Here is a 288,358-nt window from a genome sequence, read left to right as displayed (position 1 = left end):
GGCACAATTAAATGGAGTGAAGCTGCATGTGCCAACAGCTGTCTGAGGCCATGTAACGGGGGCAGGGGGGGGGAGAGGCAGGGGTGCATCAAAATATATAGGTGCATAATTTCTACTGAAATCTTGAAGTATTTATTGTTTCTTTAAATGAATAAACTTCTCAAATGTGTCCTTTTTATTTGGCATTCCAGTTTACAGAATAGCACAGATGCATTTCTAATGTTTTAGTACACCAGTTTTATGGCATTCACTTTTGAAGATATTCCCCCACTTCCCCCCACCTTAACCTATTCCCTTACCCCTACCCCATATAAATATATTTAATCAAATTTGACCAAGATTCCCTCCAAAAACGATAAAAAACGTCGGTCAAATTTAAAAGGTCAATTTGTTTTCTATCAAGTAGGCTAATACGATGATCTCTGGCTGATTTATAATGAAAGTATGTTTACCATGGATGCACTGACTGTATTATTACAAACCATTTCATGTATATGTACGATTCTAAGTGATATATTATTTTTATAATTATGTGTAAGGTTTGCTTTCAAATCAATTCACTAATAACAAAACAAACAAAAACAAAAAAGTGAAACCGACTTGTTTGGCCTAACATGTTTCTATAACCTGACTGGCCTCCCAGTCCGGTATTGAATGTCAGGCCTCCAGCCCTGCAGCACCCTCGTTGAGCGCACTTTACATCTGTGACTCAAATGTGAATCTAGTGCTTAAGCAGGCCTCTAGTTGCTCTAAAAATATATATTGCCATTTTTAGAATTCCTGTGCTCTCCTCCGCCTTGTTTTCAGAGTTTTAAACTCTGTTTTATGGCTTGGTACCTGTTTCCTGGCTACCTCGCCTGACCAAGCATACCACCCTGCTCCCCACCCCCGATTGGCTCCCAGTCTAGTATTAAATGGAGGACTCCAGTCATGAAGCACCCTCGTCGAGTGCACTTTACATCTGTGCCTCGAAGTTGAGTCTAGTACTTTATCAGGTCTCCAGATGCTTTAAAAATGTAATTTGCCATTTTAAGAATCCCTGCTCTCTCTCTCATGCCTTTGTTTCAGAGTTTTAAACTCCCCCTCCCACCTCGCTCATCCTCCCCCACCTCCGATTGGCCTACGTATTCTCTTAGGACCATTTGTACAGGTCAGCCCCTGCCCAGGCAGCCCTCGGCTAAAGGCCCCAAGTCAAGGGGACGCTCCCGAAGAAGCAGCTCCAGTCCGTGTTTGCCTGTGTTCGCCTGTGAAGCCTGCAGCCATCAACCAGCAGCGACAGACAAGGTAAAACTAGTGTAGGCAGGGGTTGCAGGCATTACTGTATTGCATTAACTACCCCACCTCTCTCATTGCCTCATTACCTAGTATCCTATCTCCCCGGCATTCAGCAGTTTTATGTTTGTCAGCCATAGTCAGCATTTAACCTACTTGCATATGGCAGTCCTTTGAATCTAGCCTCGTAACATAGCTTACAGTGCCTATTGAAATGTTACTTGCATGAGCTACTCGCAGCTGACGTGGAACCACTTGCGATATGTCACCGCTGCTGTGAACCGCTTCTGCTGTCTCTGGTGTTCTACTTGAAGGAAGAGTGTCCTGTTGGAAAGTTCACGTTCCTCTTTACAAATAGTTTCTACTAGATGCAGTTGCTGACATAAGGGATTTTGTGCATCTCCTGGAAGGCTTCAGAGAAAGTGTCAGTGATGATTTTCTTTGACCATTTTTGTGCACTGCACCCTCCCTTCCCTTTATCTACCCGGCCATGCATCTGCAAAGCCCTACTCTTTCCCTCTGTAATCACTACCACTCTTTCCCTCACTACTCCTTATCCTTCTTGCCCTCCACTCCCTTTCAGTAGCCCTCCTCTTTGCCGCACTCCTTACTGCTCTCATTGCCTTGCTCCTCATAGACTCACCTGCGATTCCGACACCAAAACCAAAGCTTGTGGCTTCAGTGCTTTGGTGAAATTGTTTCTACTGTATCCAGTTGAAGGAAATGGGTTTTATTAATAGAATTCACCTAATAAAATGAAATCATCCCTGGATCATGTAAATACCTCCATCTGTGAACTGTGCCCAAGTAGAAACCATTTTGAAATAGTTAGCTGGACTTACAACTAGCACAGCGTGCTCCCGGGTGTAAAGCATGACAGAGCAGAGTGTATGTCCAGCAATGGTCGTATATGTCAGTTGGCTTTTACAGGATGCAGTTGCTACCGTATACTACATACGAGAATCAGGTATCCTCTACATATAGAAGAAACAATACAGGCACTCTTTTTATGCATCATCACAACATAGTTATTTTGCAATATGTAACAGTTACACTCTGTTAATTAAACACGTAGAACATGTTCATAATCTTAAATGCACTTCCAAAATAAAATGCATTTCATGAAAAGCCGTACATATTTTACTTATGTGCACTTTTTGGACATCTTTGCAGTTGTGTTCCTGTTTTTATAAATGTGTCTTTCTTGCTGTTGTTAAATCAGGTTGAGTCTTGCAGCTATGTTCGTATAAAATGGAGCATCTTAAAGAACGGACAAGCAACCCATTGTTCGCCATGTTGCTATAATGTCTTAAAAGTGTGCATGTGCTTCAGTTTGTATTATTTCATAAGTAGACTAACCCCTAAGTTTTTTGGCGTGTGCCAATGTCAAAACCTAATGTGTTGCATCCGACCAACTGAAATGTCAACCAATGTTGTATCGCCGTCAGGGGAGTATCTTTCTGGAACACTTTCAGAGTGACTGAGGACAATTGACTGCATCATACCGGTCAACTCACCCGCTTTTCATAAGTGACACCCACCATAGAGTCAGTCCCCACACCCGCCAATCACCTGGCCCGTCCATAAGTAGTGTCAATAGAGACTTCACCCATAAAATCACAATCCTCCGTTTCCACCCACCTTTTCATTTGCGTAGGGTGACAGGTATGCTGCATTTCCGGCAATCTTGGCTATAACACGAGGATCAGAGAAGATCAGAAAAGTGGTCGGGCAATCACAGAAGCTCCCTTAAATAGTGGAGGAGTTAAGCAAACTGTACATAGCAAGTTTTGTTACATGTTATGCATTCTCTGCGACCATGTGCACTCGTCCTTGCACTATCCGTCTCATGTCATTTCTCAGGCTCCAGCTATAAACCACTGATTGGTGGGACACGCAGAGCAGGTTTAGTTGCACTGACTTTGAAACAAGACACTTCACTCTATAGCCAAGGATTCCAGCTATGTCAGCGAGCTGCTCCAGCAGGAATAAGTACTTGCCTGGTAAGAATCCGTCCATAACATTGGGAGAACCATCCTCACCTATGCTGGAGACGCATACTGTCTCTGGTCAGTATTGTGCAATTGTATTAAATTGAAGTTTTAATATCGCCCAAACCATTGGCCTTAAAACCACAGCTTCTGTCTACTTTAGAGTCTAAAGTGGAAATTGAATGGGTTAGCATTAGGGATACTTGGGCCCAAATGAGATATATGCCTCCTCTAGGTCAAGCATTAGGGTTGAGGAGTATAATGAGGATGAACAAAGGGAAGCCTCGGTAATGGACAGTTATGTGTCAATGGAGGCACTGTGCTCTAAAGAAGGGTGGTTGGTAGGCTTGTCAAGACTGCGTGGCACTCCTTATAGACACTGAGGGCTTCAGTGACAGGCTTGACACCTGATAGTCACATACAGATGGATCTCAGTGACCCTCTCTTGAAGAAATTGGCACTAAATGTACCTTAGTAGAATTTCCAGCCAGTCAGTTTCAAATGCTTTTTTCTGAATCCATGTGGGGGCATGTGGTCTTTTGGCCCTACAATTGAGAGCCAAAGAGTTAATTCCAAATCCACCTAGGAACTGGTTATCAGTGTTTTATAATGTTTGATGGTGTAAATGACTGACATTTCTTTGCTACTAGCAGTCTGACGCTTGACTAATGGCTTGAACGTGGCTTTGTTGTCTTTCATTTACAGACAATGTTCCTGATGCATTGAAATTATCTGCGCGGAAAAACAGGACTTTGCGTGACAAACTGCGTCCCGTGTGTCAATTCATGGAATCGACTGTGTGGCACTTTTTTGTACGTTGCAAGGACTTTGCGCAGGCTCAGCATGTCTCGGTGAGTGGCTGAGTGCCATGCGTGAGACACCATGCAGTGCGTGAGCGTGGCTTGCGCAGAGGCCAGAGAAGGGGGCGGAACTCAGAAAATGACAAAGAACAAGGGCACATTTGGCATGTGGGCATTACGAGGGACGGCCTGCAGGCAGTCCATCGCACACCCACTATTGCACAGAGCGAGACATATTTATGGATCTGACCGCGCAACCTCTCGGCGGGGAAATGGCCACGCGAAGCCCTCATACTATCCGGCACCCAAAGGCAGCCGTACAGGTACTTGCGCATAGGATTCACACAACGGAGGTAAGATCGGGCATTGGATTTAGGGGTGCGTGTACACAGCCGGGGTTCCCATCTAACTTATGGGTATGCGTACCCAGTATAGTGGGATGCAGGAATGGTTTATGGGGTTCCGCACGCAGATTTTCTGAGGTTTACCAGAGCTGCAATAAATCGTACGCATGTTGTCGGGGTGCCAGTAATAGTTACAGGGGACACTGCGCAGGGTCCCTGAGATGTAGGTTTGCTTTGGGGGATCCCACGCACTGTTTTGTGGGTGCATGAATTTGCGCCCATGGAGGATGCGAAGGTAGCTGTTTCTGGATGTTTTTGCTTTGCGTGGGGGCGTGTCAAGGGCGTTCCGGTCACGCCTTGCATATGCGGTTACTTTGTGCAAACAATTCTATAAATATGTGGAGTGTGCAGAAAAACTTCTACGCACAGGAGCATTCTCTGCGTGCAAGCTTCACATGATTTCTGTGCACAATTCCATGAATCAGGCCCATTATATCAAACCAAACTCTGGTTCCTCATCCATAAACTCAACTGAGAGTTCTTACGCCTCTTGCTGGTGGTGCGCTCAATCGGCCTGTGCAAAGAATAGTACAGGGCCTTGCAGACTGTTATGCCCCAGGCCTCACCAAAGCATTTGTCAGTCCTGATTGTAAAGACCGGTGGGGGGTGTCTGTACTTCCGCTCTCTATATGGTAGGGGAGAGGCACAGCAGACCACAGCCAAGATTCTCTCTTACGGTAGCAATGGACGAGCAATCAAGGTCTAGCTTCTCAGGAGGTGATGCGGGCTGGTTCTTAAGTACAGTGTAGTCCCCGAACCCCCCACAAAGGAATGTCCACACACTGTATTACTGAAAACACAGTCTTTATATAATTAATATTCAAAGGTATGTACACAATCATAATAACGCACTTTGTACTTGGAAGTCAATAATGATAAATATATACACGTCTAGAGTGGTACCACTAATGTTATCAAATCTCATTAAAGTGCATCAACTGTACGGTTAAAATGTCACACAGATCAATAACGAGTAAACCAGCAATAGAGATAGGCAGGAAGGTAAAATGGTGGAAAAAATAGGCAGAATGCTGACCCCTACCACTAGGCACAGTTGTGTGTGGAGATCCCCCCACCTGGGCAACCTGTAAATAAAGATATATAGCACAATCCTAGTCCATATATTGTCCGATAGTCTTACTTCTTCCTATTAAGGTTTTTCCCCCCAATGTACCTGGTGGAGGAGAGTTCTCTGACGATGCACCCACCGATCCTTCTTGAGTGCCTCCCTTTCAGGCGGGAGGCACGGATCATCGAGAGGTGTCGGGGAACTTGGCGTTCGGTGTTGGGGAATCGACGGCCCTTCTTGAGTGCCCTCCCTTTAAGGCAGGAGTCACGGGTCATCGAACGTCCGACGGTGAACAGGGTGAACTATGGCAGGGAAGTGGCAGATTCGTTCCTAGCGGTGCTCGTCGACGACGGAGCGTTGGCGTCCTGCAAGGAAGAGGCGTGCGGGGCACCTCGGTGACAATAGTTCTGGACCGCAAAGAGATGATGAAGAACTGGGGCCCAGCAAGGGCGTCGAGTCGTCGGCATCTCTGCGGTCTGTAGGTGGTGGGAAACCCACTGATGGATGCTCCTCGGCACGTCGACGGTCGGGCCTTCTCCAGCGGGAGACAAGCGGGTGACGAAGCAGACGAGAGCCTCCGATGATAAATGGAAGTTCTTAGGCAAACAGGAGCACGGCGGCTCCGGTCGGCGACGGCGGTCGTCGACAGTTACGGACAACAGTCCGAGTGCTTCTCCTTGGAGTTCCGCAGCAGTCCCCGTATCGGGTCGGCAGCCTTTCGTAGGTCTGTCTACCAGGGAGCGTTGGCAAAGATCAGCTGTGCACGATGGTCCCTCATAGCTCGGGAAGAGGGTGCCTTATCAGGTCCTCTCTGGGTCAGTCCTTGGAGGCACAACAGCTTTCAGATTGTGAAGGAGAGCAACAGCAATTCTTCTCGTCCAGGAGGGCTTCAAGGTCAAGCGTCAGTTAATCCAGTTACTCGTCGTAGTGGACTTCAGCATCTGAACATGATTCCTAGCATTGAGAGGTCCCCAGATATACTGTTGATCTCCCATTCATTCCGCTGGGTCACACTCAAGCATCCAATCACGACTACGGGCATTCATGCAGGCAGGCAGCCAATCAGGCACACAAGGTATTCAGGCCATTCACTTCTCTCCAGACACTCACAACAAGTTATGTGTATTTGGACAAGTACCGAGCCATTCAACACTCCAAGCTGCATTCATACCTGTTTCGGGCAGGGTTGTCTCGGTCATTGTGTCAACCGCCAGATACTAGACACCCACAACACAGAATGCATATTCGTCACACACTCTATTCACCCAGGTCCCACCCACAGGAGGTACCCACAACATACATCACCGGGAAGGCTCCAGCTAGTCTGACTGGGCCTTCACAACAACACCATATATGGCACTTCCATCCAACAGCCAGTCAGGGGGAAGGGACAGAGTCAGGGCTTCCCAGGACTTTGGGAAAACAAGGTAATGGGTAATAGAAAGCAAGAGGCCACCGGGGCCATCTTGTTTTCCATCAGGGATCAACGGATCCCAATGGCAGGGCCGGGGTATCCCAAAATGGAGGATACTCTGCGCACCTGTCAAATTCATCATGGAGCTGCCACCAGCCCATACCCTGCTCTGTGGGCCACCCACAGGTGCCCAAAAACATACACTAGGGGCACAGGGTTATACCCCCACCCATGGGTGCCATAAGGGTATCCCACGGGTCCATTCACCAAACCAAAAGAAAGAGAGCTGCACCGCCAGGAGTCCTACATGAACTCCTGCGCAAAAAACACGACAGAACATATGATAAAAAGCAGTAAAGGACAAGGATACGGATGCCCTGTCCCTCTGATGCATTTCCAGCATCACAGTCGCCCCCCCAGACTGAGGTGGAGGGTGCCTAATCTCCCACGGGATAGACACCCTCATCCAGACGGTCAACATACCTTCTGGAAAGGCCATCTGCATTATCGTGACTCTTCCCTGGTCTGTGCTCTATGGTGAAGTCTAGCCCTTGCAGGCTAATGTCATCACCTGAGCAGTTTCAGGTTTTCACCCTTCATCTGCATAAGCCACTTTAGGGGCTTATGATCTGTTTGGACCTTGAAGGTAGACCCTGTAAGGTAGGGCCTAAAAAGCCTAAGGCTCCAAACTATACTAAAACATTCCTTTTCAACAGTAGCCCACCTAAGTCCTCTACCCTTGAGTTGTCGACTGATGAATATGATAGGATGTTCCCTCCCTTTGTCACCTAACTGGGACAAGACAGCTCCAATTCCAGTGTCGCAGGCATCCGTCTGGACGATAAAGGGTCGGCTGTAGTCAGGTGCACACAACACGGGTGCCCGACACAGACTTTCTTTCAAGCCTTTAAAGGCCCTCTGACAGTCTTCAGTCCAATTGACCTTCCTAGGCTGCTTGGGTGAAGTCAGAGCTGTCAGTGGTGCAGCTATGGTTCCATAGTCCGCCATGAAATTGCGATAGTACCCAGTGAGACCCAAAAAGGCTCTCACCTGGGTTTGAGTAGTGGGAGTCTCCCAGTCCTGTACATCCTGTACCTTACTGGGGAGAGGTTGGATTTGACCCCCTCCTACCTCATGACCAAGATACGTGACTTTCCCCTAAGCTATCTAGCACGTGGTGGCCTTGATAGTGAGGTTAGCCCTCTTTAAGGCCTGCAACACTCTACCCAGATGTGTCAAGTGCTCTTCCCAAGTGGAACTGTAGATGGCAATGTCGTCTAAATAAGACACACAAAAGGCTTCCAGCCCACTGAGAGCATGATTGACCAATCTCTGGAAGGTGACAGGGGCATTCTTTAACCCAAAAGGCATGACCCTAAACTGGTAGAGTCCCTCTGGGGTGGAGAACACCGTCTTTTCCTTGGCATGGTCCGTCAGAGCTATTTGCCAATAGCCTGAGGTGAGGTCAAAGGTGCTCACAAATTTGGCAGCACCTATGGTGTCCACGAGCTCATCAGCCCTGGGCAATGGGTGCGCGTCAGTTTTGGTGACGGCATTGACTCCTCGGTAGTCCACACAGAACCTCCAATCCTTGGTACCAGCCTGGGAACTTGCCTTGGGGACAAGGACCACTGGGCTGGACCAGGGACTGGTTGAGGGTTCAATAACACCCAGATCCAACATCTTGGCGACCTCAGCCTGGATGTGGTTCTTAACCGTATCTGACATTCGGTAGCTCCTGCTCTTGACAGGCACGCTGTCACCAGTGTCAATCTCGTGCTTACACCACGGCGTAAGGCCTGGCGTCAGCGAAAACAGAGAGGCATACTGCTGGAGCAAAGTCCTGCAGGCCCTCTGCTGCTCGGTTGTCAAATCTGGAGAGAGCTGCACTCCCTCCACGGAGCCATCCTGAGGGTTGCTATGTGGCAAATCAGGAAGGGGCTCACTCTCATCCTCTTCTTGCTCTGAAGCCAGCAAGAGACATGAGACTTCTGCTCGCCTGTGGAACGGCTTGAGCCTATTAACATGGAATACCTGAGGGGCTACCCCTGGGATTCCCATGTCAACCAGATAATTGACCTCGCCCATCTTGGAGACTATCCAGAAGGGTCCAGTCCATTTATCTGCCAATGCCCGAGGCTTGGTAGGCTCCATCACAAGGACCTCCTGTCCCGGAGTCCAATCCACTTGCGATGATTTAAGGTCATGCCAGTATTTGTTCAATTCCTGGCTGGCCTTGAGATTCGCCGTTGCTTGTCCCATCATCTGTGTCATCCTCCGTCTGAGGCCTAACACATAGTCCCCCACTTGCTTGGCGGGACCGCGAGGGGTGGCTTCCAAACCTTCTCTGATCAAGGCGAGGGGCCCCCTCACGGGATGTCCAAAGAGCAACTCAAAGGGGCTGAAACCAACACCCTCTTGAGGTACCTCTCGGTAAGCAAACAGCAGGCATGTCAGGAGGAGATCCCATTTCCTCCTTAGGGGCTCTTCCAAAGCACCTAGCATGCCCTTGAGAGTTTTATTAAATCTCTCAACCAGACCATTGGTCTGGGGGTGGTAAGAAGTGGAGAACTTGTAGGTTACCCCGCATTCTTTCCACATGGTTTTCATGTAACTAGACATGAACTTGGATCCTCGGTCAGAGACAACCTCTTTGGGGAATCCAACGCGGGTGAAAATGCCCAGGAGGGCCCGGGCAACCACCTTGGCAGTAACAGTCCAAAGGGGTATAGCCTCAGGGTACCTGGTGGCATGATCTACCAAAACCAGGATGAACCGAAGTCCACCTGACGTGGGAGGGTCAAGGGGATCGACAATGTCGATGCCCACCCTCTCAAACGGTGTGCCAACCACTGGCAATGGTTGCAGTGGGGCAATGACACTGCCTCCAGTCTTGCCAGACAACTGACAAATGGGGCAGGTCCTGAAGTGGGACACCACTTCTACTCCCATCCGCGGCCAGTAGAAATGGGCAGAGAGCCTCTGCTTAGACTTCTTGGTACCAAGATGACCAGCCAAGGGCAACTCATGCGCCAACTGCAGTAGGAAGGGCCTGCAAAGCTGGGGTACCACCAACCTCTTGAGGGCACCAGGATCAGGCTTAGTGGGCTCTCTAACAAGGAGCCCACCCACCCAATAAATCCGGAACGTCCTAGGTACTTCTCCGTGTGCCTGGGACAGGGCCTGTTTCCTCAGACCCTCGAGAGAGGGACACCCTCTCTGTCCTTTGCAGAAGTCTGCCCGGGAGGGTCTCCCTTCAGCCAACAAGCATTGAAGATCGGGATGATCCTCCGGGTTGAGAACCTCCCCCACAGGAGAGTCTTCTGGCTCTTCTCCCACAGGAGTTGAGACAGGGTTTACCACTGGACCCAGCCCGTCCGGAGCATGGATCCCAATGGGTGCTGTAGGAACAGCAGGAAGAGAAGGGGCTCCCTCCACAGAGGTGGCCTTCTTGCTCTTCCTTCGTCGTGCCTTAGGCCGTGCCTTCGGCTCGGGTACCTGACTCACAGCCAGACCCGGTGTCACCTGCGACCTAGTGACCGCAGCAGCAGTCATGGGAAGACCATCCGCGATCAATCCCAACTCGAGTAGATCGTTACCTAACAGAATGTTAGCAGGGACGTTGTCCTGAACCAGGACAGGAAGCTTTGCTGTCTTGTCTACAATTACGAGTGTGACTCGGGCTACAGGCGATAATTTGGGAGGTCCACCAGCTAACCTGGTGGTTCTCAGAGGAGCATCTACTTAGTCCTCTGGCTTGAGCAGGGTCCTGTCCACCACTGTCATGCTTGCCCCAGTGTCTCTCAAACCAGTAGAAGGCTGGCCATTCAGGAGGACACTTCTCAAAAATCTACGGGTGTTCTGTGGGATAGTCGCCAGTACTTCCGCGTACTGGTCCCAGGCCCCAAGGGACACTAAGGAAATCTCTACGGGAGCACCAAAAGTGATCCCGGTAGAGGAGGGGAGGACGGTGGCCTCCACCTCAGACATGGGTTAAGGGTAGGTCAGGCTGACAGCCTGTACTCCGAATGCCTTACCTTTACACTTGGAGTCACCCCTTTTGTGATCCAGAGCCCCACAGTCCCAACAAGTGCCAGGAGTGCGGGTACGGTACTGGAACCACCGGGAGCCTGCTTTGCAGCAGGTGGACCACTACTCTTATTCCCACTCACAGATGACTTATCCCCACTAGATTTTTGGGTCTTAGGAGAGGAGGGTTTAGGTTTATTCGACTGTGACTGCTTTTGGGACTCCTCAGATTTCTGAGAGGCCCCCTTTTCTTTGTCCTTGTCCTTCCCACTGGAGTACTTAGGGGACACCCGGTGGGAGACCCACTTGTCAGCCAACCTAGCCAGCATAAAGGGATCCAAAATGTTCTGGTCAGCAACATACTGACGCAGCTCCGGTGAACAGGCTTCGGAAAAATGCTCAAAAAACAACAGGTGGGACAATTCAACAAAGTTTTCACCTTGTAACCATCAATCCACACCATCATATTCATGTGCGCAGCACTCACCCAGTCAACCCAAGACACATTCTCTCTTTTCTTAAAATCCCTGAACCTTTAAGGTATTGGGTAGGTGTCTTGCCAAACTTGGCAATCAAAGCAGATTTCATACACTCATACCGACCCCGTTCTTCCACACTCAGCTTCAGAATACAGTCATATCCAGTTTGAGGCACTCTGCTTAGCAAACACTTAGCCCAATCTCTTTTGTCAACATCATGAATTGCACACGCCATTTCAAACGCTTCAATCCATTGGAGGATATCAGAACCCTCCGAAAACACACCAACCAAATCCTTCATAAATTTAGTGGCTGGGGACCTGACACTCTCACTGGGTTTCGCTGAAGTCTCCACTCGAGCTTTCTCTAGCTGGATTCTCTGACATTCAGTGTCCTTGTCTTTGAGTTCAAGATCCCTATTCTTGAGTTCCACTTGTTGAGCCAACTCCTCCTTCTTAAGCTCAGCATCTATCTCCAACTTGCGATATTCAAAGGCCATCCTTAATAACTCAAGCTCCAAGGTATTGCTGGGGTTCGGAACAGAGGCAGCAGGAATGGCGGCATTCCCAGAAACAGAATCAGTAGAAACCCCAGGGGCAGAGTCCTCATTGGTTGCATTCCCCCCCTCATCAAGAGTTTCACCATCGGTCTGGTAGTCCACCAGGGCAGCTATCAGCTCAGCCCTAGACTTATCCACAAAGTCTAACTCCCTGGCTTCACAAGCACTCTGGAGAGCCTCTAAGCTCATCCGAGTCAATTTACCATTCGCAATAGACTCCATTGCTTGTAATGCAGTTATTTTGTACACACCCAAACCTTAATCAAATAAAGTGCAGATATTTTGTAAGTGGCACAGTTATACACTGATTCTTAAAACCATAAGCATCCCACCGCTGCCACCAGTGTAAAGACCGGTGTGGGGTGTCTGTACTTCCGCTCTCTATATGGTAGAGGAGAGGCACAGCAGACCACAGCCAAGATTCTCTATTACGGTAGCAATGGACGAGCAATCAAGGCCTAGCTTCTCAGGAGGTGATGCAGGCTGGTTCTTAAGTACAGTGTAGTCCCCGAACCCCCCACAAAGGAATGTCCACACACTGTATTACTGAAAACACAGTCTTTATATAATTAATATTTAAAGGTATGTACACGATCACAATAACGCACTTTGTACTTGGAAGTCAATAATGATAAATATATACACGTCTAGAGTGGTACCACTAATGTTATGAAATCTCATTAAAGTGCATCAACTGTACGGTTAAAATGTCACACAGATCAATAACGAGTAAACCAGCAATAGAGATAGGCAGGAAGGTAAGATGGTGGAAACAATAGGCAGAATGCTGACCCCTACCACTAGGCACAGTTGTGTGTGGAGATCCCCCCTCCTGGGCAACCTGTAAATAAAGATATATAGCACAAGCCCAGTCCATATATTGTCCGATAGTCTTACTTTTTCCTATTAAGGTTTTTCCCCCCCAATGTACCTGGTGAAGTAGAGTTCTCCGACGATGCACCGACCGTTCCTTCTTGAGTGCCTCCCTTTCAGGCGGGAGCCACGGATCGTCGAGAGGTGTCGGGGAACTTGGCGTTCGGTGTCGGGGAATCGACGGCCCTTCTTGAGTGCCCTCCCTTTAAGGCAGGAGTCACGGGTCGTCAAACGTCTGACGGTGAACAGGGTTAACTATGGCAGGGAAGTGGCAGCTTCGTTCCTAGCGGTGCTCGTCGATGACAGAGCGTTGGCGTCCTGCAAGGAAGAGGTGTGCGGGAGAACCTCGGTGACAATAGTTCTGGACCGCAAAGAGATGATGAAGAACTGGGGCCCAGCAAGGGCGTCGAGTCATCGGCGTCTCTGTGGTCTGTAGGTGGTGGGAAACCCATCAGTGGATGCTCCTCGGCGCGTCGACGGTCTGGCCTTCTCCAGCGGGAGACAAGCGGGTGACGATGCAGACAAGAGCGTCTGATGATCAATGGAAGTTCTTAGGCAAACGGGAGCACAGCGGCTCCGGTCGGCGACGGCGGTCGTCGACAGTGGCGGACAACAGTCCAAGTGCTTCTCCTTGGAGTTCCGCAGCAGTCCCTGTATCGGGTCGGCAGCCTGTCATAGGTCTGTCTACCAGGGAGCTTTGGCAAAGATCAGCTGTGCATGATGGTCCCTCGTAGCTCGGGAAGAGGGCACCTTACCAGGTCCTCTCTGGCTCAGTCCTTGGAGGCACAACAGCTTTCAGATTGTGAAGGAGAGCAACAGCAATTCTTCTCGTCCAGCAGGGCTTCAAGGTCAAGCGTCAGTTAATCCAGTTACTCGTCGTAGTGGACTTCAGCTTCTGAACACGATTCCTAGCAGTGAGAGGTCCCCAGATATACTGTTGATCTCCCATTCATTCCGCTGGGTCACACTCAAGCATCCAATCACGACTACGGGCATTCATGCAGGCAGGCAGCCAATCAGGCACACGAGGTATTCAGGCCATTCACTTCTCTCCAGACACTCACAACAAGTTTTGTGTATTGGGACAAGTACCGAGCCATTCAACACTCCAAGCTGCATTCATACCGGTTTCGGGCAGTGTTGTCTCGTTCATTGTGTCAACCACCAGATACTAGACACCCACAACACAGAATGCATATTAGTCACACACACTATTCACCCAGGTCCCACCCACAGGAGGTACCCACAACATACATCACCGGGAAGACTCCAGCTAGTCTGACTGGGGCTTCACAACAACACCATATATGGCACTTCCATCCAACAGCCAGTCAGGGGGAAGGGACAGAGTCAGGGCTTCCCAGGACTTTGGGAAAACAAGGTAATGGGTAATAGAAAGCAAGAGGCCACCGGGGCCATCTTGTTTTCCATCAGGGATCAACGGATCCCAATGGCAGGGCCGGGGTATCCCAAAATGGAGGATACTCCGCGCACCGGTCAAATTCAGCAAGGAGCTGCCACCAGCCCATACCCTGCTCTGTAGTCCACCCACAGGTGCCCAAAAACATACACTAGAGGCACAGGGTTGTACCCCCACCCATGGGTGCCATAAGGGTATCCCACGGGTCCGTTCACCAAACCAAAAGAAAGAGAGCCGCACCGCCAGGAGTCCCAAATGAACTCCTGCATGGAAAACACGACAGAACATACGATAAAAAGCAGTAAAGGACAAGGATACGGAGGCCCTGTCCCTCCGATGCATTTCCAGCATCACACTGATGAGTAAACTCCATTCTCAATGCAGCCTTCACATAGGAGCAAAGGTGAAGAGTGGAGAGGAATAACTTCCTGGCTGCCTCCGTGGCATTGATGGCCAGGGTCTGAGGGTAGGCTCGCGATGCAGACGAGAGGTGCGCAAAGCCCCTCATATAGCTTGGCACTGGAAAGCAATGCCAGTGGATGTTGCCCACGTTCTGAGCAACCTAATTGGCTGAACGCAGACTCACACACACTTTTATTTGCACGGGGATACAAATTACAAGCATGCAGAATCACGTGACTAACAATATGCATTGGGGTACTATTACACACACACCCCACTGGTGAACACACATGGTTAAATGCAATTTTCAGTTTGAACTCTGTCTCCAATAAAAGCGACTCAATCTCACCCCTTTGTAGCAATATCACAGAGGAACAGATGGGAAACCAGAACACATTTATTGGCTTCTGGCTGCGAGCTTGTTTTACTGAAATATCGTCCAAGTCTGAGTCGATGTTGAAATAATCAGAGAAAGAGATTGAGATGAAATGCGTTTTGTGTGTGCGCGACAAAGAGAGTGTGTGAAAGCGAGAAAGAGGGAGCGGAACACAGAAATGGGGGAGGAGGACTGAGAGCGCGCGTGTCTTTGTGTTTTAGAGATAAAAACACGGAGACAGAGAGATAATGGGGAATGAGAGAAAGATAGTGTGTGATAGAGAAATAAGGAAACAGAGTCTCAATGCGGACAAAGGGGAAATCGCAGGAAATGGAGAGGCAGTTCAGCAGCCATAGAGAGAGAAACGAGCGTGATAGAGCGACAGGAAGTTGTTGGAGAAATGAGTGTGTGTGAGAGACAAGAGAGAGAGAATTTGGAGAAAGAGTGAAAAGGGGTGTACGAAAAAGAGACTAAGGCGCGAAATAGACTGGCGAGGGAAGGGAAGGAGGAGAGCAACTGCCAATGGAGAGAAATTACGAGATGGACAACATGGTGGAGACAGAGATTGCAAACTGGGGATGAGTTTGCAATCTCTCCCCATATGGGCCCTGTTATCTAGGGGGTTATACATATATGCAAGTAGAAATAATTACAGGACACAGGAGCTTTATTAAATGTGTATGCTTACGTGTTTTAACTGGGACTTACCTGACTGTACCACGTTCCCCACCATGGAGGACACATGGAACACTGAACTGCAAAACAATGAACAGGTCTCCCGTGCCAAACAACAGAAATGTGGGCAGAACTGAAAAAGATAGAAAGATATACTCGGAGGAAAAGGAGAACCTTTTCCTAGAGTTAGAGTTTTTCAGTGCTCTAGCTCCATCTCTGCAGGTCAGACATTTTTTCAAGCAGAGAGTTGGATGTAAATCCCTTTCCTCTGTTCGAGCCTCCCTCTGGAATGGCCTCCCTGCCCACTCAGACTTGAGCTGGATCTTTCTGGACATTTCTCAAGACTTTCCTCTTCTCCTCCTCCTTCCCTCTCCCACTCCTGTGCTAATCTCCCTCTGCAGCTGAGACTGGTGCCTGGTCCCCTATGAGCTCCCACGTGGGCCCGGCCCTCCTTGACCAGTCTCCACAGCATCTCTAGCAGCACTTGCCTCTAGGCACCCTTCCCGGTCTAGCATGGGTCTGGTCCACCATGACCACCCAGTCCACCACACATTAAGCACTTCAAGCACTCCACCTGTGTATAAGCCCTGTATAAATAAATAATTACAATTACAATTACTTGCCCACCCCTGACCACTTTCCCCTGGCACTTGCCCTGTTGCTCGCTTGAACTTGCTAATCCCCCCTGGGCTCCCACTCCTGCACTTTGTCCCCACTTCTTAGTCCTTCCCCCCATTTCCAGCCTCCCCTGCACTTTTTTGTTCTTTGCACTTGCACAGTAAGAATGTCACAAGGACTAGTATGACCATTACTGCTGTTTTTTTACCTTGTCCCCCGCCCCCTATTTTGTCTTGTGGCACCTGGAAACACTTGTGTATAAATTCCATACAAATGTCCAATAAATACATAAAATAAATACAGTCTCACAACAGCATGCATTAAGATCACCGGCCACTAGGATAATAACCTCTCCCACTTCCTGGGTATGATTCTCAATGACTTCCTCATGTATGTCCAGTATACTAATAGTGCCCCTGCTACTTGGGGGGGTTCATAGATGTCAATTAAGACCATGGGGTAGGGGAGGAAAAATTGCTTAGGGACTGCGCGTTTGTCTTGGGAGCAAGACAACACAGCGCAAAACAGGTTTCCATCCTGATCCCACGCTTAGAAACTGCTCGCTGGTTTTAAGCACGTTATAAAAGAACAATTAGAATTATAATGGTGATGTCACCATTAATCCTTAACTCAACTGGTAGGAGAGGGAGGGATCTCCAAAAAGCTAAACATGTTCAGAATATCCATAAGCAGGCCACCAATGGGCCTCCATTTGGACCCCATGACCACTGCGCGACAACAAACCTTATAACCATCCAATAAAACCTTGTTCTTGAGTCAACTTTCATGTATAATAGATATATTGTGACACTTAAGGAGCTTGCCCGCCTGCCCATCATTGATCAACTTTTTGTAACCTCATGTGTTCCAAGTACAGATGGAAGACTGTTTTAAAATAGTTCTAGGGCCGCTGGACTAAGGCAGATTGCAATGCCCCTGGCAGCCACTCCCAATGCATGGCCGACGTGCACATGCTACCACAGCTGGGCAGGTGTAGATTACGGTATAGCCGTCATCCTGACTGATCCCAAGCGACCTTTAGCTGTTCAGTGCCTTTGTGTATATTAGGAGTTTCTTTATTTCAAGTCATAGCCCATTTTCAGAAATACCTTTCCAAATGCATTTATAAAATGTGCGATATGTATAGATCAACAATGTAGAACAGAACTTTTTAGAAGGTAAATATCAAATTGTTCCACCCAAACAATACCCCCCACCATGTGATCACACTTAAAAAAAGAATCATGAGCAATAATGAAAGAGTGTAAGCTCTGCTCAAGGGGTCACCATGTTTAGCAACCAACAGTTCCTGAATTGAAATACTGGGGGTCATTACGAGTATGGCGGAAGGGGCTTAACGGCACCGTTAAGGATGGCGGTGCCGTTAAGCCCCTACCGCCATATTCCGACGTCCCTTAGCCGGTCCCAGCAGGAACGGCCAGTCTGACCAGCTGTTCTTTGCGGGACCCGTTAAGGGACTTTGGAGCTAATAACGGGGCCGCAATTTGCGGGCCCGTTATTAGCGCCTTCCCCATTCCCATTGAACCCTATGGGGGCTCAAATGGGAATGGGGAATAGTTTACTGAATGGGGACTTACAGGGTCCGCAAAGGTTGGCATGTCCCGGTAAGTCCCCATTCAGTGACACCAGACCCGGACCCGGACCCGGACCCGGGTTTGAAGGCAGCCATGGCGCTAACAGCGCCATGGCTACCTCCAAAATCGTAATGACCCCCACTGTCAGAGGAAAGCTGTGGGTTATCGGAAATTACCGTTTGTAACAACAGGGGATTCATCCACGTGACTCGCTGCCAATATGGTGTCTACCTGTAACTTCGTGGATCGCTAGTTTGGTCGGGCCGTCCACAATGGCTGACAGGAGAATGTTGTCTGTCCATTCCTCATCAACCACCCAAACAAAACAGATCCCTCACCTAACTAAAAGTGAGCCCTCGTCAATGCTACCATCTATAATATATAAAAACTTCATCACTAAAGATCATCACTAATAAGGACAGTATTTTTGATGACGGGTATTTTTATAATTGAAGACGCTCCTCTAAAACAAAAAATAAATTGACAGGAAAAAATCAGAGCCTGACTGACAAGCATAACAACACGCAAGGCACACATGACATTGAGACGGCTGGTGGAAAGAAAAAGACTATTTAATATTCAAGCTAATGTAGACATTCGCCAATAGTTACCAGTACAACCTCTGGATGATAATAACATTGAACCGACCATAAAAACCGAAGAACAGAGAGACAATGTTGAAGGAAGAGAGGGCGCGAAGAAGGCCTCCAAAACACGGGCAGCCAATCAAAATATTATCTCCCTCTACTGGTCAATGGCTGCGCCAGTAATGGAGAAAATGACACTGACCAAATGTAAACCTCAAAACAAGTCTATCAAGTCGAATGGAGGGTACTTTAAGAGTTACACTGACAATTCCAAGTCTCTTGTGTACTCAGTTCAACTGTGTCTTAAATCGATCTGTGTTTCTTGAATTATGTTTCCAAATGTATCCTTTACATTCCTTTAGAACATCAGATATTGATTGTGTGGAAATCCTGGAAAATACCTCTCATGCTACTATTATTGTGCACGTCTATTCCGATTCAATCATTGGTATTGATAGCATTGTGACACGTGAAACTGGGTTTCACAGACTGGGGTACGATTGCACACTTGAGCTTATTACACAAACACAAGGGGATCAAGAGATTGAGGATCACAGTGAGCAGCCTCGTCCCACTCCGAACCAAGTAAATATAGCCAAAGGTAAAGTTACTTTTCCTAGAGGGGACTTAGTGACCAAACATAGTAATATCCTGAATATCTAAAACCCACGAGTCGGGTTACAAGATAATTACTGCCTGGCTCAACGCCAGGATAAGAATAAGATCATAGCTAATAAAAAAAGGTCTTGGAAGAGTACGTTTTGTGGATGCAGAACACGACCCTAATGAGCATGAGGAAAGCAATTGGCAGTGGCTTTTTTACCTAGCAACCACATGAACCAATCCTGACCAGAGTGTAAGCATCATATCATGGAATGCGTAGGGTTTCACCCATTTGTTTGAAAAGAATGGCCTTATGAACAATTTAAATAGAGTGGTGAGCTGTCCTCACTGTTTTCCTCTGTGCTTACACCTTTTCACGCAGCGACTTATATCTGTCTAACTAGTTTAGAAAATGGTACTGGGCCGTGATTATGGAGCCAAACTGCAGACATCTAAACACCCCTCCTCCTCCTCACCTACCCCTTTTAAAGGATCTTGTTTGACGATTAATATTCAATTATTTTAGTTTTGCTTTGCAATTGAGCTGCTTCACTTGTTGTAGCTGACAACTGCAATGACTAAAATCCTCATCTCGAGATGGGCATCAAGCATTGCATTGCCAAATTCCAGCAATTTCTTATCAATCTCGGGATTTACCTCATAGGGTCTTCCATCTATTATAGCACTACATCAGTGGGGAACAGCACCCTTTGAAGCAGATAATTAAGCATCAGTGTGATAGAACTTTGTATTTTTAACTGCATACTGTAGGAGGTGATGTGCCCATAAATGCCAACCATGCCCACTTTATTGACAGCAGGATGGTATACTCCCAGTTTCAAACACGTTTTCTCCCTCCAAAATATCACTCACCCATTTGCTAGTCAATAGCAAAATTTGGTTCTCACAGTTACCCTCTCAAAACTTCATAACAACATTTGGGAGCTTCGGAAAAACAACATACATTACTTGGTTGCTGTACTTGTAGGTGGCTGTATTACATCATCGGTGCAGATGTCCATGCAGATGTCCAGCATACCGACAACCATCGAACATGTCAGCTGTCCTTGTGTAACACGATCGTATTTGCAGCCATAGGGCCTCATCACGACTTGGGCGGTATTACCGCCGGCGGTATTAGCCCTACCACTGAACTCCCCGACGCTAATAGCGCCGGATCACGAGTTTGGCGGTAATGTTAATCCCCATTCCCCATTAAGCCCATTCGGGAATGCCCCATTCCCCATTGGGTTCAATGGGGAAATTTTGCGCTAATACCGCCGGCGGATTTCCCGCCGGCGGTATCAGCGCAAATTTTCGGCAGATTTCCCCCCAGCTAAGAGCTGGGGCGAAATCCGCCAAAGTCCTGATTTGGCGGACCCTTAAATCTGGCGGTAATAGCGCTACCGCCGGATTTAAGGGTTACCGCCAAAGTCGTGATGAGGCCCATAGTCATCTACCATGCTTAGCGAGCTCTCTGTTGGAAATTGCGGATAGTGATGTAGTTATCCTTTTGTGCTGTGTTTTTGTGACGTCTTTCTACAGTACATAGTGTGTCCTGTACATGCCAATATGATTCATCTATTTAAATCTGTTGGCGCGTATACATTGCAGGTATTTACTTTAAATGCTGGTGTTTTTACTCATTATTTTATAATGGAAAATATTGTTTTTGTGTGGACAGTCTAAGAAAGAGGTCTCCCTTAGAGGTTTGAGGCTGTTGAACCCACGGGGGGCCCTTTAAATCAGTAACACTTCATACAAGGATGGGGATGCAGAATAACTCTTCCTCCAAATAATAAGACCAACTCAGGAAGTTTGACTGTTTTATTTTCAATTGTCTAAAACAGGGAGGTACAACGGACATCAACAGACGTTTGCTCGAGCTCTCAATCATTTTGCATAAAAACACATTTATATAGCAAAAATTCATCATACATGACATCATATTATGTGGCAAACTAAGAAAACCAATGGTGGTTGTGATTATCTTAAGGGGAACATTGAAGTATACTTTCTTTAAGGGATTGGGTTCTGATTGGGTCTCTACAGTCAGGTGGAAAACGTATGTCCCCTCCTAGTGCAAGTCATCTTCATCAGTTACCAGCTACATGATGCACCATTGGCTATCAAACAATAAGGCCCTTTGTTATATGGCCCTCTACAATTGTTTGGCATGCGTGTACCCTTCTGGAGCATTCAGCTCACTGGCAGCACATAAGCTGGTACCCAGATCCCACTGGGTGGACTTGACTGTGTCTCGCCACCCAATTAGCCCAACATTTCTCATCGCTCATGCCGTCTGCCATTCAGATTATCTTTGAACTTGTCCGTGTAAAGTATCACTGCTCCTGAGAGAAAAAGGGAGTAAAGGCACACTCTTATCGCAGTCCAGGTCTGTAGGCCCAACTTCTATTTCCAGCCTTGACTCACGTGACAGGAGACCATCTTTCAGCTTTTTAGCAGCATTTAATTGTTTTGAAGTAATAAACTTGGCACTCATGGTGTTCTTTCTTGCACCTTAGCAAGGGCGGATTCAGCTTCTCACGTTCACTGTTCTTCAAGGATAGATAACTGGTTCTTGGCTGCTCCATCCTTTGACACCAGCCCAGAGAGCTATTACAGGCCTTTCCTTGATCTTCAGCTGTTTTCTTGCTGCAACACAGCCCTCTGATCCTTTTTTCTTCACAGGTCTGAGCTTAGTAAATGTGTGACACCGATGTCCAGATTCTATATAATGGCGGCACCGCCTGCAGTCTATTTGCTACGTATAGCTAGACTTTATGATCACTTAGTCTACTTGCATTGCTGTATTTGTACACTTATAAAATGGCTTGCATTTTCTGCAGTGTTCTTCACAGGTGCAATCTTCATTCCGCATATGAAAGTTTACTCGATTCTTTACTTTGTCATCAGATTCTATAAGGTCTATGCATCTTCTTCTTTGACCACTTTTCTCAGTGTGTCATGCTTATTTCTTGTGACATCACCAGCCTCTTTTTGTCTTATCTTCATATTCCTTCGGGGATCTCCTCCAAGAGATTGTCATCTCTACAGGGGTACATCACATAGGGTTTTCCCAATGGATACCTTTTCTCAAAGTCTCTCAGTGGAATTGGCACCATCACTGGTGTTGTGCATGTCACAACTTCTGGCTTCCAACATATAGGCAAAATGGGGGCGGTACTTCCTGCAGAGGCATTCAGATGCTCCTCTAGACTCCCCCTTTGGTTGTTTCATCAACCACTCCTTCATCAGTCTTCACATCTTGGTCTCCTCTCTTCAAAAAGTGCTTCTTCGGAGTTCAGATTTTTACTACTCCCTTCAGGGATACTGCTGATTTCACATGTCCATCAACACTCCAGGTCATATAGCTGCACTGTCCATTCTGATTACAGTAGAACCATCTTCCCACATACGTCCTGTGGTTTCTTGCATGCGGAAACTTCATTCTCTCAAGTGCTACAATGCTGACCTCTACATATTTTCTGATCTCTTCATCTATCAATTCATTGGGTCCAAACCCTGACTCGACATCAATCATGATCTTCATTCCTACTGCTTTCTGTGCTGTCTTCTTGCACTGTGTAATTATGATCCTAATCACACAGAATCCAAAGATTATCATCACCAATACTGCTCCCAGGAACTTGAAGATATTCGCCATCCATTGTGGAACCCATGAGACAATAGACGCGAACCATCTGTCACCTGCACTATCTTCTGTCTCATCTTCCATTTTGTTGTGTAAATTCATCAGCAACGTTATGGCCTCTATCAAGGTCCCATTCTTGTCATCATGAGAAGGTATGAACATGCAACATGATGGCCCGGTTTTGGCGCAAACTCCTCCTTCCATTGCTGTGATCATGTCAAGGACATATCTGTTCTGTAGCGTCATCAATCTTATGGCCCTCAGGTCTTCCCTGATAGCATTGAATCCCTTTATGGTGGTTTTCATTGTCTGCAGGAGCTCTCAGCGAGTGATTTGCAACCACTTTACATTGGCCTTTGTCTGGACCCCTGGCCTAAATATAGTTGTGAAGATTGAAGCAAATTTACTGAATAATCTATGCTCATATGGAATAGCATCAAGGCTTCTATTGATTTTGCTGAAAAATAATTCTCTCTCTTTGTTCGATGGAGGAATTCGAGGGATATTCTCAAATGGGCATCCATCTTTGAAAACTCTCCAATGTTCAGGTCACTTTGAGGAATCACTAATGCTGGAACATGAATGAGTACTAAGGAACACATTCCTCCCCAATCTTTGGGAAGCTTCAGATAGGCTCTGGACCCACAAGCCCAATATCGATCCATCAGTATGGCTGTTCCTGCTCCCATTTTGGAGACATCAACTGTAGTTTTACAACCTACATTAATTCCCAGTTGCTTCTTTCCCTCTCTTCGAAAACACAGTGCTACATTGGTCAGAGGAATAACAATCATTGGGCCTCATTCTTCTTCTACCCATGTCAGCCGTTTGGCATGTTCAGCCCATGACTTCAACCACTCGTCATTCACCTTTTGTACTTATCACACGTATTCTGACTTCAATAGATGAGCTGCACAGGACATCAATCCTTCTTCCCATGCCTTTTTTGTCTTTACTCGACCATAGACTAGCATCTGAGTTATTTCCAAGCATTCAGGCGCCAACGCTGTTTCTACTATATCAGGACACTCCATTCTCTTCATTTCTTTTATGACCACTTCATCATGCCCTGCCCTAGGGTATGTGAGCATCCTGCTCTTCCATGCAGGCTCATTTTCTATCTGTGTAGTCTTGATATAATCATCCTGGAATGGGAACACCAATTTGACCTCCATTGCAGAGTGGCCCAAGTTCCTTGGAATTGTCCTCGAGTCATAGATGCAGCAAGATGAACAAGACATCTAGCATCGTATTCTGGAATTTCTCTAGAGATTAATGTTCGGCAGTGTTCATGGCATATGGTATGAGAGCAAAGATGTAGAAACTCTCTTTAGATGTTCTCTCTCCACCTTTTTCATGTGCCGCTACCACATCCTGTGACACAATTATGCTGCACTATCTAGATAACTGTCTACCCCATTATTGTCTTCCTCTGCACTTCTCCTGTGTCTCTTTAGTAAAATATTTGCAGCCCATGGAAGCAACTCTAAAGGAGCTCTATCCTGCAGAGACAACACAAGAGTTCCTGGAGTGGGGCGAATCAAAAGAACTTTTGCCTTTTTTGGATCAAACATATAAAAAAGGTGAATCATGAGAAAAAAAAGACACAAAGCATAATTGAGCATATGTATATCACCAACCAACATAATAATCCCACCACTTATGCCACTATGGAACTTCTTGAGCTTGCTCATTCTCTCTGAAATTGTGTTAACTTCAACATTTCTCATCTTTATTGCAATTTAAGGAAGGAAAAACACTTTACTCAGGTAACTGTAATAGATTAGGTGTTGGCAGTAGTTCCTCTACTATTGCTAGAAGCAGCCTTCTCTTACAGGACCATTCTTAGGATACTGTAAAAAAGTGTGGATGTCCACATCCCTTCTAACAAGGGCCCGATAAACTAAAAGAATAAACACAAAAATAGTAAGCACAAGGCTATGCATATCACTTTCCGGGAAGACCATAAAGTCAGCCAAACAAATAGTCAGTAAGAAATGAATCGGGATACTGTTCATGTTTCCAATTCTTAACCAAGTGTTGTCGTTTAGGCATAATCGGGATATATCAACATTTCTCTCAAGTTCATTTTCAAGATTCCTGTGGCTCAAGCAAAAGAGTTGCACGTCTGTTATAATATCTATTAGGAGTGTCCAAGGGAAGCCAAAGTCCAAATGCAAATCTGAAATTATTAGTCAGTTTGTAGCCTTATAGTCTTTCTCCTTTGTCATCGATTGAGTCTGCACATGCTGAAATTCTTCTTCTTGTCTTGCTTCTGGATCAATGGCTGGGGTGCTGTGGCCTCGCCAGTATAGAGCTTGACCTAGTTCAGGGGGATACTCGCGTGTCTGCCTTGAACTTTCACTGCTGAGGGAGTAATATTTTCTATAACATATGGGCCATCAAACCTTGGCTTGTGCCACTTCCTAGTAAAGTTTTTAATCAACACGGTGTCACCAGCAAAGAGTCTTGTTACTGATAAAAGTTCAGAACATCTGGTTGCTGGATGGTTTTCATCTGTGTTCTGAGACCGACCCTCCTGCTGCTTGAGTTGATCTGAAATGAGAGAGATACTAGTGGTCATACATGTCAAATAATCATGTAATTAATTTCCTAACATGTTTGCTGTACTCTGGGCATCACTTCTACTCCTCGATGGAGGAGTCAAAGGCATTCTCATTTGCCTTCCTGTCACTAGTTCGTGGGGTGTGAGGTGATGGTCTGAACCAGTCTGATTCCTTAGGGCATATAAAGCTAAGGACAGGCAATATGGCCATCACTTTTTCAGTGTCAGCTTGAGCATGGCAATCCTTTCTTTAAGGAGGCTGTTGAGTCTCTCACATAACCCGTTCGCTTGTGGGTGATAAGCAGAAGTAAATGTGTGCTTCATACTCAACAATAGTTCTATCTGTTCAAAAACTTAATTGACAAATTGTTGCCCATTATCGGATCTCAGCACTTCACACACTCCCTATCCTCGAAAGACTTAATGTACTAAAAACCTCAATGTGCAGTTGGAATCATGGTGTGCACATGGACCTGCCTCGCCCCACCTATAGAAGGGACACACCACCAATATCAGATACCTGTATCCACTACACACTTGCAGCATATCAACATAGTCAATATGTAAATGCTGAAAAGGACCATTCGGTCGAGGAATTACTCCTCTAATCATTCGCACTGTATGCCCAGCGGTAAACTTGTGACATACGATGCAGTTTACAACATAAAAGGCAACATGTTCTAACAAGTTTGGAACAAACCATGCTTCCACAATTGTTGCAGCAAGATGTTCCCTAGTTATATGTGCAGGGTAGTGCAGCTGTTCAAGTACTACCCTTAATAATCTACTGGTATCACCGGCTTTCCAGTGCTGTCCTGTCACCATAATGCCTCAGTGGGGGATAAAGAACACCCCCTTTGCTTCCATAAATCCTGCTCTTCATGTGGTGCACTGCCTTAAATCTCCATTAAATACCTTCTCAGTAAATGATTAAATCCTTCTTTCACTAACATAATTGTGAATACTTTCTCCTTAACATCTGGAGCATCAAAACTTGAAATATCTGGTGAATATGCAACCCTTTTGGCTTTTGCGTCTGCGGCTTAATTCCCACAAGAAGCAAAAGTCAGTTTGCTTAGTATGTGCTGCGCATTTAACTATTGCTGTGGCTACTGGGTGTTGTAGTGCCTTAACAAGCCTGTCCAATAAAGATGCGTGCTGTACTGGAGTGCTGTCCACTCGGAGGTAGCCAATCATTTTCCAACATGCTAGTCCTGCATGTACAGTTGACATCACATAGTCGGAGTCACTGTACACCGTCACTTCCTGCACTCAATGATTTTCGAGCGCGGCAATGAGCGCTACCAATTCTGCCACTTGCGCTGAAAAGTGTGACAGTAGTCTTGCACTTGCTACAACTTCAAACTCGCCATTTGCACTCTGCCTCACTACAGTTGTGCCAGAATGCCTTTGTCCACTTGTTTGATCAAATTTCAAAGAACCATCAATTAAGAGAATTTCCCCTCCTGATAATGCATTTTCCTTTATGTGTGGTATATCATCCTAAACTCTGCATAATACACGCCGTCATGCACATGTTCGCCCTCTGCCACTGGCTCAGCTACAAATGTGGCAGGTTCACTATTTTACATCTGACAATTTTAATTGCTGTGTTTGAGATTATCACTTTGTAGGCAGAAGCCCTCCAGGGATGTCAATGTACCTTTGGGTTTCTCTAATATAGCAAACAAAGCATGTTCCACAAAAAGCGTCAAAGAGCAGCCCATTAAAATTCTTGTAGACTTCTCACTTGCGAATTTGGCGGCTGCCAATGACTGTTCGCAAGGAAAGTGTCCATTCATAACTGGGTCTAGAATCCCACTGTAACACACTAGAGGCTTATACCCACTGTGGTCCTCTGTGTAAGCACTGCAGTCATGACTGTCCCATTTGTGTGCGAAAATAAGAAAAACTCCTTGACATAATTGGGAATTCCTTAAACAGGAGCTGTACAAATTAATTTCTAAAACTCTTCAAAACCTCCCCCCATTTCCTCAGTCCACTCTATTTTCTCCTTGTTTGCCTGTGCTGGCTTTAAAGCCTGCAAAAGGGGTCTTGTGTACGAACTATAGTCAAACACCCAGGCTCTTACATAATTACATAGCCCCAATAACTGCTGCATCTGCATAAAAATGTCATAAACATACTGTATCACAGAACTTTTCAAATCAATATTGCCTAGGTCCATCTGTAGGACTCTGTTAAAGATCGATGGGGACTCAAAATACCCTTGGGGCATCCTAGTATGTTTCAGGCAAATTTGTTGAAACGTAAATTAAGTCAAGTCTTGTGAGTCTTTGTGCAACAGGATTGAGAAAAACGCATTTTTCAAATTGATCAGCGAAAAATATCGCGCTTCTACTGGGATACTGCATAGTATCGTTGCTGGGTTAGGAACTAAAGGAAACTTTGCATCTACAATCTGGTTAATCAGTCTCATTTCTTGTAAAAATCTCCACAGCCCTCCCCCTGATTTCTTCTCAGGCTAGACTGCGATGTTGCACAATGTTTCTGACGGCACCAGGATTCCTTGTTCCATCAGGCCTGAGATAGTCTTAAAAATACTCTCACCCGCCCCTTGAGACATTGGGCCTCATTCCGAGTACGGCGCTAACCAATGGCGCTATTAACGCCTTGGTTGACGCCGTACCCGGACCGGCAGCGCCTTGGTGGATGGCGGAATTACCGCCCCATTCAAAGGTTGGCGGGGCGGTAATTCCCCAATCCCCATTTACCCTTCCCCATTCCCATTCTTGCCCCATAGGGCATAATGGGAGTGGGGAAGGCGTTAATTACGCCACCGTAAATTACGGTGGCGTAATTAACATCAAGGTCCCTTAGCGCCATGGTTTTTAACACCTGCTAAAAGCAGGTGTTAAAACCTCCATGGCGCAAAGGGAACTCGGAGTATGGCGGTAAGGGATTACCGCCACCGCTCTCGTTAGCGGTGGCCGCTATCCCTTACCGCCATACTCGGAATGAGGCCCATTGGGTACTGTCTTGCTCAAAGTAAAATTGCTCCTGGTTTCAGCTTTATTTTAACTTCCTCTGCCCCCTTCAATAGGCCTATGTCATAAGGGCCTGTAGTCCATAAGGTGCTTGGCACCTTCTCCAAGTCTTTGTCAAAAAATGCTTGGCGCTGCCGCACTGTCACCATTCACTGTGGGATCTCCCTTTTTTATATTCTAATCCAATATGTGATGGTCATAAAAAACACTACTTCAACACCTGCTGGGTCATCTCTAAACATGTCATCGTCAGTGACGTCAGTCAACCTATTCCCTTCTTCAATAGCCATCACTTTTCTCCATGGTCTGCCCTCGTCATCCGTTCCTTTGAGAATCACCATTACCCCTTGTACTATGGCTGCATTTAATTCTATTGGGATGGTCTGTCCCGCCTCTTCCTCCATGGGTATCTGTATTTAAACAAAAATTCATCAGGTATTTGCATATTCCTTCTCACTAAGTCAGGTAGCCATGTCAACAGAATTCTCACCCCATAAAGAAAAACCTCTGGCTCTATTGGAAAGCCTTGCAGTATCATTTGCGCTGTGAATGCCAATATGAAGGGCCTTATAGTTTGATAGCTAGTGGTGCATCGTGTATATAGTAACTGATGAAGATGACTTACACTAGGGGTGGGCATAAATTGTCCACCTGACTGTAGAGACCCAATCACAACCCGATCCCTTAAAGAAAGTATACTTAGATGTTCCCCTTACGCCAATCACAACCCCCTATAGGTTTTCTTAGTTTGCCACGTAGTATGATGTCATGTATGATGATTTTTTATCTATATAAATCTGTTTTTTATGCAAAGTTATTTTGAGCTCGAGCAAACGGCTGTTGATGTCCATTGTAACTCCCTGTTTTACATAATTGAAAAGAGGAGGAGACATTTTGCCAACTTTCTGAGTCAGTCTTATTATTTGGTGTAAGAGTTATTCTGCATCCCCCTCCTTGTATGATGTTTTACTGATTTAAAGGGCCCCCTATGGGTTCAGGTGGTAGCAGAGGTGGTTCAGACCCTTCGACCTGTTGACACCAGAGACTCCAGAGTTTCGGACGATCAGACATACACTGCCATCTAGCCGGAAGATTGTGGGTTTTCCTGTGGAGAGCAGCGGAATAGAAAGCTTACAAGTAGAATCAAGACGGTGTCCCTCTTTGACGAAATCCTTACCTGTTTTGCACAGGCGCTTTGAGGACAGAAGGCAAAAGTGGTCAATTGGAGGAGGAAGTCGATACCAAAGGCTTCAAGCCGATTGAGCGAATGGTGAGTAGACTCAGGGGAATAGCAAACTAAGGGCGTGGGGTTGTTGTAATCTAAAAAGTAACAAAAGTAACAAAAGTAACAAGAGTAACAGGAGATTTTATTTGTGCAAAGATAGAGATAGAAGGCCAGAGAGTCCTAAACCAAGGGGTTTTAGAAGCGATTGTCTCACACTCTAATCAGAGTAATCTAGGCTGTGTGCAGGACAGGTCTGTATAAAATGACAATCTATACTCTGTAAATCAGGGTATTAATTAGGGGCAGAGAAGAGTGGTGATCAATGTTTTTATGTAAAGAGTGGACTTGTCTGTCCGTTTATGTATTTTTGTTTAATTAAGGTGTCGAGGAGCGACACTAACTGTTGTGTGAGAATAGAAACAAAGTTAAGAAGTTATACTATCTATCTAGGGAAGTGGTTGGTACCAATCCAGAGATAGGCATTGATTATTGGAGAAATAAAGGTTTTTAGCAGCGATTGTTGAAGCGTGCTCATATTTGTTGTTTTTATAAAGGTATTTTGTAAACACTGGTAAGTATTGACAGTCAAATGAGACTTGTCACAATGGGAGACATAACTCCTCTGAGGCATTTATGTAAAACACAGAAATAGAATGAAAGATTAAGAGATGGAAAGTAGAGAAGTATAGAGCTGGCGAGGTAACGCTCGTACAGAATGAATGGATGGGAGGACAGATATTGCTCAAGCTAGATGGAAAAACATTGACAAAGACAAAGGGCCTCATTACAACCCTGGCGTTAAGGGGTTAACGGCGCCGTAAAAGGCTGCGGCGCCATTAAACCCTTAACACCAGATTTACACTTTAACGCCTGCTTTTTGCAGGCGTTAAAGTCCAACCCGCTGAGGGACCTTGGTGCTAATTAGCGCCTTCCCCATTCCCATTGAGCCCTATGGGCCAAAAATGGGAATGGGGAAGGGGCCATGATGAATGGGGATTTACCGCCCGCCAAACTTGGAATGGGGCGGTAAATCCACCATCCACCATGGCGGAATCCGGCATGGACCATGGTGCTAATAGCACCATGGTCCAACGCCAGGGTTGTAAAGAGGCCCAAAGAGAAGATCAGGAAGAACAGGATAGAAAAGACATATAACAAGAAAGGAGATTAAAGGAAGATGAGCAGACAACAGCGAGAACCTATGCATCAGGAGGAGCAACAAAAGAAGGAAGAAAGGGCAGAAGAGCAAAGCAAGCATGGCAACAGGCAGAGAGCAATAGACAAACGGGATAGGCAAGAAAGGAAAAGAGAAGAGCAGGAAGCACAGAAATTAAAGGACAAAAGGATACAGAGATGAAAAGAAGAGGAATAAAGGAGAGCAGGGGCAAGGAGAGAGGAGATAAAACAAGAAGAGGAGAGAATTAGATGGAAGTGAGAAAGCGAAGAGTACTAGATGAAGAACTAGAACTTAAGAGAAGACGGTGGGAGCTCAATATTAACCTCATTCAAAAGGAACTAATCGAGCGAAGTCCAGCAATACAGTGGGGTAGTATAGAGGAGTTCCTCCCATTACAGGGAGCAATGTTAGGGTTATCTAGAGTAGCCTTAGAAGAGAACTTCGATATAGGAAACATCGGAGAAAGGATTGATAAAGCCAATCAAGAATTAAAAGAAGGTAGCAAATCAGGAAGCCGAGGGAAGAGAGATCACATGCTGGTCTTCTAATCATAAAGCGAAGAGGAAAATCCATTCAGTCTCTAGCATAGAGCCTTATCCTTAAGCAGACTAACCTTAGATAAGGGTGAAGGGGATGAGAGTCACAATAGTTGGGGACTAGATATGTCAGACGAAGAAAGGGAATCCTTCTATGCGGAGGAGGGAGGAGGTGCATTTGCCCCTGAGGGAAGCCTGCAGATGGACTAGGAAGCAAGATGGTTTGATCTAGATAAACCAAAGGATAGAATGCCAGATCCCATAGCATATCCAGAGCGTCCCAAAGGATGATTGTATAGTGAGAAGGGAGAATCACCACCATATGTGAGTAGGTTAAGATCGTTGCCAGGGAGGAGGAGGTCAGGAACCATTGTCCCTACTATGAATAGGCAGCCATTGGAAGCCGATTGCAGGTTAGAGTTTACGCAGTTTGCCTTATTGGAAAAAAGGGGGAGCAAGACCACAGTTTGTTCCATGGCCGCAGATGGATAAGGACAATTTAAGATGCAAGCTCCCGAGCTTGACATCAGGTGCAGGGAAATGGATTTATGAATTGAAAAAAATGATAATAGGAAACACGCTACCTATAGGGGACATTAAGAGTCTCTTATAGACATTCTTGGGGAAAGAACTGATGCCCTATGGAAGAGAGCAGGCTATTCGAGTGTGACAGTACAGTACACAGCACACATTGCAGTATCCTGACACGTAAGACATGGGTGCAATCATGACATGTAAAAAGAACAAATATGAAGATCCTCTTGCTTACATTCAGGACATTCAAGAGCTCTGGATTCTTGAAACGCGGGAGCTGTGGGAAAAAATGGTGGCATTATTTTACCATATTCTCTGTCAAGGGTTGCCCAAGCAAGTGCAGAGGTAAATGAAAAAGCAAGTGGGAATGAAGCAAAGCCATGGGCAGGAATACAGTTGACAATAGTGCATCACTGTCGGCTCTTGCAGGAGAAAAAACAAGAAGAGAGACGAGGCTAGAAAACTTGAGGAAGCTAAGTTAGTTCAGAAGACATTTTCAAAGTATGCTATAGAAGGGGCAGTATTGACAAGCCGAGAAGGACTAGGAGTACATCAAGCAGCGGGTACATTGCTGGCGAATAATCAGTGCTCGGTGGACCAAGGAGGGAATGGGTTTGTACCACGAGGTAGAGGCATGGGATACAGAGGAAGGGGTGGATTCCAAAACAATCAAGGCGGATTGTAGAACACACAGAATGAGAATCAGAATGTACAATGAGGGTTCAGCCAAGGGGGAAAAGTTAGAAGGGCTATTCCTGTCTGTTGGACTTGTGGGATGACAGGGCGCATTATGTATGCATGCAGGAGTCAAGGGTAGGTACAGAATGGTCAATTCTCAAGCGGGGACAGCTTAACCTCCATCATATAGCTCACAAGCAAGGAAATGGTTCACCCAATATCAGACAGTGTCACACACAGACAATGCAAATGCAACAGGCGCAGCAGCCACAGAATTTAGAGCAAGCACAAATTAATCCACCGCAAGGGCAGTCACAGCACACTCCTATGCAGATACACCAGAATGCAAACACAGGACAGTTATTGACACCTAGAATAGGTGGTGTCACTGTGAAGGGTGGAAATCCGTTCATGGGTACAGGGGTGTGCATGTATCCACAATAGGACAGCTCAGAGGGCGACTTGCATTCAGTACTATCAGTGACACCAGACCCCAAAGAGGAACCAAGGGTCGATGTGACTATAGGAGGCAAATCTTTTTCATTTTTAGTAGACACTGGGGCTACTCGTTCTTGTATACGAGAGAGAAAATATCCACTGTCGGGAATTGGCATGAATGCTCAGGGATTCTCTGGAGCTACAAGTCGAGTTCCTTTTACTGACGAGTTACCAGTCTCTATAGGTGACTGTGACATATCTGTTCCATTGTTGTATTCACAGCAGGCACCAGTTACAAATTTGGGGAGAGATTTGCTGACAAAACTTAACATGACGATTTCTTTTACTGAGGAAGGGATGGTGTGTTCCACTCCTGGAATACATTACATGAATGTGGGTAAACAGGGAGTTACAATGGACATCAACAGCCGTTTGCTCGAGCTCAAAATAACTTTGCATAAAAAACAGATTTATATAGATAAAAAATCATCATACATGACATCATACTACGTGGCAAACTAAGAAAACCTATAGGGGGTTGTGATTGGCGTAAGGGGAACATCTAAGTATACTTTCTTTAAGGGATCGGGTTGTGATTGGGTCTCTACAGTCAGGTGGACAATTTATGCCCACCCCTAGTGTAAGTCATCTTCATCAGTTACTATATACACGATGCACCACTAGCTATCAAACTATAAGGCCCTTCGTTATACGGCCCTCTACAATTGGTCGGCATGCTTGTACCCTTTTGGAACATTCGGCTCACTAGCAGCATGTAATCTGGTGCCCCAGGTGCCAGTGTGTGTACTTGAGTGTGTCTCCCCAACCAAATTATCCCAACATCTCTCATCGCTTATGCCATCTGCCATTCAGATTGTCTTTGAACTTGTCCTTGTAAAGTATCACTGCTCCTGAGAATAAAATGGAGTATAGGCACACTCTTATCTCAGTTCACGTCTGTACGTCCAACTCCTATTTCCATCCTTGACTCACTTGACAGGAGACACTTTTCCGGCATGTTTTGCAGAATTTAATTGTCTTGAATTAATAAACTTGGCACTCATGGTGTTCTTTCTTGCACCTTAAAAAGGGCTGATTCAGCTTGTCACGTACACTGTTCTTCAAGGATAAATAACCAGTTCTTGGCCGCTCAATCCTTTGCCACCAGGCCAGACAGCTATTCCAGGCCTTTCTTCGATCTTCAGCTTTTTTCTTGCTTTGACACAGCCCTACAATCCTTCTTTCTGCATTGATCTGAGCTTACTAAATGTCTATTCACTATGTATAGCTAGCCTTTATGATCACTTGGGCCTCATTACACTGTATGTGGTAACCATGGCGCTATTAGCGCCATGGTTGCCGCCGGTATTTTACTGTGTCCGCCTTGGTGGATGGTGGAATGACCGCCCTACTCCAAGGTGAGTGGGGGGGGTGATTCCCCATTCACCAAGGCACTTCCCCATTCCCATTTTTGCCCCCATAGGGCTTAATGGGAATGGGGAAGGAGCTAATTACGGTACCACAAATTGCAGTACCGTAATTAGCACCAAGGTCCCTTTGCGGGTCCGTTCTTTATCGGCTGGTAAAACCAGCCGTTGAGGTCTGGTCCCGCAAAGGGACCTTGTAGTAAGGCGGTAAGTGTTTACTGGTACCAGTGCCCTTACCGGTACCGGTAAACCCTTACCGCATTCCGTGTAATGAAGCCCTTAGTCTACGTGCGTTGCTGCATCTGTATAGTTATAAAATGGCTTGCATTTTCTGCTGTGCTCTTCACACATGCAATCTTTATTCCGCATATGAACGTTTACTCGATTCTTTGCTTCGTCATCACATTCTTTAAGGTCGATGCATCTTCTTCTTTGACCACTCTTCTCAGTGTGTCATGCTTATTTCTTGTGACATCACCAGCCACTTTTTCTCTTATCTTCATATTCCTTGGGGATCTCCTCCAAGACACTGTCATCTCTACGGGGGTATATCACATAGGGTCTTCTCAATGGATACCTTTTCTCAAAGTCTCTCCGTGGAATTGGCACCATCACTGGTGTTGTCCATGTCGCAACTTCCGGCTTCCAACAAATTGGCCAATGGGGGCGGGACTTCCTGCAGAGGCATTCAGCTGCTCCTCTACACTGTCACCTCTGATCTGTGATGCTAATAAGGAGAAGCAAGAGCTGCATGCAAAGTACCAGATTGAAACAGATCAGGGCCTCAGTGACATGTGGAGCAGAGACAAGATGTCCACCTTGTTTGAAAGGATAGATCCAATATCATTTAAAAAGAGACGGTTTCTGTCGAGTAAACCATAGTGGACGCACTGGGTGAAAGTCTACAACTGGGTCAGCATTTCTTTGAATGGGCCAGGCTCCATCATCTTCATTTAGGGCATAAAGGACATGCCATTTTTCAGGGTGCACATTGCGTCTGGGGGCACAGGTGCCACATGTGATTAACTATTATGCCCAGGAAACCTGAAAATAAAGAACAATCTAGGACAACGCTGCCAACAAATTCTCTGCTGCAGGATTTAAAGAGAGCCAGAATATTTTTTAGGTTCGGACTTCTCCTGTATCTCCAGACTTAAATCTGATGTACATGGTGTGAGCACACTTTAAGGGTTCATTTAAAGTGGGATTATAACGTTTTGGCATAAAGTACTTACAAGATACTTGCTGCCATGCAATTTCATAAAAAGTTGCTAGTAGTGATAGTCGAAAGGAATGTGACAGTGTCAAATAGGTAATTTTAATGTATTTTGTTTATATATATATATATATATATTTTTTTTTTTAAACTTTTTATTGGTTTTTATTTACAACACTTCAACAACAAACAACAAACAAATATGCATACAATGCAACACTCAGTGGCGGGAGCATGATACTGTTTGTAGGCTTTGGCACTAGACCAGTCGCACTGCATTGCGTTTCTCAATGTCTCTTGTGGGTGTTCAGGCATGTTTTCCTACAGGGGGTAGGGGGGCGGGCTCTGGTCTGCCCACTTCGAACTGTCTACAAGTCGCCGCTAGTACATCGTCCCTGCCTTCATTCAAGCCCTAGGGCCTCATTACAACCCAGGTGGTAAGTTCCCTACTTTACCACCATGGTGTAAACTCTGTTTACACCATGGTGGATGGTGGATTTACCACCCCATTCCAAGGTGAGTGGGGCGGTAAATCCCCATTCCCCATTTACCCTTCCCCATTCCCATTTTTGCCCCATAGGGCATAATGGGAGTGGGGAAGGCGCTAATTACGGCACCGTAAATTACGGTGCCGTAATTAGCACCAAGGAGGGTTAGCGCCTTGCATTTTAACGCCTGCTAAAAGCAGGCGTTAAACCCTTAACGCCTGGGTTGTAATGAGGCCACTAGTTTGCGTTACTCATCTTCTTTGGGGCTCTCCACGATGTTACTCGAATTGGGTGCAAACTGCTGCTGCGCAATTGTGTTGCATTCCATTATCTTTTCGCTAGTATTTTGTGTATATTTGTATACATGATGTATGTTTTTTAATTACCAGCAACCATTATCACTTCAGACATTCCGCCTCATTACGACCCAGGCGGTAAGGGTTTTACGGCGGCGTTAACAGCGCCGACCCTTACCGCCTGAGTACGAGGTCCCTTAGCGCCATGGCGGACTTAACACCTGCTTTTAGCAGGTGTTAAAATCCATGGCGCTAAGGGACCATGGAGTTAATTACACCACCGTAATTTACGGTGGCGTAATTAACGCCTTCCCCACTCCCATTATGCCCTATGGGGCAAAAATGGGAATGGGGAAGGGTAAATGGGGATTGGGGACTTACCGCCCCGCCAAGGTCGGAATGGGGCGGTAAGTCCGCCAACCACCATGGCGTAAACATAGTTTACGCCATGGTGGTAAAGTCACGGCCCAGGCGGTAACTTACCGCCTGGGTCGTAATGAGGCCATAGTTTCTTGATTTTGTCTTCGAGATCGGCGCTTTGCACTTGGTTTGGTTATAAAATGTGTGGGCAAAGGGGCAGCAAGGGGAAGCAAGGGTAGTTAACAAAGCGATTTTCAATTAGGTTGCGGGAAGCGATACAAATCAATGGGCCTCATTCCGAGTACGGCGCTAACCAATGGCGCTATTAACGCCTTGGTTGACGCCGTACCCGGACCGGCAGCGCCTTGGTGGATGGCGGAATTACCGCCCCATTCCAAGGTTGGCGGGGCGGTAATTCCCCATTCACCAAGGCTCTTCCCCATTCCCAAATGAGCCCCCATAGGGCTCAATGGGAATGGGGAAGATGCAAATAACGGTGACCGTTCATTACGGTCACAGTTATTGGCTTGGAGGCCCCTTTGCGCCCTCGACTTTAACACCTGCTCAAAGCAGGCATTGAGGGCGAGAGCGCAAAGGGAACTCGGAGTATGGCGGTAAGGGATCACCGCCACCGGTCTCGTTACCGGTGGCCGCTATCCCTTAACGCCATACTCGGAATGAAGCCCAATGTTAGTCTTATAGAAATTCAATATTTAAAATTAGACATGCAATTTGAGCCGTTCATTGCCCCCCCACGCTCCCAAGACACAGAGATATAAACAAAAATAATACTGAACATTCTTCCCACAACTTAAGAGCACACAGAACTCAAGACCTTCCTCGTCTAGTAACACTTCAGTCCACACACCCTGCATTCCCCCCCCCCCACCTAAGGCTTGGTGATCTGCTCCCCTCTCTTCCCTCCCCTGGTCGCTTGCAGATCCCTTGCTGCCAAATGTCATAGAAAGGGCTAACGAAATTACATTTTCGGTAATTACACCCTATTGTTATGGTGGCGCAATGTTCCGAAATCGGAATCATTGTGCCACTTTAGGAATATGGGTGCCGGTTGCTAGGAAGGGCTGGAAACCGACCTAGCAACCAGCACTCTCGTTAATCATGCCTTTGCATGGTTATTCTTGTGGCACTCCTCCAATAATGCAAGCGCTCGAAATTGGCACTGAATTACGCACACAATTGGTGCCGTACGGAGGAGTGCCACAAGAAGCAGTTCTATTTGTGTGTGAGGTGGGTGAGAAATTCATACTTCCTAACATTATATGTGACCAAAAAGATGTAGGATTTTACAAGTTTCAAAATTAATGATGACGTTACTGGAAAATATAAAACATACATTGTTAGCATCACTGGAGGAATGTTTAAAATGTACACTTCGATTTAACATCAACGTTTGTCACTGCTATGTGGCAGCAGTCTGGAGTACATACTTATTCCTGCAGTGCAAGTTGAATAGGATACCCTCCTCGACACTGCTGTATGGTCCAATGAAGGAGAACAATTCTTTAAAAGCCAATAAAACTGGCAGGCTGCCACAGCCGTCACTCCTCTGGCAGTGCTCCAGCCAGCACGTGCTTTTGTTTTGATTCTCGGCAGCAGTTTCGTTAAACAACGATTTCCTTGTTATTTAGCGAAACTGCTGACGATATCTTCATCTGCCTGTTTCCAAAGGCGGATATTAACGAAAGCACTGATGATGCCCAGGCCCACTTCAAAATAGCAGTGGTGCCTGGGCGTCACGTAATGGTGCAGTGAGTCATGTTATTTAGCACGTTCACTGCGCCATGTTGAGAATTGGGCCCTGTGTCGGGTGTGAACAGGGATGGAAGGTAGGTGGGGAGTGGAGGGCAGCATCTGCTGAGCAGCCCTTCCACACTAGGACCCGATTCTCACCAAGGTGTTAAGCACAGAAAAGGATGCTAAAAGGGTTAACAACCTTTTAGCTACTTAAGACCTATTCTGAAGGTGGCGCATTCTTCCAAAGTCGGAAGGAATGCGCCACTTTCAGAGTACATGTGGCGGTTGCTAGGATGGGTTGGAAACCAACCTATTAACCGCCACATTTGTAAACTGGCTTTTTGGAAGCCTATTCTTGTGGCACTCCTCCAGTTTAATATGTGCGCTAAACTAGTGCACATATACGGTACCCTTTTGGTGCCGTTAAACTGGAGGAGTGCCACAAGAAGCCTTGTTTGGTGTAAATGGAAGTGTACATATACACCCGTGTTGTATATGGACACTTTGATGTACACCAAAGCAAGTAGCTTCAACGTTGCTGCAACGTTGAAGCTACTTGCTTTGGTGTACATGAAAGTGTTCATATACAATACACAGGTGTATATGAACACTTTCATTTACACCAAAGCCAGCAGCTTCAACGTTGCAAGATGCAACGTTGAAGCTTCTCGTTTTAAATGAAAGCGTTCATATACACTGCACGGGTGTATAGGAGCACTTTTATTTAAACCAATGCGAGCAGCTTCAACGTCACATTCTGCAACATTGAAGCTGCTGGCTTTGGTGTAAATGAAAGTGTTCATGTACACGGCATGGGTGTATATGAACACTTTCCTACACACCAAAGTAAGCAGCTTCAACATCCTGCAATGTTGAAGCTGCTCACTTTGGTGTATCGCCAGCATTTTCGTTAAATAACGATTCCCTCGTTATTTAACGAAAATGCTGCCGAGATTCTGCAATCCGCCTGTTTCTGTTAGAAACAGGCGGATTACAGCGAAAGCACTGTCGTGCTTTGCGAAGACGCCCAGGCCCACATGAGAATAGCAGTGGTGCCTGGGCGTCAAGAAATGGCACAGTGAGTTGTGCTATTTAGCTCACTCATTGAATCTAGAAGTGCAGCAAGCAAGCTCAGGATGTGTGTGTTGTGTGCAGTATATACCAGTATGGTCCATGCACTCTCTGACATGTAGCCTCCTAATGGTACAAACAGAAATTAAGTTTTGAAAGTAGTAATAATAATAATTACTGTAAAAACAAGAAGGAATACATAATAATACATTCACTGCTGCTTATTTCCCTCCCCATTAATTGTAGAGTATTAAAAAACACCTGCAAAAAACAGGGGATAAGGAAAAACAATAAATATTAATGAAATAATAACTCAATAAAACAGATGGTTCAGACCCTGGTCCCAATCTGTTATGAGTGCACCATGTAGGCAAACGACCCCTCTCCCGCCGCTGTTACATAGACACTGGAAAAGAGAACACTGAAAGGTGACCTTGGCAGACTCTCCTCCTTTCAGTGCATATCTGCCCAGAACATTAAGGCGTAGCTGCTTTGACCCCCATTGAACGACATACTGCCACCTATTGGTGAAATGATAAATAGCATCAGGGAAGTCTGGGTGCAGCCTGTATCAGAGATAAATTGGGCCCAAAATACTGGCAAGCTCTGCTAGTGTGGTGACCAATTCAGCCCATAAAAAAATGTGATATGTAAAATCATTGCTCTGAAGAACGGTAATCTGGCATGTTCAAATAATCGAAAGTGTGTTTGCATGTTACTTTCTGGCAATTCTGAGGTGTATTTTAATAAATAGAACAGGCATTGGTGTGCATTATATCGTCTGGCGTAATATTTCAGTAGGGTGTTATTTCTACTGACACATTATTAATGATGTGATATTTTGCCACTGCAATACTTGCACACTGTATCTGGCACTGCTTCTGTGATGTGGCACACATATGTATTTAGAGTGCCTTTTTATTTATTTTATTTTATTGATTGGTTATCAATAATGTGCCTATACAGCAAATGGTGTCTCATGGTGCCACATGACCAAAATGTGTGTGTGGGGGGGTGAGGGGCCACGGATGAAGAATAACAAAAAACGTCCTATTAGGCCTTATGTCATTCGTATCATGCAAGTGCAGTAACAAGAAGTGCAGGGGATTGGTGTGGGAGGGGGGAGTGCCGGTTAGAGCCGAATGCGATAATGCTAAATTGGGAAGGGAAGTGCAGGTAGGAGTAGAGAGTGTGCAAGTGCAGGGGTGGTGTAGTGGGGGTCCTGGGCTAGGTGGGTGCTAAGGGGAGGCCAGGTGAAAAAGTGCCAGGGGAATGCAGGGAGTGCAGGAAATGAAGGTCCACATGCTAGGTGCAAGGGCAGGGCTCAACCTGGCTCAGCAGGGGTGCTCCCCACCCCAGGCTAGTACAGGGTGAGGTATCCCGGTGGCGCAAGTGCAGGAAAGGTGGAGGGAGGTCAGTGGAGACCGAGTTGATGGGGTAGACTGGGTGAGGAGGGCCCTGTGCCCTGTATGACTCAGAAGGAACCAGGCAGCCAGTCACAATACAGCAGAGGGGCAAATTAGCAGTGGAGATGGAAGGAAGAAGAGAAAGGGAGGGTCTTGAGAAGTTTCTGGAACTTAAGGCGATCCGGCTGAAGCCTGAGAGAGTCAGCAGACCATGCCAGAGGGATGCTCCTGCAGAAGAGATCGATCTAGCCCCCACTCTCTGCAGAGAGTTGGAGCTAGAAGGCTGAAGGGCTCTAGCAGAGAGGTATCTAGGGAGAGAGATTTGGATGTAGGCCCCAGAAAGCCTTGTGGATAATGCAGAGGGTCTTGAACTTGATCCTCACAACAACCGAGAGCCAGTGGAGAGATTTTAGGGCTGGAGAGATGGGGTCCCTGGCTTGAGGCCAAGGATAAGTCTTGTAGTCCTATCCTGGATTAGTTGAAAGAGGGTGAATGGAGGATTTAGGCAAATTGAGGAAGAGGGTCTTGCAGTAGTCCAGCCTAGAGAGGTCCAGAGCTCTGCAGACATTGAGCTTCTGGGCGAAGGTGAGGAAAGGGAGAATGCCTCTGAGGAGGTGCAGCTGAAAGTGGGCCTTCTTGGCAAGGTCAGCGATGTGAGCAGAGAAGGAGAGAAAGGTGTCGAAAATGACACCAAGGATTTTTGCCTCTCAAGAAGGTGAGGGGAGGGGACCCATGAAGGGCGACAAGAGAGTAGGAGGGAAGGAGAAAGCTTGGGTCCCAAAGAAAAGGATCTCAGTTTTACTGGCATTAAGGCAGAGATCGTTAGCAGCTCATCATGCCTGAATAGCAGTCATACAGTCGGGAATGAGAGAGGAAGAAGAGGAGGCAGTGGAGGGAAGCTTGAAGGAGAGCTGTGCGTTGTCCGCATAACACTGGAAGTGATAAAAGAAGGTGGTGATCAAATGGGCCGGAGGGGCAAGGTAGATGTTCAAGAGCCACAGCGAGATGATAGAGCCCTGAAGGATGCTGGATGTGGAAAGTATGATGGAGGAGAAAAAAGGGTCCAGATGAACCTGGGATGTTCGGTCAGAGAGGAAGGAGGTCAACCAGTCCAGTGCCAGGTCTGTGAAGTCAAGGGTATCACAGAGACCATATATAAGGGTAGCATGATTGGCTGTGTCAAAGGCAGAGGAAAGATCAAGAAGGATGAGAAGGTGTCATGGCCACTTGCCTAGGATCATAGGAGCTGCATCATCAGGTGGAGGGAGCAAGGGGTACCATGGTTCACGCATGTTCCTTTGGGACGTTTATACACTGGGGGCCCGGTTGGACTCAGTCCTGGCAGCTTTGGTGCCAGGCTCATTGAGAAACATAAGCAAGACACTTTATTATGAGCAGGAGTGCTTGGAATCTAAGCAAGACTCTTTTATTATGGGCAGGAGTGCTTTCAAGAACTTTCCACTTGTGTGCAATCAGCCCGGGTGTGGCTTTCCATCTTCAGCTGCAAGTGCAACTTCGAGGAGTGGCAGGGTGTGGCAAGCAGAACTGAGCTAGTGAGCATGGCCTTAAGAGCTCAGCTATAAAAGCCAGCCCAACCTCAAGGCGCACGCTTTGCGTTAATCTGCATTCACATGCAGTGTAACGCTCACCGCTGCCTGGGTTAAGTAGCACTTACCTTGGGAATCCTGTCTCCTGCCCATACGCTTACCTCCTGGAGTCAGCTTACATCCGTATTCTTCACCGCTGAGCCTGGCATCCATTCTTTATCTTCCGGATCGCAGGTCTTCAGCTCTGGGCACGACATCTGCTTCATCTCCGGCACGCAGAACTCCAGCTCCCGGCACCGCAGCACAACATCTTCTTCATCTCTGAGTCCCGGAACTTCGGCTCTGGACTCTGCAGCACGACATCTTCTTCTCCCACGAAGGCAGACCCTGTAAAAGGACAAAAGACAAGGTTAGACATACGAACCTGCAGTTTAAGGTCGCGCTTGCAAAATTCTTCGCGCTTGTCCTTAAAAGCTCACTTACCCGCTGCCGGACCACCGCGGGATCTTGCGCTCCTCATCTGGAGCCACCTTAGGCTCTGTTGCTCTGCTGGACCGCAATCACACCTATTTGGGGAAAAAGATAGACATTGTTACAGAGCTGACAACAGGCTGTGAAAAAGACAATACCAATACTTCAAGACAAACAGTAAACAGAAAGACACTTACCAGAAAGGCGTGGAATTGTCGCAGCTGGACTGGACACCACGTATAAAGGACCAGTGAAGGAACTAGGTCCTCATTCTACATGCACCCTTGCAATAAGTAGCAGGACGGAGAGTTCACCCTTAATAATCAACAGGTGAGCCTTAATGGGACGATGCATGCTCACCACGCTATGGGAGGAAGGGTTTGAGAGGGAATTCCCTCGCAGGCCAGTAAACTTAAGTCCTCTCATATCTACGCAGAAGCAGGGATCCAATTCATCACAGCAGCTCACAGCCTATTTGCAGCGGGAGACAGCATATCGGGGGCCTGTTTCCTGGGAGGGCTGCAACCGTTGCCCAACATCCCTGCAGAGACCAGGTGAGCCTAACAGAAGGAGAGTTGGAATTGGGTTTAAGAGCATGCCTTCATAGGTGTTCAGAAGTGAAGTTTCCATGCCTCTGGCTGCTCTAAAGCCTGACTGGTGGTCATGGAGACCTGTCTGACATTCTGTCAGGGCATGAGCAAGGCAGATTTGTCAGAGAAGCATGCTAAAAGGAACGTCCTTTCCCACCAGTGGCATGGCTGCAGTAATGTATCAAAATGGCGGAAGGGATATGCATAGAGATTGGAGAGTGGGTCTCAGGAAAGTATTGTGGCACACTGGCTCAGTGAACGTTCAAGCCATGTTCTAGTTAGGCAATGTTTCACAAGGGATATGGGGAGAATAGCAACCATATCCCCAGAGATGATCAATCTCTGAGGGACCCAAAGCGGCTTCCTGCTCAGTAATTCCAGAACCCTGAGAGAAGTCGTTGCTAGAGTGGGGAAAGTGCCCGGGTTTACCAGTCTTGTGAATCACTGGCAGGTGGTGCATTGTCGTGAAGGGATTGGTTAATAAATAATAATATTGCTTAGGCATTGCTCAAGGTCATTATGATAATGTGCATAAGGCCTGAGATAGCTTACGTGAGCCCAGGTTTTTCAGTTCACTGTCCTGCTGTGTAACCCTAATTTCTGGGCTGGCAGCTCACTCCTTCTTGGTCCAAGCTGGCTAGATGTAGCAGTACCTCGGCTTAACTTAGACTGGCAGCATGCATCTTAGTCTGGTAGTCTCCAGCTCGGCTAGAGACTAAAGTCGTATCATTGCCCAAAGAGTTAAATAGTTGTACTCACCATGCCATATGGAGATATCTCTCGTTTTCTTTCTCTTGGTTCCATGTGTTAAAATCGCGGCAAAGATGGCCGTGGACACAAAATGTCACGGCAAAAAGGCTGTTGTTTTGCCACCACAATCCATGTTAAGGATGCGGGGGACACCCCCGCAACCCCGAGGACCCTTATACCATTTAAGGGGAAAAGGGGAACAACCCTGCAACCCCGGCTCCCTTTCAATGGTGTAATGGGGTACACCTTTAACGGATCAAACCACAGAATTTCTTATGATCAATTCCAATTAGGGGTGCACCAAATAGCATGTTTAATATTCAGCCGACTGAATACCAAAGCCGACTAGCAGGTTGAATAAATGTATTTAATAAATAATGTGCCAAACTTACATTTATCACATTTCATGTTAATCAACATACCATCTTTAGTTAAAGCATACAAGCCACAAAAGAACAAATTAAATAATGAGCAGGGACCAAATGTATAGAAGGATGCAAATATCAAAAACATTGATACTCTAAGTGGCAAACATTACGAATCCAAAGTGCTAGGATGCACTGAAATAATTGTTATTGCAAATCTAGCACATTTCAATCTCTTGGAATTTGCAAAAGTAGTTCAGGTAAAAAGTGAGTATCAAAGCTTTCTCGTAGCTAAAATTGAAATGCATAAATGCTTCCAGTTTATTCACACAGGACACAGATTGAAGGTACATGGTAGTTGAGTACACTTCATCTTCTGGCTGAAGTGCCCCTCTCATTGGCTAAAGGAGGCAGAGGACTCGTCCAGAGAGGCGGACAGGGTTGGAGCAAGGGACATGCAGAAAAGGATGACATGCGACTGAATCTGGCCAAAAACTAAAAGCTCAAAGAAGGTGCTTGCTGATTGGGCAGTCAATCGATTCCACCAAATCGCAATCCAGGTCCATTTACTGCACTTCCTTCCAAACACACTGCAGGAAGCAAGACTCGGTACCATTGTCTATGTATGTCTCTCTTCAGCTCTCCACCCCACCTCACCAGCTGTTACACTGATCTCAATTTCTCTCTATCCACACTGAAAAGTGGTCAGTTCTCACACATTTCCTGTTGGGGCAGAAAGACGTAATTTTATCAGAGAGAGTGCCTAATAAGCCAGCTCTCCCAAGAGGCCAATGCGGATTGGTAAATGTTGGCTACATCTTGCACTGCCTGACATGTAACTGACTCGTCTTCTGCCCTATTAACCTTGAAGAGGCTGCCACCTGATGGGACGTCTTCCAATTTCCAAACATTACTACCCCATACCCATTTCACTAAAAGAGCATGGTTCTCTGACTATGTCCCATACAGGCAGGGCCATCACACCAATCACTCAATAGTCCTTTTGACACACATGTCCACAAGGGAACAGGAGAAATGTGCTTCACATAACGTTTGTCTGAGATGTTTCTTAGACAGTAGCATGTTCCTCTGCCTGACGTCTAAATGACCACCTCTGCACTACTGATATCCACTATCTGCAGTGAATTATTCAAGTTTCTCCACAGGCATTTCCCATGCTCACCTCTCACTAATTGTTGCCACTTCTTCACTTCAAAACACCAAACACCTTAGTCTGATATTTCATCAAGAATGCTATCAATGTTTAATTCATTTCCCCTTTGCAGTTTGTACTTCATATTTGTCTCTCTGGCTTTTTACAGTGTATTCAAAGGAGAACACAAAGTATTCGACAAAAGCCAAAAAGCAAGGACCTATTCGGCCGAAGCTGAATAACTATTTGTTAGGCAGAATTTGGCAATTTGGCTGCATACTTACTTGTAAATGAAGTTCGGTACACCTCTACTTCCAATATATATCACAGTCATAATCAGAACATTACGTTTGTATTACTGAGCAAAGCATATAATCAAACCCTTGCATAATCCCAAGAATATTTTCAGGTAAAATTTTTGCATGCCAAGATAGTCTAGTACACTCCTCAGATCACCATTTTTAATTTTTTATTAAATGAATTTAGTTTGTTGCACACTTTTTTCATTGGTAAGAAAGACTAGAGTCAATGAAGAACAAGAAAAAGAAAAAAGAAAAAAGGAAAGGCAAAGAGAAAAAAGAAAGAAGAAAAAATTAAAATAAATTAAGATCAAATGTCAGAAAATATTTATCCACAAAATAAAGAATTGAACTGTCGTATCTCAATAAGCACTAATGAGTCTTGAAGTTCACAAGTTGAAGCCAGAACTCAAGAATAACAAAAATCACTGTCTTTTCTTCACCTAACAATGTGGAGTTCCAGCGTTCTTATGGGGTAAGCAAAGTAGTGGCTGGAGAAAGACAGGCAGTGTATTTATGTCTTACTACAGCTAAGGCTTCGCATTTCATCACTATTCAGCATAGTGTTTCTACCTGTTGACTATCATTGCAGAGACGACAGGTGTTTGGTAGCTCTCCCAATTGGTTTCTATGGCCTAGGAGTTTGTGTGTGGGAAGTAAGTTCAGCCTAAATTGTAAGAAGAGATCAAAAAACTTTGGAGAAGGAAAAAACTGAAGATGAGCCGGTAATTGATTCAGTTTTATGGCTTCATGTGAGCAGTTGATAGACAACTTATATGAGGCTTTCAAATTCTGAGTCTGTATCCAATCTTCATTTTGAATTTTCCTTTTTATTGCCAAAGGGTTTTGTTTTAGTGTATCTATTGATGTGTCCAATGCATTAATCCATTCTATGCATCTGGTCTTCCATTTCTTTAACATATAATTGTTTGAGATGGAAGGATTTGATCTCAATATTTTGATGGCAGGGATATCTTCATCAACTATGGTTTTTCGAAAGAGATCTAAGGATTTCCATAGCATTAAAGACTGGATTGATTGTAATCTAATTTCAAAACGTAACTGATTGGGTTGTTACATAGACTTGTGCCCATGCGCCCACATATTACCGAAAAGGATGACAAGTGACTCCCTTTTCAGTGTTAAAAAAAACTCCACTTGTTGTGGTTTATTTCAAGATTTTCTTGTTCCCTATGTGATTACATGTGTTTCGATGACTTGCTCATCTTTTTCAAATCAGGGCTAATTGTACTGTTTCCTACTAGTATTCTTTTTGTCTTTCGAATAATTTCATGGGTTAAATCCCAGATCCATCTTAACACCATTCGTACCGTGCTAAACCGTCCTCGTCAAGTCTATGTAACAACCCAATTAGTTTCATTTTTCATAAACGGAGTTGAGGAACCAAGTACTCCGTTGTTACTTTCCCATGCGACCCTGAAAAATCAAATCAGAAATACAGCTAAGGGCGCTGAGGTCCAACATAGGATAACTCCACCACAATCAGTTCCTCTAAAGACATACTAATTTCAAAAAGTATTCTGTGTATTGGAAATTACTTGGGTAAAGCGAGCATTTTTCACCAATGGATAACCTCTAATTTATCCCAGATGTAATATCGTAAATTTGGAATGGACTCTGCTCCGTAGCTGAGGATAGGAATCCCTTTCTGCTGATAAAAAGATTGTAGCCGAAGCATGGAAAATTTGCCAGACTTTTTATGCAGTATCATTCCCTGTCAGGCTAGCACTAGTGTTTTTGCTCTCAAGATGTCTTGCCAGTCTTGCTCTCATATACTGGAATTCAGACGTATTCCCAAATATTTGTAGGATTTGACCTGCGTGAGTAGGGTCGCATGCAGAAACACTACAAGTGGTTTCCGTTTGATTCCTTGGATCGCTGAAAACATCATGACCTGCAATTTTTTGATGTTAATCTATAAGTTGTTCATTTCGACCTATGCAGAAAATCTATCTAGCCGTCTTTGCAGCCCCATCTGGGTTTTGTCCAATGGAACAAGGTTTTCTGCATGGATCAACCATGGGATGGGGGTACCATAGAACATTGGCAGAAAGGCATACACTTCTTTTTGTGAAGCTTCAATATCCGAGATGTATAAAGTAAATAATGTTGCAGTGAGTGGGCATCCTTGTTTCAGTCATCTCGCTGTTTCGATCCTTCTTGTGACCGTTCCCTCTGCCGATAGACAGACTTTCACTGACGTATTCGAATAGAGAGCTCTTATCGCTGCCAGTGTATCTACATGACAATCCCAATGCTTTAATTTCATCCATAGAATGTCTCGGTCTACCAATTCAAACACCTGTTTTGAGTCTATAAAGATCACATGGAGGTTGGTCTTCATATTAATGGCCTCCAGTTTAAGGAGATTGTGGATCAGTAAGTTGACATTCGTGCCCACCCCTTTAACAAAACCTGTTTGTTGAGGGTCCCTACTCTGTGACGATTGCATCCAGATGGTTAGGTTCTTAAGTAACATTGCAAAGAGCTTCCCTAGTGGATTTAATAGGGCAATGGGTCTGTAATTGGATGGTAATGCTCTCTCGCCTTGTTTGTATAAGGGGATTAATGTCGCTGTTTTCCATGTGTCAGGTACTTGTTTCTTATATTTTTTTAAAAATGTTATATAACATTTTATTGGTTTTTACAAATGCATGAAACATACAGATAAAAGATGAACAGAAGGCAGTTAAATTGGTGATGCTTGCAATTATGCTGTAGGATATACTACATTATATATGGGCAGAGGACTGCCGTGGGGATGCGGGGGGGGAAGGAGGCAGCAGAGAGGGGGATGGAGGAGGGAGAGGGAGGGAAGAAGAGGTAGGGGGCTTCACTGATCGCCCATCCATCTTCCCCACACCTTCTGAAACTTGCGAGGGCAGCCTCTTGCTGTATAAATTTGTCGCTACAAGGAAGCGAACCTGGTAACTTCAGTTGACCATCGGTTTAGGCTCAGTGCTGCAGCAGATCCCCAGTTTGCAGCGATCAGTCTCTTGCTCGTCCGCAGTGCCACGGCCGTGAACAGTTTTTCGTGCTTAGTGAGGACCAGTTCTCCCCATATCCTGAGCAGTATCAAATTTGGATTTAGTGGTATTTGGGAACCCACCATCGCAGAGACTGTGCCTGTGCAGCCCGCCCAAAAGGCCTGTACCACAGTGCAATCCCAGATTGTGTGGAAGAAGGTGCCACTTTCGCGCTTGCATTGAAGGCAGACCTCCACGCCCATCCCACTCCATCTAGCCAGCATTGTGTGGGAATAATAGGATCGGTGCAGTATCCTGAGCTGGATCAGATGTAGTTTTGCATCTATGCCTATCTCGCGAGGGAACATCAGAGTTTCCACCCATTCTTCTGGTTCCAGCCTGTCTATGTCCCTTTCCAATTTCCATTTCAGTGTGGTGAGTTCTTTGGTGCCAAAGGAGTTGAGGGCCTATTATAGCATGGAGGTGACCCTGCAGGGGTTTCGCTCCATGACGACGTTGGTTTCTAGAGGGGAGAAAGCTGGTATATCCTCCAGGTCAGGGAATTGTGCATTCATGGCATGAGCGAGTTGTGCATATATCTAAAGCGGTCACCAGCTCACAAGTCAAAATGCTCCCTCAGGGTGTCAAACTCCACCATACGCCCCCCTTGGATCACTTGCTCCAGTGTAAGTATCCCAAGCCTTTCCCAGTTTCGCAAGCACCCCATTTCTGGGATTTTGGGGAGGTATACATTATGCCATATAGGTTGGGCCAGTGTAGGCCTGGAGCCCCAGCCGATGTGTTCATGTGCTTCTTCCCAGGTACGACACATGTGAAGTGACATGCATGAAATTTTGGCCATTCTGTCCCGGGGGCATACAGGACCTGGAAGGGGGAAAAAGGGTTCATGGCGGACAGTTCCATACTGATGTGGGGAAGTGTGCTATCGCCATATAGCCAGTCGTTTACCACCCCAGTCTGCGCTGCTAGGTAATATGTGCGGATGCATGGTAATCCTATCCCTCCCTCCCAAATTGAACTTTGCAATGTGGTAAGAGCAATTCTAGGTTGTTCCCCCTCTGCCCCCCATAGGAGAGTCTGTATGTGTTTGTCTATTGATGCAAAGATTCCAGGGGGGATGGGCAGTGGGGCATTCTGAGGAACATATAATAGTCTTGGAAGTGACATCATCTTAAATAATGCGGCCCTGCCCATTAAGGACAGTGGCAAGGACTACCAATGGGAAATGTCTGTGGCAAGCCTGTCGAGGAACGGTTGCATGTTCAGTTGAAGGAACTCCTCTAGCAAGGTGCCAATTCGTATGCCTAAGTAAGTGGAAGCACAGACAGAAACCGGGTATGGACAAGGGTCAGGGATCGCATTTGCTCCCTCTTTGATTGGGAAGTACACCTTTTCTGGGTATTCACTCTAAGGCCTGAAAACCATTGGTAGTCCGTGAGGATTTGAGACATGACAGGGCATGATGCCACAGGCCTACTGAGATAAATAAGGAGGTCATCGGCATATAACGAAACCTGGTCTTCCCCTCCCCCTGGCCAAACGAACCCCGACCAGTCACGGTCCGCACAGAGCTTAATCGCAAGTGGTTCTATTGCGAGGAGGAACAACAGGGGAGAGAAGGGGCAGCCCTGTCTGGTCCCGCTCCTCAGCGGGAATAACACTGACTGCCTGCCATTCACCCTCACTTTTGCAACGGGGGATTCATGTAAGAGCTTTGTACGGGAGATGAATCCATGCCCAAAGTTCATTCATTCCAAGATGTCCCACAGAGCTTCTCACCCCACGGAATTGAATGCTTTCTCAAAATCGACCGCTAGCAGGGCTAGCGGGTCAGGTATCTCTGGGGCACAGACCAAGGTGAATTGAAGTCTTCGTAGATTTATACGAGTGGACTTATTAGGCATGAATCTGCACTGGTCAGGATGGACCAGAGACTCGATCGCTCCTAGTAGCCTGTTGGCCAGGGCTCGGGCGAGGATTTTGGACTCCCCGTTTATCAATGAAATGGGCCTATATGAGGCACACTGATCTGGGGGCCTTACCGGCTTAGGCAACACCACAATACAGGTTTCCCTAAGGTCTGGGGGGAGAGTGCCAAATCTTTGCTCTGGAGGAACATGCGCTGCATATGTGTAATTAATGAGCCACCAAGGCGTTTCCAAGTTTTCAGTGGGAAACCATTAGGTCCTGGGGTTTTCCCAGTTTGGAGCTGTGTGAGCGCGGATTGTAATTCGTCTTCCGTCAACTCAAGGTCAGGCGTTTCCCTCTGTTTCGTGGTGCGGCGCGGGAGGTCAATCGTATCGAGGAAATTCGAGTGGTCAGTCCCGGGGCTCCCAACGGGGGGGAGAGGGGGGAATATAGGTGCTTGTAATAGTTAGCAAAGGCTTCCGCTATATCGGAATCTTCCATCAGCAGGTCCCCGTTGGGTGTTTGAATTGCTTGGACATACCCCTTACGTTGTTCCTGTCACCAGTAGGGGAGAATGGTCTGAGATCCCTCTGGCCAGAAGAGCCGCGGACATGAGTTTGTGGGACGTGTTCCGGGGGATGAGGATGTAGTCGATTCTAGACATTGTTTTATGTGCATGGAAATAGAACAAGAACCCAGAGTCATTCGTGTGCAGAGCCCTCCATGTGTCCAATAGCCCTGTTGATTCAGCGAGTTGTGGCACCCTTGTGCGATCTATCGCTGGTGACTTCCATTAGATTGTTAAAATCCCCTCCCAGGGCCCCCAACTCTGCACTCTCCTCCTGTAATATCAATTGTAGGTTGTGAAAAAGGTCCTTTGTAAGTGCAGGGGCACATTTGCTGCACTGAGGCCCCAGCGTTCTCCCCATAGGTCACCTATCACGGCAACTCACCTTTTTGACCTGAAAGGGGTTACGTTTATGGAAGAGTATCATAGTACCCCTGGCACCCTTTGAGAATCCTGCCCTGTATGATTGCGGGTAATTGGATCTCCTAAAAAACCTGCATTCTCTTCCAGCCCGGTGCGTCTCCGTGAGAAAGGCCACATCCGGGGAGTGCCTGCTAAAATACTGCAATACTAACTTCCGTTTGATGCTAGAGCCTAGGCCGTTCACATTCCAGGCCAGCAGAGACAACTGACCAGTTTGTGACCCATTAATGTGTTGAGTTCGGTTGACACTCAAGGAGGATCATGTGATCAATGGGTAACCCCCACTCCACCCCCCGAAGCCATGCCAATCAACTCAGTCACCACCAAAGGACTGCACTTCATAAACTAAAACATTTTCTGGTATCCAAAACGCTGATCCCTCGACCCAGCGCAACCAGCGCCCGCATCAACCAATATCTTGGCATCTGGTCTGCGATTCTTGTTAACCAACACCCGTGAACTCCACCCACCCTGTACTCCCCCCCCCCAACCGGAAGCACCTGTCTCCCTAACCTACAACCATAAATAGTGAAAACTTATTCGGGAAGCTCCCGAGGGGTTAGGTCGCTGTTCTGCCTCCCCATTCTGGGCTGCCCAGTTAGATACACATGTCCCACAAGTTAAGCATATCCTGCTTAGGCAGGAAGGGAGAGCAGAGGGACAATGTGGGCTCTTTCCCAGAGCGACTCGGTCCGTTGAGGGTCATCCTGTGTCTCTTTAGTCCTCAGGTCTTTCCATTTCCACCAGGCAAGTTATCTTCTGTGCTGTCCATGCTTGGGATGGGTGTTTGTCCCCGAGTCATGGTGATGTGGCCATTCTCCTTCCTCAGTGAGTGGTCTCTGGATCCTGGAGAGGATAGAACCTGAGTTTCAAGCCAGTCCCATGCTTCTTTCAGGTTCTGAAACACGTGGACAGTGTTGTTGTGGTACAGCTTAAGAGTGGCCGGGAAGAAAAGTGCATATTTAATGTTCAGTGATACCAGCTTCCGCTTAATGGAGTCGTAGGACTGACGGGTCTTTGGGACCTCGCGTGTATAGTCGGGAAAGAACCCTATCCGGCTCCCGTTGTAGGTGATTGGGCCTTTTGAGCGCACCATGTGCAGAATTGTGTCCCGGTAATTCATGAGCTTGGAAATGACCATGCATGGGGGTGCTACGGGCACCGGTCTTCCAGTCAGGACTCTATGCGCCCTTTCGATAGAGAAACATTTGGAATTTTCAAATGACCGTTGATTAAATTAATAGTGCGCGCATTTAGCTCTTTTAACCATACGGTCGCCTTCAGGTTTAGATCTCTTTTAGCCTCTAAAACTCCTGGCAGTTGGAGCAAGTGAAGATTCAAGTCTCCACATAAAATTATGTTGAGTGGGCCATAATGTATCACCAGGTCGTCAATCACTTGCATTATTCTATCAATAAAGAAATTGTCATTCACCACTGCTGATTCCAGTGTATGTTGCCAATTGCGATGTATTCCGCTAATCTGTCTTGTGTCCGCTGTGTTTTGATAATGGTGATCTGAATAAATGGGTTAAGTATGATGTTTTCTTCAATTTCAAAGTTCCTTCCAATTTTGGTTGAAGTCAAGAGTCCCGCCGAAGGTCGCCCAACTGCACAAACTATTGCAGGATTTAGGTCAGCTATGTATCCTTCGCAGAGAGGAGGATGACTCAACCATGTCTCCTGGAGACAAATTATATCATGTACAACCAAAGCAGAGGAATTTTCATCAAAAAGGTGGACAAATCCTCTCGTGGAACACGAGCGAAATTTCCATGACTTGGACTTAGATGTTGGTTATTGCTAATCATGTAGCTGATCGTCAGAATGATGATGGTTTGTTCATTTGTTTGCTCCGTGCTATGCTACGTAATTCTATTACACACTACCTTTCTAGTCAATATCGCTATGAGAAAGGACAAAGGGGCCATCTACCAATGAGGGTTCTTGGATGCTTTACATAAAACCAAAGAGCATTTTCGGAATGTAAGAATGATCACAGATTATCGTATTTGAAAAAAATATGTTTGTGATGAATGGATTGTATGCTTGAATCTCCAAGTACATAATGCACACAAAGCCTGGGGCTCATTTCATTTTTTGCAACACTCATTCCACAATTGAAGTGTTTGTAACTATAAACCATATAGACAGCTTCAGCATTTAGATGTGAGTATAAAATGGCTTTGATATCTGCCACTCCATTCGAGATGAGTGCTGTCCTTCTAGATTCTACCGTACATGGGTTTAGGAGCCTTCGAAAATTTAAGAAGTGAAGGGACAAGATATCAGAGTTATCAGATATAATGCCTGCTTGCCCAGTCCTCAATGCACAGACGTTCTTAGAGCAATACATATGTCGGAATTTGCATTTGTTTTATTAGCAGTTGCATTGTTTCTATTTTGATGATGTTGTATTATCCTTAGTTGTTGGGAAGGATGTTGGTCTCATTTTTTGTGACTAAAATGTAATATTTTTACACTAACCCTCAAAACCTATATTTATTTATGGATTTTGCATTGAAATGTTGTTATATATTTTGAGCCTGCACATCTACTATTTACACAGTATAGCTGGAGCCTCACTATCAAAAGTTGAACCAAGTGTTCATGTAAACACCTTGGTGAAATGAAATGATAAATGAAATGATATTTTATTTATATCGCGCTCGTACACAAGTGTTTCAGAGCGTGACCAGGCAGAATGGGAGGGGAACAAGGTAGAGAAAAAACAGAAAAAACAGCGATCTTACTAGGCCCATTGACATTTAAGAAAGCGCAAGTGCATGGGAAAGGAAAATGGGGGAAAAGTGCAAGGGGGGGAGAGTGGAAAATGCAAAGCAGAGGAGAGCAAACATAAATAAATATTAAATAGAATAAATAATAAATAAGGGCTTTAAACCATGGTAGTGCAGCCAGCAAGTGGCAGGTGAAAGTTAGTCAGAAAGGTATATCTGATAAGTGCAGAAGAAATGTGGGAGGAGGACTATATGGGTACAGATACAGAACCCTAGTGCAGATGGTGGTCTGGAGGCAGTGCAGGAGGGTGGCAGGGTGAGCAGATACCTGGGCCCGAAAGAACAGAGGGTGGCCAGGTGCACAATGCCATGAGAAGAAACAGATCAACAGGGGAAAAGGGGGGCGGCAAAGGCAGAGGCAAAGAGGAAGGTCTTGAGAAGTTTCCGGAACCGAAGATGTTTTTCCTCAAGTTTCAAGGTGGCCGGGAGGCTGTTCCAAAGGGAGGCACCAGCTGAAGACAGGGATCTACCCCCAGCTCGTTTTTTTGCAAAACGACTAACCCTGAGGGAGTTAGAAGTAGAGGAGCAAAGTGCTCGAGAGGGGAGGTATTTACAGAGGGATAGTTGAAGGTATTTTGGACACAGGCCTCGTAAAGCCTTGTGGACAATGCAGAGGGCTTTAAATGTAATCCGTGCATCCACTGGGAGCCAATGAAGGGATTTCAAGGCTGGAGAGATACGATCCCAGGGCTTGAGGCCAAGGACAAGTCTTGCAGTCCTGTTCTGGGTTAGTTATAGAGGGTGGAGAGTGGAGGCAGGTAGATTTAGGAAGAGGCTGTTACAGTAATCCAGTATGGAAAGAACCAGAGCTTGGGAGACAGTGAGCTTTTGAGGGAAGGAGAGGAAAGGTAGATTACCTCTAAGGAGGTGAAGTAAAAAGTTCGATTTTTTGGAGACATCAGAGATGTGTGCGGAGAAGGAAAGTGTAGAGTCAAAGATAACCCCAAGTTTCTTAGCCGCGCAAGTGGGGGTGGGAGGAGGGCCAAGGGAGGCGGCCAGAGAGTGAGAGGAAAGGATAGAGATGGTGTACCAATAAGGAGGATCTCAGTCTTGTTGGCATTTAGACATAGATCATTGGCGGCACACCAATTTTGAATGGCGATTAGACAATCAGAGATGAGGGAAGGAGAGGAGGAGGCTGAAGGAAGCCTGAAAATGAGTTGGGTGTTGTCAGCATAGCACTGGAAAGTTGAGCAGAACATTGAGATGCAGTAAGCGAGAGTTGCCAGGTATTGGTTGAAAAGCCAGGGCGAGAGGATAGACCCCTGGGGAACACCACATGTGGAGAGGGAGATAGAAGATAGGAAGGACCCAAGTTGTACGTGAGAGGGTCGATCAGAGAGAAAAGAGGCCAGCCAGGCCAGAGCCTGATCAGTGATACCGAGGTTGTCACGAAGACGATTGAACAGGGTGGTATGTTTGACTGTGTCAAACGCAGAGAAGAGGTCAAGTAGGATGAGGACAGAGGGAATGTTAGAATCGAGGTAGGAGAGCAGGTTTTCACGGATGTTCAGGAGAGCAGTTTCCGTACTTCTGGCAGCTCTGAAGCCAGATTGGTGGTCATGGAGGGACCCAACAGAGTCAGAATGGAGATTAAGCTGAGAGATGGCCAACTTTTCCAGGAGCTTGCCTAAAAAGGGAGTAATGGAAATTGGGCGGTAGTTTGCCGGACATGACGGATCAGCAGTGGATTTCTTGAGGAGAGGATGCACAAGGGAGTGTTTAAGAGGGGTGGGGAAAGAGCCAGAGGCAAAGGAGAAGTTCTAGAAATCAGTAAGGGCTGGTGCAAGGGTGTCAATGTGGTCCTTAATGGTTTTAGAGGAACAGGGATGGACCTGTTTTGATGAGGTTTTCATAGATCGGACTTGTCTAGATATCTCATCAGGGGAGAAAAGAGCAAAGGAGGAGAAAGGGGGATGAGGGGTAGCTGAGGGAGGGTCAGCCGGCTGAGAAGGAGAGGGAGGAGGAGGAGAAGCAGAGGAGAGGGTGGAGAGGATGTCCTGGGTTTTAGAGATAAAGTGTGAGGCAAGGGCATTGCAAAGATCCTGGGAGGCGAGAGGAGGGGTGGAGACTGCAGCAGGGTTGGCCAGCTACTTGCAGATTTTGAAAAGTTCGGCCGAGTTGTTAGATGCCGCAGAGACGCAGGCTTGTATGTGGACTCTCTTCTTAGCGTGGACAGCAAGTCGGTATTGCCTTTGGAGCAGGCTGCAGGCCAGTTGAAGAAGGACCTCCTTTATGCCACCCCAAATCTAACCCTAACCTAACCCAGAAGTTGGGTTAGGGCATAAAGTATGTTGGGTGGTGAGGAAGAGCAAAATTAAAATCGATGAAATCGAATTTGGCAAAATAGATTTGATGTGATCAGGTAGATCTCCTAACATGTAGCTCCAACTTAACGTCATTTGGGCTACAGAGTGAGACACAGCCAGCGTGAAAGTGTTACATGATGAGACATTTATAGCCTCTAGCCTCATGTCTCAGAAATAACATGGTGATGGCCAGATAGTGTTGAAACCCACCTCTCGCAGATGAGACACAGGGATTCTCCAATCCGGATCTACATGATTACATCAAATCTATTTTGCTGAATTCAATTTAATTGATTATTTTTGCATTTTTCACTGCAAATTAAGGCGGGGGAGCCCCCTCACAGCTCCTCATCACATCCCCCCACATTAATTCCTACCCTAACCCAACCACTGTGTCTCAGTTAAATATCCAAATTGTAATTGTTATTGTAATTGTTTATTTGTAGAGCGCTGATACACAAGAGAAGTGCTTCATAGAGCTTCAAGGTGGGAAGGGAACAAGGGAAAAACAGTAGTCATTCTTAGGCTTTGACGTTCCTGAATGATCTAACAAAAAATAAACGAGTATACTAGGCATTTCTACTAGTGCAAGTGCATGACAGGAGGGAAGGAGAGAGGGAGGAGGAGATTGAGAAAGAGACTGTTACAGTAGTCCAGTCTAGAGAGAACCAGGGCTTTGGAGACAGTGAGCCTCTGGGTGGAGGTAAGAAATTGTAGAATACCTCTGAGGAGGTGACGCTGGTAGTGAGATTTTTTTAGAGATGTCCAAGATGTGACAAGGCAGAGGATAGCCTGAAAGAGAGCTGTGTGTCATCTGCATAACACTGAAAGTTGGAGGTGAAAGAAGAGATCATGTGGGCCAAAGGGGCCTTGTAGACATTGAAGAACCAGGGGGATAGATTAGATCCCTGGGCAACAACAAAAGTAGAGAGAGAGAGTGATAGCAGAGAGAAAGGACCCAAGTTCAACCTGGGAAGGATGATCTGAGAGGAAGGACGCAAGCCACGCCCGGGCCTGCTCTGTGATGCCCAGGATATCATGAAGCCAGGAGATCAGTATATTGTGGTTTACAGTATCAAAAGCAGAAGAGAGGTCAAGAAGGATGAGGACAGAAGGAGATTTGAGAGCAGGTATTCACAGGTGTTCAGAAGAGCAGTGTCTGTGCCTCAGGATGCTCTAAAGCCAGACTGATGGTTATGGAGACAGACAACAGATTCAGTGTGGAGGGTAAGCTGAGGGATAGCCAGCTTCTCCAAGAGTTTGCCCAGGAAAGGGGTGATAGAGATCGGGCGATAGTTTGCCAGAATGGAAGGGTTGGCAGAGGGTGTTTTGAGCAGAGCGTGCCCAAGAGAGTGCTTGAGAGAAGTGGGGAAAAGTCCAATGATGAAGGAGATGTTGCAGAGATCTGCTAAGGCCGGAGCGAGAGAGTCTAAATCTTCGACAATCTCTAAATATTTAGATATTTAACCTTTAACTAAGATGAGGCGCATACATATTTATCAGGTGCATCTTCTGTTCCAAAGGCAACATACATTTTTGGACTTCCAAACTACTGACGTTTGTAAATCTGCAATGTTGAGACAGGAGGAAAAGTGAAAGCCTAAATATATCAGATTGGTAACGGTTTCCAGTTCCTTTGAACATAACCACCATTTACCAGAGGGATGTTTGAGGTCCCTAGAGAGGACCATCATTTTAGTATTTTCTGGATTTGTTCCCAATGCATTGTCTTTTGCATAGTTAGAAAATGCTGTCAGCAATCGTTGTATCTCAATCTTTGCACGGTCAAATAGCACAAAGTCATTCTTCATAGGAAATCCTCCATGATGTTTTTATTGAGGCAAACTTTGGTGGAATTAACACAGCCATGTCTAACATCTCACTAATGTCTGAGACACATAGGTTAAACAGACAGGCCACTAGTACCCATCCCTGTCTAAGGCCTTGCTCTCTTGCTCACTCCGCGTGACAGAGCTACAGCTTGGTTTATGCGAATGCAGATTTCTGTGTTGGAACATAAACAAATAAGCAGACGTAAGAGTCCTTCCAGGGCCCCCCATATAGATAGTTTAAACCACAGTCTTCTGCGGTCCACCTTGTCGAAGGCCGCAGATAGATCTATTGATGTAACATATGTTCTTGTTTTTGGGCTACACCATGCCGATTCCTGTAATTCATATACGACCACTCAACTTGTATTAGTGGAATGGCCTTGTCAAAAACCAGTTTGGACACCTGTGAAAATCTTTCTTTCGATGTCTAAGAGGCCGATTGGTCTGCAATTGTCTTACATCTCACCCCTTTTTATAAATAGGCACCACATGAGACAGATACCATGACCTAGGAATCACTTCCATTTCTATGATACTGCCAAATAGAATGGACAAGATGGTTCACCAAAACATTTATATCATTCTTCAAAAGATTTACTGAGAGGCTGTTTGGGCCCGGGGCACCTGATGGTTTGGCCTTCTTAATTAAAAGAAGGATATCTTCCACAATTGGTTTTATGATGGACAAGCAAGCCATCTGGCCACTGTCCCAGACATACTTGTCTATCGTCATTGGATTATTATTGATGTACAGGTTTTTGAAGTGAGATACCTAGGATGATTCAGATACAGCATTTGTCTGGGAGCAGGTTTATGACATTGAGCCTCATTACACGGTATGCGGTAAGGGTTTACCGGTACCGGTAAGGGCACTGGTACCGGTAAACCCTTACCGCCTTGCTACGAGGTCCCTTTGCCGGACCCGACCTCAACGGCTGGTTTTACCAGCCGTTAAGGAACGGGCCCGCAAAGGGACCTTGGTGCTAATTACGGTACTGCAATTTGCGGTACCATAATTACCTCCTTCCCCATTCCCATTGAGCCCTACGGGGGCAAAAATGGGAATGGGGAAGTGCCTTGTGAATGGGGAATTACCGGCCCCGCTCACCTTGGAGTAGGCCGGTAATTCCACCATCCACCAAGGCGGACACGGTAAAATACCGGCGGCAACCATGGCGCTAATAGCGCCATGGTTACCGCATACCGTGTAATGAGGCCCATTGTCTCTGCATTTACTGTTTCCCAAAAAAGGCGAGCATCTTTCGTAGCTAGAATTCCCAACATGATTTCGGCATCTCGCTGTAATAGCAATGCCTTGTTTGTTTTACAAAAATGTCTATACTGTTGTTTTAGAGATTTTAAGTTTGGTAAATGTATGCCCTTTTCACATGGAGAATTCTTTACCAGCCTGGACGCTTGTCTAAATGCCCATTTCTTTAAGACTAGAACATCATTGTAAGAGAGTGAGGGTGCGCTCCCTGTGTATCGGAGTGCTTTTAATGGCCAATTTTTGAAATCCTAGAAACACATGAATATAGGGTCTCAGCATAATTGTCCACCCGAAAGTAAGCCAGTTTTATTTTGCATGTGGATTTTTGCAAGAGCTCCAATAGATATTAATTTGATTGAATGGAAGCCTTGTTGTTCCATCTCACTCTATTTCCTCTAGTATTTAATGTCAGGTTACATGGACCATTTACAGCAACCTTGTTGCCTATGTCGCTTCAAATGTTGTCATTACCATATTATGGTTGCTACAGATGTTTTCCAAAACAATACAATCTGAACAAGCGTCAATTAACAGACGGTCAACAAATATATCATCCAAAATTGAGTGGCTTAGCCCTCTATGCCATGTGGGTAACCTTTCGCCTGTCACCTAACTGGGTCTATTCCCCATATGGAGGTCTAACCCTCTCATAGTAATTACCCAGTTTAACCGTCCAGCTACTTTAGCACTCTTTGGACAATCGTTGTGTTCAGGAGGAGAGGAATTCACTGACGGGCCATAGGTCACCGCTTACCCTCCAGAACTTGTAAGACAAGATAGCTGCACCATGTGAGGACAGGGGGTGCAGTATTCACTTACTCCAACACGACTCAATAATGAGGACTCAGTAAGTTGGCAAAGGGAAGTCCGTTTAATGACAATTACAACAAACAGAGAAAAAAATGGAAATCAGCAGCATTGCGATCACCTGTCTCGTTCTGACTTCCTTAAACTTTAGTCGGACAGCACTTATTATAGACAAAAATCGTCATCACTGACGTCTAATTTCTATAAAAATCATTATGCAATATAATTGGTTAGGAAAGGTAACTTAAGTATAGGTGTTTTTTCTGTATATGATAATAGGGCATGCGGATTGGATAACTCTTACCGGGTGGGCGTCTACACCCATCCCTCTACATCACGGGTGATAGACGTCACTACAACTACGACATCATATTGGTTACAATATCTATAGGACTCCAGATAACTTTGTCCATTGTGATTGGGCAGGTTACACCCCTAGACATAAATTTCCACTTTTAATTAGCAGCATGCAGAATGGACACTCCTGTGCCTGGTGTCCCAAGTTTCACCCTGCCTCCCTTCCATCAATCAGGGTTTTAGGGCGACGTGTCAAATAGTTGGCTAAGGATGGCCTCGAAACTGTAGACTCTTATCGGGAAAAGTTATGGCATCCTCGGGTCCTGGATGACATCAGGCGATGGTACTTCTTCGCGCCTGGCTGGTCACGTGTTAGTTCACCATGAATCTGCTTCAGTTTCCAGCTTTTAGTGCATTTAATTCTGTGTCAGCCTAGCCACCTGCATGGACCCCTCTTATCTTGACCTTCATGAGGCAGGCTGGTATGCTCTGAAGTTGGAGTCTTGTGAGCTGACGCTCTCCTCCCCTTCTCTGGCTGACCTCGATTTCCTAGGCATGATCCGATCTTTGTTGAGTTTCGATTCCGCTCCTTCTCCCAGCCTTTGGCTGGGTTTCGAAACTTGGCCTGTCAGGCCTCTGGCCGCCTGGGTACCTTTCTCCTTTTAGAAAATGGAGTTGCACTTGTATAATGTGCCTTATTGAGGTAGATATACGGTTGGCGCTTGCCGCTCTATCTTCTACTAAGCATTGCAAGCAATATCGATTTCTTAGCATCTTGCGTTTCAAGCCTATTTACACACGTTTAACAGGACGTTTGCTTCCATCTTGTCTCGCAGCACTGTTTCCTCACGTTGTAACATTGTCTCCTCTGTCTATTCCATTCATTTTCGTAGTTACTCGCACTGGCGTGCTATCTTTGACAGCTGCTTTTGTTCATTCACGGGTCTGTTCAGGCCCTTGTGTCATTTCCACTGGCCTTCCATTAAGGCTTTTGGGGTCTCTTCGTGGACTGTGTATAGGTACTCCTCATTTCGTATAGCGGCTGGAATGGCTGTCTGATAGGGTACCATGTTGCCCAGGGTTGTCTGGTTATGGGTGCTTCAACAGGCACAGATCTTCTAGTGTACACTGGGCAGAGTCCCAGAGCGGCTCTCTGCTGGTTCATTTGCTCTTCATACGTCACGCACCTTGGCGAGTACCCTCCTGGTAGCTCGAAATGAGGGGCAGGGGTGCAAGTCATGTCTGGGATCTCCTTTACACTCCCCCCTCTGGTCGGTTCAACGACCATTTCTGCTTCAATTTTTTCCTCCATTTCTTTTGATACTTCAGTGTTTTGTTCATCGTCTTCAGGGTTGGTACATGATGGCGTGAACATGTGTGTCTTTGGAGTCCATATCTTTATCACGCCTTTGAAACTTCCTGCTGTTTTGACATGTTCATCGTTGTTCCAGGTCCTCAGCTGGCATTGTCCATTTGGACTGCAGTAAATCCATTTTCCTTCATACTTTCTTTGTTTCGTAGGATATGTGAACTGTGTTCCCTCTGGCGGAAATTTGCTGGCTTTCACTAAGTTTCTTATTTCTTCATCAGTCAGGTCTCTGGGCTTCCATCCTGGTTCGACATCAATCATTATTTTCATCCCTATGGCTTTCTTCGCAGTTTTCTGGCACTGTGTGATGATTATTTTGATAACACAGAATCCTAGCAGCACCATTGCTAGCAAGGCTCCCAGGAACTTGAATATATCAGCCATCCATTGTGGGACCCATGACCAGCTGTCATTGTCTACTTCATCACTTTCATCGATCATCTGGTTTTTCAGGCTTGTCAGCATGCTTATGGCCTCTGCTAGGGTTCCATTTTCTTCATCATTTGATGGTACAAATGTGCAACATGATTCTCCGATTTTTGCACAAACACCTCCATCCGTTGCAGTGATCATGTCAAGCACATATCTGTTTTGGAGGGTCATGAGTCTGATTGTTCTCAGCTCTTCTTTGATCGCGTTGAATCCTTTTATAGTGGTATTGATGGTCTGCAATAACTCCCATCTGGTTATCTGCAACCATTTAGTATTCAGTCCAACTTGGATGTGGGGCAGGAGTAGTGTGGTGAATACTGTTGAGGTGAGGCTGAACAGCCTGTGTTCGTACGGGATTGCATGGAAAGCCTCTTCTGATTTGGGAGAAAAGTAATTTTCCCTCTTCATCTGGAATACCAGTTCCACAGATCTCCTTCTTCTTAGATGAGCATCTGCTTTCGGGAAACTGTCCAACTTCAGGTCATTCTTAGGGATCACTAGCGCAGGAATATGGACATTCACTAGTGTGCATATGCCTCCCCAGTTCTTCAGCAACCTTATGTACGCCTTGGATCCACACGCTCAGTTATGGTCCATAATAACTGCGGTTCCTTGTGTCATTCCTGGAGCTTCAAATATTCGTCCGCAGTTTTGATTCTCTCCCATCTTCCTTGTGCCATTGTTTCTGAAACATAGTTTCAGGCTCTCCAGTGGTACTATTTGCAGGGGTCCCCCTGTATCGTCGACCCATGTTAGTAACTTTACTAGCTGTGGCCACAGAGGTTTGCATAGCCTCTGAGAATTCTCTATTGCTTCCTTGCAGGCTCCAAGGACCATCCATGCTCGGCAGATTACTACTCCGTCCTCCCATCTATCTGGGGAGACCACTGATGACCCAGATCTGCATTTGGCCTGTTTTTCCAGATTTGAGCCTCTTCTGCAGTCTTTCCTTGAACGTTCAGTCTCGGGTTAACTTCTTATCTTATCCCTGATCCTTTGATGCCAGGGTTCTCGTACCTGATCACATGATTCCTTGTATGCACTCGGTTTCTTGTTTTAATGTTCTGGACGTAGCCATCTTCATCTGGGTAATCCTTTTCATTGGCCCATATCAACGAGGCGTCTCTTCCCATAAATTGTCCTCTGGTGTTGCACATTGCTACATGTGACATACAGTGTGCTGTAGGCACATCAATTTCTACAGCCACGAAGATCTTGGATTTTCCCATGCTGTATGGCAGGAGTGCACAGACGAAGCATTCTCCTTCTGACTGCCTTTGTCCTACTTCCTCCATGTGCTGGTACCATATGTTGTTTCCGAGATGGGCTGTGCTGTCCAGGTAATCATTAAATTAATTGTTATCTTCGTGTGGGCTTCTCTTGATTCTCAGTGTTCTTCTGTAGTTTGCTATGACTATGGGCCTCATTACACGGACGGCGGTAAGGGTTAACGGTCACCGTTAATGGCAACGGTGACCGTTAACCCTTACCGCCGTACTACGAGGTCCCTTAGCGGGTTGGAGTTTTAACGCCTGCTTTTTGCAGGCGTTAAATACCAACCCGCTAAGGGACCTCGGAGCTAATTACGGCACCGCAAAATTGCGGTGCCGTAATTAGCGCCTTCCCCAGTCCCATAGAGCCCTATGGGGCAGAAATGGGAATGGGGAAGGGCAATGGCGCAAAGGGGATTTACCGCCCCTCCAACCTTGGAATGGGGCGGTAAATCCCCTTTCCGCCAAGGCGGTGCCGGTATTTTACCGGCATGGTCCAGGGTGCTAATAGCACCCTGGACCACCGCCTTCCGTGTAATGAGGCCCTATGTCTCTAAATGCGTCTGTGCTGCTTTTCCTGTCTGGGTGTCTCGGTGGAGCAGGCTGCCTCGCTATGGTAGGAGAAAGTTTTGTGTTTCTCTTCCTCTCCTCTTGTTGGTTTTTATCGTGGTTCTCTGGCCGTCATTGGCTCACCATCTCCTCAGCGTGAGGCTGAGTTATAGATCCAGTGCTTGTTCGCAGTGCTCGAGCTGGCGTGTTTGTCGTTATAGTCTCTGCAGTTCTATGTTCCAGCTACTCATGCAGTTTCTTTGCTTTTACTGTGAATGGGAACAAATAGTCTATCAGCATTTGTGTTTTGTCTGTGAATTCCTTTGTGGCTACTTCGGTTCTTTTGAGGGATTTTGCTATGCCCTCTCTCTCTCTGGTTGTTCACTTGGCTCCTCTTGAGTACTTCCACTGTTTTCTGGAATAGATTGTTCGGCATGCAGTCTCCTCTTCTCTGCTGCTTTCGTTGGAGGCCCTGTAGCCATTGACACTTGCCCTTGTCTGTGTGCATCCTGTGTGTGGGTGCGTGCAGTGTTCAGTGCAGCATTTTCATTCATTCCGTGCTGACCCTGTCTCCAGCTTTTCTCTTCATTTGTTACCTCAAATGTGTCTAAATCATTGCTTATTATATTTAAATTTAGTTCACTACTTTTATCATCAGGTTTTCTTGGAACTGGAATGACTATATTGGGTCTGGGTACTTTCGTAGGCCCCAGATGTTCATTATCTGGTGGGTGCACTGAGATTGGGGCACTTCGCGAACCAATAAAGAAAGCAGTTCTGATTGTTAATGACAGAAAAACAATATAAATAACTATACATGGGGCGTGGCTAGGCGGCCATGCGTTAGGACGTGTTCTCAGAGAGTTTCTACTTGATCCTACATACGATCCTCAAAATCTGACCTAATTTGCCAGAATTGTTACATGAAGGCATCGGAACATCCACGGACCACTCGACCCGATTCTGGAGAGAAATCGGACCGTGGATCCTAGAATTCGCCGAGTGAGAAATCCAAGATGGCGGCCCGCTGATACGACCCTGCGATGCGGTGGCTGAAACGAGAAGGGAAGAGGGATGCCGCCGGATTGTGCTCAGAACCTAGCACAGAGAGAACAGCAGAGGACACCTGCCGTGTGTGAGCGATCACAGAGGAAGGAGCGTGACGGCAAGGCTAGACCTGGACGATCGCCGTGGGATCCGCGGCGCAGGCGGAACCCAGAAAGCCCCGCCCGGAGTCCACACGCACAAAGGCAAGACATCCCGGACCAGCACTGGAGGCCGGGGACCGCCGAAGAGGACCCAGACACCCCTCCGTGTCAAGACAGGAGCCGGCGGGAAGGGGCTGGAGTCCCTGGCGCTCTTTCGCTGCCCTCGGGGAGCGGTTGCCCAGCAGATGGAGGGGCCCCACAGAAGCGGAGAGGATGAGATGAGGAGGGAGGCGCCTGAGGCATCGCTGCCGGCGGCACAGGAGGTGAGGAGACTGCTGGGGACGCTGGGGGAAGACCGCCCTACCCTGAGGAAGACCCATCCGGGGACAGAAGGAATCCCGGGGGAACTCTGTGACCGGGAAGTGCTAAATGAACAGAAAAAGAGAAGCACCACAACACAGGCTGGGACCCTCTACACATGTGGCACTGGGGAGGAGTGGATTGGAGGTGAAAAGCACACTGGAAGCAGACACCATCAATACGCGGCAAGTTAGGCCGGGGTCCCTCACACCAGAACAATTATAACGCAACAATATAGAAAGTGGGGAGATCGCTGCGAGGGACCCTTCTTCACCTCAGAGCACACAAAGACCAGATCCAGCAACAAGAGAAGCCCCCAGGGGTACACCGGTCATCGGCGGATTGAGTTGAGTGGAGAGTCCCACCACAGGAAGGGAAAATAAAGAAAGGAAAAGCAGCAGGGAGGAGTTCCGGAAGGTGAGGAGGGAAATGATCCCACAGAATACGTTGAAAATATGCTTCTTCAAGAAATCGGAGCAGGGACATTATCCCAGGGCTTTGTGGTGGAACGGGCACGCAGAGCACTAACTAGAAGACCTCGGCCGGGGGCTCCGCCAAGGGCAATGATCGCCAAGATAATGAACTTTAAAGATAGAGAGAGGATACTGGAATTTTCAAGTGGAGGGAGAGAGATCACTAGGAACTCCTCCAGGATCACCATATATCCGGACTATACAGCCACAGTCCAGAAACAAAGAGCACAGTTCGGCCCCACAAAAGAACGTCTCAGAAGAGCGGAGATACGATACATGCTCCTCTTTCCGGCCAAGCTAAAGGTAATACACAAATGGACATCATGCTTTTTTTAATCTACGGAGGAGGCCCAAACATGGATGGATGCACATGGGGTCCCCCAGCTGGGGCAGAGGAATGCCAACAACGGAAGGGACCAGCCCCGGTGAAAAGATCCGTAGCTAGCTAGGAACAATGACGCCAAGCATTTAATTCACAAATGAAGTCAGGAGAATAATGACAATAGAAAGGAGCGATCAGCTCTACTCAGACGCTCCGGCCGGCCGGGAAAATCCATTCCCCCAAAAAAGAGCGCGATGCGAGTTCGGATGCAAGTTCTAAGGCATCACGCTGCAGCGAGTGTGCTTCGTCCAGAGGAGCATGACAAGAGAAGCGGCGAAACCCGAGCAGGGGGAGGGTGGCTGGGCGTTAGTTAAATCATTGAAGTTTGGGTTAATGAAGTTATGGTTTATGTGTTGGTTAGCAATAGGTACGGCCGACTGGCACACGGCATCATCGACGGAAAGGACAACTCATGCGACCACAGAATGGTCCGAGTGGGCAGAGATCAGGAAGATACACAGCAGCAAATCAAGGGAACTCACCCCAGACACAAAGGCGGAGAAAACCTGGGAAAAAGAGGAAGGCCCCAAGAGCTGGAAGAAAGGAGAAAAAGCAGGGCGATAAACAAAAGGAAGGCTAAGGGACATCAGAGCCGAAGTAAACCACACATACATGAACCCTGATGAAATAACAATAGCAACCTGGAATGTGCAGGGACTCAACGCCTACGTCAAAAGACTCAGAGTGTACGCCTGGCTAAACAGAATGAAAGTTAAAATAGCAATGCTCCAAGAGACTCACCTGACATCCGAAAAACAGGCCGAGGTAAGCAGGAAATGGGGAGGACAAGTATACAGCGCTACATACTCGAACTATGCAAGGGGAGCGCTAATATGGATTGTACCGGGAGTACCGTTCCAGCTAATAAAGCAAGATAACGACCCACAGGGGAGGCTAGTGTTAGTGCATGGAATGCTAGAAAACAAGGAAATATGCCTGATCAACACCTACGCTCCAAACCACGACGCAACTGAATTCTTCAGGAATATAGCGCCTAAAGTGGCCCAATACAGGGAAGCTACACTCATCTGGGCAGGAGATTTCAATTGCACCTTAGACCCACTCCTCGACAGGTCGGACGACAAGCACAGGAGACCAGCACCCCCGGCCAAGGAGCTTCAAAGGAGTCTCGCACGACTGCAGCTGGTGGACGTCTGAGGCAGGTACACGGAGGCGGGAGAGGGTACACACACTATAGCGCACCCCACGGAATATTCATACAAATAGATTACCTATTTACGGGTGCTGAATCTCTAATAGAATTAATGGGAATCGACATTAAAGCACGCACATTATCAGACCATGCCCAGATAATAGCAACATGGGCACACACCCATAGGAAAACCCCAATACCAACATGGCGCCTCCGAGCGGAAGCGCTGGGGGAGAGCGAATTGGAAGAACATTTGCAAGAGGTGATGGAAGATTACTTCAAACACAACGAGGGAAGCGTAGGAAGCAACGCCACGCTGTGGGACACATTCAAGGTAGTAATAAGGGGGGGGGCAATTGGGAAAACAGGAGGGCTAAAGGGAGCAATCATGGAGGAACTGGACAAACTAGAAAAAGAAATAATAAAGGAGCAAAGAAGGGCAGAAAAGGCAGGCGAGGAAACCAGGGAACTATTAATGCTAAGAACAAGATGTATGGAACTCTGGGAGAAATTGGGGAAGCTAAATTATGGGAAATACCTACAGAGACTACACGCAGAAGGGGATAAACCCAGCAGACTCCTACCATGGCTCACTAAACAAGAAAACAAGAGGGACCCCATAGTAGTACTGAAAGATGAAACAGGGACAGAGGTCAGGAACCAAGAAAATATAAACAACTTATTTGCCGGCTTTTACGAGAGGCTTTATGCCCCTAATCCGGAGGTGGAACTGGAAGATATTCCAGACACCCTGGCTGAGATAAGGTTAACGAAACTAACAGCGGAACAGGCCCAACTATTAGACGCTCCCATTACAGTAGATGAAATCGAGACAGTGATCTCTGAACTCCCCTTGGGTAAAGCCCCGAGTCCTGACGGACTCCCGGGAGAGTTTTATAAGACATATAAGAGCACCATTGCCCAGAAATTGCTAGGAACATTCCAGGAGACATATGAGAACACACAATTACCAAATAGCATGTTGGAAACGACAATTGTACCGATCCTTAAACCCGGTAAATCCCCAATGGAATGCGCCTCATATAGACCGATCTCCCTTATCAATAAAGACACTAAAATACTCACAGTGGTTTTGGCGAACCACCTGAAATTAGTGATACCCATACTGATCCACTCAGACCAAACGGGTTATGTCCCAGGGTGCAACACGTCATGGAATCTCCGTAGATTACATCACGTTATAGAGCAGACGAATCAGAGACAGGGCGAATGCGCACTGGTGTCATTAGACGCCGTCAAAGCATTTGATTCGGTTAGCTGGAAGTGGCTGCTGAGTGTCCTGGCCCACTTTGGCATAGGGGAAGGGTTCCTTAGATGGATCAGGCTACTATACAAAGACTCCAGAGCAAGAGTGAAAACAGGAAGACATATTTCAAAAGCCTGGAGAATATACAGGGGTACCAAACAGGGCTGCCCACTTTCACCAATGTTATATATATTGGCTTTGGAGCTGTGGGCGGTCTTTCTCAGGGCAGAATATGGGGACACAGGAATAGACATAGATGGAGTAGTACACCAGATCTCGTACGCAGACGATGTCCTCCTCTTTGTAGAAAACACACGCGCTAACCTACCCTGTCTCCTAGAAGCGGCGAATGCATACACTAGACTCTCAGGGATAGCCATCAATAAAGAGAAGTCTGTCCTCTTCCCCCTGGCCGACCTAAAACGAGTCCCCCGAGACAAACTCCCAGACATGGGCCTAACATGGGCACCAAGCTCCTTCAGATATTTTGGAATACAGATACACCACAACACTGCAGAATCACACGAATGCAATACACAACCGGCACTAGACAAAATACAAAAAGCCATGAGTTTCTGGGAGACACTCCCACTGGGGATGATGGGAAGAGCAGCCATCTTGAAGATGGTGGTACTCCCAAGGCTCTTATATTATTTCACAAACATCCCGCATGCCATACCGAGTCTTCTTCGAAAAGTTGAACACGATGACGCGGAAGTTCCTGTGGTGGGGGGGTGCAAGATCACCATGACAACCCTACAAAGAGAGTATGAGGAGGGGGGCATCAGGCTGCCAGATTTCAAAAAATACTACCTGGCAGGGCAACTGCAATTTGTGGTTAAATGGCTAGGGAAGGATGAATCAATAGATAAAACACTCTTCCAACCAGCACTGAAATCATACTATCTACAAGAAATCCCATGGCTTGACAAATCCCTACTCAAGACCCTACCAAACATAGTCAAGCTTGCAACAAAACTGTGGGCGAGGGTGTGGAGACTCCAGAAGGCTGAAGACCCTTGTTCGCCACAGATCCCATTAGCAGGGTTATTAGGCATAGATTCAAACACACTCGCAATATACAGATCCCAACGGGAAGCCAAAGGAGTAGTACAAATAGGAGATTTGAGGATAGACGAACAATGGGCAGAGTTCCAAGACATGGGGGAAGGATTTGACATACACGAAGGCCAATTCATCCTATATAACAGGATGATACTGACAATTAAGAAGAGGTGGCCAGAGTGGCCAGAACAAGAGGACACAGAAGGAGAACTGGATGCATGGTACGATATAGCAGAAGGGGGACACACAACCTCGAGGCTATTTGAGCAATTGTTAAGATCTAATAATTCACAAGCATTACACACAAGAGGAAGCTGGGAAGAAGAATTCAGAAGACCCCTCAGCGATCAGGAATGAGCCAGGGCATTGAGATACCCCAAACAAGTATCAAGGAATGCAAGGTTCAGGCAAGCACAATTATATGTCACGCACAGGGCGTACATCACGCGCAAAAGGATGAATACAATGAGACCGGGAAACCCCTGCACATGCCCCCGTTGCCCCGATAAGCAAGCAGACATGATACACATGTTTTGGACCTGCCCAGTGGTACAGGTCTTCTGGGACGAAATCAGATGCAGGGTGGCCGGAAGTGGACTCCAAATACAAGAAGAGAATCCTGAGCTGTACCTACTGGGCTTCTTCCCGAGAGGAGGTAGACATAGGTCGCACCTTGCAAAAATGAAAGACCTAATGTGCATACTAGCCAAACGGCGGATAGCAATGGCGTGGAACTCGAAAGAGGGCCCGAGAATAGACTCATGGTGGGCGGATTTCAAGAAATGGGCAATGACAGAAACGGCGGTGTGGATAAGGGCGGTACAGAAAGGAGTAGGGGAAACAGGACAAAAAATGACGGCATGGAACTCCCTGATGCAGGACTTATTCGAATGAAGAGAGGAAAGTGAAGAGGAAGACCCGAGAGGGCAGGAAGAACAGTAGAGGAAGACACTCAAGGCACCCCCCAGAACAAGAAGGCGAAAACGGAAAACTCTGAAACTGCTAGAAGGACAGGGGTAGCTCAAACAACAAGATCGCCTGCCCACTCTGAGGTGCAGATGAAGAAGGATACTTACGCATGGTGCCAAGTAGCCAGTCATGTTATGTGTTATATGTTATGTTTGTTTGTTTTTGTAATATTATCACAAAAACCAATAAAGTGTTTAAAAAAAGAAATAAATAATAACTATACATATACACACAATCGTTCGGAATGACAATTTGCAGCATTTTCTTCCAGGGAAGTGGGGGCACCCTTCTGTTGGGGAAAGAACCAAGTTACTGTTCTGGGCCCCCATTTCAAATGAGTTCATAGTCAATTATTTATTCCTTCTTTTGTTCTGGTCTTGTGTATCTCGAGTTTGTTACTATTAGAGGTATGAGTGCTTCTCCAAATGTCCCCCCTCACGTGAGTGATGACGGTAATCTCTGGGTAGTTAGTACCGTTCCTGTGCTAGACTATGGACAAGGGTTAGGCTAACACCTTTAGCACATCACATTCATTGTACATATCGATAATAGGTGAGGTCCCAATGCACACCTCGAATTTGCCTTGGTCCTGAGGACCTGCTGGAATTTGCTCAATGCGAAGGAAGAAGATGGAACTTCTAAAAATCACACAAAAATACAATGTTGTAAAAATAAAAACAAAAATAAAAATAAAAGTGAACATATGAAAAAATAAGAAAAAATTAGAAAAATGCAGGAAAATGAAAATAAGATGGTGAGGTTCTTGTGTCCGCTCCTTTCCCTCGGGCTCTCAGTGACAAGTTGAAGAACAGCGTCTCTCTCCTCGATCTGCTCCACGGCGGAAGTATGACAAAATGTTTTATTGTGGATCTCCACCTTCTAAGGCTCTCCTTATCAGTGGATGTCCGTAATTGCTTCCCAGTTGCGTTATGATAGCTCTCAGGAGCCTGTTTAATTGTGCATTCTTTACTGGGTCTCTGAGGAATGTGGGTACGTCAACATTGTTGGGTCTACCCACTAGTTCTGGAAAGTTCTTAATGAGGTGGAAGAAGACTTGGTATGCGTATCTGCTGTCTTCTGGTGCCAATTACATTCGCTCTGACTTTCTGGTCTCTAGATCACAGGCCTTTCTTGTGACGTGAACAGTTTTTACACTTTCCTGATGCTTGGATTGCGACCACGTAATTCAGTTTGTACCACACTTGGTTTAGGAATTCATTGCTTCTTGGATCTCTGATAAAGGTTAGGGTATCTGTGGTTCTCCCGAAAAGTCCTGGCCATTCCTCTATGATGCGGAAGAAGAGTGTGCATGTTAGTTCATCAATGATCACTTGTGGTGGAAGCATATGTACCCTTATCACTGTACTCGGGCAGTGCGATGAAAGCTGCGATGAAAGCTTCTGTGATGACAGTCAGTAATTGCTAGATTATTTTCTTGTTGGCCGGATCTTGAATAAAGTCTGTGATACTGGTGACTCTCCCTACAAGTGATGGATATGTCTCTAATACTAGCCGGAAACAGGAAAGCACATCCTCTGTGATGTTTCTACTGGGGGATACCAACATTTCTGTGAACAAAGTGTCAATATTGATTGCTTCAAGATACTGGGCCTCATCACGACCCAGGCGGTAAGTTACCGCCTGGGCCGTGACTTTACCACCATGGCGTAAACTACGTTTACGCCATGGTGGTTGGTGGACTTACCGCCCCATTCGGACCTTGGCGGGGCGGTAAGTCCCCAATCCCCATTTACCCTTCCCCATTCCCATTTTTGCCCCATAGGGCATAATGGGAGTGGGGAAGGTGTTAATTACGCCACCGTAAATTACGGTGGCGTAATTAACTCCATGGTCCCTTAGCGCCATGGATTTTAACACCTGCTAAAAGCAGGTGTTAAATTCGCCATGGCGCTAAGGGACCTCGTACTCAGGCGGTAAGGGTCGGCGCTGTTTACGGCGCCGTAAACCCCTTACCGCCTGGGTCGTAATGAGGCCCACTGTGTTACACTCTCAGGCAATGTCTTATTTGCAGTCTATCAGAGTCTTATAGTCTTGATTCTTTGTACTAACCTGTAACTGGGATGTACAGAGTGTTTGTTCTGTCCTTATTTCCCCCTTGCTTGGTGAACCTGTCCAGTTCTATGCCACACTTTGCATCCGGGTTCTTTGTCTTGGTTTTCTGCTCATGCGTCCTTCTTCCTCGCCATGGATCTTATCTGCACATGCTGAGGTACTTCCCCATTGTCTGTAGATTTTCGCAGTTAGATGTAGCTGGAGGGCTCTCTCCGCATAGGTTTAATGTCATTTAGAAAGATCCATGCTCTTCTGCCCTGGAGCTTGACGGAGGACGGGGTGCAGTCCTCTACGATAAAGGGGTCATTAAATCTTGGCTTGTCCCACCTGTTTCTTGCGTGGTTTCTCACCAATACTGCATCACCAGGGAAGACGAGGGGCGCACAAAGGATTTGAGCTGCGCCTGCTTCAGCACTTCCTGTTGTGTTTCGTGCTGTGCTGTCCCCATTTTGCCGTTGCTGCAGCTGGCCTGTAATGACAGAGGTGCTGGATGTCATACAGTCTAGGTACTTTTGCATCTCTGTTCCCAGGACCTCTCTAGTCGGCTGGGCATCGCATCTAGCTCTATCTCAGGGAGTAAGAGGGGTCCTCATCCTTCTGCCAGTGACTAATACGTGCGGCGTGAGATGATGGTCGGATCCAGGTTGGTTCCGAAGTGCATACAATGCCAATGGTAGACAGTGCAGCCATCGCTTTTTTATTGTGAGCTTCAACTTGGCTATCCTCTCCTTAAGCAAGCCGTTGACCCTTTCACATATCCCGTTCTCCTCAGGATGATACGTTGATGAGAACTTGTGCTTTATACCAAGCATCAAGCTAATCTGTTCGAAAACTGAATTTACAAAGTGAGCCCCGTTATCTGATCTCATTGCATCGCACACCCCCCATCTAGGGAACACTTCCCTCACTAGGAACTTGGCAGCACAGGTAGCGTCGGGGTGTGTACAGGGACCTTCTTCTATCCATCTAGAGAATGGACACACCACCACAATTAAATACCTGTACCTGTTGCACACTTGAATCATGTCAACGTAGTCGATATTCAAGTGCTGGAATGGTCCATTTGGTCTGGGAATGATTCCTCTCACTACTTTTAATGTGTGCCCAGCGGTGAACTGCTGGCAGATAATGCAGTTCACCATGAAATATGCAACATGCTCTGCTAAATTCGGTGTGAACCAGTCTTCTGTGAGCGTTGCAGCAAGATTTTCTTTTGTCCTGTGGATGGGGTAGGTGTAGTTGTTCTAATGCTACTTTTAGAAGGGCCACAGGCATTACTGGTTTCCTAGTGCTGTCTTGCCTCCACAACCCGTCAGAGGGGTATAAAGAACACCCTCGATGCTTCCACAGATTTTTCTCTCCTGAGGTGCCTCCCTCTGGAGCTCCATCAGCTGAGTCTGCCCCATATTGCTATAGGCTTCTGGTGTGGCTTGTGCTACCATCATCCGCTCATGGGTACGTGCCACCTCCACGTCAATGATTGTTTCACTCTTGGATGCCATACGCTTGGCTTCCGTGCCCGCTTCATGGTTTCCACGTGACACGAAATCTGTCCCCTTGATATGAGTGGCACATTTCATGACCGCTATGCCCACTGGGAGCTGTTGTGCTTTTATCAGCCTTTCCAATAAGGCTGCATGTTGCACTGGCGTGCCGTCTGCTCGGAGGTAGCCCCTCCTTTTCCAGCGCGCTAGACCTGCATGTACTGTGGACGTCACATAGCCTGAGTCACTGTACACAGTTACTTCCTGGTCTGCATGATTCTCAAGGGCGAGTATCAGTGCCAGCAGTTCTGCAGCTTGCGGCGAATAATGGGATGGTATCCGTGCACTAACAAGTACTCGAAACTCCCCATTCGTTAGGTGTTTTACCACGGCCACTCCTGTATACCTTTGTCCGTTTTCTTGGTTGATTCTTGAAGAACCGTCAATAAAGACAATGGCCCTCATTACGACCCTGGCGGAAATCGAAAAACGATGGCGGAAATGCAATACCGCCATCGAATAGCGCTCGGTGCGACTATGACCCGTCACCGCAAAGTACGAAGCCATTAGCGACACCGTAGTGAACGCCAACGCTAACTGCACCAAGCACGCGCGCGCGCGCCATGCCAAACCGCAAACACCACCATGGTGCAACGGTACGCCAATTCCGACCCTAGCGGACATGTACCTAACGCCATCAGGCATGGCGTAATGTACCATTCCGCCATGGCGAGAAGTACGGCATCGCGAATCAACCGTAAACGGCCCCACTGAGTGCCTGTACACCGCTCCCTGCCCACAAAGTACAACCCCCCGTAGGTGCAATGAAGTCACAATGCAACCATTGAAATGTACAAGTCACCCATGCATGCCAACGAACAAAAGAAACACAAGAGGGGCCAATGGGAGCTGCAGGGCACAGATGGCACGAATACAGAAGCAATCCCAATGGACATGACCACAGTCCCCCACCAAGAAACGCACGCAAACACAGGCACCTGTGACCAGCAATATTCCGATAATCACATCATTCCACCAGTCCACCTGGCTGACCGGCATCTGTTACACAAAACCCAATCCCCCGCCCCTGAGCATGACAACATTCAAACTGTCATATAGGCAGCCCCCATCCCTGACCTCACGGGCTTAGTAGGCAAACGCGCCCAGTACAGTACCACGCAACTAAACCCCGAAGCTGGAACCCAATGCAGATCTCCTCACAATACATCGCCCCCCAAATAGGCATATGCCACATCACTTGCAAAGAAAAACGCTACACGGGCCAAATCAGAATAGAAATTTATGCACATCAAAGTCACCAAGCCCATACAGCCATCAGGCCATGAACTCCAAAACACTAATCACCATTGTGGGCTGCATCCGCAAGAAATGACCAGCCACTACTTGTGTGTCGCCCTGTTCCCCCATGGTACACAGAGCCACATTCACGTACGAAAAGGCAACATGGAAGCGCACAGAACCGCAGGGCCGTCCCAATGGGGAGGCACTAGTCCAGCTGAAAGGCCGAAATGTTGCTCCGAGCCACCAGTACTGCGTAAGGGCATGTGGGCCATTGGCGATCGTCCCATAAGATCGTAATGCTGCTCCACTGATTAACACGAAGCAGCAGGTGTCGGGAGTAAAATCCATCTGCAGGAGTGGCATACAGATGGCAGTGGCAAAAGGGGAGGAGATACCTGTCAACCAAAAGAAAAGAAAAAGAACAGAATGGCCATCAGAACCACATTCGAAAAACTCACTTCAATGATCACACGAAATCCACAGCCATATGCATGCTAGCCAACTCAAAAGGATCATCACCACCCCAAAACCACTTGCGACTCATAAACATCTATATCGAGGTGCAAACACCATCACAAACGAGTGTACCTGTGCATGCGTCTGTCAAAACAGAATCCATCAGATGGGAATGTTAACGTGCATGGACACAAGTGTCTGAGTGCGCCTCGAGACAGGGAGGGCTCAACAAGGCCAGATAGACGATGGTCCCACTATGGCAGCCCTGCATCACATAGCGTAGGGGAGGCGGATAGATCCCAAGAAGCCCTGTACATGGCAAACTCTGTATCAAATCACCTGCCCATGCATCCATTCATCATTCCCTCATCCCGGGATCAAAACGCCTGAATAATTACTCACATAACATTAGAAACATCCATTGAGTCTGTGCGTTATGCAGCCTGCAAAATCCACAGTGCCCCAGCCCGTAATTCCAGTGTTGTGAAGTAACATGTATTTGGGAACGGCCGGCCTCATCGCCCACGTAGCTATTGCGCATCCCAAACTATTCATATCAATCATTGCTCCCTCGCCATGGGCCCTGTCTCAAGGACATTGAACAATAGAACGTTATATTTGCAGTCAGACCTGTGGGCATCTCCTCGCCGCTAGCTGGAAACCGAAAGCGCCGCCCTTCGAATTCCTCATTTGCAACACCACGTCGGAAAGGCATCTGTGGCCGTTTGAAATCACTAATTATTCCATCGAGTGCGGCTGTGTGTGAAAATGGCAACTGCCTTCACCCACGAATGGGACGCCCCGCCCGTCGTTGCAACTCGGTACAGTGATGCATGAGGGCCCACCGTTACTCGAGTACTACGTTCCACTGACCCTTCACAAGTCTGTTCGCGACTGCACAGATAGTATGGGAAACAATGGGACCACAGCAGAATGAACATATCAATCCAATCTTACACGGCCATCGGGTACAAATACATGATAGCAATAGCAAGATACCATTCCCCGAATTGCAGCGTTGTGCGCGTGACGTGCTCGGCCAAAGGGGAGAGCAGTTTGCACAGGTGGAATGAATCACCACAGGTGGAGGCCATACAGCCTGAAAACACATAAATTGCACAGCCAGTCTCCTCCCACAACCACACCGAAATGCTACCGGCAGGACTCGCGATGTTGGCCCTGGGGGACCTGATAGCACTGCAAGTGCTCCAACTCCAAGAAGAAGACGAACACCAACTACAACCAGCCGCACGGAGGAGACGCAGGAGGAGGAGGAGGCCAAGGCAGGGCCAGCAAGGCCCACCAGCACAGCCACTACCACCACGCAGGCAGCCCGCAATACCACGCCTCCGAGCCCATCCGTTCAACCTCACTGATGAGCAGATCCACACCCTCTACCGTCTGGACCGGGACACCATAGCCGCCATTGTGGACATGACACAGGCTGACCTTGTCAGCATGATAGATAGCCCAACCGCCATCCCACCCCTACTGAAGGTGGTGTCTGTACTCCACTTCCTGGCCACAGGCACCTACCAGCACACAGTCGGACAGTTGCATGGCATTTCTCAGCCACTGTTCTCACGGACACTATTGCAAGTGCTCGATGCCCTCCTGCAGCACGCAGACGACTACATCTCCCTACCACGCTCGGAGCAGGAAATTACAAACACGAAAGTGGGATTCCATGCACTTGCCGGCATACCGGGTTGCATTGGTGCCATCGACTGCACCCATGTTGAATTGGTCGTCCCACATGCCATGGAGGCCCAGTACCGCAACCGAAAACAATTTCATTCCCTGAATGTACAAATGGTGTGTGACTCCAACAGGATCATTACACATTGTTGTGCCCGATTCCCTGGATCAACCCATGATTCTATGGTCTTGAGGAACTCTACAATACCACGCTACATGGAGCGACACGCAGGTACAGATCCTGGCTACTCGGTGAGTCTCATTACATGCATGATGATGTGGGGTATGTGAATTGGCAATGACCTGGCAGGAAGGGGGGGGGGGTGTGCGTACGTATCAATGGCATTCCACATCATACGTTTCTCGTCCACATACAGGTGATGCTGGATATCCACTGAAGAGATGGCTCCTCACACCAGTCCGGAACCCACGGGACCAGCATGAGGAGGACTACAACCATGCCCACTCACTTACCCGTGTAGTCATAGAACAGGCATTCGGCCTACTGAAGGGCCGTTTCCGCTGCCTCAGCAGGTCTGGCGGGGCACTCCTGTACCGCCATGAGAAGGTTGCAAAGATGGTGATGGCATGTGTCATGCTCCACAACATGTGCGTACGTAGAAATGTGCCCATGCCCCCTGACGCAGAACTGCAAGCACCTGAAGATGGTCATGATGAGGGTGGGGATGTGGCAGCACCTCATGGAGTCTGCGAGGCACCGGAGGCCCGTGACATTCGTCAGCATCTCATTGATGTATGCTTCTAGCACTCACGCCTGGTGGCTGATACATGGACACGGGACTCGTGGCACTGCGTGTGTCTGGGACATGCACAACATGGACTGTACGCCTATGATGGCCTAGTACACAAAGATCAATGTCCACACATCTCATTGGTTGATCGTGCACTTTTAATGGCATATGTGATGTCATGTTGAACACCCTATCGACCCGCCACCCAAGTGAGCCCAACACACCCCCTCCACCCTCCTACCTACCCCCCGAACACCAGTGTCCAAAGATGCTCATTGTCAGTGGGCTGTCGCTATTGCATGCCCCCTCTGCGGGTATCAGGGGCACCCCTGCCTGTGGAGCGCAGGTTCCTTCCAGATCTACGTTGGGGGCTGCCCTGGACGGAACTTGCAACGGATGATGTGTCTGCCTGCTCACGTCCATGCATGTCCCTAAGGGTTTGCGAGAGCTCAGTGAGCACACTGCGCACTGCGGCAAGTTCGGCACATACGTCCTTGGCCGTCGCATGCAGTTCCCCCCTGAGGCTCTCGGTGCTACTCTCCATTTGGACTCTCAGGCTCTCGGTGCTACTCTCCATTTGGACTCTCAGGCTCTCGGTGCTACTCTCGATTTGTGCCCTAAGTGTCTCAGTTGATGTTTCTATGTCTGCCTTAGTGCCCCCACATTCATCAGCATGGTCCTTGAGGAGCGTGGCCAGTTGCTGCTGTTGTTCGATCAACTGGTCGAGGGACTGTTGCCTCTGCTGGGCCATGGCCATTTGCGGGGGTGTCACAGAGGGGCTGTTGTCCTCATGTTGCCTTGCCACAGGGCTTGTGGGGGATGGCCAGTCGTCGTCTTGTGGGTGCCCCTGCGTGGTATCCTCATGTTGTACGGGATGGGACAGACAGGGGGATTGGGACAGGTCATGGATGGATCTGACTTCGGCATCCCCGTCTTCTGTGTCCGAGCATGCTGCCATCAATGGGGTGTCACCTATGGTGCTGCTGCCACCAGAGGCAGTGCCTTCTGTGGCATCCATTGGGGGGACCTGTGGTGGTGGTGTTGTGGGCATGCTGGCTGCTGGGGTGCCTGTTGATGTTCCCTCCTCTGTGCTGCCACCTGATTTGTGCTGCTGCCGTGTCTTGATGCGTGCAGCTGAGGTGGAGGGTCTCTGGCCGTTGGTCTTGGCCCTCTTTGCAGGTGTGCTGGTAGGGGTGTCCTGTAGCTCGTCGTTTGGATCGGACCCTGTGGTGGAGTAAAGGAGGGCGAGGGTTATTGATGGGTCTGTGGGAATTGGAATGGCATTGTATCACATGCATTGGGGTGGTACCTGAGGGTGATTTGGGTCGGGGCCTTGGAGGTGCTTTGATTTGTGTGTGGAGTGAGGGTGCAGTTGTTTGGCAGCCTGCAGTTAGGGTGTGCCTGCTGCACGTGTAGTGCGTGTATTTGGGGTTTTTAATTATTTATGTATTTATTGTGGGTTTTAACGTGCGCTATCAGGCCGATGTGTGTGGGCGTTCTCCTGGACATGTGTTTCTGTTGCACTATGTGGACGCATGGTACTTCACATGGATGGACTGTGTGGATTTGGCATTGTTTTATCTGGCCCACCTACCTGAATCTTCGGATGTCTGCACTCCTTTCTCCATCCCTCCGACTCCCTCTATGCTCTCCATTCCGATGGTGGAGGCACAGATTTCTTCCCAGGGGGTCAACTTGATGGGTGATTCAGGACCTCCCCCGGTGGCTGTGGCAATGTTGCGGTTGGCAGAGAGTATGCTGCGGACGCGTATCCGCAGGTCGTCCCATCGCTTGCGGCATTGCTGTGGGGTGCGGGGTGCGGTCCCCACCGCACTTACCCGCTGTGCCACCAGAGCCCATATGGCCTTCTTGTTTGCAAGTGCCGTCCTGGTCATTTGCGTGCAGAAGACGACGGCAGCATTCTCCTGGAGGGTCTCTGTTAGCACGGTGAGTTCCTCACGGGAGAAGTGGACCTGCCGCTTGCGGTTGCACGCTTTCTTCGCTACTTTTCCCATTTTTCTTGGTTTCGCTAGGGTGGTTGACGGGTTGGGGTGTGTTTCAGGGTAGTGATTTTAGTGGTTGTGTGGTTTTAGTGTATTTATAGGTGTACGCCGGGATGTTTCCCGTTCCGGCCCCATGTTTTAACTTCCGTTTCCGTATATTTCCGGGCACCGTACTTTCCGGTAGGCGCACACTGCGGTGACCGCTAAGTGGGGTGGCGGTATTGCACCTAGGGCGCCGTACGGCGGCGGTGTGGGCCGTTTTGGGGTCATTTCCGCCATCGCGGCCTTTGCACTTCCGCCATGCCGTGGTGCTCGTGCCCGATGGGTCGGAATGGGCCGCACTTTGCTCCTTCGTGCAATGGCGGAAACGCTATTTACGCTGTGGCGCTCCGGTCAGTCGCTTTCCGCCAGGGTCGTAATGAGGGCCAATCTCTCCACTTGCCAGGGCGTTTTCCTTTACCCTGGGGATCTCATCATAGAATTCCTCATAGTTCGCACAGTCGTGTATAGGTTCTCCCTCTGTGACTGGCTCAGCTATGAATGTATCAGGATTCACAGTTTTACATCGAACTAATTTGATCGATGGGTTAGAGCTAACCACCTCATAGGTGGATGCTCTTTGAGATGTCAGTATGCCCTTTGGCTTCTCTAGTATGGCGAACAGCGAATGTTCAACATATAATGTCATGGAGAACCCCATCACAATGGATGACCCTTTTTCGATAGTGAATGCGGCAGCAGCTAGATTTTGTTTGCACGGAAGTGGCCCTTCATAACCGGGTCAAAACTCCCGCTGTAATATGCTAGGGGCTTGTACCCCAGCGAGGTTCGCTGCACGATCACTGCCGTCATAAAATTACCATCAGAGTGTGAGAACAGGTAGAATTCCTCTGCATAATTAGGAATCCCGAGAACTGGGGCCTTACAAATTGCCCCCTTGAGTTCTGCAAACCCTTTCTTCATTCCCTCCGTCCATTCAATTTCTCCTTTTGTTGCCTGGGCTTTCTTTAAAGCCTGAAGCAAGGGCTTGGAATATGAGCTGTAGTCAAAGACCCATGCTCTGACATAATTGCACAGGCCTAAGAAGCTCTGCATTTGCTTTAACGTGCACGGCTTGGCCGTGTTCATGATGGCTTCAGCCCTTTCTGGGGTTACTTTCTCCCCTCATGAGAGATCAGTTGCCCTATGTACAACACCTCCTGTTGGCAGTACTGCAACTTTTCCTTATCAACTTTGTATTCCTTTTCCACCAATATAGTCAATAGCTAGACAGAGTCGTGCCTGCATTGCTCTTCAGTGGTGATGCAGATCAAAATGTCATCTACATACTGCAAAACAACACTGTCCACCGCAATATTGCCTAGGTCCATTTGCAGGATTCTGTTGAAAATAGACGGGGACTCGCAATACCCCTGTGGCAACCTCGTACTTTTCAGGTGCATTTGTCTGAAAGTAAATGACATCAGGTCCTGAGAGTCACGGTGCAGTGGAATTGAGAAAAATGCGTTTTTCAAATCGATCACCGTGAAATATTTTGTCTCAGCGGGTATATTACACAGTATTGTGGATGGATTAGGGACTAGAGGGAACTCGGCTTCAACTATATTGTTTAATGCTTGTAAATCTTGGATTAAACGCCAAGACCCTCCCTTTGATTTTTTGACAGGGTAAATCACTGTGTTGCAAGGTGATTCTGACGTCACTACGATGCCCTGCTCTATCATGGCAGATATTGTCTTTGCGATCCCTTCATCTGCCTCTCTGGACATGGGATATTGTCACGCTCATGGTAAAATTGCTCCTGGTTTCAGTTTAATGTTCACTTCACCTGCCCCTTTCAGGAGACCTACGTCATAGGGCCCTGTAGTCCATATTGTGGCAGGCACTTGGGCCATGTCGTCATCAAAGTATTCTGGAAGTACCAGTGCCAACATCATTCTCCGTGGCACCTCCCGTCTGATCATTTTGACCCAAAATGTGAGACTTACTTCCACTATCGTCTCCTCTAGGTCAGGGTGTTCTTCGAACAGATCGTCATCGGTGACGTCAGTCACTCGAAACCCTTCTTTGATGGTGATAATCGCACACCATTGTCTGCCTTCGTCATCATATCCTTTGACCAATACCACTTTCCCTTGCACTGCAGCAGATTGTATTATTAAGGGAAATACTTGCCCCTCCTCTTCGTGCATGGGTATTCTTGGCCTGAACAGAAACTCATCAGGGGTTCTCATAGTTTGGTCTGCGAGGCCTGGCAGTCCCGCCATAAGCACCCGTACGCCATATGCAAAGACTTCTGGCTCTAACTGTGAAAACAGAAAAAGAATATCGAGGCTGAATACCCCAAAAGGAAATACACCAAACACGGGTTACAAAGGAACATACAAAGTAATTTATTTTATACTGAACCCAGTTACAAAAACAGAGTAAAATAAGATAGCTATCGGCCCTCAGTACAACACAACAAACTCCAGCGTTGTTCAGTGTTTTCAGTGAGAGACGCTGTACATTAGAATGCATTCGCTTTTATACATTTTAGTGGGTGCATTGTCCAGCCCCACTTTGGGTTAATATTCCTTTTAATACATCACCGATCTAGGGTTCGTGCCAAGTCTCAAATAATCGCATATAACTGGTTTGCCTTTAATACATGTATCAACAAGCATATGCAATAACTGTATATTCTAAAGTTTTCCATGCAGGCATTCTTAAACATTATTAAATGTAGTTAAACAGATGCTCTTCGTTCAGTATTTGAATACATTGTCTCAACATATGCTCGTGGATTAGTTTCATTGCACGAGTAATCCTTCTACACATAGGTCAATGAAGGACAAGGTCTCAGTTCACGACCTCAACAAGTGGCCTGCAGGCAAGTTACACATTAGCTAGGTACAGAGGTCAAGACGGCCATGTTGTATTCTGGAATGACATTGTCCACCATTTTAGCTCACAGGGTGACTTTTACACAACAAATCCTAAAATGGCGGTTTGACCTAAAATGGCGGCTTACATGGATTTGAGGCCAGGACCTTGCAACACAGATTTCTTTCGCAAGCGACTTTCGAGCAGCTTGGCATAGGCGAATATTAATATATTTATTACAATAGGAGGCACGATATACTTTCTATTTTCAACATAACGGTACAGCTCTCATGGCTATCCGTCCTGAGTATGCTCTGATCATTTCGCACACGTTTGAATAATGCATTCCTGGAGTGGAGCACACTATACCATTCTCGGTAAACGAGATGGTCATGTTTAATTTAGTCATCAGGTCTCGGCCCAGAATATTTACTGGGGTCTGACGTGAATACAATAGGGGTACATTCATTTTGCGATCTCCCACTGAGACTGGGAGTGCGTCGGTATAGGGAACTCTACTATGAGCTCCAGTGAAACTCTGAGCATCTATAGCCTTGCTGGACAAGGAAAATTTGCCCTCTCGTATGCACGAGCGCATTGCACCCGTGTAAACTAAGAAGGAATATTCTTTCCCCCCTATGGTGACATTCACCCTTGGTTCCCTGTTAGGGTCTGATGTCACTGATAGGATAGAGCACATCAGAGTCCCCCGTGAGCTGTCCTATTTCATATATAAATTCGGCCCACTGTATACTTGTTGATTTCCCCCAGCCCCAGGGTTAACTCCTCCCCCTCCGGAGCTAGTGCCCTGTGACATTTGCGGTGGTGCCTGCTGGGATTGTCCCGGCGGCAAGTCCCCATGTTCGGTGGTTGAACCGCTTGCTGTGCACCTGGCTGCGTGCCTGACGCCTGCGGCTGCACTGTGTAATTTTGTGCACCGCCCTGTTGCGGGACGGCAGGCTGATTCACCATGTCTGCCCCCATCCGTTGGCTGTTTTGCCACACACCTTGGCTTTTGCATATACGCTCCACATGTCCTGACATTCCACACAGCCAATACATTGGCGGTGGTCGGGCCATCTGTCCACCTGGCATAGCTGGACAGCCAATCTGCACGTTCTGAAAGCCGTTTTGATTATTCGGAAAGCCTCCCTGGTTACCTCAAAACCCTCCTTGATTACTCTGCCATCCTCTTCCTCCAAAACCCCTTCCTCTTGGGTAAAATCCTGTGTTACCCTGATTATTCTGCGATGGGTTGGTCGCTTATTGTGCGCTTGGTTCGGCTGGGCTGGTGAGCATGGCTCCCTCAAGAGCATACTTCGAGAGCTTCTTTTGCACCAGCTTCGCCTCCTCACCCCTACGAGTTGCCTCCTTTTCCCGATTCTTTTCTTGCAACAATCTACAGTAGTGTGCAATTGTCAACTGTATTTCAGCCCACGGTTTTGCTTCTACTCCTACCATTTTTTTAAGCTGCTTCTGCACCGGTTCAGGCAACAATTGGCATAATATGTGGTAGAATACAGGGATAGATTTTGTCCAAGCCTGATGGTTTTCAAGCACCCACGCGTCCTGAAAATTCTGGATATAAATCAACAGGTCACCTGCTCTTTCACCAAGTATGGCAATTAGGCGGCCCTTAATGTCCCCTATAGCTAAGGTGACACCCCCCCCTGTCATTTTCTCTAACTCGTGTATCCACTTTCCGGCTCCCGATGTCAGCATTGGAAGCTTATTTTTAAGGTTCTCTCGGTCCATATGTGGCCATGGAATATACTGTGGTCTGGCTCCCCCCTTTTCTAGCAACGGGAATTGGAATGCACAGTCCTCCTTCTCTTTCCCCATAGTTCTCTGGTCTGGTGCCGGGGTGGCATTCCCGCCTTGCCGTCTACCTGGCAATGCCCTTAATCTGTCTGCATAGGCAGGTGCTAACACCCCCCTCTGACCGTGGGTGTTCCTTCATGGCAGCTGGACTGCGCGGCAGACTTCGGTGCCCTACTTGTGGACCCACTAGCGTCTGACCATCGTACCCCTCGGTCCCCTGGAAGCCGTTTTTCATGCCGACTCCCTTCTTCATGTGCCACATCCTCCGTTTCCCCACCACAGTCAGATTCTGAGTACTCCCAATTTACACAACTACTAGCATCTTCTTCGTTTTGCCCAATCTTCAGCCTGTCTAGGGACAGTCCCCTGCTCCCACTACTTCGGGTGACATCCTCAGTGTCATATAGCTGAGTGCTCTCTAAGCGCTCATCTTCCCTTCCCCCATCGGATATCTGCTCTAGCCCCATCTCGTCATATATTTTATCGATCGTTTCCCCGATGCTTCTGGTGTCGAAGTCATCTTCAATATTTGTCCCGCTTGTACCTGGTACCGCGTCGCTTGCAGGAAAGAATTCTTCTATGTCTTCCCATTCTACTGTAGAATTGGGTTTACTCACTTCTCGCTCCAAATATTCAAGATCCTGTGTCCTCTGTCTGTGCTTATGTTCTATTTCCTCGTCTAGTTCCTTCTGCTTCTTTGCTTCTTCCCTAGCCTTATCTACTTCCCTCATCCAGGCATTTCTACGATCTTTTGCCCTTCTACTTTCCTCATCTTCCCGCTTTTTTACTTTCCTTTCGTGCACTCTCCTTTCTTCCTCCAACCTTAACATGTTCTGCCTGTACTTTTTATAGGCTGTGTACTGTGTGCGACTGAGCGGTATTCCGTGCTCTTCGCAATATAGTTGTTCTCGCCTTAGCCTATCTTTCTTTCTAGTCATTTCATCTCTTTCTTCCATCCATTTCTCTTTCTCTCTCCTTTGCGTCTCACCAGACTTCTCCCTTAGCCTCAAATCATCACTTCCTTTTCCATCTAACAGTAATATTTGACCTCCCATCCATTCGCCTTTCGCGATTGTTATCTCATCATCTCTACCTTAATTTCCTTTATGTTTATTTCCCTCTTTCTCCTTATCTGGAGGTGCACAACTCCGTGCCCAATCTTTTTCTTTATCTTTGCATCTCTCTTTGTCCCTTATAACTGCAGAGGTGATATTGTTTTCCTGTTCTTTTCCCTTATTATCGTCAATACTGTACGTAGGCGACTCATATGCGGGGTTGCTATACCATGTGGCTGCTTAAAGTTCTCTTAGTGGGTAAAGACCCTCTGACTTGCTTCCTTCAATGACTGGCTCAGGCAGGGCAGGTGGCGCGGTAGGTATCTCACCCCCCTCTGTAGATACATTTAGTATCCAGTCTGTGGGTGGTTCTTCCACCTTCGTTTCTTCAAACATTTTCCACAACTCTAGAACAGCAAGACGTTTCTCTAACTTCTTGCCCGAATATGTGTTGTGTAGGAAGGTAGTCATGTGTTGTAAAACAGCCTTAGAGAGTGACCCGTTCTGGGGCCACGGCATAAACATCTTTTTGCCGGTACCCTTAACTCACTCCTGGCTGTATTTCTTTAGTTTGGGTGCATGCTTAGGCAGTTGCATGCACAAATGCGCAAGAGGGGTAACTTCCTCCATTTTTAATTTCGTCACTAACAGTATTTACACAGTTCTTTAACCCTCCAATGGTATGAGCGAGCACCACATACGCATGCTCCAATCCAATCTTTTCCTGCCAGAATGTATACCAACAATTTTCTCAAAACCCAGCAATTCAAAGGCGATTCCCCCTTAGTTACAGAATCGCGTAAAGCCAAAATGCATTTCAACTAATCATTAATACAATTATTTTACATTTGACATACAAAAAGACACATATGACAGACACTCGACAGACTAGACAGACACCAGCTGGTCAGACATATACCTGCCTTCTAATCAATACCCCATCATGGGATGTGAATGAACCCCTTTGATGCTGTCTTTAATCGTCACTGTAGCCTAAATTGTCCCCCCACTGTGGGCTCTGGGTTCACGTTCCTTCTGACCACTCTTTAAAGTGCAGGAACAAGGCGAATCCTTACGTTTTTTCCTCAGGTGCCCCCCTGGTGAGCCTTACATTTTGTCTCAGGTGCCCCCCTGGTAATCCTTACATTTTGTCTCAGGTGCCCCTGGTAATCCTTATGTTTTGTCTCAGGTGCCCCCCTGGTATCCACTCTTCATTTCTTATGCTCGAGTCATTAGCCCCTATATATATATATAAGTATATATATATATATATATATATATATATATATATATACAGTCTCCTCTACTTCTAACTACTTTATTTTTTCTCTGCCACCCTCCGTTACCTTTCCCTTACTCACTCTAATGCCTACAAGACATTTGGCAAAGTAACGAGTTTGTTGTTTCACTCACCGATCGCATCTTTTCCTCTCTGGAACTTCAGGATCACCGCCCCTTCCTCTTCCTGCTTTTAAGGTTTTCGTCGGATCCGCTGCCCGTGGGAATGAGAAGCGTTATGCTTGGAAAGGCGGGTTCCTTCAGACCCACTGCAGATTTTTGAAGTTTTACTCTGTCATTGTCCACGGGGAGCTTCTCAGTCTACTCAGCCGGAATGGTGAAAGGACTTGTGATCTTACCGAAGGCCTAGAGTTACTTCGTGCCATCAGTCTAAAGGTGTCTTATAACTATGTCAATCGATAATCAATAATCGATGGCCGAAACCATCCTCACGCTACCAAGTGTTCAGGAGGAGAGGAATTCACTGATGGGCCCATAGGTCAGCGCTCACTCTCCAGAACTTGTAAAACAAGATAGCTGCACCATGTGAGGACAGAGGGTGCAGGATTCACTTACTCCAACACGACTCAATAATGAGGACTCAGTAAGTTGGCAAAGGGAAGTCTGTTTAATGACAATTAGATCAAACAGAGAAACAAATGGAAATCAGCAGCATTTCGATCACCTGTCTCGTTCCGACTTCCTCGAACTTCAGTCAGACAGCACTTATTATAGGCAAAATTCGTCATCACTGACGTCTAATTTCTATAAAAATCATCATGCAATATAATTGGTTAGGAAAGGTAACTTAAATATAGGTGTTATATCTGTATATGATAATAGGGCATGCGGATTGGATAACTCTTATCAGGTGGGTGTCTATGCCCATCCCTCTACGTCACTACAACTACAACGTCCTAATGGTTACAATATCTATAGGACTCCAGATAACTTGGTCCATTGTGATTGGCCATGTTACACCCCTAGACATAAATTTCCACTTTCAATTAGCAGCATGCAGAATGGACACTCCATCAATCAGTGTTTTAGGGTGACGTGTCAATTAGTTGGCAAAGGATGGCCTCGAAACTGTAGTCTCTTATCGGGAAAAGTTATGGCATCCTCGGGTCCTGGATGACATCAGGTGATGGTACTTCTTCGCGCCTGGCTGGTCACATGTTAGTTCACCATGAATGTGCTTCAGTTTCCAGCTTTTAGTCCATTTAATTCTATGTCAGCCCAGCCACCTGCATGGGCCCCCCTTATCTTGACCTTCATGAGGCAGGCTGGTTTGCTCTGAAGTTGGAGTCTTGTGAGCTGACGCTCTCCTCCCCTTCTCTGGTTGACCTCGATTTCCTAGGCATGAGCCGCTCTTTGTTGAGTTTTGATTCCGCTCCTTCTCTTGCCTTTGGCTGGGTTTCAAAACTTGGCCTGACAGGCCTCTGGCCGCCTAGGTACCTTTCTGCTTTTACAAAATGGAGTCGCACTTGTATAATGTGCCTTATTGAGGTAGATATACGGTTGGCGCTTGCCGCTCTATCTTCTACTAAGCATTGCAAGCAATATCGATTTCTTAGCATCTTGCGTTTCAAGCCTATTTACACACGTTTAACAGGACGGTTGCTTCCATCTTGTCTCGTAGCACTGTTTCCTCACGTTGTAACATTGTCTCCTCTCTGTGTCTATTGCATTCATTTTCGTAGTTACTCGCACTGGCGTGTTATCTTCGACAGCTGCTTTTGTTCATTCACAGGTCTGTTCAGGCCCTTGTGTCATTTCCACTGGCCTTCCATTAAGGCTTTTGCGGTCTCTTCGTGGACCATGTATAGGTGCTCCTCATCTCGTATCAGTGGCTGGTATGGCTGTCTGATAGGGTACTCTGCTGCCCAGGGTTGTCTGGTTATGGGTGCTTCAACAGGAACGGATCTTCTAATGTACACTGGGCGGAGTCCCAGAGCGGCTCTCTGCTGGTTCATTTGCTCTTCATACGTCAAGCACCTTGGCGAGTACCCTCCTGGTAGCTCGAAATGAGGGGCAGGGGTGCAGGTCATGTCTGGGATCTCCTTTACAGTTGGCAGTCACTCTTCGGTTATCATCGTCGAAAAGTATGCCAGGACAGTAGGCATTCAGGTTGCCTGCCACTAGCATCAAAACCACCCTTATTCGACATTTTCCATCTGAAAATAACATTTTGTAGGGTGGTTAAGAAGTCATCTAAGACAGTAGCCCTTTTATGCCAGTAATTATTAACAAGAGGTATAGGTGCAGATAAATCTACAGAATGTACCTCTGCAGCAAGAATACCGAACCTTAAGTCTGTAATCTTCTTGACTGTCAGACCATGTCCAGTGTGAATGGCTATCAGTAGCCCACCTGATGGTCTACCCAGCTCAACTGACGTGGCAGATTGAAAGATGAGTTTTCAACCATCCAATTAGGGACAGGTTGTTAGCCATGTCTCTTAAAAGAACATTATTGTGTTAGTTTTCAAGTGGGATCAAGCTTCAGTATTCTCGTTCAGGTGTGCAAACCACAGGAATTCCAGGTGACAAATTTAAGATTTAAAAATGTATTTGGCTCTGTCTTGATCGATGCATCATCTGCAGTTTGTGGCCCAGATGGCAGAGATTAGGTTGGAATGGTTTCATTCACTATGACCGCTATGATCGCTTCTTTCTTCCCCGTCTTCATTAAGTGGTGCTCTATCATTAGAAGGTTTGATTTGGGAAACTAAGTGGACGGTGTCATGGTTGACCTGTTTTTGGTCATAGATTCTTTCAGTGTTAAAGCCCAAATGTTTAAGTATGGCACTTTCGGACAGGATCAAGTCCATTACCAACGTGGAAAATAAGTAAATGACACATTTATTTATTTGTGGTAGATTTGGAAAGTGAATTTGTTGGATGTTCAGAAAAGAAATAGAGTGCAAGGCTGGAATTTCTCCAAAGATTATTAGTACGTTGTATCTTTTCAGACAGTTATCAACTTCTCCAAAGGACGAGCTGGTCGTATATAGCTTCTTAGTATCTGTTTTCTCATGTCATGATATAGCTTGAGCAGGGAGAAGTAAGGAAGATATTTTGGGCAACAATAACTTCAGTTCTTCACGGTGATAAACAGGTTTATCACGACAGGAGTGGAGAAGATTCACAAGGACAAGGTCATTCATGTGATCGTTCTCAGTGCGGTCACAGCCTCATGAACCATGTAGGATGCTGTTGGTCAAAAGTATGCGACTTCTAGGCTCACTTGATAGAGAATTTGGATCACATTGAAAGTTCACCACCTGAATCTTTAGGTCCCGCAAGTTACTGGATTCAACATTGCCTACAGAGATTGGGACATCCAAAGCAGTTGATAGATGCTTGCTCGCCAAATAAGGGCAAGGCCAGTATAGTTTTCCAAGAAGAGATTGCATGTCGACTTTAGTCTTGAAAGACAAGGGAGAGGTGCAAGTCCCCACGGTTTGAGATAGTCTGGAGTCCTTCATTTTGCATTTTCTCTTCTTTGGCAGAAATGATGAGGAGACTTTATTGAAAGACGTCGCTAGCGTAGTATTCGTCGAAATAATTCCTTCGGCTTCTTTTACTGAAAGGGCTTGGTTGGGTTTCTCTGGAATTTGTGTCAAGGTCACTTGTCGTGTCTCAATGAAGGGGAAATTGACAGTGAGACATGAGTTGATTTACCCAAGGTTTTCTTTCTTAGTACGTTTTTTTGAATCATTTGCGATTTTATCATGATTCGTGCTCAGCGCTTTTTATGCAGTCTACTGCGTTTCTTATCTACGTTGCAAGTTTCTGGAGTGATTTTTCTTGTGTGAACTTTTGGCAACGTGACTGGCGAAGTTGAGGATAAAGTAGACGGTTTCTGGCCTTTTGATTTGACTAAAACGACTAAGTCATCAATGTTTATAAGGTCGGCCCATCCTCCAGCTTTTCTGCAAACTGGACCGGCAACAATAGCGGTAAAGGGCACAGCATCTCACCCATTAAGTTGAACTTCTGTGCAATTGTGTAGCGATAGTTCACATGGTCCCTCACCACTTCATGGATATTGTCGTAAAGCACGACAAAAGAGCTGAGTACCATATTTAGTGCTGAGGACGTGGGTGAAGTCAGGCAAATTCTGTCATCCAGCTCTAGTAAAGTATGATGAAGGCCGGATCTTTCCAAAGGGGGGCTGAGATTAGCACCCTCAGGTGCAGATTGTTTACCACTTTTTCCCTCTAATAGATTTGCCAGAGGAGTTGGGGAGTCAGGGGCCAAACTTTCACTAGAATGTTGTATGGATAGGCTTGACATGGCAGGAAAGGGAGCAGCGGCCAGAGGAACAACATATGTGTTGAAAACCATTGATTCAGCCAGTTTCATCATGCTGAGGTCATTGACATGTGTATGATCTAGCTCTTCCAAGTTGTTCAACCGATCAAGAGATATACAGGGTAATTCATAGAATTTCACAGAAAAGTGTCGCAAGCGGCTGGCGCAGAGTGTCCGCGTGCGATTGTCTGCGCCAGGCGCGTGCGCCAAAACCGATTTCCACGCACAGCGTATTCATGGATTTTAGGCTCCCAAACCAGCCGTGGCGCAGAGTATCGCAGCGACCCTGCAGCAGCGCCAGTAACGCCCCCAAGAACGCCCTCGCGCAAGGAAAAGCCATCAAAATCGCTAAATCATCGCAAAGGGCTGTGCTAACCCTGGACCAGTTTACAGGGCTGCCAAACAAGGAACGCAAAGCGGGTAACGTTTATATCAGGGGTACGCGGGAGGTTTTACATGCGATTAGCCAGGGTAAGTGTATTACAGGGGTACGCGGGAAGTTTTACACGCGATTAGCCAGGGTACGTGTATTACAGGGGTACGCGTGAAGTTTTACACGCGATTAGCCAGGGTATGTGTATTACAGGGGTACGCGGGAATTATCACACGCGATTTGGCTGGGTACGTGTATTACAGGGGTACGCGTGAAGTTTTACACGCGATTAGCCAGGGTACGTGTATTACAGGGGTACGCAGGAATTATGACACGCGATTTGGCTGGGTACGTGTATTACATGGGTGCGCGGGAATTATCACACGCGATTTGGCTGGGTACGTGTATTACAGGGGTGCGCGGGAATTATCACACGCGATTTGGCTGGGTACGTGTATTACAGGGGTGCGCAGGAAGTTACACACGCGATTAGGCTGGGTGGGTCCTCACAGGTGTTCCCTGTACACCCTCCACGGCCCCTGCAGGCAGCCCACAAAACAGGGGTCTACCCTGCACACCTGCTCATGTCTCCCACCCCCCACCCCACCCCCAGCAGTGTGGGGCACCCTCCACCAGGCCCCCATTCATGTCCCCTATCACCCCCACTCCCAGCAGTGCAGGGGCAGCCTCCACCAGGCCCCCACTCATGTATCCCACCCACCCCACCCCCCAGCACTGTGGGGCACCCTCCACCAGGCTCCCGCCCATGTCTACCACCACCCCCACCCCCCAGCAGTGCAGGGGCAGCCTCCACCAGGCTCCCACCCATGTCTACCACCATCCCCACCCCCCAGCACTGTAGGGCAGCCCCCACCAGGCCCCCACCCATGTCTACCACCACCCCCACCCCCCAGCAGTGCAGGGGCACCCTCCACCAGGCCCCCACTCATGTCCCCTATCACCCCCACCCCCAGCAGTGCAGGGGCAGCCTCCACCAGGCCCCCACTCATGTCTCCCACCATCCCCACCCCCCAACCACCATGGGCAGCCCCCACCAGGCTCCCACCCATGTCTACCACCACCCCCACCCCCCAGCAGTGCAGGGGCAGCCTCCACCAGGCCCCCACTCATGTCTCGCACCCCCCACCCACCCCCAGCAGTGTGGGGCACCCTCCACCAGGCCCCCACTCATGTCCCCTATCACCCCCACCCCCAGCAGTGCAGGGGCAGCCTCCACCAGGCCCCCACTCATGTCCGCCACCCACCCCACCCCCCAGCACTGTGGGGCAGCCTCCACCAGGCCCCCACTCATGTCCCCTATCACCCCCACCCCCAGCAGTGCAGGGGCAGCCTCCACCAGGCCCCCACTCATGTCTCCCACCCACCCCACCCCCCAGCACTGTGGGGCAACCTCCACCAGGCTCCCACCCATGTCTACCACCACCCCCCCAGCAGTGTGGGGCTCCCTCCACCAGGCCCCCACCCATGTCTACCACCACCCCCACCCCCCAGCAGTGCAGGGGCAGCCTCCACCAGGCCCCCACTCATGTCTATGACCCACCCCACCCCCCAGCCACCATGGGCAGCCCCCACCAGGCTCCCACCCATGTCTACCACCACCCCCACCCCCCAGCACTGTGGGGCAGCCTCCACCAGGCCCCCACTCATGTCTCCCACCACCCCCACACCCCAGCCACCATGGGCAGCCCCCACCAGGCTCCCACCCATGTCTACCACCACCCCACCCCCCAGCAGTGCAGGGGCAGCCTCCACCAGGCCCCCACTCAGGTCTTCCACCCCCCAGCAGTGTGCGGCACCCTCCACCAGGCCCCCACTCATGTCCCCTATCACCCCCACCCCCAGCAGTGCAGGGGCAGCCTCCACCAGGCCCCCACTCATGTCTCCCACCACCCCCACCCCCCAGCCACCATGGGCAGCCCCACCAGGCTCCCACCCATGTCTACCACCACCCCCACCCCCCAGCACTGTGGGGCAGCCTCCACCAGGCCCCCACTCATGTCTCCCACCACCCCCACCCCCCAGCCACCATGGGCAGCCCAAACCAGGCTCCCACCCATGTCTACCACCACCCCCACCCCCTAGCAGTGCAGGAGCAGCCTCCACCAGGCCCCCACTCATGTCCCCCTGCCCACAGGCCCTGACAATTCTCAAGCATGGACCTCATGGCCAGCCACCACAGCCCAAAGACACAACCAAGTATTACATGCGCCCATGATACTACTCCAATGGAAACAATGTAAATGAACACATGTGTCTCACACACACACAATGGTTGCAAGTGAACCTGAAAACCCATATCATGACATGCATGAAAACAATGAGATGAAACCACACATTGAAGAATGAAAAAATCAAAATAATTTATTAAAAACCACAGTAATGGCAATCAAAATTAAACAAAATACACAAGTAAAAAAAACAAAATTAAGCTGGCTGTCCCTTTTCAAATTAAAATCAATAAATGATAATCCAAAAAAGTTTCTTCCAAAGTTCAAGTCCATAAAAAGGAAATGAAGGGAAAAAAGAAATAGAAAACCATTGCTCCATGGAAAAAAATATTCATAGTAAAAAAAATATCCAAATGCAAAGTCCAACTATGTACAAAGTATTCAGGGTCCATCATCCCAACAGAAGAAATGAAACCTACCAAAAAACCTATCTAAAATGGAACTATATACAAAAGGTGGAGCAGTGTCTGTCGACTCCAAATAAAAATAAACTATAAAGGAAACCTTTCACTAAATAACTATATACAATGGCGGCGGGCGAGTCCAGCGGCTCACTCAGTGGTGTTCCGGGCCAGGGCATCATCGAACTCCTCGTCTATGTCCCGGAGGCGGTCCTGTTCCATGGCCCCGAGGGTCCGCAGGGACGCCGACATGTTCACCTCCAACTCCCTGCGGATTGCCTCGAGGCACTCGGCCCGCCTCAGGGCCCTCCGCATGGAGTTCTCCGCCCTGACCATCGTGAGCCGCGCCTCTTCCGTCCGCCGCCGCTCCGCATCTATGGCGTGGCCCAACCGCTGCCACACGGAAGACACTTCCCGTCCAGGGTCCTCCTGCCCTCCGGCCGATGCCTGCCCCTGCGATGTTGAAGGCCCCGAGCTATCGTGGCTCCCACCTACAGCCTCCTGCTGCTGCAGCTGCTGCTGTCCATGTGCCCTGTCCGATGGTGCCTGCACATCCTCCTCCAGCTGGGGTGCAGTCGTTGATGTGGCCACCCCTGCTGGACGTCCGACTCCCGACTGTGGCAGGGATCTGTTGTCCACCAGCCTGGCCTCACGGTCGGAGGCAGCTCCACAGGGCACCAGGTGACACATGGGTGGGAAGATGGCATGGAGGACGACTGGGGCATAGGGGGTTCTGTGGAGGAGGGGGTCGGAACAAGGTCCAGGAAACGGAGGAATCCAGCCCTGGTGAGCTGTCCCAGTGGGTCAACGCGGTCAACGAGCCATGCGAGAAGACGTGCAGACTCATCATGAAAAGAGCAGGTCAGCTCGCATGGCCCGTTGACGCAACGCCACCCCACCCTGGACAGGCTCAACCTGGTGCAGGATAGCCACATCCGCAGGGAGAGGAAGGCCAGGTGTTGTAAGCCAATCCCCTCCCTGAGAACGGGTCTGGAGGTAGGCATCCCCGCTGGTGCAAGATGATGCAGTGACAGGAGCAGGGACAGGATTGCACACAGGCACCTCCGCGGCGGCCTGTGCTGCCTCCTGTCCCTGATCCTGCACTGCACCACTAGCACCAGTGGAATCCCCACCTCCAGACCCCCTCTCTGTTGCTTGCACGGCCTCCTCCTCCACCAAACCCCCCACCAACCTGGATGACTCCATGCCATCTTCCCCCGTTGGGCCCTGTGGGGTCCCAGCTGCCCCTTCTGCTGCCGAGGAGTCCAACTCCAACCTCCGCCTCTTGGACCTCCCCTCGGCAGCTGCGGCCTGGGACACGGCACCGGACTCCTCACTCCCCGACGAGATCAGAACCTGGGAGGGGATCCGGGCCTTGCGACTCCGGCTGGTGGTGCGACCCCTGCCGCTGTGCTCCACAGCACCTTCTCCACCCTCTTCATCAGTTGACGCTGCAGACAGGGAGAAAGAAAACACAGGCATCAGGGCACTGTACAATGGACTCATACACACATGACAGTTATACATGAGTGGCATTGGTAAACCTCAGACATGGCATCACAATCCCCAACACACATGTCATTTCAACTTGCACACATGAGCCATACCACAGCCATATTGCAACAGCCAGCACCATTCATTCACATACAACAGCATGAGCAGCCAAAGGTCATCCACACATCACATGCAACATAGGGAGTACACTACACATGCACACACACCACCAAACTTGCATGCATGTGTACACCTCCGCCAACTGTCGCAGTGTTCCGATCGACATCCATGTCACACCTGACAATCATTCCTCCACATCCTGTGCCATGCAAGCCCACACACACAAGCACCATCCATGTGTCACACATGAGACCCCTCGCATGTGTCACCCTCACGGCCCTGTACACCCCCCCCCTACTTGCCCACATAAAAATACATGTTCAACCTGCACACTCCTGGCACACCACACGCATAGCTTACAATCAGTATGCATGTACACTTACCGCTCGACTCCAGACGGGTCTGCCTCTCACGGACCTGGACGTGGAGCGCTGGGGATATGCGTTCCAGGACCCTCATCTGATCTTCCGACAAGTGGCCCCGGCGCCCCTTAGCATCCGCTGCCTTCAGGAGGCGCCGTGCCTTGTTGAGGGTCCTGGACCTGAAGTCCTCCCAGCGCTTCCTGACACGTTCGTAGTCGCGGACTGCCACCTCCTCCGTGTTGATGGCAGTCACAATGTCCATCCAGATCCGAGTCCGTCCTTCCTTGTCGGCGCGCAACCTTCCGAAGAGTGCATCATACTGCCCCAGGACATGCTCCACCAGGACACCAACTTCGGTGGCAGTGAAGCTGGTGCCCCTCTGCCTCCTTGGCCGGGGGTTGCCACTGGTGCCAGATGTTGCAGTGCCCGACATGGCAACACCAGAGGCAGGAGTGGATGGGCAACTGGGTCCTGGGGCTGGGCTGTGGGGCGATGGAAAAGCAGTCGGGAGTCTTCGGTTCCAGCAGGGGTGGTCACAGCAACAGCACCCCTGGCTGATGTGCAGGCAGCAAATGTCAGGGCACGTGGGCAGCAGGCAGTCAGGCAGCAGCAGATGGCAGGTGGGAGCGTGCTCAGGGCTCTGGGGGGCAGTAATTCGGCCTTCTGGGCAGGAGCGTGGTCTTACGTGTGTGAACGCGTGGCCAGCTTGATACGGAGTGATTTTGCACGTGAAAATCCAGCACGTCTGCGTGTAATTCGAGGAAAGGCCCTTAGCGCGTAAGTGCGTCAGCACACGCCTGTACATTAATTGGCCCAAAGGCCACCAGCGTATGCGCGTCTAGGAAGTCACGTGCACGTTGAATATGGCACACGTTTGAAATGTTGCGTGTTAAAAAAATGAAAGACACGACCGAGTGTCAAAGCATGTAATTGGTGGAAATGGCCTTAGCGCGTACACGCGGAGGTGACAAAGCGTGTAATTGGTGGAAATGGCCCTAGCGCGTACACGCGGAAGTGACAAAGCGTGTAATTGGTGGAAATGGCCCTAGCGCGTACACGCGGAAGTGACGCTGGACGTGTGGGCCTGCATAAAAGGTACGTGTAGAACACCATTTCCTTGTATGTGCTTTTCGTGGAGAGCGAGTGGGTGAAATCTGTACTTCTTGTCGTTTCACACGCGATTTACTTCACAGCGTTTCAAGTTCGTACTCCCTGTTACCTCTGACAGCTTTTTCTCTTTTTTCTCTTTTTCTGGTTTTCCTGGGCCTGTTCCCTCAAACAGCGTTCCCTTCTACTGTTGTCCTGTCTCCTCAGACAGCGTACAATTCTTCTTTTGGCAGGGGTGTTGCCAACGCGCACACGCGCTTCTTTTTCACGCTCTTTTTCCTGGCAGACGGTGAGTCACGCACGTATCTAACATCTGTGCTTGCCCCGTGTGTAGCCCACCCCTTCAGAGGTTATTCTAGGCTGCGTGTGACACGCATACGTTCAGTCTTGTGTTACTGGGTGCCACAGCGTAGTGCAGGTTTATTTTTCCGCACACGTGGTCTAGGAGGGGTTGCGTGCACGTTATCTCCCTTTTTTGGGCTTCCTGTGCATTGCGTGACCCGTCATCTTTCCCCAGGGGTCACATTCAGCCTTGCTAGAGCACTAGGGTGCGATTACCATCTGGTACCCAACCCCTTTCACCCCCAATTGCCCAGGACAATAGTTTACAGCCACTCCCATACGCACATTAACATCAGTGCCATGGTTGGGAGGTGAGGAATCCGTAAGGGTGGCAAAGGTGGACGAGCCACAAGTGGTGGCCGTGGTGGATCTGGTAGGGGACGTGGTCGTTACTTGCAGGTTGACCCTGTCCCCCCATGTGTGGAGGACCAGTCAAGGGCACCCATAATCCCCCCCATGCCCCTCCTTGTTGAGGGTGATGTGGCTGACACCATCCATGCTCAGCCCTTGTTGGACCAGCCCATTGTGGCACCAGACCTGGCTGACTCCATGGCTGACTTCCAGGTCAACAGGCCTATGACACGTGCGCTGGTGCACGTTTATTTCATCAGGCCACGTGGATCAGGGGCTGCAAGGTCATCTGCTGCCCCAAGTAGGCAGGGTGGAGAGGCTGCAGGGGCAGCTGCGGCTCCATCCACCCCAGCTCTCACACACCCAGCCAGGACAGTGTCGGTCCTAGTCCATCCTGCTGACATTCCCCCTGACACCATTACACTTGAGCCAATGTCTGCACCAACTCCCATGCTGAGTGTGCAATCCCACACTCCTGATACAGAGTCCACCAGGGCTCCTGCCCCTAGTGTCCAGAGCGGCGTAGGAAACTCAGGATCACCACCACCTTCCAAGAGGAAGAGTGCTCGTCCGGCACAGGCTGATGCCCCAGACACGGCTACACAGTCCGGCCCGTCGAGGAAGCCCAGCTTCACGGATGCCGAACTGAATGCACTTGTCGAGTATGTGTCCGCACATGATAACGAAATGGTCATTGTTGCAGGATCCAAGACCACACCTGCACAACACCAGGCACACTGGCAGACCGTTGCGGACATCGTAAGTGCCCTTGGAATCGTGAGGCGCACAGCCAATGATTGCTATAAGCGCTGGAATGACCTAAAGCGCAGGGCAAAGAATAAGCTGGCCTCAAGTCATGCCGCAACTCTAGTGACTGGAGGTTGGTCTCCAGTAGAAGACATGGAACTCACTCCACATGAGTCAGTCGCTGGGACCTACGTCACGGAGGAACAGATCCAAGGCGTGGGAGATCTGCCAGATTATGAGGCATTGTCCGGTGATTGCACATGCATGTGTGTGTCATCCATGTGCATGGTGTGTGTATGAGGGCTTCTGTTTGTGCGCCAGGTGAGGGTGTGTGCGCCTGAGTTGTTTGGGTCACCCATGTGCTTCATGCAATACATTCTGCGCAGCAGCATTTGGCCATAGCAGTATCCCTTCTGCCAACAGTAGACATCTAGCCCAACAGCACGCCAGTTGCCCTTGAAGTGTCACCTTGCCACAACATTGTTGCTTATTTTTCTCTGTTCATTCAGGCAGAATGTTTGCATTCCACCACTTTTACTAGGCATTTCTCAGTCCTCTAGTCACATGTCTGACATGGCTATGGTAAAGTGGAGTGACTTTGTTACCTGGATATCATTTGTTTAGACATGTCCCTGTGCAATCGGACCATTTTGGACTGGCAGCTCCAGGTGAAAAATCAGACCTGTTTGAATTAGAAAAGCTATTACATGAGGGAACTGGACTGAATGAATAAGTGCTGCCCTCCTCTCCATCTTCACTCAATAGCAATGGTACATGCCATCTGTGTGATGGCATGTGTATTTCACCTGGCAATCACAGGCCAATGTGTGATGCCACTGCTGGGCAGCATGCAGCAAATGTGTTCATCTTCCATCTTGGTGTCATCAATGTGTGCCATTTGCCTCCCCTTCATACGCAGTGAGGGTGCATGCATGGGAGGGTTTTAGTCATGTGGGACATGTGTCAATCAAGTACTGGTTCTGTTGCTTCTCAGCCCTCATTGTGTGCCATGGTGCTAATGCCTGTTTCCATTTGTTTTCTTTTATGTCTTTGCAGGGGAAGACGCACCTGATACTGCTGGGGTTGTCGAGATGGTGCAGACCCAGGAGGGGTCTGAGGGCCGACCGACCACTAGTGAGGGACGTGGTGTGGTGGTGGGTGAGAACCCACAACTGCTACAGGTTGTGCTCTCAAGGGGTGTCTCTGGCTGCACCTCCCCCGAGCTGTACTCAGGTGTTGATTCGGATGATGAGACCTACGTGCCGTCGCAGGTGAGTGTTCCTGGGAGGGATTCACTGTCCGACCCACCTGCACCAGGGTTAGAACCCTCAATGGGGATGTCAGTGTTGGCAGGTATGCCTTTGGTGGTTACGGATGCAGGGTCACACTCCGCGACATCTGATCCTGTTCCTGGGCCAGCAGATCAGAGAGGGAATGCAGTCCTGCAGCCTCAGGCAGTGCCGGCACAGCAAGGCGCAGTTCACCTTGCCCCAGACAGGTGTGGTGCCCGCCGACGTGGTGGCCGTACGCCACCTGGCAATACCGCATGGGAGCAATCCATTTACGGTATGGCAACCCAACAGGCAGCATCATCAGAGATGATGGCTCAGGCCATGGATAGGGTGGCCACTTCCATTGTCCCCCCCCGAAAGGCTGATGGAGCGACTACAGCAGGCAACCGACTCCATCTGCCAGTCACACAGGGAGGACATTTTGGCGTCCAACAGGGACAGGCGGGCGGCACTGGTGACTCTGCAGGAAGCCATCTCCATAGAGTCCCAGGGCCACAGGGAAGCCCTGAGGCTGGAACTCCTTCACCTCAGGACGACTCTTGTTGAGCTTGAGGCTTCAACAAACCGAAGGACAGAACAGCAGCTGGAGCGTCTCACCCGTACGGTCTCAGCTGAGATGCAGGCAACTACGGCGGAGGTCCGGGCATCCTGTGAGTTGTTGCATGGGGACCTCCGCACACTCATCCTCCAGAACGAGACCTACCACACCCGCATGCTTGTAGCCATGGAGGAACAGACTAGGGTCTTGCGTGGGCTGCCTTACATAGTGCCACCACCTCCGGATGCAGCTGCACAGGGGGAGAATAGCGACAGCAGTGATACTCCCACAATAGGGTAGCCGTGTGGGCCATGAGCCCATGGAGGTGTTTTTTTCCGCAAGATCCACACAGGTGGGTTTTGGTGTGCACCCTGTCCTCGGACCTCCTGGGTGGCCTCCCCAACCCCCCCGGGCCCATTAATGGCCATTTTTTTTTTTTGGGACAGTGTGTTGCCTTGTGTGGCTCCCGTGGGCATACACTGCATTGTGGCTGGGCACATGCAGGCTTGTCATGTATTTGGTTCAGATGCTTGGGTTTTTGTCACACACACCCCTCCTGCTTCCCGTTTCCATGGGCTTGCAAAGGGAGTGCCCAAGTGACATTGACGTACATGGTGACATTGGACTCCCACTACATGTGTGGGTAGTCTAGTCAATACTGTGTATACATTCCTAGTGCATATTGCTGTTGTGTTGTACACTGCATGTTGCATAGATGTGTAACTCATCATCCATGTCTACCTCCTAATTTGCAGGTCCTTTCCTCATGTCTACACAAGGCCCACTACTTTGGAGATGGAGTCCATGTTGGCAGCAGTGCACCTACAATTCTACATGGCGGCAACACTGTACAGTTGGAAGTGGTGGGAGTGCAGGCATTTCCAGGTGGTGAGACTACTAATTTCTTACATTCGTAATGTCATGTTAATGGTAGTTTTGAGGGTCAGTAGCTGATAAGTGTTATTGCTAAATCCCTGATCAAGTGTGTTGTTGGTCCTGCATTACTGTGAGCATTTCAGGTGTCGCGAGTTTCAATTAGGGACACTGTACTTTGTGACACTTGTGTTATGTTGTGGGGATTACTTTGTTTACCCGCACATAGCATGACATGGCATGGTGTGTCGTGTGGCGGTGCTGGGGATGGGTTGGGTGACATGGCACTGTCCTCATGTTGCATTTTGCAAGTGGGTATTCATTTTAGCTGCATGAATGTGTTTTTTCACGAAACTGCATTGGTGCTGTCTGTGTAGGTAGGGATGCACACATTGTAACACTTCCAGGTGAACAATCTCAGGCTGATATGGTTTTGAGGGTTGATTCTCCAGACATTCAGGATCATTGTCAGGTTGAGTCATTATTGATCGTCAGATGGTATGTGCCAGGGCAGTGTGCACTCCACAGGGGTGTGATTTCTATGTGAAGTAATTAGCCACTAGCTGTGTACGGGCTGCCTCCCCCCGTGCCCTTTCCCCTCCCATGCGCAGCAGGCGTGCATGTGGTTGGGGATGTGGGGGCACCACCATGTCCACAGCCAGGCCCCGGCGTGTTGCAACGTTGTGCAGGACACATGCTGCCACTATGATCCTGCACACTACTGGGGGAGCATATAACAGCTGCCTGCCAGAACGGTCAAGGGAGCGAAAGCGTGACTTAAGCACTCCCAATGTGCGCTCCACTATGCCCCGGGTTGCAATGTGGGCTGTGTTATATCTTACCTCGGGTGGCGTGGTGGGGTTCAGAATCGGCGTCATCATGTGGGGCCTGAGAGGGTAGGCACTGTCCCCTGTGGAGGTGGTGATGGGTATCATTGGTGGGGTTGTGACCTTGCTCAGTATCTGACATGCATGCACGTGCAGTGGCATTCATACTCACCAAGCAGCCATGTATCGCCATGCCGCCCAGCTTCTAGGTCCCGGCTTAGGGTGGACATTCGGTAAATGAAGCTGTCGTGGGTGGACCCGGGATAGTTGGCATATACTGAGGTGATGATTCCCTTGGCATTACATACTACCTGCACGTTGATGGAACGCCAGTGCTTGCGGTTCCTATAGATGTGCTCAGATGCCCCAGGGGGACGTAGAGCCACATGGGTGCAGTCGATGGCACCTAGCACTTTGGGGAATCGTGCCACACCGTAAAAATCCAGGGCGGCAGCATGCCTTTCTGCAGGTGTTCTGGGCAGGTATATGTGCCTGCGGACTGATGGGCGTGCAGTGATGATGTTCAAGACCTGGTGTAGGCAGCGTGACTGCGTGGCCTGTGACACCCCACCCACTATGGCACTTGTCCGCTGAAATGATCCAGTGGCTAAGAAGTGCAGTACATTGAGGACCTTCTCCAGGGAGCTGTGTGCTTGGGAGCACAGGGTGGGTGATGTGAGGTCATCCTCCCACTCACTCACCAGGTCCAGTATTATGTGTGGTGGAAACCTGTACCTCCCATACACCTGGTCATCAGGCATCCCAAAAAGGCTGGTTCTGGGTGTGAAAATTCTGGCCCTGACTATCCTCCTCCTCCTCCTTTGGTAGCCCACGGCCACTGCTGCTAGGAACGGTATATTCATCCTGGCGTCTGAGCTTGTTAGTTTTTTGCGCGCAAATTTATGCGTCGCGGGTCGACGTATGCCTGCTTCCTACTGGCGTACGTGTTTCTTTGCACGTGTTGTAGGCGAGCGTGTGAAACTTCCCGCGCACCCCTGAAATCCACGTACCCAGGCCAATAGCGTGTGGAAATTCCCGCGCACCCCGGAATACACGTGCGCTGCTGTACTCGCGTGTGTAAGTGCCCGCGCACCCCTGAAATCCACGTACCCAGGCCAATAGCGTGTGGAAATTCCCACGCACCCCGGAATACACGTGCGCTGATATACTCGCGTGTGTAAGTGCCCGCGCACCCCTGAAATACACGTACATAGGCCAATCTCGTGTACGCGCACTTTTGTCCAATTACACGCGATGACACTCTGACGTGCAGTCTTTCCACGTGTGCTCCGTCATCACGTGCTATGAGGGAAACACCCGTGCGGGTCACGTCACAGACCCGCTTACGCGCTGAGGGCCTTTGGTCCAATAGAATCGCGTATGCGTGCTGACGCGCTTACGCGCTAAGGGCCTTTCCTCGAATTTCACGCTGACGTGCAGGATTTTCACGTGCCAAATCACTCCGTATCAAGCTGGCCACGCGAAAACACACGGAAGACCACACTCCTGCCCAGAAGGCCGAATTATTGCCCCCCAGTGCCCTGAGCAGCCTCCCACGTGCCATCTGCTGCTGCCTGCCTGCCTGCCTGCTGCCACCGTGCCCTGCCATTTGGTGCCTGCACATCAGCCATCTGCAGGGGTCCAGTTGCTGTGTCCACCCCTGCTGGAACAGAAGACTCCCGACTTCGATAACATCGCTCCACAGCCCAGCCCCAGGACCCAGTTGCCCACCCACTCCTGCCTCTGGGGTTGCCATGTCGGGCACTTCGACATCTGGCACCAGTGGCAACCCCAGGCCAGAGGGGCAGAGGGGCACCAGCTTCACTGCCACCGAAGTTGGTGTCCTGGTGGAGCATGTCCTGGGGCAGTATGATGCCCTCTTTGGATCGTCCCGCGCCAGCAAGGAAGGACGGGAGAGGATCTGGGCCGACTGTGTGGTTGCCATCAACGCGGAGGGGGTGGCAACCCACAACATCCAGAAGATCAAGAAGCGCTGGGAGGACTTGAGGTCCAGGACCCTCGTGAAGGCCCGGCGCCTTGTGGAGGGGGGCCGGGGCCGCATGAGTTCCATCCAGATGAGGGTCCTGGAACGCGTACGCCCAGCGCTCCACGCCCAGATCCTTGAGAGGGAGACCCGTCTGGAGTTGAGCGGTAAGTGGCCAAGCATTGCTGTGTGAGACAGGGCATGTTGCGGTGTGCTGGTTGTCTGATACTTGCCTGTATGTGTGACATAGGCCATGTATGCATGTATGTGTGCAGGGACATCATGGTAATGCATGTGCGACCAGTGATGTGTGAACCACATGGTCGTTGCATGTGTTTAAATGCGACATGGGGAGCCCTATGCAGATTTTACACATGAGAGCATGCCAGTCTCTGTTCCTGGACATGGGTGGGGGTGAGGGATGGGTGATGATGCCAGGTACATATATGGTAGCCATGTCTGTGTGCCTGACCTGCGTGTCTGTGACTTGTGAATGCCATGGATGCATGACACATGTCTGTGACAATGCACAGATTCACTGATGCAGCCTAGTTATCCTTGTATCCGCTGTGTTTGGGGTGTATGAGGCCAGATGGATGTGACTGAGGTGAAGTGTGTGCATGTTATAGGCATGACCCATGATGCATGTGAGTTCCATATCATTGTATGTTTCAAGAGTCGATTGGACATGCATGGAAATGTCCATGGCATGCACCATGCCTGTTACTGTGTTTATTTTGCCTGGACTGACCCATGTGTTGTGGAGGGACATGATGGAAGTGTACTTTGACAGTGGTACTCATCTGCTATTGCTTCCTGTCTAGGGGACCATTGTACAGTATCCTGATGCTTGTGTTCTATGTCTCCCTCTACGCAGCGGCTAGTGAACAAGAGGGCGGAGACGGCACTGTGGAGCAAGGCGGCGGGGTGCCCCCACGGCTGCAGCGGAAGGGGTGGGTGAGCCCCCACAGGGGCCTGCTATGGCGGAAGACGGTGAGGAGCCATCCAGGTTGGTGGTTTCCACAGAGGAGGAGGAGGCCGCCACTGAGGCACACATGGGGCCTGGTGGGGGCATCCCTGCTGGTGCAAGTGGTGCAGTCCAGGGGCATTGGCAGGAGGCAGCACAGGGCAGCGTGGAGGGGCCTGTGCATGTCGCTGTCCCTGACCCTGTGATTGCACCACCATGCACAAGCAGGGATGCCCCATCCCAGGTTGTCCGCAGGTAGAGGGGATGTCCATGTCACCTGACTCCCCTCCACCTGGGGACGAGGGGACCCGTGGCCGTATGGAGAAGGTCCTGATTGGGGTCGCGATGCGCGCGGGTGCAATTTGTGATGACGTGCGTGCTTCCCGGGAGGAGCACGCACGTCATCACGAAGAGCACCGTGCCGACGTGGCCCAATTGGGATCTTCCATGTTCGGGGGTTTCCTGCATGTGTCGGCCAATCTGGCGGCCCTCTCCTCCTCTGTGGAGGCTATACGCCGGTCGTTCTCCTTGCCGTCTTCCGGCCCAGATGCCACCAGGGCCCCCTGTGGACCTGCCCTGACCAATGCAGCCAGCTCGGTGGGGATCCCATCCCTGCCACAATCGGGAGTCGGAGGTCCAGCAGGGGTGGACACCACAGCAACTGTACCCCAGCAGATGGAGGATGTGCCGGCATCATCAGGCAGGGCATGTGCACGACGGCGTCGGTGGATTCCATCAGCCCGGATGCCGTCGTGCTGGCCGAGGCGGTTGCGTCGGAAGCAGCAGCAGAGTCAACGTGGGAGGCATCATGGCTCGGGCCATCAACATCGGAGGGGCAGGCATCGGCTGGAGGGCAGGAGGACCCAGGACGGGAAGTGTCTTCGGTGTGGCTGCGGTTGGGCCAGCAGATAGGTGCGGAGCGGCGGCGGGCGGAAGAGGCACGGCTCACGATGGTCAGGGCAGAGAACTCCATGCGGAGGGCCCTGAGGCGGGCCGAGTGCCTCGAGGCAATCCGCAGGGGGTTGGAGGAGCAGATGGCATCGTCCATGCGGACCCTCGGGGCCATGGAACAGGACCGCCTCCGGGACATCGAAGAGAAGTTTGATGATGCCCTGGCCCGGAACACCACGGAGTGAGCCGCTGGACTTGCCCGCCGCCTTTGTATATAGTTCTTTAGTTTTAGGTTTCCTTTGTTTCTTCTTATGATTTGGAGTCGACGGACACTGCTCCACTTTTTGTATATAGTTGCATTTTAGTTAGGGTTTTTTGTAGGTTTCCTTTGTTCAGTTGGGCTCATGGACCCTTGGATGTTTTGTACATAGTTCTTCATTGGATTGTTTTATTTTTTTTGTTTTTATTTATTCACCATGGAACAATGTTCTTTGCATTTATTTTTCTCTCTCGGATTGATTTTATTTTTAATGTGACTTTGGACAACATTTTTTTGAATTTGGATTTGTAGTTTTAATCTTTTTTGACGGAAATGCAGCTTATCTTTTTTTTTATTGCCATTTTAGTTTGTTTCATTTCATTTGCATTCAATTTTTTTTAATACAATTTTGTTTTCATACTTCACTGTGTGGTATCATCTCATTGGTTTCATGCATGTCATGTTGGGTGTTTTCCCATTCAATTGCAACCATTGTGTGTGACGGACATGGGTTCCTTTGCTTTATGAACATTGGGGGTGTAACATGTAATTTCCATTTCCATGTGGGTGAATGGGTTACTTGGTAGGGCCTTTTGGCTGTGGAGGCTGACCATAACGCACATGATTGGGGATTGTGAGGACCTGGGTGCAGGGGGTCATGAGTGGGGGCCTGCTGGCAGGTGCCCCACAGTGCTGGGGGGTGGGGGTGCAGGGAGACATGAGTGGGGGCCTGGTGGAGGCTGCCCCTGCACTGCTGGGGGGGGGGTGGTGGGAGACATGAGTGGGGGCCTGGTGGAGGCTGCCCCTGGTGGCTGGGGGGTGGGGGTGATAGGGGACATGAGTGGGGGCCTGGTGGTGCTGCCCCTGCACTGCTAGGGGGTGGGGGTGGTGGGAGACATGAGTGGGGGCCTGGTGGAGGCTGCCCCTGCACTGCTGGGGGGTGGGGGTGATAGGGGACATGAGTGGGGGCCTGGTGGAGGCTGACCCCGGTGGCTGGGGGGTGGGGGTGGTGGGAGACATGAGTGGGGGCCTGGTGGAGGCTGCCCCTGCACTGCTGGGGGTGGGGGTGATAGGGGACATGAGTGGGGGCCTGGTGGAGGGTGCCGCACACTGCTGGGGGGTGGAAGACCTGAGTGGGGGCCTGGTGGAGGCTGCCCCTGCACTGCTGGGGGGTGGGGTGGTGGTAGACATGGGTGGGAGCCTGGTGGGGGCTGCCCATGGTGGCTGGGGGCTGGGGGTGGTGGTAGACATAAGTGGGGGCCTGGTGGAGGCTGCCCCTGGTGGCTGGGGGGTGGGGGCGATAGGGGACATGAGTGGGGGCCTGGTGGTGCTGCCCCTGCACTGCTAGGGGGTGGGGGTGGTGGGAGACATGAGTGGGGGCTTGGTGGTGCTGCCCCTGCACTGCTAGGGGGTGGGGTGATGGGAGACATGAGTGGGGGCCTGGTGGAGGCTGCCCCTGCACTGCTGGGGGGTGGGGGTGATAGGGGACATGAGTGGGGGCCTGGTGGTGCTGCCCCTGCACTGCTAGGGGGTGGGGGTGGTGGGAGACATGAGTGGGGGCCTGGTGGAGGCTGCCCCTGCACTGCTGGGCGGTGGGAGTGATAGGGGACATGAGTGGGGGTCTGGTGGAGGCTGCCCTGGTGGCTGGGGGGTGGGGGTGGTGGGAGACATGAGTGGGGGCCTGGTGGAGGCTGCCCATGGTGGTTGGGGGGTGGGGGTGGTGGGAGACATGAGTGGGGGCCTGGTGGAGGCTGCCCCTGCACTGCTGGGGGGTGGGGTGATAGGGGACATGAGTGGGGGCCTGGTGGTGCTGCCCCTACACTGCTAGGGGGTGGGGGTGGTGGGAGACATGAGTGGGGGCCTGGTGGAGGCTGCCCCTGCACTGCTGGGGCGTGGGGGTGGTGGGAGACATGAGTGGGGGCCTGGTGGAGGCTGCCCCTGCACTGATAGGGGGTGGGGGTGATAGGGGACATGAGTGGGGGCCTGGTGGAGGCTGCCCCCGGTGGCTGGGGGGTGGGGGTGGTGGGAGACATGAGTGGGGGCCTGGTGGAGGCTGCCCCTGCACTGCTGGGGGGTGGGGGTGGTGGGAGACATGAGTGGGGGCCTGGTGGAGGCTGCCCCTGGTGGCTGGTGGGTGGGGGTGGTGGGAGACATGAGTGGGGGCCTGGTGGAGGCTGCCCCTGGTGTCTGGGGGGTGGGGCTGGTGGGAGATATGAGTGGGGACCTGGTGGAGGCTGCCCCTGCACTGCTGTGGGATGGGGGTGGTGGGAGACATGAGTGGGGGCCTGGTGGAGGCTGCCCCTGGTGGCTGGGGGGTGGGGGTGGTGGGAGACATGAGTGGGGGCCTGGTGGAGGCTGCCCCTGCACTGCTGGGGGGTGGGGGTGATAGGGGACATGAGTGGGGGCCTGGTGGTGCTGCCCCTGCACTGCTAGGGGGTGGGGGTGGTGGGAGACATGAGTGGGGGCCTGGTGGAGGCTGCCCCTGCACTGCTGGGGGGTGGGGGTGATAGGGGACATGAGTGGGGGCCTGGTGGAGGCTGCCCCTGCACTGCTGGGGGGTGGGGGTGCAGGGAGACATGAGTGGGGGCCTGGTGGAGGGTGCCCCACAGTGCTGGGGGGTGGGGGTGCTGGGCGACATGAGCAGGTGTGCAGGGTAGTCCCCTGTGGTGTCGGCTGCCTGCAGGGGCCGTGAAGGGTGTACAGGGAATACCTGGGAGCACCCAGCCAAATCGCGTGTAGAATTTCCCGCGTACCCCTGAAATACACGTACCCACCCAAATCGCGTGTGGAAATTCCCGCGCACGTACCCGGCCAAATCGCGTGTGGAACTTCCCACGCACCCCTGAAATCCACGTACCCTGCCAAATCACGTGTGAAACTTCCCACGCACCCCTGAGATCCACGTACCCAGCCAAATCGCATGTGGAAATTCCCGTGCACGTACCTGGCCAGATCGCGTGTGGAACTTCCCGCGCACCCCTGAAATCCATGTACCCTGCCAAATCGCGTGTGAAACTTCCCGCGCACCCCGAAATACACGCACACGTTATTTTTCAGTCAGCGAGTGTCCGTGTTTGTGAGTACCCCTTTGCACGTCATTTGTCCTGGAGGGCCACAGTATAGGACATTCATCATAGCTGTATATAGGTGCTATTTGTTGGCGCACCTTTTGGCGCACATTTATTACAGGCGCAGAGACGCTACCGCCTGCTTTCTTGTGGCGGTCGTGTTTGTGCCTGTGCGCTGGTTTGACCGTGCGCTTTTTTGCCTTATTCGATTCCATGAATACGTGTTGTAGTCGAGCGTGTGGTCGTTCCGCGCACTTGCACCCTGTACTTCCCCCGTGACACCCACATTTTGGCAAGTTGTTCCCCATTCCGAGTGTTACGCCCCATGTTCCGCCTACTTTTGTTGTGTGCGCCGCGCTATGTGCGATTTTCGCTGTGGCCTGTGCGATTTTCGCTGTGACCTGGCGCACGCCGTTAGATGGCCTGTGCGCCAACGTGCGCCGCGCACTTTTTTAGCGCACATCCGATGGTTTTCTTGCGCACGGCCTTCCATGAATCGATGTGCGCTGCTTTTTGTGCGATTTTCGCACTTGCACTGCGATTTTCGCTATTCCACTGCGAATCGCACGTTTTTGGCCACTTGCGCCGCGCTAATTATTCCATGAATCGGCCTGTAAATTTTCGTGCTAGGAACCTATTTTTTGAAAAGATTAGTGATTAAGTTCTGACCGGGAGGAGATTTTTTGATGTGGTCAATGGAGTGGAGTAAGGGAGTCAATGGGTTCATTGGTTTTCTCAGAAGTGGCTCAACGGTTGTCTAATGCCCTAAGTTGGTTAGGTGTTCAGCGACAATTACATCTTCCTGGAAAGATACACAATTCGATTTTTTGCCTTAGAAAACTCTAAAAATATGGGGGGCTTTTTTTGTATATTGGCATTCCTGTTTGCTTTGTTGGCTGATATGGATTTTAAGTTTCTCATATGCAGCTTGGAAGCACTCTGGCTTCTTAATCCGGTCCGCCCCATTGTTGCTGCAGAACACAGAAAAAATTGAAGAGCCTTACCTGGAGTCGGTAGAGACGACTCTAAGACCTTTCAGCCCTCAGTCCACCCCCTGCTGACCGCAGACTGCTTTCACTTGCCGGTCACTTTGCGGCCGCTTCACGGAAGTCACAAGGTGTTGGGAGTGAGCTGGCAGCATGAGGAGGAGTCACAGGAGCAGTCAGGAAAGCAGAAGCAGACAGGAGAGTGTCAGGAGTCAAGCAAAAAAAATGCAATACAAAATACAATGTAAAACTGAATTGATAATAGCAAAAAACACAATTTCATCACACAGTAAAATTCATCTTGCATAAGCAGTAATCGTTGACCTTCGAAATCACATAGAGCAAATACACATGGACTTTAAAAATGCCACTACAAACACCTGTCCGGATCTATTCTCACAGTTCAAACATCTTTTCCATACACTTTCCTTATTTTGCCAATAAATTCCCACAAACAGTTTATGTAGGTAGACAACTCTCAGTACATTTAGCGCAATGCACTCAATAATTAGATGTCTCTGAGTTTCGACCAGATCATTAGCCTTACAAAATCTGCAGGTTAATGTAGATTCATGGATCAACCCTCTCCTACACAAACTCTCTCTTGTCGGCAGTAAATTCCATCTCCACTTTATCCTGAGTGACCTAAAAAAAAGATTAGGATACAAATTCAAGTACACAGCAATATTCCCTCTTCTTTTGTGTTCATGAGATAGATGGTACAGAGAGGATAAGCATGGAAAGAGTCAACTGTATTCAACTAGTCAAAGTCAAATAGGAGATTGTTGACCCTTTTAGGGGCTATCGACTGTATGTTAAATCCAAATGGACCACAGTGATTGGAGTTGGATAAGCCTACCTTAATAAACCAATCGTGGGGTCCCTACCAGCAATCACCTGCATGCATGAGGTCATAACCAGAGTGCATTGCAACAGGAAAGGTAAAGGGGTGAAAATATGTGATACTAATTCCCACCCATCTTCCTGTCTGTTGTGGATCAAAGAGTCTCTCTGGTTAATGGATCTCTATATGGTTCCTGATTAAAGCGGCAAGTCTCCCTTGAAATTGTGGCAAGTACAGACTCTCTGGCTCCTGCAAACCACATCCTCATACCTTATGAATTGGGTCCCCATGCAGGGTGAACTACTGTAAACATACAGTCCCAGACATCACACCTCAATGTCAATTGATACTGAGGGCGGGAGCTGGCTTCAGGTTGACACAGTTGCATATGAAAGGTTGTTGGCATTTCCTGTACCCTTTGTTAACTTCTGCAGCCAGGCCCCAAGTGAGCCTGTTTGAAGTACATTTTATTTGTATGTTAATCGCTGCCACCAGCAGCAGGGCCCAACAAAATGACAGGGCGGATCCATGGAGCCTTAGTTAATCAGGCTGGCCATAACAGGGGGGAGGTTTTGTTCTCCCCCTTCTGGAGGTGCATTGTGTACTCCTCCTATCATATCACAACTAAATAAGACAGGGGAGACGGCGCCTGTAGGCTGTGTCCACCCGAGTACACAGGTCTATGTTGTGCGCTGAGCATAGGAAAATGTGTGCAGATTAGCCCCCACATTTTCTTCTAAAATCCAAGCTTGGAGGCCGGTCAGCAACTCAGGTTTATTAATCCTAGTGCTGTGGGGAAGTCCCGTCTCTTGAAATGGGACGCGCAGGACATCCTTGCTCATGCCTTTCTCAGTTTCTATGCCAAGTTCCATGATTATTACAAATACCTAGCAGTGTTCTAAACATTAATTGTGACCGTACCTCTATCATTGGGTGGCTACGTTGTGCACAAGGTTCCAACTAGATCCAACCGTCTTCCACCAATGTGACAAATCAAATTCGGGGTTACCTGTGGTCCAGGAGTAAATATAGGTTTCAAAACCATCAATCAGCCCCACACCTCTAATACACCAGAATAGATTTGATTAAACAAGCATACAATTAAAATTATAAACCTCCTTATCCAATTTTGTTAACGTAGACGGTACGGCAGGCTTATATCCTCTAAAGGTTGTGGATGCAGCACAGCGAGAAAACAAATATTACCCAATGATAAATGGAGTGTCCAGTCAAGATTGCATGAAATATATACTTTATAATTATGCAACAGACAATCTAACAACACGATGAAATGCAATTCAACCCACCCTGTATAGGAATGCACGGGACAGAGTGTTCCAAGAAGAAAAAGGAATGGAATGCACTAGGGATTCTGACAGGAGGGTGGTTGGTATGGTTAATAACCACACTTGTTGGTAAGGTTATCTTGGCTTTAGCAAAAGGGGAAAGGGGTCTTAACATGTCTCCAGAGGCCTTCTGGGAAGGAACAGGGGAACATAACCACAATATACCTTTTGCTGTTGGTGTTCTTGGTGCTTCACAGGGTTGAGTCGGCTTCTGAGTGCCTTGCAGGCATCTGCAACTTAGTTCGAGGCGGGAGTCAGCTACGGGTATCAGGCAGCAAGACAGTACGATGAACGAAGCTAGACGAACAGCTGCTGGCTGCCTACATGCCGGCTGGAGGTCAGAAATCATTGTCTCAGTGCTGATCAGCAGTTCTGAAGCACTGGTCGAGATAGCTTTGATTTTTTTAAGCCACTGAAGCTTGACAACAGTCAAAATTACAGTTGGTTACAGACGATGGTAGATGCTCGTTGAGGCATTTCTCCCAGCTTCTTCCGTAGGCTTGTGTCGTCCTTTGAAGTGGACATCCCACAGCTGTGGAGTATGTTTCAGGCTGCTGCCTTGTCCTGGGTTGTAGGTTCAGAGACCTTCCGGTACTTCTGATCTAGGAAGCTTGCTGCAGACCCTAGCAGGGCACGCTGTGTGCTAGCTGGGTTCCAATTCTGGAGTGGCTGTAGGGTCCTCTGAGATCTCTGTCTTTCTCTATTTCCTGGGAGACTGTTAGGGGAGGGATCTTGCTTCCCTCTTTGAGTATTCTGGCCTTTCTTCACTGGCAGAAGATCTCCGCAGACTGTACCTTCAGCCACGGCCCAAAGTTGAGCTCTTCTTTCTTACTTCTGGTGAAGTCTTCAGATGATCTGTTTAAAGAGGGGCTCCAGCCATCTTTTAAAGGCAAGTAGGGCACATTGATTGGAGTAGGCTAAGCCCAACTTAGTGAACGAATCCTGCGGTCCCTCCCACTTCTATATGTGTGAGGTCATAACAACAGGAAAGGTAAAGGGGTGAAAACATGATTAAGGTGTGCCCCAGAAATAAAATGGTGGAACCCTTCTCTCAACATTATCATATCATAACAGAAAGAGCTTTGGGCTCACTCCCTTGTGCTAATTGTCCTCCCTCTGTGGTTCCTGCTAAAGCAGCAGGTCTCCCTTGATGCTGATGAGAGACCAGACTCTCTGGCTCTTGCAAACCACATCCTTGTACCTTATTATTGGGGTCCCCCAAGCTAGGTGGCCCCCTGTAAAGACAGACCCAGACACGACAGTTCACTTCTATCGATACTGAGAGGCCAGAGCTCGCTTCAGGTTGGCACAGTTACATATGAAAGGTTGTTGGGTTTCCTGTCTCCTTTGCAGTCAGGCCTGTTTGAAATACCCCCTGTTGGTATAATAATCGCTGCCACAAGCTACAGGGCCTAACAAAAGAGCAGGGTGTTTCCATGCAATCTTGTCAGTTAATCATGTTGACCATGGCAGGGGGAAGGTTGATCCTCCCTCTTCCTCGATGACATCATGCCCTCCTTGGCTGTCACATTCCAACTGAATATGACAGGGGCAGACTGTGCCTGAAGGCGGTGTCCAGCCCAGAGTACACAAGTCTATGCTTTTGTTGTGGGGTGAGCATAGGGAAATGTGTGTGGATTAGCCCCACATATTTTCTTAAGGTCAGTCTAACATCTTTACCTCAATTCAAAATTTCAAAAAAACTCAGGCGAGCGCACGCCCATCAGGTGGATGGTCGAATTCCTCACACACACCGTAACATTCTTAACAATTTTCTACCATAAAAAAGACATGAAGAAAACACTACTAATTTACACAACTGTCTTTTGAAGCTCAATGTAATTTGTGTTAGAACCCCTGCTAGAATTCATAGTTGAATGGAAGAGGACTGTTTTGACTGCATTGGAAAGTGATGGATTTCCTGAATGTTTTTTCCATCAACATGGTATCCAGCACTGGCATGGTCTGCGCTGGATTGTTGGCCCTCTAGTTCTTTATAAGCACTCTGCACTCACAGTAGAGGTGGAGGAGACCGTCCAAGTGACCTCATATTCAGATCCCACTGACCTCTCCTAGGGCAGGTCCTCTGGCAATAAAAGCATTCTTCAGGAGTTATCCTTTTAGGTTTACTTCAAGATGCCTGTTGTATTATCTTGTTCTCGTGAAACGTGCTAGAATGGATCGTACGAGGTCTGGAATGCAATTCCAACCATCAAGCCCTGTCGGGAATCTGACAGACCCACCATCCTGGGAATTCTGGGCTTGATTGCCACCTGCTACCCAACCAAAGCTGTTGTAATGGTTTGAAAGATTCACAAAAGAATATGGATGTGAAGGAAACTGTAGTAACCTGCCCGTGGCAATGGGTTGCCTAGATTCTTCCCTCTTGGTCTTCATAACAGAAACCCTTCTCACCACCCTCCAGAGTTCCCAAATAGAGATCTGGAATCCCTTCTACACCTCCTTAACCATACAGATGTTCCTTCAGTAAGCAGTACCTTGAGACCACTGGCTGACAAGTGACGAGAGAGCTTGCTTGGTGGTTTCGAATTTAACACTGAGAAGCATCATGAGGCTTTTTGGAAATCAATTCAATACTCATGGTGCTGTTGCTTGGTGCCTCCAATGTGTTAGTTGGTTCCATCCGGCGAAAATGAAGGCAGAGCTGGGGAAAGTTTTAGCTCATTTCTGACTGGGATGGAAAAAGCAAAAAAAAATGTGCTCACCGTTTGTGGTTCAGGCGTGCCTTTCAAAGCTCCAGGCATGCAAGACAATTTTGCCCTACACATTCGTAAGGAATACATGTTCTGCAAAACACGCCTGGATGCCCCGAGCACAACAGAAAAGTCCAAGATCCAGAAGCAGGTGCTGCTAACTCAGGCCACTTGGCTACCCTTCTTCTCCGGGGTCAACTGGAGCTAGTGCGGCCCTGAGTCTGCAGAGAGGAGTCCAGGCTTCAGTCTTCAGGAAAGCCTAACAATAGTAATACCATTTAGCCTATCGAATTGGTTCCCCAGCCATGCTATCTAAAGAGGCCAGGCAGCACAGCAGACTGCCAGGGAGCTGCGCCCCCTCTTGCTAGATGAAAATGCCAGAAAGGAATACCTGGATGTGGAGAAAGCCACTGCAGAGAACAACCCAAAGAAGAACAGCACCCACTAAAAAGCTGTCCTCCTCCCTCTGCAGGAACACCGAGCGTCATATGTGCAAAGCTGTCAAATATACAAAGCAGACAACTTTTTGCACATCTAATGAAAACAACATCAAGTTCCTCTCTGAGATGCACAGAACAGCCTGAAATTACTGACGTTCACACATACATCCGTAAACCTGAATTCGTTATTGAAACTACAGAACCTACAACCGCCTCTTGAAGAACACACTTTTTTTAGTACCCCCTGTGGTGAACAGAGGTCACAAATAAAGCAGAAACCTGACAAAAAGCCCCAAAAGAAAGGACTAAAAGCAACAGGCTCTGAGCATTGCCCCCATCATAAAACCACCCGTGGGGCTGCAAATTTATCATTTGAAATATAATCTTTGAAAACACGAATTCCTGCACAGCTAAAAAAAAAAAAAAACACATCAATCATCTACTCCTACTTCGACTCCCAGCCAAGGCTACAAGGCCAAAGTGGTGCTACTTCGAGCAGAGACTGAGGAGCCGCTACCCATAAGGCTTGTGATAGAACAGCAGCAGCTGCACCCAAAGGCCACCAAGAAACTGCAGTGGATCAAGCACCAGAAGCTTTCTGAGCTCCCTAGCGACTGAGCCAAGCAGGTGGCTGTCCGATAACAGAACATGCTGACCCAGACGCGGTGAGAAAGATAGCAGTTTGGTGTTGGCACTGACACACTACCTTGACCATTCGCAACTGTGGATTAACTCACACGTGTGGTAATCACCCTGCTCCTGGGAGACCTGACCATGCACATCTTCCCATGAGACCTGTCCTGCACCTGATACCATAGTCCCCGCTGCACCATATACAATAGGGAGTCCTTACCCATGCCTACACTGCAAGAAAGGCTCCCTGATCCACCGGGCAGCCACTAGACCCTTGAGGAAGCCCATGCAGCTTTCTGTCATTCCACCAGGGAGAGCAGGCCCATCATGAAGGTCACACACAATCTTCCAGGGGTTACAATGTGAGGTCCCCATTGCCCATTCCTCCCAGTACTCCATTATTCCATTATTAGAGCAGGTTCAGGGGTAATGTGGGAGGCTCCCGCGATCTAGGTTAGTGGGTGAGAACTGGTACCAACAAGATCCAGACCATGGTTATATTTCCAAGGCAAAGGCTGCAGATAGATCCTAATCCTCGTGCAGCCCTAGCCGCATAAACGGGAGTACGCAAGGAGCACATGTGTATATGTGTTCATAACAATTATTAAGCATGTAGATGATATATATTTTGAAAAAGCTACAGACAGGTCTCCTTTCACTGTACCTAATCGATCAGCCCCCTGCAGCAAGTAGGCCACTCGTGGCACTTAGAAATAAAAGACTGGTTCTATGATAACTGCAACTCACTTAAGCACCGAAGAGGCCCCCCACAGCAGGCCTGTTTGGTGCAGCACAAGGTACTTGGTTCACCCTGCTCGGTTCCTGTCCTCAGTGCAATGCTCACTGAGCCCATGGGAGCAATGGGCAGGTCTGCAGGCCCGCTCCTGCTTCATCCTCACTGCCCCGCACACACAGCCCGAGATTAACACTTCACTCAGGCCACTCCACCCACATGCCCCAAGAATCTTTCCTCACGCTGGCCCCTGCTGCCTGCCAGTTTTTACCCAGACTGCTGTTCACATATGCGGCATGGGGCTTTCAAGGACATCTCATCCTCCCTTTACCTCACTGCCCAGGCGGCCCCCAAGATATGAACCAAAGACTCTGTGAGCTAGGCACTTGGTACAAAGGCTTACTGCTGGTCAATAGTGCCAATCAGGGTATGGCACGTCCACTGCCTACTCTTTGGCACTTCCTGCATTGGAAACCCACCAACAGAGGCAAGGTAGGGCTTCCAACAACTTGTGTTATGGCGTATGTGTCCTACATCTGTTTGTGATGTCATCCCTGATGGAATACCAGAATGCCTTTTAGCGTGTGAACGTTCCATGATGTCAGTTTTGAGGAGACGGAGGTGTGAGGTTGGCCTGTGGGGGCTCTAGCTGTGTCCCCTCCTCCGCCCCAGCCTTGTCTCCTATAACTTATAATAATAATAATTTGGCATTTATATAGCGCTACGAACCCTCAGGTATCTGAGGGCTGCTTATTATTACCCACGGTGTGTGGTGCTCATTTATCGACCTCGGAAGGATGAAAGGCTGATTTTGGCCCCGCCGGGATTCGAACCTGCGTTAGCAGGCTCTGCACGAATGTCAAAGTGAGCGCTCTACTCACTGTGCCACTTGACCGGCTATAATTAGAGTAACTGGAGTAACTGTAATCTACTGGAAACAGTGTACAATAAAGCTTTCCCTGGAATACCTAAGACTCTGTGGGTGGGCTGTGTTGAGTCACTTTCCTGAGGATCCCAACCACAACAAGGTGTTATGCTTTCAAAGCACAGCTGGGACAGCAAGTGGCCCTGGAAGGACTGCCAACTAATGAATGTAATGGAATAGCTTAAGATCTCACTTTCTAATTAAAATGCACTCTTTATATTTTTTTATTTATTTGTATAGACTTTTGTAGCAGCTTAGATAGGGTTTATGTGTGTGTGTTTTCATAAGGATGTTTATGCTTGTTTAAGGACTACTGGAAAAAATTGTTGTTATAACCCTTTTAACAAAAACAACCATTGTACTGAGGAGATGCTTTTCCAAACTCCAACTTGGTCAAATCTGGAGACTAGTTACTATGATCGATCACTAAAAACCCGTACGCTAAGAATTGTGTGTATTTATTGTGCTGTTACCCCGGGTAGAAATTGTGTTCTCATATTGTATGTCTTTGAATTTAAGAGATTTGAGAGTACGTTGCTATGCCTTAACTGATCATTCTGTTTGCCCAATTTCCTGCAGCTGACGCTATATAGTCTAAGACATGATGCCTGGACACTCCTTGGGCATAAGGACTTGTAGGGTCAAGAGTGACAAGTTAGAGGTTGGGCAAGGATGGTAAGAGCAACTGGGAAATATTTGTCTATTGTTGTCTTGCCCACCTACACCTGCCTCTAGCTCAGAGGTATTCAAACATTTTCATATATTGTTTCTGCTCCTCTGCCCACCACTTAGAGGTTAGTCCTCCTATGGGCCTCAATGGATGTCTGTTATGTCTGGTCCCTGGGCTGCACCTTGGTGTGCCACTCATGGAATGCAGGCAGGAGTCATGCAAGGAGGCCGCTCTTTTCTGGTGTAGGTTGTGGTTCTTTATTCTCCTCATGTGCAGAGTAGGACATGTCAGAAAATTACTGGTGACCACCACCCAGGCTGCTCTCAGCTCACTTTCTTCCAGTAAACTGTCACTGCAGAATCCTCACTTGAATTGCATCACTGCTCATTAACTGGCCACTACAATGGCCAAGGGGGCCAGGGGGGTCTATCTCTTTAAAATATACGCAGATTCTTAACTGCTTATATGTTCTATTAAAGATGATCACCCAAATCCTTTTATGTATTAAAAACAGTCATTTTAATCCGTGTTTAAAGAGTGTGCCCACCCCATGCCATCCTTCGGGCCCCCGCAGATGGGCCAGCCCTCCAGTTTGAAAACCACTGCTGTAGCTCATTGTGCAATACCGTCCCCTGGCTTCATGTGTAATGCATGAAGTACATGTCGGCTCTCATTATGGTTGATGTTGTCATGACTTTGCATTTATTTCACGATGGGTTTGTGAAAAATTCTTTCAGAATACAAGCCATATTCATGAACAGAAATATGTCTCTGCAATTGATTTACCATCTGAATTCCAAGTTTATTGATTCATTTGTGTGGTTGCAAGGTGCATATGTGCATTCCCTTGATTAAACACTTGACAATTTGTATTAAAGGTATGCTGTTTTATGGATAACATTAAAACATTAGTCATAAAAATAACCATCTGGTAAAACGTGTCATATGCTTCCATCCTTTCCCATCCCCTCTCATGTTTCTCACTTTCCACAACCAGTAAATTGTGTAAAAACATGTATTATAGAAGAAAGAATAGAACCAGAGAGTGTTTTCTGCAGCAGTCAAAACAGTGACACCCAGAGGATGGTGATCAATGATGGATGATGCATGGCAAGTATAGACCGCAGTGGCAGTGTTCTAGTAGTGTATGAAGCAAATCCAGAATACTGACATCAGGTGGTGGTTAGACATTGAAGCTGATTATCTTGCAGCCTTGGAGGAAAAATTTTGCTAGGCTGGTTTATTGAGCTAATGCTTGCAACAGTAGCCACATACATTTCACATAGTGTCTTTGCACGGACGTCTGTCCGTCAGTGACTGTGTGCTCAGGATGGGGCTACCTGCTGCGGGTATGGGTATGGAAGGAACTTTGTCTGCGATTTGAGGCTGTGAGGATTCATGGCTAGCTTGAAATGTATTTGTATATTTATTTATGTAAGGACATGTATAGCATTTTTTCCAGCATATAATAGCATTTTGTCAGGATATAATAAAGCATTTTTTTTCCAGTATATAATATACAGCGTTATTGCTAGCATATAAAGTACACACTCAGTCCCGGTTTGAAACTGCAGCTATTCAGAGCACACATAGAAAAACTTAGTGTGCAGCCAGGTGAAACTAATGAGGTGCACCATGTATTTTGGATGCTTCATGTATGAAGACTACATTAGAATACATAACCGACTAACATTACTAACCTAACTCAAGTACTAAGTGCTAACTTTTAACATGAGAATGTAGTCTTCTCTGCAAAATGAGGTACAGTACATGTGTTGGGTGCAATGTTTAAAATTCATTTTTACATGAAAAAATGAGCATTCGTGTTTTCTTCAGCTCGTGGAGAACAGAAAATATGCAAGATGCAGGAAGCAAAAACAAAACAGTTACTTTGGATATGAAGATTTAATTGTTCTGAAAACGAAGGCTGGCACAGAGCACATTCTTTTTATTATGGTTGGTAGGAATTGTAGGCAGACAAGCCATGTCAATAAAGGGCTGAGTAAAAAGTTTTCCTGAGAAAGAGAAAGGAGGAGGGTTGGCAGTTCATGCTAGGTTCAGGAAGTAGACGAACGGGGCTGTCTAAAGGGGGTCGAGCACTGACTGAATCTAATCAGTTGGTGCTCCCCCACACAAGTTTACAGAGGAGTTTTGTGCTGACATTGGGACTGAAAAAGACAACAAGGTCATGCGGAAATCAGATTACTGGCCTTGGTAAGAGATTTGTGCCAAGTGAGGAATAATTTGTATGCCGGGCGTTTGTGGCTAGGATGTTTGCAGTGCAGAGAAGTCAGAAATCATTGCATGTTTGTTTCTCTCTATTTTCAAAGTGTGGGAACATGAATTCATGTTTGCAAAATACCTGCTTTTTCTGTTTTGTTTTTTTATTTTGCAGATGATGCTGTAAATTAATATAGTATTATTAGTTGGTAAAGGCTTGTTCATGCGCTTGCACACCCAACTTTAGTGGCAGGATTGAGCTGAGTTGCAAGTGTCAGGTCCAGGTACCCACTAATTGCCTGGAAAGGTTGACAATCTGTATAAAGTGACATGCAAGACCGCGCTCTTCCCAAATTTCAGTCAAATATACTAGTATGTGAAGTTCAAAATTTGAAGCAGCAGTCAAGATTTATTGATAATATCCATGGAAAGTCAGCTGACATGTGTTTCGACTACAAGTCGTTCTCAAGGCTGTCATGATGGTTACAAAAAAAAACATTGTATTGCAGAAAAAATAAATGAAAGCAAAGGTAACGTTAAAGTATTTTGAGAAATGCCTACATCTGATTGTAAATATGTTATCAGTCACATACCTAAGTATTGGTGAAGTTGATTGTAGACATAGGGGCAGGTCAGAGGCAAACAGAAGAATGAAAACTTAATAAACGATATCTTAAATGTAATGTATGTCATTTTTAATAAAATAGTAAGTTAACATATTCAGGCATTGGGTGTGCTGGTGCAGAAATACAGCGTGGCACATCACATAACCAATATGCACTCACTGTTTAATATAGAAGAAAAAGTGTAAAGGAAAAATATAGAATGAGCACCCAAACTGTGTTGTTTCAGAATGAGACATGCAAAGCCGTAACAAGGAGAGAGGACCTAAAAGTTGACCGGGTGTGTTATGTGATTGATGAAGTCGGAAACCCTAATCCACAAATTGGTTGTAAAATTAGGCAAGTGCATGCTATAAGGGATTGGTATCTCACCTATTTATTTGATGCTAAAGTGATAAGGAGCTGTATTATATAATTGTTCAGTCTGGCAAACATGAATCCTTATTGATGATGTCTGCCAATAGTAGAAATGATATCAAACAAATAGGTGAGATACTAATCCCTTATAGCAATATGTTAACTTACTATTTTATTAACAATGACATACATTATAGTTAAGATATCGTTCATTAAGTTTTCATTCTTCTATTTGCCTCTGAACTGCCCATATGTCTACAATCAACTTCACCAATACTTGGTTATGTGACTTATAACATATTTACAATCTGATGTATGCATTTCTCAAAATACTTAAACGTTACCCTTTCTTTCATTTATTTTTTCTGCAATACAATGTTTTTTTTTGTAACCATCATGACAGCCTTGAGAACGACTTGTAGTCGAAACACATGTCAGCTGACTTTCCATGGATATTATCAATAAATCTTGACTGCTGCTTCAAATTCTGAACTTCAAATACTAGTATATTTGACTGAAATTTGGGAAGAGCGCGGTCTTGCATGTCACTTTATACAGATGCTGTAAATAACATGGTAAAATTTGGTGACTTGTAAAGGGCATGCAATTAAAATGTATATAAAAACAATTGAGACTTTTGTGTCATTCATGCATCTGTGAATCATTTAAATGAGTGAAGTACAGAGGGGAGGATTATACCAGTGCAGCAGTGTATTTACCAATTTATCACTGTACCTAAAATAACAAACAAGAGAAAATCAGTAATAGACAAATACAAAGTAGAAAGTTGTGTGCGGTGTGATGAGTGTTTTCTTCCTTGCATGCTGATGGGAAGAAGAGCCTAATCTGGCACACAGATTACTGGATGTACATAAACCAGTAATACCAGCCACAAACAATAGGTGGCGCATTGAATAAACTCATTGGGCCTCATTACGACTCTGGCGCTCCCGTAATGAAAGGGGCTGGTACGGGACCGGCCGCCTTCATTACGGGAGCGCTGATTACAAGCTTCCCTTTGCAGGACCCGGATCAGACGACTGGTAAAACCAGGCGTCCTTTCCGGGTCCCGCAAGGGGAAGAGGGAGGTAATAACGGGCCAGTTGAAATCTGCCCCGTTATTACCTCCCTCCCCATTCCCATTGAGCCCTATTAGGGCTCAAATGGGAATGGGGAATGGTTCCTGCAAGGAGGAATTACTGGGTCCTCCTATGTCAGAAAGACCTGGTTATTCCTCATTGCAGGAACCCGGTAATGGAGCCCAGTTTGGAGGCAGCCATGGAGCTAATAGCTTCATGGCTGCCTCCAAACTCGTAATGAGGCCTTTGTGTTCTCTGAAATGTCTAAGTCTGGGGCTTTCTACAGACAACTAGAAGGTATTCCAATAGAAAGGAGAGGTTTGTTGTATAATGGAGTTATAGTATAACAAAAAAAAAACATGCTCACCACTATATCACAGGAATAAGATCATTTTGAAAATACCGCAAAGCAAGATACCATTAAAATTACCACCAATACAAGCTAACAAGGTATGGTCACTAAAATAGTGTGATACCAGACCCACTCTAAATGTAAGACTAGTTTACCGCCAAATTACCACAGATATTTTTACAGTAAGAAAATACCGCCAAATCCCAAATTTACCCCAATAAGACAAAATCTCCTACAAATAATGGTGTGTTGGCCGGGAAAGTGACTGTAGAGCATCTACTGGACATGGCAAGTGTATTCCACACTACCGTACGTGCCTTAAAGGGAACTCATTTTATAAGAGCAGTGTGACAACGGAAGTGAATCTCAGAATGTCTCAAATGAAGGCCACATTCCCAGAGTTGGTACAATATCTGGAGGCAAAATGATATGCACATGGGACATGGTCATAAAATAACGCCACAGAGTGGCATGACCATATCTATGGGGAAGTGCCGAAAGAACCATTGGACAACATTTTTGCAGAAGGTAGCATAATTCAGGTTTGTCTTCTGAGATTGTTAAATGCTGCTGATAAACATGCAGAGAAAAATTGTCTGATACGGCTATGTGCCAAAACATGGTTCATTTTAAATAGGTCCCTGCAAATGCAAGAAAATGATGCCACGCTGATTAGCAGATTAAACGTTGAACTTGATGGAGCGAGTGAACAGGAGGAAAAGTTAAGAGTAGAACTGGAGGTATGTAAAAAGGACATGCAGTCAAAGTGTAAAAAACTCGACACTCAATTGTCCCAAAGGAAGAAACAGTTTGAGGATAGTGCGCAAGAATTAAAACACTTGAAAGGATTGGTAGATCATATTACACAAGATAAAGACAGGGTTATTTTGGAAACGCAAATTTTACAAAAAGAATATTTCGAGAAAGAAGGTGAGCTTCAGAATGTTGAACAAGAGATAGCTAAAATGTTTCAAAAAAGAGTCAAGAGAGATAAAGAGCTTAGTGAATGCCAAATGCAAATGAGCGATATGCAAAATGTGATTAATAAGATGGGTGATGAAAACAATTACTTGCATAAGGAGGCAGATCGGCTCCTTAAAAAGTGCAAGGATTTGGAACAGCAAATATGCACTTCCAGGTCCCAGGACAAATGACATGCTACCACGTTCAATAGAATTGAGGTGAATTCTATTTCTACACAGAGAGATAGTGTCCCAGTGGCTGTGCCGGTTTCTGAACCTGGTTGTGGCGCCTTTGGGGGGTTTGACACACCCATTGGGGTCCAACACCAAACCCACACACCTGAAACAAGGGTTGAATCACAAAGTAGTGCAATCCCAAACATAGCGCCAAGTAGTCTTATCAAGATAAAGAAATCAATCAAGGCTCTGATCAAACCATTCAAAAAAAGAGGGGAGTGCTGTATAGAGGACCACTTAGAAGTGGTGCATGATATATTTAAAGCCCTTCATGTACCCAAGGAACAATATAGACAATACTTTCACTTAACTCTGGACGCTCCCACAGCCAGTATCATCAGAGGATTAAATGAACAGCAAAACATGACATGGGCAGAGTTTGAAAAAGAGATTAGACGCCATTTTTCTCCATTCCAGTCATTACAGGAGGCAAAGTAAGTTGCATACACCATTATGGCTGGCCAAATACGTCCCCTCGCCAATGTTTGCAAGACTTAAAAAGAGCTTGTTCTCGCTTTGATGTATCTTTTGATCCCAATTCCAATGAGTTTAAAACTGCCTATTTCTATGGGTTGCAGAAAGACATTACATCACAGTTAGTCCGCAAATTTGACCGTGACAAGTCCCTTGAGTGGATTGTGCACCAAAGTACAAAGCTATATGAAGTGCTATACTGTCAGGGTAGAGAGAGTGTTAAAATGAAAGATACTAGACCAAAATCTAAAGAATCCTCGGCAACAGTAATGGAGATCAGGTCAGCTAAAATGTCACTTGAGTCCGCTCAAAGTCTAGGCAAAAATAATGTGACACCCGAACAGAGGTGTAATCAACAGAGGTTGCCGCCCTCTGCACCGATGTTTCAGTCACATGATCCTAGTAATAAGGAGAGCTACATTGGCCCTAGGTACTTAGGAGACAGGCCCCGGGCTGGATATTGGCCTAATATGTCTGGCATGAATAATAATCAGAGACAAAGCCAGGATCAAAGAAGTAATGGTCTCTATCAGACATTGGGGACACAGAGCAGATTTGACCCCAACACCATGATATATGGCAACCGGGATAGACCCTGGTATGTGGATCGATTTACTGAAAATGGGAATCAGCATAGGGGACAATACTCACAAAATGAGAGACAGGACATGAGGCAGACTATGAATTATGCCCCATGTCAATACAATCAATCACCGCCACCAGGGGATTACAACCAGAGGATAGGTACACCCTGCTCCCCGCCCCCACATGAATCAAGAGTTCAGAAACAACTCCAATAGGAATCACTCTCCTGAGAGATATCAGAATAGATTTAACCAGGGGGAGAATAACCAATATCGGCATAGGCCGCAGAGAGAAGATTCTAGAGAGATGGAAAGATTCCAGGGTCTCGATGCCCAAGTAAAAAGGTTGGCTGAATGAATAGGAAAGCTCTGCATGGTCCAAAAACATCAAAGGAGGGGGCAGAAGGACATAGTAGTGAGCGGGTGGCTTCCGATAATAAGTGACTAAATATATATGACACCTGCAATGATAAAAAGACAGCTTTCCATGATCTGGTTTTGTATAATGACTCTGAGATGCCTAATGATTTAAAAATTAAAATACCGGCAAATGAACATGAGGATGGAATTCCAAATACATCTAAAAAAGAGGTTTGGTTTAACCTAGAGTTAAATAAAACGTTGGAAATGTACACAAATGAAAAAGGAAAACAAGTAAAACATGAAATTCCAAAAGAACAAAGAGACAGATTTAAGAAAGACAACTCATACATTGGTAAAATAATTGATCAGGTAGTAAGTGTGGATGTTAAAATGCCTTCCCTAAACAATCAAGATGCTAATAAAATACAGGCAGGAAGAATAAGTACTCAAAAGAAGGGTACCGATCAGTCACCTGAAGAGTTCTTTGAACCATAGATTTTTGAGGAAGTTAAAAAGATTGATTCCATGCCAAATACCCACCAAATACCCACCAATGTCCGAAATTAGAAAATGACAGCTTATCATGTGATGTTTATACATATATTCAGTTGGAGAATTGTAGTGTGAACTCCGATGAATCCCGGATGAAAGGGCGAACACTGGCCACACTCCAAAGGACCTCTGAATATGGGAAGAGAAGTAAGGTTTCTCAAATGGAAATGGACAGAAAGGAGGGAAAAATGTCATTTCATTTACCGATGTGCTTAGCCAAAAGTGAGAAGGGTCTGAGAAAGGTGAATTCTGAAATCAGTACGAATTCATACTTTTTATGTGTGTTAGAAGAAGTTGAAGACAGATATTATGCTCCCATTACCGTGGATGAGAAGTGCAATACATTTGCCATGATTGACACAGGCGCCCAGGCCACAATTATGTCAAAAGAATTGGTAAAAAGTATCCATGAAGGGAGATCTCCACAGAATCAGATCAAAGTGAGGCAGAGTGAAGGCCCAGTACATAACTTTAATGGTGGGGAGGTGCCTATCGAGGGTGTCACCGAGGTTGACATAAAGATAGGAAAACACAGAATGAAACAGGAAGTATTGATCTCATCTATTTGTGAAATTCCATTCTTGATGGGAACAGATTGCCTGAAAAGATTGTCTCCTCTCATTGATGGGGTAAATGGGGTCCTGTGGTCTGTAACAAAAAAAACATTAAGGCCTAAGAAAATAAAGTCACAAAACAGCAGTGTAAATAAATGCCATACTGTTGCCAAATCAAATGATGCAGTGGAGGTGTACCTACAGAATAGCTGTGCACCTAGTGTTACTGTCATTTTGATGTGTCAGGACAAAATACAAAGTGAAAAAGAAAAACAAGCTATGCAGATTTATTTGGACCCTAGGAAGAAATGTCAAACTGAAATAGATGAACACACATTGCACTTTTATTTAAAAGAAGAGAAGTGCAAACAGGACACCATTCCTAAAGCAGACACAGAAAAGCACATCACCACCCCTGCTGAAATACACATGGAAGATGAGCAGCCATGGATTCACATTGGTATAAATGGCCATTGTAAAATGATAAAAGCCACTTTGGCGCTTGAACAGGAAAGGAGTTTTATTAATGAGAAACTACTGCGAGAATAATAGAAAGGGACGAGATCCCAACATTTAGAATTAAAAACCATTGTGTCTCTGGTTTGGACAATCCAGATTTTGAAAATCGAATTGCAGGAAGGTGCATGCTAAAGATTAATATTGGACAAAAAACCATCTACCACAATGTGTGGATAGTCAGTGGAACACAAAATGATTTTTATATGGGCAATTATATCATGCACAGAATGTGCATGGTGTTGGATTTCCTTAACCAAAATATATCCCGAGTAGGCGGGCCTACGCCCGAATTTGAAGAGAAAAGAAAGGCTTATCAATGTGCACAATTGGTCCCATATGCGATTGAATTACAGGTGAAGAAGGATATTACTATCCCTGCATTCACCAAGCAGGTTGCTATAACAGTAAAGTGCAAGAATGGACAGCAAATGAAAGATTTTCATGCATTTGTGTGCTAGAATGAATCCATGAAACAACAAGGCCTGGATTATGATTGTTGGTAGATGTTGGGGAGGGGTCCGTCAAAATTCTGGTGGATAATAAAGGATGTCACTATTTCATTTAGAAGAGAATTCCTTATTAGGAATGGCCATACAAAAATCACATTATACAGCAGATTTCAATAACATGGTGATTGGAAATATCCCTGAGAGATATGTAGATGTGCAGGGTGTGTTGCCAGAGTATGTGGAGTCTTGGCCCAAAGGGATCTTCAAAATTCAATCTGTATACCCTTATGATTCCAATGAGACAGTGTGCTTTCATCAGGAGAATTGTATAGTATTTGACTTAAATGAAAATGAAACAAAGGGTCAGCACACTGAAATGGAGGTTTGTGTGCCAAAGTATTTAAAAGTGGCAGCTTTGCAGAGAGTTACAGCCACACAGTTAGAAGAGAGCACAGAAGTTCCTCCACTGAAGGAGTTCCCAGAATTTTCAAAAATGGTAGAGGAGCAGATTCTGTAAGCAGATGCATGTGATAGCGAAGAGGATAAGAATGAGTTGAGAAAAATATTTATGGAATTTAAAGAAGTATTTGCCAAAGATGCATATGATTGCGGGCCTAACTAATTTACATGTTGTCACATTACCAGAGGGGTGTGGTAGAAATCCAGTATTTGTGCACCAATATCGATTGCCACTGGCATGCTTAGAGTCATTGGCAGAGATAATTAAGAACTTGGAGTCTAGGGGAATTATCAGACCCATTCATAGTACCTCTAACACTCCTATTTTGGGTGTGTTAAAGCCAAATGGTCAATGACATCTGTGTGCAGACCTGAGGGAATTAAATAAAATAATGCCAGTGATAATAATCAATGAATCAATGGCCTTGATTCATTGATTATTATCACCTTGATCAATGAATGGCCGCTGCCATTCATTGATCAAGGCCTTGCTCAAGTGCATGGGTCAAAGGTGTTTACCGCATTAAATGTTACATCTGGATATTGGTGTGTGCCACTGGCAGAGGACATTCAGAATTTATTTTAATTTTCATTTGATAAAACGCAATACACGTGGGCTAGAACACCATTTGGGTATGTCAATAGTGGGAGCAAATTTGGCATATTTTTGAGAAAGGCTATGCCAGATGCAGCGGAAAGAGGAACTATAGTTTATGTAGATGATGTCCTGATAAAAAATGAAAACTTGAAAAGTCATTTCAATGAAATTAGACATGTACTTGACCAATTGCAAAAGGTGGGTGCCAAAGCATCTTTACAGAAAGCCCAATGGTGCAAGAAAAAGGTGAATTTCCTAGGCCATGAAGTAACTGAACATGGGTTAAATACACAAAAGAAAAAGGTGGAGGCCATATAGAAATTGAAAGATCCTAGAAATGTGAAAGGTTTAAAAAGTTTATTGGGAATGATGGGATATAAAAGGAAATTTATTGAAAATGATGATGAAATTACTCAACCATTGACTAAACTATTGAAGCTGAATACGCCTTGGAAATGGAAAAAGGAGCAATCTGAGGCAGTTGCTAAATTGAAGGAATATCTCATAAAGGCACCATGCTTAGCGTATCCCATAAACAACAGATGTATTTATAGAAATAGGTTTCACTGAACATTGTATGTCAGCAGTGTTATCTCAAAAACATGATTTGAACCACAAAACTATTGCTTATGCAAATAAGGAATTTTCTCAAGTTGTAATTAAATTCAGTGAATGTGAAAAGGCTCTTTTGACCACTGTGTGGGCATTGCAACATTTTCTCCCCATTATTCAGGGGGGGAAAGTAATCATTGAGACAAATCATCAACCATTGCAGTTTTTACAGAGTAAAGGGATTAGGTCAGGCAATCTAGCACAGTCCAGGATTACTTCATGGACATCGGCATTGCAAGGCTTTCCTGTAGAAGTGAGGTATGGCCAGAATAAAAAGAGCCCAGTTGCTCAAGGATTAGCAGATTTACATGACTGTGCAGCTGAATGTGTATCAGATGAAGTAGAGGTGCTATGTAATTTGCAGGAGTTTGAACAGTCACCACACAAAGGCAAGAATTGACCAACTGTATATGTTGATGGATGTGCTTTTCACATTGAAAATGACAGTAGTAAACAGTTGGTGTCAGGGATAGGAAATGTCTGGTTGAGATGTGAAGACATTCCAAGTATAGGGATGAGAATTGGGGCTAGGAGTAGCCAGATAGCAGAGTTGGCAGCCATTTATAAAGCAATTACTACTGCAGTTGATAACAAATTCAGTGAAATTGTGCTAGTGAATGATTCTGATTATGCACGAAATAGCTTTGTAGAATATTTGCCTGGCTGGAAAGCAAGAGGCATGCTTACATGTAATAAAAAGCCCCTCAGGCATGGGAAAATGATACAGGCAATAGACCAATTAGTGTCAGAGAATGATTTAACAGTATACTGGAGGAAAATTTGTGGACATTTGAAAACTCCAGGAGAAGATGAGGGAAATGATAAAGCAGATCATTTAGCCAGGATTGGGGCAGTTATCGGAGAGTTGTTACCCATTGAACACTTAATTGGTGAAATACAAATAGATGCAGTTACATGCTCTAAAGCTCCAAAAGAGGAAGAACAACCAGTAGTGCAATGGAGTTACGATACACCAGATCAAGATTTGATTAAGGCGCAAAAAGATGATCCAATATTGGGATCTATTATAATCATTTGATGGACCCAAACAAAATTCTTTAACTGAAAATGATTGTACAGGAAAAGAAGAGTTGAGGGTGTTATTAAAGAATAAAAAACAGATTAGAATACAGGATGCATTTATGATCAGGGAATCCATAACAGGAAAAAAATACAGTGGGTGGTACCTCTTTCATTCCGTGGGCTAATGTTACACCATGCACATGATGCAATAACTGCAGGACACAGAGGTTCACAAAAAACTTTAGAGATACTGAAAGATTATGCTTACTGGCCACACATGGCCCAAGATGTGGAATTATATACTAGGGGGTGCCTCATATGTGCCCAATTTAAACCCGCTGCACCAATGCATAGAGCTCCACTGATGAAAAGAGGCTTAACCCTTCCATGGTCAGATTTGCAAATTGACTATGTAGGTCCTGTAAAGAGGTTGAGTAGGGGAAAATGTTATCTTTTGACCGTGGTTTGTTTGTTGTCAAAATGGGTAGAGTGTATCCCTGCAACAGATTGTAGTGCACAAACAGCAGCTACATTACTGGTAATTACTGGAGCACAAAGAACTCTTCCTACCATTTTTAACGAAGATAGTAAATGCATCTCTCAGTGAAGGGGTGGTGCCTAAGGACATCAAGGAGGTAACTATTACCCCACTAGTTAAAAATGCAGGGTTGGACCTCAAAGATCCTGGGAACCTACGGCCCATCACTAACTCGAACTTTATTTTGAAGGTGCTAGATAAAGTTGCCACAAACCAACTGCAAAAACATGTGGAAGACCTGAAGCTGTTGCACAATCAACAATCAGGTTTTAGGGCATCCGATAGCACTGAATCTGCTATGCTGGACCTCCAGTCGCATATGTTGGGCCTGAGAGATAAAGGCAAAACAGGGATTCTCATGCTTCTCGATCTAAGCGTGGCCTTTGATTTGGTGGATCACCAGCTCCTTCAGGAGGCACTGGCCAACATTGTAGGTTGTTCCCCTAAGGCTTTGGCTTGGTTATCATCCTTTCTCAAAGATCGGATTGCTAGAATACATTGGGGTGACAATTTCTCCAAGGCCGCTCCCATCCATTACGGAGTCCCGCAGGGAGCTAGCCTGTCACCTCTCTTGTTTAATCTATATCTGAGAAGCCTCTGCGAACTCCTGGAACACATCGGCGTTTTCTTTACAAATTACGCTGATAATACGCAGCTCATCTTTGAACTCACTGGTGATTACACCACTGATAGTGCTAAAATCTCAGATGTTCATAACATCATAGACCACTGGATGCAACATCATTGGATGTGTTTAAATAATACCAAAACAGAGCTGCTGATTTTCAGCACGCGACAGGCCAGATGCAAACTAGGGAATGAATATAAGTCCTTTACCATCAAGGACGCTAAAATCCCGGTGATGCCGCATGTTAAAACTCTCGGGATGATGGTAGAGGCCTCAGTGGGCGCAGAGGTACAGGTAAGATACCTGCAGAAAAACAACACCTACTATCTACGACTTCTGAGAGCAATAAGACCCTTCATTAATGAAGTCAATGCTGCGACAATCGCTAGGGCCATCATCCTGTCGCGACTTGACTATGGCAACGCTCTCTTGCTAGGAGCCACAAAAAGGGAAATTCAAAAGTGTCAAGTCATAAAAAACGACGCAGTTCGCATAGTCAAGAACATAAATAATAGAGAACATGTGTCGACAGGGAGAAGAGCACTACACTGGCTAAGAGTGGAGGAGAGAGTCAGGTTCAAGGCCATGACTATAATTCACAGATGCCTATACGGAGAGGCCCCTAGCTATTTCAAAAAACATTTCTCTTTCTATGCTCCTGGAAGATGTCTAAGATCAGCGGAAAGAGGTACGCTGAACAGACCTGGTAGGCTAAATCCGCACTTAGGCAAGGCAAATCTTTCCCGGTGAAAGCAGTAGACCTCTGGAACAAGTTGCCGATGGCATTACGGCTTGAAGCTAATTACCAGAGTTTTAGGAAATCGCTAAAAACCTCATTGTTTCAATGAGCATTAGAGTTTCGATCTCTAGGTTTTCTACCTGTCTTAATGAGGTGATTCATGTTCAGATCTTTTTGGTTTCCCGCGCCCTGATGCCTGCGGGCTACCGGCACGTAATAAGCACGCACATAACATAACATAACAAATCATATATTTTCAAGATTTGGATTACCACAAAGAATAGAGTCAGACAGAGGAAGTCATTTCACAAGCACCTTAATGAGTAGGGTGTGGCAGATATTAGGGGTGAAAAGGAAACTGCATATTGCGTACCGGCCCGTCTCTTCTGGAAATATTGGACGTTGCAACAGGTATGTTGTGGAGATATTAAAGAAGTTTGTAGTGGAGGCAGGTTCCAGTTGGGACTTACGATTTCCACTGGTATTGATGGCAATTAGATCGACTCCTGCTAAAGCGACAGGTATCAGTCCTTATGAGGTGTTAACAGGAAGGAAAATGGTACTGCCACAACATGTATTATACAGGACACATGAGCAGACACTTGTGAGTGCATCTACAGTTCACGAATATGTGGAAGAACTGACTGAGGAAGCATGTACAACATGCATTAGCATTTGCGCAGCGAAATTTGGAAAGAGTTGCTGACAGTGCAAAGTCACATTATGATAAAAAGACGTCTGTGAAAGAGTATAATGTAGGGGATCAGGAATATAAGTTTCATTTTGGAAAAGGTAAACATAAAAATTCTAAATTTCTTGCAGCCTGGCAAGGGCAATTTCAGATAGAGGATAAGGTGTCCCCAGTAGTTTACAAGATATTAAAGACAGAGGGCCTCATTACAACTCAGGCGTTAAGGGTTAACGCCGTCGTTAACCCTTAACGCCTGATACCGATTTTAACGGCTGCTTCTAGCAGCCGTTAAAATCCATGGCGCTAAACCGCCTTGGTGCTAATTACGCCACCGTAATTTACGGCGGCGTAATTAGCGCCTTCCCCACTCCCATTATGCCCTATGGGGAAAAAATAGGAATGGGGAAGGGTAAAATGGGAAATGGGGATTTACCGCCCCACTCACCTTGGAATGGGGCGGTAAATCCGCCATCCACCATGGTGTAAACGTAGTTTACACCATGGTGGTAAAGTTGGCGTACTTACCGCCTAGGTCGTAATGACCCCCAGAGGATGAAATGGTGACAGAACAATTTGTTCATGTTAAGCAAATTAAACCCTGTCACCCCAAACATGAAATCAGTAGGCTTGAGCAAGTAGAGACAGCTTAAGTGCTCTGAGTACATGGAGAGAAAAATGCAGTGACTATTTTCATAGTGTCCCATGCAAAACAAAATAGATATAATGTTTATTGTGGAGATAAATGCAGATGAAAATACCACATTTGAGAAAGGTGCGGTAATAAAAATTGATAGAAGGTGCGGAATCAGGTTGACTTACTATGGTATAATACTGAAATGTTCTACATAAAAATTGTTTTGATGTATAATGATGTCAAATGTATATTATTGTTTTTTCTGTAACATGTGCTTAGTTGCAGATATCGGAAGGGTCAATCGGAATGTTTTGCACTACATTTTGTTTTTCGCAAAAAGAAAGGGTGATATTGGTATCATGCTATGTACTTAATCTGTCCCTTTTCTATTTAATTTGGAAACTAACTGAAATATTGATTGGGGTCAGAGCTTGCAGAACCAGAGGAGGCGATAGATGATGGAGTCATGGAGTGCACGGGATGAAGTCCCAACAAAGCCACGGACGGTGGCAAAGACCAAGTCTGCAGGACGGATGACAATGATGATTGCACCAGCAACATGGATGATGATCCTTATGATTGTAGGGAGTCTTAAAGCCGCGGGAGCACAGGTTATCATTGAACCTGAACCAGCTTCTGGTGTTGCAGTGGAGGAAGCGCCTGGATTTATTATAGGTAATAGGAGATTAATTTTCCAGAACATTTAGATACCCATGAACCCTGACAATTTGATTAAAAAATGTATTAACAAAACTTCAATTAGAAAAGACATTTGTGAATTCAGCGGATATAAAAAAAAAAAGGAGGGGAAGAGAGTGGCAGTACTGCTTGTGGTCTCGTTGGTAATGTCTATTATTGAAGCTGTAATAGGTACTACGATGTCAACAGCTAATGCCATTTCAGTAGGAACATTGAATGCCAAAGCACAACAATTGACTTATGATCTGGACATGATCCAAAAGGCTTTGGATGGAATTCTGGGTGGATTGGATGAGCAAGTGAAATGTGTGATGGATGAGCAAGTGAAATGTGTTAATGAGACTGGTGTATTACTAAATGAACAGGCTGAAATTCTACAACACAGAACAAAGGTGATAATTAAACATGACCGAATATTGAGCGATATTATGAATGTAATAAATCCTCTTGATAGGTTGGTGACAAACTACATGAAGGAGGTTCAAACTGCAATTTCCCAATTCATTCAAGGACATATACCATTATATTTTGTTTCGCAAGACATTGGCCCTCATTGCGAGTTCGGCGGTAGCCATGCCGCTATTGGCGGCATGGCTGCCGCCAAAATCGCGTCTGGGTCCTTAGAATGAGGAATAACTGGGCCATTCCGAGTTCGGAAGGCCCAGTAATTCCTCCCTCCAAGGACCCGGACCCGGTCCTTCCCCATTCCCATTTCAGCCCATAGGGCTGAATGGGAATGGGAGAGGGAGCAAACAACGGCCTAGTTGGCCCGTTGTTTGCTACCTCTTCCCCTCGCTGGACCCGGTAAGCACGCCTGGTTTGACAAGGCGTTGCTTCGTAGGTCCCGTGAGGGGACCTCGTAATGCGGCGGTACGGGGTAAACGGCGCTGGCACCTTTTACGGCGCCATTTACCCCGTACCGCCAGGGCCGTAATGAGGCCCATTGTTCATTAGATGATGGGGAGGATCACAAAAAGGGAAATAGAAGTGATGCAGGTGAAAGTTGCATTTGAAATGGGCAGTGCAATTCCACTATATGTGAATTTGGAAAGAATTGAAATAGGGTTTTTGCTGTGTATTCCATATATAACCCCTGAACTTATTTACCAAACTAAGTGGGTACATAATGTGGTGTTTTGGCAAGAGGGGAATACATAAAAATTAAAACTCCAGAGGTGGTCGCATTTCAGTTATGGGAGCCTGAAGTTTACTTGATTCCAAATCTGGACACATGTATAAAGTTTAAAGAACAAAATTTCATGTGTCCAGATAAACCATTTGTTCCTGATGCTACAGATGCTATCTGTGGTTTAAAATCTGACCCAGGTGTATCAGGGGGATGTGAAGTGATCATTAGCGATTCGGGTGGTGAGGAATTAGCACAAGCTAAACTGGTTAAAAATAGATGGGTGGTCAGCACTTCTGTGAAAAATTACACACACATTTGAATCAGGGAATGTTTATTGTCAAGCAATTGAAATTTAATGTATTTTACTTGCAGGTTCCAAAAGATACAATTGTCTCTGTTGGGGGTCTAATACTATTCCATATTGCAAATGATATTTTGGGAAAGCCAAGTGGAAAATATTGAGTTTTTTCAAAGCTATACATTTCCAATCGATCCGGATGTAGAATTTTTATCGAGTCATAAGGAAAAGCACACCATTAAGAGGAATCTGAGGAAGAATAACATTACAGTTAGTAGTAGGTGTAATGGAGGTGTATAGGTTTAATTGGGGAACCTGGGTGGAATTCTCTATGGTGTGTTTGGCAGTATTGGTGTTAGTGATGGGAGGATGGCTGATTATTTTGTCTATAAAGATGAGGATGTTGCTTATACTATTAGCAACAATGGGAAATGAAATATATCCCAATGCGCATACATTCTAAAAAAAAAAAAAAAATGAAGAACGATTTGGGTTTTCTCCAATTGTGGGTTTGATTAGCCAGAATTGTCGAAAAAGGAGGGTATGTAAGGACATGTATAGCATTTTTTCCAGCATATAATAGCATTTTTCCAGTATATAATAAAGCATTTTTTTCCAGTATATAATAAATAGCGTTATTGTAGCATACAAAGTACACAGCCAGGCCCAGTTTGAAACTGCAGATATTCAGAGCACACATAGAAAAACGTAGGGGGTAATTCATAGAATTCAGCGCACAAGTGGTGCACGCTGCTGGTGCACAGTGTGCGCGTGTGGCAGAAAGCGCCAGCCGCGTGCGCCACAATCCATTTCCGCGCACAGCGTATTCATGGATTAAAACATCCATAACCAGCTGTGGCTCAGAGTGGCGCAGCGACCCTGTAGCAGCGCCAGTTACATCCCCAGCCCTCCCTGTGCGCCATGAACAGCGCACAAATCCCGTACATGGCGCACAGGCCAGTGGACCAGCATACAGCCCCCCAACCACGAATGCGAGCGGGGTACGTGTATTTCGGGGGTGCGCAGGAAATTTTACCCGCGATTGGCCTTGTGCGAGCGGGGTCCGTGTATTACGGGGGTGCGCAGGGAGAATCACACGTGATTGGCCCTGTGCAAGCGGGGTATGTGTATTTCGGGGGTACACGGGAAGTTTTACCCACGATTGGCCTTGTGCGAGCGGGGTATGTGTATTACGGGGGTGCGCGAGGAGAATCACACGCGATTGGCCCTGTGCGAGTGGGGTACGTGTATTTCGGGAATGCGCAGGAAATTTTACATGCGATTGGCCTTGTGTGAGCGGGGTACGTGTATTACGGGTGTGTGCAGGGAGAATCACACGCGATTGGCTCTGTGCGAGCGGGGTACGTGTATTTCGGAGGTGCGCAGGAACTTTTAAATGCGATTGGCCCTGTGCGAGCGGGGAATGTGTATTTCGGGGATGCGCGGGAAGAATCACACACGATTGGCCCTGTGCGATCGGGGTACGTGTATTTTGGGGGTGCGCGGGAAGTTTTACATGCGATTGGCCCTGTGCGAGCGAGGTACGTGTATTTTCGGGGGTGCGCGGGGAGAATCACACACGATTGACCCTGTGCGAACCGGGTACATGTATTTCGGGGGTGCGTGGGAAGTTTCACCCACGAATGGCCTTGTGCGAGCGGGGTACGTGTATTACGGTGTGCGCCGGGAGAATCACACGCGATTGGCCCTGTGCGAGCGGGGTACGTGTATTTCGAGGGTGCGTGGGAAGTTTTACACGCGATTGGCCTTGTGCGAGCAGGATACGTGTATTACAGGGGTGCGTGGGAGAATCACACACGATTGGCCCTGTGCGAGCGGGGTACGTGTATTTCGGGGGTGCGCAGGAAGTTTTAAACGCGATTGGCCCTGTGGGAGCAGGGTATGTGTATTTAGGGGGTGCGCGGGGAGAATCACACGCGGTTGGCCCTGTGCGAGCGGGGTACGTGTATTTCGGGGGTGCGCAGGGAGAATCACATGCGATTGGCCCTGTGCGAGCGGGGTACGTGTATTTCGGGGGTGCATGGGAAGTTTTACATGCGATTGGCCCTGTGCGAGCAGGGTACGTGTATTTTCGGGGGTGCGCGGGGAGAATCACACGCGATTGGCCATGTGCAAGCCGGGTACGTGTATTTCGGGGGTGCGCAGGAAGTTTTACCCACGATTGGCCTTGTTCGAGTTGGGTACGTGTATTATGGGGGTGCGCGGGGAGAATCACATGCGATTGGCCCTGTGCGAGCGGGGTACGTGTATTTTGGGGGTGCGCGGGAAGTTTTACCCATGATTGGCCTTGTGCGAGCGTATTACGGGGGTGCGCGGGGAGAATCACACGCGATTGGCCCTGTGCGAGCAGGGTACGTGTATTTCGGGGGTGCCCCAACAAATTGTTAGTGTGTGTCCTCCCAGGTGTGCCCTCTCCCCCCTTCCCAGGGCCTGCAGGCAGACCACAACACAGGGGAACACACTGCACCCCTGGCCACGCCCCACAGGCAGCCCAGCACCCCCTTATCCACCCAGCATTGAGGGTCAGGCCCCGACTCATGTTCCCCAGCACCCCCAACCACCCAGCATTGACGTGCACCTGCCAGCAGGCCCCGACTCATGTCCCCCAGCACCCCGATCCACCCAGCATTGAAGGTCAGGCCCGACTCATGTTCCCAGCACCCCCATCCAACCAGCATTGAGAGTCAGGCCCCGACTCATGTCCCCCAGCACCCCCATCCACCCAGCATTGACTGGCACCTGCCAGCAGGTCCCAACTCATGTTCCCCAGCACCCCCATCCACCCAGCATTGAGGGTCAGGCCCTGACTCAGGTCCCCACCCAACATGTCATGAAGATGCACATTCATGGGCCTCATGTCCACCAAAATCCCACTGCACGCCGCCCCAGTCTTTAGACACAATCAAATTTCCCATCCGCCCCACACTGAAAGGCCTATTACTTGTCACTAACCAAAAGTCAAATATGCACATCAACACATGTCCGTCACACACACACACACTGGGTGCGAGTGATTGTGTAAACCCACATTGTGACATGCAGTAAACCAAAGAGCAAATACCACACATGGAATTAGGCAATCAAAATGTATTGTGCACAAAAATAATAAAAATGATTCAAAGCATGTAAATAATCTTAAACAAGAAAAAAAGCCATGTCCAAATTAAAAAAAATAATAATGATGACACAATCCAAATGAATCCTAAATAAAGTTTGTCAAGAATCCTTGTCCACCAAAGTAAATCCAAAGGAAACCAAAATCCCAAAAATCCATTGATCCATGGTGAGGGTAAATGATGTTTGAAAAAAAATCCACTGTTCAACTATGTACACATATTGCAACAAGGGTCCATGAGCCCAACACATGAAATGAAACCTATATACAAAACCCTACCTAATTTACAACTATATACAAAAACGTGGGGCATTGTTCAAGAGTCCCAAAATAATAAAAAAAAGAAAGGAAACCTATCACTAACTAACTATATACAATGGCGGCGGGCAAGTCCTGTGGCTCACTCTGTGATGTTGCGGGCCAGGAACATTCCGCACTGCCACGCCTTTAAAGCCAAAACCAAACTATGGTTACTTGAACAAGATACCTCAGCAACCACCTCTGCATCCATCAGCTGCTAGTGGTGTTTTTGCGCAGCTGACTGCACTCTCTGTAACTTGAACACGCCTGTACTTATATTTGCTTAATGTGCGTAGGTCCGCTACCCTGTCGACCTTGCTGTAATATAATTTGACCTTGATGTAAATATATCTTGTAACTTGTAACTGCATACTGCTTTTACCCTCTGATGTAACCTGTTACCTTGACTTTGATGTTACTATAACCTGTAACTGTATACTGTTTTACTCCTACCGTAACCTGTAACTTCCCCCAAACATGCGCCCGCAAGCCTCTGGGCAAGGCGCGCAATACAAATAAAATAAATACAAATACAAATACAAATCATCAAACTCCATGTCTATCTCCTGAAGGTGGGACTCTGTCCTGGCCCTGAGGTCTCGCAGGGATGCACTCATGGCCTGTTCCAACTCCCTGCGAGTTGCCTCGAGGCACTCAGCCCGCCTCAATGACCGACGCATGGAGAACTCCGCCCTGACCATGGTGAGCCGTGCCTCTTCCGCCCGCCGCCGCTCCGCATCTATACCCTGGCCCAACCGCAGCCACACGGAAGACACCCCCATTCCAGGGTTCTCCTGCCCTCTGACCGATGCCTGCCCCTCTGATGTTGATGGCCCCGAGCCATCATCGCTCCCACCTAGAGCCTGCTGCTGCTGCTGTCCATGTGCCCTGTCCGATGATGCCTGCACATCCTCCATCTGCTGGTCTCCAGTTGTTGGGGTGTCCACTCCTGCTGGACTGCTGACTCCCGACTGTGGCAGGGATGGGATCTCCACCAAGCTGGCTGTGTTGGTCCGGCCAGGTCCACAGCAGGCCCTGGTGGAATCTGGGCCGGAAGACGGCAGGGAGAACGACTGGTGCATAGTCTCCACAGAGGAGGAGAGGTCGGCCAGAGTGTGTGACACATCTAGGAACCCACCGACCAGGGCCCCTGCCAACAGTGCCACATTGCCACGCAGCTCTTCATGATGGCATGCGTTCTCCCCCCAAGAAGCACGCACGTCATCACAAATGTCACGCATGCACAACGCAACACCAATCAGGACGGAGCCCATACGGTCATGGAACTCCTCGTCCGTAGGTAGTGGAGAGCCAGATGATGTGGGCCTCCCCCCTACCTGCGGACGGGCCTGGGACGGGGCCTCACTGCTGATGCATGGTGGTGCAGTCACAGGGTCAGGGACAGCGACATGCACAGGCCCCTCCGCAGTGACCTGTGCTTCCTCCTGACCCTGGCCCTGGACTGCACCACTTGCACCAGTGGTACTACCCCCACCAGGCCCCATCTGCGGCTCAGTAGCGAGCTCCTCCTCCTCTGTGGAGACCACCAACCTGGATGTCTCCGCACCGTCTTCCGCCATTGCAAGCCCCTGTGAGGGCTCACCCGGCCCTTCCGCTACAGCTGTAGTGGCAGACGCGGCACCAGTCCCCTCACTCCCGGATGATGGCAATTCCTGGGAGGGTGGCTGGGCCTGGCGTCGCCGCCCGGTGGAGGCATCCCCGCCGCTTGGCTCCACAGCACCGTCTCCGCCCTCTTCTTCACTCGATGCTGCATAGAGGGAGACATAGAACACAAGCATCAGGGCACTGTACAATAGTCCCCCAGACAGGAAGCAATAACACATGAGTGGCACTGTCAAACTTCACTTCCATCCTGTCCCTCCAGAACACATGGGTCAATGCACGCAACACACATGCAGAAACAGGCATGGCGCATGCAATCAACATCAGCATCCATGTACAAGGACCTCCATGGACATAAATGTTGCCTTCAAACTCACATGCATCATGGCTCATACTGATCCCATGCACACACTTCAAAGGAGGGTCATGCATCATGGCTCGTACACCACAGACACAGTGGATACAACGATGACCAGACTGCATGAGTGAATCTACACATCGTCATGGACATGTGTCATGCATCCATGGTGTTTCAAAGTCACACACATGCTTCTCAGACACACAGACATGCACACCATACATGTACATAAGAGCAGCACCCATCTCTCACCCCCCACCCATGTCCAAGAACAGGGACTGGCATGCATACATGTGTGCATTCCGCATGCAACTCCCCATGTCTCATTGGAACACATGCACCATCCATGCGGTTCACGCATTACTGGTCTCACATGCATTTCCATGATGTCCCGACGCACACACATCCATACATGGCCTATGCTACACATACAGGCAAATCGCTGACTACCAGCACATTGCAACATGCTCTGTTTCACACAGCAATGCATGGCCACTTACCGCTCAACTCCAGACGTGTCTTCCTCCGAAAGATCTGGGTGTGGAGCGCTGGGCTTAGGCGTTCCAGGACCCTCATCTGGATGTTGCTCAGGTGGACCCGGCACCCCTCTGCATCCTCTGCCTTCACGAGGTGCCGGGCCTTGTTGAGGGTCCTGGACCTGAAGTCCTCCCAGCGCTTCCGGATGTGCTTGCTGTCACGGGTTGCCACCCCCTCCGCATTGATGGCAACCACAACGTCCTCCCATTTCCTCTCCCGTCCTTTCTTGTCGGCGCGTGATGGAGTGAAGAGGGCATCATAATGCCCCAGGACATGCTCCACCAGGACACCAACTTCCTTCTCACTGAAGCTGGTGGCCCTCTGCCTCTCTGGCTGGGGGTCGCCAGTGGTCTCCTATGCTGTTTGACCCACCATGGCGACCCCCGAGGCAGGCGTGGGTGGGCATCTGGGCCCTGGGGCTGGGCTGTGGAGCGATGGTATCCCAGTCGGGAGTCTTCTGTTCCAGCAGGGGTGGACAGAGCAACTGGACCGCTGCAGATGGCTGACGTGCAGGCACCAAATAGCAGGGCACGTGGCCAGCAGGCAGGCAGGCAGCAGCAGATGGCAGGTGGGAGCGTGCTCAGAGCTCTTGGGGGCAGGAAAATGGCATTGTGGGCAGGAGGGTGATCTTCTGTGTGTTTTCACGTGGCCAGCTTGATACGGAGTGATTTGGCACGTGAAAAAATTGCACATCAGCGTGTAATTCGAGGAAAGGCCGTTAGCGCATAAGCGCATCTGTGACGTAGCACGCACAGGCGTTTCCCTCAACACGGGTGCATAGTGCATCAGCATGGGTTAAAGGTGAGCGGGGCCAGCTGTTCGCTGTACGTGCCTTTCGTGGAGACTGACGTGTGTGTTGCTACTTCGTGTTGATTCGCGCGCCATCACAACTTCACAGCGGATCAAGGACGTATCTCTTCTTTTGGCGGAGGTATTGGCTACGCATGTTTTTCATCATTGCGCTAGTCTGACGGTGAGTCGCGCACGCTATTTTTCCCACTGCGTATGCCCCTGTGTATCGCGTACCTGTTTTTGAGGCCATAGTAGCCTGCGTGTCCCACGCGTACCTTTTTTCCGTGTTCCTGCATACTGCGGGAGGTTAATTCCACGCACGTAGGCTGCAGGGGTTGCGTGCACGGTTTTACTGCAGTTTTGGGGTGCCTGAGCATTGCGTGACCCGTCACTTCATCACCGGGGTCACATACAGCCTTGCAGATGCAAGGGTGCTGTTAACATCTTGTATCCCACCCCCTTCAACCCAATTGCCCAGGACAAGTGTGGTGTACACCTCCCATTGGCACTCCTCCATCTGTGCCGGCACTACTCCATCTGTGCCATGCTTGGGAGGCCACCAAAGGTGAGGGGTGCCTCAGCTGGGTGTACTCCTCGTGGCGGGCGTGGTCAGGGACGTGGCCGGGTGACCAGGGAGTAGGGGGACTCCAGGGTGTCCAGGGTGGCCGCAGAGGGGGAAGAGGCAGGGGTGTGCCACTTGTGCACGATGTTGTGCCATGTGTCAGTGCAGTCATGCCACCACCCCCTGTGGTTCTGGGCGATGCAGCTTCTGCATCTGGCACTGGCGCCCATGTGACCCAGCAGTCTATTTCATCGACTGCCACGGGCCCAAGGGTAGTGGTAGCTGCAGGTGCAGCTGTGGACACCACCACCCAGGCTCAGGGTCTGCCAGCGCAGGCTGCGTTGGCACTTGAAGAGTCCTTGGAAGATTTCCAACAGGGCAGGAGGCAAACCGTAGGTGCACGCAGGGCTGCCCTGACCGAGACACGTGTCCCTCGGGCAGTAATGTCATCCGGGTGTTGGCAAGTGCAGGGGCAGATGGGGCCAACAACACCCCGGTTGTGAGTCTACCAACCAGGACAGTCGCGGTTAATGACCCTGCCACAGCGGATGTTGCTGCGCAGGGTTCATTAGAGGGCACCCAGCTGCGACTGACGCAACGGGTCGTCCCTCCACCTGACACTTCCTTGGCTCAATCCACCGGTGCCACTGGCCATACTGATCAGGGCGGCATTTGCCAGCCAGGGTCTGCGCCACAATCAAAGAGGAGGAAGGTTGCACCTGCAGCACAGGCTGGGGCCCCACACACAGCCACGACCTCCTGCATGTCGAGGAAGAAGCCTTTCTGCAACCAGGAACTGGACTTCCTCGTGGACTACGTGCGGGACCACAGCCGTGACATGCTAGTGGGGCCTAATTGTCAAACTACGGCTGCCCACCGTGATACCCACTGGAAGCAAGTTGCGGAACATGTGAGTGCATTCGGCCATGAGGTGCGCACGGCGCAAGAGTGCAAAAAGTGTTGGAATTACCTCAAATGCAGCGCTAAGGCTAAGCGTGCCTCAAATTACAACTTGACTCTGGTGACTGGCAGTAGGCCTGCACCTGAGGAGGAAGACCTCACTCCACACGAGTCACTCATTGCGGAGTTCATACCACCTGAATCGAACGAAGGAGTGGGAGGGATGCCGGACTTTAATGCCTAGTCCATAGAGTGTTGCTGCGTGTTTGTCGGGGACATGTGTGCTTTACTTGTGTGATGTGTTGTGCATAACTGCGACTACATGTTATGTGTACATGGTTCTGATGTGCAAGTAATGCAATGCTTCACTGATGCATGGCTGCTCTGCAGGATGGTGGACATGTGGAGCAGACGGGGACTGTCCGCATCACCACTATTGCACCCTACTCACATGCTGGTCACCAAGATGCCCCTCCGGTCCATGTTCCAGCTCACTGGCCCTTCTGCATGTAGCCTGGGGTGCCCTTCCTCTCAGCCCTGGGACTATGTCATAGCATGACTGACGTGCATGTGTCCTCTGCCTGCATGCGGTACTCCACGTAGGCATGCTCCCTTGCCCCTCCACCCCCCTCTGCACCCCAATTTCACCATTGCACTGGTCTGCATCAATTTTGCCATAAAGTACTTGCGTGTTCATGCGTCCTGTATACATGCTACCTTCCACCAGCCAACCTGCTAGACATATGCTGTGTGGTACATCCTTTGTACTTGATGCAAGGTGTCTCACTTGGACTGTGCAGATATCAGATGCTCCGCAGGGACATGAGTGGCCATTCATGCTCCATGTGCATTCCATGCAAGCCCCTATGTGTCTTTGACTGGATGATCATTGTAGTACGTGTCCAGGGTGACCTACATTGCATGGCATTTCATCAGCCTTCCCATGGCCACTGTGGCTCAGTCCTGCGTCCCACACATGTTTAGGGTGTGACAGTCTGTGTGGGTCACAGGCCTCAGCCTGTTTCATGCCCAATGACTCTGTCCAACTGGTGTAGTGTCTTCTTCACACGTGGGTGTACTCCGGAGGTTTCATCATTTGTCCTGCTTACTGTCAAATCATCATCTGCTGTGTTGTCACTTGACTCACATGATGCAATTGATGCTAGTCAACACTGTCTGTCAATACACAGGTCTATGGTCATCCTTTTGATACCATGCAAGGTATCCCTGCATTTCCACTTGGGGGAAGGAGTGATTTGCTTGTAGCCATGCTACCCATTGCATGCGCATTGCACGTGATGCCTGAAGTTGACCTTGCACTGCCTTCACATTTTCTGATACACATCATGAAGTACTTCTACATGTAGCTAGTGAGTAACGTACAAATTTGCTGCACTGCATCGACCCACTTCTGAACGGTATAACACCCTTCTACATGCCTGATCAGAGAAGCAATGTCAAGTTGACAGAGCATGCATGGCAGGTTCTCTTTTGTGTGCGACATGTCTGCTTGATGTGTTTGGTGTCTGTGTGATGTCTATGTGTGTGTGTGTTGTGTGCTTCTAACATGTGTTGTGACCTATTTTCTCTCTACTTTTCAGATGATGACACAACAGAGCCAGAGGATGGTGTTGTCATGCCAGGCACATGGTTGTTATCACTACAGCAACCCGGCACAAGTGGGGGTCGTGGGGTGGTAGGCCACAAAAACCCACATGTGCTACAGACCATCTTGTCTTTGGCTGACAATGAGTCCAGCCCTGATGACCACTCTGACGTCCATGTCAAGTTGGAGGTGCATCAGGTCAATATGTCAGGGGTGAGTAATTCTGATGTGGGCACTCCTCTGTCCGCGACACCTCCACTGAGGGGTCAGACAGTGTTGGAACCTGCGTCTGTAGTGGAACGGGACGCAGGGTCACCCTCCACACCAGTCGCTGATGTGCCTGGGCCATCACGTCGATGGGGGCATGTAGTCGTGCAGCCGCAGGCGGTGCCAACCCAACAAGGACACCCGGTCCTTGGGTCCCGCAGGTGTCAAGCCCAGCAATGCGGTGGCCACGCGCAACCGCGGTATACTGAGTGGGAGCAAGACATGACTGCCAATTCTGAATGCCGGGAGGCAGCAATGGAGAACATCGCTGTGAGCATGGAGCGTGTGGCCCAATCCGTGCTCCCCCCTGATAGGCAGGTGCTTCTCCAGCAGCGGACGGCACGGTCCACGGCCTGCTCGCTCAGGCTGGGCATGGAGGCCTCAGACAGGGCACGCCAGGCTGAAATGTTGTCTCTGCGCGAAGCAATTGCTGCTCACACAGAGGCACACGTGGAGGCCCTGAGGGCTGAGTATGAGTCCCTCAGATCCACTCTGGGTGTCCTCTTGATGTCCCAGAGGGCACAGTCAGAGGAGAGGTTTGAGCAGCTTGAGCGTACCATCTGGGCTGAGCTACGTGCTTGCCGGGAGGTGCATCAGTTGTCCAGCCAGGCCTTGCAGGAAGAACTCGTATCACGGGAGGTTCTGCATGCAGACCTACGTGTCATCACCACAAAGAACCAGGCTCAGTCGTCCGACAGACTTGCTGCTGGCGTGGTCAGGCTCCTGTGCCACGTCCTCCTTTTCAGGAAGAGCCAGTCTCGGACGATAAGGTATCTCCCACATAGGTCGGGCTGTGCAGGCGTTGAGCCCATGGAGGTTTTTTTTTTCCTCAACATCATCGCATGTGGGTGTTGAGCAGCACCCTGTACTTCCCCCCTCTCCGGTGCCTCCCCCCCAGGTTATATATGGCCATTTTTGATTTTTCCTTTAGTTTAGTTAGTTAACTTTCAATTTGATAGTTAGTTTAATTAGGTAATGTAGGTTTTTCATAGTTAGTCTAATTAGTTAATATAGTTTGAAATTGCTTCTCTATTGTGCTTTCATGTGACGGTGTGGTGCTTTGTGGCTTTTGAAAGCATCCACTGTCTGTTCCAGCTGGTCCCTTCAAGCTTGTCTCATGTATGTGTTTGCAGCTTGGGGTCCTGACTCACCTATGCCACTCCTGCTTCCCTTATCCATGGGCTCGCAAGGATGGTTCAGTGTTACAGCCTATTACACAAGGGCTTTGAACTGTCATATCTGTGGCATGTCTGCTGCTGTACTACTTCTGTTGACACCCCTAGTGGGGATGATAGGGGTGATATTGACCACAGTTCTTCCTTTGCTAGATGGGTGGTTTCATGATTCATGTGTGCATTAATTGCTATACTTTGTGTAGTATGTTTCTTATCTTTGCTGTACATGTGCTTGATGCAATTCATGCTGTAGAAAGTGGCTAACACACATTGCCGGTGAAAGTTGCACTGATGGAGTGATTTCTGATGTATGTCTCTGACATGGTCCAGTCATGACATGCCTGAGGAGACATACACAGGGAAATTTCAAGCATTAATCATGTGTTTTCTGCCCTTTCTGCAGGGGGATGAGCCTACCACCTTTCCCAGCAGACATGGCCCATCGGACGTCTGGAAGCTGGCCACGTTCGGTGGTGCCAACATGCGCATGTGTGCGCAGGCAGAGCCACAGGGATTGCGCTCATACATCCTACAGAAGCTGACGTGTTTCAAGGAACTCCAGGCAAGGTGAGCAGCACAAGGGGGCCACACCGCAGCCAACCTTCCACCAGGCCAGTTGCACATGCATCCTAAGTAGCACCACTGATGGTGAGCTTGGACAGATATTGGTGTTGAAGCGCACAGTACAGCTAAGATGCGTTGGTGGACTAATGGCTAGTTGATGGGAAAGTTGTCAGGGGCACATGCAGGGGCAGTGGCACATATCCTCCGGTCCACCATGGTCCATTGAGGCAGTTGTATTAGCCATGTAGCGTTCAAGACAGGGAAAGAAGCAGCTCGCAGGAACAGACAGCGAGGGACAGACTTGTGTGCAGTGCATTTCATTTTCATGTTGAAATTGCCACATGCACTACATAGTTTATTTAGGTTATGCTGGAACACGACTGGTAATGAAGTCTACCTTGCTAAATGTGTCTGGCAACTTACCCAGGGAACATTGGATGTTGTGTGAATCTTGACACATTGGTCTTCCATTTGTCACGCACCCACCGGCGCATGACTTACTGCTTTGACCGTGTATGAACCATCACGGGGGGAATCTTACGTATGGGTACGAAACACCACAACAGATAGTTTGTTTGTAGAGTATTTTGTTACTTTGGGGCATGCATGGTGGTGTGTGTGTTATGGGCACGCACAGATTAGTGACTCTGGTTCTCTTTGCAGCATTGAACTGCTCATATTACCGGACCTGAGAGTGTGCAGGCAGGAGGCCTGCACTCACCCAAGAGATAAGTTTCTCTTTCACTTCAATTTAAGTCATTTGGTACTATGTGCATGATGTACACGTTTGGTCTGATTGTGTATGTGTTAATGTGATTATTATATTTTTGTACATTCCCTACTTTCCCTTGTCAATCCTACTCCCCTCTCCTGCCCCTCATTCCGGTTATCCATAATACCAATGCCTGCCCCGACTGCATATCCCTGACCCTCCTTCCCCACCACAGTCTCAGAGGCTTGTGTGAGTTTGACCTTGCAGGCACCCAGACCACGGTGGGGGTGGTTGGTTTGTGCCACTCCTGCGCCTGTACACAGGAGCTGTGACAGTACACATCAGTTTGTGGTGCATCATTCTATATTACGTACCAAACATGGTACACATCCTGTTGTGACATTTACTCTGCTACATTGGTTGTTCCATCATTGTGCTAGTACTGGTGCTTTGTGACGTACTGCTACTTCAAGTCATCTACTGGAGGCTCTTCTGGTTTGTTTTGCTGCCTGCAAGATTTTTGCTTGGCTTGTATGTTTGCCTGCTTTGAGTTCTCTTTGATTTGGTGTTTTTGCAAGTTAAGGTGGCCTCTGAGGGTGCTGGACACTTTTTACACGCAAGGTGGAAGATGGAGACAAAGGGGAAGGGTGATCCTGTGGCCAGGTGAACTTCAAGGATGAAGGCTACATACCCCATGCGCAGTTGTTCGGTGGGTCATGGTGATATGTGAGGGGGGGTATTTTGTTCTTAGACAGTTGCCTCGCCCCACAGTGTGATGGGCACCCTGACATTGTAATTGTGGTATCCTATGTACATGATGTATTCTGCCGATCAATGGCTGTTCATGTGTTGTGTTTACCTTTCAGGTGTGAGGGTATAGTTGTGGTTTGACATGCTGGGGTGTGCACATGGGCAATGTTCACATGTGATGAGGACACTGATGGTCACTTGATTGCACATGCATGTATTGAGTGCATGTCCCTACTAACACACACACTCGCACTATGATCCACAACATGTACAACCACCCTTCCATGTCCCCATGTGCACTCAGTTTGCCTTCTGGGGCCCACTGTGTCCCTCCAGCACATGATCTATGACCATTTGTGGATCCTGTACATGTGTGAATTGTTTTTTATTTAGTGTGTCGTTTTCATGTGATGCTCAGGGTGTGCGTCACACACAATGGCTGGTCACTAAGCTGTGTGCTGAGCAGCGTGCTGTAGGAGATGGACACAGCACACATATTATGCAGTGTTGATTTTGCTGTGCACAATGTGCATGTGAACAGGCATTCATTGTTATGTTCAAGCTACAACTGTTGGTATGCATTTGGGTATGACTTGCTTTGTGTGGGAGGTTGTTGGTCAGTCATTTCATCTTATTCCATGTCCGGCATCATTGTCTGAAGCCACTTTGCATTTTTCACATGTCAATGTGTACATTATTGTTACTGTGTTGGTGTTTTGCTATTGCTTGCCATGTTGTGGTTTTGGTGGCTTTGTGTGACATACCAGTGATTGTCATGGCCTGTTTTGCAGGTCTGTGTGATACACACCTTGCATGTGTACCTTTTGGTCACACAGGATTTGTTAGGTTTGAGTAGCTAGGCATGCACACAATATGGGACTTCCATGGCAACATTCTCAGGGTGGTAAGGTTGTGACAGTTGACTGTCTCTCTGTCATCATCGGTTGTCACCTGGTATGTGCCAGGCCTGTGTGCACTCCGCAGGGGTGGGAGTTTAGGTGAAAAATGTGGCCACAAGCTGGGTCCGGCTGGCTCGCCACGTGCCCTATCCCCTCCCATGGGTAGCACCTGTGCCTGTGGTTGGGGATGTGGGGCCACCACCATGTCCACCGGTATGCCCTGCTGTGTTGCAACATTGTGCAGGGCACATGCTGCCACCATGATCCTGCACACTACTGGGGGTGCATAGAGTAGTTGTCAGCCAGAGCGGTCAAGGGAGCGGAAGCGTGACTTGAGCACTCCGAATGTGTGCTCCACTATGGCCCTGGTTGCAATATGGGGAGCGTTGTATCTTACCTGGGGTGGTGTGGTGGGGTTTCCGGATTGGCATCATCATGTGGTTGCTCAGAGGGTAGGCACTGTCCCCTAGAGAGGTGATAATGGTTGTGATTATTGGGGTTTGTGTATTTGTCTGTGTGTGACATGCATGCATGTGCACAGGCATTTGTACTCACCTAGGAGCCATGTGTCGCCATGCTGCCCAGCTTCCAGGGCCCGGCTCAGGGCGGACATTCTTTATACGAAACTGTCATGGGTGGAGCCAGGGTAGTTTGCATAGACAGAGGTGATGATTCCCTTGGCATCGCATACCACCTGCACATTGATTGAATGCCAGTGCTTGCGGTTTCGGTAGATGTGCTCAGTGCCACATGGGTGCAATCTACGGCACCAAGCACTTTGGGGAAGTGTGCCACTCTGTAAAAGTCCTGGACAATGGCCTGCCTTTCTGCAGGTGTTCTGGGCATGTATATGTGCCTGCGGATGAGGGGCTCGCAGTCATGATTGCCAACACCTGGTCTAGGCAGCGTGACTGCGTGGCCTGTGAGACCCCCCCCACTATGGCAGTTGTCCGCTGAAATGACCCAGTGGCCAAAAAATGCAGGACATTGAACTCCTCCTCCAAGGGGCTCAATGCTTGGGAGCAGAGGGTGGGGGATGTAAGGTCATCTTCCCACTCCCTGACCAGGTCTAGGATGATATGAGATGGAAACCTATACCTGCCGTAGACCTGGTCATCAGGCATCCCAAAAAGGCTAGTCCAGGGGGATAAAATGCGGGCCCTTGCTATTCTCATCCTCCTGCGGTGTCCCACGATCAGTTCTGTGACAAATGGGTCATTCATCGTAGCGGTATGTACGTGTTTGTTGTGTGTGCGCACTTTTATACTGTGCGCGGGGACGCTTACGCCTGCCTTCCTGTGGCGGACGTTTTGATGCCTGTGCGCGCCTTTTAGCGTGCGCTTGTTTCCTGTATTCAAATCCATGAATACGAGTTGTTCGCGTGCGTGTGGGCGTTCTGTGTATTTCCCTGCAGTACTTCCCCAGTTATGCCTTCTTTTTCATGCGTTGTTCCCCATTCCGTGCATTACGCCCCCTTTTTGGTGTGTGCGCAGACGTTGTGCACTGTCCCTGTGCACATCGCGCATGGTGTTCGGGTTGTTGCAATGACATGGGCACCCGTGTGCGCCACGCACGGATTTGCCGCACAACCAGTGGGAAACACGCGCAGCGCCTTCCTTGAATCGCACGCGTGCACGTGCTCTTGCTTTCTCACGCTTGCACCACCTTGCGCCAGCTTGCGCTGGGATTTTCGGTGCACGTTTGTTCCATGAATCGGCCCCTTAGTGTGCTGCCGGGTGAAACTAATGAGGTGCAACGTGTATTTTGTATTCTTCATGTATGAAGACTGTGAAGATACTGGTGGGGGGTGCCTGTACTTCCGCTCTCTATATGGTAGAGGAGAGGCACAGAGGACCCCAGCCAAGATTCTCAATAAGTTAGCAATGGACGAGCAATCAAGGCCTAGCTTCTCTGGAGCTGATGCGGGCTGGTTCTTAAGTACTGTGTAGTCCCCAAACTCCCACAAAGGAATGTCCACACACTGTATTACTGAAAACACAGTCTTTATATAATTAATATTCAAAGGTATGTACACGATCACAATAACGCACTTTGTACTCGGAAATCAACAATGATAAATATATACAATTCTAAAGTGGTACCACCAATGTTATCAAATCTCATTAAAGTGCATCAACTGTACGGTCAAAATGTCACACAGATCAATAACGAGGAAACCAGCAATAGAGATAGGAAGGAACGCAAGATGGTTGAAACAATAGGCAGATTTCTGACCCCTACTGCTAGGCACAGTTCTGTGTGGAGATCGCCCCACCTGGGCAACCTGTAAATAAAGATATATAGCACAAGCCCAGTCCATATATTGTTCTATAGTCTTATTTCCTCCTATTAAGGTTTTACCCCCCCCCCCAATGTACCTGGTGGAGTAAAGTTCTTCAAAGACGCGTTGAAGGATCCTTCTTGAGTGACTCCCTTTAAAGCAGGAGCCACGGATCGTCGAGAGGCGTCAAAGATGGTGAACTTGTCATCGACGGCGGCAATGAGAAGTTCAAGGGTGCCGAGACCCCGATGTCGATCCAGGCGGTGCTCGTCAGCGAAGTCCTGCGAGGATGAGGTGTGCGGGGCACCTCGGCGATAGATTGTTCAGGACCGCAAAGAGTTTCAGAAGACCTGTGGCCCAACAAGGGCGTTGAGTCGTCGAAGCATTTGAGGTCGTGAGGTGGCGGGAAACCCACCGGCGGATTCTCCTTGGCGCGTTGGTCGTCCTCGACTTTCTCCGGCGGGACAAAGCGGTCGATGCTATGGACAAGGGAGTCCTTGGATTCAAAATGTTCTTAGGCAAAGGAGCGGGCGGCTCCGGTCGTCAGCGGCACGGCGTCAAGTGGTCCCCAAGGCTGGGCAACAGAACTTCGACGGGCCTCCAGCGGTTACACAAACCTGCGAACCCTGGTCGATGGCAATGGACTTCGACAGCAGCGAAGTCGGGTGCTTTGCTTCGTTCTCCTCAGCGGTCCCATCTCGGTTCGGCAGCCTTTCGAGGGTCTGACTTCCAGGGAGTTTCGGCAAAGGTTAGCGGTGCTCGATGGTCCCTCGGAGCACGGAAAGAGGGCGCCTTACCAGGTCCTCTCTCGGATCAGTCCTTGACGAGTTCGGCAGCTTTCAGATCAGGTCGAAGCAAATGCAACAGCAAGTCTTCGTCTTCCAGCTAGGCGTCGAGGATCAGCAGTTCCAGTTACTCTTTAAGTGTAGACACAGCTTCTGAACAATTTCCAGTGGTGAGAGGTCCCCAGATATACTATCTTTTCTCTCATCCACACTGCTGGGTCAAGCCCCCCACAGCCAATCATACAGAAGGGCATGCATGCAGTCAGTCAGCCAATCAGACACACCGTGCATTCAGGCCATCCTCCTCCCTCTCAGACACTCACAACAAGGAATGTGGATTGGGACAAGTACTCAGCCATTCAACACTACACACTGCATTCAGGCCAGTTTCGGGCAGGGCTGTCTCAGTCTTTGTCTCTCATACCAGAAACCAGACAGCCACAACAAGAAGTGTATATTGGTCACACACTCCATTCACCCAGGTCCCACCCACAGGAGGTACCCACAACATACAGTCACCGGGGAGGCTCCAGCTAGTCTGGCTGGTTCTTGAAAACAACACCATATATGGAACTTCCACCCAACAGCCAGTCAGGGGGAATGCACCGAGTCATGGCTTCCCAGGACTTTGGGAAAACAAGGTAATAGGTAATAGAAAGCAAGAGGCCACGGGGGCCATCTTGTTTTCCATCCGGAATCAACTGATTCCAATGGCAGGGCTTGGGTATCCCAAAATGGAGGATACTCAGCGCACCTGTCAAATTCAGCATGGAGCTGCCACCAACCCATACCCTGCTCTGCGGCCACCCACGGGTGCCCAAAAACATACACTAGGGTCACAGGGTTGTACCCCCACCCATGGGTGCCATAAGGTTATCCCACAGGTCTGTTTACCAAACCAAAAGAGAGAGAGTTGCACCACCAGGAGTCCCACATGAACTCCTGTGCGGAAAACACGACAGAACACACGATAAAAAGGCAGTAAAGGACAAGGATACGGAGGCCCTGTCCCTCCGATGCATTTCCAGCATCACAAAGACTACATTAGAATACATAACCAACTTACATTACTAACTTAACTCAAGTACTAAGTGCTAATTTTTAACATGAGAATGTAGTCTTCTATGCAAAATGAGGTACACTACATGTGTTGGGTGCAATGTTTAAAATTCATTTTTACATGAGAAAATTAGCACTAGCGTTTTCTTTAGCTTGTGGAGAACAGAAAGTACACAAGATGCAGGAAGCAAAAATGAAACAGTTACTTTGTATATGAAGATTTCGTTGTTCTGAAAATGAAGGCTGGCACAGAGCACATTCTTTTTATTATGATTGGTAGGAATTGTAGGCAGACAAGCCACGTCAATAAAGGGCTGAGTAAAATGTTTTCCTGAGAAAGAGAAAGGAGGAGGGTTGGCAGTTCATGCTGGGTTCAGGAGATAAACGGACAGGGCTGTCTAATGGGGGTCGAGCGCTGACTGAATCTAATCAGTTGGTGCTCCCCCACACAAGTTTACGGAGGAGTTTTGCGCTGACATTTGGACTGAAAAAGACAGCAAGGTTGTGCATGAATCAAATTACTGGCCTTCATAAGAGATTTGTGCCATGTGAGGAATCATTTGTATGTCGTGCGTGTGTGGCTAGGATTTTTGCAGTGCAGAGAAGTTACAAATCATTGCATGTTTATTTCTCTTTTTTTTTCAAAGTGTGGGAACATTAATTCATATTTGTAAAATACCTGCTTGTTCTGTTTTGTTCTTTTATTTTGCAGATGATGCTGTAAATAACATGGTGAGATTTGGTGACTTGTAAAGGGCATGCAATACAAAATGTATATAAAAACAATTGAGACTTTTGTGTCATTCATGCATCTGTGAATCATTTATATGAGTGAAGTACAGAAGGGAGGTTTATACCAGTGCAGCAGTGTATTTACCAATTTATCACTGTACATGAAATAACAAATAAGAGAAAATCAGTAATAGACACATACAAAGTAGAAAGTTGGGTGTGGTGTGGTGTGTGTTTTCTTCCTTGCATGCTGATGGGAAGAAGTGCCTAATCTGGCACACAGATTACTAGATGTACATAAGCCAGTAATACCAGCCACAAACTATAGGTGGCGCATTGAATAAACTCATTGGGTTCTCTGAACTGTCTAAGTCTGGGGCTCTCTACAGACAACTAGAAGGTATTGTAATAGAAAGGAAAGGTTTGTTTTATAATGGAGATATAATATTTAAAAGAAAACATGCTCACCACTATATCACATGAATAAGATAATTTTGAAAATACTGTAAAGCAAGATACCACTAAAATTACCACCAATACAAGCTAACAAGGTATGGTCACTAAAATAGTGCGATACCAGACCCACTCTAAATGTAAGACTAGTTTACCGCCAAATTACCACCAATATTTTTACGGTAAGAAACTACTGCCAAATCCTGAATTTACCCCACTAAGACAAAATCTCCTACACCATCTCAATTCCAAGCTTATTGATTCATTTGTGTGGTTTTCTAGAGAATGAACCAGGACCACAAGAGTATTGATGGGCTTTACATTCCTTTGATAGGACCCCAATATAGCATTAGACTTGCAAGGTGCATATGTGCATTCCCTTGATTAAACACTTGACAATTTTTATTAAAGTTTTGCTGTTTTATGGAGAAAAGTAAAACATTAGTCATAAGTCATAAAAATTACCATCTGGTAAAAATGTGTCATATGCTTCCCTCCTTTCCCATCCCCTCTCATGTTTCTCACTTTCCACAACCCGTAAATGGTGTAAAAACATGTATTATAGAAGAAAGAATAGAACCAGAGAGTTTTTTTCTGCAGCAGTCAAAACAGTGACACCCAGAGGATGGTGGTCAATGATGGATGATGCATGGCAAGTATAGACCGCAGTGGCAGTGTTCTAGTAGTGTATGAAGCAAATCCAGAATCCTGACATCAGGTGGTGTTTAGACATTGAAGCTGATTATCTGCAGCCTTGGAGGAACTAGGCTGGTTTATTGAGCCAATGCTTGCAACAGGAGCCACATACATTTCACATAGTGTCTTTGCACGGACGTCTGTCTATCAGTGACTGTGTGCTCAGGATGGGGCTACCTGCTGGGGGTATAGGGTACGGAAGGAACTTTGTCTGCGATTTGAGGCTGTGAGGATTCATGGCTATCTTGAAATGTATTTGTATATACATTTGTAATTGTATTTATTTGGTAGATTGGGGTGACACGTCTTGCTGGTTTACTGTAATGTAGGGGAGTTCTTAAATATGGGCACATCCTTTCAGCACTCCAAACCTGCATGAAGATACACATTACAGAATCCACTGTGAAGCTTCTGAATTCATACTCCAACTAAGCAACAATACACAGCCATAAAGTAAAACAGTTAATTTATAGTAAATCTTTGCATGTGGGCCTAATATAGCCTGGCAAATACCTTCTTTAGTCAAACACCCATGTACCTTTAACCTAAACCTGCCATAGTTTTCCCGAGCTTAAGAAATACTGAAGAGGGTGTCAGAATGCCAGAATGCAGGAGTGCCACCAGTTCACATTAGCTAAGCAGATTACATGAGAGCTCCAATGCAATCAGCCTTTCTCAGAGAGAAATGCTCGCCCACTTCGGAGCATAAAATAGCAGGCAGGCTCTTATGGACACACACACACATTTTATATAGAAGCACAAGATCCTTCTCTCAGAGTGAGATATCAGACAAATTAATTCCTGAATTTGCAACATTGCATGAATGCAGCTTCATGTCACCAGAAGCTGACAGCATGACAAAAGATGAATTAATACAGCTCTTTCCAACAGGAGTTTAGCTCCCAGCAGTGAACGATAAATGCAACTTTAGAAAGATAGTCACCCTAGGTGCAAGGGCAGGAGGACATGGTGCAATGATTAGCTGAGATTACGTAAGCTTGTCAAGTCAAAGCCAAATCTTAGAGGAAATGTAACAAATTGGGCCTCATTACGAGGTTGGAGGTAGCCATGCCGGCAAGAAAATCCGGCACCCACGAATGGGCAATTACTGGGTCATGCCGACCTTGGCGGACCTGGCAATTTCCCATTCGCGGCTGCTGGTGCCGGTATATCTCCATTCCCATTTGAGCCGTCTAGGGCTCAATGGGAATGGGGATGCTTGTAGCACTGGCATGGTTCATTACTATGCCAGTGCTACAGTCTTGCTGTGCTCGCAGGTGCCTTCCATACCACCAGGGCTTGCCTGGCGGTATGGAAGGCACTCACAGGCACAACACAGAGTTTGCCAGTCCGGTAACAACGATACCAGTAAGCATACCAGTACTGTTGTTACTGGACCGCCAACCTAGTAATGAGGCCCATTGTGTTCTGAGGCTAGAAACCTGAAGGCTGTGTTCTGGCAGACAAAGGGAACGGCCAGACATGTTCATAGAGATAGAATGAGCAACAGTAGCACACCACAATCTGTGGCCTAAATAAGCATGTATTAGAGCTCTTTGTCCTTACAGATTGCTATGCGGAAACCAATATTTACAGCACAGGCTTTCAAGAGACAGGGGGAAACACAGACACCTCCACATGAATGCAGTATTAATAAAAGACAATCTGTGATATCACACCATATAAAATGAACATTATTTATACCATTAGCATTAACCAGGAGCATAAGGGCATTGCAGTAATTTGCTTTTATGACACGCTGTTTGAATGCATTGGTACAAAGAAGCCATTTTGTGATTATGTGCACTGCATTAGCACATTCATACATATATGAATAAGCAAAGTTCACTCGCAGCTAAACTCTGCATGTAAAGTCAGGTACAGGACAAAGCTGACTTGTGGGAATATGCAAGCGGCGTGCTAGTAACATTTCCACCGAGCAAAGTTACATATATGTAACATAGACCTTAATGTCAAGAATAGTGTTTATGGTGCCAACCTGAAGAGGAGTCCGGACTGAACTAAAAAGTTATATTTTATGTGTCACATGGATTACATCACACACAGATCATTGGTTCTAACAATTGTATTCATGCCACTCCACTCTTCCCTCTACTGATGCAACTAATGTAAATTTCAATCTAATTAGCGACATGTGTCTTCTGTTTTTCTACCAATTCTAACTTGTGTGAAACAAAATGACTTGATTAGAGATGAGCTAATCTGTATATCTGAGATTGTACCAAATGTTCAGAATAGGCCAATGAAAATGTATAATGAGAAGAACCATTTATGTCATTAGTTACACTAGTCAATCAAGTAGATGCATTGCTTAAACGTGTTGCTTTTACTTTCTGTAAAACATATTACACGCCTGTAGTCACACAGTTTTGCAATACATCTTTTTTTTTATTTTTCTTGTATCCTGTCCATTGCATTGTTTGGCTTTTCCTGAGTACTTTTATTGGCAAAAGAAGGGACCTAGCATTCAGTAAAAAGGGCAATAATACCAGTGAAAGTATTGTTTTTGGATGGTGATCCATTTGGTTCTACCTGTTTTAAAATACTTTCTTTTAAAAGTCTGCAGTTTGGTTGTTCACTTTTGGTCAACCTGAAATTAAATAGCTTTATTTTTGTTATGAGGGGGATCTAATGCCTCGCCCAACACTATCTCCACATATAAACCACTGTCTCCCACCCCATAATAACTTGCCTCCAGGTACCCATATACACGTATCGACAGCATGCTCCAGAGACTAAGGTATGACAGGCTCCCAACAACCACGTAGTTGCTGGGAGCGCATTTCACCTAGGCCGGCGGGTTGAAGGTTCCGTTCTATTGAAATGCTCAAGAAAAGAAATGCATTTCTATCCCCATTTGACAGCCTGGTTTAAACCACTCTTGCCGTACTTCAAAACAAATCATGACATGGTCAGATAGGACCCTGCCATGATTTGCGCATCTCCTTGTACCTTTTCCCAAAAGCTGTAGACAGAAGACCCTCATTTTTGCACATTTAAAAGTGTATCCCATTAGGGAATTTGAGTTGCACTTCTAAATGCACAGAAGCAGCCCCTTATTTGCGCAAAGGTGAAAAGGGGGGAAAGGGCATCTGAATGAGCGCCTCTAAGATGCAGCTCCTCATTTGCTCCAAAAAAAGATTTGAGAATCTGATCCCATGTGCCAAATTATAATAAAATACAGTTCAATTATATAAGAACAATGGATGATTGACATATCAGCAATGGTAGTGCCCTGGCAGAGGAGGTAAATAGGTGATCTTACTTAGGCATGCAGAAAAAGACTCTGACACTTGTAATGATAGACAAGGTATGGGTGTAAGTATGGTAGAATAGCGCCCTGGATCTTGTGGTGGAATCAAGTGTTTGTGGTGCTACTAGTGGATATTAATTAATGTGCTGGTCATGTGGCTGAAATAAAAATAGGCCCCAGGTCGCAAGTGAAAGTGATAGTGGGTTCACACCCTGCTAGGTGTGCATGTGTCACACTCTGCTCCCAGAGCTTCTCTGTGTCTGCAGTTCTATTATCTGTTGTTGTGGTGCATCGTGGTGATGCTGATTGATAACAATCTGGTGGATCCATAATGCTCACCTTTCCACTCTCAAAGGGTGATGCTTTCCAGTGGTCATCACCACGCATAGATCTCCTGAGATGACTTGCGGATGTACACAAATTAAAATGTCTGATTTATTTTCGCCAACATCCTTTCCCCACCATTTGTCAATAGGGCCTAATTGCTCATAGCACAGCTTTTCACTTCCTTCTTTGTGACACCAAAAATGAAGAATGCAAACAATTCTATAGCTAGAGACCTTCTGCGCTCTGTACACACCTTTCTTTGCTAATGTTATCGGCACAGGTAAGGTCAAATTTCTACCACATCACATTTCCTTAGGTTTTTATGGGTTCGGTATACGTAAAAACATGAACACACATGAAGGTCACTAAAAGTGCCAGAAGGGCACCATACAAGACCACTTACATTACACTACAATGCACAATTCTACATCCCATGTTGCTTTTTTCTCTGAACTTAAACTGCTTTAAACTCATCACCGACAAACTCTTGTGATGTAAGTCGTTTTTTCTGTGCTCATAATGGATCACTGCCACAGATCCACACTAATCTAGGATCACCCTTTATTTGTCTTTATCACAACCCTAAGCTAAACACTCCTTAGAGGGCTTGGGTGGCCTCCAGAAAAGACCTTGCTATTTTTTAGGAAAAAATGTCTATTTATCCGTAAGTGATCTGAACACCATACAACTTCTTTGGGTAGCACGGTTTCCAACATCTGATATGGGGATTCAAATTGCGTCCCATGCTTCCAGTGTAGAAGATATTGCATTCTGAAATACAATAATTACTACTGAAAGTCACGCCTGGACCAGCGGTTCTGTACATGCAAACCCTTGGATCATGGTACAGCAATTTAACTGATTGTCCCAAACAGCAGCTTCAGGTACTCCATTCATGGTAACCACTGACTTGTGCTAAAAGGGCATAGTGTACACCCATGCAGACTGCAGCAACTGTAAACAGATAGAAGTGCTGGCTGAAATCTAGGCTCTTTCCATTTATTGATGAAATTCTTGATACAGACTTCTTCTCTTAGGTAGTGGGTGCGGCTTGTGGAAAGGCATCCTCTTCTTGCCTGCTCGTGGGTGAGCTCTTGGTGACCCGCCAACTGGAGCATGAGCGTACCTGATGGGATATGTAGGCAATTGCTTTTGTGAGTTCAGTCAAGAATGCTTTGAATTCCTCACCCAATAGCTGTGCAGAGCTATTAGCATCCGAAATTATGTGTCCAGTAGAGAAAGGCACATGCATTCTCGTGCCAGTAACATTTTCATGCAGAGTCAAACAGTGATCCATGCCAGGCGAGTTACACAATGCAGAGCAAGAGGGAAGTAATAAAGCCAGTTTTTGCCACGTGTAGTTGGTAGCTTTGCCAAGCGCTCTTTATGCAGGCCATTTATTCATTAAAACACACAGTTCTCTTGGGGTGGCAACTTCAGTGAGCATAGGGCGTGCTTTATTCCCAGGAGGGCTTTAACCTCTTTGAACAGGTCATTGGCAAAATATTGTCCATTGTCTGATCTTAGTTCATCACATATACCACATCTTGGAAATACCCCCCACACCAGGAATTTCACCGCACATTTGGCATCATTGTAAGCACAGGGTCCTGCCTCAACCCAATGTGAAAAAGGACAGACAACAACAAGAATATACCTGTAAGAGGCAAATCTGTCTTGCATGGCGACATAGTCAATATGCCAGTGTCAGAAGGGCCTGTCTGGTCTAGGTAGCATTGCTTTAACAGTTTTCAATGTGCACCCCACCAGAAATATTTGGCAGGTAATGCAATTGCCTGTAAATTCAGCCACTAGTTCATGCAACTTTGCAACAAACTACCTTTTGCTTATTTCTGTGGCCATGTGTTCTTTGGACACGTGGGCCGGGAAGTGTAGCTGCTCCAATGCTACAGTAAGTCATTTTCTGGGCATAACAGGCTTCCCTGTGCCCTTCTGCCTCCACACCAGGTAAGTGGGAGTAAGTGAACACCCCCTCTGTATCCATAGCTCCTTCTGTTTCTGGGGCACCTATCCCCCGAGTTCAATTATCTGGACAATGGGCAGAAGATGGAATGATTCTGTAGCATCAGTGATCTAAGGCTTTTTTGACCTTTGAACCGTCATAGGCACTTTCTCTGTAGTACGTGGATGTAGCTTGATGGTGCCCTGGGGCAGGTAGGCCACTTCATTTGCCGCTGTTTGTCATATAATTCCCTAGTGAAACAAAGTCCTGGCCACCCAGTGGAGCACTTTATTATTGCTACCTCTATTCAGACCAATAATGCCCTTATTAGCTGCTTTAGTAACTCTGCATGTTAGACAGGGGACACATCCCTCCTTCTGTACCCATTCCTTTCCCATCGAGCTAGCACTCAGTGTACTGTTGAGGTTACATAAGCCGAGTTGGAAAATATATTGACCACATGCCCTTCAGACATGTCTAATGCTCTTATTATGGCCACTAATTCGGCTGCCTGTGCAGAGTAGTGAGCCAGCAATCGTTCCTGCAAGCTAATACAATTGTCTCCCCTTATGTAGCCCACTACAACAGTACCCATATGCCTGCATCCCGTATTCATATTTATCATTGGTGACCCATCAACTAAGATCATGTCCCCTCCCTTTATTGCTTCTTCCTTCACGTGGGGGTTCCCTTCTAATCTGTCCATGTAAGATCCACAGTCATGAACGTACTGTCCTTGGTCAGCAGGCTGGGGTATGGATTGTGCCAGGTGCACTACACAAATGTAGTGGGGCAATTATTTTTTATTTATTTATTATTTTTGTAACGTGCCAACATGCCCATGGGCCTCAGGGCACACACAAAGACAAGACAAGGACAAACAAGCACAAAAAGGCAGAAGAGTAGGGAAGAATCAGCAAGTTATTCCAGATTAAAAAAGTGAGTTTTTATGGCGAGTTTGAACACAGTACAGCTCCGGATCTGCCGTATCCGGGCTGGTAGTGTATTCCAAAGAAGGGGACCGTGAGCATCAAGAGTGGTACCTCCAAATTTGACTGTCCTAAATCTGGGGTGTTTAAGGACAACCGCGATGGATGAGCAAAGATTCCTCTCATTTGGCTTGGTACTAATACGGGCTGACAGGTATGTAGGACTGCTGAGACTAAGGCATTTGTGAATCGTAGTAAGCACCTTGTGTGTTATACGATGTTTGACCGGAAGCCAATGAAGTTTTTTCCTAAAGGTGGAGATGTATGTTCGACGAGATTGGTTGAAGATATTACGCACAGCATTATTTTGGGCCACTTGTAATGATTGAATATTGGAGGCTGTGGTGCCAGCTAGGAGACTATTACAGTAGTCTAATCTGGAACTATTCAGTGCTGTGGACAGGAGAGCACAGTTCTCTTCCAAGATAAATGGGCAAATGTATCCTATTCGCTTGTTTATGAGACCGCAGCTAGACTTAATGCTAGACACGTGGGACTTCATGGATAGTTCTTCGTCCAGGACAACTCCTAGGGTCTTGACTTTCTTTTGGGCAGTGATGATATTATCTGCGATAAGGAAACTGGTGCAGTTGGAATCTAGTTTGGTCCGAATACTTTTAGATGACAATATGAGGAGTTTGTTCTTTTTATCACTCAGAGCAAGTGAGTTGCAGGCCATCCAGTCCTGTATGGCTTTATATATATTATTGATGGTTACAACATCACTGCTGTAAGAGCCACTCAGCTGTATGACTACCTGAGTGTCGTCAGCGTAGTTTGTGTATTGCACTCCTAATGTGCTTAGGAGGTTGAGAAGGGGACAGATGTACAGATTAAAAAGCAAAGGCGACAAACAGGAGCAGGCTCTGCCCCCTGCCTCCCTCAGAAGAAACAAAATTATAAGATAAGAAAGGACACATTTGAAACTAGGCTTTAAATGCTCCTGGAAATGCAGCTGGCACACATAATAGTTAGTTTTGCTACACAAGTAGGGAACAGATGAGGCATTAGCTTGCACAATTAGTGTGTTATGAAAAAGAATGGATCAGGTGACAGGAAGCTGCGTACACAAGATAGGGACTCACTACACAAGTAGAACAGGACATTGCAAGGCAGATAAGGTTATTGATACCCAAAGGGAGAAATGTAATGTGACAGGCATGCACCAGGAATTCGATGGAAAGAGAATAAATGCATACTGCAGAGGAAAATAACATGACAAGCAGTTGCCATTTTGCTACTGCACCAAACACAGCAGATAATTAAAACCTGCAGCTTTAAGAGAGGACCCAGTTAAGAAAACTATTTGAACAAATACATTTAATTCAGGAAAATGCTGTGGCCAGCTAGATGATAGCTGCCCCCAAGGAATGTGAAGGCCCAAAAACTCTGTAGGGGAGGGCTATATGGCTGAACAAGATACCATTCTGAGCATCCAACTGTCAAGGTAAATCAAGTTACAATAACACGGCAAACTATTTGAAGTCTATGGGATGAACTGAACATCCCAGGAAATTTAATAAGTAGTTCTCAGAATAATATCTCAACGATTGGCTAGGTGTGACAGAGAAACGCAAATTTGGCTAATTACTGCACACATGGTGAAAGCAGAATGATTCATAATAACAGTATTCATAAATATGTCAAGAACAGAATGGCGCTGGTGCTGGTACTATTGTGGGAATAAGAAGGACCAGAATTATTAGACGTGCTCGTTGAGACTCAGTGACATCATGGTGGAGATAACATGGGCTGTTTTGTCCTCTCTTCCCATCCCATCTACATAAAGCATGTCATCATGCCGCCAGTTCACGGAGAGTGAGACCGCATGCTAACCAATAAACACATGTCCTGTACCACCACAAAAGTAATTGTGGGCCTACCAATAATATTCAAGCACGATGATGTAGCACATTTTTATGGGATGGTTTATGGGTGAGATCTTAGATAAAGGATTGTCCAATCATTATTTTTGGACATATAGAATAATATATGTAGCTTAGTAGAGGGTGCCAATGACCAGGCACAATAGGTTTTCATAACTGTGACATCAAAATGGCTATAAAAACTGATGTTTCCTTTTAAGATGTGGAGAAAAATCCAGAGTGAGAGCTTTGCTGTTAATCTTGTTTTTCCCCCAGTTTTACATCGCAATGAAAGCTGGGTTAACTTGCATTTGGCACACCACAATCCACTCTGTGTTGTCTCTTTATTGGCAAATAGCAGTTAGAGGGCTTTATGACTTTTTGACCCCTGTTTCACTGCACCTTATTACTTACATTGCTGGGTTAGTGAATATTATCTTGTATCCCAATGCTCTTTGGGTTGTCAGTGTCGATTTTAACTTCTCTAGTATTGCGAAAGCAAGTGCTCCACATACAATACTATGGGGCACCCCATTGTTATCATCACTGCCTTTTCTATTGTAAATGCCGCAACCACAAGCGCTTGTTCAAAGCTTTTGAGCTTTGATCCCTTGTACATCGCTAGCATGTACGAGAACATGCGTTCTATTACCCCGCTATTAAAAGTTCCCTCCCCAGGCCATTCGCGAAAGCACTTATCCGCAGTGTCCCGAATCCACTGAAGTGATATTTTACTATTTTGTCACAATATTGGGGCAATTTATTACAGATGTGATCCAGGGGTGTATCCCCGAAAGCCAACCCCTCCCTGTGTACTCTAGCCCTTTTCTTTCATCTAAACAATTCTCTACCCTCCTCCGCTTTCCCCTGCACACACACTCATATTTACCCCTCCTTCAGCTCATACCCTAAACATATTTAATGGCCCTCTGTGCAGGCCCACCCACTCACACCTGTCAACACACTGGCCTTCTTCTCAGGCCCACCCACTCCCTCTGTGTTAGTTCAACAACGGCCCTCTCCACAGGCCCATCTTTCTTCCATGTTAGTATGCAAAACGCCAGGCCACACCTTTCCTCCGGGCCTGCGTCTGCCGCTATTATTGTCAAGTGCCTATAAATAATTTATCTCGGGTGCCGACCCTTCCACCTCGACCGACTCCACATCAATTAGTGAATATTATGCCCACTACAACAGAAACAAAACACTTAGGGCCTCATTACACGGAAGGCGGTAAGGGTTAACGGTCACCGGTAATGGTACCTTATTACGAGGTCCCTTTGCGGGTTGGTACTTTAACGCCTGCTTTTTGCAGGCGTTAAAAACCAACCCGCAAAGGAACCTCAGTGCTAATTACGGCACCGCAAATTTGCGGTACCGTAATTAGCACCTTCCCCATTCCCATTATGCCCTATGGGGCAAAAATGGGAATGGGGAAGGGCAATGGTGGAAGGGGGAATTACCGCCCCGCCAACCTTGGAATAGGGTGGTAATTCCCCTTTCCACCAAGGCGGTGCCGGAATTTTACCGGCATGAACCATGGCGCTAATAGCGCCATGGTTCACCGCCTACCGTGTAATGAGGCCCTTAAAGTCTTAAGTGATAAATTAATTCAACATACAATTCTCCACTGCCCGCCCTGGTTCAACACCTCGACAAATTATAAACACCCCAGCGCCCAAAAAAAACACAACTATACAATTGCCTGCACTACGCATGACTCCCATCCGATGGGGTCTGCCACTTTCTATGCACTCTTCTGAACTAATATAGACGTGCCTGCCACACAACCACTCCCTATCGGGTGGATGGAACTAAAATCTAGGACTACTACACCCAATCGTCCCACCCCCTCTGTAGGAAGTGTACTAAACACCATATAAAGAATCCCTCCCACCCTCCGCAGGCATGCAACCGTGATGTTGCACCTTCATGTGATTTTACACTCACGTGTCCTAGAGATGCTCGAGTCCTCCTGGCATCGAGCCTTCCTTGTGGCTCGCCCCTCCATCTTAGCCAGGCAGTGCTCGGGAGCAGGCAGACCTTTGTGCACTCAGCATCTGTGGGATCTGCTTGGTGGTGCACATTGGACTGGTCGGCACTCGTCTGACCGGTGCCCCCCTTGAGGGTGGCCAGAATACCCTCAGCTGGCAGAGGGAACTGAAGATCTTGCTGGGGCCTCCAAAAACGTATCAGGGGGCCTCTCAAGAAGGTAACATTAAAAACACCAAAGTAGTCCAAAAAGGAGCATACACCAAGCAAGAAGTAACACTGTTTATTGCAGATCCAGACACAGATGGGAGAGCACAATTCAATCAGCACAGTGGAAAAGAACTGAAAGAAGGGAGCTATCAGCACTGCCTACCATTGCTAAATGTTTTATAGATTTGAACATTATTAGCATAAGCAAAGTTAGCAACACTGTTAAAATCATCCTACAAATCATATTGGTGGCACAACGTCAGTCCTTTATGGCTCCCTATAAATCACCAGTTACTGATAGGTGCAAGCAATCTTGATCCCTTCCACCCAACACCTCCTTAATGATGTCCTGAACCTTCCCACACCACCCCACAATGACAAATATTACATAACATATCTGGGCTGACCACCAGAACTTTATTCAACTGCCAGTGGCCAGTTCCCATGAGACACACAATCCAACCTGGGTTCGTCAATGAAAAATCATTCACATGGCATCTAACAAATGAGATGCCTTGCTGACATATGCAAGGACACAAAACACTGTTGCACCCTTGGGACACTGAAACCCACCATCTGATTGATCCCCTCCAACCCCCCTGCTTCCCCAGAGCCCTGTTCCCAGGCCTGTCTTCCAATGGGCAATTTGAAACCGCTTACCCTATCCTAAAGTTCCTTCTGTTTACCTTCCCTTCCCAGAGTGTGTCCAGGAGCCTGGCTCATTGACCTTGAACGTACTTACCTGCAGCCTATATGTCATTGCAGCTATTGTATAGTTCATATTGTACTGTGCTACCCCCGCTGCCAGCGCCTTCTGAGACATGCTCTGCCATTTATCCAAACCAAGGATCACACAGTGGTGGTGGCAACCCTGGAGAATTTGCACCGTAATTATTGTAATGGGCTGCTGGCAGGCTTCCCTTCCACACAAATACAGAGACAGCAAAAAGACAAAATGCAGCCATTACACTTATCTTTAGAGTAAAAAAATGTTCCCCAATCTCAAGCCTGCGCTGATCTTTGCACTGGTTTATGGTGAAGGATCGTATTGATTTGAACACTTTTTCCCCTGTTCAAATGTGTAAACATGTTGGCCCCAGCTATCTTTCAGACAAAATAACTCAGTACCAACATCCGCCAGTTTCAGTCTCGCACTAAATTGTTGTAACAAATTCCCCACTCAAATTTTGTATTGAGGGGTGACCATAGGTTTGCAATGTATGGCTCAAAGTTATGGAACAAGCTTCCATTACATATTCGGGACATAAAAACACTTAGCTCTTTTCGCAAAGTTTTAAAGACCCATTTATTTAAGTAACCAATGGTGCTAATGTAGGAGTCTTTTTAGTTCTCCGGTCTGGAATCTGGTAGAGGTGCTTTTTCCCACATTATTGCTTGACTGTATTTAGATTCAATACAATTTGGTTTGTTAGGTGCGCTATATGAATGACTCAAAAATCAAAAATCAAATCTATCCCCCCAGCTCCTCTCTGGGTGCCCCCACCCCTACTTTTTTCCCACAAACTCCTCAAGCTGCATACTCAGTACATAAGGTACATAGTGCATCTGTCAATGGTGTTTCCCCCTTTAGGGATGGCCCCTTCCCTGGCCCATCATTCCTGCAACTGATGCGCGCCCCTCTTTGCGGTGATGTATACTTGCATTACTGCAGAGCCCTGACGCATACAGTGAGGGCTGCAGAGCTGAATAGGGTATATTATATTTTTCGACTCCACTCCTCCGGCCTGTGCTACATCTATGCTTTCACTGCTCCTGCATGACAGACCTCAACATTCTGGAGGGTTCCAGTTTTCCTAGAAACGCCCAAGTTACTATGGTGAGCTCATGCCAGAGACAGGTGGCAGGCCACTTACTACCTATTCCAGATGGTGGGAGGGCTTGTTACTCTCAGCAACCACATACAGATATCATAGTGTGTACAAGCAGAGAGTAAGAGAGGGACAATTTAGACTGGCACAAGTGGAACCAAGACAAGGAGCTGATCCCAATGAAGACGAGGTAAAATGGTGCACCAAGAAACCCCCAGACCAGGGGGATTCCCCTTGTGAGCCATCCATGGGTCCCCCTATATTAATCTGGTAGGATCCCCATAGCATGTGGCAACAAATCCAGTGCATGACTGGGGAGTAAGGGAGCCATTCCAAGAGCAGGACATCTCTCACTAGGTAGCCCTGAGCTCCTGGCTGGACATGGGCCCTGACCCACATAAGCAGACTATGACTATTAGGACAACATTATGGACAAAATAATGTTTGGGGAATGCCTTCCCATTGCTGTCTATACGTCCCTATGTATGCATGAATGTGTGTCTGTATGCATGAACGTATGTGATGTATAATGTGCAAACCTAGCTGGAAAGCAACAGAGTGTGCACAAAGCGGATTTGCCCAGGGCTTATAAGTAGGATACAGGGGTAGAAGAGGTGCAGAGATGGGTTGGGGAGAAGGGAACAGGGGGCCTGCAGAGAAGGTCTGAGTGGAATGATCATTGCTTGGCCCTATTGACCTGCTTAGAGCATTAGAGGGTTTTTTGAAAGTTCGTCCCACAGCCATAGCAGGGATGCCTCTACACCACAGAAGGAATTACGGTTTCACCATCATACTTCCCAGCTCTGTTACAAGGTGCACCAACGTGCAGGCAAACGCTACATCCTAGGGAGCACCACGTGTTGTGTTCACCCTAGATCCTGATCCCACTTAGGGGACAAGGGAGATATTGGTCACAGCAGGGAGAAGGTGGGAGAGAGTCCACCTTTGTGCTCAACTGACCTCCCAAAATTGATATGGTAGCTGGAGAAGGGCGAGACACCACCAGAGGAAGAACAAAAGTAATAAGTTCACAGGAAGTCGGCCAAGAAGAGTACATTTTGACTACTCCTGCCACCAGCGGAAGGCCTTCTTGACTAGTAGAAGAAATTGAAGGGTTCTGGCAATGATTACATTTTACCAAAATGTAAGGGATGATCACCGAACTCTGAACTATGACAATCCCCCGAGGAAGAGAGTGAGCAGAGGAGGCCACCTTTCTTTACATGGCGGCACTATCCAAATAACATCAAAGAACTACGTTCTTGGAAACGATTTCAGGAAATGAAGGTGAGGTGTAAAAAAAACTGCACACTGCGACGACCCACTCCTGTTTACAGGAGGCAGTACACCAGAAAATAGTTGTGCTACCCTTTAAAACCATCTCCCATAAACATATATTTGGTCATATTTGCAGTCAATTCACACATTTCTAATGGCATTGTTTATTGCTAGAGGCTTTCTTGTATGTTGGCAACCTCTGGCACACTGTGATACCCCGCCCTGGCAGGTATCACATAGGGTCTAAACGGATCATCGATTTGACCCGTTATTAGCATTCATATAAAGCACTTTCCTGAAATTGAATGCATTGTTGATGATTTCTAATAGCATAACCAACTCAATGGCATTTTATGCCAAATTAAACATGTCATTTTTGCCTGTCTTGGTTTGAACCTTTGACAGTGATGTCACATAGAAATCTCTGCTTCAGGTGCTCAACCCAAATATCTAGCTCTTTATCTATTAAAACCAGCTACACATATTCAAAAACAAACCTTGTGGAGTAAGAATGAAGTTCACAGAAGAGTTTCTTAGAATGTAATAGGGATCATTGCTTGATATCATTGCAGAGAAGCAGTTGACATTGAAGAATGAAGTGCAGCAGAAAGTGGGACTCTTGCATAAAGTATTCCAAGTGAAACACATCCATCAGACCCAATTTTACCCATTTATATCTGCATTATGGGAAAAATGTTAAGCCTTCCTTTAGTCACATAGATATGGAGCAAGAAATTGAGATACGCATTTACCTTTTGAGACAATAATTGCAGGTTTCAAATGGCTACAAAATTATTAACGTTCACCCGTAATAAAGTAAAAACTATGCCTTCATGCATGTCCACTTTCATTCTCTTATTTGAACTCCTCGTAGGATTATAGCTTCAACGGGACATAAGCATGGCTAAAGGTATAAAAAAAAAAACGTTCTGAAGCTTAGACTGGCACTTTCACCTGTTATTGTTGACACTGAACAAAGATACCCAGAGTTGGATCCCATTATTATACAGACCTTCCAGGATTTTGCGGCATGAAATGGCAAATTTTGCGGCATGAAATGGCAAATTTTGCGGCACAAACCTTTATTTATTGCGGCATTTTTGCGGGACATTTTGTATTAACTGGAGGGTGTAAGATTGCCACATTGCAGGAAATAGGTAGAGTGCAAGGCTAGAAGAGAGGCAGGGTATCATTATTATGTGTCTTTTGTATTAATTTAATAGGAAGAGTCCCAGATGTCTCTGGCTTGGCAGAACAGTGTTTGATTTGGCTACATTTCTGGTTTAATGTTCATGCCTATTTAATAGTATTAACTAAATTGATCATTATCAATTGTAATGCTGAAAATATTCCCCTTCTATGTTCTCCAATCCCCCAAACACCCACAAACATTTCACCAACTCTCCATCATAACTTACATTCCTTAACCTCTCACTCTGTCATACAAATACTCACGTGCTATGTCACACTGTCAAGTCACAATCTGCACTGCCCAGCCCCTGCCACACTCCAAATCATACTCCCAACTCACACCTTACACTCTACAATTCCTCCCTCAATATACAGTCCTTCATTCTTTTGTGCTGCTTCTGCATCTTGCATCTTTTCTCCCATTCTATCACATTCTTCCCTCATCCTTTTTCCCAATCTGCAGCTCACTGCCTCTTTCTGGCCAACCGCTTCCTCTACTTTCTGTACCTCTGCTCGCTCTCAGATTTCTGGCCCACCGCATCACTGCTTCCTCTGCTCTCTTGTGCAGCACTTCCTCCTCTGACCCACTGCTCTTCCTCTGCTTTCTTGCCCATCACTTCACATCTCACCCATCACTCTCCCTCTCTCTCATAGTGTAACCATTTTTATTATTTTTTTTTAAATGTAGATTTTGTCCCAGTTCCTCAAATGAGGGGGCATTTAAAAAAAGAACGGAGGATATGCTATTTTTAGACAACCCATTTTTGGAAATGAGCAGGTCACCTTATTCTCAAAGGTGACCGGCGCATTTCCACAGGCTTGAGCTGTAGCGCAAATTGTGCGCTGGCAGCTGCCTTGAAAGGTGTTCTGGGTTGTTTGACCGAAGTGTAATTATTTGCGGCGGAATTGACCGTAGTCAATTTTGCTGCAAATTGATTTGCACTTCAGCCAAACAACCCAAAATGTACCTTTCACCACCACCCGACCCCCTCCCCTACTTAACCGCTTGGTCGCTGCAGCTTCCCCTGAAACCCTGCGGTGCCAGATCCGTCCCTCTAACGCGGGTCGGATCCGTCCCTCTAACGCGGGTCGGATCCGACTCTGCAGGGTCCTTTTTTCGTTATTTTCCTTTTTTTTCTGTCCCCGCCTCCAATTTTGAGGAAAAAGGGGAAAACACTTCTGCAACCACCCTAGACCAAAAATACTAAACAAGGGGAGCGGGTGACACCCCCGCAACACATGTTCAGTATTTATAAAAATCGATCGAATAGTACTGCACGTAATTGGTCAAATTGTAACATTCGATAGATTTTTGTCATCAAAATGGGGAGTACTTTGAATAGAATCGCTCTCCCGACAGTGTTCTGCAAGCTCCCAGCGCCTTTCACAGGGACAGGCACTCTAGGTGCCTGCCGCTGTAAAATGTGACCCAAAAAATGCATTTTTATCCTGTTTGAGGAACAGAAATGCAAGCGACTCAGCAGCGGTTCATACCTTAAAAGAAATGCATGACAGGGTCAGGAAAGACCCTGTCATGCAGTGGCAGCCCCACATCCCGTGCGCGTAGGTTTGCCTACAATTTCTGCACATTTAAAAGTGCATCTTGCTTGGAAATGAGGGATGTGCTTTTAAATTGACAGAAACGCCACTTTATTTGATCAAGGAGGTGAAAAAGGCCATCTGAATGGGCGCGCATATAAAATGTGCCCATTCATGTGTCCCTTGTGGATTGGGCTGCAATTTTTGGGGCGCAAGTGATTTCATTTCTTGTGTAAATAAAAACAAAAAAAAAAAGTTGAGCACCTGGCACCCTGAGGATTCTTTTTTTCAAAACAGTAATTTTTGCAGAATACTTAAAAAAAAAAAAAAAAAAAAAAATTTTTTTTTTTTAAAAGATGCTGTTTTTGCACAAAACGGCCATTTTTGCGGCATTTTGCGCAAAACGGCCGTTTTCGCGGCATTTTGCGGGATCGCAAAATCGCAATAAGCTGGAGGGTCTGATTATAGCATCGGGTGGTAATACCCCGGGTTCCCAAGCTAAAGGCACGAGGAAAGCACCAGCGCTGTTACCACCCAGGGGAAGCCCCCAGAATGGGTGCTTAATACTGTTAGCAGTCTGCGGCTAACCCTTGTGTTGTGAAAAGCAATATATTTGTGCGGCAAGTCCGCGACCCGTGGTTTTACTCAAAGAATCCTCACCTATTGAGGTCTGGGCTCCGTGTAGAGCTCTTCTTCCATTTCCCTGGTGGTCGTAGGTGCAGGCGGTTGAGGTGTGGCACAGCAGGTGAGCAGGGGCTGGCTAGGGAGGACAGGGAATGTAAAAAATGTGGGCGGAACCCTCTTTTTTTGTAAGGGGGCCTGACTGTAGAGGGTTAGGAGATACAATGAAACGAGTAGAGATAGAGTAATAGGCTACCCTAGACCTAGGCGTGACGTGGGGTCACCAAACACTTGCAGCGAGGCCAGGTGGCTACTGGCTCCAAGAAAAGGAATATCACCATGGGATACAGGAATATTAAACAAACAAGAGTTTATTTTAACTAACAAAAAGACATATTTACAAAGAATGCTGTGGCACGTGGAATATGCATGATTGAGCACTTTGTGGTCTGCATATTTAGTGAGTTAGTAGACAGAGTGACAGTTTATTTTATTTCTTGTATTGTTTTAGACAATGTTCACGTATTGTTACTATAAAACAATACAAGAAATAAAACAAACTGTCACTCTGTCTACTAACTCACTAAATATGCAGACCACAAAGTGGTAAACACTTGTTTGTTTAACATTCAAGTATTGCACAGTGATATTCCTTTTCATGGAGCCAGCAGCCTCTGGCCTCACTGCAAGTGTTTGGTGACCCCGCGTCACGCCTATGTCTAGGGTAGCCTATGGCTCTATCTCTCCTCGTTTCATAGGGAGGACAGGGGCAGGCATGGCAGGGAGCAGAAGGGAAGATGGCCAGTGGGTACCTCCACTGCTCGGGTTGCTCAGATCCCGGGCTTGGATCATTACATTCAGCCCAGGTTTTGATAAACCTGACTGGTTGACGCACACGGTAAGGGTGTTAATAATATATTCTTGATGACAACGACAGTGGTGGTTATGAGAGCAGAGCCATATTGTAAGAGGGCATCTTGGCGATTGTGACCTTTTGGATCCGATCGGTGGGTGCGGTTGACAACTGTATTGCTTACAGTGGTAATGTCACTCGATTAATTCTGTGCCACTAGTTTCAGCCACAGCAGATGTAATTACCAGATAAAAGCTGATCGTGACCGGGTTGGCTTCCTCCAGAGGATCAATCCAGTCTCTTGCGCCGCCACCCTGTGATGCTCCTTTTTTCTAAAATGCATTTATCTTGCCCTGGACAGATGTGGATTAATCAAACTAATCAAGATGGCGTTCCTAGAAATATGTTGCTCCATCTTGTCCCATTAGGACTTATTTGAACCATTGGGGCCTGAACAAACAAACACAGGTTGTTCAGATTAAGATGGTAAACACGATAATGGGAAATAAAATCAGAAGGCCATGATGAAAAGAGAATCTGACACATGCGAAAGAGCAAAATACACAGGTTGATTCCATGCACTAGCAGGGGGGAAATAGTAGGGCATGAAATAAAGATAGAAATCTATTCCTTTATTTGCAGGTATTTCATATAGCACAGTGGAGCAGGACAGCACTTTGCAGGGTACGTTTTATTTTAGTAGGAACTTCGCAAGCATGAGTTGTTCGCAGAACAGTGTGGCATTCTTTTGTGAATTACAGAAAGCTGGATGTGCTGAGGAGCATAGAAATGGACAGTACTAGACAGCAAACAGTGCAATTGTTATGTTTACATATTCACAATATGTTTAATATTTTTACTATTTAAAAGATAGGGAAATCAAGTTATTTGCACAGAATCACACACCTGTATTGGTTAAGTGGGGATGATAGGATTCAAAATGCAGGTCTCCAGTCTACACAGCTGACCATGTACCCAATGCATTTCATCTCCTCTGTGAAGACTGAATAGAGCGAGGGAGAAGGGGAAGAAGCAAAGAAAATGCAAAGGGAAGTCAAACTAAAACGGGCTAACGAGGGAATCCAGGCCATAATGTAACTATGTTCCCAGTCCTGGGATCTTTTATACCACACAACACTGACATTTTTATGGTCTCCAGGTGCACATGTGGCTCAGAAATACGAAAAAGGGGGGCAATTAGGGGAGTAGCGGGAAAAGACAAGGTGTTGTGCTTAAATGTTGGTGCGTGTAGAACCAGACACAACTGGCGTCTGTGTGGGTGTGTTTTCTAGGTGGAAAGTGCTTTGTACGCTGAAAAAGTTTTGTTTCCAGGTACGAGGCATACATTGTCTGGGAAGGATATGGGTTTTTTGGCCAGTTGACATGTTTGTAAGTTGATTCAAGAGGTGCAAAGTGTTATGGTGTGGGTGGAGTGCTTTGTTTGGCCAATTGTGTTGGGGAGTAGGGGAGCTTGTGATGAGTAAATGTGGATAAAACATGATGTTATGCTCTTTGGACATTGTTTGTGAGCACATTTAATTATGATGTGTCATGTTTCAAGGAACATTGGTTGATTAGTTTAGTTTCAATAGCATAGGCTTGAGTGGAGTGCTGGCACAATGTTTTTTTTGGGTAATTTTCATTTGAGTATTCCACCAGGTTTGTTCCCACTTATTAGCTTGCTCCCTGTGTTTTTCCTGGTGATATTTTCTAACTGGTTGGGAAGTTGGGTTTTTCGATTGTGGTAATGCTAATTGTCTTGTGTTTATATGTTATGTTGTGCCAACATGATGAGAGTTAATGGAGTTAGCATCTCTTTTCTTCAGATGTGTTCCTTGTTTTTGTTCAATTTTTTATTCCAGTAGGACATTTGTTGGAGTGGGTGTCTGTTTATCTTATGGTGATCATTTATGGCTGTTTTATGAAATGTATTGTTTCCCATTTAGGAACTGATTCATGGAAGTTGTGCACCAAAAAACGGGGATTTATGCGCCATTCTGCCTGCAAATCCCTGTTTAACAAATGGGGATTTGGGGGCAGAATTGGCGCACAAATCCCCGTTTTTAGGCGCACAACTTCCATGAATCAGCCTGTTAGTTGTGAGTTGTTCTTTATCTTGGGGTCCATGGAGTATAGCAGCCCAGAGTTGCTGAGTGGCTGCCATTTGTATGTTTCTGTAGATTTGTTTCTTGTTCTTCATTAATGCCATGTGTAATGACGTGTAATTTCCCATTTCTGTCCATGTCAGCAATGCTTAAAGCGGCATGTGGTGTGAGCCGCAGGCCCAGCCTTCATGCTAATGCAAAGTGTGATTCATACACTTTCATTTTCAGTAAATGCGTAAATGCGAGCAGCGAGTCTTGTCTTAGAAATATTGAAATACATTACATCAGTATTTTTTTCAATCGTCTGGCCCGAGCTCCAGAGACCTTGAGCGTGGCACCTTACGATTCTTCTGTATAAGAAAATCCGTTCATTGATCTACAGGCAATTTCTGGGATGATAGGCAATGTTCCAATAAAACGTAAACAAGAGATAACCATACAAAATACAGCACTGCACAAAAAGTACAAAAAGCCGCCTTTGCTGTAGTTTACACAGGATCGATGCTGCATGCTGACACTTTTGTTGGAAAGATTACCATTGCTGGAAGGCATGATCAGCCTTGCTACTGCTTACACAAAACAGATTCAGTTCACTGACATTTTGTTTTAGAAAGATTTTGAGTGCTGGATGATGAGGTTGTCCTTGCAACTGTTTACATAAGAAAGATGTTGGTCACTGATATATTTGTTCAGAAAGATTTTTAGTGCTTGATGAACTTTGGCGGTTTTAGGTGTGGAACAGTGAACACCCGAATAGAATAAATAGATGAGGCTCAAAGTCCAGACACAGCCGCTAGAGCAGCAGAGCTGGTAAGAAGATGAGGGACACACACAGACAGCTGAAGACAGAGCACAGGGGCTTTTCAGAAGCAAGGGGCAACTCTCTCATTGTTTACAGGACACAAAGCTGGATTCTGGCTGCTTTGAGGCATTTTGAGTCCCTAGAGGACTCTGCCTGTTGACTTTTGAGCAGAACTTTAATATTGATTGAGATGCATTGGGAATCATTTTGTTTTTCTTCATTAAGGCAATCAGCTCACCACCTAAGAGTAGATACCTTATTCTGGATTGGCTATATGCTGGCACCATTAATCCCAATGGACATTTAATTTCTTATTGTAGCATTTTATCCTATTTTTGATGCTTTTTTTGATGAAACGATCATGGTGCATTTTCCATTTTTACTTGAATTGTGGATAATCGCAGGCATACAGTCTTCTCCAGCCGTCTCCACTCCCTACCTACTGCTGTTAGTGAGCAGGAGAGTACTTTTAGCCTTCATTGCCATCACATTGAGAAAGGTATTCAGGTATTTGGGCAGGCACTTTTATTAGGTTGCTTATCATGATTTGGTTCTATGAAGATTGCAATTTGTGAGTTCGCCTAGCATTACCTGATGAGGCAGGTATCAGTTTTTTAAGGTGACTATGATTTCTTGGAGAAGGTTGATCAGTCTCAGTCTTCACTAGTAGATGTGATGACAATGATTTCAGCCTTTTCATCAATTACTTTTAGCATTTTTGCATGTTTAGTGTGCTGTTCAGATTGACTATAGTAATTGCGTGCTTCATGCATTACATATTTTTCATAATTAATATATTTATTTTTGCATGAGACACATTCATTGAGTGTTCATTGCTGAGTTTTATCAGATGCATTTGAACATGAATATTAAGTGTGGGGCATCTATTTGAACTCTTGTGTATTGATTGTATTATTATTAATTATTATTATTATTATTATTATTATTATTATTATTATTTATGTATTAGAATGTGCAACTCACCCTGAGGCATCAGTTCACACATAAAGCCAGACCAAAAAAACAACAAAAATGCATCCATTAAGAGAAAACAAGATTTAGAAGTCTGGGGAAAAACTGAGAGTCGAGGGAAATGTAACTTAATCATTTGATGAGATTCATAGAATCCCGCAAATCAGGTGACAGTTTATTTCAGAGTGTCGGAGCACAGTCGTCAAAACTCAAACCACCAAAATTCTTGAGTTTGACACGTGCCTGCTGGAACATATTATGTCCATTGGATCTAAGCACCATGGGTGCTAAAGCCTCCTGCAAATGATTCACAAGTTATCTGGGTTCGCTACCTGTTGGGCATTTGTGTGTCAAGGTCAAGATTTTATGAGAGACTCTGTTACACAATGGAAGCCAATGGGGCGCTCGCCTGGTGACATGTGCCATCCTCTTGAGACCCTTCACAGCTCTTAGTGCTCCATTTTGAATGAACTGTAGAGACCTCACGTTAGACCTCTCAGTTTCTTAACAGATGAGACCACTGAAATATTGCAGCCAGCAATTACAAATTGTTCGTACCTTTCCTCCAATTTCTTCAGGTGCTGATAAACCCCAACTATGAGCAGCTCTGTCTTGCTATCATTTAAAGCCAAGGAGTTAAAGGCCATCCAGGTCTGTACCAGTGAGTAGATGTGATTAACAGCCAAGGAGTCACTGTCATAATTCCAAGTCACTAAAAAAATCAACTCGGTGTAATCCGCATAGTTAGCATATTTCACCTCTATCTCATCAAGAAGACTAAACAATGGGCAAGCATATGGATTGAAAAGAGTGGGAGACAAACATGACCCCTGAGGAACACTGCATGATGCTGGGACCGTTGGTGCCTTGAATTCTGCAGCTGATACCCTAGAAAGTCTTGGACCACGAAAAAGACCTAATCCAAGCTGTAGTTGAAACAGATCAGATAGTAAGCTCAGTGAGCCTCTTAACCAGTAGTGAGTGATCCACAAGGTTAAACACTGCAAACAGATCAAGTGACAGGAGCAGAGCAGTTCGACCCCTATCTATGATCTTGGTGAGCTTCTCCTTGAGGTCAATCAAAGCAGTCTCAGTTCCATGAGATTTCCTATGACCTGATTGCCATTGACCAAGGAGGCAGTTGTTTTCAATGTGTTCCTGAAGTTGCAGGCAATTCGTCGTCTCAATGATTTTTTAGAGAAAAGGGATGTTGGTTATTGGACTGTAATTACCTGCAACCTCAGGATCAAGTGTCATCTTCTTAAGCAAGAGGGTCATCCGGACCCCTTTCAGGCTCATTTGCACACGGTAGTTAGAGAAAGATGAGTTGACTATGAAAGTGATTATAGGAGCGAGACAACTAATAGCCCCCTTAAAGGGGTAGTTCGGTCTGAAATGTTATTGGCTCAATCGATCGATACTTTAGAGCATACAATCGATCATTCTTAAAAAGAAATCCAAAGCAACTTACCCATGTTTTCTCACTTAAACATATATGAAAATGACAGATTGGGTACCGCCATCTTGTGCTAATGTTCAGATCACCCGCCCCTCAAGCTGACATCGCTAGACACTCACCATGAGCTCCACCTATTTTATTGACGTTAGAGGGCAGCCTAGCAAACATACCCTGTCATCACCAGCATCATATCTAACACAGAACCAGGAATATAAACATGCATATCCACACACAGATGCAAAACCTTTTTTTCTTTTCACCAAAAAATGATAAAACTATTTATTTTGAAGTAAACAACAATAGTCGAGAGAGCGTAACAAGTACTTTTAATTTTGGCATAACGCTGAAAAGATGTACTTAAGTCCAAGAAAACATGGGTAGCTTTTCCCAACAGAGGTTATAGCTAGCGAACATCCCATGGTTCTACAGTGATCTTAGAATACTGATTCCATCAATCGATTAATCCCAGTGTTTCCATTCTTCCCAGAAAGTTATTATCTTCCATCGCCGATTTCTGATCAATGCACATGGAGTTCCATTACAGAGAAAAAATTAGTGGTTTACATTTCAAATGCAACACATTCACATCCGCACATTTTCAGAACCTATCGTCTGCCAAGTTGCTCCCTATCACTGTCGCCGCGAAAGGACAGATTGGTGTCTGGCGATCGTCCCAGATAATAGTTATCACAGATGCGTTGTTGATGATTATTGTCCAATTGCGGTTGAAGAAACGTCGACTGGTAAACTGTACCCATGACAGGCGCACAACAGTATAATAGAACTATGCAAAATCGAGAATGCAAAAATATATTTCAATACCCAATTTATAATTGTATATACACAGTACATATTTATGGTAACTATTAATTTAAGTTACAATTAACACGTACAATGTTTATTATTTGCGTCAATTTGAACATTCTTCCATCACAACGTAAATCATGTAGCATACAGAACACTTGGCATCCTCACTTGCATACATATTATTTAAAGCTCTGCTTACATTGTGCCTGATCACGAGTTTGGCAGTATCTTGGCATTGTTAACGTCGAGCAATATTAGCGTTAACATCAGGATTAGTCACACAGAAACTCCTGTATCATGAGTCGGTGGAAAGGTGCACACGTTTGCAGCATTAATGCTAATACCGCTCAACACAAATAATGCTAATGCCTGAAATCCCAGCCTAAATAGCATTAGCACAGCCAGCATCATGCATTAACACTGTGCAGTAATAGCATGCAGGAAAAGTGTTGCTGCCGGAGCAAGAAACACAGCAATGTGCATTTTGTAAATCACAATGCATCAAAAATCTGAGCCCTTGCTGGCCACACGGAGCAACTGAACCAAATATATGTCACTGGAGCATACAAGGAACAAGTCAGCCAAGGACAGAATCTGTAAACCTAAATTTAGCAAGTCTGACATCAATGTCCTTGTGGAGGAGGTGATTGCCGATTATGAGGAGTTATATGGGGCCCAACGAAAAGAAACAAGCTTAAAGTTCCGCAACAACATCTCGGGTGACATCAGAAAGAAGGTGTCTGCTGTGTCCCCAGGGAACCGGAAGAGATGGGAAGACTACAGGAAGCGCTACAACAAACTGTGGGTCTGCGTCAGGGGCTTCCTAGCCCAGCATCGGACTGTCAGCATGGCAACTGGAGGCAGATCACCGCCACCACCACCGGAGCTCATGCCATGGGTGGAGCAGTGCAGCAGCATCATCGACATGGCAGGGATAGTGGGAGTCAGAGGAGCGGAGGCAGGCACTGCCATCCAGGAGGCCAAGGGTGAGTGAACCCCCCCAATACTTGATGTGATGGGAACAGGCCACCACATCATCTCCCAGTGTGTATATCCAGGAGCTGGGCATTGTGACTAGGTGCAGTGTGTGAGAGCCACCAAAGGCACCCACAATAGCACCCATGTGCCAGTACACCTAGGCCACCCCTGTGAGCCAGTACTGTGGGAGGGCAGCCAAGTGACACATCCAAGTGTCATGCAGCAAACAGCCATGTCGTGGACCCAACAGTGCACCATGTCCTGCTGGCCGTGCAAACCAGATGCTTACCATACAAATGCCCACACCAACTATGAACCCCTGCCATGCCACTACCGGGAAGCCACAATCCCAAGTATGACCTCCCTCCCGCACCATGCCCCATGCCCCGTATATAGCAACCTGCTGCAAAATGCAAGCAGGCCAGGCCCGTGCATGAGTCCAACCGCCCTGTGCAACCCCCCCGTGAGTAATGTAATGCATGCCAAAACACGTGAGTGAATGTGAGCCGATGCCATCCCTGATGTCATCCCCTATGTCCCCTGCAGGCACTCAAGTATCACCTGAGGCGTCCAGGGAGGTTGAGGTAGCGGGGCCATCCCATGGAGCACCCACCCACACCTCCACCAGCAACAGAACCCCACGGAGGGGCTACAGGGCACACCAAGGCAAACCACCACTCCACACAGCAGCACTGCCATGCCACCACCAAGGGCCAAACACTCCAGCGCCGTGCCAACAGCAATGGGCCAAACCTCCGGGGCCATGGCAGCAGCAACGGCCCAGCCCTCCAGGACTACACCAACAGTGAGGTCACAACCCACCAGGCCCGACCAACCGTAGGCTGTTGAAGCAGCCCCAATATCAACAAAACAGGAGGAGGGAGGGGCAAGCAGCGATGACCAGTGTGTAGCTGCAGACCCACATTTGAACACATGCAAGTGCAGAAGTGCAGAAATCAGCACACCACCAGAGAGCCATGACCATGTGGAGGTGCACTGCCCAAGGCCACAGAACTGTGCCTTGAGGTCATTCACATGTGCCTGGGTAGTGGGCAGTGTCATGTGCAGGTTTACATGGTGCAGCAGGGTGTCCAGCACCTGGCCCAGGACTGCACTGAATGTCAACTGGGCCATGCCATGCATCATGACCACAAAGTGCTGGAAGGTGCCCATCTCCAGGAACTGCAGGACTGCCACCGGCTTAACCAGTGGGGGCACCACTGTGCAGATAGCAATCCTGCTCTGAAAGTCATTTGGTATCATGGCCTGAAGCTCTGTGATGGTCACCCGATCCAGCCAGTACTCAGTTACTATCTGATGTCACTGAGGGCCAAGAGTGATAGCCTGACCCAGGGTATGGGTGCACGCCTAGCTGGGGCTGGTCTCTTTCTCTTCCTCCTCATCCTCATTCCAACCCCCCCTGCAATCCCAGTGCCCTGCCCTGGTTGTCCAACATCTATAGCTTCAGGCGCCGCAGATGGAATTGCAGGTCAAAGCTCCCAGCAGAGAATGGCAGCATGGTGTTGAAAAGTGTGTTTGGGGCTTGGGTGTGTCTTTTGTAGCCCTCTGGTGTGCATATTATGCACCTGTGGCTTTTTTTCTTGGCACCTGGGTTCATTAACCTCCAGCTTGAGGTTGGAGGTAATTCCAGCTGTATTATCACCGTTTTTTGGGTGGTAATACCGCTGGAAATGGGGTTGTGATAGGTGTGTAATAACGCGCTGTGTTGTCGGCAGTGTTATCGCTGGCTGGAATAACGTCGGGTGTGCTACCGCCGCCTGTAATAACGCCAGTCCTTTTTGGTTCTGGCACTAATTATGCAGGTTCATGACCGGGCCGAGCAGTATTCCTGGTGGTAATACCATTACCATCGCATTTAAGGGCTACTGCCCAACTCGTGATGAGGCCCATTGTGTCTTGTGTTTCCATTCTCCTTATCTGAAGGATGACCAACCGCTTCGAAAGACAGATCTCAGTAATAGTAAATTAACAATCCTATGCAAGCTTTCAATATAGTGAATCTTATCACTTCTTTGTTAATATTCGACACATTTCGGCCCTCAAATTGTTCAGCGTTCACAGAGTATCGTTTTGGGAACACATGCCACAAAATTTAAGAATGTTAATGGCAAGCCGTGCAGTGAAGAACAATGAAATATTACAAGTATCCCATATATGTAAATATTTACTTCAATTAGAATGGCATCAATGGGCCTGGTCCCACAAGATGTAGTCATTCTTTCAAAGATTACCCTAGGCTAGGTGCAGAACGACTCAGATTTTCCTATACTTCAATAGAGAATGCCAACAAAAAAAAGAAAAAATAATGGTGTGGGTAATGTTTTTTTGGTCAAAGTGGGCGACTTCTTTTCTGAAATAAACAGAATTCGAATACAAACGCAGTGGGTTAATATATAGAGACAGCACAGATGGACTGGGAAGTTTGGAGGGGAAGAGAATGGGTGGACTGTTGCAGCCAGGTCAACACGTGCAATGAGCAACATAAACAAAAAGTATACATTACATTAAAATTCCAGCATGCCTCGAATGAGTGCATTTTTTAAAGGCTTACTGGCTTCTCTGAATATCTATTCCAACAATCATATTGATTTCTGCATTGATGCATGTGCACTTGGTTCTCCTCCACAATTGGGCCTTGCACAGTAAAAAGTAAATGGTCAAAGGCCACAGGCGCATGTTCATAGTGCATATTGGGAAGACATATTCCTTTGCTCGTTATTTTAATGTTGGCTAACACTGTGACACATAAACCTTTGGTCTACTGCTATCTGCAGCCACTTATCATGATTCCTACTTTCCAGAGAGGTTAGACTTCATTCATTTAATTTATTTATTGGTTATTTGTAAAGCACCTATACAAAGAAATGGTGTTTCAAATTGCCACAAGACAAAAAGGGGGGGGGACAATAAAATTCCTACTAGGGCTAGGTGTCATCCGGATCATGCAAGAGCAGTAACAAGAAGTGCAGGGGCTAGGTGTAGGTCAGGGCAGAAGGGAAAATACTAGGTTAGGAGGGAGGTTCAGGGCAAGAGGAGTGGGGTGGGGGTAGATGAGGACCAATGGGGCTAGGCAAGTGCTAAGGGGAGGCCAAGTGGGAAAGTTCCAGGAGAAGCAGGGAGTGAGGAGAACTTGCCAAGTGTGAGGACAGGGTGGACCAGGCTCAGTAGGTAAGCACACCCCCCCCACCGGCTTGTCAGGGGAAAGTGGCCCGGAAGGGCAAGTGCAGATTGTGCGGGTGTAGGTAGCAAGAAGACAGGGTGCTGGGGTATACTGGGCAAGGAGGGCCTGCTGCCTTGTGGAGCTCAGAAGGGACCAGGCAGCCTGTCAATGCTACAGAGGGGGCCATTAGCAGGGGGGCAGGGAATGAAGAAGAGAAACATTGGGTCTTGAGAATCTTCCAGAACTTAAGGAGATCTGGCAGAAGCCTGAGAGGGGCAGGAAGGCCATTATAGAGGGATGCTCCTGCTGAGGAAATTGATCTACCCCACACTCTCTGCTTGGAATAGGGTCTGATCTGCAGGGAGCTGCTGCTAGATGACCGTCAGTCTCTAAGAGGGGGTATTTAGGGAAAGATTTGGATGTAGTCGGGTCCCTGGCCCCAGATAGTCTTGTGGATGATGCAGAGGGTCTTGAACTCCATCCCCGCACCCACCGGGAGCCAGTGGAGATATGTTTGGGCTTGATAGATACGATCCCTGGGCTTGTGGCCAAAGATAAGTCTTGCAATCCTATTCTGAATTAGTTGAAGGGGGTGAAGGGAGGATTTAGGCGGATTGATGAAGAGGCTGTTGCAGTAATACAGTTTGAAGAGGACCAGAGCTCTGGAGACAATGAGTTTCTGTATGTCTGCTGCTCCAATTTTCTTCTTAGATTCTACAAGTATTTCGAGTTCATTACAAACTGGGCTTGAAATTTGGATCACATAAAATTGAATTATAAGCAGTGTTTGTGTATCCAACTGTAACCAGTCATCAGAAGCTACTACTATGGACAAGGAGCTTGTTTATATCTTTACATTTGTTGGCCTGGTGGAGCCAACAGTAGCTCCTGGTAACTGTTGGTTTTAATCTCACCAGTATCTTCTACGTTTGATTTGATTTGAGTCCCATACTTGAAATAATCAGACTGACATGTATTGTTCTAATATAAATCAATGATATTGATGGTAATATATACACAAATAAAAAAACAGAAATGTTTAGGCCTATCTACCGACATTACTTCACAAACAGTAATTAATTAAAAATACATTATTTAATAATTTCATCTCAAGTGACATACTATTCCATTTATTGTGCAACGAAAACAGTTTCAAAACAATGTACACAAGCTTGAAACTGGCTTTGTTAAACATTCTGAAGAGAGCCACACCTTATTTTAATCTTGAAGTTAACTTTTCAGCAAGTTCAGGTTTGGGAGGGTAAATCTCTTTTGCGATGTTCTGTTGCATAGACTGGCCCTGGAAACAAAATCTGGAGCTATTTCATGCGTTTGCATGGCCTGCACATTCAAGGTCAGATCCATCAGAAATTCAAAATCCATTTGCTGGAAAATTGCCTTTGCCACCCACTGTTTGCTTCTTTTGGTAAACTCTTTGTTGTTAGGCACATATTATGGAATGCCTCCAAGTCTCCAGAGTGGCAGAAAACTGACAGCCCTCTCATGTCTCTTGAAAGTTCTTTGTCATACACAATCTTCTCAAGTGCTGTGTGAGGAGGGGAACCTGGAACAAATCACTTTTTCTTATGCTCCTGCTCTTTGCGCAATGGTCCATGTGCAAATGCATGCTAATGTTTGTTTTCTTTTCCAAGAGTGTATGCTAGAACAATGGTGCATCAATGAACACCATTTTTAGCAGAATATGTACAGATCATCACAAGTTTTTGAGCTCCACCAAAGAGGGTTGCTGATAGACTATGACCAATGTATAATGTTTTCTGTAGCCCTTTTTTTCCAGCCGCTCTAATTTTCTTTTCGAAATTGATTTTGTGACATGCCATATATCATATTGATGCTTTATGTCTGGAAATTCTCTCGCATGGCCTTAGCTATTGAAACATGCATGTCAGTGGCTATCAGGTTTATAAACATTCCTATGGATTGAAGAAGTTGAATGGATTTAACGAAAACCATATTTTTCCAAGGCAACAGAGGATATACATTCAGATACTTGCACGCTGACTGAACTCACTATTTTATTAGTTTCCATGTCTTGGAAATGGTAAGTGCAGTATTTAGCTGAAAAATCTGACCTGTAACACAATCCATCACCAGCAAGCCAGACCCTTTTGCCAGTGAAAGCATTGTCCATTTACATCTGTATGAGTGTCCATGCCTGTCTAATAGTGGGGTAAAAGAAATCCTTCTGATATTTGTAGTACTTGATTTTTGAAAGGAACTTGAGTCCCACAAACTTAGAAAAATGTCAATGTACATTGATCCGCTCAACAACAAAGCAGATGAACAAAGTACATTTCTAGCAGGCACTTTTCCAAGTATAGGTTGAGCATACCATGAAAATGAGTTATGGTGGGGTACACAGCTAGCCTTGATCTTCTGGTTGGTTCCTTTGACTACACGAGTAAACTTCACCAGTGGTTCCCCACAAATCCTCATATGCAATTTATGATCACATTTAATTAGCTTCATAATCTCTATCAGGCAGCAGTTGAATAAAATGTATTTTAGTTCCTATAATAGCCAATCATCCAGAAGTATAGTGGTTTGTGATTCAATGGTGGCTGATACATCCTCAACACTATGAAGAGTGAAGTCCGCATCACAAGCAGAATCGCCATTCAGTAGAGAAGATGCTTTGGTTATTTCTTTGGTGATATTTCCGATTTGTCCACATGTATTGGGGATACAGGGAACATTGTCTGTTTCTTAGACAGCATTTGTTTAGAGGGTGTGGATTGTGTGAGTGGTTCTGAAAGCAATTCTAAAACATCTTCTGTGTTGTTTGTTTCTTCTGGGTGATGTTGTGTGCCGTAACAATGATCCAGGATTACTTTCCCTGGGTCACTGCTGACATTCAATGCAAATGCCGGCCACTGGACATCTGCATTACAACACTGAATCTTGCAAGGACCATGCTTAGCCTCAAAATGTAGCTGCACCCAAGTGTCAACGGTTTGGCAAGTGACAAGATTAGTTTGTGTTGTTGTCTGAGTATTTATGCTCCTCTACTTCCAAGGCCTCTAATAGAAAAAAAACATGCTTCATTTATAGCACATATACAGAATATATTAATTACAACATGAACATGTAATATCAATGAAATAACTGATAAACAAGTTGTTCTTTCTTTTTAACTTTCTGTTATTTCCCTTTTTTACGAATTTTCCTTGAAACAGTCAAATTGGATTTACAGACCACCAGACCAAGCAGCTGAAAAACAGCATTTTGAAATTGTATAAACCTTTATATGTGCTCTTCCACTTAAAGTATCATATATACATATATAACAACATGTTACAATGGAAACCATTAAAACATATTCAATATTACATCACAGTTAAACTGCATGATAACTGATATTTTTCAATATCTTATTTATACCTCTTGTCCATGTGTCTCTTCAGTTCCGACCGCTTCAGTAGTACATTCCTTGTACATAAAAAATTGAAAGAATATTGATTAAATTGTTAAACGATTTAATGTTAAAATCTTTGATCTCACAAAGTACATCTTAAGACAATTGTGAGATGTCTCAACCCACGAATCCGGAGAGATGAGGCTGACATCCCAGTCTTGCGAATTTCCATTGATGAAAGCACAACGCCCATCGCAAGAGGGGGGCTTGTGGGATGTCTCAACCCACTAATCCAAGCCCTGCAGCCCTGAAACCTCACAAATGGCCACTGGAAAGCATGCTGCTTGCTAGAAATCACCAGAAAGTGCACAGTGAAAATCTGAAAAATAGGCCACCATCTACTTTTGCCTATGTGAGTGGTAACAGAGGATACCACTGCCAAAACCCATTTGGCTGCCCACAGAGCAAAATCATTGCAAAAGAAACAGAGTTGTTTGAAAAATCCGTTTTTATTTGGTGTCAAATTTGCAAAAATCATGGCTCAAAAACCACTCAAAAAGATCCAACCTTCTTGTTGGGTGGTCAACATCATGCTACTTCAAGAATCTACATAAATATAAGGTCCACAGAAGTATATGTTAGCTGAACAAAGTCCACTTTTGAGGAATGCTTGCTGGAAGAAATCTATCAGAAATGGGTGTAATACCCTTACTCACCTCTATCAGAAGCCGGCGATTTAAAACCATTTTGTGTAAAGTTGTACATTGAACCCGAACTATGCCAATGAAAAACTTGCTATCAGAAGCCTAAGAGGTGGAGACAATTCAAAACTATATTATGAAACGTCTTGAAGTAAGAAACTGTTTAATGTATGTGTTAAAAATGTGAGTTATATTATAAGATAAGACCATTTTTAGACATTGGGTTTCAGAGTTAAAAGTTTCCCACACTGTGCTTCAAACAAATCCCACACCTCTCTCTGAACAAAGGAAACTTCCCCCTGCCCTTGGCTAAGAGATTGACAGGCTGGTGTCAAAAGGAACTGGGAGTGGCACCCTGGCCTGTTGCTCTGAGGAAAAAAATGGAGCCCTTGAACAGAATAGAAATGCTAATTCGGGTGTGACTGACAACAAACTTCTGGCCGGAAGAAGGACATGTGACCTCTGAGTCAGCCCAGCTCTGGAGGCAGACCAGACTGAAATGTGGATTTAACATGGGATTAAATATATGTTTTAGAAAAATGCTTATAACAAATTGTACTGAACTGACAAAAATGTGAAACTTTGAGATTGTTAAAATGAAAAATTCACTCACAGTTTAAGACTAAGCTGGAATCCGTGCGACGTTCTGAGGCTGAACCCTGAAAGTTTCTAATATTGTAGCTACTGTGTTTATGCTAGGAACATGAAAAATTACAGAAATGTGCCCAGGTGGGGTGTGCATGCATATATAACAATTGGTGCAGAATTAATATTGAGAAACCCACCAAAAGCGCAAAAAGGTTGTCATCTCTGAACCAAAGCTCTTAGGAAGATGAGAGTTGAACAGAAATCCACCTTAGGCAATCTGTCATGTAATTTATGTAGTATTAACAAGTTGGGTATATTGTAAATATGTGTTTTATGAAAAATAAGATATACTGTACAGGGACAAAGGGGAGGGTTTTCCCCTAAGCCATAAACATGACACAGGATGACACAGTGCTCTTTTCTCCAATCAGATTCTTAGAGGGTTGGGCATAGAGAATCAGCCTCCCCACCCACTTTGGAAATACATAAATATGGACTGCTGATGACAGGCAGCACACACACACTTTTCTACTTTTCAACCGATTTCTTGGCGAAGCACCTAGATCCAGAAACCAGACTCCAGAACCAAGCTCTAGAACCAAACTCTAGAACCTTGAAGCAGAGAGGCCTAACCCACTATCTGAACCTTTTTCAGCTGGCCTTCAGAACCTTTTACCACCTGATCCTAACCCCTAAACTTCCAAGGGGCATCTCAAAATCCAACAGCCTGGCTGAGCTGTTTTGCTGTTCTAGCTAAGAATAGTGTGCTAGAACCCAGATCCAGACCCAGAGAGCAGATCTGTATCCAAAACCCGTCAGATCCAGTCCAAGAGGCCGCACAGACTGCAGTGCCTTGCTGAGAGCAGAACCCAGTGCTGAGACCTGTCCGGTGGCGAGAGAAGCCCAGCTAAACCCTTGACCAGATCTTTGACGGGGCCACTCCATTCCAAAGCCATAGGAGTGAGCGGGCATCCGGGTATGGGTGCCCAAGTACAGTGCAATTTCGTGGGGAACCCCATGAGAGTAGGCCCACTAAGGGCATCCTGAAAACCTCTGCCCAGTTAGTTCAGTGGGGGGTTACTCATCAAATCCTGGGAGCAAGGAGGAATCAGAAGTCTCCTCTGAGCGTCCCAGGACACAGGAGACTAGGTCCCCACATTCTGCCAGCCATTCCCAGTCTCGGAGAATCCGGGAAAACCTGGAAGATCAGACGGGCATCTCTGGGAGCAGTGCCTCTGAGTCAGAGGATGAAAGGACCAGGGTTACCCAAACCAAGAAGGCCAATAAGGCAAAAAGGGCCTTGCTTAAGGACCCCTTAAAACAGATTAAGGCAATAAGGAGTGTCATCATGCCTTATCACAAGAACGCCAAGTTTTCTGTGTGGGAACACTTAGAGCTCTTTGAGCAAATGATGGAGACTTTCCATTTGAAAGACAGCAGTAGCTGCATTCAGTACGTAAAATGGACATTCTCCCCAGAATACTCCAGTTTCTTTGCGGGGCTGGAGGACCAAAATCATTCACGATGGTCCACATACAGGGCGACCATCTTAAAACACTTTTCTGTTCATAGAAATCCCCAAGAGGCGTGCAAGGCAGCCTACAATTTACAATGTGGGGAGGATCAGGCCCCACAAGAATTTGTGCAGGAGTTGAAGCGTGCCTTTGCTCAGACTACCAAAAGGGTGCGCACGGACAGTAAAGAATTTGTTGATACGTTTTTCCATGCACTGTCAAAATACATCATGACCCAGCTAGTGAGAGATTTTCATGAGAAAAGGTCACTAGACTGGGTCATTGAACAGGTCACCCGAATCTATGAGGTGCAGAAGCCCATAGAAAATAAAAATAATGCTCAGAAAAGCCCCAAACCGACCAGCACACCTGCCGCTGCTAAAGTGGCAGAGGTAAAGGCTGCCCCCATTTTAGATTTGGAGATGGGGGGGCCTAAAAACTTGCCTGCACAGAATAATTCCAAGCCCATAAGGCCCTCGGGCCAGTCACAGACAGGGAGTCAAGGAGGTAGTCCCACCAATGGGATCCCTCACTCCCCTGACTATGTAAGTTCCTGCTGCAAGGGAAACCGACCCATCCTGGGTTATGTGTGGACTCCTCCAGCCCAAGGGGGGGGCAACCAAGCACCCAACCCAGGGAGCTTCCCTCCTAACTTCCCCCAGGAGGGCAGAAATTCCCCAGATCCTGGGCAGAACTTTTTCCCCGGGTACCCACAGAACTTCAACCCCAAAATCATTAATCCTTCTTTCCCAACTTTCCTGAGCCCAGACAACCTAATCCGGGAGAGGGGAGGCCAAGGGTGGAGGGGTACCCAAATATTCCCAACCCGGGGTACTACCAGAGAAGGGATAGCTACCCTTCTCTGGATCAGCCCAGGGGAGAAAACAGAACCCTGTATCAGCCTGAGCGGGTTTCAGAGTTAGAACGCCAGGTCCAAAACATGGCACAGGATCTGGGTTGCATCCTGAGGGCTCAACAGAACCCTCAGATGGGCATGCCGGCACAGAATACCTCCAACTCTGGACCTGGTGCTACAGAACAATGACAGGGGCAGCACCCCAACAACTCACCGGTTCCCAAGGAGGAGGCACAAGGGGAAGGGGGGTGTAAAGCCTTGGAGGAAGCTTCCTTCCCCACTTGTAAACAGCCCCTGGAAACCCAGGAACCGGAAATAAAATCTCCTGCCCTCGAAAGTCTGCCACCCAAGGAGAAGAGGGGGCGATAGGAGAAACAAAGGACCCAAACAGACCCATTTTGTGGAGGAGGTACAGATCTTCCAATTTGAAGGAGAGGGATCCTCAGGGGATCCTGGGAAAAAAAATCTTATCCTTCAGAGATGGGGAAACTCCTCCCAAAGAAAAGTGGGTCCCAAGGGATTCAAATTCAGACTGGGTAGATGTGGGGACTGAGCTAACGCTGCCCATCATCCCATCCCAGAACCAACAACATCAAAATCCCCTGGTTCAAACCCATCCTGGTGACTGCCTTCAAAAAGGGGAGGGTGGAACCGGAACCAGGGGAACTCAAAACATTTCCTATCTCCAGTTGGCAACTTTTTCTTTCAGATTCCCCAGACTCCCCACAGAATTCTGCCCAAATATCTTCTCTCTCCATGTCCAAAACTAAAAAATAGCCCACCAGTTGTCCAAAAATGTGCATTATCTGTTCCCCCTTGCGGAGAAGGAGGGAAGATACTATGCCCCGGTTCAAGTACAGGGGCAGAGTACAATGTTGGCACTGGTGGACACTGGATCCCAAGCTACCCTTCTGTCCAAAAAGGCCTTTGATTAACTAAATTCAGGAATGGGGAGAATTACCAAATTCCTCTAACCTTTCTTCCTGGACAACTTCAGAACTTTGAAGGGAAGGAAATTCCCATCGAGGGGACTGCGGATTTAGACATTAAAATTGGGCGACACCTGGTGAAACACCCTGTCATAGTAGTGACTCCAGAGGGCACCCCTTGTTTACTAGGGAATGACCTCCTGAGAAGGTTGTCACCCCTAATTGACTGTGTAAACAAGGTCTTCTGGACCCAGCCTAGCCGACCAATAAAATTAAAACAGAGTGTCAACCATGTTAGTTTAGACGGCACATGCCACATGGTTGAACAAAAATCTGACCACGTAGAATTTCACTTCCAGAACAACCAAATTCCAGATGTGATAGTAATAGAAATAGGACAACAGACTGGTGATGGGGGGTCCTCTCTATTTCTGAAAATCAACCTTCCTTCCAGTTTAAGGTGGTATGCCACACTGGAAGGAAACACTCTGAAATTCTTTACCAATCCACAATCAGACTTTCCCACTCCTATAGTCCAGAAAGATGTGAAATCAGCTCAGAGCCTGGCTGATGTTCAGCAAATTGGAGAGCAGTTGTTCATCCCAATTCAGTTAAATGAAGGGAAGGACTCTCTTCTCGCCTGAGTGTCTGTGAACAATGGTAAGAGCTTCATCATTGAAGCCATGTTCCGCCAACTCCCAAAAGATCCAGCCATTCCCACATTTAGACTGATAGACAAATGGGAAATGTATCTGGAAACTCCCAATTTCAAACATCTCCTGCCAAGCAGGTGTATGCTCAAAATCTCCATAGGCAACAGGAGTATAGTCCATAATTGTTGGGTCGTGCGAGACGTCACGGCCGCCTTTTACTTAGGCAATGACATTCTCAATCACTCTGCCATTAGTTTGGACTTAATAAACTTCAAAGCTTAGTCCCGATTAGCGGATAATCCCATGGGCTTGATGATCCAGAGAAAGCATTTAGGTCAGCTCAATTGCGACCTTATGCAGCTGAAATTCAGATTGGAGAGGAAGTTACGATCCCAGAAAAGACCCGACAATTCTCCCTGGAAGTGAAAGTTAAAAGAGGACAGAAATTGAAAAACCCAGATGCTTATATTCATCTGAATGCTTCTCTCCAACAGCAAGGGTTGGGGGTAAACCCAACACCATTAGTCAATATAGAACATGACACCATTCCAATAGAGGTGGATAACAGTGACTTAAAGAGTATCACTCTAGCCACAGGCACCATTATTGGAATGGCGGTTGATGACCGACATTTTTCCATTGATTTAGGAAATGAACAGTTCGGCCCAATCCCCAAGGACTGTTTTGACAGTGACAGTGATGACAACCCGACACCAGACAGGATCTTTACCCGGCATGGGAGGAACTTCCTGGTGTACACTTCCTGCCCTTATGGCAAGGAAGATGTGACTTGTGACTTCAGAAGGGATGATGTGATTTTCCAAGTCCATGAGGGCTGCCTTTTCCACCTGAAGCCACCAGTCCAAATCAGCACGCTGACCAGGGACTTCTCCACCCAGCTAGAATTCTTTCCAGGCTTCAGACAGATGGTTGAAGAGAGAGTCAACCTAGCTGATGCCTGTGAGACTCTGGAGCAGAAGCAAAAGTTGAAACAAGTTTTCTTGGATTTTCAAGATCTCTTTGCGCTGGACTCATATGACTGTGGTGGCACCGACATCCACACAACCACAATTCCCACAGACCCTGGCATGACTCCAGTGTTTGTGAAGCAATATCGCTTGCCTCTCGCATCAATGGAGTCCCTTACTGAAATAATTAAGAACCTTGAGGCCCGTGGGATAATCCATCCAGTCCACAGCACCTTCAATAATCCGGTGCTGGGGATATTGAAGCCAAACGGCCAGTGGAGACTCTGCGCTGACCTTAGGGAGCTCAACAAATGGGTCCATACTTCCTGATGGCCTCTTCCCTACATTGACCAAGGGCTGGCCCAGATCCAGGGGTCACAGGTATTCACTGCAATAGACCTGACCAATGGATACTGGACTGTGCCTGTCAGTAGGGAGGAACAATACAAGCTGGCTTTTACCTTTGGGGGACAGCAGTACACATGGACCCGGACTCCCTTCGGATACCACAACTCCGGCAATGAGGTCAACATTTTTCTACATAAGGCCATGCCCGACCTGGGTGAGAGGGGTAACCTGGCTTATGTAGATGATGTCCTCATCAAGAGCTCTACTGTTGAGGAACACATAGCGGAGCTCCATTATGTTCTGACACAGTTAAGGGTCGCCGGAGCAAAACTTTCCTTTCAGAAAGCACAGTAGTGTAGAACTCGTGTTAATTTCTTGGGGCATGAGATTACTCCTCAGGGTCTCTGTCCCCAGGAAAAGAAAGTCAAAGCCCTCCATAAACTAAAAGACCGCACAAATCTGCGGGAACTAAGGAGCCTCCTTGGACTGACTAATTACAGCAGAAAGTTCATTGAGGGCTATGCAGAGATCACCAGACCCCTGATTCATCTTTTGAAGGGGGGATCAAGTGGGAATGGGGTCCAGAACAAGCCGAGGCAGTAAGACAACTCAAAGGAAGTTCTTCTTGGAGACAGGTTTCTCTAATACATGTTTGACTGCAGTATTATACCAAAAGCATGACAAGGTCAATAAAGTAATCTCCTATGTGAGTAAAACTTTATCCTCTGTGGAGGAAAAATTCAACGATTGTGAGAAGGCACTCCTGGCAACGGATGGGCATTGAAGATTTACTGCCCGTTTATCCAGGGGGAACACATCATTTTGGAGACTCCACACCAGCCTCTGCAATATCTCCAAAGTGACAGAATCCGGGCCGGAAATGTATGTAATTCCCGAATTACTTCCTGGATTCTGTCAATGCAAGGCTTTCCTGGGGAGGACAGATATGGCTAAAACAAGAAGAGTCCCCTCGCGCAAGGTCTGGCTGACTTGCATGATTGTGCCATAGAAAACTGTCTCAAGGACGAAAGTCTAAAAATCAAGGACAACATGGAGGCATACCTCAATTCCCCCCACAAAGTCTTTGAAAAAGACAAGTGTGAGGGAATGCCCACTGTCTATGTGGATGGATGCTCTTACCATGTTGACAACAACGGGGAAAAAGAACTTGTTACCGGCGTAGGGAATGCATGGGTGAAGGAGATCTCAGAACCCTCCGCTGGGTACAAGATTGGTCCCCGAAGTAGTCAAGTGGCAGAGTTGATGGCTGTGCATCAAGCCATCCTCACTGCTGTCCAACATCAACTCCACGAACTGGTCATAATCACTGATTCGGATTATGTATGGAATGGGTTTGTGGAGCACCTGGTTAATTGGAAAACCAGAGGCATGTTATCTGCTAATAACAAACCCTTGAAACATGGGAAAACCATCTACTGGAAAAAGATCAAGGGTCATTCCAAAGTAGAGGGAGCAGACAAAACTGGAAATGACTCAGCTGAGCAGCTGGCCAAAACCGGGGCCATCCAAGGGGATCTAATAGAGATCGAGCCCCTGTTGGGGGAAATCCAGGTCACTGCTATCACTAGGTCCCAGACAAATGCTCACAATGAACTCTCAACTGCACAATGGAGTAAGGGGACTCCAGATGCTGATTTGATTACGGCTCAAAAAGGGGATCCAATAATTGGTAAGTTTTATCAACACATTGAGAACCCTGAGAACTTTCCCCTGACGGATACTGATTACATAGGGAAAGAGGACCTCAGAGTGTTTATGAAATGTCCAAAAATGTTCAGAATACAAGATGGTTTGTTGGTAAGGACATCCCTAGCTGGCCATGATCAGTGGGTGGTCCCTACCTCATTCCGAAGCCTGATGTTAAGTCACGCCCATGATGCGGCCACTGCCGGTTATAGGGGGTTTCATACAACACTTGAAATCTTAAGAGAGGTTGCATACTGGCCACACATGGGACAGGACCTTGACCAATACTTGAAGGGGTGTCTTGTGTGTGCACAATTTCAGCCAACATCCCTCACACACTGTGCGCCTCTCCAAAAGAGGAGGATGACACTGCCATGGTCAGATTTGCAAGTAGATTTCATTGGGCCCGTGATTCGCTCCTCTAGGGGAAATAAGTACATGTTGACCGTGACATGCCTATTTACTAAATGGGTGGAATGTCTCCCGGCCCCAAACTGCAAGGCAGAGGCAGCAGCTGATCTGATGATCAACTACATCTTTTCGCGTTTTGGACTAACCCAAAGGATCGAGTCACACAGAGGTAGCCATTTCACCAGCGAAGTAAGGACAAAGATGTGGGAGATACTTGGGGTTAAAAGGAAGCTACATATTGCTTACCGGCTAGCCTCTAGTCGTGCAGTAGAATGATACAACAGAACAATTGTGAGCATATTAAAAAAATGTGTGGCAGATTCTGGGCCAAGTTGGGATATTCAATTACCTCTTGTCCTAATGGTCATCAGATCTACCCCTTCATCTGCAACTAAAATGTCACCGTTTGAGCTGAGGACTGGAGGCAGGATGCTGCTTCCCCAGCATCTGCTTTACAGGACCCAAGAGCAGACATTGATCAATGCCTCCACGACTCATGAGTATGATGAAAATTTAAGAAAACACCTTCAACATCCTTTTGCCTATGCTCAGCGAAATCTAGAAAGATCAGCCGACAGCATGAAGACCCACTATGACTTAAAGACTACCAGGAAAGAATACAATGTAGGAGACCGGGTCTATCTATACAATTTCCAAAGGAACCAGGCCAAACAGCGAAAATTTCTGCCTACCTGGAAGGGACCTTTTGAAATTGTAGACAAGATCTCACCAGTCGCCTACAAGATCCTCACCCCAAAGGCAGTTTGTCAGAAGGGGAAGATAAGTGGGGCCATATTAATCAACTAAATTGATGCCATCCTAGGCACACTCTGCAGCAACTAGAGGAGTCTTCTGGAACCCCAGAGGGGGCCACTCCAGATCCATAAAATTCCACTTCTAAAATATTCCATATATAGCCTATAAAATACAATAATGCAAATGTATCCTGATTTATAAAAGGTATATGTCCGCCCCACTACATTAATAGTGGTGGGGAAATGTCTGCAAATATGTTTTTTTGCTTTGTCATCATAGGAGATAACCTATAGTGATTGGAAACCAGGGAGACTGACCAAAGAGGACGACCCGGGTACCGGGAGCAAAGATACGAGGGGCCCGGAGTATCACTCCATACTCCCATCAGGACTGGCGAGGAGAACCGATCGATCCACCCCTGATGTAGGAAAAGATGCTGAACTTTGCCATTTGTGGAATCTGGAGAGATGAGGCTAACATCCCAGTCTTGCGAATTTCCATTGATGAAAGCACAATGCCCATCGCAAGAGGGGGGCTTGTGGGATGTCTCAACCCACTAATCCAAGCCCTGCAACATCACTGTGCATTGCTGGCAGCAGAAATCTCACAAATGGCCACTGGAAAGCATGCTGCTTGCTAGAAATCACCAGAAAGTGCACAGTGAAAATCTGAAAAATAGGCCACCATCTACTTTTGCCTATGTCAGTGGTAACACAGGATACCACTGCCAAAACCCATTTGGCTGCCCACAGAGCAAAATCATTGCAAAAGAAACAGAGTTGTTTGAAAAATCCGTTTTTATTTGGTGTCAAATTTGCAAAAACCATGGCTCAAAAACCACCCCAAAAGATCCAAACTTCTTGTTGGGTGGTCAACATCATGCTACTTCAAGAATCGACATAAATATAAGGTCTACAGAAGTATATGTTACCTGAACAAAGTCCACTTTTGAGGATTGCTTGCTGGAAGAAATCTGTCAGAAATGAGTGTAATACCGTTACTCACCTCTATTAGAAGCCAGCAATTTAAAACCATTTTGTGTAAAGTTGTACATTGAACCCAACTATTCCAAAGAAAGACTTGCTATCAGAAGCCTAAGAGGTGGAGACAATTCAAATCTATATTCTGAAAATGCTTGAAGTAAGAAATTGTTTAATGTATGTGTTAAAAATGTGAGTTATATATAAGATAAGACAATTTTTAGACATTGGGTTTCAGAGTTAAAAGTTTCCCACACTGTGCTTCAAACAAATTCCACACCTCTCTTCCTGAACAAAGGAAACTTCCCGCTGCCCTTGGCTAAGAGACTGACAGGCTGGTGTCAAAAGGAACTGGGAGTGGTACCCCGGCCTGTTGCTCTGAGTGAAAACAATGGAGCCCTTGAGCTGAACAGAAATGCTAATTCGGGTGTGACTGACAACAAACTGCTGGCAGGAAGAAGGACATGTGACCTCTGAGTCAGCCCAGCTCTGGAGGCGGACCAGACTGAAATGTGGATTTAACATGGGATTAAAAATATGTTTTAGAAAAATGCTTATAACAAATTGCGCTGAACTGACATAAATGTGAAACTTTGACATTGTTAAATTGAAAAATTCACTCACAGTTTAAGACTAAGCTGGAATCCGTGGGATGTTCTGAGGCTGAACCCCAAAAGTTTTTAATTTTTAATATTGTAGCTGCTGTGTTTATGCTAGGAACATGAAAAATGACAGAAATGTGCCCAGGTGGGGTGTGCATGCATATGTAAAAATTGGTGCAGAATTAATATTGAGAAACCCACCAAAAGCGTGAAAAGGTTGTCATCTCTGAACCAAAGCTCTTAGGAAGATGAGAGTTGAACAGAAATGTACCTTAAGCAATCTGTCATGTAATTTATGTAGTATTAAGAAGTTGTGTATATTGTAAATATGTGTTTTATGAAAAATAGGATATACTATACAGCAACAAAGGGGAGGTTTTTCCCCTAAGCCATAAACATGACACAGGATGACACACTGCTCCTTTCTCCAATCAGGGGACAGGGAATCCTCTAACCTATCAGATTCTTAGACGGTTGGGCATAGAGAATCAGCCTCCCCACCCACTTTAGAAATACATAAATAGGGACTGCTGAGGACAGGCAGCACACACACACTTTTCCACTTCTCAACCGATTTCTTGGCGAACTACCCTGCAGGAAGATCCAGACCTAGATCCAGAAACAAGACTCCAGAACCAAGCTCTAGAACCAAACTCTAGAACCTTGAAGCAGAGAGGCCTAACCCACAAGCTGAACCTTTTCAGCTGGCCTTCAGAGCCTTTTGCAACCTGATCCTAACCCCTAAACCTCCAAGGGGCATCTCAAAATCCAACAGCCTGGCTGAGCTGTTTTTGCTGTTCTAGTTAAGAATCCTGTGCTAGAACCCAGATCCAGACCCAGAGAGCAGAACTGTATCCAGAACCTGCGCGATCCAGTCCAAGAGGCTGCACAGACCGCAGTGCATTGCTGAGAGCAGAACCCAGTGCTGAGACCTGTCCGGTGGCGAGAGAACCCCAGATAAACCCTTGACCAGATCTTTGATAGGGCCCACTCCATTCCAAAGCCATAGGAGTGAGTATCTAGTCTAGAACTGTCCATAGTCATCTCTTAATTTAAAGTAACCTAATCCTACCACTCTAACCTATCCATAACTGCATTATTGAATCTCTTTTGTCTATCCTAAATTCTTCTCTCATCCACATAATCCTTGATAATTGTAGCATCAATCATCTATGCGCCGATATTTTTCTGAAGAGGGCAAGTGTTTTGATGGACAGAAGTCAGAGCGGAGGCCCCGCTGTTCTAGTGGGTGCCCGTTGAGTGTCTTGCTTCTTCATAGCCCCTTAGTATAAGTCCATATTGATTCTGAATCTTTAAAGCGCAATCTGTCATTTTGAAACCTTGATTCTGTTTCTGAAAAATCTACCTTCACAAAAACCTCTGTAACTTTTGAACCACACGTCCTAGAACTGAAGTTTAACTGTCATTTTAAAGCTAAGATCCTAAGCTTTCTAATGAACCTAACATTCCTCATTTTCCATAATTGTGTTTCCTGCACGTGGAAAAGCTGCTGCGAATTTGCAGTTTAGCTAAATTTCACCACATGTCAGAATAGCTGTTTCTTGTTTTCCACTGCTGAAATTCGTTTTCTATCTGATAATCATTCATGAATCATTGCTAGTGTTGATCTGAACCAATCCAAAGTAACTCTCACTAATTCTGAATCCCATTTAGCGAATTAAAGTGATTTTTAGAATTTTCACATTCATTGCAAATCACATTCACAAGAATTTTGACCTGTTTTAAAATCATACCTATTCTCTCTAAGGTTGCTGGGGGAACTGGGATTGAACTGCATTGTTGATTAATATTCTTGATACATGTGTGCCCTCATTCCATCTCTTCATATTGCATAATGGGGGGAGTGAGTAGTCACAGGGGAAAGAGTGATCATATTGTCTTTTGTGGAAATCATATCAAGTTTATTTCTGTGTGCATTCTTTCCCATCATTACATTTCTTTGAATCATATAAAGTATTCTCTGCTACCTTAACCCTCCTTGTCCTACTCCTAACTGATTAAAGAGATTGTTGATATTGTAATATTACCCTGACTGATTACCGTTCATATTCATAAGTGTGCTATTCAGATATTATTCTATTCATAAGTGTGTGATGCATATATTGTTCATTTCTTCAAATAAACCTTTTAATTTGCAAAACAAACCTACTTCTTGGCTCAGTGAGGTTGGGGAGATCCAAAGAGAGGGGCGTCATATAAAGGTTCATCATCCAGATTTAAAGAACTTTTGACACAAAAATATATAAATAAGGGTTTCCATTGGGCATCCCAATGCTGGATTGAAGTCACTTACAAAATTAATTTAATGATGTTCAACCTTACTATTTCAGTTAATCTATGTAAAAAGATATGGTTAATTGTCTGATTAAAACATTTAAATTGGTATTGACATAACATCGAACACTGTGTACACGTAACATTTTAAAAATACATATTTGGAAACTGTACCTGAGAACCTTCTGAGATGTCGCAGGGAGTTGGTTTGAGACCATTCTGCAAAACATATTGATTTCATTGTGACCCCTTTAATGTGTTAATGTTCTTTTGTTTCACCGATTCCATGTTTCGCTAAGCAGCTAAAGGTTTGTAAAAAAAAACATACATCAATCATATAGTGAAAGGATCTATGTCATTCAGTGACAAAGTCCATTTTTCTGAAGGCTTACTTTGTTGCATGTGTTTCTGTGATAAATACATCGAGGTAGTTGATCTAATGCTTTGCAATTTGCTGAAAATATTACAAATTATCAAAGGAATAAGTAATCTTACATGTAAAAAAGATATTGTTAGTCAATAACTATTATTGTAAATCAAGAAATTATCACTTCTCATACCTCATCCCCCATACCAGTTGCAGTAGAAGAATAGTATGTTGTTTAAGTTCCAGGCTCTGTCAATATAACAGTAATTGTAATAATAAAGATGCAACATCAACAAAAAATGTATTACAAGCCGGTTCATATCAAAAGCTAATATTATACAGAACAATGATCAATGTGTTTTAAGTTGAACTTGAACAAATACATATTTTGTATAGTCACATCTGAAGGAATATTCCCCAAAAATTATTGAAAAGGTGAATGAGGTTGCTGTTGACACCAGAATAGTGGTTGATGTAGCATCACCGTCTTTTTATCAATATATATATTCATACCATTGTTCAATAGAAAATGGACATTAGTATTATGATTTAGACCACATCAGAAATTATAAAAAAATGTTTGTGTGCAAGTTGCTTGGCCTCACCATTAGGATGTTGGACGTGTATGTGGTTTCCTCCATGGTAACGGTCTGCATTCCATCAGTGCGATCTACTTATAGAAAGTTATGATAATTTTTAAAAAATGACCTATTTTTAAGGGACACAATGTGAGTGTGTGTTTGGAAAGGCTCCCATTGCCCTTACCTATTTGAGTATCTCTGAAGTAGGGATACACAAAGTAATCTGAAGTTCAAAATGTACAATCCACAGTATATTGTGTCACAAAGGAAACTTGTGTAATAAAATATCAATGGCAGATTCCCCAAAAACTGAAAACTGTTCATTTTCTTAACTGTTCACAGACTATTTCAACTTATTGAGTGTTCATTTATAAGACATATTACACAGGTAAATTTAGAAAATGGTAAAACACATTTACACATTCTCTGTCCACTACTCACCTGGGTCAGCATGTGCTGAAATTCAGTTGGTACTGTATTGGGAAGTATTTTGCAAAGGAGTCTGGGGCAATGCCTTTTAGTGTACTGTGGTTGTTCATACATATTTTCTGAGAAGTGCATGCTGCAGACGCAGAATCGATTGTCCTTCATGTCATCCAAGATATCCTTGGCTCTGCTTTCAATGTTGGATACAAGAAATCTGCAGCTCAAGGGCCATTTTCTTAATACATTTAAATCCTTTGGAAATACATGCAGGACTGTACTCTGACTTTTAGCATGGTTGTTTTTAGGGCAACCCAAAACAATACAGGAAGACATTGTTGGATTGCCACTATGATTTGTTAAAGAAACTAAAATACATGTTACTATTAAATACGTATCACAGTGAGTAAACCAAACATCATATTCCTTTGATAATAAAAGAATATACTGTAAAAAAAATGGCACCTAAAGCAAATATGCATTGAAAACATGCACAACAAAAGATTACATTTGGAAACAATACTCTGTAATGGTTTGTGCTAATTACAGAGATAATAATGTGTAGGACGTTTATAATGGTGTAGACTGTTTGTATAAAATAAAATGAGAATAGGATGTACATTGAGTATAAAGCAATATAAAATGGACTAGCAGAAAATGTTGACACTAGAGAAAACAATAGTAAAACTTGACTAACCATTACTTAGAAGATCAGATGAGCCGGCTCAGCAAGCAAGATAAAAGGTGGAGAGCTGGCGATACCTGTTGTCGATCTCACAGAAATGTTCTTGTTAACCCCCATAGTGTTTATAAAGGATTACAGAAGTGGGTGTGTATGTGAATGTCTGAAGTGTTCATTCACACCCAACAGGCCTGTATGCCAAAGTTTGAGCTCCTCATTCTCACCAGTGCAGCCCGCTTGTGAGTGCACGCCCACAGGTGCGAACTGTCATTGATATCAGAGGGGGATGGATGTGGATGAGGCGAGAACAATAGTCTCGGAACACATTCAAAGGACACAGACATATGTTGATTGCAGGTATGGGGGTCTTCAAAGGGGAGTCTGAAGACAGCAAGTCTGGGGTGGCCATGTGGATATGGGTGCCTATGTGAAAGAACACTTTGTGGTGTACATGGTATTCGGCACCTTGAGCGTTCACATCCTCCCAGCCCACAGGTGCAAACAGCCATTGACAGTGGAGGGGATGGATGTGGATGTGGGGAGCGTGATAGGCCAGTAAGCTTGTTAAAGAACACCAATATTTTACAATTCTCTTAGATGTTTGGACATGCTGTGGACTTACAAAAAATGTCTAACAACTGTTCAGATGAACTCATTTTTCTTTTTTTTTTTTGTTTGGTAAAGTGAATGGCAATGCCACTACAAATCATGCTGCTGAGTTCGATGTACTGGCTGTATCAATCCACGGTATTGTCTGTGGTCACTGGGGAATTCATCACAAAATGGCTCGAACCACATAAGCAGGTATTACTAGCCGAACACAAAATCCCAGTCTTCCACAATTCCACCATGTAAAGGCACGAAATGACGGAAGTCTCTATCACCTGTGTAAGATATACAGAAATAGTTTACTTGAATGAACTCATTAATTGTTTTTTTTTTGTTTCCACTACTTTTTAAAATGTAAGGCATTCTTATGCTTTAAAAAGTACCTTTTTGTGCAAATTACTGACCGTACTTGTGATTTCAAGTAGCGATCAATTAGAAATGTGAACACGCTTTCCAGCAAAACCAGTTTTGAAAGAAATGTAAATGTCCGGATGATAAATCTAAAGATGAACACTTTGGTTTCAGATTGGAATGAGTATTTATTCAATTTACAGAAAGATTCTTTCATCAGTGATCCTTCGAAGTTATACTGATTTTTAGGAACAATATATATATATAGAGTGAACTTACTCGTTACATGGATTACGAGGGTGAACTGTAGCTCGAAGTTCTTGCATAAGGACCATCATCATTTGCAACATAGATGCGGCGGCCATGAAGTCATGCTGCTTGGTAACACGTAGCAGTGATGTGTCTTCTTCGGCAATGTTGGCAAAGCAGCCAGAGTTTTCTCTGCAACAACAGTTCCCCACCTGAGTAGGCATAAGCTTACAAGGATGAAAGGTACACCAGGTGGAAACTTCTTCCAGGCAACTGGGTTCTGGCTCTAGTGATTGATCCTCATGACTTTCATCTGATTCCACATCGTCTCGACTTTTTTCTCTTTCAAGGATTTCTTCTTCTGAATATTCTGACTTGTACAAGTAGAGCTGAATTTTTACCATAGTTACTGAATAGTGAAGAAGCACAGAATCAACAGTGAGGTAAATACAAATGTTTTTGTTTGTATACAGTAAAGAAAAGATGTTTCCCATTAACATTCAATGTTAAAGAAAGACAAGCGAAGAAATAGCCATGCTACAAAAACACATCTCGAAAAAGACAATATTAATAGGCTAAAACTTCAAAATCTTGCAAGTACACATGTTTAAATATGGTTTGGTAAAGACATTTGTCCATTATATAAGAAATGAAAAGCGACTACTGAGTTAATTCATTTTAGGCAGTATAAGTACTGGTTCTCAGTGTTTCCTACTTGGCAGATAGCTGAACAGAGCAGAAATAAGTCAAGGAAGCTCAGAATGAAAGGCACAGACACAAAGGAAAAAGAAACTCCAACCTTGTGTGATCAGAAAGGGTTTGTTTACACTTGTCGAGGAAGGAGGCGGCTTGCCATTTCCATGGAGACACATCAATAGATTGTGCACAGAGGACATTGACATGAGACGTGCATTGACGTTGTGAAAAGGGGCGTAAGCGTCTAGTGATGTCAGCTTGATGGACAGGTGATCTGAATTAGTGCCACAAGAGCACTTGAGCTTAGGGCAATGGATTAACGGATACAATTAGCACAAGATGGCAGTAAACGACTCGTTGTTTTTGCATTTGTTACACTGAGGTAAATTTGGGTAAGTTGCATTGACATTTATTTTAAGAACGATCCATATATGCTCTAAAATACATGCCCGATCGATTGGGCCAATAACACTTCTGACTGAACTACTGCTTTAATTATGCTATCTGGGCAAACATCACCTTTGCATGTGGTGGACTTGAGACCTGAAATGATCTTAAGGATGTCATCCTCAGTGACTTGACGAAAGTTGGACTTAGGGGGACCAGTATCCCGTTTACCTGGGCAACTGGCATCCATTTGTAACAGTAAGGGGTATCCTTGTAATCCTGTTTGACAGATTCTGATGTTATGCTGGGGCGGCTCTAATTTTCTAACCAATCCAGGCTGAATGTTTTCACACCAGCTATCGCTCCTTTGACACTGACTGTCATTTTGTTTACTACCCTCAAATTATTTAAGCATAGAGAACAATACCCTCAGTCCTGATTTGTCCCCTGCAATTCTGTTATTGTGACCCACCTTCTTGGCCATTAGGATCTCTTATTTATAGACAGCAGCAGCCAGCTCGTAAGCAAGTTTAATCTCTGGATAAGGGTCCCTATGCTATGATTGCTCACTTCACCTTTTCAACGTTCTGAGCAATATACGTTTGCTATTGAAACAGGTCTTGTTTTTGATTTCAGTTTTAACAATGTGTGTATTTTCTGGAGCAAGAGTATCAATTGTAGTAGAATAATCTCCTGAAATTGCATCACTAATTGCAAGGAAATATCGAACATGCACACAGTGGCTGTGCACTCATCTGGGCTTTTTGAAAATGTAAATGAAATTGAATTATGGTAGATCAACCTCTGGAAAATGTGTGGGGCTAGTCCACACACATTTTCCAATGCTCACCGCATGACATACACATAGACCTGTGTACTCTGGGTGGACACAGCCTACAGGCAAAGTCCCCTGTCATATTTAATTGGGATCTGACAGGTGGAGTGCACAAGGCATCGCCAAAAGGGAGAGGGACACAACTTCCCCTGCCATGGCCAGTCTGATTAACTGACAAAGGCCCCATGGATCCACCCTCTCCTTTTGTTGGGCCCTGCAGCTGGAGGCAGAGATTAACATAATTAACATACTAATAGAGTGTACTTCAAACAGGCACACATTGGGGAGGAAGCAGAGGATAACAAAGGAGACAGGAAACCCCAACAACCTTTCATAGGCACTGTGTCAACCTGAAGCCAGCTCCTGCCCTTAGTATCAATTGACAGTGAAATGTCATGTTTGGGACTGTGTGTATTACAGTAGTCACCCTCACAGGGGGACCCCATTCAAAAGGTACAAGTATGTGGATTGACAGTCGCAGAAAGTCTGGTCTCACCACAGCTTCAAGGGAGACCTACCGCTTTAATCAGGAACCACAGGGAGCTCCATTGACCAGAGAGACCCTTTGATTCACAACAGACAGCAAGATGGGTGGGACTTATTATTACATGTTTTCACCCCTTTACCTTTTCTGTCTTGTTTAGTTTAGTTTAGTTTAGTTTATTATTTGATAATGCGCTCCCAACCCAGGGGTAGCCGGGCGCAACAGTAGCAAGAATACTTAAGCATGGTTACATGACGTAGTACGTTTTATGGATACATTACAGTAGATTATTACAGTTATTATTACAGTGTTAAACAGTATAGATAAGCAAACATAGTGAACTTAAGCCATAGTACAAACTTGGGTACAGGGGCAGCTTTTAGAGGGAGGCCTTTGACCAGAGCCAGCTTTTTACATTGCTTCTGAATCTGGAATAAGGTTGATCACCTCTTAGCGCAGTAGGGAGAGCATTCCAGGCAAGGGCAGCCCTGACAGGGATGCTAGCTCCGCCTGATTTTGTTCACCTGAATCTGGGAACTTCTAGTGCAAGATGGTTAGATGCTCTGGTATGGTGACTGGAGAATTTTCTGGTGAGTCTGGCTGAGATATACGGAGGTGCGGAGTTGTTCAGTCCTTTGTAGGTGAGTGATAGCGTCTTGCGGAGGATTCTGTCACTAGCCAGTGTTGGTCTTTCCTGGTATTGGAGATGTGCACTCTGCGGGGTATGTCCAAGGCTGCTCTAAGCATTATTCTGCAATACTTGCAGTTTGTTTATGACCGTTTTATTGGCGCCAGCATAAAGGGCATTACAGTAGTCCAGCTTGGACATTACTAAAGCTTTGGCTAGAGCGATGCAGTTAGTTTTGGAGGAATAGGGTCTACAGGCCCTTATTAGTTTGCACGTATAGGCTGTAGATGAAGCCAGGGAGGTAACTTGTTTTTTGGAAGATAGGGTGGAATCAAGGTAAAAGCCTAGTGTTTTTACCTCAGTTACCACCTTGATTGTGCTGCCATCAATGTTAAGTGCAGAATAGCTGGTACTTAGTTTTTTGAGGTTAGAGTCGGAGCCCAGGATCAGTATCTCTGTTTTATCGTCATTCAGGCAAGGCTGTGTGAGGCCATCCATTCCTGAATGAGGAGGTAAATCTTGTTTACTTGTGCAGTGTCTTCGACAAAGTTGCCAGATAGTGGTATGAGGATCTGCGTATCATCTGCATAATTCGTATACATTACCCCCAATCTGTCAAGTTTGTCGAAGAGTGGCTTGGTGAAGATATTGTACATTGTAGGGGAGACACATGAACCTTGTGGGACGCCACAGGTGATATGTATTGGGTCCGCTGAGGCTACAGAGGAGAACACTCTCATCGTACGGTTGGCTAGGAAGGATTGAACCCAGGCTATAGCTTCACTTGAGAAATGGGCGGCCGATGCTAGATGCTTGCATAACACTGCATGGTCCACTAGGTCGAATGCCGCTGAAAAGTCAAGGAGGAGGAGCATAGCTGTATTACCTTTATCCTTCGATTCGTCGATTTGAGTCTTGAGGTCAATTAAAGCTGTTTCAGTGCCATGTTGTGGTCTGAACCCTGATTGGCGTGTCCCTAGTATTTGGTTTTCCTCCAGGTAGTTTTGGATCTGGAGGTAAGATACTCTGTCAATGATTTTCAGGAGGAATGTGACCGTGGTAATGGGTCTATAAATAGTGGGGATGGCAGGGTCGAGGGTCTGTTTTTTGAGGAGGGGCAGTACCCAAGATTCTTTGAGGTTGGTGGGTACCATGCTAGTTCTAAATGAGGCATTAATAAACTTGGCACTCTGGTTATGACCTGGTTATGACTCTGGTTTTGACCTCATGCATACAGGAGATTGTTGGTGTGGACCCAGGATTGGTTAATTAAGATAGGCTTAGCCTACACCAATCCCTGTGGTCCATTTGGCTTTAAAAGAGGGTCAAGCCCATAATCCAGTGACTCTATATCATGCACAATAGAAATCTGTACATGTCCAATAAAGGGGCCAACAGAATAACATCAGAACTGACACTACCAACATCAAGTGTCAATACATCATGCAGAACCCATGTAAAAGGAACAAGGTTAGTCAGAAGGTAAGTAAGTGTTAATACAACTCCAGCAGACTTATCATTTTCTGAAGTAACAATACTTGTCCCAGGTAAGTCCATGTGAGGAGAATTCTCCAGCTTAATAGAAGTAACTTCAATAAAACAAGAATCCCTGAGGGACGAGACTTCATCTAAAGCCACATATGTTGCTAGGATGTCAGCATACCAGAGATGTTTAGAACGAGCTGGAGCATGATTATGAGTATTTAGAGAGATCTCAGCCATGATATTGCCTGGTAATTCACCAAGGTTAAGTGGGTGCATTACAGGATGCAACGCTCAAGCAGATCGTAACATAGAAACAAATTAAAAAGAGGTACAAGTACCTTCTTAATCACGTAGCCAAGGAGGATGCAGCAGGAGAAACTGACAATGCTCCAACATGCCCGTCGCGGACCAGCGAAGACCGGCTTGACAATGAAGCGCCATCACTGACGTGCCTGACAGAGTAATAAGTAAACACCCAGTGAGACTGCTAGGAAATGTAGTTTTAAACTTGTGACACCGTGTTAAAATGCACAAGGCTCTCCCCAAGTTCCCACACATTACAATACAACCAGCAAGAATCAAAGCTCCACTAAGCAATTCGAATCTACTATTGCTGTGTTAAACAGGGTACATGTCTTTTAATACTGGATGGTGTGAACAGTGGATTATCAATAAAAAATATAATGTGACATTGGTAAACCTTTCCTGTGTTGGAAATTGAGAGCAGTCACCTACTACAGGGATTGTTGCCTGCTCTCTTAACTGTTGCACAGTGACAGGTGTATGCTTTCCCTACCCCTACTCCTACCATAGCCCATGCTGGGAGAGGGGGGGTCTTGGACACTCCCCTGGGGTGGAGGGAAGGCTCTGGAGGCATGGGTGATAAAAATCACATCTCCTTGGTGCCCCTGGATGGGGCAATGCTCAACCTCTTCTACACCCTAAAATATGCTTCCCATGTAGCTACTGAAAAGGGGCTACAAGGGTTGCTACAGCACAGATGATACAAAGAGTAATATACACTCTATTGAAGAGCAGGGTGTAAAACACAGCTTAAAGCACTCCAGTGAAGAGCAGGGTGGCATTTCAAGCATGGCTTCTTAACAGCTATCTGGCTAAGAGGTACTAACCTATTCTAGTGAAGAGCAGGATGTATAACAAATAGCTAAAAACACACCCTAGTGAAGACCTGGGTGACTTTTCAAGTCTAGCTAAGAGAAATGGCTAACCACATGTTGCTGTCCCTATACCTGTGAACTGCAGACATGCAGTAACCTGGTGGTTACACGAAGGAGGTGTTTGAAATGTCAACACCAACTTCACAGTGACAGTGACAGTGCCTGGAGGATTACTGGGGGGAAACCCTGTTAACAAACATGAAGACACCTGTCAAAAAGTCAGGAGTTGTTTGAGAACCTTCACATTAGGAGGGATCTAGATCAAATAGAGTACACACCCTTTAGGTATCCTGAGTTAGCCTTGCAGCAGGTAGACCAGGTTATCCCACTACAATGGCTAGACATGGTTCTTTACTATGGAAGCATTAACCTTAGAACTCATTGTTAGGTTCCACCCAAATAGAGAGGCAAATAACCCATATATCAGGGAGCACTATGACATTCTGGTGAGACATTTTGAAACTGTCGGCGCTCAAGATGTAGAATACAGAGCTGTGGGAGCTGCACCGGCAGCACTTAAACCAAGTGTATTGCAGGGGAGGAAGGAACACTTCCATTTCAGACCCTCAAAGCCTAATTGGGTACCTGCCCCACAAGGCAGGAGTTCATCCCTAGATGGTATTCCACTAAACGGAGCCAGCTAGAGGCAGCCTACCCTCAGGTCACTCCTCAGCAGAGGCAGAGGGCGCTAGCAACTATAATGCCAACTAGTTGCAATCCACCTATGAGACTTTTTGATAGTCGGGTTTCAGTGAATAGTTTGTTGTACCTTCATTTAATTGAGACTCATTCAGTTACAGCACTTACCTCAATTCTGAGAGAGATATTGAACTCACAGGGAGCAGAAGCAGCAATGGGGTTAGGGGTGGCAATAGCTGGGGACCATGATAGAAGGGGAACTCCTGCCCCTAATAAAAGGTGAATCAGTAAGACTAGAAGTCTTCAGATGCCTAGCAGTATTGACCAGTGACCAGGAAAGGATATTTCAGTTTGGTCACATTGTAAAAGCTACTTGCAGGTCTCTAGACAGAGATCACCTGGGTATACCCCCCTGGTAAGTTCAAAGGAAGGAATCAGATGAGAATAGACACTCTAAAAGAAAATCACCTAAGAGTAACATTGGTGCCAGACAGGAACTAGGCAGCCAGACTTTCTCAGCTAGAGGAAGAAAGGGAAGGGCACGGGCTTCCAGCATGCCCACTGCTAAAGAAGAAAGGGAGACCTTTTGTAGCAGAACATTATCTATAGAAAGAGATAGTACCAGTCCCAGGCAAGAAGCTGGTTGGGAAAAAGACCCTTTAAGGGCAGACGTAGTGAAAAAAACACCTATCACTTAAGGGATAGGGCACAGTTTAGGCAGCCACAAAGATTCAGAGATGAAGGCTATCCTTCTTCTCCTTCACAGAAAGAGAAGAAACAGGGTGTGGCAACCAAGGGAGAGCAGAAGCCTGCCAGGAAGGAGGAGAAGAAAGTAGAAAGGAAGCAAACTGCAGTCTTGAGAGTGGAAAAAGCCAACAATGGCTGAAGCTCTAAACCAGACACACAGGAAACTATCAGTGAATAAAGATCCAAGGGATTGGTAAGTGGTACAGTTGAACTCTTGTATGAAAGTTTCCATATTTAAAGAAGGACACAAGAAGCTTACACATCACATTCCTACTAATTACAAAGTAGAGGTTACAATTCCAACAGGAAAAGTGGTTGAGGACAATAATATGTATATACTTACAATTCTCCTTGAAAGGCAACACACAAAGTAAATAGAGGCATTATTCTTATCTAATTTGCATATAACACAAAATAACCTTTTAGCAGAACATGATTGGCCCAGGCTATATGTTAGGGAGAGCCCTAGGTGGGAGAAGTGATTAAATCTGCATTTTTAAATGAAGTTGAGAAACATGCAATGAGCTCCTATGCAGTCTTGTGGGCTGTTTTAGGTGCAGCAAAGTTATACAAGAAACATGTAGGACATGACATAGATTGCCCCCCTCATGCAATGCCCATGTTTGCAACACCTGTGCCTCAGACACAATATCCAATCAAAGCACAGGCGTTACCATTTTTGAAAATAATTGTGGATCAGTTATTAGACCAAGGAGTTCTGATAGAACAGGCAAACCCCTACAATACAGCATTACTTCCAGTATCCAAACCGAATGATACATATGGCCTGGTAATTGACTTTAGGATTTTAAATACTAATACATGCACAGAGGCTGTACAGAACATGCATAGTTCAGGCCTTCTGCTTAACATACACAGATACAAATATAAGACTGTATTAGATCTGGGGAATTGATTTTTTTGCACAACCTTTGGATTCAGACATAGCAATAACCTTAAGGGGAACACGGTTTTGCTTCACTAGGCTCCCACAGGGGTACAAAACAATCATGGGCTATTCTCTAGTACACTATAATCCCTCCTAGAAGGCATGCAGACATGCTGCACATAAGTAGATGACATATACTGTATAGGGGTGACTTAGATGAACACTTAGAGAAGGTGGACTTAATCATAAGAACACTAGCAGCTAAAGGCAACATTTTCAACTTTATGAAGTTTAAAATAGCCCACAGAGAAATCATATTTCTGTGGTTTTCATTACCTGATGAGGGAAGGGGACTTGCTCCACAATTCCTAGAGAAATGTGCACACTTGCAAAGCCCACATACACTTAAGCAATTTAAAGCCTCAGTAGGCCTTTAGAACTTTTGGACAATCATATCTGGCAGATTATGCAAAATATGTAAAACCACTATATGACTTGTTGAAACCCAACTTCCGTCCATCACTGGAAGGGGGAGCACACCCGCATCCTACAACACATCTACCAACAGATGACTCAAAATATTCTATCTTCAGGACAGGAACACAGACAAGGACTTAGAGGTGACACTATTTCCTGGTCCAAAAGCCTTCTCATATTTAGTATGTAACCATGGAGAGACCAAACACACAGCATACCTTTCACATGTATATACAATTCCTGAGCTACAATTTGCTCTGGAAGAAAAGATTCTGGCTGCTATAAAAATAATAGTACAGAAGGAATACACATTAATGGCAAATAAAATCATGCAAATGAACACACTGTTACTGCGGTTAGAAGCAACACGCTCGAGAAGTCTAAATGCAAAGGCACTACACACCAGATGGGCTCAGTAGGCCACAACGTAGACCACACCAGACATAAATATCACTATTAACCAGAATTGCTACAAATGTATGATCTGGAATGGTCTCTACAAGCAGAAGCAGATGCAGCAGAACTAGACATCCCACTTTGGATGTTTGCAAACTTACTATACTGTGATGGAAGTGCTTTTCCAGAATCTGGGCTATGCTCTAATGGGGAGATACAACCATAACAATAGGCCTCGTAATTATTAGGTCCCCGGTCTCGTGAAAATGCCAGAAAAATTGCTGGTGATACCGGCACCAGCATTTTTACCAGACATGGGAATCCCGAGCTTGCCGGTGCGGGCTTTGATCTACCGACAGGCCTGACTTGCTGCTAGATCAAGTCCCTGCCAGAAAATTAATGCCAGAATCACCGGCATCAGTACTACTGGCAATCCCATCACAAGGAGTCCTCTGGGACTCCATGGGATGGGAACTTGCCAACATCTCCACCGCCTGTAATATCCCAGTAATACCGGGATATCGGGTATTGGAAATAGTAAGGCAGTTTTACAAGTATAAAAGGAATTAAATGTCTATTGGGCTTAATGGTGCCAGCATATAGCTTCTCCAGAATTAGGTGTCTGCTCCCAGGTGGTGATCTGATTTACCTTGGGGAAAAAAAACAAAATTGTCCCCCATGTCGCTCAATCAATATCATCGTTCTGCTCAAACGTCAACAGGCAGAGTTTTCTAGGGACTCAAAATGCCTCAGAACAGCCGAATCCAGCTTAGTGGCTTTGAAATCCAGCTCAGGAACAATGAATCTTCCAGTTATTTGTGTCTGCCCCTCGGCTTCTTGTCAACTCCACCGCCCAAACAGCTGTGTCTGGACTTTGAGCCTCATTTATTTGTTAATTTCAAGCATTCACTGGTCCACACCTACAACCACTAAAGTTTATCCAGCAGGAAAAATCATTCTAAAACAAAATATCAGTGACCAATATCTTTCTTGTGTAAACTATTGCAAGAATGACTTCATCATCCAGCACTGAAAATCTTTCTAAACAAAAACATCAGTGAACTGAATCTGTCTTTTGTAAGCAATAGCAACGACGATCATGTCATCCAGCACTAGGAATCTTTCCAACAAAAGTATCAACGGACAGCAGTGATCATGTGTAAACTACAGCAAGGACAGTGTTTTGCAGTTTTTCCACATTGCCGTGTTTCGCATTGTTATATCTTGTTTACAATTTATAGGAACATTGGCTATTGTCCCAAAATCGCCTGTAAAACAATGAACGGATTTGCTTATACAAAAGAATCGTAATGTACAAAGCCCTAGGTCTCTGGCGCTCAGCCCAGAGTATTGAAAACAAAAAAATTATGTATTTCAATATTTCTAGGACAATGCTTGCAGCTCACGTTTGCTGAATATGAAAGTGTTTGCGTCACACTTTGTATTTGCATCAAGGCTGGGCCTAAAGCTGACATCACATGCCGCTTTAAGCATGGCTGACATGGACAGGCATGGGAAATTACACATCAGTAATTCTCAGGTCATCTCATGGTGGTATAACAAGGCTGTGCCTCGATCGCATGCTAAATCGATGCAATTGGGTTGCTGAGATATGTAATTTTGTTCGGTTGTTACTAATACATATTTGGTGATTATATCCATTCTCCTGGGCTGGTAGGATAGCTCAGGGGCAACACGACTGTCCTGGAAGCAAGATAATGCATAGCAGCACAAGTTTGAATCCCAGTCCTGCGCTTATAGACTGCCCTTTGTATGGAGCACATCTTACAAATGATTAATTAATTAATTCTGCTTGGAGGTTTTGGGGTAGGGGCAAAGTTGTCAAATGATGGTGACGACTTTATGGCAGCATAATTTAAAACCCAGGTTCTGAACAGCTTTCCAATGTTAAGTGGTCTTCTGCTAACCTGAGTTCCCCAATTTTGCCATGAGAAAGGAGAAAGCTGCACCTCTTTCATTGCTTTTGTCATAGCGGCTGAATTGTACTGCATTGTATCATTTGTACATCGCTCTTCACCATTGGTATGGCCACAATTTGCTGTAGGTTGAACGTCCTTGGGGGACCAAAGTCCAGGTAATGTGCTCGTATGTATGTGTGCATAACAGCCATTATGAATCCGTTCAGGGGAGGCCAAGTCCCTGTTAGCCACCCATGTCGAGCCAGCATCTGGATGGGTGGTGAGAGGCAGTATAGAGGGGGTATGTGTGAAAGGGATAGTTCTTATGTGTACATCTATATATCTAATTCTTGTTGTGAACAATTGCTGCATTCTTATGGCAGAGGTGAAGTTCAAAGTGTTTTTTGAGTGCTGTATGATGGCAGATGTTTGCAGGTCTGTGGCCGTGCCTTTGGCTAAAGTTCCACACGCATGGAGTGGAACATGTTAAACACATTGGCTATAGCTTTAATGGATACCTCAGTGCTCTAGCTACATTCAGTGTTCACCTAGGATCTTTGCACTAGCTATTCTACCCTCACCTAGATGTCATGCTCTGGGTGGATAGTATATTCATTGAACTTGATTAACTGGCTATGTTCTATACTTTCTTCTAAGTTTGGTACATAGTATGCCTCCAGGAGCGATACAAGGTCTAACCTACACAGTTATACTGATTGCCGTGCAGGGCTATCAGCACATTTCAACTTAGTGCGATACCTGAGCTAACCTGTCCCACCCACAGAATCTATCTATGCTCAACAAACATCCTACCTCCCAAGATCAATTCAAGTCCAGTGCCTTTCCTACCCAAAAATTCATCTAGGTGTGATGCATTTCTTATCTCCAAATCTATCTGGGTGCTACACATTCCCTACCCCAAAAATCCATCTAAATGCAACTCATTTCCTACCCCTCAAATCCATCTACTTGTGACGCATTTAACACCTCAAAATCCATCTAAGTTCAACATATTTCCTGCCACCAAAATTCCTCCAATAAGTATTTCATTGCTAGATATAAGGAACCTTCCATGTTGGTAGAGGGTGATTTTAGATTGACAGCATTTCATTCCTCCACCATGAAATGCTGTGCGTGTGATGCAAAGTGGTTTAAATTCGATTATATGTCTTCACTGGTAGCACGCGGAGCATTCTCAGGGTTGGCGTGATGTGTTCCCTCCAGTTTAGTCGTAGTTTTGCCACCCTGTTTTTGAATATGTTGTAATTTCTGGGGTGGGCAGCCTGGCATCATTATTGAATAGGCTGTTTGCGTAGTCAATTCATGGCAATATCAGTGATATTAAGGCAAGAGTCGTATGTGGAAATCTGACATATGGCAGGATACCTCTGATTGAACAAAGGTGGCAGATGCATGTGCAATACGGCAGGCAAGGTGGTTCTAATGTGAGCCCACCCGCCATGGCAATTCGAACATTAATTATCACTGTTGAGGTTTCCAGTCTCGTTCACATTCATACAGGCTAGGAAAATAGTGTGTCTGGGCCATTGTTGTTGTATAAGGCAACCATGATTTGCGTTTTATTTGAATTTTTGTTTCAATTAGTTATTGGTCATCCAGACATTTATCTCACTGTGGCAACTATTGAGGAAGTTGTGTGAGCTGCATAGTTGTAAAATGTTCGATAGACTGTGCTTTTAAATCAGTCTCTTAAGAGGTGCCATGTACAGGTTGAAAAGCATTTATGAGAGACTTGCTCCTTGTGTGATGCCACATGTGATGGTTTGTGTTCTTGAGGTGAAAGGGGGTGGAGAGGTTGTGTTGGTTCTATCGAATGTAGCACGGTGTTGTGAATGCCGGTTTCTTGTAGTCCCTTCATTAACGTTGCGTGGCTGATGGCAATGAAAGCTGCAAATATGTCCAGTAGAACGAGGCATAAAAATAGGTTATGGTCAGAGTTCATTTTCCGGTCATCCAAGATGGATAGACGTCCCAATTTCTTCCTCTCATTGGTCTAAATCCTACCTGAAATTGGTCCATTACTCCATTTGATTCCATGTGTTCAAGGATATGTTTGCACGTGTACTTTCTAGGAATTTGGCTGGGTAGGGCAAGTTGGGTAGGTGCCTGTAGTTAGTCTTGGTGTCTGCTCTTCGTGCAGTATTCTCCAGGAGAGGCTTGTTGGCGACTTTTAAAACTTTTTGCACTATTGTGGTTTCTATGGATCAGATCATACATTTTTGGAACTAGTAAGCTGAGGTTTCATTGCTGAGCACATTTTTGAAAACGTCTGCAGACACGGGTCCTTGGGTGATCTGTCCTTATTACTCTTTCGTTAGTTTGAAAAAGGTTTCTGTGATCACTTTTCAGAACGTACTGAGTTCTCTTGGTTCTGTTGGGGGTTCTGTATCATAGAGGTCGGTAACAGTATCTGAAGTAGCAGCATCCATGGCCTGCTGGATGTTGATGATTTTGCTCCAGAAATGTCTGACACCTCATTACAGAAATTCTGGGAAGGTATAGGGGTGTTTTTGCGAGGGGCAAAGCTTTCATTTCATTGACGTTTTTAAACATTCCCTTCTGTGGTTTGGCCAGTGGTCTGATTCCTTTGGTTTATTGAAATGGATTGGTTTTTGAAATGTCTGCATTGTATAAACGAATTTGCCGTCAGTATTTGACTATGGCCTGGTTGCTTGCACTGGCGACGTCGGTCCCGTTAGTTCTCTGTCAGTGGTTACAGCTGCAGCAGATGTGATTACCAGACCGAAAGCAGATCGTGGCCGGTTTGCCTACATCCAGAGGTAAAATCCAGTTCCTGTCGCTGACACCCTGTCGTATTTCTTTTTTCTAAAATGCATTTATCTTGCCCTGGACAGATGTGGATTAATCAAACTAATCAAGATGGCGTTCCTAGAAATATGTTGCTCCATCTTGTCCCATTAGGACTTATTTGAACCATTGGGGCCAGAACAAACAAGCACAGGTTGGTCAGAGTAAGATGGTAAATTCGATAATGGGAAAGCAAATCAGAAGGCCATGATGAAAAGAGAAGCTGACGCAAGCGAAAGAGCGAAAAAAAGCGTGAGCTGCGCCGCACTGCGAGGGGAAAACATGTAAGGCATGAAATAAAGGTAGAAATGAACTCATTTAATTTCTGGTATTTCATATAGCACAGTGGAGCAGAGCAGCACTTTGCAGGGGACCGTTTATTTTAGTAGGCACATCACAAGCATGAGTTGTACGCAGAACAGTGTGGCATTCTTTTGTGAATTTCAGAAAGCAGGATGCGATGAGGAGCATATCAATGGGAAAGTACTAGACAGCAAACAGTACAGTTGTTATGTTTACATATTTACAATATGTTACATATTTTTACTATTTGAAACATAGGGAAATCAAGTAATTTGCCCAGAATCACACACTTTTCTTGGTTAAGTGGTGATGTTAGGATTACAAAGTCAGGTCTCCATAATACACAGATGACCATTTGTTCAATGCACTGCATCTCCCATGTGAATACTTAATGGAGCGAGGGAGAAAGGGGAGGAAGCAAAGAAAATGCAAACAAGAAGATAAACTAAAACAGGCTAACGAGGGAATCCAGGCCATAAAGTTCCTAAGGTTCCAGTCCTGGGCTCTTTTGTACCACACACTGCTGACATGTTTATGGTGTCCAGGTGCGCATGTGGCTCAGAAATACGAAAAAGGGTGCGATTAGGGGATTAGAGGGAAAAAGCCAAGGTGCTGTGGGTGTGTTTTCTAGGTGGAAATTAAAAATTGTCTGGCCAGGATCCGGGTGTTTTGGCCAGTGGACACGTTTTTAAGGAGATTTAAGAGGCATGGAGTGTTGACTGTTTTGGTGTTGGTGGAGTGTTTTGTTTAGCCATTTGTGTTGGAGAGTTTGGTGAGCATGTGGTGAGTAAACATAGATGAAACATTAGGTTATGCTCTTTGCAGATAGTTCATTTTGATGTGTCATGTTCCAAAGAATATTGATTGATTTGTTTAGTTTTAATATGTCGTGCTTGAGTGGTGTGCTTGTGCAAAGGTGTTTAGGTAATTTCCGTTTGTGTATTGTTCCTAGTTGTTAGCTTGTTCCTTGTGTTTTTTTCTAGTCATATTTTCTAGTTATGTGGCTGATGGTGTCAAATATGTCCAGTACAATGAATGCTGAAAATATGTTATTGTCAGAGTTAATTTATAAGTCATATACAATGGATCAAGGTCCCAATTTTCTTCCTCTCATAGGTGTAAATCCTACCAGAGATTGGTTGGTTACTCTACTTGATTCCATGTGTTCAATGATTTCTTTTGTATGTTTTAGCTGGGTAGGGCAAGTTGAGTAGGTGACAGTAGTCTTGCGTCTGCTCTTCCTGCAGTATTCATCCGGCGAGGTTTAATGCAGGAGGATATAAAATCTTTTGACAAAATTCTGGTTTCCATGGATCAGTTCATTGGTTTTTGGAAACAGCTGAGGTTTATTTGCTTAATGTGTTTTTGAAAACGTCTGGCAGGCAAGGGCTATTGGGTGATCTGGCATTATTACTCTCCTTCATTAGTCTGAGAAAGCTTTCTCTAATAATTTGTCAGAAAATACTAAGTTCTGTTGGTGCTGTCGACTTTTCTGTATCAGGGTGGTTGGTAATGGTATCTGAAGTAGCTGCGTCAGTAGCTGGCTGGATGTTGTTTTTGTTTCTGAAATGTCCGTAATATCATGGCATGGCTTATCTAAAGGTGTAGGGGTGTTGCTGTAAGAGGCAGAGTTTTTGATTTCCTTGGCAATTTCAAAAACTTCCTTCCTTGGTTGGCCACTGGTCTGATTATTTTGGTTTATTGACATTTCTTGAGTTTTAAAACTTTGATTTGTGTAAAGGAATATTCTTTCGGTATTTAACTCTGTTGGCCTAGTTGTAATGTTTTCTCCAGGATTTCTCTAATTTTCTATTTGCTTTCATGAGTATGCTGGGATGTGAAGTAAATCATCACTTCGTTTTGTGATGGGATGAATGGTTTTAGTGGGGTCTATGCATCCCAGTTTTTTTGTCATCCAGTTACAGAATTTATTTTCAAACGTATCAGGGATTATGTGGTTCAATTGGAGGATTGTTGGCATGTTGTTCTCCATTGACTGTGCTAGGTTCTCTAGATTAAGGTTTTTCCGCTTTCTTTATGCCATAGTTGCTAGGTTTCTGTGTGTAGACGGTGTGTGAGTTGAGGTGTTGCTTGCAAAAGAGATCTTGCAGCCAGCATGGGGGGCGGGTGTGGTAAGTCCTCCTCTGTCCAGACAGAGGAGTGACTCATTGGCCATTTGTTTGAGATGAATACTTGCCATCAAAGCATTGATGGAATTGGCCGATGTTTTATTCTCGTCCACAAATCAGATGTTGAAATATACTACTATGATGATGTTCTCATGTTTGTATTTGTATTCATTTTTATATAGTGCCTAGTGCTTAAGAACTTTACATAGAATCAAACGGGGTACACACATGTGACACTCAGTCAAAATCAAGCAACAATAGAGCAAAAGTAATTATGTATAAATAAAGTGGTCTTTGAGTCTGGATTTAAAAAGGGAGAGACTGGGTAAAGATGTAAGAGGCAGAGGGAGGCAATTTTAATGTGTATGGGCTAGGAGGGAATAAGAGCAGAAATGAGAAACAACACCAGGGGTGAGCAAACAGCTAGCAGAAAGAGGGATTGTGAGCAAAGAGCCCACAGTGGAGAATAGAAATACGTGAAGAAAGATAGGAAGGAGCTAGTCCATGAAGGTATTTACAGACAAGACATAGGAAATTAGAACGGAGGTGAGCATTGAACGACAACCACTGAAGGTGGTGCAGGGCAGTGGAAATGGAGTCTGTGGGAAAGAGAGAACAAAGAGCACGAATAGAGGAAGAATAGCTGGAGCGAGAAGGGGCAAGGCGATATACTGGGAGACCCTAGAGTAGAGAGGGGCAATAAAAAAGGCGCGAAAGACTAAAGAAGTGATCAGAAGTTTCTTTTTTTGGTTTGTTTTATTATTTATAATGCACGCCAGACCCAAGGGTATCAGGGCGCAAGAGGCAACAAGAAGGTTTTCAGCTTTGGTTACATTGCAGTGAAGTCATATGCAAAATATACAGGTTATGTACAAACAGAATAGAATAGGGCAGAGCGGGAGTGGGCAAGGAAAAGTGGCGTATGTGTGAGGCAGTCAAGTGTTAGCAGTAATTTTCCTTAATCCAGTGGATGAGGTTATGCCTAAAGTGTGGGTATGGCTGATCTACCCTTAGGGCTGGAGGAAGGGAGTTCCAGTGTTGGGCGGCTTTAACCGGGAAGCTGTTTGCTCTGGTTTTGACACGTTTGAATCTAGGCACAGTCAAAAGGTTGGAGTTGGCAGTTCTAGTGGGGCGGTTGGAGGACTGTCTCTTTTCAATCTGTCTATAAGGTATTGCGGGGCAACATTATTAAGACATTTGTTTGTGAGTGAGGCTACTTTTAATGAGATTTTGTCTTTTGTGGTAAGCCAGTTGTTGGTTTTCCTTATGTCAGAGATGTGAGCTTTTTTGGGAATGCTCAATGCTGCTCTGAGAGCATTATTTAAAAATCTGGATTTTGTTGGTGATATATGTATTGCTCCCTAGATGGAGGGCATTACAATAATCCAGTTTTGACAAAATCAAGGCTCTTGCCAGGGTTGTACAGCTGTTGGTGGAGAGGAAAGGCTTGGCTGCTCTGATTAGTTAGTATGTGTAGGCGGTAGAGGAGGCCATAGAATTGACCTGTCTTTTGAATGTAGGGTGGCGTCTAGGTAGAAGCTTATAGTTTTGACTTCCTTGGATACTTTGATAGTATTACCATCTATTATAAAGTTGGTGTGGATATGGCCAAGTTTGTTGATGTTGGAAGTGGTGCAGAGGATTATGAATTCCGTCTTGTCATCATTCAGGCATAGACCATGAGAGGCCAACCATGCCTGGATGATGAGGTACACTCTGTTCACCAAGGCCAAATCCATGTTGTAGTCCCCCATTCAACAGTATGAGGATCTGGGTATCATCGGCATAGTTAGTGTAGGTGATACCAAGACCGTCGAGATCATCAAAAAGGGGCTTTGTGAATATGTTGTACAGGGTAGGGGAGGCACATGATCCTTGGGGCACTCCGCATGTAATGGGTATGGGGTCGGCGGACGCTGAGGATGAGAAAACGCGCATGGTCCTATTGTTTAGGAATTATTGTATCCACCCTATCGCTTCTTGCGAGAAATGACCGGCTGAGTCCAAGTGGTTGCAGAGGATTTTGTGGTCTACTAAATCAACCGCCGCTGATAGGTCAAGGAGAAGTAGTAATGCCACTTTGCCATTGTCTCTAATTGTGTTAATTTGTACCTTTAGGTCAATTAGAGCTATCTCAGTCCCGCGTTGGGGGCTGAAACCACACTGGCGGACTCCTACGAGGTAATTTTGTTCTAATTATTGTTGTATTTGAAGGTATGCTACCTTGTCTAGAATTTTAAGAAGGCAGGGGACTGTAGTGATGGGTCTGTAATTAGTAGGTATGGATGGGTCCAGTGTTTGCTTTTTTAGTAGTGGGAGAACCCACGACTCTTTGAGGTTGCTAGGGATAGTACCAGAGGAGAAGGAGGAGTTAATGAGCTTCGAGATAAATGGTGGTAAGTCTCTGGCTCCATCCTTTATGGGCTGGGCATGGGTCACCTTGGCAGTTTGAAGTTTTGAGGGTGAGTATGACTGTTTCGACCTCTAAAATGGTTACTTTGGAGAAGCTAAAACGAAGTGGTGGTGTTTTTGAAGGTTTTGGAGTGGGTGAGGATTTGCTAGCTACATGGGTAGAGTGAAGGAGGGTTTCTTTTTTGTTGGCAATCTTGACTTGGAGGGCCGCTACTTTATTGGAAAGGGCATTTTGGATGCTGGTGCGCCACATGTTATCCTTCACGCAGGTATCTGGGGCTGAGATGGGAGTTTACAGTTCTTTAAGGATAGTGAACAGGTCTTTTATACTTGAGTTTGCTTGGGAAAATCTTTGGTTGTAGGAGTTTTGTTTAGCAAGTACAATTTCTTTCTTATAGAGGGAGGTTAACTTGTTTAGGTTGGTCTTGTCATCTGTGGGAGATTGTCTCCATATCTGTTCACTCTTTCGTTTTTCAAGGCTAAGCGTTTTCAGGTGCGATGAGAACCAGGTGTTCAAGTGCTTTTTAGGTTTGCTCTTTCTGAGTTTTAGTGGAGCTATGGAATCTAGGGATGACGTCATTATTTTGTTATACTCATCGTCAAGGGTGAGGGGATCAGTGGAATCTGGTAGTGAATTCAGGGTCGGTAGAATGAGGGGGACAAGTTTTTCAGCCGTGATGTTTCTTTTGTTCCTGGTGGGAATGGCGGGGGCTAGAGAGTTGTTTGGAGGTGTGGGTGATATGGCCTCAAGAGTGAAGGTTATGAGGTAGTGATCAGACCATGGTTGAGGAGATATGGAAGTGATGGAGCCCTGACAGTTAAAGTCAGCAACCAAATCGAGAGTTCTCCCTTTGTTGTGAGTGGGTAAGGTCACTTTTTGATTGAACCCTAGTCCTGCCAGGGAGTCAGCAATTTGTGCAGCGTACTGGTCTTTGGGGTCACTAAACCCCAAGTTGAGGTCTCCTAGAAGAAGGCATTGGGATGTGTTTTTTAGATTATCAGAGAGGATGGCAGTTAGGTCCCCCTCAAATGGCCCCAGGTGGCCTTTGGGTGTGTACAAAAGGTGGATGGTGAGAGTTTGGGTAGCAGTGATAGGAAATTTAGCTGTGAGGATTCAAAGTTGTGTGACGGGGCAAATCTCATGGCCAGGCTAGTTTTAGCGATTATGGCGAGGCCTCCGCCTCGGGTCTTGTTTCTGTCCACTCTAAGTAGCGTTTAATCCTCTGGGATCGCTAGTGTGAGGGCAGAACCCGCTGCTGTGTGGAGCCAAGATTCTGTGATGGCTAGGAAGTCCACTTTTTCCTTGTAGCATATGCTACTAAGGAGCAGGCATTTGTTAGACCACCTCTGATATTTGGCTTGTTGGTCTCAGTAGTTTTTTTTTAGTGGAACCTGATTATTACGATTGTGCTTGGGAAAGGCATTGGCATGTTTATAGAGTTGGGGGTTCTTGGGTGATAGGGTGTAGGAAGGGACAGCGGTGTTGTGGGGAGAGTTGGTGGGTTTGGTTTGTAGGCATGGAATCCTAATATTTCTTGTTTTTGTAGGGATCGTGGCCGGGTTCAAACAGTTTGGGCAGCCTAGCGTGAACTCTAAGGTTTCTGTGGGTAGGGCTGCACGGTCTGACGGTGTTAGGCTTTTTATGGCTGAGGGCGGTGGGCAAGGATACATGAGCAAAGGTCATATTTTTGGGAGGTGGTGTTACTGCATTGAGGACTGGTAAGATACGTAAACTTGTAGGACTAGAGATACAGATTAGGTTAAGGATGGTCCTCAGTAGGACTGTGTAGATGGTTGGCAGATACATAGTACAGTAAGGGTAGGCTAGTAGACAGTGTCAGCGGGGGAATGCAGTTCACAGTTGACTCAGATCAGTTGATGTAATGGACTAGCAGGTGCATGCATACAGTATAAATGATAGGCTGGTCAAAGGTACACTAGATAGGTAAAGTGTACTGCTAGGTAAATACAATATACTGTTATGTTGGGTCAATTAATGTGGCAGACTTGGGTACATGCAGTTTCAGTATTAGGCTAATTCAGGAGTAGTACTCTGGGTGAATGCGGTACACTGCTGGGTAGACACAGTACACTGTTCATTATGGTCAATTAATGTGGCAGACTTGTGTGCATGCATACAGTTTCAGTAATAGGCTAATTCAAGACTAGTACAATGGGTCAATGCAGTACACTGCTGGGTAAATACAGTACACTGTTCGGTATGGTCGAAAATGTTGGCAAACTTATAGGGAGCATACATGCAGTTTTAAAAAAAAGGCTGATTCAAAAGTGCGCTAAGTGGGTACAGTATGCTAGTGTTGTGGCCAGTTGATGGGTACATATGTGCGAATTCTGTAATTGCACTCGGGTGCATAAGATACACTGCTGGATGCTAGTTGAAATCAGTTGTTATGTTAGGTTAAAACAATAATGCCAAGGAGTAGATGCAAGTACGCATAGTTCGGGCGCAAGTACAGGTAAGGGGCGCACTAGGGCAAATACAGTGGCAGAGACAATTGTCATGTTAGGTTAAAACAATAATGCCATGGAGGTACAGATGTGAGGTGCGCTAAAACAGATACAGTGGCACGGTGGTACAGGGCAATTACAACTGGTGAGCGGGATATATGGTCGCAGCGTCGAAGAGAAAGCATGAGATTAGAATGGCACACAGGCTTTTACGTGCGGGTTAATAGCAACGCAATTGTCAGAATATGGGCAGTAGGATGCGATGACAGCAAGAAATGACAGGACAGGAGACAATATACTGCTTATGTAAAAATGCAGGATGGCTTTTGAGTTTAGCATCAACCTCTAAGGGCTTAATGCATTGCGGGGTCCCGGGTCCGTACAATCATCAATGGACCTCCAGACGTAATTTAATCCTCAATCAGGCGAGCATTGAGGGGTGGAAGGAGGGTCTCGGGGTAGGACTCCTGGCCTCCTGTGGAGAACAGGGGCAAACAGGGCCTCATACTGGCCTTGATGCATGAAGAGTAAGAAACCAGTGAGCCCTTCGAATGTTAAAAAGCTGGAAGTGACAGGAGCGAGAAATAAAGTAAATGTGAGAGCAGAAAGACAGCGAGGGATCAAAATGAACACCTATCTGTCGAGCAGGGGGAAAGGAAATCAGTGGAGAGGCAGGGGGGAGGAACAGTAGAAGCAGAGAAGAAAATAACCTCTGTTTTTGAAGGATTTAGATGTAAAACGTGTGAGGACATCCAGGTTTGGATGAAGAGAAGACAGGTTAAAAGGGATGAGTGTATAGAATCAGAGAAAGAAGAAAAGGAGAGGAAAATGTGGTAGTCATCAGCATACAAATTGTATGAAAAACCATGTGCAGAGATGACAACCCCAAGAGGAGAGGTATGGAGAGAAGAGAGGAGGACTAAGCACAGAAGCTTGTGGCACACCATGTACAAGCGGGAACAGTGAGGAGGTGAGATAAGGTGTGATTGCTGAGATAAAACTGACACCAATTAAAAACAAGAGTCACAAATGCCAAGACGGAAAAGAGAGGAAAAAGAAAAGAGAGAATCAACGTATCAAAGGTGGCCGCCAGACCAAGGAGCAGAAGAAGAGAGGATAGATTATGGTAGCGAGTGGAAAGAAGAGATTGATTTACAGCCAGAAGTGCAGTCTTGGTGGAGTGAGAGGGCCTGAATCCAGATTGAAGGGAAGTGAGGAGTGCCTGAAAGTTAACAACGGAAGAGCCTTCAGTGTAAACAATTCACTCCAATAGATTAGAGAAGAAAGGAGGCAGAGAGAGAAGGACAAAAGTTAGAACAGAGGGATGGGTCAAGTGATGTTTTTGTGAGAATCGGGAGAATAGAGGCATGCTTGAAAGATGAGGGAAACGCGGATGAAGAAAGCAAAAGATTAAAGAGAGGGTAGACAATAGAACTCAGGGACAAGGGAAGAGAATCACTGGGGCAGCAGTAGGGTGAACAAGAGCAGACAATAAGTGATGTCAGTTTCAGAGAAGTTTGGGAAAGAAGACATACTAGCACCAGGAGCAGAAGCAGGGATGTAGAACGTGAGCACAAATACTTTGACAGAAGAATAGAAATCATGGAAACCAAGTAGTTAGTGAAGTTAAGAGCAGAGAGAAGAATTGGACGCAGGTTCAGGGGGAGAGTGGTACAGAACACGCTTTAGATTTAAAAAGAGTCAACGAGAGGCAATCGAAAAGAGAATTAAAAAAAAGTTACTTGGCAGAGAGAAGTGCATCATAGAAAGTGTGGAGAGAGGACACATAGGCCAAGTCAGAGGCTGCCGTGATTTTTAACCAGTGTCGCTCGGCGCAGCATAAATCCTGCTGGGACGCCCGGAGGGAAGAGGTCAGCCAAGGTTGAGATGGTTTGTGCAAAGGAAATAAAACGAGTACAAGGGTATAGAAGAATCAAGAGTATTAGTCGAGCTATCAGAGAGAAGGAGAGTCAATTAATAGAGATGAAAAGAGATCAAGAGAAGGAAGAACCAAAGTGAGAGTGCTCAGGAAAGAAGCAATGTTGAATGAGTAAAGATCGCAGCAAAGGAAGCCGGAGGGAGGTGGAAGGGGAAGTAAAAGAAAGCAGATAATGATCAGAAGGCTGGAGTGTGTGTGCAGTTACATGGGAAAACAAGGGAATAGTACAGAAAATGAGATCAAGTGAGCAACCAGAGTTATGGGTGGGCGGAGAGGGAATTTGTGAAAGATGATAAGAGTCAACAATAGAGATAAGAGGGACAGAAAAGTGGGTGGGGGAGAGGTGAAGATTAACATTGCGTAAGAGAAGCAAGGGAAAGTCCAGGGGGTGAAAAAGTGAGAGAAGTGAGTTGAGATCTTCGCAGAAACTAGTGACAGGGCCAGGGGGCGGAAGATCAGAAGGAAAGCAAGAGATGAAGGGGCGGAAAACAGTGAATACTGAAATTAAAAAGTATAAAAATAAGGACGGCATAAGGAAGTTCAGGGGAGCAAGGGGGAATGATGATAGGATTTTAACAGCATCACGGCAACCAGAGGTGCACACCATGTGGGAAAAGCAGGAGAAGAGGATGACAAGAACGCCAGGATGAAAAGAGTCAAGTTTCAGAAAGGGAACATGAAAACAGGAAAAAGATCAAGATGAGCTTTGTTGTTAATGAGACAGGAGTTCCAGAGAGCCACAGAGAGAGATCAGCAGGGTGTGTTGGTTTGTGGGTGGATGAGATTGTTGAGATTAGAAGGGTAAGGGGAGGAATGTGACGATGACCAACTGGAACAAGAATGGACTGCCATGGACCACCAGGGAACAAAGAAATGCCAGAAAGAACACCAGGAATATTGCAAAAGGGAGAAGAATTGAGCCGCCACGATGAAGACAAATTACTGGTGCCTCCAACTGGAGAAGGAGGGCAACCTATAGGTGTGTGGAGTATAGTGCATAGGAAGGGAGCTATCAGGATGGCATTAGAAAGGCCAGCATGGAGCAAGAGCGAAAACAGAAGAAAGAGCAATAAGGCAGATTTTCCATCATCGAACCACCGGCTGACAGTGCAGACTTTGCTGGGACATTGCCTAGGGTTTCTCCAAAGGCCAAACGTTATCATTTCTGGGAGGTGGTGGGTGGGTCAGTGGGAGGTGGTGGGTGGGTCAGTGGGAGGCGTGGCCAGCGTCCCTCGGCAGACATGATGATGGTAGCTTGCAGAGGAGCTGGGCCACACTGTGGCGCGAGATGGTAGCAACCACCAGATTTTGACTCTGTCAAGGTGGAAGTCAGGCAGCACTCCAGGTAGGCACCCCAGGGCTCACAAGCTGCGGCTGTATGTTCTACTACTAGGTTGGTTACTGCATCTGCACTTTTTTCTACACAACAGGGACTGCAGGTGGGTGGCCTAAATATGAGTACAACAAATAAGTCAATTTGCTGAGTTTGAAGTTGGTAAGACGGAATGTGCACTCTTGTGTGTTGGTTGCTAGTACTGATGAGAAAACAAGGCTGATTTCTTTGGACCACGACAAATCCTCTGCCTCTTCTTCCTTCTCTATTTGCCTTTATGAGTTTAAAGTTGTCAGGGAGAGTTTCACGGGCCACTACTTTGCACTAGCATGATAGTTTCTTTGAGCAATAGTATTCCTGTGCCCCCTTTGCTAATTCTTTGCTTTACCATGAGCTCTAGATTGCTCAGACTTTAGTGTATCGTGTTATCTTCTGGTGATGCATTTGCATCTGGCTAATGCTGTGAAACGAGGGGGATGAGCGGGATGCCGTTCGGGGTTTTTGGTCCCAGAGTTTGGGAATTTCAGATTTCCCTTGTGCTCTTGGATATCTGTTCGGTTTTGTTGCTGAAGAGTTACAACAGGTTGTGTGTGGGGTCAGTCTGCCTTCAGTCGTTGTCATTGTAGTCTATGGTGTCTCTTGTTATGAAGGGTGTCCCGCGGTGGCAGTGTTCACTTCACTTGTTATTCTATTTCCTTTTTTCCACACTTTTTGGAGCCTTTTGTCCGATAATAGGTTCTGTTATAGGGTGCACTCTATTTAGTGGCAGTGTCCTGCAGCATGTCACTGAATCGCTTTCCTCTGAACAGGCGCTTCATGTCATCGATCGCCTTCTAGGTTAGGTGTATGTATAGGTGGAAAGACATTGGGGGATGTACAGAATTCTGGTTTTGATCTTGCAAAAGGGCTTTCTGTTTGTTGTTCGGTTAGTTTCGTTTTTCTCCACAGGTTTTCTTATTTCTCCTGGCCCGCCTTCGCTTAGGACCATATTAAGCTGTGGCGATTGGTATCGATTTTTCCTCTGCAGCTCCTGACATTTCCACCACAACAGGTTGTATAACAGCCGATATTTCCACCCTTCCCTCATGCACGATGTAATGAGACCTTTCCTCATGAAGGTTCAGTGGCGTATTTGCTTTCTCAGCTTCTTCCACTCCACTTTCTATTATTGAAATTTCACCTCCGACCACTTTGATGGTTGGGCACTCTTCTTTGTGTTGTCGCTGGTCCTCTCCACTCCCCACACAATTCAGTGAGTGCAATTCCAACCACTCTCTGGATTTTTCTCAGCACTGTGTCTTATGTATGCCATGTTTCTTACATATTTCCATGCACAGGTCCAAGATTGCTTCAAGTAATGACCTGAGTTCATCTTGCGACATCTCTCTCGTCTATCCTCTTATTCTAACTCTTTTATCCATATAGCCAGAGCTGTCAGAGGAGCTTGTCAATATGGACCTTAGACTCAATGCCTCCATGTCCCTTAAAGTCTCATGATCACTCGTACCTATTATGTTCTCAGGTGAGATTGGGTGCTCCATTTCTGACTCCATTACCATTGATCACCCCACCTCCCTTTCCAAACTATAACAGACTCCTAATAGCGAGTTGTTGTTATCAATTATGGGAGATTGTTGTTGTGCTATGCAAAATTGTCCAGCTGCGCCGCCCTCCTAGATATTACATCTCACTCCCCCATACTGAACTTCTGCCTCTTGGTCATATGCTGGCAACGTGGGATACAATGCAGTAATCTTCTGTTCAATGTTTGTTGCCTTTGTTCCCGGTTTGGTAAACGTTTGCTTTGGTTGTTTTGTGCCCAGAGACTTGGTAGTTCTACTCATGCGAGCACTCAGATTTTGCCTGGCTACTTATACCTCCTCTGCAGTAGCCGTATGCACAATTATTGTCCGGTCAGAGTGTTCCTCTTTCACCGTCACACCCTGTGATTTACTTCTTGTTGTGTATCTGCTTAAGCAGTTATGCATATGCCCCTTTGTTCTTTCCTTCCAACCACTTTGGACTTCTCTATTGCTCTTAGCAACAAAGCCTTAGCAGCTACACAGAGGTACACAATGATCACGGTAGTACAAGATACAATATACCTTTTTTATCTTACTCAGAATTTCCATCACTTTCAAGCACAGTTCGAATTAAGTCTTAACAAGCGAGTTATCCACTGCAGTAAACAAAGTAATTGAGAAACGCCCTCTGTCTGTCATCTACACTGGTGACTGCACTCCTCTGCACTCACTTTCGCGCTCACCCTTTGTGCTCCATCTAACTTTTTATAGGCTTGTAGATTTAAAGCAGCAGCAGTAAAAAAGAACGGGAATCAAAGTTCAATTGAAAGGCTCCGCAAGTAGAAGGCACCTCCACAGACGACTGCACTCCTCCGCACTCGCTTTTGCGCTTTGCGCGCCGTATAACTTTTTATAAGCTTATAGATTTAAAGCAGCTGCAGTCGAAAAGAATGGGAAACAAAGTTCAATTGAAAGGTTCCCCAAGTAGAAGGCACACGCTTTCTTCATTGAGCAGAGGTTGAGAGGAATCCTACAGTATTGTGAAATTGGAAGAATATTCACTTGGTTTTAGCATTTGCCTTGAATCTGATTCACTTGTAACCAACACCTAGGTAGAGAACATAATAACAAGCAGTGAAATGTACTTCTGTCTGAGAAATACCTGGAAAGAGAAAACAATATAGAGCAGGGAAATGCACTTATATCTAAGAACATCTTAATAGAGATCACAATACGAAAGAGTGTGAGCACCTGAAGGCAGAAGACAGTATACAGAGCAGTGCAGTGCGCTTATGTCTGCAATGTCTGTATGATTACAAATTATTTTTTTTGTGTGGAAAATACACATATATAAAGAAACCTTTAGTGATTTTCGAAAACACTGAAATCCTATTATTTATTTAAAATAAAAAACAAGAGATAAAACTGTGTTTGATTTACAATGCAAACAGGTGTGCAGGGGATGGCAGTGTCCACAGGTGTGTGCACATGCTGATTCTCTAGTTGATCACACAACCCAGTGTCAAGTTTGTTTTTCTCCCTTGTACCCTACTACATCCCCTAAATTAATCTGAAATAAGAATAAGAAATAAGGTGTGCATCTGGACGAACAAAAATCAGGCATATGGGTAACCTTTCCCGGATCCCTACACACCACAAATAATATCACAATGTCCTTATCATCACACAGGTAACAGGGACTTCCGACCTGCACCCATTAACACCACAGGTTTCCGCATCTGCCTTGTCGCTATCCGACTAACACACCCTGCCTCTCTTTCTTACAGAGTCATGCGCAGTGAGCCCAACACTTTTGGAAGAAGGACACAATAGTAGACCAATTTACATTACATCATGGGTTGCCTGAGAACACCTTGTTAGCGAACACAGGGAAGTTAAATGTCCTTATGCCGAAAACCACTTAGATAGAGAAAACAACGTAGAGCTGTGCAATGTGGTTGTGCCTGAGAACACCTAAGTAGGGAACACAATATATAGCAATAAAATACGCTTATATCTGAGAACATTTAAATAAAGAACACAGTATTGAGTAGTGCATTGTACCGATGTCAGAGAACACTTAGGTAGAGAACAGACTCACAAATTGTAGTTGGGTACTTTTAACAAAAGGTTTCAGTTGATGTGTATAAAAACAAGAACTCCAAGAATGCATGGGTTTGGCAAATGAATGCTCATTGTGCGCTCTATGACAAGGGCTAATCGGGTAACCTATGTGCGGGAGGGAGTAAGGAATGTTCAGATGTGAGTGGAAGGTCTATGCAGGAAGCTAGTTAATGAGTTAAGGAGAGTGGTAAAAATTAAAGACAACATTGGCCGGATTCTCAAAGAATCAGGCCACTAAAACCGCTCATTGTCTTCAATTCTTTAGATGGATTTTGCTTTGAAAAGCACAGGCCACCTAATTCACAATACCTGCTGAATTTTTGAGTGGCTGCGCACCAGTGGCATTGATGGGCTGGCAAGACCCTTGTGAATATTCATACTGGGACTATTCCCCTGACTCTAATGTATTATACACTCCCAGTGCCCACATGTGTTCTGGGATAACATTTCACCAGAAAGAGCCCGTAAAGGGCCTATAATAAAGAAATGAGTAAAACGTATACAATGATTTCTGGTTTTGTTTGAGGGACACAAATCCAAGTGGGACAGCAGTGGTTTATTTCTCTGCTGTTCGATTTTAAAACCGAATGCATGAGAGGGTCAGAAATAACCCCCATGCATTGCAAACCCCTCTCTGCCTGATCCAGACAGGCACTGGGCAATGCTTTTGTTTTCTGCATATCTCAATGTACATTCCATTTTTGAATTTTGGATGTGCTCTAAAATGCTTAGAAACACCCTCTTGCACCACCTTCTTTGCACAATTGCTCACATGACTGGGGAAAGAAAGGGCAACTGATTAGTGAAGAGCACGGTCTGCATTCCAACACCTGTGCCATCAAAAACGTTTGAGATTCAGGTCCATAATATCGGATGGATAGAAAAAGGATGGAGGTAGGAAAGTATAATGCGATGGTATGAGGAGGAACAGGCATGGGGGAGGGTGGAAACTGTGCAATGAAGAAAGTGAAACAGGAGGGAGGACATAATTGCTTTGGGCTACTTTGAGTAGATATAATTAATGTGAGGTTGCTTTATTTGGGAACATATAGAATGCAGGGCAAGTTTAGAATTGATGGGACTGGCCTAATTTGCTAGATTTAAAGTAATTTATAACGGTTCCACCGAAACATGCAGGTTATTGCTTGAACTGCTATTAATTCCTCTGTGCCGCCAAAATTCCAACAGGAAATGTAATTTCCAGCAGCAAAGTGGGTGCGTTTTGTTTGTTGCAAGAAAACGTGCAAGTGGGTTGCCAATAGTTTACAGGAGCAAGTGGAAACTAGGGCAGAGCAATTCTTCCCTTCTCGAAAAATCGCATTTCTATCAAGCAACTCTTGTCAATTGGGCAAGTGTGGCTTCCGTGGGTTTTTCCCTCATCCATGTCTTTTCCACTCATTCAGCACACACCATGAGTATGCTTTATGCCCAGCCGACCACTATCACCTGATTTGATACTCTGTAGCCACGTCTGGTTGTCCAGACCTTATAGAAGCTTGCAGCTCATTACAACTCCCTAAAAGAAATACAAATAACAGCATATTAGCAAAATCCAGCGGTCCCCAATTCTGAGAATCTAGCTGAGAACTTTGGGGCATGTCCTCTTACCATCACGAAGATGAATTTCCACAAACATTATGGCACTTCTATTGCTACATAGCCAGAAACCCCTTGAGAGTCGCCATTTCATAGGAGAAAACATGCATGGTTGGAAAGAAAAGGGTCATTATTTCTGTGACTTGTGCAGGAACAATTTCTTTTTCCTTGAACACGGAACATGCAAACTAAGCGGCTAATTCTGATCGGAACACTTTGGCAAATCTATCATTTTTTCACTCGTCATTCATTGACCAGCCAAACGCCAGTTATTTTATGCTGTAATTGATGTGTTTTGTGTTTCAGTGGGGTGTCGATATGCTCAGGCGATAAATGATCTTTGCTTTGTAATTTGTGAATGAGAATGCCTGGTGATGAAAGCCTCTCACAGGAAAAGGAGGTATTTTATGATGGAAGTAAAGCAAGTTCAGCACAGCAAGCACACTTTAGGGTTTCGCTCTTTATTGCCTGTGAAAGCCAAGAGGAACAGGCAGGATTAAAAAGAGAATGGTGGCCAGTTATAATATCGGTTGTCTTTTTAATAGAGACTACATTTCCAAGAATCCCTTTGCACACTGCTTCATCTTCACCGAGGCATGCCAAGGATGAGTGGAGAGTTAGTGTGTAGAGTAATGTTGGAGAATACATTCAATGCCCCAAACATGCATGAAAATACAATCTTTGCAAGTCATTGTAAGAAAGCACAAAGTACAAAGATATCAGCCCCACACATAGAAACTTCCCAATGTAGGCCAAAGGAGACGCCTGGGGCTTTTCTTCAGCAAGCTATAATTCACATACCCTACATTTGAACCTTAATGGTCCTTAATAGATACAGCAGCATTTAACACTAGTCAGGGCAACATTGAGGGGCACTCATAATGATAGTGAATGGCAGCAACCTTCTACACTAATTGAATAAATAGCACATGTAGACCTCAAGATCCAGTTAGCTATCTCTGAAATATGTAAACCCTACCCCTTCAACAGAAAGCACCAGCCAAGCCCTCGTTGAGAGGTGAGCGTGTATCAAGTTGCAACATCCTGGATTCTGGAACGTTGGCAAACAGAGCAAAAGTTTAAGCCAACTGCTCCTGCTCCCTCCCAGCCTATAGATTATTATTCATAAGAAATTAATGTCCTACAGAAGAAAAGGATTGAGACTCCACACATCCCGACTCCTAAGAAATCGAAACAGGGTGATGACATGGAAGAAATTCCTGGAATCGGTGATATCTATGCACTATTACTGAAGGTTGCTCAGGATGTAGGAGAAATGAACGTCACATTGAGTGATCTATCCTCTCAAGTGGGACATTTGGAGAACAGAGTAACTAAAGTTGTGACTGAGAATGCAACACTGGCCTCAGAGGTTGCTGGAAGCTGCATGGCATACAAAGAATTAAGTTGCTGATTTGAAGAAAAATAATCTAAGTCTGGAAGCAGAAAGGAGAAATCTGAATTTGCGCTTGCTGGGAGTGAAAGAAGACCCAGACTTGGACAAGGACCTTAATTCAAGAGTCAAAGGGATCCTGTCTGAGACATTGGAAAAGAATATCTTGAAGGATGGAGATCTGGACTTTTCATACCGAGTGGGAAAAAATTTGCAAGGTGAAAAACCCAGACAAATAATCTTGGTCCTAAAAAGGAGAGTGTGAAGGAGAAAATTCTGAAAATGGCAAGAGAAAGAGGAAAACTTGTGCTGAATGGCGATCCCCTGGCTATTTACCCGGATTTTCCTAAAGAGATTGTGGAATTGAGGAAAGCCTTTAAATATGCCAAAACTCTGGCACAAGAAAAAGGAATCAAAACTATTCTGGTCAAGCCTGCAACCCTTAAGATCTTCTTGGATGATGGGGTTAAAATTACAGCGGACCCTCTGGAAGCTGAGCGTTGGCTGAAAGATGAGAGTCATAGGATTGAAAAAAACAATTAATGCTGGTTTTTTTTCTTCAGGAAGATGGGTTTTAAAAAAAAGTCCGGTTTTTGATGCACTTTTTCACTGTATTGTTTATTATATTGTTCAATATATTGCTTTAATGTTTATTTTTCTTCAATTTATTTGTTAGATAGTAACCATTTAAAACGGTTATTGGAATGGTCACGAGCCTCTTAGTGCACGAGCAGTTTGTTAGCGTGCCTTGCTCTAATGTTGTATGTGGGGGATGCATGTACAAATAAGGACTTTGAATGTATTTCTAGGTGTTTTGGAGTGTTTATTGGATTCCTGTTAGGGTCTGTTACTTGGTAAAGTTTTTTCGCTTACCGAATGCAGTTGCGGATGTATAGACGGTGAATTCATTTCCTGGTTGTATGGTGATTGGCTGCTAGTATGCATATCACTACGCATCGGATGTAGGACGTGAGGTGGCGTGCCTGTGCGCCAGCGTCACGTGACATCTTTCTTCGGATTTGCACAGGGCACAGTTGTGTCGTCTAGCGCAGTCCTAATCTGAAGTCTGCCACCCTTTTCACAGACCTACTGGGGCACGTTGAGCACGAGCCAGGCCTATTTATTGCCCTGTCAGTCTCGTCCCTCTCCATAGCTTTTCTCTCCATGCACAGCAGCTTCTTCTTTTTTCTGCATGAACTGGCTACCGCTGATACCACCAGGCATATGCAACCCTGCCAGCCCTGGGGAGAGTCTTGGAATGTCCTCTTTTTACCCAGCCCAGTCTGCCTGTGCCATGGAATCTGGAGCTGGTACTCCTCCCAGGCTAGTAATAGCTGAAGTTTGAAAACACACAAAAATAAGCAGTCTGAATGCACCCAGTAGCACCTGATGCAGATTGTTGTTAAAGTGACACCAGGTCATTTGGAAAAACGGTTGCACACGAGCTTAGTATTTCGTTTAATTATGAATGTGTCACCACCTAGTGAAATCAAGGAAGTGTTACTAAAATATGCACTGTTCTATTCAGGTCCCCATACCAGCCTTTGGTGCACTTTCATTTTCTACAATCACACTTTTCGTGACATGAAAAGTAATCAGGCAGGGGAGGTCTCTCTGGTAAAGCTTTGCAACCAGTTTTGTAAGCAACGTCAACGGCACGTCGGACTCCTGTGTTCACCTATGGAGCACAAGCTTTATTGCGTTAGGTGTGTAGGGATTTTGTGAGAGGGGTTGGATATTTCAATCTATTACTGGGCCAGTGGCACTATAATTGAGCCGGACATTAATGCAACAATGGTGACGATACGGTACAGTTTAAACAAACATGCTATAGGTGAAATGTCCCCTTATATTGGCAAAACATGTGATGATGTTTGATGATAGCTCTGCTCCCATTTCAGTTATGGTTTTATAACGAACAACACGGATCCCCATCACTATGCAATGACAGGCTTGCTTGAGAATTGATCTGTTTTTTATGATATGTTATTTTTGAATGTAGTTGTATTAGGATGCATTTATAAAAGGACATTGGGGATGGGTGTGTGTATGATGTTTTGGGGATGCAGGAACTCTAAAAACAATTCGGTAAACTGCACTATTATATTTTAATATTGGATTTTAGGATACAAAATGGAGGAAATGTTGGGATATGGTTTGCTTATTGACCGGGATATGTCACTTGTGTATTGGTGCTAGGATGGGGTTGATCTTTTGGGTGGGTTGTAATATTTACTCCCTCTTTCTGTTAGAATAGCGACAGAGCAGGTACATGGGTCTACACGTATCTTTATCCAGGCACATTCTCTGCTTCTGCGCTACTATTTTCTGTCTGGTAATGGTTCATCTGATCCACGCCAGGCACATTCGTGAATCTGGCATTTTGAGTGTTAGATAATTTAGATGGTTTCTATTTATAATACATTTGAGGAGATATGATTTGGATGGTTATGAACGCGTAACTGCTGTTGTTGTCTTTGCATTCCAATGGTTGTCCAGGTGGATAGTTCCTGAATTGATGTTGGTGTGGTTGAATGGAAAGTATATGTTATTCAATGGTATTGTTTGAGGTGTTGTGAATATTTGCCTATGTTTGCTTACGGGTTAATAGGGCAATTGTAATTAAATTGGTAGTGGAGTTGTATATCTGGTTAATGGGGGTTTGAGGTTTAGTCAGTGGCAAATTATTCTAAATTCTGTGATTCGAGATATGTGGGTAAGTTTTGGTTTACCTTTATCCACTAGATGATGTTAGTGTATGGTGAATTATGGGGATAAGTGTACTAGGAGTAATAAATTGGAAATAAGGAATTGTATTTTGATTAGCCTATATATATAATATATATATATATATATATATATATATATATATGCATATTCTTTTTTATGAATAAATGGGAGGGAGCGGGTGAGTCCTTTTCAACGTGATTGTGGAAGGGAGATTTCAGAGGTTTGGGTTGTGTAAATCCAAGAAGTTATTTTGTTTTCTTTTCTTTTCTTGTTATATATTGGTTCTAGATTTTGGTTACTTTGAGTTTCATCACAGGAGGGGTGCAATATAGTTATGTTATGGCTTCCTCTTTCAAGAGGAGTTTAAAAGTGGTTTTGTGGAATGTTAATGGAGCTAATTGTACAAATAAGGGGAACATTATTTTACAACGTTTAGAAGAATTGGGGGCGGATGTTGCAATGCTCCCGGAGACAGATTTGTTGGAAGTGGATGTAGATAAGTGGAAAAGAGAATGGGTTGGTTCTGTCTATTGTTCATCCTTCACTTCAAGTTCTAGAGGGGTTTGCATTTTGATAAGGAAAAATCTTCTGGTTACAGAATGGAAGTGTGAAAAGGATCAGAATGGTAGAATTATCGGTGTAAATATGAAAATTCAAAATGTTGCCTACTGTGTGTGTAATGTATATGCTCCTAATGGTGGGGACGGGAGTTTGTTTACTTCCCTTACACAATTCTTGCATAATGTAAATGTGAATGTGAGAAATATTATAGTGGGGGGAGACTTTAATGTTACTTTGGATCCACAGATGGATAAAAGTGGAGATACATCGGACAATGCGAATAATTGAAAGAGAGAAGCCTTGATTACATTTATGATTGAATGGAATCTATCAGATGTGTGGAGACTAAAGAATCCTTTGGTTAACCAATATACCTTCTTTTCTGCAAGACACAAAGTGTACACATGGATTGACCTCCTTTTGACTTCGGGCTTGTGCACACAGTCAATCATAGGGTGCGACATTAAAGCCATCCTACTTTCTGACCATGCACAGATCAGTCTTGAAATGAAACTTACTTTTCCCCTGCCTAAGTCAAACTCTTGGAGGATGAATGTTGCACTCCTTGATGACAATGATATGGTGGATAAAATAGTAAAAGAAGCAAGATTCTTTGTGGCTCAAAATTGGACTGATGGGGTGAAAGTAGAATTTGTGTGGGAAGGCTTCAAATCATACATGAGAGGAATGTTGATTGGTCAATCAAAAATAAAAAAGAGAAAGACACTGAAATTAAGAAGCTGAACGAGGAAATTGAGAGCAGAAATTCTCTATATGTTCTTTTGATTCCATGCAAAAGGAAAAAGATAAGCTAGAAGATTTGTTTGCGTCAAAGGCTGAAAGACTCCTATTTAGAACAAAATGCAAGTACTATGAAAAGGGCTAGAAGTGTGATAGACTTCTTGCTTATCGCTTGAGGACTTTGGAGAACGAGAGAACGATTAATGCTATAGAAAAGATGAATGGGATTGTGACCTTTGAACCGGCTGAAAGTAATGATACTTTCAAGGAATATTACTCTAACCTGTATTCATCAGAGGTTCATATGTCCCAAGGAGAAGTGAAACGTTTTGTTACTAATTGTCATTTGCAAAGTATTAAATCTAAATACAAAGATTCACTTGAGAAAGACTTGGATGTAAAGGAGCTCAGAGCTGCTGCTGGTGCTTTAAATCCAGGGAAATGTCCGGGTCTGGATGGTTTACAAGCTGAACTGTACAACATTTTCCAGGAAGAGGTTTTTCATCTAATGTTGGCCATGTTACACTCATCTTTAATAGATGGTCATCTTCCAGAATCTATGAGACATGCATTGATATCCGTTTTTTTGAAAGCGGGGAAATCTCCAGTCAAAACAAGTAACTATCGGCCAATAAGTTTGATGAACACAGATAATAAAATCTTTGCAAAAGCATTGGCCATGAGAATGGAGGCATCTCTATCAGATATAATTGACAGAAGTCAGACTGGCTTTGTAAAAGGGAGACATGCCTTGGATAATATGAGAAGACTTTTGTTGACCTTGTTTGAGAGTAAGGATCATATGGAAGATGTGGTGGTGTTGTCACTGGATGCGGAAAAGGCTTTCAACCGGATAGAGTGGAAATATCTTCTAGCAGCCTTGGAAGGTTTTGGATTTGGAAAAAAGATGATAGATTGGATAAGACTATTATTTTCATTGCCTCCACCAGTGCAAACACTAATGGCCTGGTATCGGACAAATTTGAGCTTGAAAGGGGGACAAGACAAGGCTGCCCGCTGTCACCCATTGTATTTGTCATCGCAATGGAATTATTGGCTGTAAAGATCCGAGAAGACAGGGCAATTGAACGTATTTGTTTTGGAGAAGCATGTCAAAAAGTCTGGCTTTATGCAGATGATATGTTGCTGGTTGTCAGGAATGTGGAGTCCTCCATCCCAGCACTAATTAACCAAATAGACATTTTTCATAAAGTTTCAGGGTATAAGATCAATTGGTTGAAATCCGAGGCACTGCCAGCATCAAATTCATGCTCGACCCTGACATTGAAAAATTTTGCCTTTAATTGGTGTCCGAACAAGATGTGCTACCTTGGAATTTGGCTGACTAAAGATATAGCTAAAATGATGGAAGTGAACATTACACATGTTATCCAAAATATGGAGTCAGACATTAAAAGATGGAGTGAGTTGAGATTAAGTCTATGGGGAAGAGTGCATGCAATCAAAATGACACCTCAGAGAGTTAACTATGTCTTAAGCATGATTCCCTTGCAGCTTAAAAATTGTTATTTGAAGAAAATGGAGAGCTTGATCCAGTCCTTCCTGTGAGAGGGAAAACAACCGCATCTGAAACTATGGAAACTTCAACTTTCACAAGAATGTGGTGGACTGGGGGTTCCGGATTTTGAAAATTATCATTTAGCATTTGGGGCTCGCCACTTGGTATCTTTCATAGAAGATTCTTCTGATGTCAGGACAATGGCCGAATCAAGAAGGTCTTGGCCTCTTTCCCCCAGGGCAATTCTGTCAACAGTGGATGGAACGGGATATAAATCATGTCCACCAACAGCTTTTGTGAGGTCATGCTGAAAGAGTCTTTGGAACAAGAGCGGAAAGAATGTTTCAAAGGATGCATTAACTTCGCTCTGGCTGAATCCAGCCTTTACGTTGAAGGAAAAACCACTTTTCTGGTCAAACTGGCTAGTGGGTGGTGTGCAGTGGCTAGAAGATCTTGTTGAAGAAGGTAAATGGATCAGCTTTAACTGAAGCTAGTTAAAGATCCTAGAGATTGCACAATGGGGGAGTATAGGAAACTGAAAAAAGCTCTGGGGAATAAGATTCCGGATGGGTACAAGAGGTGGCATGATTGGCTGAAAGACTATAAATCAGAAGGTGGTATGGCTTCAAAAGTGTACAAGAATCTTGAACAGCATAAAGAACCAAACTATGAATTACTATCAAAATGGTCAGACATATTGGACTTGGAGATGTCGGAGGGCAGATGGAGGAATCTGTGCAGGAATGAGGCTCTAACATCCTTGAATCCAGGAAAAATGTGTAGACAGATCAAAATTCTAAACAGAGTTTTCTGGACGCCACATAAATTGCATGCAAGAGGTTTGACGGATTTGAGTGCCTGTTGGAGGTGCAAACATGCTACTGGTTCTTTTGAGCATATGATTTGGGATTGTTATGAACTAAGGTCTTTCTGGAGTGAGGTCACTACGAAGATGAATGAAGTTCTTCTGATGCATCTGGACTTTGATTATACAACTGTAATTTTGGGTGAGGATGATATGGTGGATGATCTCTCTTTTCCACAGAGGTGTTGGTTTTTCAGGGCGTCAAATTCCGGCAAAAAAATTATATTGAGGAAATGGAAAGGTAATGACAGACCGATAATTTCAGAATGGATGGATGATCTGAAACAAGCATCCAGAATGGAAAGATTGATTTTATACAGGGATAAGAAAATGAATTTGTTTGATCAAATCTGTGGCAGATTTTTCGATTTATAAGAATGTTGTCTTCCTGGTTTAGATCAAATCTGTAATTTTTCTCTTTATAGGGAATGTGTATTCATTAATGTGATGATCCTGACTTTTCTGTTTTATGTTCATTTATTGGTTATATATTGTGCGATGTATTATATTTAAAAATCAATAAACATGTAAATTTAAAAAAAAGTAGCAACATCCCACATTGAGACTCAATTCTGCATAGTGATAGGTCAAGGCAAGGGGGCAAATTCATTCTGAGACCTGTGTTGCAGTAGTGAGATCATGACAAAGCAACAAAGAAAATATCATAACCCTGAGCTGAAGAACAAACACTGTACATGGATTGGTCAAAACACATAAGCTTAGCTGAGTTCCCAAGCCTGATTTCAAAAGACATGTAACAATGTATGTTCCTAGGTAGTGCATCAAAACGTATCATAATGAAGGTTACAAGCCAGCAGGAATCAAGCAATGAGTGTAGTAAGGAGTATGCCTGTCCAGACAAATTGTGTAAGGCACAACACTGCCCTCTGTAGGAAAATTTCTCACAGAAAGAGCTCCAATTGCAAAGCAGAGAGCCACGCAAGAAACATCATTGTGTAATAGAATAAAAATAATTAGTCATCAGTAACCTCTATCAGAACGTGTGCGCAACCCTCACAGCACACACACCATATAAGTGGTAGAAAAGTATATTTACTATATTTCAGGCTGCACACATATATTATTATAAGTAGAAAATAATGAAGTCCACAAGCAAATACATCCCCAGCACATAAGGTCAGAGGCAGGGCAAATGGAATCATGAAAACGAAATGAGAAACAAGTAATGTTTCCAACAACAAGTTGTAAAGTTGAACTGGCATTGAAGAGTTCACAGTGATGGGAACGGTAAGCCGGTGCCAACCGATTAGGTCAATGGGAAGGGGATGTAAAAAGTTATAATTTCATTGTCACACTGTCACATTTCGCACACAGATTTATTGAAACATACTCACTGCAAGCATACTCCTCCCGAAACACCCAATCAAATGTAAGGCTTAGATGATACAAACTTAAAAGAGTACTATCCAATCAGCACCATGAGAAAGGAGATAATCTCACTGTCAAGTGATTAATTAACTGACATCTGTATCAGGTGATGAGGATAGAATAGGCCAATAGGGCTGGATAGCATATAGATTCACATATAGTGTAAATGACAATGTCCAATCAGAAGCTGGAAAAATTTGAATAATCTGGAACATTTGTTGTTATGTCTCTTTTGAAATTTGCTATATAACCAGCCATTTTCATTATTCAGTTGAATGATGTGATATCATATGATATGATTTGGTATGGATAACACACCTTTACACATGTGTTTCTAGGCGCCACAAGACAAAGTAGGGGAGACATAGGTATGACAAGACAAATGATCTTACTAGACCTTGTGACATCAGATTGTGCTAGTGCAATGAGAAAATGCAGGGGAGGGGGTAGGGGAGAAGTGCAGGGAAGGAGTAAGTGGGAAGGGCAGTCAGGGCAGCAGTACTCTAAGTAAGTGTGAGGATGGCAGAGGACTAAACGAGTGCAGTCCCAGACCAGAAGTGCTGATTAGGCCTGAAGGCAGTGCAGGGTAACTGGTCAAAGGGTGCAGGGGGTGTGGCACCCTGTGTGAATCTGAGGGAAACCATGCCACCAGTTCAGATGAGAAGACAGGTATATTTACAGAGGAGAGGGAGAGAGAAGGAAGAAGAGAAGAGGAAGTCCTTGAGCAGCTTCCGGAACTTCAGGTGATTCGGCTCAAGTCTCAGAGGGCCAGGGAGGCCAGTCCAGAGGGAAGCACCTGCAGAGGAGAGAGATCTACCCCCCACTCTCTGTTTGGAGAAGCATCTTACCTGCAGAGATTTTGAGGTAGCTGAGGGTAGGGCCCACATGTAAGGGTAAAAAGCTAAAGAAGAGACAGAGTATCTTAGAATTGTAGAAATTATACGAGGAAGATGAGAGCAACAATAAAGGAAAGGTGACTACTCAGGATGCCTCTACCACATCCCTGTCAGGCAATGCAAATACGACACAAGCTTTGACACCTGCTCAGTGGATACCCCAGGCAAGTGTAGAGAAAAGCACCAAGTCGGCACAGGATCCAGTGCCTGCGCAGCTGACAGCCCCACCCATAGTCGGACACTATCCTTTAAAATGAGCAGTGGGATATACGAAAACCCGATATAAACCCCCAGCGTATTTAGAAACAAACTGTCTTGGCCATGAAGTCAGGGGCACAGTCATGCAGGGGTCGCATGCAAAGGAGAGCTGGGTGGACACTGTCCTGGCGCCTTTGGGCCAGGTTCATGAACAAAAGTAAACAAGAACATCCATTTAACACCAAAAAGCTTTTATTATGGACATAGCACTTCTGATGCATTAACCTTGAACATTCCATCCATTAAGCAGGATGCATTAACCTTGAACATTCCATCCATTAAGCAGCCCCAAGTGTATTCTTGGGTGTGGCTGCTAATGGATTGCCTTTGCATGTACGTCACTCTCTAGGATGGCAGGGTGTGGCTGCTAAACCGGACCCAATGGGCGTGCCCAGGATATCAGCTGTATAAGCTGCCCCGATCCTCAAGACAGATGCTTCGCGTTATTCTGCACTTGCAAGCAGCATAACGCTCACCGTCGCCTGAGGTCAGACTTACTTTTGAAGAACCTGCTTCCTGGACATCCTGCTTCCTGCCAGCATACTTACCAACTGGGGGAAGGTGTTCTCACCTGTACATCTCTTTGGCCAACCAAGTATTCATCTTTACACTTTCCGGAACGTCGAAATCTTCATCTTGGCACCGCAGCACGACACGCTTCATCGTCGACAGCAGCGCCTAAAAGGAAAAACCGAAGACAAGGTTAGACATCGAAAAAACAGTCAGTTTAAGGTTGCGCTTCGCCATACTTCGCACTTTTCCTCAAACCATCACTTACCTGCTGTCGAACATTGCGCCAGAATCCATCTTCCATCCGGCCGCGTCTCGCCTCTCACAGCTGCATTGAGGCCGCATTTCCATCTAAGGGAAGAAAACAGAAGAGAGAACGAACAGCATCACAAGAGCTCAAGAAAGACTTACCAATCATAAGGAGAAGCATAGACGCAGCTGGACTGGACTAATCCTTATCAGGGATCTGTGGAGGAACTAGATCCCATTCGACATGCCCCTGCAAGAAGTAGCAGGACTGAGAGCTTATCTTCCATAATTCACAGCAGCAGTATCACCACGTACCACCGCTCTCAGCGTTTCTACTGAGGGAGAGGCCTGAAGGGGGTCATTCAAGTTCAGGGAGGGCTGCAATCATGCCCCAACGCCTCCGCAGAGACCAGGTGTGCGTAACACAAACCCATTAAAAGGAGCAAGTGCCCCAGTGACAGAACAAACCCAGCAATAGTAAAATGAGAAAATAAAGCATGCAAGGATTTAGAGGCAACGATCTGCAAGACAGAGGAGGAATTGCGAGGGGTGACCAGAAAGAGGGAGTCGTCCTGCCCTATGGTAGATGCTGAGACATGGGCAGCAGGGGAAATATAATTGAAATTGCGTAAGGCATTGATAAAAGATGTAAAGGTAGAAACCGAAGCTCCAAACCAACAGGTTGCAGATTATGAATCTGAGGTGATTGAAAGTGAGCACGAACAAGAAGAGAGTGACGATAATTGGGAAACTGAAGAGGATCAGGAAGAGAGGACTCCGTGGGAGAGGACAATAAGACCTAGACCTGGAACAATGGTATTACCCAAATTGTTCAAACACAATTGTTCGAATGCCCGAATTGACTGAATGTCAAGGGTCCAAATTGACCTTTGCACAATTGACTGCATATATATATATATATATATATATAACAATTGACCTTCACAATTCGGTCAATTGTGCAAAGGTCAATTGTAATTCGAACAATTGTAGTTCGAACAATTCATATACAACCGAAACAATGGCAGTGGTTAGAGGGAAGAGGAAACATAGAACACATTCTAGCCCAAAAAGGGGAAGGCAATTATCATTGATACAAAAAGGAGTGGGAAGATCACAATATATACTATGACTGCATATGGACAAGAATAATTTGATTAAGATTTTTCCACGTCTTACAGCAGGGTTCGGTAAGTGGATCAGTGCATTGGAAAAACATACAGCAGGGGCTACCCTAGAAATTAGAGATATGAAAAGCCTATTAGCCAATATAGTTCAGACCAACACAATTTGAGAACAAGCATGGTACCCAGGGGTCCAATTCAAAAGTAACACACATGATGGGACTCCATTTAATAACTGCAGAGTCCATGTTTGGGATGCATTGAGAAGGGCATACCCGGATAGACTTGACCTAGGTGACATTATGGCTCGTACAATGAAACATGATGAGGACCCTGCATTGTACATTCAGTCAATCCAAGAAAAGGTGTTGAGAAGAGACAGGGGACACGTGGGAAAACAATGTACCATTCCTCTACCATGTATTACGAAAGGGCCTTCCCACTGAAGTGCAATTAGAATTTTACAGAATAGTAGGTATGGAAGTAAAAGGATGGGGCAAGATACAAGCACATATAGTGAATTTAGCAAAAGCAAGCACGAGAATGAAAGGGTAGCAGAAGAAAAGACGCAGCGCACAGAAACGAAACTGGTGCAGAAGAAATTGGCGAAGGTTAGCATGGAGGGAGCAGTAGTAACCAATCCTACAGATGTGCTGCAGCAGTCAGGACAACCACAAGAGTGGGCAAATAATCCAGATAGCAATTGACAAAACAGGGGAGGGTCCAAAGGGCACAGAGTAACTCACAAAAAGGGGAAATGGGAGGATTTGCAGAAATAAGACCACAATTTGGAGGAACATGTTGGACATGTGGAAAAACAGGAAGAATGGATAAGGATTGTCGAAGCAGACTCCCCATGAAATATCAGCCAAGAGCACCTTCAGCACCATGCTACACACAAGGGCCAACACAGGGATTTTAGGTCCCAAACCAAGCCACAGCCCCAGCACGTATGTATGCCACTGGATCTGCACAATCCTAGAATGTAGGCCCTGTGCAGATGATTGCACAATCACAGGGAGAGCCCATACAGTACCCAACACCAAATGTAATGCAGAATGTCACCCAACAGGCTCTATCACAAGAGATTACAGTACCATGGAAACAGAATGCCCTTCCACAAGGAACAGTGACTCACTACACTGAAGCTAATATTTAGGGAGCAATGCATTCCCACTTCCAGTGTCAAGCACATATACACAATAGGACAGCCCATAGCAAGCCCTATTGTGTCCAGTTCTCTCAATTACCCTAGACACAGACAAGGAACCTGAAGTGGGAGTGAAGATAGGGAACATAATGTTTACTTTTATGGTGGACACTGGAGCCCCCGATCTTGCATAAGGGAAGGACGGTTACCACTGACAAACAACAGTATGGACACTCAGGGATTTTCTGGGGAATTTGTAAGGGTTCCTTTCACGCAATAATTACTATAGGGACTCAGGAGATAGTCACACCATTACTTTACAGTACAGAGACACCAGTAAACTTACTGGGGAGGGATCGGCAACAGAAAATGAATACGACCATTTCATTCACTGACAAAGGAATCGTTTTTCCACACCAGCAATGCATTACAACAAAATAGCCACAGTAATATAAGCACTTTGCAGCTCCAACAGAATTAGAGCCTTACCAATGTATGAGGCTCTGTTTACATATGCAGTGACTGATTTGATTGGTTGGTGTACACAATGTCATATTTAGTTTGCAAGCAGAATTTTTATTCAGACCAGCAGTGCTGCATGAGGAAGCCCCAGGAACAATTTTTCACATTACACATTGATGCAGTGAACATTATGAAAGACACAGCAATTATAACAGGCACAGATGAGGAAGGGATGGAGTGGAGTACAGTGCTATGCATAGACCCTACACTGCCATTAACAGATGTCACAAACTAACTGTTATTTGCAAACATGGAAACTAATGGAGAAATAGTATTTGAAATCATCATACCTTGACACATGGTAGTGCAGCACAGGGAAGTACCACACACAATGCTGACAGCTACAGCAGAGCCCTCACAGCTACAAGAAGACCTATCACAAGTGCCTAGTTGCCTATGGACAACCAACCCAGATGACATAGGGCGGTTGACCAGCATTGGGGCAGTTAAAATCAAACTCAAACCAGGTGCCATGCTCCCTAAAGTAAAACAATATCCATTGTCCAAAGAAGCAGATGAGGGAATTTAGGACAAAATCAAAGCACTACTTAATCAAAGCATCATAGTGCCTTCAGACTCACTATACAACATGGACATATTGTAACGCTCACCTGGTTCCCACGGAGGCGCGGCATCGAAGGCGCAGAACTCTGAAGATGGACAGGAAGGGCCCCTCTATTCTGGCTTCCCTGGCTCGTTGGATACCCTCCTGTGCGTGAAAAGGGAGTATTACCAACTGTGGAACAATGCTCAAGCCTCCCACTCCCTTCCAACCCTCCACGATACCTCCTCCACGATTCCCCGTGAAGCCTCACCTTAGGGTTTGGAAGGATGAGCTCTCCATCCTGCTTCTGATGCAGGGGCGCGTTGAAACCCAGTTACTTCACTGGATTGAGGATTGATGGGAGTTCAGGTATGCTTGACTGTTCAGGTAAGGCGCTGTAAAAGTTCTGTTCAAAAGTTCAAGCTTAATAATAATGTTTGTTGTCTAATTGCAGCAAGCGCTAATGCTTATGTCTTTTTCCCCTTAGGGGCCGGGGTTCGGAGTGCTGGAGATATGGTGCCGACCCGAAGTGAAACAGTTCTGGATGAGCGCTCAGGTAATGTCTTTGCATTCGCTCATTCAATGTCTTTGTCTTTTTTCCCCATAGGGGCCGGGGTCCGGAGATGCCAGGAAGCGGCAGGACCCGAAAAGCAGTGGGAATAATCCAACAGGTAAGACTTAAAAGGAAACTGAGCTTTCCTTATTCCTTTTCTCCCTCTCACCTTTGTTCTTGTCTTTTTTCCTCTAGGCGCCGGGGCGTAGCTGAATCCGGAAGATCGCTGCTGAAGATGGAAGCGCCTTGCAAAGGTGAGTAAAATGCAGCGCTGCAGCGATCGAAACAAAATGCCTTTAAAATGATGTCTTCCTTTTCAGGGCCGTTGGAGAAATGACTCCGGGATGCAGATTTAGCAGGTAAGGGCTTTTCTTCTCCTATTCTCTTCCTTTCTCCCCTTGCAGGTGTTCCAGGGTGCTGGCAGGCGTGGCTGAAGTCAGGATGCAGGAGCTGACACGGTGAGCGTCCAGCTGCTAGGTGCAGAACAACGCGAAGCACGTGTGGTTGTTCGGGTGGGGTTTAAATAGCCTTGGAAGAAGTTCCTGGTATGTATCCTTCCACCAATCAGGTATGTATCCTTCCCCGACCACACCCGGGTGGTGAAGTAGTCCTACAGGTAAAGTAGTCCCATTCAGGCCTCAAGAGGGCCTGGATGAAGCAGCAAGGTCTGCATCAGGTAAGTGTGCACCCAAGCACTTAAACACATATCCTCTTCTATGAGCCTGGCGCCTAAGGCGCCAGGACTGGGGTCCGCTATGAGCCTGGCGCCTAAGGCGCCAGGACTGAGTACAAAGGGCCCCGACTTGGGCCCGCTGAGACTTCCCTGGGGAAAATGATGTCTGCCTCTGGGGTTGCTGGGCCCGGCCTGGCTCCTTGGAGGTAGGCATCATGACAGTACCCCCCCTCAAGGCCCCTCCCAAGGTCTTTTCCTCCGGGGTTTTTGGTTTGTGCGGGAATCTTCGATGGAATCGTTGAATTAATCGTGGTGCGTGAACATTGTTACTGGGTTCCCAAGATCTTTCCTGAGGTCCATATCCTTTCCAATCAACAAGATAGAAGAGTTTCGACTTAACTATCTTGGAATCTAAAATGTCTTTCACTTCGAATTCTAATTCTCCATCAATTTGGACAGGGCCTGGGGGCTCAGACAGTCTGGTTCCAGGTTGTACTGGTTTTAGAAGAGATGCGTGAAAAACGGGATGAATCCGCATGTTGGATGGTAAATCGAGTTTAAAGGCCACTGGGTTGATAATAGCTTTGATGGGGTAAGGCCCAATGAATCTGGGATTAAAAGTTCGCTGACCCTTGAGGGGTAGATGTTTAGTTGCTAGCCATACCTGATCTCCTACTTGGTAAGGAGGAGTTTTACTTCGGTGCAAATCAGCGTTTTCTTTATACTTTTTCTTGGCTTGCTGTAAGTGGGTTGTAGCTTCTTTGAAGGCTTGGGTTATTGTGGAATGTAGGTGATTTACTGCAGGCATCTCCAGGGTCAGAGGTGGATCTAGGTCAGAGGTCCGAGGATGGTGACCATACAGGGTATAAAAAGGAGTCTGTCCGGTTCCAGAATGCACTGAATTGTTGTACGCATATTCTGCAATCCAAAGGATGTCTTTCCAATTTAACTCGGATTGGTGTAACATGCACCGCAGATATTGCTCGAGAGTCTGATTGGTTCTCTCGGTTTGTCCGTCGGTCTGGGGGTGGTGGCTGGTGGATAACCGCACCTCTATTTGTGCTAGTTGGCAACATTTCTTCCAAAAGTGGGAGATAAATTGACTTCCACGGTCTGAGACTAATATGGAAGGGAAACCATGTAACCGCACTATATTTTCCATAAATTCCTTGGCCAAGGTGGAAGCTGACGGCAATCCTTTTAAAGGGATAAAATGGGCCATTTTAGAGAATAGATCCACTATTACGAGAATCGTGTTGTAACCACCACAAGGAGGCAGGTCAGTTATAAAGTCCATTGACAAGGTGTGCCAAGGTGCTGGTGGAATGTCCAAAGGTTGAAGTAGGCCGGCTGGCCTTTTCTTTTGACTCTAATTTTGGGCACAGATTCCACAAGACAACACAAATGACTTTATGTCTTTTCTCCAAGAAGGCCACCAGAAGTGGTGTTTGATCTTTTCTTCTGTTTTCGCGATACCGGGGTGTCCTTCCATTAATGATTCATGATGACGGGTAATGACAAGTTCCTGCAATTCTTTACTTGGCAGAAATAACCGCTCTTGGAAGTAGGGTAAATCATCCTTAACGGTGTAGTGAGGACCCTTTTGACTCCATTCCAGTAAGGCAGAAGAGTCAAAAAGCTGTTTTACTTGAGCTTGGATGTCCTCAATGGTTTGCAATGAAGTCAAGCCCAGAATTCTTTGTTCCGGTATGATTGGCACAGGTTCTAAACTCGAATTGGGTTCTTCCATGCCTATCCGGGATAAGGCATCTGCCTTACCATTCTTGCAGCCAGGGCGATAGGTAATTACAAAATCAAATTCCGCAAAGAATAAAGCCCATCGGAGTTGTCGCGAAGATTGAGCTTTGGCCGTCTTTAAATACTGCAAATTTCTGTGGTCCGTAATTACGGTGATGGTGTGTCTTGCACCGAGAAGATAGTGACGCCAAGCCTTGAAAGCTGATTTAATAGCCAGTAGTTCTTTGTCGGTAATTGCGTAATTGAGTTCAGGTGGAGAGAATTTTCTGGACCAAAAGGCTACAGGGTGTAGTTGGTTAGTTTCTGGGTCTCTTTGCGACAGGACAGCTCCCATGGCCGAACTGGATGCATCGGTTTCCACGATGTAAGGGAGATCTGGGCGCGGGTGCTTCAATACAGGTGCAGAGGTGAATTTGGTTTTCAGGTCCTGAAAGGCTTGTTCAGCCTCAAGAGTCCATTCAAAGCGTTTATTTTTCTTTAGGAGAGCTGTGATGGGTTGAACAGTTCGAGAAAATTCCGGGATGAACCTTCGATAGAAATTGGCAAAGCCAAGCATGCTTTGCACTCCCTTCACAGAGCTAGGAGATGGCCATTTGAGAATGGCGTCCACTTTCCGCGAGTCCATTCGGATTCCTTGAGGTGTCAGGATGAATCCGAGAAACTCCACTTCTGTGGTATGAAAAACGCATTTTTCGAGCTTGGCAAATAATTTGTGCTGGCGCAATTTCTCAAGAACTGCCCGAACATGGTTTCTGTGATCAGATTCTGAGGAGGAATACACCAGGATGTCGTCAATATAAACGATGACACAAACATCGATAAGTTCCCGAAGAACATCATTCATGAAGTACTGAAAGGCGGCAGGTGCGTTGCACAAACCGAAGGGCATTACTTGATATTCGAAGAGCCCAAATTTGGTGCGGAATGCAGTCTTCCACTCGTCGCCCTCTTTTATACGTACCAGGTGGTAAGCTCCTCGGAGATCTAGCTTGGTGTACACACGAGCATCTTTTACTTGGTCGATAAGCTCAGGTATCAGGGGCAAAGGGTAACGATTCTTAATCGTTATCTGATTTAGGGCGCGGTAGTCAATACAGGCCCTAAGGTCTCCTTCCTTTTTAGGTACGAAGAACAAAGCGGAAGAGACTGGTGACTTTGATGGGCGAATGAAGCCATTGGCCAGGTATTGATCCAAATACTGGCGCAAATGCAGGTTCTCAGGTTCAGTAAGAGCATAAATCCTACTACAAGGTAGTTGTGCATTGGGTACCAAGTCGATTTGGCAATCGTAAGATCGATGGGGAGGTAAGGTGTTAGCCTGCTCTTTCTGAAAAACGTCTTGGAATTCTTGGTATTCAGATGGTAGCTGTACAGGGGTGGAAGTTACAGAGGCTAGACCCATAGCTGGATTCCTTGGGTAACAGGTTGGTTCACAATCAGGAAAAGTAATCTTCTTTGCTCGCCAGTCTATTCTCGGATTATGTGTTTCTAACCAAGGGATACCAAGAAGTACTTGAAATTGTGGGGCTTTGATCACATCAAACACGATTGCTTCCCGATGTCCGTCCTGACCCACCAGAGTGATTTCAACTGTGGAATGCGTTACAGGCCCTGAGGCTATTTCGGTTCCATCAACTAGTCTATTAAAGGTGGCGATATAGGACAAAAGATCCTGATTACCTTGTCGTAAGGATAGCAGTTCGTTGTCAAGGGCCTGTCCCTGCGAGTGTCGAGCGAACAATCTTTCCATGCTGGCCTGGAAGCCCTGGAAATCCCGGAGAATGGGATCATCCTGATTTACCAATGGAATAGACCAATCGGCAGCACAGCCACTGAGGTAAGATAGTACAAAGGCTACTTTGGTCTGGTCGTTGGGGAAGGCCCCGGGCCTGCATAAAAAGTGTAAACGGCATTGGTTCATAAAAACGGCATATTTCTTGGGATCCCCCGCAAAACGTTCCGGCGGGGCCAAAGGCATGTGTCCAGGTAGATTGATTTGTACCGGGTTATTCGAACCAATTGTTGTAGAAATATCTCCGGAAACAGGTAAAGGAGTGTGCTCTGCCTGGCCCTGCAATAACCTTTTGGCCAGATCATCAGTTCTTTCCTTGGATAGGATTAGTTCCCTTCTGAGAGCATTAGTCTCCTGGCGGGCTGAGTGCACTTCTGCCCGTAATTCCCCTAAAAGATGGGCCAGCTGATCTGTCTCGGAAGTCTCCATAGCGCCCAGGTGGGAAATTGTGGTAAGGCTTCGCGTTCTGTAACGCTCACCTGGTTCCCACGGAGGCGCGGCGTCGAAGGCGCAGAACTCTGAAGATGGACAGGAAGGGCCCCTCTATTCTGGCTTCCCTGGCTCGTTGGATACCCTCCTGTGCATGAAAAGGGAGTATTACCAACTGTGGAACAATGCTCAAGCCTCCCACTCCCTTCCAACCCTCCACGATACCTCCTCCACGATTCCCCGTGAAGCCTCACCTTAGGGTTTGGAAGGATGAGCTCTCCATCCTGCTTCTGATGCAGGGGCGCGTTGAAACCCAGTTACTTCACTGGATTGAGGATTGATGGGAGTTCAGGTAAGCTTGACTGTTCAGGTAAGGCGCTGTAAAAGTTCTGTTCAAAAGTTCAACTTAATAATAATGTTCGTTGTCTAATTGCAGCAAGCGCTAATGCTTATGTCTTTTTCCCCTTAGGGGCTGGGGTTCGGAGTGCTGGAGATATGGCGCCGACCCGAAGTGAAACAGTTCTGGATGAGTGCTCAGGTAATGTCTTTGCATTCGCTCATTCAATGTCTTTGTCTTTTTTCCCCATAGGGGCCGGGGTCCGGAGATGCCAGGAAGCGGCAGGACCCGAAATGCAGTGGGAATAATCCAACAGGTAAGACTTAAAAGGAAACTGAGCTTTCCTTATTCCTTTTCTCCCTCTCACCTTTGTTCTTGTCTTTTTTCCTCTAGGCGCCGGGGCGTAGGTGAATCCGGAAGATCGCTGCTGAAGATGGAAGCGCCTTGCAAAGGTGAGTAAAATGCAGCGCTGCAGCGATCGAAACAAAATGCCTTTAAAATGATGTCTTCCTTTTCAGGGCCGTTGGAGAAATGACTCCGGGATGCAGATTTAGCAGGTAAGGGCTTTTCTTCTCCTATTCTCTTCCTTTCTCCCCTTGCAGGTGTTCCAGGGTGCTGGCAGGCGTGGCTGAAGTCAGGATGCAGGAGCTGACACGGTGAGCGTCCAGCTGCTAGGTGCAGAACAACGCGAAGCACGTGTGGCTGTTCGGGTGGGGTTTAAATAGCCTTGGAAGAAGTTCCTGGTATGTATCCTTCCACCAATCAGGTATGTATCCTTCCCCGACCACACCCGGGTGGTGAAGTAGTCCTACAGGTAAAGTAGTCCCATTCAGGCCTCAAGAGGGCCTGGATGAAGCAGCAAGGTCTGCATCAGGTAAGTGTGCACCCAAGCACTTAAACACATATCCTCTTCTATGAGCCTGGCGCCTAAGGCGCCAGGACTGGGGTCCGCTATGAGCCTGGCGCCTAAGGCGCCAGGACTGAGTCCAAAGGGCCCCGACTTGGGCCCGCTGAGACTTCCCTGGGGAAAATGATGTCTGCCTCTGGGGTTGCTGGGCCCGGCCTGGCTCCTTGGAGGTAGGCATCATGACACATATATCCATTGAAGAAAGCAAAGTGATTATCATGGAGATTCATTCAGGATCTCCGCCCTCTGAACGATATAATGAAAGCAGAATGTCCACTAGTACCAAACTCTGCATCAAAACTGTGTAACATACCTGCTGATGCAATTTACTTTTCTGTCGTAGTTATCTAAAATACATTCTTCACCAGACCATTATGTCCAGGCTCCCAATACTTGACCACTATTGTATACCAGGGAAAGAGATTCCAACACACTTGTTTGCCCTAAGTGTACTGTGAATCCCTTAGTGTTTTCTATCGGGTCGTTCAGATAGACCTGGGGAACATCCATATTACCAGTGCAGTGCCACAATATGTAGATGGCTTACAAGTGTGCAGCCCCACAGAATACCTGTTCAGAAAAGACACAATATAACTACTGACAATACTTGCAGGCAAAGGATAAAGGGTTGACAAAGACAAACCACAATACTGCCAGAAAGAAGTGGTGTGTTTGGGACAGAGCATGTCCTCAGCAGGAAGGAAAATAAGCACACACAGAGCCACAGCAGGACGAAACACACCAGAGCCCAAAACATTCAGAGAAATGCAGAAATTCGTAGTCCTGTGTAATTATTGCAGAACATGGGTATTTTATTATTTGACGAATGTCAGGCCCCTATTGCATGCATGTAAGGAAACACAAAAGATGAAAGGCCCACTTGAATGGCCAGAAGAGATAGCAGAATACTTTGAGGATCTCAAAATAGCTATCAGAATTGCACCAGTACTAGGAACCACAGACTACAACAAACCGTTTTTTTCAAGTCTCACACTCAAATGGATAGGTCATGACAGCAGTACACACACAACAATATTCACAGAAACACAAGCTGTTGGCGTAAAACAGAGGTCTATTAGACCCAGTAATGCAAGCCCACTTCCCATGCGAGCAAGCATTAGCTGCTCCCACATTTGCTGTACAGAAGTCTGCCACCATAGTTATGGGATGCCCACCAACTTTATGTGTTGAGCATGCAGACTTTTCCATTTTAGAGGGAAACAAATCAACACTCTCCGCACAGAGAGCAAGTGGTTACAAGGTAATCTTCACCAACCCAGCCATCACCATAGCAAGTTGCCACATAGTCGATCCAGGAACATTCATAGTAAAACCAGTGGAGCCACAAGATGAGGTTCATGACTGTGCAATATACAAAGAGGAACCTGCCGAATACAGCAGGGAGATTGAGGACCTCCTTGACACAGAAGAAGTGCTCTTTGTAGATGGGTCATCAAGCATAGATCAAGAGAGCAGTCAGAGACATACAGGAGCAGCGGTAGTAAAATATGTGAAGGACCAAAAAGAAGAGTTCCAAGTAGTGATGCAACAGAGATTACCCTCACATTATTGAGCATAAGCAGCAGAACTTGTAGCACTCATAGAAGCCTTCGGAATATCAACATATGATGAAGTCACCATCTACACTGATTTGTATACATGGCATCTACAGTACATTCCGGATTATCACGGTGGAAGAGAAGAGGTTTGAGAAGGTGTCATGGCCACAGAAGTAATGACCAGTCCTCCCTCATCCCTAGGGTCCAAATGGACCCAGTCCTGGCCCCTCTGGCGCCAGGCTCATGTAAAAGTGTGCCTAAGGCACGTGCAGCAGGGCCGGGCGTGGCCATAAAACAACATTGGAATGCACGTGCAGGAGTCCCTGGGTGGGGCAAGGTGGAGCCACTAAGCGGGGCTAAAGGCAGGGGCCTGGGCCAGCCTATATAAGGCCAACCCATCCACATGCCTCTGCTTCACTTTGTTCTGCTTTTGCAGTGTAATGCTTACCGCTGTTGTTACCTGCGCATCCACTTGATTCCAGCCTCCTCATCCCTGAAGACTTCTTACCAGATTCCAGCATCTCCACCACTGACGGTGCTTCTTACCTGCTTTCAGCCGCTCCATTACTGTACACGCCTCTTACCTGATTCCAGCTATTCCATCGCTGTGTGCATCTCTTACCTGAATCTAGCTACTCCATAGCTGTGAGCGCCTCTTACCTGAATCGCAGGCAGTCTGGATCAACACTTCCACACTTCCACGGACCAGTGAAGCAACTCGGTCCACTCTACGCACCCCTGCTACGATAAGCAGAGCAGATAACCCAACATTACAACACAACAGGTGAGCTTGCATGGGAAAATACTTGCACACTTCATTTTGGCACGACAGGGTCGAGGGAAGTCACGACACCCCCCACGCCATTCTCATTAGCTCTCATCTTCTCTCAGGTGCAATACCAGCATCCAGACAGCAGGCTCTGCACCAACCGGGAGAGGGAGGCGATCCAGAGGAGCCAAGTCGAGGGAGGACTCCGACCGTGCCCCAACACCCCCTCAGAGACCAGGTGAGCATCACAGAAGGGCAAATGGGTCTCCAGTCCAACATGCAATATGGTTAGCTAGACTAATATAAGTATCGAAAGGCCCAAAGGCCCCCTTCATGTAGCTATTGTGAAGTGCAGCACACACTAAAGGGACTGATGTGATTTCACGTAGAAACTCAGCTGCGGATGCAGCCAAAAAACAGACAGCTTATATGCCCTTTACAGACAAAAGCCAAACACCTGTCACAGGAGTACAGCAGGGAAGAGTGCATTATCAAAGGAACACATAATTAAGTTTCAAGAAAGATGCACACCAGAAGAAAAAGCATTATGTGTAAAAAGAGGATATACATTGTCACCCACCAATATCATTTGGAGATGAAACAGCACAGGCAAAGTAGTAATGCCTATAGAGCTACTAAACATTGCCTAAGAACAGATACACTTACCTACGCATGCACCTAAGCAGCACATTGATACTGACATTAGTGTGGACTGGTTTGTGCCCAATCTGGGCAATCAAGTAGACAATTTTGCGGTAAATTGTGCTATGTCCCACAGGTTTCATCCTGGACATACATTCAAAACACTAAAGGCAACATTTCCCCACCTCACAGGGCCCTTCAAAAAGCTCCATGCCGACTACATTGATATGGTAAACAGATGCAGCACTTACAAGTATGTACTAGTAGTAGTGTGTCCATAGTCATGTTGGATAGAGGCAGGACCTGGGTTAATGTAGATGCCAGGTCTGCAGAAAAGTTCCCCGTGAGGGAGATGTTCTCAAGTTGGGGCATCTGTGAAGTCCTGAGATAGGATAATGGGCCCCACTTTTTAAATTCGTTTTTTAGAGAGGTTACCTAATTGCTAGGAATCAGATATAAACTATGTACCGCCTACCACATGCAAGCAAATAGGGTGGTGGAATGGTTCAACTCTTTGCTCAAACAAAAAAAGCTGGCTATACTGCCTGTCATTAGAGCTGTGCAGTATGCGCAACCAGTCAAGCAAGGACCACCACCTGACTCCCCATGAAGTGGTGACAGGAAGGAGGATGCATACCACGGATGCGCCCACATGAACAGCATCTGATGCACACACAAGTGCTGATTTATTGGGGAATTAATCTGATATGTATCTTAAGAATATGTCAACCTGTGCAAAGTTAATTTCTTCACAGATAGACATCAGAGTGCACCATTTGGTCCCAACCAATCAGCAGGATACAGCAACAGAACAAACTCTCCAGCTACAACCCAGGGACAGGGTCTATGCCAGACAGTACACATGCAGTGGAATCAACCAAAGTTCACGGAACAATTTGAAGTGGAGAAAGCAACACCAACTGCCTTGAAGCTAAAACATCGATGTGTTTGGGTCCATTTAATCAATCTGTGAAAAGACACAAGCACAACACTACAGCATTGACGAGTATCAACAATTGAGACTCAAACAAGAAACAGCAAACAAAGTTGAATATTCCTAAAAACACTTTAAACAACATATGATATGCTGTCTATTTTTCTCTCTACTTCTTCTTTCTTTCTCATTCATGGAATTATTGAAGTTAGGTATAAGAGGTAGTAGGTATAATGATACAAAAATTTAAAAAAAATGTACTTACTATTAGGGATATGCTCATAACCAGACACAAACAACAGTTAAGTGAAAAGCAAATAACTCATTAGATGAACATCAGTCAGATGGAACACATGTGTCATATGACTTAATGAAAGCCATCGGTAGGGCCCAGGTGAATGAGTCAGTTTACATATGTGGGCTTATCCCAAGTGCGGTTGGCACCCCTAGATTGTTCTTATCTAAGGATGTGCCGACTTTAGAGGCACAGTGCTAAGCACACTTGATAATTTGTAGGATGCAAGGGCAATTCCAAGGACTCACTGTCCAAATAAAGATGGAAAAGAGATCCAAAGGTGAATGCCAGGGGATGGGGACATTTGAAGAAGCACAGTGTCCAGCAAAACCACAGATGGTCATAGAAGGAGCAACATTTTGGAAGAAGAAATGGGTGAAGGGACGGGCAGTGTTTAATGCTAAGGGACAGAAGAAAAAATAATGCAAACAGATGAAAGCTATAGAAATGTATGGGCATTGCATGTTAATAGGTTGTCCAGTCTACATCAATATGAATAACCTGTAAAAGTATGGAAACTCATTCAATCTTCATTCTGTTTCATGCACAAAGAAGGCGTGCCATTTGGAAGTAATAGCAACTGCAGTCAAACATATTTGATGCCAGCACTAAATGCGGCAACCGCCACAATCATGGACCGCCTGTGGCAATGCGGAATTAAGTCCAATTTATACCTACTACCCTCATTAGTAACATTGCATGCCCCTGTGATGATGATTCCGGAAAGACATGTAAAACTACCCAAAAGACAATACCAGGCCCCTGCTTTTCCCCCAAACGATTGTAGATCAAACAAACTCACAAAGAGCCAGAAGAAGGAAAAGATCAAATTACATTTCAAATGAAGTAAACAAGGCCTTGGAAAAGGTACCAGCACAGTATTGGCTTTTTTTAAGATTGAACCTCAATCTTAGCTCCTGGAATACAAACTGGAACTAATTTGAAATGGATCCAGATCATTCACTGGAACCCGATGAAACTGTTGAATGCCACATAAAATGGTCTTAATGCAATCAGAGAGAAACTTTGTGTGCTCAGGCTCATAACACTACAAAACAGAATGGTGCTGGACCTACTGACAGCAATGGAGGGTGGTGTCTGCTGAAAAAAAGGGCGGGACATGCAGTACCTACGTGTCTAATATTGATGCTGACAGTGGCACGCTGACTCTCACGATCAAACGAGTGGCCAAGTTATGAAAAGACATTGAAGTAGCAGGCGGAATCATCAAAGATAATGATTAGTTACAACTCCTTACCTCTTTGATGTCCCAGTGGCTCAGCAACTTCTGCCAAGTGTTGTTTCCTATCCTTATTGTCTTGATAATAATCTGGTGCATTTACCAAATAATAATGACGTGTTGTGTGGATCATGAAAATAAAGCCAATTTCCTTGCAGTTATAACAGGTAGTGCCAGTCCTTGTTGGAAAGATGAACGCTGTCAAATTGAACCACAAAAAAGGTAGGGGAAATAAAGATGTACACAAAAGATAGCCACAGTGCCTCAGAGGGGGCCCATTGGTCACCAAGCCTTGACCCAGAAAATTACTTAGAATGCTATATAGACACCAATGCAGCTTGGGAAAAGAGTTTCATAAGATGCAGCCCATGGGAGTATGACCTATGTGGAGGATATTCAAGACCTATATGTAAAATATGGGTGCCCAAGAGTATTTATGACTGGCACCAGGAAGAAGATAAATATGACATAGAATGTATGGATAGATTTGACCCTCATAGGAAGAAAGGGGACAGATGATGGGGAGTACAGTGATGTTGGAGAATACATCCAATCCCTCGAACATGAATGAAAATACAAGCTTCGCAAGTCATTGTAAGAAAGCACAAAATACAAAGAGAGCAGTCCCACACGTAGAAACTTCCCAAAGTAAGCCAAACAAGATGCCAGGAGCCATGCTTCAGCAAGCTATAATGCACATAACCTACATTTGATCATAACCATGTGTACTTAATACATACAGCAGAATTTAACACTATTCAGGGATACATTAAGGGGCACTCATAATGATAGTGAATGGTAGCAACCCTCTACACTAATTGAATAAATAGCACATGTAGGCTTCAAGATCCTGTTAGCCGTCTCTGATATATGAAAATCCCCACCCTTTCAACAGAAAGCACCAGCCATACCCTCATTGAGAGGTGGACACATACCAAGTTGCAACTTACCACAGTAAGACTAAATACAGTGTTGTGATTGGCCAAGGCAAGGGGGCAAATTCATTCACAGGCCTGAGTTGCGGTAGTGAGTTCATGACAAAGCAACAAAGAAAATATCAGACCCCAGAGCTGAAGGACAAACACTGTACATGGATTGGTCAAAACACATCATCTCAGCTGAATTCCCAAGCCTGAGTTCAGAAGACATATAACAATTTAAATTCCTAGGCATTGCATCAAAATGTATCATATTAAAGGTCACAAGCCAGCAGGAATCAAGCAATGAGTAGTAAGGAGTATGCCTGTCTAGACAAAATGAGTAAGTACAGCACTGCCCTCTGTAGGAAAAGCTGTCGCAGAAAGCATTCTAATTGCAAAGGAGGAGCCACGTGAGAAACACTATTGCACATAGATTAAATGAATTAGACATCAGTAACCGCTGTGGAAACGTATACATGACCCTCACAGCACATACACAATATACGTGATAGAAAAGTACATTTACTATATTGCAAGCTGCATACATATATTCATATCAGTATAAAAGAATAAAGTCTGCAAGCAGCTAAGCCCCCAGCAAATAAGGTCAGAGTCAGGGCAAATGGAATCATGACAAAGGAAGAAAAAGCAAGCAATGTTTCCAATGGCGAGTTGCAAAGTTGATCTGGCAATGAATAGCTCACAATGATGGGAATGGTAAGCCTATGCCAACCGATTAGGTTAATGGGAAAGGGATGTAAAAAGTTATAATTTCAATGTCACACTGTCACATCTCACACATATATTGGTTGAAACATACTCAGTCCGTCACTCCAAGCATACTTCTCCCGAAACAGCCAATCAAATGGAAGGCTTAGATGAAGCAAACTTAAGAGTATTATCCAATCAGCACCTTGAGAAAGGAGATGATCTCAATGTTAACTGATTAATAAACTGATATCTTGATTAGGTCACAAGGATAGAATAGACCAATAGGGCTAGATAGCTTATAGATTCACCTATGGTGTAAATGACGATGTCAAATCAGAAGCCAGAAAAATGTGAATAATCTATAACATTTGTTGTTATTTCTCTTTTCAATGTTGCTATATAACCAGCCATTTTTCATTATACTGTTGAATGTTTTATTGATAATTCCCAGCCTAGTCTGTGCATGTTATATAATACATTTTGTTTTTCTCTCATCTCGTGCATTAATTTTTGGCCCATTGGATTGATTTTTATTATTGAGTGGGGAATCACACAGGAGGCAGGTAATCACAGTCAGCTTTAAAAGCCTTCATTTGTTTGATTCGAGTGAGGGTCCTTGATAAAATATGGCTGTTATGACTGATCACTTGCTACTAGTCATTGGTTCATTATTTTGCTGAATTTCATTTCCACTGTCACCTGAAATGTTTTCTTGTTTCTTTGACATATACACTATGTTCATGAAGCAGCATTTTTGCAGCATCACAGTTCCCAACCCTGCACAGTTTTGCTTTGTAATCTAGTCTTCGATCTAGCACAGATTTTTGGTGAAACCCTGTTTTCTCAGATTGTTCTGTTTCCAGAGAAATTCTATTTTTATTTCTAATTGCCTTGCTCTTTCCTTCCAGTGGTGTGGGACGTAATGCGTTTGTTGATTACCTGCTTTTTGTTCATGGGCACTTTGTCTGTACACCTTTTGTCAAATTTGACCAGTTACATCATCATTATAAAAATGTATTTCGGATTGTTACATCCATTAAACCAACACAATTATCATATTTCATAAATCACAAAATTCGTATAAGCGTCAGCTTAAAATACACAAAATTCACAATATTAAATACACAGCATGGTACAATTATGTTTACATCAACTCCTTCAATTATCAAATTCCATAAAACACATAGTCCAAATGTAAATATAAGTTTATCGCAGTCCAGAAGTACTCAGTGTAAAAGGATTCTGGGCCTGATTCATAGAATTTTTTACATGCTGAAAAGTGACTTTGCACACATTTCAGCACACAAATCTACATTTACTGATTCATGGATCAGACTTTGTGTGTATTTCCGCAACTTTGCGGGGTTCCGTCACAACTTTGCGTGCAGTCAAGCGCTTTGTGCCGACATTGCACACAAAGTGTGGGACGAGCCTACGCAAAGAAATAAATAGGGGGTGGTACATGCATATTCCCCATTCTGCCTGCAAAATGAGGAAGAACAAGGAATAACGTGAGCATGTTGAGGGATGGGCCATGCAAGGGAATCACAAGCCCAGTCACGCGCATACCTACCTGTATTCATGGATTCCTACGTTCAAATTCATGTCGGGAAAATTGAGCAAGGAAACATCTTGATCTAACCACCACATAATAGAAGGTGCAAAGTACAATGCGCATAGGAACCAACACACAAAGGTAAGATGAACATAGCAATTTAGGGGTGACGGTACATGGTTGAGGTGCTGCTTGGTGATCGTATGCAGATTGGCATACGTGGGGTCATGCGCACATTAACCATACACTGCCTTGAGTTACATGGAATGCAGATTATCATGGTGTAGATTCTGGGTTATGGGGGTTTGTGAGCAGGTTAGCTGGGTTTGCTTCCTTGGTTGCAGGGAGCATGGCTCACGGTACTGTCGGGGTGCAGGATGGTGGAGATTAGGTAGGAGCAAAGGTTGGAATAAGTCGCTGCTTTCGATTTGTGTGGGGGCATGTTGTGGGCTTTGCGGGGGCAAATTGATTTTCTTTGCGCCTCGGGTTACTTCGCAGTCAGTAATCCATGAATACGCGGAATGACCAATACCAAATTTTGCATGTAGATATGAGCAAAGTTGTTTTACGTGCAAAGTCCTTCACGAGGATATTGCGCTATTTCTATGGATCGGGCCCTAAGTCTGTTTCGAATAGCAGTCCCCTCAATTACATCGTATATCATCTCCCTCAGGCATTCGTGCTTACGGGTGAACTTATTTACATCCAATCAAATGAACCCCACCCCGCTTTGCTTTAAAAGAGGGCGTTTCCACCATGCTTTCTCTAAATAACAGGCAAGAGCAAAAAGCACACCAGGTTTCGTGGATGTTAACATAAGCAGCATTGCCAATCAGCAAGATTTTATGCCACACTCTCATGCGGCTAATCAGTGAAAATGCTGCCCGTAGATCTTTAAACAAAGGGCTTAACAAAATGAAATGGGACAACGACTCAGAGCCACCGCACATACATTTATAATCAGTGCCCCCCACACTATCTTTGTTCCAACTCTGAATGACTGCCGCACAAGTAATGCATTTAATCTGGCCTTTGTAAGGAGAGCTCTGTGCAGAGACACTGTCACCAGAAGCAGATAAAGTGCACATACATTGGAAGGGATCTGCAGTATATAAGCTCTTAACTGTGTTTTAAGCATCATGTCGTCTTCCCTCCCGGATGGCAGGAATTGCATATCCCTACCTCTCTAATTACATACAAACATGCATAAATATGTGGGCTGGGGGGCATGAGGCAGGGACTCCCATAATAGGAACAAAATGGTTGAATTCAATTCGACAAAAAGTGCAACAACCAAAAAGGTATTTATGAATAAACGTAGAACTGTACAGGAAGTTAAGTTGTGGGTTTGTTCATGCCTTTTCCCTGCACATTTCTTTGTTAGTGCTTGAGGAAGTGTTGATGGGGATGCTCCTGTTTATTGTCCATTCCCAGCTCACCCTCCGTTGCTCTTGCCTGTGAGTCCATCTTGAGGGACGATCACTTCTGTTTCATGACATTCTTTCTACTTTGGCTGGTTGGATGGCTGGCTGATCAACATTTCAGGGCTGATGTTTGGGTGCACTCGTGTTCGGGTTTGTTGGCTTTTGACCTGAAAGCTCCCAAATGCCTTCAGGTGGCGTAGTGATCAAGGGAATTTCATGGCCATTCCTATGTCAAGAGGCTGTGTGGGTGTTTCCATGAATACGTGTCGTTTGGCGCAAATGTGGGCTTGCGAGGGGTATCAGGTATTAATATCGCCACATATATGGTCGCCGTAAATAATATCGCCGCGAAAATGTTGTGGCGATATTATTTGGGTGACCATATACGTGGCGATAGGGGCAAAAAAAAATGACAAAAAAAAAAAATGTGGGGTTGTGGGGGTGTCCCCCGCATGTTCCATGCAATAATGTCGCCACAAAAACCGACCATTTTTCGGCGATATTTTTGTATGGCGATATTTTTGTGGCGACATTATTACATGGAACCTTGCGAGGGACAGTCTGCGGGCCGTCCCTCGTAACGGCAACTTTTTGGTCTGTGTTTCCCCATTTTCTGTGCTGCACCCCCTTCCCAGACCTCTCTGTGGTGTCTCACGCAAGGCACTCGATGGCTTGCACAGACATTCTGGGCCTGTGCAAACTCCACGCAAGTCCCAAGAAAGTCCTGCGCAGTCGGTTCCATGAATCGATGAGCGTGGATTTTAGCAAGTCCCCTATTTACCACGCAAATAATTCCATGAATTGGCCTCTAAATGTCAATTATAAGGTAAACCAAGAAAAAAGGCATACTGTGACGTTCTCCATCTTTGCCCCTTCTCAATGGTTCCCGCAGTCGATTCCTGGGGAGCACCTCTGAGCGGAGAGCGATCTGTGTTTCCTGCAGACTTCTTGTGCTTTCGCTGCACTGTGAAAAAGCTTGCCACTACTGTGATTCTCTTGGTTTCACTGCATTCACTGCATGCAGTGGTGAAAGGCACAGAGACCCGGTTTCCAACCACGTTCCCATGCCTTTAGTAGTTGCACGCAGTACATCACTAGACTCCGACTGAATGAGCACGATCCCACAGATGCAGGGCCGAGGCTGGTCTCATTTATCCAGACACAGAAACATTAGCATGTTATTCTGTGCCGTTCTTAAGGGTGTAAATTATCATGCAGATCTGTTTCGCAGTTCCACCGGGCAGACTAATCAGTGGTATGGGGAGGGGAAATGTAACGGCCCACAGAAACATGAATTGGTGGCCACCCATAAGGACAAATCAAAACGAACTCCCACAAATTAAAGTGAATGGTCCACTCTTGTCTGTGACGGAGCAAGAAAGATCCATAAGGAACATTATCACCCTCCTCAACTCCCATGTCAATCTTGATCACCTGCCCAGTCTCAGATCATTGACAGCAGAGGTCTAGGCCTACAAAAAAAATGGGGGGACTCATTAACATACCAATTGAATTTGGTGACACCAGAAATTACCATATGAAAGTGTCCTCTGAATAAAAGTGGGGGGACTTCGTCCACCAGCGTTTACCCATGACTTGAGCCCTGGTTGATAGCCTAGAAGACATGGGTGCTACAATTTTAATGGCCTTCCTAAAGAAACCTACACCTTTTTGCCAGAATGACCAGGTCCTTTTAAATAGCATGCATTTGAATAGTCCCGTGTGTCTAAGAGCCGTTCTGCACACTCACTGCTTTGCCTTATAATGCTGACCTTGCAACAGCCACCTAACCATCACTACTGAATGACCTCAGACCACAAACGAGCAGGCAGATTCTGAAGCAGGCCCTGGAAGGCATCCACTGAAGATTTCTAGCCAGGGACGCCATAAAGAGTTGCTAGTTAGAACAGCTGCAGCCCCTGCCCTCCCCTTTGGTACCCTTGGCATTGCCCATGCGACCCACTCGGGTGCAAGGTGCAGAGAAAACAGGCAGGGCTGTAATGTGTAAATTGCCTCTGAAACGTCAGAAGCGTTGCACTCCTCTGAACTCTAAGTCACCGCGCACGACCTGTTCCCTTCACCAGGTCCTCTCAGTGCTGACAGCGCCTACTTCTTATTAGATTTGAACAAGGCTGATGAATTCTGGGAATCTGTATATGCCCCACTACTCCTACATTTGTGAAGAGCACTTGATGCTTATTTATTCTTGTTTTCGTTGTGACAGAAACCAGCGAGACAGCACGCTTTAGCCATTGCACTTCGTTTGTAGCAAAATCAGCTCCTAAGAAAACTTGAAGTGTGCACTCCCTGGCAATTGATGGATGTTTGTGTATTCGACAAATAAGTACAGACGAGGTTTCCTTTTGCTAACATCTTAGTATGGGGCATTTAAAGCATTTAAGGTGGTGCTTGGCATTTGATGGTATCAACTGGATATGTGAGGCTGCACCTTATGTCTGATGACTGCGCAACACATAGGGCCCGATTAATGGAATTAATTGCGCTGAAAAAGGGGGACTTGCGTGCAAAAACACGCACAGGCGCTCATTTGTCGATTCATGGAACACACTGCGCAGCGCTTACCAGAGACTTGCGAGGAATCTGTGCTAGTCCAACATGTCACTGCGACACTACGAATGCATTGCGCAAGACTCCTGGTGAAGGGACGTACCGTCTTGCGCAGTCACCTAAAAAGGGGGCGGAACACGTGGAATGTGGAACAACAAGCGAAAATGTGGGCGTAATGAGGGAAGTACCACAGTAAAATCATCGCAACGCCCATACTCGAGCTTACAACGCGTATTAATGGAATTGAACAGGGCTCTCTGGTGCTCGGAAAAAGATGCGCAAATCTGGAAACACGTCCGCTACGCGAAAGCTGGCATAAGCGTCACCGAGCACTAAAACAAATGTATAAAAATGCTCTGTGAACAACCAACGCGCGTACACAGCTACAATGAATGTGCCATTTCTCACAGCATTGATCGTGGGACACCGCAGGAGGCGGAGGGTGGACAGGGCCCATATTTTTCTACCCAGAACCAGCCTTTTTGGGATACCTGGTGACCAGGTCTATGCCAGGTATATGTTTCCATTACATATCATATTAGACCTGGTCACGGAGTGGGAAGATGACCTTACATCACCCACCCTGTGCTCCCAAGCACTGAGCCCCTTGGAAAAGGTGCTCAATGTACTGCAATTCTTGACCACTGGGTCATTTCAGAGGACAACTGCCATATTTGGGGGCATTTCACAGCCCACGCAGTCACACTGCCTACACCAGGTGTTGGTAAGAATGACTGCATGCCCCTCAGTCTGCAGGCACATCTTCATGCCCAGAACACCGGCAGAAAGGCGGGCCGTGGTCCAGGGCTTTTACTGGTTGGCGCACTTCCCTAAAATGTTTGGTGCCATCGATTGCACCCATGTGGCTCTACGTCCAGCTAGGGCCACAGAGCACATCTATCGCAATCGCAAGCACTGGCATTCCATCAACGTGCAGGTTGTATGTGATGCCAAGGGAATTATTACTTCTGTATATGCAAACTATCCCGAGTCCACCCATGATAGTTTCATATTCAGAATGTCACCCCTACACTGGGCCTTGGAAGCTAGGAGGTATGGCAACACATGGTTCATTGGTGAGTATAAATGCCCCTGCACATGCATGCATGTCGCACACACACAAATGCACACCACTGCAAACATTCTTACCTCTACAGGGGATAGTGCCAACTCTCTGAGCACCAACATGATGACGCCAATATGGAACCCTGCCACACCACCCCAGGTAAGATACAACACAGCCCATATTGCAACTCGGGCCATAGTGGAGCGCATATTCAGAGTGCTGAAGTCACGCTTCGGCTCCCTTGACCACTCTGGTGGTGAGCTGCTATATGCACCACCAGTAGTGTGCAGGATCATTGTGGCAGCATGTGACCTGCTCAATGTTGCAACACAGCGTGGCATACCAGTGGACATGGGGGTGCCCCCACATCCCCAACCACATGCATGTTGCCTGCGCAAGGTAGGGAAAAGAGCACGTGGCGAGGCTGCCGTACCCAGCTTGTGGCTAAATTTTTCACCTAAGATCCAAACCCTGCAGAGTGTTTCCTTGGAAGTGCTACATTGTGTGCATCCCTTAGAACTTAAACTAATTCAATTTGGTGTGTACAAAAGGAACACATAGAAGAGGGAGTATGTCACTAACACCATGTCAAAGTACACATCTAATTGCCGGTGTGTCACATAAACCCTCCCACACGTCATTTAAAATTATCGCCATACCGTGCCATGGCATGCAATGTCAAACGAGATACATAAATGGCCAACACATAACACTATTTTATGTTACATTTTTAAAGAGCTCACACAGCACGCGGGCATCGAGGCGCTGTTACAGAATTTGTTTGTTTTTTTTGTTGAGTAATTGTTTTTTTTGTCTGTCTTAGTTGCGTATTTATAACGCACTTAAACACCCAGAGGTTTCTAAGTGCCGACCCGGGGATCCAACCTGTTTTGCTTCGGGTCGTCTTGCTTCCAAGGCACGCACGTTGCCGCTGAGCTATCCTCCCGGGACAAAGCGCATAGCGATGCATGGAACAAGGTGAGAAATAACACAAGCTCATACAATTCCATAATAATGTTGTCAGGAACAGTAATTGCCTAATACAATATACCATAAACACTGGACAAAACAGTGAATCTGTCTGACAGTGAATCATCATATTTCCACAAGTGCCTCAATGTGTCGTAACTTGCACAGGGCACCCAGGTAGGTTTTGCGTGGCTCTGCTAATTTAAGGGGGCATGTAAGCGCATACAGCAGGAAGTCAAACAAGTATGGAGACAGGCAAGGTAATTCATAACGACCAAACAGGAACAAAGGATGGATCTCAATGTTGAACCAAAAAGGGATGGTAACCATACACTGGACAAACAATGAGGAATCCCACTAGGGGTGTATACACAGTTTGGACTCAAGACTGCCCACAGATATACGGGAAGCCCAATGCGTCTGTGTAAGTAAAGTTTACAAGCACCACTCCTTGCAAGCCCATGGAAAGGGGAAGCAGGAGTGGCTTCTGTGTCCTACAGTGGATGCCCTCGGAGGGAACAGAACGCAACACACTATTACACAAATTCACAATAGACCACAGGTAAAACAAGGGAAGGGAAGGTACACAGATTGCCTGCTGGGAACCCCAGCAGCCTAACTCTGAACAAATGAATAACAGATGCACAAGTGAGGTCAAGAATGGCAACTAAAATAACTAGGGGAAAATAGGCTGTAAAGTCAGCAAGGTTCGGAAGGGGAAAAATAAGTAAATAAAAATGAAAAATGCCCATGTTGAACTGGGATGGGGGCCCCACCCAGGATGGTGGAGGGGCAGGGTGCATGTCAACACCCACAAGTGTGGATGTCCAGAAACAAAACTCCATTCATGGGCCGCACGGATTGGGAGGGCTGTCGCTGCTGTCGCCACCTTCCTTTGTAGCATCTGAAGGTAGTAGTGGTAAGGGAGGTTCACCACGTATAGCCCTTGCCTGGTCCTCCATAGCAGCAGCCAGGTGGGACCGAGATGAATGCATCTGCAACATAAAGCCTCGGAAGTCTGTATGAAACACCTCACAGGATGCACAGAGTTTCTCCTAGATGGTTCGAGTCGACAGTTGCATCTGCTGTTCATACTGTGTACTGTGTGCTGCCTCTAGTCCTGCAAGTGTAGCTCTGAGGGACTGAAACTCTTGCCTCAGGGCTTCCCTGTGGGCTCGACCCTCTGCAAGCACGGATGCATGCAGAGACCTCAGTTTCGCCCGTCGGCTCCTGTTGCTGGCCTCTATGTGCAGCTTGTGTGAGCGGCATGTGGACCACAATGCCTGTAGCTGGTGCTCTACCTGTGTTGCTGGTGGGAGCATGGAATTGGTCACCCTATCCATGGCCTGAGACACAACATCTCATAGGAAGCACCCTGTTGTTGTGCAACAGTATACATGGACTGCTCCCACACTGTATCGCCAGCAGTGTGCGGGTCCCACGCCTGCTTGACCCAAGGGAGCATGGCCCTTGATGTGATGCCGCTGTCTGTGACTGCAGGACTGCATCCCTCCCTTGCTCAGCTGTCCCAGTACCAGGAACCAATGCTGTTTAGCGTAACCCGGCAGCTGTAACCACCACATACGGGCGTGATGACACTGATTGGCCCTGTGAGGGGACACTTGGGCTACAACAGCACCAACACTTGATGGACTCACCTGTGACAGCATAGAGGAATTCACATCCGGTTCACCACCAGAGCTACTGGTTTCATCAGAGGTGGACTCATACTGAGTCATGCCCCGGATGGTATGTAGCACCAGTGGATTTTCATGGGCATGTCCTCCACTGGTGCTCTGTGGTGGCTCAGGATTCTGTTCCTCCTCAACCTCCTCCTCTGCATCCAGTGCCTCCTCACCTGCACATGGACAAATACATGAGAGCCATGTCAATAGCAAGTCCACACACATAGGTATCAAAATGTTGTCCAGCAACACATTAACATGCTATGTGACTCATGGCACAATGTCCCTCCCGATGCCAGTGTCAGTGGAAGGTATGGGTAGCATGAAACCACCTATGGACATGTGTGGTGGGACTTACCACCACATGCAGTGCATGGTGTATAGCACCTTCTTCAGACACAAGCACTTCACTGGCATAGTTGAGTCATTAACATCACTGAAGTAAATACCCAGATGCCACGTTCTATAGGCATGCCGTTACTGTCTATTAGCATGAGACGGTTCTTGATGGCTACTGTCCCAAATCCATGTACAATGTATGTGACATGATATGATATGGGATTCATAAAGTGTATATGCACAAGTGTTACAATGTGCAACGAGACAAGGGAGGGGAAATAGAGTGAAGCCAGACACACCAATCTAATGAGGCCAGGTGACATTGAGATTGCGCAAGTGCAGGGGAAGGGGGAAGGGGAGACTTGGGGGTGGAGTGGGAGCAGCCAGTGCAGTATATGGGAATGACAGTAAAGAAAACATAACAGTCTAAGCACTAAGTACAACGAGGCCAGCTGGTGGCAGTGGAAGGGTAAGTGCAGGCATCAGGTGTCAAGTGCTGGTAGGGGGCTGTAGGGAGAGAGTAAACAGTCCCCAAGTGCAGGGGATGCCAGGGAGGCAGTGTATGGGTGCAACTGGCAGGCTAGAGGGCCGGGCCATAGATCAGAGGGTGGCCCGGTGACCAGTGCAGTTTCATATTCAGCCAGGAGTTCAGCAGGGGAGAGGAGGAGAGAAAGTACAGCCCAAGAGGAAGTATCAGATGTGCTTCCAGAATGGGAGAAGGTTCACCTCAAGTTTCAGAGAGGCAGGGAGGCTGTTCCAGAGGGAGGCCCCAGCCAAAGAAAGACATCAACCACCAACTGTTTGCCAGGAGAAGCGACTAACCCTGAGGGCGTAGGAGAGGGATGATTGAAGAGCTTGAGAAGGAAGATATTTAGGAAGATACAGTTGAAGGTATTGCGGGTCCCAGGACGCATAAGGCCTTTTGGACAATGTAGAGGGTTTTGAACTTAATAATCATAGCCACTGGGCTAGAGAACAATTTTGACAGTCCTGTTCTGGATGAGTTGCAGAGGGCAGGGAGTTGAAGCAGCCAAATTAGGAAAGAGGCTGTTGCAGTAGCCCAGCCTAGAGAGAACCAGTGCTCTGAGGACAGTGAGCTGCTGAGGGAAGGAGAGGAAAGGAAGAATACCATCCATTGCTAAGCCCCCACAAAGAAAAACCACGAAGGCATATCCTCCCCAGACAGACGGGCATTCATCAGTACGATAAGCAAGTAGTGATGAAGCGAGCCGCCCTAAGACGATTCAAGAGAAAAGCCAGAAAATCCAGCTTGCCTGCATTGCTGCTTCAACTAGCCACAGTATCTAAGAAATACAAAGCATGGGTAAAACACCACCGAGCTCATCTCTACCAGAACGACTATGAGGAAATGCTCAAAAAAAGAGGCAAGAACGCAAGAGAATTCGGGGCTCTAAAGAAATCACCAGCTGACCAGAGAGCAACCGAGCCGTCAAACAGTGTCAGCGAAGAAAGATGGAAATTATACTTCGAGCTTCTATTTCAACACCCCAAGTCCCCAGGCATGACGCCCCAAGAAAATCATGAAGCACCCTGGGCAGACGTTTCCAACATAGAAGACATTGCCACAATTATCAGCAAACTTAAATCATCAAGAGCCCCGGGCCCCAACGGAGTGACAAATGCCGATCTCAAAAACCTCCCAACAGAGTGGGCACCCTTCATCAGCCTGGTTTTTAACAGGTGTTCAGCTTTAAGAACGATCCCAAGATCATGGACCTCATTGACAGTGGTTCCAATTTACAAAAAGGAGACAGATCGGATCCATGCAACTACCGGCCAATTGCCCTCCTAGACACAACCGGGAAAATATTTTGAATGCTCCTACTAAAGACCTACTAAAGACCAGACCTGGGCAGCAACTGGTCCCTGTGCAGATCCCTTCCAATCCGGCTTACAAAAAAAACGAATTAACAACAGTAAACATAATGTTGCTAAGAATTGCCAAAAGTAAAACCTTAGAAGGCTCTACCAGACTACTGGTGCCATTCATAAACTTGACACAAGCCTTCGACCTAGTCGACCGAGACCTGCTATGGTCAAAGCTTCAATTCTGGAACTGCCCAGCAAACATCCTTGCCCTGATCAGAGCACTCCATACAGATACAACCATGAGAGTAAAACTGAACAGAAAATGGCTCCTATCAGCTGAAATAGCCACACGCAGAGTAGTCAAGCAGGGTTGTCCTCTTGTGCCAGCGCTATTCGTGGCCTTCATGGGAGACTTCAAAGACTCATGCTCCATCATCAGAGCTTTTGCTCCAAAAATAGGGGGAACACCAGTGCCCCGCCTAATGTATGCTGACGACATCACATTGCTAGACCAAACACAGATCAGTCTTCAGAGACAACTGAACCATCTGTCAGGTTACATCAGTCGATCGAACCTGGAGATAAACAAGACTAAAACAAAGATCTTGATTTTGGAAAAGAAAGCAAAATGATCAAGCGCTTTCAAATGGAGTCTTGAAAAGGTACCGATTGAAACAGTGACCAAGATTGATAATTGGGCTTTATTGTCGACAGCACAATGACAGAAGTAAGCATGCAAATCCATCTCTGGGTGAAAATGCGATCATTAACAACACAGGCCTGCATACTAGAAAAGAAATGTGGATGCTTTTCCCTGATTCCAACTCTCAAATTCTACAAGGCAAAACTCGTCCCAGCATTAACATACAGTGGCAAAAAGTGGAGGGCTTCTTTCGGAGATCAGTGATGAATCTGCCCAAAACAACCTTGATGGCAGCAATCAGGAGAGAACTGGGCGTCGTCTCTCTCAAAGCCACAGTAGATTTCAATAGCATCTCCTTATTTAGGAAAATTTTACTTCCCCAAGGCCTTCCACTATCCCAACTGATAAATTCGGAACGGACAGCAGGCAGCTGCAAAATGCTAACAAACTGGGCAACACAGATAAGGTAACAGCTCGAGCAAATCACCTGCACCGAGGACGATCTAATCGCAAACCCATGCAAAATCAAAAGAAAACTATCAGAGCTAGACTGGATCACCACATTGGAAAAAGCAAATGAAAATAAACTCTTGGCACATCTACCAGTCCAGGCAATGAAACTGAACAAAGTCCCCCAATTTCTCAAGAGATTCCCTAACAGACCCCTACGTCAAATCTTTTTTAGAGCTCCATTAAACCTTCTGCACCCAAACGAAATTCTTCAGATCAGACGCCAATCTGCTTCAAAAACATGCAGACTGTGCAAAAAGAGCGATCAAATCAATCAGTCCACCACCTTTTAACGACCTGCACAGCGATTACTGAAATTAGACTTGGATATCTACGGCCGGTGCTAGCAACACACACAATCCTAGAAGAAGAGTGGTGGCCTCGCCAGATGAGCAGGGACAAAACCTCCTGGATAATCGCCACGGCCAAGATTCTACAAGCAGCCCTGGGAGAATGCAACAAACTGACAAAAGAGAGTACCGCACCTCCTTGATATGGCACAAGTCAACTGAAAAGACCTAAACTGAAAGATCGAAACTGATTGACCTTCAAAACACTGTCCTTGTAAAATCTATTTATCTAGATAAACACAAGTAAAAAAAAAAAAAGAATACCTCTGAGGAGGTGCAATTAGTAGTTTGACCTCTCAGAGACATCAGAGAGGTGAGGAGAGAAGGAGAGTGTGGAGTCGAAGATTAACCCAAGGTATCCAGCATCACAGGTGGGAGCATAAAGAAGGTCAAGAGAGGCCGGCCAGAGAGTGACAGGAAAGGAGGGCGCTGGTGTGGTGATGAGGAGAATCTCGGTGTGCAGCACATCGGTTGTATGCAGTCTGCAGGACACCAAGCATGGGTCAGTGCACCATGACATGGTTCACCCATGGCAGTCATGGAAATGCAGGCAGAAGTGCTACACAATTATAACAATTCATTCAATCGACATACGACATACACATATTTTGGATGGACACGCTTCATCACTCACCAGACATTTCCTCATAATTTGGCAGGCCTCCCACGTCTTGGACCTGCTCTGCATTAATCAACTCACTAATGGCCTCGTCATGTGGTGTGAGATCCTCGTCCTCTTATAGTGACCCACCTCCAGTCACCAGGGTAGAGGCGAAGTTGACACCCTGCTTGAGTTTGGTTCGACAGTGATATGATCGTTTATTGATATAGCACCTATACACAATGTGTTTCAAAGTGCTTCAAGGCAAGGGAGGGAACAAGGGAAAATACAACCACATTCTTACAGGCCATGAACAGTAAGGATGTGAAATTAACTATCGTACTCGGCCTGACGACATTTCAGATAGTGCAAGAGCTAAGACATAGATAAGGAAGGGAGGGGTGAGTGGGAAGGAAATGGAAACAGACAGACGACTACCGTACTAGGCCTGACGACATTTCTGGTAGAGCCGGAGAAAAACAAAAGGTGAGGGAGAGGGGTGCAGAAAGGGAGGGGAGGAACAAAACAAGCGACTATCATACTAGGCCTGACGACATATCAGATAGTGCTGGAGGGGTGGTGGGGAGGAAAAAAAACAGTAATGGGAGGGTGAAGGAAACAGACGAGGTTGCTATCATATTAAGTCCAAGGACAATTCTGATAGTAAGTGCATAGAAGAAAGTAAGGGGAGGAGATAGGAAAAGGGAGAAGGGAAAGGAGGAGAAAAAAGAGATTAAGCAGTCAACAAGAGTGGAGTAGCAAGGTCATTACACCATTTCACGACCTCACAAGCTGTGCGCCTCTCATTGCCCAAGGCATTGATTCTATCCATGACTCGCTGCCAGTGGACCATACGCTGAGCCGGCATATGTGTGCTCCCTGCCTGCGTGAGCATGTCACGGTAGTGTACACGCACCCAGTGCACAAGGATCTGGATTTCTTCATCATTGAAGCTCCTCTGCCTCGATGTGGTGGTCTCCTGTGCTGTGCATTGGGATTGAGCCTGTTCCGCTACTGCACGCTTCACCTTCTTGGAAGTTTGTGCAGACCATGTGGCTGGGACCACTCGGGTCAGTAGGGGCTGGAGCACTGGTTGCCTGGACCATGGCATCACCCACTGATGCTGGGACAGTAGGTGCCCCTGCAGGTAGCCATACCTGGGTGCTGGTGCCAGGTCCTTTCACTGCACGTCCCATCCCCTTGGATGCACTGACAATATCTGCCCCAGCGTCTCTGTGGACCTGGGCCATGACCATGGCTGGTGGTCCCTGATTGTGGCTGGTGGGGACAGCAGCTGGCCCTGCAGTTCCTGGACCCTGGGTGCTGGGGACATGGGTTTTGTGGGAACGTCCCTTCCCATTGGAGGCATGGACAGCATCTGCCCCTGCGTCTCTGTGGACCTGGACCATGACCACTACATCCATGGCTGGTGGTCCCTAAGCCTGGGTGGTGGGGCTGCAGCTGCCCCTGCATCTCCCTGATCCTGTTGAGTGGGGGGCATAGCTCTCCCTGCACATCCCCAACCCTGGACACCTTGGCCTCCTCGGCCACCCTTCCTTCGTGTGGCCTTCCCACTCATGGCACAGATGAATTTGTATAATGGGAGGAGCGGCAAGCAACTGTCCTGGGCAATTTGAGTGAGGGAGCAGGGTACGTGATGTAAAACCTACTAGTATGGTACAGGCACCCAAAATATCAAAAATGCATGTGCATGATCCCTCAGTAGCTCATGTGAAAAAAAAAAGTTACACAGTAGGCTGTGGCACGCAACAACACGTGAAATGCATACATGAGGCCCAGGTAAGCTACTCTGATGTTGAGAATGGGGGTACACGATGCACAGGGGCATCCAGAGAATGGATAATGTTTACGCGACTCACCGTTAGCCTCTAAAAATATGTGCATATGTTTGTGCAAAACATACATTGGTACAGTACCTTGATGTTTGTCTTCTATGTCTCCTTATCCACAGCTGTGTTGGAGGAAGAGGGCGGAGAAAGTGCTGTGGAGCAAGGCCGATTCAGTATGCACCTGCCGGCATGCCTCAGGCAGGACCCATCCCCAGGTGTCGGTTGTTTCCACCCAGACAGACACCCCACTGCCTGCGGATGTTGTCATTCGAGACAGAGTGGAACCCCTGCTAGCCGTATTGTGAAGCGTACACCCGTCATTCGTGATGGTGTGCAGGGTCACACTTGTGTGTTTTAACATCAGCACAATAATGTGTGGAGTCTCCTGAACTGACTAGCAACATTCCTGGTCTCAAATTGGATGCATGGGCTCGCCACTTATGCAACCCCCCTCCTCGGCTTGCTCCACTGTGCACCAGACATCCTCCCGGGCGCCTTCCGGCCCAGATACCACCAGGGCCCACTGTCCACCTGTCTCACCCACGTCGGCCCATCTGGTGAAGATAACATCCCTGCCTGAGTTTGGAGTCACCAGTGGAACAACCGAGATGGTCACCACGCCAATCCAGGGAACAACAGAAGCAAAGGCAATGGCGGGAAAGCTGGCACCTAGGAGCAGGGCCCGGGCCTGACGCCCCCGGGTGATGTCATCAACGCGGAGGGTATCCTTACGAAGCAGGCACCAGCACTTTGTCAGCCGCAGGCTCAAAGTAGGAGGCTATTGTACTCACGGCATCCCATCCCAGGGAGGGAGGTATCTGGCATCAGGCAGGACGCAAATGTGGACCTTTGCACAAGGATGTCTTCCGTGTTTGTAAGGTACGGACAGTGAATTGGGGCAGAGAGGCAGCGGGCTCTGGAGGCGAGAGTAACAATAGCCAGGACAGAGATTGCACTGCGTCAGGCAGAGAGGCGGGCTTACATTCCCGAGGATACTTGCAGGGAGTGGGAGGGGATGGAGAGGGCGATGCTGGAGTCCATGCAAGCCCTCGAGGAGAGAGCGGAGGACCCGCCTAGGGGAAGTGAATGCAGTGCTCGATGATGCCCTGGCCGAGACAATGAGAGAGTTTGGTGACAAGGTGGACTATCGCGCTGCCTGTGTGCATAGTTTTGTAGACGTTTCCTTACATTTTTCATTATGATTTGGAGCTAGCAATGCGGACATTACTCAAGTTTTTTGTACATAGTTATCTAGCTGTGTTTCCTTTTATTTTATTTTTAATTTTATGGAGTGGACTGTGGACTTTCCTACATTTTTTATTGTACATAGTTTTTTGCGTGCTTGAGACATTTTATTAATCATTTGATTTTTGAGAGGATATATTTTGTTACACATGGACATTCTTTGGATTTTGATATTTACATGGACATCTTTTCATATTATGATTTAATGTTTTATTTGTAGTATGTATGCTGGAAATACAACTGTTTATTATAATGTTATTGTACCCTCACACTCATTGTAGTTCAGTTATTTTTGCAGTGTGCCTGTTTGGTAGTCCATTTACTTGCCTGGATCCTGACCATTGATAGTCATGTCTGTGTTTGTTCACTTGCATGTGTTATGTTCTGGATTTCTTTGCAGGGTGAGTATACACATGGGGCGGACCGTTGGTGATGTGTGGAGTGGGATTTTTTTTGTGCACAGGCAAATGGCATTTCCCTTCACATGTGCAGCATCTCTGCGTATTTTCCCTGACTATGTTTGTGAGTTAGGTGGATGGGGTGACTGTGGGAGTGTTGCATGGTCAGGACATTTGCACATGATTTGCTTGATGCTCTCTGACACACAAGTGGTGCTTTCCCAATTCAGCAGCATGTGTTTTTACTCTTATCATCATCTCTGGTGTTGGTCGACCTCTTGCACTGGGATACACTTTAGCCATTTCATGGTATTTACACATTGGCTGCCCATAGCAGCTGACTCGGTGCATGCTGCACTATCTTATTGCCATGTCCTTCACACATGGGCATACCAGTGAAGTGTTCATTAGGGATTCTCTTCTAGGAATAGCAGATCAATGAAGCTCAGCCTGTGGGGAACATGGCCAGTGTTTGTTCATGTGGCACACATTGAGGGTGTTTGGGATTCTGTCATTGGTGACCAATGTGTCCATGGGCATTGATCCCATGACATTGTCACATGGCCAGCAGGCACTCACTTTTACATTCACTTGTTTCATGTGTATGTTGGAAGATGGTTGCGGACAGCTAATCTGTTTGCCCAGCTGCCACACTCATGGATGTGGCCCGGGTAGATGCAGTCATGTTTGCTTGCAGGATACATGTTCCAGGGGATATTCTGGCTGGACCTCAACTAAGAAGATCACAACACTCGTGTTTCTATTGGTGAGCCCTGAACATGAACACACATCTATGGTACCGATACCTCACGAAGACATACCATAGGGTATTGTTGGTAAGGATAGAAGGATACATAACATGTGTTGTGAAACAATTCAATTTACTTCACTACAAGATCAGAATTCATAATAACATTTTTATTAATTCATACATACTCAAAAATACAATTCTAAAAATCATCAATGTGCCACAAAATTACAATACATTCAAAAGATCCTATAAAGTGCTAAGATGGATAATCATCCCATCTATGCATACACATAACCATATGACATTCCCTGAAAACAAACTCCAATCATACCTTACTCACACACAAACAACTAAAAATCTTCACTTAACTATTATCTAATGTACTGATGACACCACAGTCTAAAGAAGAGACAACACTCTAAAAAACAATCAAATATCCTATTGTTATTGAAGAAATATACATAAGAAGAAATGCAACAAAACACAAGCACATTCTGCAGTCAAATTAGTGTATTTGACTGTTTGTTACATTGTCCAATATACAACATATTTAGATTCCCCAACGCAACATGTTTCAGGGTGATAGCGGCTGGGGTATCTCGACTGGAGGGGGCTGATTGCTGGGTGATGTTTGATGGGGGCTGGGATGTCCTGTCTGGAGGGTGCTGCCTGCAGGGTGACGGGTGATGGGGGCTGGGGTGTCCTGTCTGGAGGGGGCTGCATGCAGGGTGATGGGTGATGGGGGTTGGGGTGTCGCGTCTGGAGGGGGCTGCCTTGCAGGGTGACGGTTGATGGGGGCTGGGGAGTCCCATCTGGAGGGACCTGCATGCTGCAGATTGCGAGGTGTTGGGGTGCCATTTTGCTGGTGGTGGGTCAGGCCTTGCTTTGGAGGGCACGCATTTCCTATGGGGTGTGTACGGGGATTGCGCAGAGTTTTCACGTGATTACGCTGGGGTGCGGCGGGGTTTGAAAAGTGTTGGCACGTCATGTGGCTGCTGGAGGGGCATGCCTTGCGTGGGAGGGCATGGGTTTTCTTTGGGGTGCGGCCGGGGATTGCAAGGTGTTGGTGTGTGATGTGGCTGCTAGAGGGGCAGGCCTTGCGTGGGAGGGCATGCGTTTTCTCTGGGGTGCTGCCTGGGATCACGCAGAGTTGTCACACGATTTGGCTGGAGTGCGGCCAGGGATTGCGAGGTGGTTTTGCGCAATTATGCTGGGGTGCTGGCCAGGGATCGCGCTGAGTTTTCATGCGATTTGGCTGTGGTGTGGCTGGGGAATACAAGGTGTTTTTGCTCTAATACGCTAGGGTGAAGCCGGGGATCGCGCTGAGTTTTCACGCAATTTGGCAGGAGTGCAGCCGGGGATTGCAAGGTGGTTTTGCACAATTACGCCGGGGTGCAGGCCGGGGATCGCGCTGAATTGTCATGCGATTTGACTGAGGTGTGGCTGGGGAATATAAGGTGTTTTCGCTCTAATACACTGGGGTGCAGCCGGGGATCGCGCTGAGTTTTCACGCGATTTGGCAGGGGTGCGGCGGGGATTGTAAGGTGTTTTCACGCGGTTCCCACTTGGTTGTGGCCGAGGATCATGCTGAATTTTCACGCAATTTGGCTGGGGTGCAAGGTTTTTTCACGCAGTTACACTAGGGTTATGCTGGGGATCGCGCAGATTTTTCACAGGATTTGTCAGGGGTGCGGACAGGGATTGCAAGGTGTTTTTGCCCGATTACGCTGGGGTGCGGCCAGGGATAGGGCAGCATTTTCACACGATTTGGCTGGGGTGCAGCTGGGGATTGCAAGGTGTTTTCACGCAAATACACTGGGGTGCGGCAGGGGATTGCACCAAGTTTTCATGGTAGTTGGCTGGGGTGCAGCCGGGGATCGCGAGGTATTTTCACATGATTTGGCTGGGGGGGCTGTGTGCTGGCCCAGGGATGGCACAGAGGCTTGCGATGTGTTAGGCATTTCACCTGCTTTTTACTGCAAGTTGGGGCATGTTGGGGGCGTTACTGGCGCCGTTTGCTGTTCCTTGTGCCATAGCTACTGATCTTCTGGAAATCCATGAATACGCATGCTGCGCAATCATTTCTCTGCGCCGCAGCTGGCGCACGCTCTTTCTTGGCACGCAGTGCTTGTGCTTTTTCTGCCCCAGATCCTATGAATCGGGCCCATAGTGTCAGTGTGGATACCTCAATATGGTAAGCACTGGCCTTAGATATAGGTCCACTTAGCAAGTTCGGCACTTGACAGAGCTGACTAAGCCATTAATCCTTCTGAGATCGATGCATTGTGTGCAATTAAATTGAGTAATAGGAACACCTATTATGCTTAGATGCAAAAGGAAACAGATTGCCGAACTGTATAAATATTTGCTATTCTTATACGTGGCATTTAACAGCATTGGATGGCATTATGGGAGTAATGTAGGCTGCACTTAAGATATGACTGCTGTAAGTGGATGTGGAGGTGGTAATTTGGGACTGCACTTGGCATACGATAGCAGCACCTGAACATGTGAGGCTGTTCCTTACATATGGTGTCCATGTCAGGTATGGAAGACATTCATTGCCATTAGTTATCATGATGTGATCTGATATGATAGTTCATAGTGCCTATTCATAATGTGTTTCAAAGAGCTTGAAGGCAAGGGAAGGAACAAGGGAAAATACAATGACATTCTTACAGGCCATGAACAGTAAGTATGTGAAATTAACTATCGTACTCGGTCCGACGACATTACAGATGGTGCAAGAGCTAAGACATAGATAAGGAAGGGAGGGGGAGAGTGGGAAAGAAATGGAAACAGACAGGTGACTACCATACTAGGCTGACGACATTTCTGGTAGAGCCAGAGAAAAACAAAAGGTGAGGGAGAGAGGTGAAGAAAGGGAGGGGAGGAACAAAACACGTGACTATCGTAGTAGGCCTGATGACATTTCAGATAGTGCTGGAGAGGGGGAAACAAGTAAGGGGAGGTGGGAGGAGACAAACAAGGTTGCTATCATACTAGGTCCAGAGACAATTCTGATAGAATAAGTGCATAGAAGAAAGTAAGGGGAGGGGGGGTTTCGGGGTAGGAAAAGGGAGAAAGGGAGCGGAAGAGAAAACAGAGTAAGCCGTCAAAAAAGTGGAGAAGCTAGAGGGAAGAGCAAATACAATTGCAGGCGCCAGTAGTAACACATAATGTGGCAAGCCAGGATGCAAGATGAAGATGGGAACAGCATGATTCAGGGCCACCATGAGTACAAACTGCAAAGGAAGTCCAGCATGAGAGTTGAGAAAGGGTGACGCACCGTGAATCTATGAAGTCCATAAAAGTCAAATCCAACATTCGCCAAAAGACGGTGATGGTGAAACTAGAATGTATCAGGACAGACTCCTGCAGAAGTAGGCTGGATGGGGCATGGTGGAGGGGGAGAAGGTAGAAGAATCAAGCAAATCAGACAACACCTGTGTGCGAGAAGGGACGGGGGCACAAGGGAACATCGCAGGGGCACCAGAGACGGTGGGAATGGCCTGTGGGGACAGAGGAGGTAAACACATGTTGGTGCATGCTTACCTGTTGTCTGAGCAGGGGGTCAGGCCCTGGGTCCTCCTGGTCCGAACAGGTCCAAATAGGAATTGCCCTTTTCTTCATCAGCCCTTCGCTTCAGATGCCCGGGTGAGATATGCCCTTGATCTAAGAGTTAAGTGCAGGAAGGAAGAGGCAGGGCTAAGAATTGGACTCTGCAATTGACATACGATAGCAGCACCTGGGCATATCTGGTGGTACCTTACATAATGTAACTACATGTGGCATGTGACCGTATAACAGGCATTCAGTGGCATAATATGCATATGTTAGGCTACATTTTGCATGTTATAGCAGCACTTGGAATGTGCGATGCATTTAGCGTTTGAGGACTCTACCTGTCGGGTGAGGATGTAACTACCATGAGAAAGCAGTATTTGGTCATAACCTGCTGCATTGGCCTATCAAAGCTGCGCCCTTGACCTATCTTGGTTCTGCTGGGTTCATCCCTGTCATATCATGAACTCAGCAATGTTACATCAAAGCAACACTGTAGTTACAATATTCTTTGTAAATTAAAATAGTCTTTTGTCTGCCTACTACGTTTATTTTACAATTTCCGGTGGTTTGACTGAAGGTCATGTGAGAGCGCTTCTTGTGATGTCATCAGCGCCAAAGGTCATTTGGCATCACTTCCTAAAAAGTCATCAGGTTTGTGATGTCACTTCCCCTACCCATGATTATGGTGAATTGATGTCCCTGGTTCTAAAGATGGGTTCATTAACAAGCAGATAATCAGTCACTGTGAAGCATGTTAACTCTGTAAGAAAGAGTACCCTGAGTGAGCTGCCAGACGTAAATTATGGGATGTTGCTATCAATACATTTATGAAAGGATGAAAGGAAGGGTAGGAAGGAATGACATTTTGTGTTATGTTAGGTTATGTTATTTCCATTTGTTGAGCGTTCTGACACCACACATGGCTTCCACATGCTGACCTAGAGCGTGGAGGAGAGATGAGTTAGAGATCAAAAGCAGAGAAGAGCCAGTTTTAGCTTACAATAACATATGCAAAGGGGTTTGGTATGACTTCAGGCATAGGAGAGAGAGAGTTTGAGAGAGAAGGGCCAAGGATTGAAAAGGCATGTCCTCACTTGGGGGAGAAGATGAAATGGACAGCAGAGAGCTGGTGGGCAGCCTGAAGAGTAAATAAGGGGCTTCTGCTTTAAAGAGATGAATTTGAGGCTGAGATTATGGATGCCCCTGAAGACAGTGCCGAGGGACTTGAAGAGGACTTGCAGTCTCTTCAGAAGCCGGTGGAGTTTGATGCGAAAAGGTAAGATCAGGGGTGGCCCATCCATTATGACCGGTGAGGCACCAATACCCCACCCATTATAGGGGAGCCAAGCCAGCCCAATGAAAATACTCAGAATGTCCTCAACTACTTGCTGGATCTGAGGAGTCACTCCTGGTCTGCCCTTTCAACATGTGTCAGGATCCTTGGTTTCCCATTGATAGTAGTACTACTGTCTGTAGGCCCAATACGCCATACAAGGCCAGGGTGTTTTGCTTCTCTAGCCTTGCATACCTCATTAGGGATACAACCTGGGCTACCGCAGGGCCAAATGTGTCTAGGGGGTGCTTCTGTGCCTCCCTGCATATTTAGAGGGGATCTGGGGCAGTGAGATGGCTGCGCTGTGAAACCACAGCGTATGACAGGAGTCAAGATACTGTCCCTGAATCCTGATTCATATTTCATAGTTTGCAGTAGCTGGAGGGCTATGGCGACATGTCCAGAGTCCAGGGCTGCAGGTAAGAAAACAAAAATGAAGTATGTATGAGCGTGTGCATGTATGTACGCACATGTGCATGCAAAGGCTATTGTCTATCTAAGTCTGCACACTTGTTGATGTGAATGTGCGGGTAATGTTTGAAAGTGCAGTTAGTGTATATGGTGTAGTGTAAGAGTGAGCGAGCATATGAATGAGATAGCACTGGGAATGTTTGGTTGTACATGTGAATGAGAGAGCAGTGCTGCATGTTTTAATAGGACAGTGCATGCTGTGTGGGTGCACATGTGAATGAGATAGTGTGTATGGTGTGTGTGTATGAATGTGTGTGCATGTATGCGTGTCAGCCAGGGAGAGAGCATATGTTGGGCTTTATGGACAAAGCCAACATTGTGAGTGTTCTTACAAAAGGGTGTTGAGGGGCACATTGGTATTACATGCACTCCTCTGACATTGACACTGTGATAACTTTTTATACAGGTTCATTTAAAAAAAGGGTCTTTTGTCCTGATGAAGGTGAGGAAATAGAGATATTCTGTAAGAAAGAGTACCCTGAGTGAGCTGCCAGACGTAAATTATGGGATGTTGCTATCAATACATTTATGAAAGGATGAAAGGAAGGGTAGGAAGGAATGACATTTTGTGTTATGTTAGGTTATGTTATTTCCATTTGTTGAGCGTTCTGACACCACACATGGCTTCCACATGCTGACCTAGAGCGTGGAGGAGAGATGAGTTAGAGATCAAAAGCAGAGAAGAGCCAGTTTTAGCTTACAATAACATATGCAAAGGGGTTTGGTATGACTTCAGGCATAGGAGAGAGAGAGTTTGAGAGAGAAGGGCCAAGGATTGAAAAGGCATGTCCTCACTTGGGGGAGAAGATGAAATGGACAGCAGAGAGCTGGTGGGCAGCCTGAAGAGTAAATAAGGGGCTTCTGCTTTGAAGAGATGAATTTGAGGCTGAGATTATGGATGCCCCTGAAGACAGTGCCGAGGGACTTGAAGAGGACTTGCAGTCTCTTCAGAAGCCGGTGGAGTTTGATGAGAAAAGGTAAGATCAGGGGTGGCCCATCCATTATGACCGGTGAGGCACCAATACCCCACCCATTATAGGGGAGCCAAGCCAGCCCAATGAAAATACTCAGAATGTCCTCAACTACTTGCTGGATCTGAGGAGTCACTCCTGGTCTGCCCTTTCAACATGTGTCAGGATCCTTGGTTTCCCATTGATAGTAGTACTACTGTCTGTAGGCCCAATACGCCATACAAGGCCAGGGTGTTTTGCTTCTCTAGCCTTGCATACCTCATTAGGGATACAACCTGGGCTACCGCAGGGCCAAATGTGTCTAGGGGGTGCTTCTGTGCCTCCCTGCATATTTAGAGGGGATCTGGGGCAGTGAGATGGCTGCGCTGTGAAACCACAGCGTATGACAGGAGTCAAGATACTGTCCCTGAATCCTGATTCATATTTCCATAGTTTGCAGTAGCTGGAGGGCTATGGCGACATGTCCAGAGTCCAGGGCTGCAGGTAAGAAAACAAAAATGAAGTATGTATGAGCGTGTGCATGTATGTACGCACATGTGCATGCAAAGGCTATTGTCTATCTAAGTCTGCACACTTGTTGATGTGAATGTGCGGGTAATGTTTGAAAGTGCAGTTAGTGTATATGGTG

Source organism: Ambystoma mexicanum, chromosome 3p (assembly GCF_040938575.1).
Source record: "Ambystoma mexicanum isolate Mex_15411 chromosome 3p, UKY_AmexF1_1, whole genome shotgun sequence".
NCBI lineage: Eukaryota > Metazoa > Chordata > Amphibia > Caudata > Ambystomatidae > Ambystoma > Ambystoma mexicanum.
The sequence above is the reverse complement of the archived record's forward strand: the minus strand, read 5'-3'. Positions refer to the sequence as shown.